This window comes from Zosterops lateralis (genome assembly GCF_965231275.1).
Source record: "Zosterops lateralis genome assembly, chromosome: 5".
Lineage (NCBI taxonomy): Eukaryota > Metazoa > Chordata > Aves > Passeriformes > Zosteropidae > Zosterops > Zosterops lateralis.
Genome location: NC_139766.1, coordinates 71,106,878 through 71,351,318, shown reverse-complemented (window position 1 = coordinate 71,351,318; position 244,441 = coordinate 71,106,878). Strand labels below are relative to the sequence as shown.

Below are 244,441 nucleotides of genomic sequence, written 5' to 3'. Positions count from 1 at the left end.
GCGCTCCGTGTCCGCCAGAGGGCGCCCTGCGGGGTTCCGGGCGCACACGGGGACTCCGCCTTTACACCGGGAACCACCGTGATCCCGGGCCCGGTACTGCTTCGATCCTCCCGACAGAGGAGAGGTAGCACCAGCCGGGACCCCCCGGCGGACCTCGGCAAGACCCGAACCCCCATCCCAGCTCCGGTTTTTGGCTCCATTACCCGGTTTCGGCCAACCTCGTCCCGGCGTCGTAGCAGGAGGGGGCATCGAGTCCAGGCTAGGGTTTGCCCAGTTCTCACCCCTGTCTCAACCCAAATCCGGCCATGGGCCACCATCCCCGGGACCCGCAACCCGCCCGCCGGAGGAGAGGCAGAACAGCTCCGCGAGTGGAGAACAGCTCCGCGAGTGGACACCGGCAGAACTCGGTCCCGCACACCCGTCCCCAGTCGCGGCCCCGCCTGAGCGCCCCGGGCTCCGGGCTGGGACAGTGGCACCGGGGCGGGGGGGGGGGGGGGGGAGGCAGGGCTGGCAAGGTGTGAGGGGCGGGGCGGGGCGCGTGCCCGGGGCGCTGCGAAGGGTCCGTGACTGGGCCGGGGGTGTGGGGCCCGAGCGCTGCTGGGCTCTGCCGGGGGCTCCCGGGCGGGGCCGCCTCTCCCCCGTCGGGAGGCTCGAAGCCTCATCGGGACTGCGATTGGTATCGGGACTGAGACTGGAATATGGAGCGGGATCGCGGCGGTTTCCCGGTGTAAACGCGGCGCCCCCTCGTGGCCCTGGGGTGGTACCGTGGGACAGCGGTACGGGGGGTGGGGCCCAGGTGGGGCGGGACCGACATAGGTGCGAGGGGCGGGGCCGGCACAGGTGCGCGGGGCTCCAGAGCGGCTGCGCAGGGCGGGACCGAGGGCATTTAAATCCCGGAAGACGCCGCAGACGCCATTTTCTCCCCGGCACCGGGAGGTCCAGGTGGGGCCCAGGTGAGGCGCTTCTCTCTCCTCTCCGCTCCTGCTTTTCTCCACTTCTTCCCTTCCCCCTCTACCGCCCTACCCCGTCTCCCCCGCCAAACCGCCCATCCCCTCTCTTGCTTCACCTCCCCGCCTCCCCTCCCTGCCCTGCTACGCACCCCGACCACCCTCTGCCCTTCCTCCTTGTTTCCTCCTCCAACCTGATCCCCGCCTCTGTTGCTCCTCTATCCCTTCTTCCTGCTCCCTCTTCACCTCACTACCCAGCCTGGCTCTTTCACTTTGTTCCTCTTCTATCCCCCCTACCTTCCCCTACTCTTCCTTTCTCCCCCTCTACGGTCCCTGCCCTGCCTGACCCGGCCTCCCTCTATCTCCCCTACGCAGCTCCTCATCGCCCCTCTGTCTCCCCTCTCCCCTCTTTGTCCCCTTTATTTTCCCTCTGTTTCTCTTACGCTCCTTCTCTGTCCCTTATCCCTTTCTCTCTTCCCCCGCAGCCGCGGGGTTCGGGGCGCCGAATAATAAAGCCCAGGGAACCGGAGCCCGGCGCCCCTCGCGGGAGTCCCCACACGGGGCCGGAGCCGCTCTGCGGGTCCCCCCACGGACAGCACCGCCTGCACTGCCGGGTGTCCGGCTCTCCCCACAGCACACTGCGGGCTCCCCGGGGGGGTCAGGAGGGGGTCATAGAGTGGGTGGAGGGGATCGGATGGGCCCGCTTTTTAGGAAGGGGTCCTGGGGGATGGGGGGGTTAGGGAGGGCCTCCTCCGGAGTGGGGAGTCCGGGGTGGGAGGGGTTGGGAGTCCCTTAGCCTCTCCCCCCTCGGACTCTCTCTTCTGGACGGGGCCCTGCCTGGCCCCTCCCCAGGACCCCTCCTCCGCTGGGGTCAGGAAGCGGGAAGACTGCCGTCGTCTGAAACAAATACGTATTTACAGTTCAAGAGTCACGTGACCCCCTCTGTCTCCCCGGACCCCTGTCCGGCAAACGCTGGCCCGCGGAGATCCCGGGCCCGACACCAACTCAACCCTCCCGACGGGGAAAGGCGGCCCCGCCCGGGACCCGCCGCCGCGCCCCAGCAGCGCTCGGCCCCGCCCCTCCTTTGGACATGCCTGTCCTGGCCCCGCCGTCCCGGCCCCGCGCTCGGCGCTGTCCGAGCCCCGGCCCGGGCGCTGCTCCCGGCGGGGACCGCTCGGAGCCCGGGGCGCTGCGGCGGGGGCGCGACTGTGGTGGGGGAGCGGGGGAGGAGCCCTTCTGGGGCCTGCCGTTGCCCGGGAGAACAGCGGCAGCGGTGTTTTCTAAATTACACCAGGTTTTCAGTCAAAAGTGTCACCTCTGCCCCCTCTAAGTTATGCCAGGTTTTCCCAGGTTGGAGCTGCAAGGAATTCAGGCAGGTGAAACGACATCAGGAAACACCTGTAAATGGAAATTTTCCCTATGGCTTAACCTCCAAAGTATTCATTCCTTGTACCTTACTTGAGAGCAAACCCAAAAACTCCCCTACCTGGACACTAGTGATTACCTGAGCTGACCCCAGAATGTTCATTCTCTCTCCTAGACGTTACCTCAGATTTTACTGACAGATCATTTTTCTCAAAAACGGCATCTTGCTCTCTACCTGGAGATCTCCTCTAGTTCCCCACCACAAACATTCCCTACCTTTTGATTACTGACTCCCTCAATTTACCTCTTAATGTACATTTGCTCTGCTACAAATTACCCCAGATTCTAAATCTAAATTTCTATCAGCTTTTGTTAGAAAGATACTTGACAGTAAGTCATACAGCAGAATTAGAAGATGATACAAGGAACAAGAAGGTCTTTCATGAGTAAGAGAAGTTCCTTTTTTTCCCTCATCTTCCTGGGACTGTAGGACTGAATCTTTGCAACCAAGAGGTAACAGAGTTGTTGTTAATACTTAAACCTCTCAAATATTGCAGTTTCTCAGATAACTCTGCCAGCTCTGAGCTACTTCCATGTGCCTGGAGTGGTTTGAGGAGTGGCAAGACAACATCCCACTTAGATTTGGAAAAATATAAGATAATAAAACGTAATTTCACTTCATTCTCTGACCCAAAAGCAAATCATGTAGAACAACACAGACAATTCATGGAAGGGCTGATTCAGTAGGGGGGAAAAATAAAAAACCTAAACAAATAAAACCACCCCACATTTCAAGGTAAAGACATGTTTCCTCAACAGGAGCACACAAAACTAATTTAAACCAGAAAGGAAACTACAAACCAGAAAAAGAGCCAACAAAAGAAATGCCCTCCTCCATTGATACACTCTCTGCTTGATAATCCCAAAGAAAATTCCCCATGGATCAAAACTAATTGCTAATAATTTTTCCTCTGTAAAAATTACTGGTGTGGGTTTGTCAGAGACTCTGTCCTCAGAGGGAAACACAGCCTGATGTGACACAGCTCTGGCACCACACGTGCTCCTGTTTCTGGTGTCCTTGGAATCCACATGTCAATACCACCCCTTGGACAAGTCAGTACCACTCCCTGAACACAAGGATAAATGGAGTTTTACCCAACTTCCAGTAAACAGCAGAGCTGTGCTTACATTTCCTAGTGAGTAAATCCCAACAGAGAGGAAAAGGGAAATGTGTCCCTCTGACTTACCCCACAGCATGGGCAGGACCAGGTGTCCTCCAGGGCAGGCCATCAGGGCTGGAGGCTCTTGGCTTTGGCTGCTCAAACCCAACCAAAACCAAAGGTTTTGCCACAGCTGGGTAGAATTAAATTATTTTTCCTGTCCTGAAAGAGTGAAGGAAAGGAAAATTAGCTCCACTGTGCAAGTCAAAAGCTCCTGGCTTTCTCATATGTGCTCTCACTCCTTTTCATTTTAAAAAGTAAAGGTGACAGCCATATTAAATGCAGGAATTCCTTACCATTTCTGCTCACAGGTATTTTCATTGTGCTTTGCCTCATGGGGCTTTTCTGCCAAGTTCATTTCAATCTTATCTTGAAAAATAATTTTGAAAGTTGAGTTTGTTGAGAACTGGTTCTTTTTTAGATTATTCCTAATTTGGAGTTCTTAGTGCTACACTTGCCATGATTCTTAGGGCTCAAGGAACTTTCCAGACTGGCCCAAACCTTCACATCCAACTTCCTCTGTTCAGGGCACGTGGTACCAGCTCACTGCAGAAAGGCTCCTTTAAGGAACACCACAAGCCATCTGTGAGGTACCACTTGAATTCCATCTACTGTACAAGCTGTGACAAGCAGGGAATCAAGCCATGTCCTTACAGGTGAATTAGGGGCACCTGTTCAGCCAACAGCAGCTCCAATAACAGCACTGAATCAAAACCTCACCAAAAATTTAAGAAAATGTCAATTTACAAGCACTTCAGTTTTCAATTTATAAAGTAAAGCCAAAACAGTTTTTCAGACACTTGAGGAAGAAGTCCATCCCATTTTTTTTCAACTAATTTCTGGGAGTGTTTTCCGGCCTTCTGATGTTCTTTTCTCAGCTCACAAGCAGCTGCCAGCATTACAGCTGGTTCTACACACAGAGGCTGCTGCAACCTGTCATTTCAGCAGCTCCTTGAACTCGACCCATAAAGACTGTGGGCATGTTCAAGTTCCAGTTTCATGCCTAGAGATAAGACATCAAATGTAGCAATGCCAAAAATCAAATTCCAGTTCCCTTGTTCTTGTTCAAACTCCACCATCTGTTTTGTCCAGTCCTCCATTGTTCATTTCTTGGCTCATTTGACCTGTTAATGGCCTCAGGGTTCCTTGTGCTCTCACCAGCCCTGAGTCCATCCAACTGCTGGGAGCTGAAATTCTCCCTGATACCTCTCATTTCCAGCCTGGAAAACAGCTCCTCTACATCTTACCTCCTTGAAAACAAGAGCTGCATCCTCCTGGGTCCCTCAGCTGGATGCTCCTGGCTCTGGGCAGTCATGGTGACTGTGCCCAGGGCAGGTGACACCAGCAGTGGTGTCACACAAACGCTGAGGTTTGGGCCTTGTGCTTGCCCTGTGGGTGGGAAGAGCTTCTCCCCAAATGAAACCTGAATTTTCCCAGGGTTGTGGAATCAGTTTTGTGCACCTCTTCCTCAGGGTAAGGTATAAAATTCCTGACTGGGGTAATAGGCTGAGAAGGTAGGCACAGTTTGAGTTACATCACACCTGTGAGGAGACCAGACTATTTTATAGTACGTGTGTATTCTGGGGGTATTTTGTAGAATTGCCTGGTACTTGATATGTTGAGCCAGGGCTGTGTGAAATGCTGAACCTCACTGAAGGAGAACATATGGATGGAAGTGAAGGGAGTCACTGACCCACCTGTTGATGGGTCAACAGATCTCCTCCAATCACTGCAACTGAAAAATTAACTCCAAGAAGTTTCCTTTGATCCTGGATTTGCATCTCGTCTCTCCTATGACTTTGGGAATCAAGGAGTGGGGAACATCCTGATCTACACAGACTGGTAACAATGTTGCCATAAGGCCTCCGTTAGCAGTAGTTAGGCTAAGGAGTTGGTTCCTGTGCAGGCCCATGGGAACCAAACCTGAGAAATGAGGCCTGAGAATCTGCAGATACAAGGAACAATGTTTAAAGGACTTAGTAGAGCATGTAGTACATGTAGGTATACAAATTACTTGTGAAATATGATTACATGGTTACCAATAAAATGTTTTCTATGGTGGGAGTTGAGCTTAGAAAATTAACCTTTATTTTAGCTAAAGCAAGCGTGCAAAATTTATAGCCGTTAGAAAGGTTATCTAGAAGATGAATGTGAATGTTTGAAGTGAAGTATGTAGGAAACTGCACGTAGGCTGATGAAGTAAGACTTGTAACAAAGGTGTAAAAGATGAGCATCTTTTGTAACCAACTCGGGACGCTGACTTTGAGACACTAGTCCTCAGGTCCCCAGGGCCCTTAAATAAAGCACCGCATAAACTGACACTCTGTTGGTTTGTGTTTTCTCTCGGGAACGGGCAGCAACAACACAAGTAAAATGGCTCGTTTGGACTATCCCCAGTGACTGTGAACACTCTGGATTTAACTTTATATCTTGCCATTACAATTTTTTATTTGCCTGTTACCGCCTGTCTGCTTAATAAATAATTCATTTTGTGAATTTTGTCTCACTCTATTATTGTAAAACACTGCAGACCCTGTGCTCCAGGGATTTAAAAGCTCCCTGTGTGTCAGCAAAAAGTGAGGGAGCGCAGAGAGCAGGAAAAATACACAACTACACCATTTGTCCTCCTGCAGGGGTCACGATCTCTAATTTCAGACTGATCTTGGGAGTTTCGAAGAGAATAACTCTCCAGGTGGCACTGAATACACCAAATTTCTGGCACTCCTGCCCCAGAACCACAACCCAGCAGGTTTCTGTGGGAACCTGAAATATCTGTGTGGCTTACAAGCTGCACACCCCTAAAGCTTTCCCTTGGGAACACAAAGCCACACGTGTCCTATACTCCAATTTGTACTTCCAGCACTTTTTGAGAGAGTTACGTCATTTTAGGCTGTTTTCTGAGAGATTTCTGTTTTCCTGGTGTTGTTTCAACACACTTGAAGGCAGGTTCTGCTCCCTGTGGTGCTCTCAGTCTTAAAGAACAGCTTGTACATCACATCAGTGATGCAACTCTATTCATTAAGTTACTGCTGCAGACAGACAGAAATCAATGGTTGTGGAGGACTTAAGGCAGAAAAAAACCTGTGCACTTCCCAGTGCCTGCCCAACACACCCCAGTTCTCTATTGGGAGCCTAAGTCCTGTACTTATCATAGAAACTCAATGATTTCAGGTAGTTGTGTTTTATAGAAAAGCTTTGCAAGGCAATTGCCTCTCCCAGCATCATCATCAGCACTCCACCAGCCCCAAGGGAAATGCCACCTAAGGCTTAAAAGACACGAAATTAGCAAAATGCATTAATCCGACTCTAAAAAGATCAGTAAATCACCGATTTAGAAAATACTCCCCTCATAATCTGCATGGGGAGAGGCTCTGGGATGCCAAGGCGAACTCGGAGATCAACAGATTTTCACCCTTGCCATGGCTTTACCTGGGGCCACTGAATACCTGGCCCCCAGCACATCACACACTGAAACATCACTACAATTTCCATATATCGTAAATAGATACATTAAACTGTACGAAGCAGGAAGGAGCAGCCCCAAACTAGGAAAATCAGAACTCGCCCCTCGGGTACCGGCTATTATATACCCTCAGCCGGCTCGGGATTGGCTGGGGCCGTGAGGCGATCTCCGCGCTGATTGGGCAGCGGGAGGCGAGCCTCGCTCCCGCCCCGCTCCCCACACGGGGATCGTGTGGGGCGGGAGGGAAACGCTGCGTCCCAAATCCCAGGAAAACGCCTTTTACCTCAGAGCCAAGCACCAACTCGGCGTTTCCTGAATTGAGTATGGACTCGGAAAAAGTGTATGTGCCTGGGGGAGAAGTGTTCCTTCCTTCTGGGCGTAAAATCTGAATTGTTCTCTAGGTCAGATGGACATTTTTGAGATAAAAATGAGTTAACGAGTAGCGGACAGACAGGGAAAATTTTTGGAGCGAATTTGAGGTAGTTTATAGTGCGGAAAATGAACGTTTTGAGGTAAAATGAGGTAATCAGTAGCCCGCATGTTGGTAAAGCTTTGAGGATAAAATGTAGGTAATCTGTAGAGAGGAAGAGAATGATAATTTTGTGATCATTGTGAAGGGAATGTCACAGTGTGGAAGTCACTCCCTTTTACTTGGAGGAGGAGGACTGCCCTAGGGAATGACCGTAGCAGGGATTTGGCTCCTGTAGGGCCTTACAGAATAAGCCCTAGTGCTCTGTGATCCAGTCCTGGTCCTTGCACAGATCTCATTCCTCACCACCTCCAGGAGCTTCCAACGTCACCCTTGTACCTGCTAAGGTTTGTCCGATCCAGTGGGCTCTCAAGTGTTTTCTCTCCTGCTCCTATGGAAATTTCAGTCTTTCTGGGCGACTCATATCCCCCACAACATCAAATTGAGTTCCCCAAAAAACATACCACAAACCTCATTTCTTATCCTTTATTTCCCAAATTTTCACTTCTGTTTGCTTCTCTAGCTGCAATAATAGTGGATATGACAGAAATAACAACAACAAAGGGGAATGTGATGGAAAATGTTGAATTTTGTCATTTGAGCAGGACCCAGCTGGCATTCACAATGTCTGGGAAGGAAGGAGCACAACCACAAGGAAATCCAGGGACTGGTGGGTTCTGGACTGTGTCTGCAACACTTCAGTCCATGAGAGTTATGGGATAAGGGATTACTCACATGCTGAAATGTGACCACAGATATGGTTCAAGCAGCCCTGTTTCAGCTGCTCTGAGGGATTCACTTGACCCCGTTGTCGCAGGGCTCTTTGAGATCCTCCATGATCAAATGCTGCTGGCTACTCACTCCGTTTCCTTTCTTATCTGGCTGCCTCTCCTCCGCAGCTGTCTGAGGAGCTCGATCCTTCCTGGCAGTGGATGCTGGCAGGATGGCATTGCCTGGGCCAGCCTGGGAACAGGCTGCCCTGGAGCAGAGCTGGAGCCTGAGGACGGCCTGGAAGCCCCGGCGGAAGTTTTTGTTGCAGAAGCCGTAGATGATGGGGTTGATGCTGCTGTTGAAGAAGGCCAGCCAGTGGGCGAAGGGGTAAATGTAGATGTTGATGAGCTGTAGCTGGAGGTCAGAAAGGCTGGCGTAGTCCGAGAGCAGCATCAGGGTCCACAGGGGCAGCCAGGACAGGGCGAAAAGCAAGGTCACCAAAACGAGCATTTTGATGACTTTTTGTTTCCACTTCCAGGCGCTGTGTCGCTGCTCCTGGCTGCGTTTCCCTGCCCCTGGCACGGCCGCGTGGGAGAGGGAAATGCCAATCCTGGCGTACATGACCACGATGAGCGACAGGGGAGCCAGGTAGATGTTGGCAAAGAGAACCGTGGTGTAGATCCTCCTCATTGCCGGGTCGGGCCACTCCTCCCGGCACCAGAACACCGGGCGGGTGGCGTTGCCGGAGCCCAGGAGCACCCGGAAATGCTTCTCCTCCCGCACCTGGAGCAGGACTGCCGAGGGACACATGATGGCCACGGCCAGGATCCAGATGACCGCGATGATGGCCACGGCAGTGGGGATGGTCAGCTTCTGCTTGAACGGGTGCACAATGCTCCGGAACCTGTGGCAAAGGCACCGGAGAAGCTGTGTAAGGAATGCCTCCTTACCTAGGCAAGGATGCACACACATTTTAAATGGCCTATTTTTCAAAGAGCAGAGAGGGAATCATCTCTTCCTCCTCCCTATCAGCTGCTGCCTGTGCTGCTCCAGTTAACCACGGCAGGTATTAACACCTCTGCTTTCCAGCTTCATGGCTGAAGAACAAACCAATTCCAGGCAGGCTAGGATAGCCCAGTCCCACCGTGTTTAAGAGACACCAGTGGAGGAGCAAATTACTTTTTAGACCTGGCCACATTTTATTTTGCTTAACAGCCTTTGGACCAAAATGCATCTGATTTATTGTGGTGTGTTGGGAGGGTTAGTGAATGGGCTCAGTGTGGTCAGGGGCCCAGGGGAGATGAGGGTGATGGTTACAGACACCACAGCATCTTACCTGTCCACAGCAATGGCAACCAGAGTGAAGACAGAGGCAGAAACAGAGATTCCTTGGACCATCCCACTCATCTTGCACACCAGGCTCCCAAAGGGCCATCCTGAAAGGAAACAGGCAGTCAGAATTGCTGCCATCCCACTGCAAAACTCTGCTTAAAACCATTTGCTCTCATCTTCTGTTTCCTGAGTAGAATCATAGACTCATGGAGTGGTTTGGATTGGAAGGGAACTCCTAAAGATCCTGGAGTTCCAACCATGGCCAGGAATGCCATGCCATGGGCAGGGACACTTTCCGCTTGACCTCACCTCTGATGGTGATGTCTTGAGAAGGCTGACCTGAAACAGAGACTAGACAGAGCTATAAAATAAAGTAGATATTTATTGTAAGGCCTCCAGAATCCATCTTGGGCAGGACAGGAGCCTGACCAGGGCTACACCCAAGGTGGACCCAAAATGGTCACAAAATGGCTGACCAGTCAGGAGGTCTTACATTTTTATGTTTTGGTCCATTTCCATATTGGGGTTTAATTGTCCAATTACAACTTCAGGTTGTGAGGTCTCATCCTTCTTGTTTTCCCTCTTCAGTCCCCCATTGTTTATGGTGTTGGACTGAAAATTGTTCTTGGTCCTCAACAGGAAAAAGGATTTGTCCTGTCTACCTACTCTGTGAAGAGAGCTCACTAGCACTTAATGCAAGGCTCAGAGCTACACCTAAGCAGCACAGACTCTGAAAATATGAAAGCTAAAGCTTAAGGAATCAATGGCAGGGACTCAGAGTGCCCACAGAGCCCCTGTGACCTGTGCCCCTGGCTCTCCCAGCCCACCTGCAATGATGTTGTCCAGGAGGGTGGTGGGCATGCAGAAGACCCCCACCAGCAGGTCGCTGAGGGCCAGGTTCAAGATGAACAGGTTGGTGACGGTGCGCATGTGCTTGCTCCACAGGATGATGAAGCAGAGCCCCCCGTTGCCCACCATGCAGAGGAGGAAGATGAGGAGGTAGGAAGAGATGAAGACAGCAGCCACCGAAGGCTGGTGGAGGTAGAAGTCCACATAGGAGACGTTTCCTTCCAAGTAAAGGTACTTGGATGTCCCCTCGTAATTGAGCACCTGAGGCCAATCCAACGAAGAGTTCGAGTCCATTTTCTCCCTTCTGTTCTAATGTGCCCTAAAGGAGATTTGTAAAGAGGTCATTTTAGTCTGCTTGCAATTGATCTGAAGGAATGTGATACTATTATTATTGTTATTATTATATTAGCATTGTTATCTGCTTTGAGTACACTGCGTGCTGAAGTAAGTGTGAAGCTCACGTGCACTCCGGCAGCAGTGAGGTGGCTGAGCAACAATCACAAAAAAGCCACAAATTCCATCACTGAAAAACAGGGATTAAAGCTTTCTGAGGCTGCACAAACCTTCTGCCTGCATGTATCCAAATCCAGCCCCATTTCATGGACATGAGATGGTTTTGTGTACAGTTGGTTGATTTAATTCCCTGTTCACAAGCCACATAACTCCAAGTCTGCAGTCAAGAAGGATCACACCATGTTTGAAACAGGCTGAGCTACAAGAGATCTGCCTTCATTTCCAAGAAGGTAGCTTGACTTGGAGGCAACATTCCAAACTTTTTTTCCCACATCTACTTTGTCTCCCAGATGAGGTTGCCTTAAAGAAGCAGGGGGTACAATGTTCCTAATGAAAGAGCAGCAAAATTGATTGGTGGCAGCAGGCATGAAATTAAAGTACGAGTGCAGGTGCTTTTAAGATGCTTCAAATTCCTTAATAGAAATGGAATTTAAATTCAGGCACGAGTATCCAAATCCTGATGAGCTTATATGAACAGCAAAGCCTCTGCAAGTGCTTTACTTTCAGGAAACAAGTGCAGGGAAAAAAAAAAAAAAAAAAAAAAAAAAAAAAAAAAAAAAAAAAAAAAAAAAAAAAAAGTATTTATTCTGCTGTGCCTCAGGTTTGGAACAAGGGGAGCAGTGAAAACCCATCATGTTCTGGTCTCTCGTGCCTGTTTAGCAGCAGTGCAGTGTTTTAATGAGTCTCTATTTTACATATTTATTAAATGCCTGCACAGTCAGGTAGGGAGACAAAAATCTGGAATCTGTCACGAAAAACTGGCTGCTTGTAGGTTTGAACAAGTGTAGGAATAGCTGTGCATTCTGTGGAGCTGTCCCTGTGGAGAAAGGCTTGTTTACCTTTATTAGTTTTGATTCAACATGCTTTTGGAAGTATTGGAAGTACTCTTGTTGAAATGTCTGATGTGCCAAATGCTTTCCCCAGACAGAGCTCAGAGTCAGCCTTGTGAGAAGTGCTTTAATGCCAATTTTCCTGACCCCTCAAGGAAGCAGCACTTGCACCCAAACCTGGGCTCAGGATGGGGAACACTGGCAGAATGCAAATACAGATATTTGACAGTACAAGTTCACACTGTTCCTTTAATCCCAGACCTGAAGTTGTGTTTTATAAATCCCAGGAGCAGCTGTGTCACCCCATTTAAAAGCCAGCATTCCTCCTGCTCCCTTAGACTTCCTGTGGCTCCCTTTGCTGCTCTTCCCCACATTATTATTATTATTACCCAGTAATTTTCTTCTGTAATCTTTTGCTTCCCAGAGGAGTTGCTTTAGATAGACGCTGTGGCTGGGGGAGGGTGGCTTTTGGCTCCCACCACATTCCCAGTCCCCATCCCCAGCTGTCCCTGTGCTGTCCCCAGCAGGTCAGGCAGAGGTGCCTTTCCTCCCTTACCTGCTGGAGTTTCGCTTTTCAAGGGGTCTCTGATGACCTGAGGCAGAAGTTCTTGGTCATTCCGTGACAGGATTGTCCCTTACCACGCTGAAAGCAGGAGGAATAATCATTATTTTGGATACATATTTTATGTTTTCTCTCTTGTTCTGACACCATGCCGTGAAGCAGCAGCTTCTAATCTCCTCAGTAATGATCTCTGGAATAGTTTTGGTTCATAACTGGTAAACAAGAAGTTGTAAACAGCCTTGAGGCAAAACTGGAGCTGAGTCTTATCCCAGTTGCACTAATGAAATTTTGGCTGTGGCAGGCAAAGGGAAGTGGCTGTACAAACACTGCAGATCACAGGAAATGGAAAAGCTCCATGGATTTTTATTATCCTGAAACTGAGGGGGAGGAGGATTGTCTGGAAGGAAAAATTAAGCTGGTGCCTTGTGTTTTCACAGCGTCCTTGCTGACTAAAACAAGCAGTGATAAATAATTGACAGAGGCACATAGGACAGAAACATAAATCATCTAAGAGAAGGAAAAAAATAATGCAATACCTAATTGTTATAAGATGACAAATAGCAGTAATTCACTTCCACGTGGTAATTTGATAAGAGCAAGGCCTCCCTTCTTCATTTAATATACCAGAGAAAATCTGCAAAGGAATAAAGTGGGAGGCTCCCTGAGTGAAAACCTGCCCTGACACACACACTGGGTTTCCAAACACGAGGCTCATTCCCTGCTGAAATCCCAGTCACAGCCTCCATAGACAAACACACACTGTAACATCTCATAGTCTGACCAGGACAATCTTGTACCTCTGGGTACAGAAAGTCAGTTCCCAGTTGTTAAAGTAGTAGTTCAAAATCATTATGGAGTGATGCAATTATTTTTGTTGGGCATATGGAAGAAATCCCAGGGAACAGCCACCACTGCTTCACCCCTGTGCACAACCTGCTGGGTTTGTCAGCCTGATGTCTTGATTTTTATGTGTGAAATACCCTCACAGAATCCCTCTGAGGCTGAAACAAAAATAAGGAAACTTTAGAGAGTGGAAGACCAGTAGGAGCATGTTGTTGTACATAAAGAACATTTAATGCGGTATGTGATAAAAAAAACCTTGTTCTTCCCTTGTCCTGAGCTCAGCAATGACACAACAACACAGATTTCCCAGGGACCTTGGAAAACAATCCCTGGTCTGTTGAAAAGTGAGAAAGTCCCAGGGGCAAAATACAGCCCCTGAAGGATGGCAAAAAGACCAGGACATCGGTCTGTGAGTGTCTGAGGAATAAGAGAGAGAGAAATCTATGGATCATCCTCTGCCTCAGGGAACCAGGAAAGGCCACTGACTAGAACACTAAAATGCTGTTCCACAGGACCCCCATGCACAGACCGTGGCAATGTGGGCTCATCTTTGCTTCTCCTTCAGAGCCAAGGGGAGCTGCAGCCACACCAAAACCCCATTTCCTGGGGCTCAGGCACGGAACAGGCACTGGGGCAGGAGGTGTTTGGTCTGGGTCATGCAGGGCTTGAGCTTGAGCTGCCACCTACAGACTCTGGGGAGATTTGTGAATTAAGATAATAGAATTTACTCTTCAAGTGTTTAGCTATTTCATCCATCAGTATATCCATGATATTTTATATGACTACTTCAGAGTAGTTTATCTCCAAATAAGCCCGAATATCCCAGTATATTTTCAGCTGGGAGAAAGGAGCTGTGGAAGAAAACACACCCTAAAAATAGCCAGTTGCAATCAAATAATTTTTTCTTACTGACATATACTTTCATAAAGAAAAACAAGTGCACCTTGAGAAGCAAATTTCTCCATTTGAAGTGGGCAGTCCCAGGGAGATGTGCCAATCTAGGAACTGCACACAGATCTCCTCTCAATGGGCTTAAACTGCTTATCCTCCCCTCAGAGCCATTTATCTGCATAGTCTGAGCTGGGGCCAAAGAACATAGTTTGTCAAGGTATTTCTTTTTAAAAGATCCCAAACTTCAAATGATAAAGAACATGGCTATCAGCAGGATGACTGTAATAAACACAAGACTTAGTTGCAGATTACTCATCCACTTGAGCTGGGAATAGAAAACATTTCACTCCAAAGCCAAATCACAAATGTAAATCTGGAGATGAAAATGGCAGGTGAGGTATTCACAAGTTTGTTATGGCTCCGTATATATATATATATATGTGTGTGTGTGTTTGTGTGTATATATAATTTCCACCCTGCCTCATTAGAGCTGAGGCTGCTTACCTATTCCTTGTCATTATAACCTTTTTTTTTTTTTTTCACTTCATGCTCAGTCAACCTTTAAGCTTCTGAATATATATATACATTTTCAATTTGATGTGTCACAGGCTGTTTTAAATTTTAACTAAAATCTCAGCCAACTGTTCCCTGAAACCAGGTTAAAAAAAGATTTCCACACCCAGGCACACTTATGCCATCACTTTATTGAGAAGCCTGGCAAGCAATAAGATTTTAGCTGCCTTACCTTGGAAGCAAGTCCCTGTTTTAAAAGCTTTCAGGAGGAAATTACTGAAGTTCTCCCGGGATCCAGTCTCCAAGTAGCATTTTCCCATCCATCATTGGAAACTGGGCAGGGACCCCACAAAATATCTGGACTGGTCCCAGCTTTTTCCCTGGAGAGATGCTCCAGCAGCGTTTAGCAGTGAGTGCTGGGCTTTAGTCTGTAGGAACTGCTAAATCAATGATCCCTGCCGGGCTCTTGGCAGCACTAAATTCCCTACTAATGAGAGATGAGCCGCCTAAATTGCACCTTTCCACTCAGCCTCTGCTCATGAGTCACTCTCTGACAGCCCTGTCATTTGGGGCACTGAAACTGAGGAGAGTAATTGGGGGACAGGTAGAAAGAGGTAAAAAAACCCTGAAAAGTGAGGCAATTATGAGATAGTCCAGTGGAGGATAGAATTGGCAAACAAAAGAAGTGTTTTGGAGCCCATCAGCCAGCGAGGGCTAATTCACCAGGTACGGGAGATAGCGCTGTCAGCAGGTGGTTTGTGTCTCCCCCTAAAATGAGGGGCACAGAGGATCCTGTAATCACTGCAAAGTAAATGACCAGAAGAAAACCAAACCGATTCCAAAGCACAGAGCACATCACAAGGCTTCTTTGCACCAGGTGATGTTTCTGCTTGGAGAGAAAAATGAGCGAAAAATGAGCAAGAGCCATGGAATTGTTTGGTTTCCATCTCTTTTACCATGGAAGTGTCATTGCCCTCTACCGCACGGGCAAGAGAGCAAATAGCCCATGACCTGCTCACACGGGGCATCTTTAATTAGAGCTCGTTACAATAAACAGCATCTCACCCCAATTCCCGGGCTGCAGAATACTCGATTATGCCCCACTAGAAATTGGGCAGAGCAGCCTGCCTGGCCCGAGGGTAGAACAGGTGAGCTCCCTGTCCAGCACGATGGGGTTGGATCCTTAACAATTCCCCACAGCCTAATGCTGGATTTGCCCGGAGGCGACACCTTCAGCCTTAGGTAACTGTGCAGGCTGCACAGGAGAAGAACTGTCTGCAAAGGTGACAGCAGAGGTTTAAATACAGTGTCACCTCTCCAGGAAGATAATGGTTGTGGAAGGGCTGGACTCTCCCTGTACCTTCCTACCCTCTGACTGTTCCCTTTTACATTGCCATCCACACCCACGCAGGGACTTCAAGTACTCATTGATTTATTTTTTTTTTCCTGAAACCCACTCTAGAGGATTTGAACCCTTTTGGTGCTCTTGAATTTCCATTTACTGCTGCCTCAGTGACTTGATTTTAATCAACACCAAATTCTAAGCCCTACCTGGATAACATGGGTAGGTGCCTCTGATTGATGTCAGGAATTTGACATGCTGGGAGGTTACCTCGGAAACCCCTTGGTTTGACTCCAGTTGAAGCCAATTTTGTTCAGTAAATGACAGCAGGAACCCACAGCTCTCCAAACAGCAAGGACTGGAAGTAAGTTTCCCTTGCTAGGATTTTCATTGGAAAAAACCAGCAGCACAGGTCCATTCTTTTGGGATGAGGTGCCATCTTACAGGTACTTACCTGCCAGCCTCAGAAAATACTCCTCCTTTGCTCAGAGTTACACTCAATCTCTATTTTCCCAGCAAAACACTCCAAACTGATCTCACTGCATTTTATACTTTGCAGCCGCTGAAGTGGTTCAGATTTAAAGGCTAACATGAGGTACTCCAAGCTCCAGATACTTTTCTCCTACTGGAGGTACCTGCTACTGATAGAAGAGTAAAGTGAAATTATGTCTTAGTCACTGGGGGGAAAATGAACAGCCCCAGGTTCATCTTTTCCCCATCCTTGAGCTCTGGTCCAGCTCCCAAGCCCAGGTGGATTGGGTCCCCCAGGAGCAGCTGCAACAACAGGCGCTGGTGCAGGCTGTGAGTGTCCTTCACCTCTGGAACCCCAAAACCAGAGGGTCAGGGGCACCTGCTGCCGCCCCTGTCCCCCTCCAGTGCATGAACTGCTCCGTATTCCAGCCTGGCCCACCCCGGTACCAACTCCAGCAGCACAGGAAGGGTTGTTCCCAGCAGGCAGGTCCCTGGCACCACCAGGATCCCCGTGCAGGCAGCGTCGTGCCCCTACCCCCAGTAAATCTGGGCGCCTCTGGGCAGTGAAAACAGCATTCCAGTTCACACACACACGCACACAGACAGACCTGTTGCTGGCAAAGCTCCTGCAGTTTTCCCTCAGCTCCCGGCTCCGGCAGGGAGGCAGGAACAGCCCAGGCACAGGCACAGGCAGTCCCCAGCCCGGTCCCCCAGGGTACCCCGCTTACAGGCGCCGGAGCTCCGCCGCAGCCGCTGGTTCCGCGCAGGCAGCAACGAGGCTGCAGCCCCCGGCGCTCCTGGAGCCCCCGCAGCTCCTGCCTCAGGCAGGGAGGAGGGACGGGAGGAAGGAGGGAGCGGAGAGCCCAGCCCAAAGCCGGGCGCCAAGCTTGGGGGCTGTCACCTGCAGCCGCCGCTGGCCTGGGGGAATGCCTGGTTGGAAGAGTTTCTCGGGTACGTTCCATTGCGGAGCCTCCCTGCTCTGCTGTGTTTGAGGCATCCCTTTGCCTCGGGAAGCTCGTTCCCAAGGTCAGGGACTCACGGTTACCTCTGCAACTGCCACTCCCGACACCCCCCGTCCATTACAGTCCGGATTCCCCCCGGGGCTCTGAGTGCTCCCAGGGCATCTCTGCTCCTACCTGCTGAGCTCCAGCATTTAGAGCCAGGCTCTCAGGAAATTCCAGCTTTTACATCAGGAACTTGGGGAAAAAAACAGTCTGTGTGGCCCAGGTGAAACCAGGTGGCTCTTATAGCTGAAATGGCAGGTTTTGCCTTACCTGCCTCTGCATAAGATTTTTCTGGAACGGAAAACAGCATCCCAAAGACAGGTTATAGGAGAACAGGCTTCCAATTAATGATTTGATGGGTGTAGGAATTATTCTTTAATAATAATAAATTCCTATTTTTTTACACTCTCCTTTTTATTCTACTCCCCTTTTTATTCCTGGGATAGTTTAAAATTAATCCTTTGACAAATAATTTAAATTTGAGAGAACAAACAATTATCCCAATATGAATTTAACCAACAAATCGTTTTCCAGCATAACTCAGTGTGGAATTGCAACTCTGTATGTAATCATCGTGTGCTGTAAATGGAGGCTGAGAAGCTCCGGCCATGCACAAACATTGTAGTAAGGGCAGTTTAGCCACATGTGATGCAGCAGATGGAATCCCAAAATCCCAGGATGATGGGGGGCCTGGAGCTGGATGCACTAAAAAGCCACAGATAGAGAAACCTCTGACCAAGAGAGGATCCTGAAGGCCCTGCAAACAGGTAAGGGGATTTTGTCTAAAATTCCTACTCCAGCTCTCCCTGCACACACACACACACACACACACACACACACACACACACACACACACACACTGCTGCAGTTCTCTATTTCTCTATTTCCTCATCACGTTCTCATATTCACATTCCCTCTGCCTGGAAGCCCAAAACGTGGCCAGTTCACTTTGGAATCCAAAGAGTTTCAGATGGAGAGGTGTTATTCATGTAAGCGGCAAAACATGCCAGGAATTGAAATTTGCAGGGAATCGCTTTCTGTTTCCCCCCCGTAGCCCGTGGAACACCCCGACATTGAGTCTTCATCACAGATCATTGCAGAATATATGTCTTTTTAGTTTTAAAAACAACCTAGCGATAGGCAGGGCTGACCGCGTCCCAGGACGCTTCCAACTCTTTTGAAGGCCGGCGGCGCCATCTGCTGCGAGCAGAAAGGAGGACACGATGCAAAATAAAAGCAAGGAGAGCTCACAGAACCATCGTGGAACACCAGAACGGTTTGGGTTGGGAGGGACCTCAAGGGTCATCCACCCTCGGAGCCTGCTCAGGGCAGGCTGCTGTCCATCGGCCCCTGGTTGCGGATGGGTACGAAATGATGGAGGTGTTCAGGGAATGCTGGTTGGTTTTCCCTATTTTGTGTAATCTGGTAATTAAAAAGACTAATTGACCTCTTCCAACAGGGGAGCGTACAAGCAAGAGGTGTCAAAAAAAATTTGAGTTTCTGGGAAATGAAATCTGCAAGTAGCCGACTTAAAATCCCCCTGGATGGTTACCGGTTTGACTTCCATGGACTGGCCACATTGTCCAGATGTGTCCAGTTCTGCTGTAAATGCATTTCTCCGTGGCATAATTCCTATTTTTTTCCTTGCAAAGAGCATCTGGGTGACAGAGAGGCATGGGGGGTAGAGGACAGGAGGCCGAAGTCCCTGCACCTCCTCCCGCCGCCTGAAGGAGCGACCCCCGGGGCGCAAATGCCCTCGGACACCTGAACTGCCCCGCAGCCCGGGGCTGCCTCGCTCCGCCCTCCGGGTCCCGCCGTCTCCCATGGGTCTGGGGCTGCTCTGAGCCCCTAAATGCGGGTTTTTGGCTCTCTGATCAAAGCCTTAAACTGCCGGGGTGAGCCTCCCTTCGCACTCCCAAGACAGGACTGGAGTCTGTTTCACAGCCCTAAAACTGCCCGGGTGGGGCTGGTTCCAAGTGCCAGCAACGGAGGACTTGGCCTCCATTTCTGAGCCAAGGAAAAAGCCTGATTTATTTATTACAGTACCCTAAAACAAGCCAAATGAGCCTGGTGCCCCCCAAACACAAACCTCAGTCTCTGTTTCCAGGACATGAAGGTGCCTGGCCCAGGCTCAACATGGAGTGCCCTGTTTTGATCCCCAAAACCCCACACAACTCAGGCCTCCTCTTTCTCAGCCAGCTCTGAAGCTTCCAGCTGCTGGAAATGGGCTGGAAACAGGGAATTTGGTCCCTGAAACCCCAGCCTGGACTCCCCCTTGGAGTCCCAAGCGTGATGTCAGGACAGGCTGGAGAGCCAGTGGTGTTGAGACATGAGATAAGGAGGGGGACAGAGCCCATCCAGGATACCCCAGCACCCCATGAACACTCCAAGGACCCCACTGTCGTGCCCCTCTCTCTGCTGCTTCCTGCCCAGCCCCGGGGGCTGCAGAGGAGGAGCCTGGACACTGCTTCTTCTCCCAAACCACATCCATGGATGTTGCCAGCACTGTCCGCAGCTGAGCATGGCGGGAGAGAGGCGCCAGAGAGCAAAAGGCAAAGACTCGCCAGCAACAGTGCGTTTACTTCCACTCCAGGGCAAGCCAGACCAACGTTACAGGCACACCCTCCATGCATCCACCCAGCAGTAAGGCACTTTTGACAACGTATATAACATTTTTCCCAGCTGCAGCTGCCATCCCCGGGGTGTCCGTGCCTGCAGCCTCAGCGCAGTGTCACCAGCTCCTCGGCAGACGTGGGGTGAATGGCAACGGTGTTGTCCAGGTCGGCCTTGGTGGCCCCCATTTTGATGGCCACAGCAAAGCCCTGCAGCATCTCGTCACAGCCCAGCCCCTGCATGTGCAATCCCACCACCTTTGGAGAAGAAGTGAGAGGCCAGGTGGAACCGAGAATCCAGGGTGAACTCTAGGGCTCGGTGCTGGGGGAGCTGGAACCCAGCCCGAGAGCTGACCACACGGGGACAAGAGGTCAGCCAGCCGTGGTCCCCAGGGAACCTCCACTGACCTTCTCCTCCTTGCCAGCACACACCAGCTTCATGACACACTTCACCTTCCTCTGGGTGACAGCATGGTACAGGGGAGTGAAGGATGTGTTGTAGATCTTTATGTTGTCCTTCCCATGTATGGCCACGGCCTCCTCTGTAGCAGAAGCCATGGCACAGGGATCAGAGGGAGGCACATGGGGCATTTAGAGGAGCCAAAGCCTCCTCTCCTTTAGTCAAGGCTCACTTGCTGGAGATCATAACATCTTGAGCATCAAAGCAGCAAGCTCTGAGCCAGTGCCCACAGCCCCTTCACCCCCTCAGGCGCCGTCTGTGCCCACCTTCAGTGAGCCCCACGGTGCCAATGGGCGGGTGGCTGAAAACCACCGTGGGGATATTCTCGTAGTCCAGCCGGGAGTCCTGCTTGCCCTCGAAGAGCCTGTGGGCCAGTCTCCTGCCGGCTGCAATGGCCACTGCGGGGAGGGACAGGAGCCTGAGCCACGGCAGGGTGTGGCACCGAGGGGCTGTGCAGGGAAGGGGACACGGCTGCAGTACCTGGGGTGAGGAGGGCTTTCCCACAGATATCCCCAATGGCATAGATCCCTTTCCTGGTGGTGTTCTGGTACTCATCCACAACTACATGGCCCATGGGGTCCACCTGCACGCCCTGCCATGGGAAACAGCAGCCACGTAAGCTCCAGGAGGGATGGGACAGCCCATGGGGCACCACTGCTGGTGGCCACGGCATTCCCAGGAGGGGGGCAAGTTGTGGGAACACCATCCTGTGACAGGCTCTGGAGACCCAAGGGAACCCCAAATCCCCGTGGGACAGCCAGAGACCCGTGGGCATCCCCCCCCAGCACGGAAGGGACACGCTGCCATCTCACCACTTGGTCCAGGCACAGCCCGTCGGAGTTGGGCTGGCGCCCCACAGCCCACAGCAGGCAGTCCACGTCCCGGATCACCCCCTCCGTCGGCTTGTGGCCGGGTACCGCTGAGCTCACTGTCACATCCAGCAGCCCACCGGGTGACTTAGTGACCCCCTTGACCTGAGGGGAACAATAGCAGCAAGGGAAGGGGCAGGTGGCTTTTGTCTTGTAACAAGTGACGGCAGCCCTGCTGCAGAAGCAGGGATGTGGCCAAAACCATTGCTCAGCAAGCAGCACCCAAAATGGCAGCTTTCCCCCAGCCCTGCCTTTGCAGGAGGGATGGGACAAGCTGCAGGGCTGCTCTGTGCTTTCCCACCTGTGTGTGCTTCCAGACATCCACCCCGGTGTTCTCCAGCTCCTGGGTGCAGTTTGAGCTGATCAGGGAGTCAAAGGTTCGCAGGACCTAGGCAATGATGCCCCCAACCCTGTCAGATAAGGGTCTGCAGGCAAAGGCACCACCTGGAACCCTGTCCAGCAGCATTTCCCTGCTCCCAGAACCCAAGAGGTTTGGGCTGCTTCCGGTTAAGAAACTTCTCTGTTTGTTTCTTCGCTATTTTCTTTTCTTTTCTTCCTCTTTTCAAGTCGTGACTTGAAATAAAGCTCAAGGGAATGGACTGGTGACACATGTGGCTGCAGGAACTCTGGGCACGTGGGTGGGGACTGCGTTTTAGCAGGAGCTGACAACCAGCAAGGCCTGTTGGGCTGGGCTGTGACAGCGGGGGACAGGTGGTGGCAGTACCTTGTCGTGGCGGATGAGCAGGGACGACTTGGAGCCCAGCGTGGAGAGGATCCCCGCGATCTCCACCGCGATGTATCCGGCCCCGACGATGACGCTGCGCCTGCGGGGAAGCGACGGTGCCGTGGGCAGGCGCCCGGAGCTGGCGCCGGTGGCTGCGGGGGACGAACCCCACCGTACCTGGGCAGCTCCTCCAGCTCAAAGAAGCCGTCACTGGTCATCCCCAGACTGGCACCTGCAAAGCAGAGACCCTTTTGCACCCTGTCCCCCTTCCCCTTCCAAAGCCTGCTTTGCTTTGGCAGACCTCTCCGTAGCCTGGGGGATTTCATCGGGCTCACCAGGAATTTCACTGTCGGGAGGGACGACGGGACGCCCCCCCGTGGCAATGAGGATGTGAGGAGCCGTGTACTTCTTCCCATCCACCTCGATGGTTGGCTCGGGATCAGCGGTGAACTTCCCATAGCCGCGGATTATGTCAATGTGAGCCTTAGGGATACAGTTATGGGGTTAACAGCGGGATGAGGCATGAGAGACAGCTAATGGAGCCAGGGCTTCCACAGCTGGAGGACGGCCATTAAGGCTGGAAAAGGGGCTAAAAATCCGCCACTTTTGCCACTCGGATTGCAGGATAAACACATCCCATGCTCACCTTCCTAACATTGTTCTCATAGATGTCATTGAGGCGCCGCACGTACGCGTCACGCTTCTCCTTGATGGTCCTGGAACAGAGCAGGGAATGCCATCACTGCCAGCAGAGGAACCTCACAGAGTTTGGGAAGAACCTGGCACTCAGTGTCATGGTCCAGTTGACCGGGTGGTGGTCGGTCAAAGGTTAGACTCCATGATCTCAGAGGTCTTTTCCAACTTTAATGATTCTGTGAACTCCACCCTTCTGGCACGTGGCAGCCATGCCACAGAATAAACAGCTCCCTGTGACCCTTTCCCCACCAAAGCAAGATTTCTGTGCCTGCCTTCCCTGCATTTGACTTTTCCAGAGTCTCTTCCCACAGCCAGCTTGGCACCCTGTTCTCCAAAATGCAGCAGCAAAGCTGGCCCTGTAACCAGCTCTGCACAACCCATGGGAGCCTGGAAATGGGCAGGGACCCTCTGAAGTGGACAGTGGGCTGCTCCCCATGGGACATTCACTGGGAGATGCTGGTTTCCAACTGGCCCTTTCCATTCTTACCTCCAGTTGAACTTGACACCTGGTGTTTCAAAGCCATAGTCAGCATGATCGTGGATAAACTCTGCGTGCACCGCCGTGTTCCACATCACCTGCCCACACACAAACTTTGGGTTGGCTCAGGAAGACTACTTTGATTCTGGGAAAACACCTGCCAGGCTTCCTGATTCCTGCCCTTTGCCTGGAGCACCCATGGGCCACAGGAGTGCCCACGGCATCCCAATGGCTCAACACGCTCCGAGGCTCTGGTTCCTCCCCACACCCTTTGCCAGCACCTCCCTGGGATTTGGCAGGCACCACTCCAGACACAACCCGTGCTGCCGGAGCCCGTGGCAGAACAGCCTTACCTTCTTTGGCACGCACCCAACATTGACCTGGGGGGAATAAGAGCAAGTCTCAGTGTCAAGGCCCAGTTTTCCAAAGGCAATGCTCCAAAGAGCATCCCACATCAGGCTGGCGCCGCATCTCAGCTCTCTGCTCAGGAAAACAAAGGCAGGATTACGGGTTCCTGGTAAAAGAGGGGTGTAACCGCCTCGGGAGATTAAAGGTCTTGCGGTTTGCCCGTTTTCCTTCACTTCCTTGAAAGAGAATAGGGAAGGTGAAGCCTTCAAACACAGGTTTTTTTCCATTGATACTCTAAAAATTATTTACTAGAGAAAGGTGTTTCCCATCCCTTGCCTGTACTTGTGGGAATATGGTATTTTTTCTAGCAGAATGCACTTAGGGCATAAAACTAGAGCCTGTCCCTGGCTTATCTGAGGAATCAGTTTGTTTTTTGGCTTTTTACCAGCTCACCGTGCTCTTGAATTCTGCTTTACCGCCTTGAAGTTGTGCTACACAGATCCAGGATCCATCGGCATCCTGTCACTTCCCTGAAAACCGCTTAGAAACGGCCAGGAAGGAGCTAGAGGATATGGGGGATTGGGATCCGTCCTGCTTCAGCCTGACAAGGCACAACGCCCGGATCCCGGGAAGGCGATTGTATCTCTCCGACTTACCGCAATGCGACCCTCCCCGGGGGCTCCGCCACCATCCCGGGGTGGTGGGGGACAGCTCGGGGACACCGGCCCCGCGCCGCTCGTCCCCCGCCCGCTCCCTCCCCGCCCTGGGTGCGGGTCCAGCCGCAAGTGACTCACGCAGGTGCCGCCGAGGCGCAGCGGCTCCACCAGCGCGACCCGGGCGCCGAGCTCGGCCGCCCGCCGGGCCCCTGCCAGGCCCCCGGAGCCGCCGCCCAGCACCAGCAGCTCGTACGCGGCCGCCGCCATCGCTGCAGGCTCGGTCTGGCCCCGCCGCCTCGTCCCGGGACTGCCCCTGGAACCGCCCCTGGAACCGCCCCCGGAACCGCCCCCGGAACCGCCCCCGGCCCTGCACGACACGACGAGTTGGGGCTGACAACAGCGAGTTTATTGGTTCAGGTACAGCGAGGAGGATTGCAAGCACTTCCAGGACAAATATACAGAGGGAAAGGGGAGGGGGGGAATAACAAAAGAGGAAAAAAATTAAACAAAATACCCCAAAACAACAACAACAAAACAAAAAAAACCAAAACAAAACAAAACAAAAAAAAGGGGCAGGATCAGCACAGAATGGGAATATGGGAATAGAGCTAAAAAGGGAACGCTTGAACGCTTTCATCTGGGTTATGACAACATACTCCCAAGCAGGAATCACTTCCTTTCTCCAGTTAAGTTGAGCGGTCTTTCCAATAAAATAAAAAGTGGTGGGGGATGAAGTTAGTGTGCACTTCCCTGGAAAACAAACTCTAATTCATGCCAGTTAAACACTAGAACTAAAAATGTACGAAGAAGCCTCAGAGGAGATGAAGTGTTGTTAAAGAGTTACCTTTTCCTCTCTGAACAGTCCAGAAGGAAAACAATGACTACAAATACAGCAGGCAAACTGACTTTCGGGCTGATGGGCTTGGGAGAGAGAGAGAGAGAGTGTCGTAAGGAATTCAGTCTCAAGTTGTGCTAAATGCTCTTCGTCCTCTGTATGGCACATTTTGGTCCATGATGGGGATTTGAGTTGAGACGAACCCTGATTTCTTACAGAAACGTGTAAATATTGTTGCTTTTTTAAAATGCCAGGTGTACTTCCTTCTACAAAGGTTGGGAGAGGTTTATAGGAAGTAGTCTGGGGTACGACGAGTAACATGAGGCTCTCCACGACGAGGTGCTGGGTCAAACTGGAGGCTGCAGGAAAGAAAAAGGGATCACTTACCCTCCTCCACAAGTCATTTTCCAGTGCCACCATAAATAGCAGGCTTGTTCTCCTGCTGCTAGCGCTCTACTCACCCCAGCTGCTTCCACATAAAACATCCCAAGCCCCAAAACAAGAATTCATGGGAGTTAAAACTCATCAGAGTGACCCAGCAGCCTGTCACTGCTTTCTCATGGAAGCAGCTGAAAGCACAGTTCAGTCCCTCTCCCCCATCTTACAAAGCTCAGTGCTACCAAGATGAAAACAAATACACAAATCCATGTGTTTTCACTCTCTCCATCAAGCTCAGGCAGTAAAGAAATTGAAGTGCAAAAGCTCCAACCCTCCAGACAGCCAGGAAGAGGAGCTTTTAGGAGCTTAATTCAATCACTTCTTTTAAGGCAGAGCACACATTAATTCCAGAATGGTCTGAGCTGGCTTTTCGTGGAAGAACCCCTTTGGGAATGATCAGCCACTCTTCACAGAGCCCAGGCGAGCCAGGATACTCACAAGGAATATTTTAAAGTGTCATCTAGTTCCATGATAGCAGCCTGGTTCCCACAGCGGTAGCAGTAATTGGGGGCACTGAAGATGGTCACCACATTCCGGTCGTGGCACCAGTTATAACCCTGCCAGGCAGAGAGAGAAAAAAGAAAGGTCTCTGTTAAACCTCAGCCCAACCAAAGTTCCTCTTCAGGCCTGAAACTCTCTGAGGCACTTTTGAAACTGGAGATTTCCGGAAGTATTTCCAACTGACTTAGTTTCATTTCAAAACACGTGCTTTACCACAAGAAGCAGCAGCAGGTACCTGGCAAAACCAGCACCAAGCAGCCTACAGGAGATCATCCACTCTGCACTTGTAAATTATGGATCGTACTACTAAAAAGCCTTGGGAGTTTTAGGGATGCCTTCGGCTTTCATCCACCACAAGTGACAATTTGCCTGCTGGATGCCACTGACTTCTGACACACAGCTCTGCTGAAGGGATCTACCTGCACTAGATTTTAAAAATGCATCTGCTCCATTGACCCACCTGGCGTTTTTCCAGCAAGACATCCAAGAATAGCCTGTCGACAGCTAGAAATGGCATAATCCCTGTCACACTTGACTGCTGAGCACTGTGGGACAGGCTGTCGGATGTAGCAGCAGTCAAAGCAAGAGCAAGCCAGCACCTAAGAAGATTATTCCTGCTACAAACAGGGTGTGGCACGGCCCCTTTGGCAATTTACTGGGAGGGGGATATTTGCTTGGAAAGGGCAGAACATCCCCTTATTTAGGCTGCAGGTCAAAGCATGTAATTTTATGTTGTTGTTTTCACGTGACTAAAGCCTCTCTTTGGTGCTGCCCTGCCTCAGATTCAGGTGTCAACAAACCCTTGAGTGGAAGGTGTCCCAGAGGAGACCCCTGTGCTGTTGTGTCCCTGGCTAGCAGAGTGCCTGCCCTACCTCCATGACCAGCTGGTGAGCACGGGAGACCAGCGTGAGCCCGTTGGCATGGTTGAAGGTTTCGGAAATGTCCTGCCCAAAGGTGTATCCAGCACCACGTGGAGAAATGCCCCAGCCGCCACGGTCATCTGGGTCCGACCACAGCAGGTCACACATCGGACCCTGGGAAAACGTTCAAAGTTCTTTGTTACATCACTGCCAAGATGCCTCAACACGTTTTATTTACAGTAGCGAGACTGCCAGCACACCAAGGCACGAGAGGAGTTTACTGAACACACATCTGCGAGCCCCAGCCACTCCCAACACCACTTCCAGCTGCCCCCGGAGCTCCAAGTGTGGTTTTTCAGTCCAGATTGCAGGCCCCAGGAAGCTCTAACAAGGTGAAACACCATAGGAGGCTGGGCTGGCTGGGCAGGAAGGATGGTGACACAGTGTGGCTTCACATGGTGGTTGTCAGCTCACAACCACATAAGTGATGAGGCTGAAGATAGTAAACACTCTCCCCTGCCAAATCCTGCTCTCTGAGTCAAACTGAAAGGCCAAAAATCCCACAATTCTGGGGAAAACAACTGTGAAACCCCCACAGCTCTCCTTACGTAGGCTGCTGTAATCAAAGCACACTGACTTATGTGTGTTTTGGCCAAATGTTCATCTGCTCTAGCCCCTGGAAACGCCATAATCCACATGTGTTCAAATGGACTGCAGTGTGAGAAAACATTTGCATCTTCCACCAGCAGACATGTAAGTTTTTGAAGCATTTCCTTTCCTATTACCTCGTGTGGAACTTCCTGCAGGCGGTCCAGAGCCCTGATATGATCCAGTGTATCTATGGATGGAGAGAGGCCACCATGGAGGCAGAATATCTGTCCAAGAAAAAAAAGAGCAATGCATTAAGAGCATGGTGTTAAGGGAAGAATTATCTCCAAACCAGCTAAGTTTAATGCTGATAACACTCATCACAACTCCAGTCACCTCGCTTTGGATCATAAGTTAAAGGAGCTTGTCTGGGACTGTTCCTGTAGATGTCAGGCAACACAGCCTGCAGAAATCTATGGAAGGGAGGGTTTTCCTCATGGCAGACTCACCTGGCCGTCTACTAGGGCTGTGAGTGGAAGGTAATCAAACAGGTCTGTGAAGTACTTCCAGACGTTGGCGTTGCCGTACTTGCGCAGGCACTCGTCGTAGAAGCCGTACACCTGTGTGATCTGCCGGCTCTCGTGGTTGCCCCTCAGGATGGTGATGCGCTCCGGGTACCGCACCTGGGGGAGAGAACGCTCCCTCAGCACGGGCACGGAAACAAACAGCCATGGAATACCACAGGCAGCAGCCAGGCGCTCTGCTCCCAGCACATGCCCACTGACACGGATCCATTTACACCCTTGGCTCCAGCCAACGGCGGCGTCACCGGGAGGAGAAAACTGTTCCAGAGAAAACTGTTCTCAGCTCCCAGGTTTTGCCCCCAATCTCCCAAGCCGTACCTTCAACGCCACCAGGAGAGTCACCGTCTCCACCGAGTAATAGCCTCTGTCCACATAGTCTCCCATGAACAGGTAGTTTGTGTCTGGAGACTTCCCACCAATCCTGAAGAGCTCCATAAGGTCGTGGAACTGCCCGTGGACATCCCCGCAGACGGTGACGGGGCAGCGTACCTCCTGCACATTTGATTCTTTTGTCAGGATTTCCTTAGCCTGAGGAGGAAAGCACATTTAGGACAAAAAGGTCAGAAGCTTCTCCAGAAGCAGGTGATGTTATTCTGTTGCATTCCCCACTGGAAACCCCAGTTTCATCCTCACTGCTCAAGCTGACCACTGGAAAAACAGTTTGGTGGTCAGCACGGACAAGGGGTGTTTCCCAAATTCCAGCACATGGATTTACAGGCTTACTACAGTGAGGCCAGATTCCCTTGCCCAGGGCACATTTCGCCTGCTCGAATTCCAATCCTCTTCCAAGCACAATAGTTTAGCAGCTTCCACAGGCAAGTCCCATACAACTGGAAAGCAAAGACAGAGGCAATGGGAACATACGGAGGCACAACCAGCTTCCCTGGCTGTACCCAGCTGGCAACAAAACGACCACAGATGGAGGGAAGGCATCCCTGGATTTAGTCATCTCTTCTTCCACACCCAGCAGTTCCTCTGCTAATTACAACTGTGCAATGCAGCCTATCTGCACCACCTTACTATCCTTATCAAACACCGGGTTTGTTGTGCTACCTCCAGCTCACTGACTGATGCTGATCAGTGCTCCAGGCACATCTGAGGCACAGGGAACACCCACAGGAGGCTCCATCTGATCGGAACAAAAGGGCTGGAAGATCACCAACACTGAGCAGTCACCACCAGGTGATGATCTGGGTATTTCCTGCCATATCCCTTAGCTCAGGATGAGCTAAGGCTCATCCTGTGCTGCCAGAAGGGCTTCCCAAGGATACCCTCTGTGGCCTTCCTGAGGATGCCTGCCTTCCCATTCCAATGTTTGCTGCCTTGCCTCCTTTAGGAAAGACATGTATTTGGAAGGAGCAGCTAAACCCCAAGCAGTTTGGGCAGTCTGGACTGCATCCAGCATGGTCTCTGCACGTAACCTAACCTGAGGGATCCCTGAAGTCACATCCTGTCCATGGACCTGATGACATGGGCTCTGCCTTGCACTCCTAGCATGGCTGGGAACTGCTGAACGTGTTGTATTTGAGTGCAGTAGTAGCACTAAAATTCTGCTCACACATCTTTAAAAGCATTTATAGCACCTTCTGAGAGCTTCCACCCTCTGGGAGAGACAAATATAAACCCACAAAACAGCTGCTCTGTATGTTCTGACTGTTGCACAAAGCAACAGGCAGGGGTTTGTTCCAAGCTGGAGCTCAGCAGGGCTCCTTTGCCACAGCAACAGGGCAAATAGGCTCCCTTTAAATCTACCCTAGAAGGGGGGCCAGCCCACGAACTGAAATGGTGGTGCCAGGAGAATCCAGAAGTTTCCCCTGATGAGGAAGAAGGAGCTGGCAGGTGACGAGGAGCAGCTCCTTGTGCTGCCAACCAGCTGTTCCCCTGCAGTCCATTTTAGCTCACCCTGTGGACACTCATCTGTGCACGTGGACAGATCCAGTCTGTCATTTTAACTCTGCAGAGCTGGTTGAGATCAGGCTCAGGAGTCCCTGTCTGCCCTCACATGATGATTTTCTAATGCAGAATGAGACTTCCAAATCCTTCACCATCAATAAGAACACCCCAGAAAAGCAGTGACTAACCAGTGCATCTGCCTGCAGTGTGAACACTGAAATCAAATGACTTAAAATAAAAAGCACTATTACAAAGCAAAAATAAAAACCTCTGATGCAAGCAGCCTGCCTGGCATCATCAGCACTTACTTAATCCAGGAGACTAATAAATAACTATGACTTAAAAGTCAAAATTTAGCTACCTTTGTTGCTGAAAACGGTGACTAATGGAATCAGCTTCCTGTGCATTTGTCCCACTTGTGCTGGATGAAAACCATATCCAGGTCAGGATAAAAAGCAGCAGCTTTTAGGTGTTTTTATTAAATAAACCTCCCTTGTATCAAACAAACCAAACCAACGGTGGCCACGTCTGTGCTCCAAGAGCCTTTGAAGAGCAGCAGCCTGTCTGCTGGCTGTGAGCTTGTCCATCACCCCAGCTCCTTGCGTGCTCCTGAAGAGCTTTGGAGAAACTCCACTCCTTCTGGAAGATTCATTCCCTCTCCTCGGTCTGACCCAGAGAGGCTCGTTCCCTGGGGATCTGAAGCCAGGCACGGAGTTTGGGATCAAAAGTCACCTGAACCTTCGTCCCACCAATCCCCACAGACCAAATACCAACAGGTGGGCTGAGGATATTAAACGTCAGGGAGCCAGGCTGGAACGAGAACCAGCCCAGTGAGATGGAGGCCAGAGTGATGGCAGGGATGGAGCTGTCTCACCCTTCAGGAATAAAGCAGCAGCCTCTACTGAGGGGCCCAGGAGTTCCAGAGATACCTGAACCAGCCCCCCCCCCCCTTCCCCCAGATGAGCATCACCAACAGAGAAATAAAACGTTCCCCGCCACAACACAACACTGGGAATGTCATGCAATGGGACTGTGTCCCCTCTTACACCTCCAGAGAACAGGGAGAGGAAGGAGAAGCTACAAGGAGATGGTGATGCTTGTTTAATTTAGGAGACAGCCTCTTCCTTTGCCTTCTATGGCCCATCTCATCACCTTTGTGAAAAACCCTTTTGCCTGGATTGGGCAGGACAGCTCTCAGCCCCCTCTCCTGTACCCCAAACATGCAGTGATCAGAATTAATCCTCCTATCAGCCTCTGAATTTCTTCAGGATTTGAGCTAATTTTTATTTTACACACCAACACAATGGGAACAACGTTACCACGTTGAGAAGCAGCATCTCCAGCACCTGCAAGAGCCACACGGGGCTGAGCAGCTGCCTGAGGATGGTGTCACTGGGCAGGTGAGGACAGAATGGCACTTCCACAACTTTTAATAGTGCAGAATCACAAGGCAGCTCTCACTGTGTCAAATCCCTCCCTCATCACTGTCCACTGTGCCAGTACTTAAAACCAACAATGACCCACACAGGTGACTCTGGGAATTTGCTGGGTTTTTTTTTTTTTTTTTTTGTTTGTTTTTTTTTTTTCCCCACTTCATTTTGATTTTTTGTTTTAGTACTGAGTTCCTCCACAAACTGAAACCTGAGGCAAAAGGTACTACTGTGCTGGCCCTCTTTGCAATCAGCCCCAAAACCAGGAGTGCTGAGAAGTTTTCAGAATCTCCTTTTGTGGAGAAAAGGATTTCTACAAGTACAATTTCAAGGAAACCAACTAAACCAGCTTTGTGGCAGGGCTGTACACCCAGAGATTTTTTGTAAGCTCCTCTCCAGGGTGACAGAACCACTCCCCAAAACTTAAACAAGCCAAGTCAGTGCAGGACACAGTGTTTCCTTCATGCCTCAGTTGTCCCCATCAGTTTCCAGCAGCCTGGAAGAAGGAGGTGCTGTGACAGATGACACACCCACCTGTCACCTGCCTCCTGAAGGACAAACACCATCCCCACCTCCAGCTGAGCTTTCCTATCCAGCTTCTCCCTGTTCCCTGTGTGTTCAGCCACAATCTGCTGGCATCATCCAGCTCCCCAAAACACAGCAGCCACAACCCCAGCTTCCCAAACAAAACTGATGGAGCTCCGGAGAAAGAGTCACAAAACAAAGGGACAGCCCCAGCACAGGATTAAAAAATGAAAAGGGAGAAGACTACAGAAGCTGTGTGGGGGTTAGGGAGACACCAGGATCACTGCCGGAACAATATGCCAAGGGAAATCCTCCCTTGGTCAGGGACTGCAGTGTGGAGGGAATGTCCACCACAAAGAGCTATTGGACCCAGCACAACCCTAAGGACCTTCCTCCTGATGGGAAAAAAAGGCTCTTGCCAGACTCTGCTAAACAAATCCCACCAGGCATTTGCCAAGGCCTGCCCAAACCACGGTCCGAAATAGCCGACAGTGTCCTTTATCCGACCATTTCTCGTTCTATTTCGGTCCCCCCATCGGCCTGTGAGCCCGTCTGGGTCTCACCTCTGCCCCCTCTGCTTCCCGCGATCCCCCCTCGGGAGGCGGAGGGTTTCCCCGCTAACCTGGGGTGGATTTTCCAGCACGTTGTGCAGGACACCAGGACGCCGGACACCCCCCAGACACCGCCCCGGCCTCCCAGGGCTGGACACTCCGATAGCGGCAACCTGGTCACCCCATGTCCAATCCCACAGAAACCGCGCCAGTCATCCAACGCCGGATATCCCACAGGCACCATCCTGCTCTCCCAAAGCCCACAGGCACCGGCCGCTCTCCCAGTGCCGAATATCGCACAGGAACCACCCGCTCTTCCATTGCCCGATTTCCCACCAGGCGCATCCCTGCCTCCCAAAGCCCGATATCCCACAGGCACCACGCCCGGGATTCCAGAGGCACCACCCCGCCGCCCAATGCCCGACATCCCCCCGGCCACATCCCAGTCTCCCGACGCCGGATGTGCCACAGGCACCATCCCGCCCTCCCAACGTCCGGGCCCCGCACTCACCTTCTCGCAGAGGCTGCGGACCTGGCTCTCGCTCAGCTGCCGACACTCGTTCAGCTGCTCGATCCACTGGTCCAGCTCCTTGGCGAAGCCCTTCTCCTCCATGGCGGGGGGGGCCGGGCGGGCCCCCCGAGGCCCGGGCCCGCCTGTGGGTGCCGGCGGCGGCGGCCGGGGACGCGCGGCCCGCTCGGGTCTGTTCCGCTCCGCGTAATGGCGGCGCCCCCCACCTGCCGCGGCTGCTGCGCACTTCCGGCCACGCCCACAAACGCGAGCGGCGCGCGCCGACGCTTCCGGCGCGCCGAGGGCGCCTCACAGCCACGCCCCCTCCCTCAGGCCACGCCCCGGAGGCCCCCGCCCCTTTCCCCAGGCCCCCGCCCCCTTACCTAAAGACCACGCCCCCTCGCGGTCCGTGAGGCGATGGCGGCTGAGCCCGGCTGTGTCAGCCCCGGGTCGGAGCGCCCGGCACAACCTGCGCTCTTCTCTCCCGGGGAAAATGGACCAAATGCTCCCTTCCCTCTAAGGAAAAAGGATAAATTCACAAGGTTTTGCACCCGCTGTGGGTGTCGAGTCGCACGATTTGACAGCAGGGCCCGGGAATGTGACAATCCCTGTCTGCCTTTCAGTAAATGCGCGTTATTAATTCGTTTCATCATACTCCCGTGAAATACTGTGGAGCAATATCAAAGCTGGGGCACGTGTACGGTGATGTACCAAATATGACACATGATTAGTGAATATAAGCAGTAAAAATTAATACATTTGCTTACAATCTGGCACTCTATTCGTCTTTCCCTCAGCATTAAACTGTGGTGGACCTGCACAAATTTCTACCCACTGCTCCTTATTTATCTCCTTCAGACTTGTTCTACCGTCTCCTCTATACCCAAATGGAGCAGAAATATAATGATACTGATGTGATAACTGAGGCTATGACACTGCCCAGCCCAGGCAGTAAGGACTGGGATTTTAGGAGAGCCTTGACAGGAAACTTTCCTGGGATTTTCAGCAGGATAAGATAGATCAAGTCCGTGTGGGGTGTTCTTTCATGTCAGATGGGAAGGCTGAGGTTTGCTGAGGTGCTGCTCAGGGTGTCCTGCCAGGAACACTGATACTGGGCACAGTTCTCTTAATCTCCTCTGGGTAAAACACACGGATTTGTGGACTTCACCCTGAGGCGAGGGGAAAAAAATAAAGGATTCAAAACATCCCATCCCTGAAGTGAATTTTCTAACTAAAAATACAGCTAGCAAAGTAAAAGAGAGCAATTCATATAAAATACAACTTTGTAGCTGCTGTTCTAGATGACAATCACTCACCATTCCACTTCCCAGGAAAGAGAGCTGCCAGGAGCTGTTCACACTCCTCTGGATGTTTTATTTGCTGATTTGTTTGCCAGATGATAATTTTTAACCATATTGCCCATGTTTGTGACACAGCAGCAGAGAACAGCTGTGGGGTAAGGCAAACCCTTCCTCGTGGCAGTGGACAATAAATCTTCCCACCTCGGAGCTTCCCAAGGACAGCAGGCACCCCGTGCCTTCAGGAGCACACGGGAGAGCAGCACATCCCATAAAAATCATCCCTGGCTTGTCCAAAACGACCCAAAAAAAGCAGCCGGAGCCAGGAGCATCCTCAGAGAAACAGGACATGATTTATTGGAAAGAGGGAGCTCTTGGGATGAGTCGTGGATTTTCCTGCAGAGGAGTGGCAGGCACAGAGCCTGCGGAATCTCCCGGCAGCAGTGGGGGACATTCATCAGGCTCCCTGGCAGGGAAAACTGACAAGCCTCACTGAGAGGGAATTAATGAAGGCAGGATTTTCCACCACTTTCTCTAAAATCTCATCATTTCTGTGCTAGAGCCTTCTAAAAAGGCAATGCTGGCGAAGGGGCATAAAAGGCTACTGTATTAAAAAATACATTAGTGTTGTCTGTGTAACATTAAAACCCCCCCATGTGGTACCTTGCTTTCTTATTTTGTGATTTTTCCACAGAAACTTGGCTTTTTTGGGGTGTGACACAAAACACAGGACAAACAGAGGCAGAAAAAATTATCTGTGGCCACCACTGCCTATGGAATGTTATCCACTGCTTCCCAAAGAGTACTGGATTCCTGTGTTTTAGAGAGGGGAAAAAAACAACCCCACAGTGAATAAATAAAATAAATCAGTAAATTCTTCCTTCTGCCAGCAGCTGAGGGTGCACAAGCCCAGCAGGAGCTGCTCCAAGGACACCTGATCCCCCTGTGAGGGTGCAGGGGAGCACCGGACTGCCCCAGGGCATGAGGATAGGGATCCCCAAAACACATTTTGGGGTGCAGACACGGCATTTTTGCAGGGGATGGGAGGCAGGTGTACCTGCCAGCACCCTCCATGAAGCCTGGATTCTTTCTCCCAGCATTTCCCCACAGGATTCATCGCCCTCGTTCCCATGCTGGCTTCTATTGCCATGGGCAGCACTGTGAGGAGCAGCAGGAAACATTGCAAAACCCTGATAAACTGAGCAAAAAAGGTCAGAGGGGAGGAAAGAGGCAAAGAGAGGGGGAATGCTGCCAGGAAAAGGGGGATGAATCTCTGAAAATGAACTCTGTTGCTGTAACATACGCACAGGGATGGATTCTGAAAGAGAGTGACCAAACCCTCACAAGGATCCTCCTGAAATGCTCCCCTCAGATACAGCTGCATCTTTTAGGGAATAAAAAATGTCCTGCAGCAGCAGCCTGGAATAAATTTAATCCCCAAACAGCTTTTTTTGGGGAGGGGGAGGAACCTCAAAACCTGCAAGCCTTGCAACAGGTTTTGTTTGCAAACGCAGGCGAATGTGGGGTATTTGCTTATTCCTTTTATTGAACCTGCTGGCTGATTTGATTACTGCCCTGGAAACGCATGTGCAAATCGGTTTCCCGGCCCTGTGAGGGCACTGCCTTCCGCCGCGCCGTCTCCGCTGACGGATGCCAACGTCTGGCTAATGCAATGTGCAGGAAGAACCGGCGTTGGATGCCGACGCTGCTGCCCGGAGCTCCCGGCCGTAAATCCCTCCTTGCCCAAATGCAAAACGCGGCCGTCGGAAATGCCTCACCCCGAAAAAATGTGTCAGAGACAATTGGATCTCTCAAATCAAGCGGGCTGAGGCACAGCCGTTCATTCCTCTGCCAGAAGGTTCCGATGATGGAAGGCTGGGGGGGAAAAAGGGCATCGAATTGAAAAGCCCTGGGGAGATGAATGGGAGATAAAGGAGGGAAAAACATTTACAGCCTGAAATGATTTCCCCTCCCAGAAAAATTTCCTTCTCGCCTCCCTGGGAAGCGCTCAAAGGAGAGCTGTGGTGCAGGCACCTTGGAGCAGGGATTAATCTGATGGTAAGAATCAGAGCAGACAGTTAAGACTACACAAGTAAGCAAATTTATTTGAAGACAGAACAAATATCGTGGCAAACAACAATATGCAAATTCAGTTGAGAACAGGGGTAAATATCAGACTTTGTTTTCAAATCGATATAAAATATAGTCAGATTTCGTTTTGTCCAAAAAGCAGCTCGCATCAGGGTGGGGGGTTGGAGGGAATGGCCCTGTTCACCATCCGAGGTGGGTGTCACCTGGAAAACCTCAGGCTCAGGAGGTGGCTCAGAGCCAGCGGAGATGAGTGATGCTGGGAGGAGATGAGTGATGCTGGGAGGAGATGGAGGCACCTTTGGGACCCTAAATTTCTACCTCCATTCTCCTTAAAAGCCAATTTTTGCCACAAAGCAAGGGGCGGGTTCGTCCCCTCCAAGACCCTCAGTGCCCACCCACCTGTGTTTGGATTGTGCAGTCACGAGGATCCCAGCTGCTTTTTAGGTTTGGGCATCTCTGAAGGTACTTGCACCTCTTCTTCCTCACTGGCTGCTGATGAATCAATCTCCAGTGGCTGAGCCTGAAAAGCCAGCCAGGGAGCAGCTCACCTCGGATGCCAGAGGAGTGAACAGGGCGAAATCCCCTGCCAGGGCCAAGGCGCTGGCGGGCTGCTTTCTAGAAAAAACATCTCAAAATAAAAGCAGACATAGAAAACATTAGATTGTCAATGAGGCTTTGAAACAAATTCAAGTTTATCCTTAATTTTTCTCATATATATGTGTGTGTGTGAGAGAGAGAGACGTCATACAAAGAGACAAGAAAGACGCGGTGAACGTCAAGCCGGGGGCGGGCATGTGGTCAGTTAGTGTCCGCAGAAGCACCATCGGATACGGAGGAGTTAGCACCAGAGAGTTGGGAGGACCTAACTGAGCACATGCCTCCTTTGGGAAACGCGGGAACGGGCACCGGGGAGACATGGAACAGTTCATTAGAAACAATACAAGGCAATTCATGAGTTTTCATACAGTACAATACAGTCACTGATCAATTAACCCTTTCAGTACAGTACATGACAAGTAACACTTTGCACCCTGTTAGCACTAGGAGAGGAGGGTTTGGGCTGCAGAGGGGCGGCTGGCGGGCTGTCCCTCCTGCCCTCGGATTTCAGGGACTGCGGGTCGCTTCGGCTGCTCTCCCGCCCCAGCTCGGACAGCCCCACCCCAGCCTGGCTCCCGGGGGGATGCCCTGGTGGAGCTCAATGCCACCAGCCCATCCACCCGCAGCCAGGGCTGCACCCAAATCACAGAATCCCAGAATGGAAGGGACCTCAGAGATCATCTAATTCCACCCTCCCTGCCACGGGCATGGGCAGGGACACCTTTCACCAGACCAAGTTGCAAAATCGTCCTGGTTTGGCCACGGGGATGGAAGAGCCGCCCCACTGTGCCCCGTGCCAGCCACCGAACCGATGGGAAAAGCTCCAATTTAAGTTTCCCCCGGCCAGTTCTGGTGCCAAAACATGCAGAAAAGGGTTCAGTCAGCCTCGAGCCAAACCTGCTTCTTCCCTCAGTGTAGTGAGAACAGGGTCCGTTGGAAAAGTGCTAAATTACAGTACATTGGCATTTCCATATGTCAACTATTGAACAGCAAAACAGATTGTTTGAAAACAGAATCAGTATCGTACAGTAAGTTCACACTTAATTCTTCACCGTTTCTACACTTGTAACACATGCATTTTATTTCCATTAGTTTAATGCCAGTAGGACCAACATCCTCCAGAACAATGATCTAACATGAAACAAAACTTCCTAAGGAAAATATTAAGCATCACATAAAGTTTCAGGAAAAAAACTGTTAATTAGCATCACAAGGTACTCAGATTTACATTTAGGAGTTTTCATGCCATGACTTTAAAACACCTTTTGGTTAATATCCTTGGGGATGGGGGAAAACAAACCCAAAAAAACCCCCCAAAAAAACCAAACCAAAACCAACCCAAAAAAGAAAAAAAAAAAAGAAAAAAAGAAAAAAAGAAAAGAGGAATGTTTTAGGAAATAATAGATTTCTCTTACACACCCAGGGAGACAAGCACGAACACATGGGCTGGTGCGTGGGTGTGTGCACAATTTTGTTTTGATAAACTTGACTCATTTCAAGGGCATTTTCATGGGTCCAAAAAGACTTTCAAGGAAACGAACCCTAAACTACTGAAGCAAATTAAAAGGTCTCTCTTGGAGGAACAGGAAAGGTTGGAAAACATTGCCTGTGTGCTGTTACAATGCGCTTCCCACGAGCTATCTGAAAACCCGAGCAACTAAAAATCCTTTTTTTCCACCTAAAAGGCCTTTCCAGAGCAGAGGGTGCTGTGCTAGGATTTGCATTCAGGCCTCAAGTGTGACGGGCAGAAGAAAACACCTCATTCTACCTTCCCAAAGGATGAGATGCCATCTCCAAGGGACAAAAAACTACATCTGAGGGGGAAAATAAGACAAAAATACCTGTTCCACATCGCCCTTTCTCCCAAGCTTATTTCCAAGGACTCAATGAGACTGGTGGGCTTGCTGGGGGTGCGGGGGGTGAATTTTCCAAATGGTTTGCCTTATCCTGGTGACAGTGAGCAGGATGTGGGCTCTGAGTCACCGAGGTACTTTCTGAAGAGGCTGTTCCCTCAGCCACTATAATTCTGGGGGCTCAGACAGAGCAGCAGCATTGCCTGGTGCTATTTCTTTAAAGCTAAATTTGCGGGAATAATTTGGTGGGGGGAGACGGGGGGAAAGAAAATAAACCAGCCCAGCCCAAAATGTGGATTCTGATTCTGTTTTTACATCCAGTGATAGAGGATGTAAGAGCATAATACTTGGGGTTGCTCAAGATTTGGGGGTTTTAACCATCTTGGGTTCCCACTGAATATCCAAGCCCCTGAAGGTCTACTGAAGAAGGAAGCCAAGAAAACCAGTCACTAAAACTGGAGATGTTTAGGAAAACTCCTCCATCTGCTGCAACAGGGAAACCCAACACACCCATTTCCTTTTGTTGCTGAAGGTTATTTCCATGATGGCCCCTTGCTAATAGCAGTGAAGGAGAAGACCTAATTCCCTTCTCTGCATTCACACTGATCATGCTGTACTGGCAGGGTTTATCCATCAAGTGTCCCCAGGGAGAAACTCCCATCACAGAGGATTGCCAGAGAAGGATTTGGATTGACTGTGGGCTTGTCAAGGATGATGAGCAGCAGCCCTAAGTGCAGATACCCCATTGTGAAGGGAACATGGGGCTCCCGCACCCACCATGATTTATTTGCTGCTGTGGAAAACCCACAGGGGCTTTTAAAGAAGTAAAACCCCACCAGTTGGTTGGGAGTGGCTGGTTTGGGATATCAAAACCCAGATTATTCAGCATTCCAGGGATCACCATCCCATTTCAAAACCTAGAGGTTTCTAACTATGTTTCCTACTAACTTTACCCTGCTGCTTTCTTGCTGGCAAGGGAGCTCTGATCCCTAGCCTTCCATACAGAAATACCACAGGAATTTAACAGGAATAGCACATCTGAACTGTCTCTGAACATGAGAGCTGATCAACTCCTAACAATGCTTTCCAAATTCAACAGCACACCCGGGGTTATTATGCTCCATCTTCTAAATCACCTGTAAATCTTTTTTACTTAAAAATACCTTTTGCAGTTGGAGCCCACGACCAATCCCAAGAGCACTTCCCGTGCAGGCACAAGGATGGCTTTTATTGCAATGGCTTGAGCACAGCCTCTGTTGGTACCAGGATCTCAGACTGGTTTGATGTGGACTCACCGGGGTCTCACACCAGACACAAGAGCATCTGCCCTGTGACTCCTGCTCCGCTCAGTTCCAGGTGTCCAGGAGGTGATCTTGCACCATCCCAATCCCTTTTGGGACTTCTCCTGTATCTTTGGTGTTTTTAAAAGCCACGCTCTCGGGTCTCTGGGTGACCTTGGAGTTTACAACAGCCACGCCTGCCTGGATGTCAGCGATTCAGGTGTTGGTCCTGTCGTGTAAAATAAGCTTGGGTGGGAAAATTCCCTACTATCAAGTGGCTAATGGATATGTAATGGAAATCAGGCACCAGACAGTGGTCCAACATGCCTCAGAATTTTCTTCTGATGGCCCCTACGTAATTAACACTGCGCCTAGGAGGGGAAATAGATGGGGAAGAGAGTTCAAAACTCAGTGCTAACAGTACATACAAAAGTGCAGTGCTCAGTTAATTCCGAAGCAAAGTGACTACTAGTACTTAAAGTGCTAGTCCCAACGTCGGTTTGGTTCAGTGTCCGAAACACAGGGGAACGTGGGGAGGGTGTCCCAGGGGGAAATTAAAAACAGACAGCACTGCAACTGCACATGCCACACCAAAAGTGCTTCAAATCACGCCACGGCTCAGCTTGTGAACACATACGAGCAAACGACTGACACCTTTTAGGTTACTATAAAGAACAGCTCCATTAACTCCATCACTACGAACCCATTTGGGAAGCAAGTGCTCACAGCGCACAGAAAACAAAAGACGACCCCACTCCAAAACCAAGAGCCTTTAGGAACACTGACAAGCCTTTGCAACTAGGATACTCAAAGTCTAGCGAAAGCAGCCTTGCCCAGTGTCTGCAACAAGCTTGGCCGATGCTTATCATGCACGTTACAGAGGCAGGCTGCCTCCTCTTACACGCTATCTTACAGCTTAGCCTATGTACCTACTTATTTGTGGTCTGCTTTGTTAATTGTAGCTCTCTGACCATGCATTAAGCTGGCTTGTTTCTCTTAACCACCCTACCAATCAAAGGACAATGAATGCAAGGACGAGACGACGAAGGCGGTCTGGTAAACACTGATGTTACCCACGGCCCAGCTTCATTTTCGTGAAGGAAAAAGCTCCAGAGAAGGACTTTGGATCAGCACACTCCTGGAAGAAGGCTGGGGAAGGAGGATTCATCCCAACAGATGACAGGCATAGCCTTTTCTCTCAGTAAACACACACTTCCCACCAACTGCCCCATCAGCCAGCCCTACCTTTAGACTTGTGCTAGAAAAGCAACTGGCTCCGCTTGCTGGGAACAAGGTGCAGGAAATCTCACTGGAAAGGGAGTGCAGGAGATCTCCCTGCTAAGGACTGTGCTGGTCCCAGTCCTCACCCCAGCCTGGAAGTGTCTCCTTGTAAGCAAAGACATGTTCCATCAGTGTCCTCCTGCCCCCTTACCTTGGGAGCTCAGCACTTGCAAAAATAGGGTGTTTTCTACCAAAACAAAAGTGCCAAATGGGAAAGGGGGAAAGCAGAACCTTCACTTCTCACTATGTTTCAGCAGGTGTCAAAAAAAGGTCACAGGAGAGCAAAGTGGCTCCCCAGACCCTGCATGCATTGCCACCAACTCTCCCAAGTGTTGTACAAGGCAACATCTGGCTGTGCAACAAATGGTGTGTCCAAGGTGGGTGTGGATCTTTTTTATGCAGAAAGTTCTTTTTAAGTCAAAAGTATTGACTTGCTGGAGCAGGCAGGCTATGTTGGGGATGCTGCAGGTACAGCTGCAGACATGCTTCTCATCAGAGACCAAGCACTAGGGAGATGGTTTTCCAGCAGGAAACACTAATATCCCAGGAGTAAAAACAGAGCTACAAACTCAGATCACTTATTTCCATTACTGCCAGAAAGAGCTGGATTTAACACGCAAACAGCAAGGTGGTGCATACAGGGGATATGGATGTAGATCCACCTTTGCAGGTGTACAACTGGAAATAAAGGAGCCTGGAAAAGATGTGGGAGCTGGAGAAGTGCAGTGTGATGTGGGCAGTGCCCCGCACTGAGGAGGGCAACGAGGTGCACGGTGGGGAAACACGACCATCTCCAATCATCCAGACAAGAAACTTCTGGAATGATATAGGCCTAGGGAATGTACACAAGCACGTGGATGTGGCCATGACCCTCCACCCAGCAAGGAACAAGTCCATCATTGGGGGAAAAGCATGCCAGCTTGCACACCATGGCTTTCCCTAAGTGATGCTGGAGTCTTGTGGGATTCAAAGCAATCGTTGAGCAATAGACTGGGCAAAGAAGCATCTTCCAAGACTGTATCCAAGCCTGGTCCTGCAAGACTGGCACATTTCACCATGTGCCACGTGTAGGCATTGGGATCACATTTGGTTTAAGTGTTGTTGACCTCAGTGTTGAGACCAAACCCAAACACTGCAGGCATGGACAATTACCAGCCTGAAAACTCCCGTGCCAAAGTGACTCCTTTTCCAGGTCTTTTTATAACATGTTCTTTCCTGTCTTCCGACTGAAAGGATTTTTGGCAGATGATTTGGAAGTGGATAATAAATCTAATGCTAGGACACCGCGTCCAATTGCACAGTAATTTCCTGCACGGCTCTCACAAGGAAGTTTATGCCTTGTGCTGCATTTCTGCCGCTTCAGTTTCTCCTGCGGATACACTGTTGTCCATGTGTGACCCTCCTTACAACTCTGTCTCCACCTGCACTGGTAACCCTGTTAAATTTTTAAAAAGAAAAGCTATTACAGGTTTTTTTGGAGAAAAAGCTGCCTGCTTGCCCGTGACCTCACCTTTAACCCGAGCTCTGGAATTAAAAGGTGTTTATAAAATCCTGGCCTGACCGCTGCGCTAGATTTTCACCTAAATATCCTCAGCAACTTTTCCAGTCTCCCAAAAAAACAACTGATTTGAAAGTTTATTAAGAGCAATAATTTATTTTTGTAGGCGGAGGCTTTTGCTGCATTGAAGCCTGCAGATATCTGTGCACTGGTTTTCAGTGGCGAATCAAGTGATTCCCAGACACAGCCTATTTCCAAGGAAAACACCATCCCAGACTGCTCGGTACCAGAGGCACTACAGTGCAAATTGAAGATGCGGGGCCATTTTTAATTCTATGCTAATTATCGCAATAAAAACCAGATCCTGCAGCGGAAGACCCATTTTGGGAAGAAATAATCATCCATCTTTCCTGGCTGTAGCCATGCTGCTGGAGAAGAAGCTTATTTACAAAATGGCAATCTCTGGAAAAAAAGCTGTTATCGTTGCCTGACAAAGCCATATATTCTGATACCTTCTGGGGGACTCTGTCTGGGAAATTCCTCTTTGAAACCAAACGTTATAAACCTCAAATATGGAAAAAAGCCCATCCCGTTCAACAAAAAAACAGCTGTAGGGCTAATGCTACCCACCGTGACACAAAAATGATGCTTGGAGATCCCTGCTTTGAAATCCCTGCTTTTGGTTTAGAGCAGGAAAATCATATGACCTCTAAATTATTTATGTGTGAAAATATGCTTTTAATAAAAGCATCAATGGCGTGTAAATGAAAATGAAATTCCTAAAGCAGACTTTCCACATTTTGTATGGTTACCTAAACGTGGATGAGAAACATTCCATTTTCCCCCCAGGACAGAACCATCATCCATCGTGCAGGATGGCATGAAAATCCCTTTTTTAGTATGCAGGAAACACAAGAAGCCAAATAGAGCCATGAACCTGCAGAGTGGTTGTGAAAGGGATGAAGAAAACCCAATGGAGCAGCAGGACTGCAATCTGTTCCCGCTGCCCCCACGTGGCGCCGCGGTCCCCAAAGAGACTCTCACTCCAGATTGCACTGCCAGACAATCTTATGGAAATGGGAACCTGCACTTGGGTCTCGGCCAAGCCAGACCCCCAGCGCCTCTTTCCTGGACTGCCAAGACACAACCTTCCTCTGAGAGCCGCTTGCAGCCAGGGATGCCACCACCCATGGAAAAGGCTCTGCTCCACCTCCTCCATCTCTCTTCGCTGGATATCCGTGAGGCCTACATCCAGTATTCCCAGGCATGTTCCTGGGGAGCAGCAGAACAGCTCCGACACATTGCCCCGCCGTACTGATGAAGCCTGAAGACGGGAACATTGGACCACAGGGACAGCATGTTGAAAGCAAAACATTCTATTACCATCGGTTAAGCTTCATAATGCACGTTTATGACTAAGAGAGAGGTTATATGGAGATCACTTTGCTCCCTACCAACTGCAGCTTCTGGGATTAAATGCAGCAGCTGTTGAGCGGAGCGGAACGGGACCGGTGCAAAGAGAAGGAGAATAAAATACATTTGGAATGGTGAGCGGTAACTTGGCAGAAAACAGGCCCCTGACTTGAAATTCAAAGAGCAAGGTTGGGGTTTTTTTACTGCTGTACCAAAAGCCACGGTGTTCTGGACAACAGCTGGTGACCAAGCCCTGCTCTGGAAACGCACCCTCTAACTCAATATCCACTTCAGCACCTGGAAGAGACGCTGCGGCTCCGACACAACGCGGGAATGTTGGAGTGGAACGCTTTTCCTTGGGGCCACCTCTACAGCCCAGGATGCTGCAAAACCAGGAGCTCCTGACTAATCACACTACCGCAGGTGTCCAGGAAAATTTTGGTGGCCATGGCACACCAGAAGGGAGGACGACAACGGGAATCTATCTGGAATTCTGGATGGTTGGCTAGCTCAGTGACAGTGGCCTGCAAGACTTGCCTGGAGTTGGCTCAGACCTATGATTTTCCCCTCGTTTTCTGTCTGCTTCCATGAAATGTTTTTGTCAGTAAATGCCAGCCTGAGACAGTTTCTAAAGAACACAAGATTCTTCCAGCAGAAATTGCCCCTTCAATCTAAGATCAAAAATCCAGTTAGCTTTCCTAGAGGTCAGAGACCATAAAAAAGCTATTTTGGACCACCTGCTGAAGAGTCTCTAACACACTTTACCAGCACCAGCTTTTTTAGCCCAAATCAGTTTACCTTCCAGCCAATCTTCCACAAGCAGCTTCAAATTGTATCAAATCCTATCTAGAGGAACCCTTGGCTTTCCCCTTTCCCGATATTACTGCTCTCATTTCACAATGGTTTCTGCATTCAAACAGAATTCAAAGGAGAGAATGCCTGCGCTAGTAAAAGAGGACTCCCGTTATTGCTAGCACAAAGCTACCAATTTTTCTTCCAGCAAACAAACCGCTTGGCTAGAAAGCTGGGAAGCTCTTGGAAGACTGAGAGCCTGGAGGAGGCTGGTTTTTAGGCTGAGGCAAGTGAAACATCCCCATGTTGTGGCCTCTTGCTTGTTTTGTTTTGCACACCATCTTCGGCCTTGCTGGGATGAAGAGGCTGGTGTGGGTTTTGAACAAAGGGAGAGAGCACCTCAAGGACTATTGCAACAGCTCAAGGGCTGCAATGGGGAGGAGGAGGGTGAACTTCCCTCTGTGAAGAGCCAGAGAAGGGAGGTTTAGGGAGGTTATCCCAGCTTTAGAAGGTGCCTCCTAAGAGCAGGAAAGAGGTGTGAAAAGCAACAGGTTAAACTGCAGCTTGATGCTGCAGGCAGGGCACCACTCCTGCCTCTTGCTCTGGACTGGGGGTTTTCTTGGGGTTTCACATATACCAGAACAACACACTGCCAAACAGACAGTTTTAAGCTCTTTTTTTAAAAGAAAACTCTCTGTAATATGCCTTCACCAAGGTAACCCACAGTAAAAAGCTGGCAGCATCCATGAAAATGTTCATCAGGCAACTACAATACCTCCCTCCTTTTTTTTACTACTTTTTTTTTTTTTTTAATAAGACAGCTAGAAGGAACTTATCAGTGGTTAGCTCAAAGGGTTACCCCTGGCAGTGCTGAGGGATGACTGTGCTGACATCAGCAATAAGTGCTGCTATGGAGAGAGGGCCGGGATGCAGCAGGATTATGTGCACACTGCATGCTGGCACACGCTGATCCCAGGGCAGACATGCCTGTAGGCTCACCAGAGCGGATGCGCCAGGCAAGAGGTGAAAGCCTCAGAGGCAGAAAAGGAAGGATGAGAGAGTTGGGCTCCTGTGGGAGCCAGGATAAAGCTTGACACCTTCCCTCTGAGTTATAATGGGATACACAATACCTGTGGGTGGCGGTCCCTTGCCTAGCTCAGGTATTTGCTAACACTTTGACCCAGGTCCCATGGGCAGGCTCTGGTGGTCTCTGGTCCTGGTGACTCCCACTGCAGCAACTGGAGTCAGTACAGGACTGTAAGAGAGTAGACAGGAGCTTGGCAGAGGCACAGCTCTTATCTCCACATCTTCATGCCAGCTTTGCTGTGGGCACGCTCATCCCACGTGCCTGAATTTACTAACCCACATCAAACCCCTGGGTCGATTCCTAAACTGATTTGGAAGCATTTGCTGTTACACATGCAGAGAAAAGTGACTCTAATTACTCTGCACCCCATTTAAATGTCCCGGGAAGAATGAAATCCTGGCACTGCTCAATGAAACCAAATTGAGGTTACACATAACAAAGGATCCAGGCATGCCACTGAGCTGGAAAGGAAGAGCCTGAGCTCAGAGCAGCACTTGCAGCAGATGCAGGAGAGCTCATCCCTGGGGAAGCTGTCAGACATTGCCTACAAGCGAGATGGTGCATGCTGGCTGCTCGCAGGAAGCAGCGAGTCTGCCACCAGCACAGGATCAAATCTGCCCCGGGTAACTGGTTCGTGCAGCCCTGCTCCACGTGGGAGCCATCCCTGAGGGAATGGCTGACTGCAGGGTTAAATGACTCCCACTTTGCTGCAGCTTCACCCCAAGGATCTGCCCCAGCCTAGAGGTGACATCTGCCAGAGCCCCACCACCCATGCGACAGCTACAGAGGCACACGGGAACTGCAGAACAGGATCCCTGGGATGGTTAGGGCCAAAACACACCAAAAATAGACACGGAGCAAAACTGCTCTCTGGGAAAAATATAACGAGCTCCACCACATCTTTTTGTCCTACGTTGGCAGCAGCAGTTAGCAAATGCATGGTGAGGGAGGGAACCAAGGCACATTGAGGCTTTGCACAACATTCCCAGAGAGATCCATAATGAAAGCTTAAGAAAAAGATGCTGAACTTCTAAGAAGAAAAGAGGTTTAGGGCCCTCAAGCCAGGTCATGCACAAGACATGAACTTGGTGATCCAACAGGGAAAAGGAACAACACAAGCAGGATCTAGCCCTGCTGGCAAAGTGAGAGGAGAGTGTCCCTATGCACTCAGCCATATAAACACCTACAGGAGTTTCTGCCTGAGCTGCGTTAGTGACCTTGATGTTCTGCAGCCAGATGGAGGAAGAAATAAAATGCCAGCTTAAAGGATATGCTCTGAGGTAAGAGGCACAGAAGTTTGGTTCACCTTGTGAAACACAGTGCCTACTCTCAGTTTACAGGTAAACATTTCAGCCAAAAAGCTCTTTCCCTAATTTTACCAGGATAGGGGAGATGATTAAAAATGCTTAAATTAAAAAACTTCATTACTTCCTACAGAGATGTGCACATTAACTGAGTTGTTGAATCTAGGATAAATCCTACTCCCAAGAACTAGATCAAACCCTTGCCCTCTGTTTTTGGCTGTCAGTAGCCTCTGCTCACCCCTGCTGTGACATCTACCTGGGAAAAACTCTAAGAAGTGCCACCAGCACAATGCTTCATTTTCAAACACTTTGCCATGTTTACTGGAGTCTCGGGAGAGAGGCCGTCCTTGGGGGCAGCTCAGTTCCCTCATCAATTCCTGTTCTAGGCAGCCTGATAGAGATCTCAGGACTGTTCAAACATCTAGAAGGAAAGAACAAGCAGCTGTTGTGAAGACAAGCCGAACAGAAAACACATCTGTGTTGACTGCACACTGAGCTGCATTTACACCAGAGCGCTGCTCCGTCACCTCTCTCCCAAAGCCTGAGGTCTCTGGCCCTAGATTCCCCCTGCCAGCTGTCTCTCCTGCGGGGAGAGACAGAGAGAGACTCTCTTTTTACAACAGGTACTTCCCCACCAGGCAGCAGCACAGCAACCTCCTCCATGCCCAAAGCAAACACAACAATTTGCAAAGCAGCAACAGGTCCGGGGGGAGCTTCCAGAGACAAAGCAGCTCCTGCTCAGCACCAGTTGCCAAAGGAAGTGGTGGGAGCGATGCCAGCCCCGGGCTCGGCTCCCTGTGAGCTCTGAGTTTGCTCTCGTGCTGCAGAGCCCCCGGGGTCCTCTGCTGCCAGCACACGACGTGCTCCAGCTCACCCTTTAGCATGGAACAGCAGGGATAATTAATTTATGTTAAAAATACCAGGGCTGCATTGGCACAGCCAGCCTTTTCCCTAGGAAGAGGAGGGAATAAATAGCTGGCTGACACATGTTGGTCGTAGGCCTAAATGCCCTCCTGGAAGGTGCTGGGATGAATATACGTGTTGGGTGGTGACACTGTGGGACAGGGGAGCTCCTCTCTGGTCAGACCTACACAAAACTCTCAGATCTCCCCACACTAAAAATGTTACTGAGGGCAAGCTCATGCCAGTTTTCCTGTGACTCTTCATATGATGACAACACAAAATCCTGGGAGATTTAGGAACATAAGGGAACACCTGTATTTCCAAACATGCTGACACAGGGAGGTTATATTGTCACTTAGTGCTTTCCTTACATTTGTGTTTGAACAGACTCATCAGAAAGCAACAAGAACATGACCAGGGCTAAAAATTACCCTTGGTGGAAGGTTTTGTATTTCCTTTGCAAAGGATGCAGAAGAGACCTGACAACAACCTTTAATTATGTGTAGGAACTGCAGCAGAGAAGAAACCAAACTGTTTTTGTAACTCCTCTAGAGACCACGGCCTGTAAGGCAAAAAGCAATAGAATTAGATGGAAGAAAGGGACACATGGACTGGACAGCAGGAAATGTATCTGAGAGGAAATAGGGTGGAAGCTGGGAATATCCAGCATGGGAGATTTGAAAGAGCAGATTTTTTCCACATTGTTCAACTTGGGAAAAATATAGATGCTTTTTTTGCTCTTTACCCAGCCCTGAAATGCACAATTAGAGGCAGCCTCCCACTTGCAAATTCAAGTTTAGAGTCAGGTAGGTTCCACTCCAAACCTTCCAAACACTACATTTCATCCCAAATTTCTCCCTGTCTTACTTTCGGATATCATCAGTATTGATCAGCCTCAGATCATCACAAGAACTCTTGCACACCTTTGAGGTAGGGAGGTATCATCCAGCCTCTTTTAGTGGTGGAGAATACAGGCACAGGCAGGATAAAGCCGAACTGATCCTATCTCCATTATCAGGAGGCCCAGCTCCACACACTGACAGCTTTCCCAGAGTCCAGGCAATTACTCCAGCACTTCACTGGTTCAAAGCACAGCTTTCAACAGCTGTTGACACCAAGCCCTGCTGCACCTCAGAGCTCCGAGTGGCAGGCCCAGGAAAGCAAAGGCGCTACAAGTGGTGACCATCTGCAGAGCCTTGTTAGAAGTGACACCAACCCCTTTGCAAAGGTAGGCACAAAATTGCTTCTTGAAAGCCACTTTCTTTTCCCTCTGATCCCTTCCAGCCTTCACCAACCCTTTTCCTGTACAATGGAAAGAGCAGCTGCCCCATAGATGCACACAACACTCCATCACTCACTCCTGGAGCAGGAGACAACCAGTGTAGCATGCGGAGCGAGGCTCCTGTGAAAAGCACACGCAAGCATCCCTAAATTGGGATGGCATCAGCAAACTTTACAGGCCACCAACACTTGTGTGCTCCCCTAAGCTTCTGCAGGTATCCCTGGGCAAGCCTCCCAGCTCAGCAAGAGCCAAGCCACGTGAGCCTCAAAGAGTGAGCTGTAAAAGCAGTAACTCCACCCACTGGGCATGCTTGGTCCCCGTGGGTTTGTTGGCAAGATTAGCCACTTGCAGAGTGTTACTGATCCCAAAGAGGAAGGAGAACCAGCCCAAGAAAACTGCCCTGGTCCCCGAGTAGAGCATTAGGATCCAGGCTCTGTGTCTCCTTCCCCAGCTCCGTGGGACTCCAATGCTGAAGGTGCCTCCTATTCCTCCTACTACGGATAAAACCATCATCATGCACTATGATTCCCTGGAGCACGCATCTTGTCCTCGCTTCCCTCCACCCCCTCCTGCCTTTTCGTTCCTCTGCCTCGGTGGGAAGCACTTCTCTCTGCTCTTACTCCCCCTCTCCCTCTGCATTGTGCCAACAACATGTGCTCCCAACAAGGACCAGATGGGAATACTTGTAAGAGCCTGGGGTTAACCCGTGTCTTTTATCCCACATACTCTCTGCTGTTTTGAAATGCAGATTCTATTGCACACGCTTTGCAGTGTAAAGATTTAAGGTTAGTAGTAGAGTATGTTGATATTGCTTGTGGAACCCATCTTGCTCCTATTGCACACTGAATGTCTCCTATAGGGGAAACAGAACAGACGACAGATAGTGTCTTAATATCTCCAAGGGAAGGACCTATTGGAAATGGGAGGGAAATGAGTCTTTGTAGTATGTCCATGCATAAACATCTCTAATATTCCCGTTTCCCTTGCCTCTGCCTTCATTTGTGCCCACACATGAACCCACAGATGTTGTGCCAGCGGGGCTGGGCACGCAGCCTCAGCTTTCTCTGGCTGCCAGCAGCCGCCACCGAGGGCCATCTCTGCCTCAAATTAATCTCTGCGTGCCAAATGATCACGACCAAGAGCAGATGCAAACTCCCGCCTGCAGGATGGATTTCCCCCACTGCGGTCAAGAAATCCGTCCGGCTGTCTGCGTGTCCAACCAATGCCTCCAAGGCAGGAGCCACTGTCCTTCCCTGTTTAATACTGGTGTCTTGGATGGGTCTAAAACCCCTAAAAGACGGAATATGCCTTTTTAAGTTTCGACCCTGCGCAGAGCTAGCAATTTCCATGTGCCACTCCGAGCGTTTCTGCGCAGCCTAGCAATTAAGAAGATGAATTAGCAAGTCGTTAATGACGGTTTTATTGGGGGGGCGGCCAGGCCCCTCGAGGCTAGGCCAGTAGGAACACAACCACACTCACCACATATGAGAAGGCAGCAGCACCTGCACCTTTCCAGAAGCTGGTGAGAGCCCCGAGGGCTGCAGGTTGGGGCTCCATGTGATGCCTCCCTGTGCACGGGGAAGGAGCAATCTAATTACATCCGTCACAGAAATGCCAAAACGACATCTGGCTTATAAAACCTCAATTTATGCTTTGACATTTCTGGAAAACCAATTTTTAATCCATGTCATCTATCAGGAGTTCTTGATATTTTACTTCACCTCGGTGCTTTAGAATACTGTTGCCTTTATTGAGGTGCAGGTGGGGAACTGAACACAGGCTGACAAAATATTAGGAAGAAAAATTGATGTCAGCCCAGGAAAGCTTCTGCAGGTTTTGGAGAACCAGAACAGCAAAAGATCTAGCTTTAGCTTTTTCCAAATGCCCCCAATCCAGAAGCACCTTGTGCCCTAGCTGGGGCTTTTTTCCTGTAGCCATGACAGGATTCAGCAATTTTTAGGCAAGACCAGATCACCCCAAAACAATACATTTTTGAAGAGGTTGTGATGTGACAGCCTCTCTTGGGTATAGCTTATGGTGTAGCCTTTAATTCCACTCCTTCTTGAATAAACTCTTAATTTCAAACACAATCTTTACTTGAAAGGAATGGAGGGGCAGGAGGGGAAAGGTGAATTTTAGACATCACAACATGTTAAGTCATTAAAAATAAAGAGCAACTTCATTTTGGAGTGAGCAGCATAGAAAATTAAACAGGAAGTCTAATTTTCTTCAGGAATTCTTTCATAAATCATATATATCTAGTGTATGTACAGCAAAAGTGGGAATGCCATGGAACTGAAAATGCTTATTATGTAATTTGTGACCTGGTGCAAAATCTGCCCAATAAAAATACACAATAATAAACTCCTGTCTACTATAAAAATTACTAGAATTGAAAAACTGGACTGCAAGTCACGAGAGCAGAAGGCTTCCTAACCACCACCAGCTCCCTTCCCTGGGAGTTTAGGTCACTTCAATAGGACATAGGGGAAACAAATGATGCAATTATCAGACTAGGACATCTGTAGATGAAAAAAAAAGTGCTGACATTGATTTTGGTAATTGCTTGGGGGTTCCTTTTTGTATAAAGGACAGGATTTTAATACTTCTGCTTGGGATTTTATAAACTTGGCAGTACAGATTTGCAGAGCCAGGGGTTGTAAAATGGCATGGAGACATGACATGGCCAGCAGCTGCCTCTTTACAGCTCTCACCTCACCTCAAGGATGCCTCCAAGGAAGAGCTTGGCCTTCTTTAACTACGCTTTCCCTTGCAGCCTTCCCGAAAACCTATGGAATTCTTACCAGGGCTGCAGCCAAGGGCTGGCACCCAGCTCTGGGCAGAATGACGTGTTTATCCAGACCAGTGGTGGGAGCAGATGTCCCCTCCTCAGACTGCCCTTCAGATAAATAAGATTATTTTGCTACGAGCTATTACAGGCTACAGTATACTCACATAAATATATTAATGCGTATACGCGGATATGAACTGGTATATATCGGATACAGATAAGAAACACTTACGACGACGAGTAGATACCAATAACCACTGCAGCTTCTTGTTGGGTAAAGTCCATCGTCCATCCGGGCTGCACGCAGGGAGCCCGCCAGGGAGGGTTTTGCCCTCTCCTCACCAGTGCAAAACACTTCCCAACCCTTCCATAGCTCTGTACTTTACCAGGAAAGCCAGCTCCAGGGGCCGGAACAAAGACAACATCCCCCCAGCTGCAAGGCAGGGGAAGCCCCCGCACCCCTTCCATCCAGGATAAGCTGGACCACCCTACCTTTTGCACCAGCAGCAGGGAGAGCCAGGTACAAGGCAGCTGCTGGACTGGGCTTTGCCAAGGCTACAAGCGCAAAGCTCGGCTTTAAGCCTCGACAGCAACACGGGGGACCCAGTTCAGAAGGGGCGAGGAGCCGCTGCGATGGCGGAGCTGAGGATGCCCAGCAACTCTGCACATTGCAATTTAAAGAACCAAATCATTATCCCACTCTTGGTGGTTTGAGAGGATCCTCAACACTGCGCCTGTCCTCCTCTAACGTACGAGCGGAGCTGGACCAAGCAAGATCAACAGGTCTCTAACAGACACGTGCATGCAGGAGACGGCTTCTCTCAGCATTAGACTACGTTACCAAAGCATCCCCTTACCGGAGCAGGAGCAGAAATGTGCTCCTAGCATTATTTACACAATATAAAGTGCATCAGGATTTAATAATTCAACTGACAGACTTTCTGCCGGGACCATACAATTTCGAAACAGAGGTGAGGGCTTGAATAGGAAATTCTCTCATGAGAAAAAGAGGTTCAGACCGGTGCTCTTCACCCTGTCCTCCTAAAGGATTGTTTTTGGCCTTTCTTTCTAGTGCAAATAAGCTTGTGTTTTCTCAAGTTTAAGGGATATGGCAGTTTTGGGGCGTCAGGAACAAACATTTAAAACACATCAGGGATTCAGTGTTCCCGAGCATCTCGCTGGGCCCTTCTGGGCACCAGCATCCCGTGTGGTCACTGCTCTGGGAAGCTGAAGATGCACTGCCAAAAATACAAAGGAACCCGTTTCCGAATCTCACCGTTCAAGTCTTGCATTGCTACACTCCGAGTGCATCCCTACTACCCCCCAACACAACATCCGCTTCCCATGGTGCGGAAAGCTTTATCCTCCAACCCAACACCTGCCAACACTGGTGTTCCCATTCTGATGGAAACCCACAGCCACTGGCTTACCCATGAGTGATGGGCAACAAACGTGAAGATCCCGATCCAGGTTTGGATACTAAGGTGCATCCCGTGCCAGGGGAGTAAATGCATTAGCGGATCCTACAGGATACCTGCCAGCCCGGTAGCCAGCAGTCGTTGGATTCCTGGGTGATATTTACAGAAAACTAACGGCATTGGAAGGCCAATCCATTAACAAAAGATAAAGGGTTTTTTTTAAGAAATGGGCAGCAATAAGAAAAGCCATTTTGCATCCTTTTTTCCTTTTAAAACAGTGAAGAAAACATCCCTTTCCAATGACGAGTAATTTCCTCACCAACGCTACAGGAACACAGGGGGAAGGCATGAGCACTTACAACACACGTGGCCACTCGGGCTAATTCCAACCCAGGAGCTTTTACGATCCCTTGAGGCAAAGGCGGGCAGGGATGGGAGACGCCTGGGGAGCTCAAAGGGGAGGAACGCCACACAGAAACGGGAAGGAGAGAGTAAAAAGTTCGTACATTCATAGCTCCGGCTTGTTGGACTACAAGTGAATTTTTTACCTCAGGCACTGTGACGGGCAGCAGCAGTCAGCAACACGCTAACGTGCGCATCGAGGACTCATTCACTAAATTCTGGTTTCACACCACAACAGGAAGTGGAGTTCTTTTAACGTGGGGGTTTGTGGGGTTTTTTATTTGACCTGTTAAAACCATTGGGACCAAAGCCGTAAGAGCAGCGATGAACCAGTGCCCCGCACAACTCCCGCTGGCTCATTGCGGTCCACGAGCTCTTCGAGTGATGGAGAGAAAACACCTCTTCCAGGTCTGAAAAGGGACCTGAAAGAGCAACCTATGGAGAAAGGGATGGGAGTTTTTGACACTAAGCCAAAGGCTTGGTTGCTGTAACTGCTATATGTGGTTTTAAAGGGGGAATCACCTAAAACAGTGAAATTTAACTTTCTTACTTCTTGTCACAACTGTAACATTTTCCTAAAGGTTCTTTGGTGACTTTGGTGCAAGCTGTTGGTTTTTTTCTTTTTTTTTTCTTTTTTTTTCTTTTTTTTTTTTTCTTTTTTTAAAGTTAAAACAGATTGACTAGTTTTAGTACCCAAACTAAAATCCAGATTATCCTCTTGGTTCCCAATCCTGTCTCCCCAACCTTTCTCACTTTAACAGGCAACAGCATTCAGATTGAGCGTGGCCATGCAGTGTGCAGGTGGCTCCAGACTCAGAGTGGTGAACATTCTGGTTGGAGAAAAAGATGTCTCTTAAAAGGTTAAAAAATAAAACGGGTCATGGTTGCATGGAAAAATAGCTGGTCCACATGCACACTAGGCCACTCTGTAATGAAACAATTTGAGTGATTACAAATATCTGATCAGACACAGTAATGCCTGCTTAAAACAATCTTAAAGGTGAGCAACATGCTACTGGAACTACCTGGAGCTCAATCAAACTCCTGCTGGTTCAGGGGGAAGGAGCTGGTCGCCCAAAGGCTGGACAAACCCCTTATGATATAAATATTCATGCTTTAAGAAACACAGAATCTTTCATCAACATCCCAACCAGGTAATTGCACACATTCTCCCCCCAGGCAGAGAGTTAATATCATGAGATTTCAAATTTACATCACAAAGACTCCAGGATGACACCAAAACCTTGGGACTGGAGCCGCTCAAGGACAGCTCAAGCTCGGAGCTGGGGGGAAGGGGGTGATGGCAGGACATGGATGTTGTCTCCCCAACACCACCCACAACCAACACAACAGAAAACCCAACGGGGCATCCACCACAGCTCCCGAAACACGCCACAGGTGAGCAGGGAGAAGGTGCCCTTCTACATGAATCCAGCAGTGCACCCAACAGCCCAAAGGTCTTCCTCGTGGCAGGAGGAAGAAAACACCCAAATGCTTTCCTGGCACAGGGAACATCCCGTACCTCATTAATCTGGGAGAGAAGCCAGGAGCCTCAGTTGTGGCGTTCTTTCTACCACCCAACACCCGCCCCACAGTCGCCTGCTGGAATGCCTAATACAAAAATACCTTCTGAACTTCAGGACAAAATGCATTAAAAATAAAAAAACCCATCACCAGCCTCTAACAGGCAGAACACGGAGATGAGGAGTGGGCTATTATTCACTGCCATTAATTCAGAAGGCTGAGCACTCCACTGTCCTGGGATACTCAGGTTACCTGGTCAGCACAAAACTTCAGAATGAATGACAGATCTTCCGCCCTTCACTGGCACGTGACTGAGGTCTGAATGGTTATCAAGATTTTACCCATAAACAACCATTGTTTCCAACTCAACAACCAGGAGATGCCAACTTTAAAACTTCTCTCCCTCCTCACACACAGACCAGAGATTCACGTGGAGCTGATTTTTGCCATAAATCCTCTACAGCGACGCTGCTCGGCCTTTGGACCGAGCGCAGGCAGAAGCAAGTCCTGAAAAACTCGAGATAAGCAGAAACTGATACATTTCGTGGTAAGGTTCAGGGTGGGGATACTTTAGTATCGTGTTTAAGTGCAACACAAGCCTTTTCTAGACTATTTAAAGGTCAGGGTGGCGGATTTTGTTTGTGCTGATACTCCTACTTCCACGGTCTCCAACACTCGAAGCAGCTGACTCATATGGACTCGGAAGGTTGGTCCTTTCCTAAGACATAGATGTTTCGGGCATAGTTTAACGTGATAACCAGACTCCTATAACATTATGTACTGGAGTTAGCAAGAACTACCGGAAAAGGACTTAAAAAAAACTGGGGCAACTTGGAATTACTATAGGTCAGTCCCTCTCACCAATTTCTGCTTGCTTTGTTTGGTTAATTGTCCAATGCACTCTATTCCAGACCCTCTTGCTCTTCACCACTGTCCCCTCTGGCATCCATTCTTTTCTCTTTATGGCTGTTGTAAATCCTCCTCATCTCTTCTTCGTACTTGATAAAATTTTCCCCGAACCGTGTCCATGCTTTGTAGGGAACTGTGATGGTGTTACGGTAGGGCGGCCTCACCTCACTTACCTTCAGGAAGATGCCGTACCTGTTGGATCCCACGTCGAAGTAGAAGCGCTTGTTGTCCACTCGGAAGGAGGTGCCCTCGGGGAGCTCCGGGGGCTCGTCACCTCCCCCCTGGCGGTCCTCAATGTCCCCCTCGCCGTATTCTTCGATCAGCTGCACCAAAGCATCCCTGAACTCGATCATCCCTTGAGCCGGGAGGACGATCGTCTGCTCCTGCCCCAGGCTGTGGCCAAAGTAGCCCATCATACCGGGTCCCCTGCTCATGGTCTGCCTGATCCGCAAGAAGCGCCCGCGCTGGTTCTCCTTCAGGTCCAGGTAGTACTTCCTGTTGTCCCTCTCGATGTACTCCGTCTTGAGGACGCTGTGAGGGGGCTCTTCGGAGCCCACGGAGGCGGGGGGCGAAGGCGGCGGGTGCTGCGGCCGCCTGCGGGAATGCTGCTCCTTGTCGTTGCTGTGCTCGTGCCGATGGCCATGGCTGCCCTTCAGGCCCAGGTGCGCGTAATGCTCGATGAAGTCCCCCAGGCAGTCCTTCAGCTCAGCGGCCACGGACAAGGAGAGGGTCAGCTTGCTCTTCCTGATGTTGTCCTGCCTGCCCCTTCCGATCCAGACCTCGGCGATCTTCAGGAAGCGGCCGCGGGAGCTCTGTTTCACATCCAGATAAAACCGCTTCTTCTGGATGTCCACCCTCTTGGAGGCCAGCTCCTGGATCTCCATGCAGCTCCCCTGGGAGGAGGCCGGGTAGTGGTACTGCTGTTGGGACTGGGAATAAATGCTCCTGTGCAGGCCAGAGCCTCCCAGGTTCCTTCCTCCTCCTCCTCCTCTCCCTCTTTCCATCTTTACCAATCAGCTGGAAATAATACACAACAGAGACACAGATGACAACATCAGGGGCCTGCTCAGCTCCTCGCCAGCGGCTCCACTCGGCGCCGCTCTCCCTACAAAGGCTCCTGCATCCCTCTCCCACTGGCACGCAGCATCGCAGCCCGATGGATCCCGGGCGCTCTTCGTGCTCCGGCTCCCGGAGACGGGAGCCCTGATTGCAGCGGCACTGCCCGGCAACACTCCCTGCCCTGGAGCCCCCCTGTCCTGCCGCTGTGGTACTACAGACCCTCCAGCTGCCCCACGGGGCTGGGTTACGGTGCCCTGTTTCGGGGGACACTCACCCTTCTCCCAGGGCTGCAGTTCGCCTCTGCAGGGTCTGTCCCCGTGCGGCGGCTCCTTCCTCCTCCATCACCCCCTCAGCTCTTCCTCCCAGGGCACGAGGGGCACCGGGGGTTCCCCCCCAGCACTGCCCTCCTGCCCCCCGGGACCCACGGAGCCCCTTCCACCGCTGCATCTCCTGCCCCAGGGCCCCCAGGGCTCCAGTTCCATCCCCCCCAGTACTGCCCTACTGCCTCCCTGGCCCCTCACTGCCACAGCGCTGCCTGCTGCTACCCTCCCTGCCCTCCAGTGCCCCCAGCACTGCCCTCCCCACGGCCCTAGTCCTGCCTCCATGGCCCCCAAGTGCCCCGGTGTTGCCCCCTCAGTGCTCCCCATGGCTACACCTCCTGCCCCAGAGCTCCCACAACTTCACCCTTCGCCCCCCAGTGCCCCAAAACCGCCCCCCAGCGCTCCCAGTACTGCCCCCCAGAGCCCCCCGTGCTGCAGTATCCCTCCCCCGTGTTCCCAGAACTGTACCCCGGTGCTCTTAGTACTGCCCCCCGTGCCCCGAAAGTGCCCCCCAGTGCCCCAGTGTGCCCCCCCAGCGCCCCCCAGCTCAGCATCTCCCGCCCCATCACTGCCCCCCCTATCCCCGGGGCCCCTCCGCGCCCCCCGGCGCAGCGCTCCCCACGCCCGGTCACTCACCCCGCAGCGCCCATCGCCGCCGCTGCCCTTCAGCCGCCGCCGCCACCGCCCGCAGCCGGCGGCCCCGCCGCCCCCCCCCCCCCCCAACGCCGCGCAGAGCCACGGGCTGGCGCTCCCCCGCCGCCCGCTCCGCCCCGCCCCGGCCCTCCCCGGCCCGCCCCGGCCCCGCCCGGCCGAGATCGGCGGCGGCGGCAGCGCGGGGGGCGCCGGGGGGTGCGCGGCCCTCACGGCCGCGGGACTACAAAACCCACGGTGCCCCGCGGCCGCCGCGGCACTGCGCGTGCGCGTCACCTCGGGTAACCTGAGCGGGGACGATGGGGTGAGGGGCGCCATCGGTGACGTGACTACGGCGCGACGCGGCGCGACGCGCAATGTAGGCGCGGCGCGGGTTCCGTTAGGGAGGCCAGGCGCTCCCAGGTACCGGGTACCGGGCGGCCGCGGCGGCGGAACGGGCCCGCTCAGCGGCTCCGGGCAGCGCTCGGGACTGCTGCTGGCCCGCTGTCGGCACCGCGGGACCGCGGGCCTGTGGGCTGCGGCGGGAGCGCCCCGCGGCCTGCTGTGCTGGGGGCACCGGGGCGCGACAGGGGCAGCGGTGAGGGCACCGGCGGTGGGTTCTCAGCACTGGGACAGGAGGGGAGTGCTGGGGACGGCGGGGAAGGCAGGAGGGACGGGGAGGTAGCCGCTCCCAGGGGTCCCGGCAGCCTGCCCAGCGCTGAGGCTGCTCTTTCCTGCGGCAAAGAAGGCGCGTTACCCACGGTGTGAGGATTGTCGGCGGCTCCCCGTCCCCTGCCGGTTATCCCGGGGACTCCCGAGCTGGATGGCCGCTCACTGCTGGATGCTGAGCGATCCCGAGGTGCGGATGTTGGCTTAGCTCCGGGCCAGGTGGGTGATGCCGTGATGGGAGATGGTGTGTAGGTACCAGAGGTGCTCTGGAGCTTCCAGCTGGTTTTGGGGGCTGTGGATGCTGCAGCTGTGGATGCTGCAGCTGCTGTTTCCTTTATTTCCATCTTCTCTACTGCTCTCATCTGTTCCTGGCAGTCCCAGTGCAAAGAATGGAGAGGCTGTAGAGGAGAGCTATTGCCACGTCTCTGTTTTAGTGTTAAAATCCTTTTTGGAGTTGAAATGGAGGGAGCAGTTGGTTGAGCTGATGCACACCAAGGGAAAACGTCTGCTTAGCCTTGAAAATCAATTTTAAAAGCTTTCAGTAACATTGTTCAAGCTGATGATAGTGACAGCTCCTCTCCAAATGAGCTGCTGACTGTTCTAATTTCTCATTCTTCTTTTTTATTAATGCAGAAGTAACAGAAACGTGTCAAAAATGGATGTGGTGACTGCTGGCCTGTGGGATAAGTATCCTCAGTGGATGCTGACAGAGAGCCAGGAGGAGGCTTCTTTGGGGCATAAAAAGGTAGGTCATGGCTGGGGGATGCTTTGCAGGCTGCATAATAATAATAAAAATAATTCTCCAGCTCTTGGAGAATGTTCTTTTAGTTACGCCTGTGCCTCTAAGGGAATTTTGGTGTTCCTGCTGCTCACCCAGGAATGTGGGTGCAACATCAGTGAGGATGGGGGATTTCCCATCCATTTAATTCCAGATCTTCCTGGCAGGGAAGTTGCCTCTGGGAAGAAGGCCTTTCTGGTGCCCTTCACATGTTAAATATTCCAGGATGTTTTGAAGCTCAAGTGTGTCAGCTGAATTAATTGCTCATCAGTTTTTCGTGTCCCGTAAATGTTACTGTGTCCTTGGGGGGGGGGGGGGGGTTGTTTTGTTGTTTTGGTTTTTTTTACTGTGTTTTTATGAGCAGGTCAGTATAAAAGTACCCACAAGAAGGGACCATCTCTGTAAATCTGTAAAAGCTAAAAAAAAAAAAGCTAAAACAGCTTCAACAGTTAGAAAGTTAGTTAATGAGGGGAAAAAGCAAAGGATTCAGTTCAGCAGCTTTTATTCCCCAAAGTGGGAGTAAATGATTAGTTGACTAGTAAGCTTGGATATTAAAAATTAACAGGTGGAACAACAGTCAACTTTACTTTTTGTTCACTGGGTGCTCAGAGTTCAGCAGAGAAGTTGGGGCAGAACCCAAATGTTTTGATGCTGGGATTGTGTGAGCCTGGCTGGGATGGATGTACCTGGAGAGTAAAGGTATGGCAGGTAACCAGACCTCTCCCAGATTCTGTTTGCCAGAAGCCTGGTGCCCAGAGGAGTGTCCTGGAGGATGGGCTGCCATTCCTGGAGTTCTGTGGCTCTGTTGTTTATAGCTATGAGGCCAGTGACTGTTCTCTCCTCTCAGAAGATATCAGGTAGCAGCTCATACTCAGTTTTTTTCTTCTTTCCCTTGAGTGCTCCTTTCTTTTTGGAAGGGACTGGGCTCTTGGGAATGGTTCCCTATTTGGCCTTGCTGGTGGGAGATGCCACTGCTGAACCTTCCAGTCCCTCAAGGCACAAGTTTTGAAGGCTCCAATGCAGGCTGATTCCCTTTCACAGTGTGGATAATCCCAGGAGAAGTGTTAATTCTCAACTTGGGACTGCATGTTTAAAGAGCAGACTGTAAATTCGTGGTGCAAATACATTATTATTGTTCCCTTTTTTGTGCAGCAGAGCTCATGTTGCTGGGGGAAAATATTCCATACAAAACTTCCAGGACTATCTTTCAAGGGATCATGGGGTGAATCAAGAAGAACCTTTCGAAGCAATGAAAACTATTCCATCATCTTTTCCCTCTGGCTGTCCTTGAGACCAAGTTTTAGTACTGAGGAGCTAAAGGCCCTGTTGTGGTGCTGAGGGGGAAGAGGTGGGAATTTTGGGAGTCCAGTTGAGCCAGGAAAGAAGGGAGTGGTGTGGGAAAAGTGTTTTATTTCCCATTATCCTACTCTGGTTTGGTGGGCAGAAAATCAGTTCCTTTTGATGTGTTTGCTTTGCCCGTGCCTGTAATTGCTGAGCATCCTCTCCCTGTCCTTCTCTGCAGCCACAACCTGCAGGTATTTATAAACAATCTGCTGCTATTTACAAGCAGATCTGCAGAGTTCTGAAGCACTTCAGGTGGCTGTGTGGATCAGCACAGAGTGGTCTGTGTTGTGGAATGGTTCCTGTGCCTTGCAGGGGTGCAGTGGAGAGAACCACAGCCAGTTCAAGGTGACTTAAGGTTGATGTTTTACGCACTGATAGAACAGCAGATAAACCTGAGGGGTGTCTGTTCCTTTCCAGGCAGAGTTTGTCAGATGGGGCTGCTGTTGGATTTGACATTGAATGGCCACCTTCATACATGAAAGGGAAGGTGGCCAAAACAGCTGTAATACAGATGTGTGTCACTGAGGACAAGTGTTACTTGTTTCACGTCTCCTACATGGCAGGTACTGTACTTCCTCTCTTATTTAGGGCATGAACTGCTCCTTATTTCTTATGGACTTAAGCCTTGAGCAATGGCTGATATATCCTACTAGGGGGGACAGTAAAAATCCATCCTTTTCCTCCCCTTTCCCACCTATAAAGGGATTTATTCTTTAAGTGGCGTCTGTATATGAAGACAATCTTGGCTTGCCACGTGTGCTTGAAAACAGGGTGTGGCTTCTGAGCAGGGAAGAAGAGTCTTGGGGATTATTTTTCTGTCTGGGAGAGAATATTTTATTTCAGTTTTAAAAATTCAATTCCCCTGCTCCTGTAGTGAGTTTTCTGTTTAGTGCCAAAATAAACAATGAACCTAAATAGAGCAGGCTGTGGGGGTTTTTTTTTTTGGTGTTTTGGTTTGTTGTTTTGTTTTTGGTGGTTTTTTTCTTTTTATTTGGCTTCAACAAAAATCCTCAAAAATGATGGCTCTTGTGCTCTTTATTCCCAATACCTGCATTATATGACATCAGCTTTGGGAGAGAGTCCTGGGTACCTGGTGTGATGCAGCTGTGGGGAGAGAAGGGGGTGTGCTTAGCAGAGGCTGAATTCATTATGGATGTGAATAAAAGCTTCCAAACAGGGAAAATAAGGATGAGAGGAGATGGCAATTTTATGACCTTTGGTTTAAAATGTTCAGTTGAAACTATGCCTGTGAGAGGTTTCTGATTTCCCTGGGGGACTCATGCTGAGGTATAATAGCGATAATTTTAATGTTGGTGTTCAATCCTTTGTCATTTAGAGCAAATGGGGTGGAAAATTTAATTGCTGGAGGCTATTCCATCAGGGAGGCTCGACAGCACAAAGGAAAATGATGTGAGGAGAGGAAGCTGAGGGAAGAAGGGCCATAAAGAGCTGGAATGCTTTTGATTCTGGCAGAGGAGATGTTAGTGTGCCAGTGCTGAGCGTGGCTGCACGTGGCTGCTGTGTTACAGCAAAAGGTGCTGTTTCCTTCTGGGTGCTTCTCCAAAATGCCTCTTCTGGCCCATGGAAGATGCACTTTGGGCTGAGTGACTTGTGCAAGAACCAGAGCCAATTTCTGCTTGTTGTGGCAATATATATGATCTGCAGAAATCACAATAAAAAGCAGTAAGTCCTGGCAAAAAAAAACTTTCTCCTGCAGGAGGAATTGAGCGTTCTTGGGCTGTGTATAAATGACAAAACCACATTTCTATATTTATTGGGAAGATTGTTTATAATTTTCCATATTTTTAGGATTTTTTTTTTTTCCTCACAGATTTTTCAAAATGTTTCTCAGGTTGTAGCTTTTGCACAGTCTTCAGCTTAGGCTTTTTGGTTTTTGTTAGTCACTTTTCTAGGAATGAGGTGGTGGAAATAGGGCGCAAGTCCCCCACTGGGGAGTGCCCATCCTTGGAGGTTTTAGCGATGATTCCCTTAGGTGAATATCCCCTGTACAGCAAGCCAGCTGTGTATTTTGCAGGCTTTTTATTTGACTAAATTCTCTCTCCTTTGTGGAGGATTTTCCATATTTTCCTATGGCTCACATGCTTTGGAAATGCTGTACTTTGTCTGCATCTCACAGCACCAGGCTGCTACTCTTTTTGGGGGGGCTTTTGCCAGTTATTTTTTAATGCTTTGGGGTGGATCTGCAATTTCCCAGTCCACAACACAGCTGACTGTGGCTACAGATGTACCTGTACAGTGGAGGCCATCAAAGGGCAGAGATAATTGTGCAAAAATAAAACCAGTGATGCCAATTGTTTGTTGAAGCACATAAATACATATTGCAGGGCTGAGAAAAGATGATGTTTGAAATTAAACTCAAGGCAGATGAGCACTGTGTGCCTGTGCACTTCTGTGTGTTTGCAGGTACTAGATTTGCACTTGAGACTTAATTCAGGATATCCAGCTGTGGGGTCCTGAAGGTATGGATTTAAATAAGATGCTCTGAATTTTAAATGGGAGCAAACGCACAGGGGAGGGAAAGGCTGTTATTGTTCAAGGATGAAGTGTCTGTGGCTGTTCTTCTGGTAGAAAATGAGATGAGAAAAGCTGCCTGCTTTAATTCAGTCCTGTAAGCTCGAAAATACCCTTTGATCCAGGATTGCTGTGCCATCAGTTTGGGGGAGAAATCAAAATACAATACTCAGTATCTGTGTGCATCTTTGAACATGTTGGGGTTTTGCTTGCTGACAAGACTGACATGTTTGGGCTTGGCACAGCATCTGGTTGGTGAATTCTGTTTTCCAAATGCTGTTGTTGGAGCAGCCCAGCCTTAGCTCTGAGTGTGTCTCCAGAGAATCTGTGCTTCTGATGATTTCCCATGGCTTAAACTGTTGCCCAGAAATGTGAAATAGCAAAAACTGTGAAGAAATTATGTGGAAAACAGTAATATAATATTTGATTTCATTTAATGAACACTGAATTTTGAGAATTAAAGTGTCTTCCAGCAAGGGGTTGCTTTTTTGTTGTTGTTGTTGTGTAATTTAACAAATCAGAAGGACAAATAAGGTTTTGGGGTTTTTTTACTTGGTTTGTTTCCAGGTGCAGGATGATTTTTGTATTTCAGGTATTTCCTTCTTGCCTGTCTGCAGATGATCCATCACAACCAGTTGGAGTTTTCAGTTATTCCGGAGAGAAATCAAATAAACAGAGGAACTTTGGTGGCTTTCCCTTTAAAAGCTCAGGGTTTTGCAGATGGCTTTTGTGCTTGGATTTTGTCATTTCCATTAGACTTTCTGGCATCTTCCAGTATTTAGTTTCTCATGTTTGGGCTTAATCTATTTTAGGTTTTCCCAAGGGACTCAAAAGGCTGCTCGAAGATGAAACAATTAAAAAGGTTGGCGTAGGAATTGAGGGAGATCAATGGAAGCTGATGAGTGACTTTGAAATCAAGCTGAAGAGCTTTGTGGAGCTGACTGACGTTGCTAATGAGAAAGTAACACTTAAAACCTTTTTGTTGTGGGAGGGAATCTTGTTATGGTGCTGTGCAAAAGGAGGCTTCCTTGTTTTGGTTGGAGTTCCATTCCAATAGCAAATGTGCTCTGTGGAATGAAGCAGAGATCTATTGTAACTTATTTAGAAACCATTTTAAAACACCCCTCAAAGCCTGCAGAACTAGGGACTGTCTATCTGTGTGCCAGTCTTTGATCAACATTTGTCCCCTCTCAGGTCTGCTCACTCTTAGTATTTACAAGATGTACCTAAAGTGCTTTTCCTTTAATTATTAGTGATGGAAATGGCCGGATTGTTCTACTGGCAGTGGTGTCATTGTCCCAGCAGTCCCCAAACCTTATAAACAGGGTACAAAGAAGGCAGCTCTGCAGCTGTGGCTCGCTGGGTGCTAGAGGGAGGCATCAAGGTCTTCCTTGAAGTCCTCCCTGCAGAGGTGTTTCTGCCACACAGTCTGGAGTTGTGGAAATCTGTGGATTCCTGTGATTCTCAGGCTGGTGTCACCTCAGCTCTGGTGTGGGTGCTGTTTCCTGGTGAGCTGTTTACAAGCTCTGCTGCATTTGGCACACCCTGAATTTCAGTTCTGTTTCAGAGATTGTTTGATGCAGGGACACCTGTGCTGTCTTTTTAGGGAAGGGAGCCAAAGGTTCATTGATTCCCAAATCATTCTTATTTCTAGCATGTCCCTTAAAGCTTTTCTTTCTGTGTGCACCAGGGATTTCCTTACCTGCCCTTGGTCTCTCCACGTATTTCTCATTCCTTCTGTGATGCAGCACTAACATTTGTAGCATTGTGCTTTTCATATCAGCCACTTCAGAGTTTGGCTTCCTAGTGGATTGGAAATTATACAGATTAACTGTTTTGCTCAAGCAATAAGAGGAGCTGTTACTTCTCAAACTTGGAGTTTCCTCAGTCACCCCCCCTTTTAATTTCTTTATCACGTCATTCGACTGGGGATAATTTGTACATGAAGATGAGCAATGTGATCTCTGATAGCTTAAAAGTCTTCTGCTGAAGAGAAAACAAACCAAAAATAAACTTGAAAGAGAGCAAAAGAACAGGGTTATGTATAATGGTGCAATGGGAGGGGAAGGGCTGGGGGAGCCTAAAGAGAGCAGTTGGGAGGGTTTTCTTTTATACCAGACTCAAGGCAGTGAGCTGCTGCTAGTGCTTCACTGCTGCTGTTCAGCTCCATGGTGGGGCACATTTTCCAGCCTGGAATAGCCTGGATCCTTGGGCTCTGAGGCAAAGTGTCCCAGACTGGCTCTGGAGACAACAGCGTGCAGCCACTGTGGGTGACAAGGGATTGCATAGGTAATTGGAGGCAGCAGCCTGGTTGAGGTGGATTTTGTAGGCTTGGGATGAGCTGCTTCCCAGCCTGGGCTGGAGCTGTGCTCTTCTGCTTTGTGCTTGACTTCAGCCTGACAAAAGATGCCCAACACCCACAGGCAGGCTTTAATATTCCTGTGTTTTTATTAGATTATTCCCTGGTGCTTGATACTGAGGTTTTCTAATTAGAAAGGCAAATAGCAGGAAAATCCTGGAGGAGAGAGGGGGTGCTGTTCAAGTCTAGGGCTTTTATTTTATCAACCTAGAGGTTGTTTTGTACAGATACCTCATGTTTTTGGTAGTGTGAGAGCACTGAGAGGAATTACTGCTTTGGAAAAACTAAGTATGCTTTGACTAACCCAGAGCTCTTCGCTTCTAATGGGGGACTGAGTACACTTTGCTCTTTTTGGGGAGGTGCAGGTGCTTTCCTTTTTAAACAAATCCTCTGCTTTTGGTGTTTTTGTTTGGATTTCTTTCCCCAGCTGAAGTGCAAGGAGACGTGGAGTCTCAATGGGTTGGTGAAGCACCTTTTTGGCAGGCAGCTGTTGAAGGATCAGTCCATTCGCTGCAGCAACTGGGAAAAGTTTCCACTCAACGAGGAGCAGAAGCTCTATGCAGCCACAGATGCCTATGTATGTACCACAGGGGATCACCATTCCAGCCTCTGGGAGTAAATCCCTTCTCCAGTGTGCTCTTAGCTGCTGGTTATTTCTTTATCCCTTGTCTCCAGGTATTCACTGGAGCTTGTGACCACTTTTGGATGCGTTTCCTTCTGGTTTAGTAATCTTTCTTGGCTGCTAATGAACACAAGTCTCTTTAAATTTAGTATGTGAGGTGAAATTCAAAAGGAGCTTGAAAGAAACACTGGTGGCTAATACAGAAGAACCACAATACGGATTGTCAGGAAGAGTTTAGTTGTATATGAGTTTTGTGGTTCTCCAGAAGCCCCTGGGTTTTTTTCAGTATTTTGGGTGAATTTTCATTTATCTGCAGTTCTGTGAAGGGTTTTACCAGGTGCCACCTGCTTCCTGGGAGAAAATCTTGCCTTATGGCACGAAAAAAAGATCCCTTCACTCTCTTATTTCTAGGCTTAAAGAAAGGGGAGTGGGTCAATGGTTTCTTTTCTGACTTTCAGTTTAGTTAAAAGTTCAGCTGTGGAGGATTTAGCACCTGTGAAGACCCAAGACAGCAAGGAAAATTTTTTTTTTTTTTCCCTTGTTCAGCTTTTGTAGCCTTTTTTTTTTTCCCCAGGCAGTGAATCTTTCCCACTATGCTCTGTTCACCTGGCCTGCCTTTTGGAGCCTGCCAGGAAAACATGAGGGAGTAACTTGTTTCTTTTTCAGCACGTGTAGCCTAATTAGCACATTGCTGGCTTTAGGCTGTATTTTTCTGTTAGAACTCATTATTCATACCAAGGGAAATACTAAACACACCAAATCCATCTTGGTAGGTTTGTAGCTGTTCTACTGGAGCAGGGCATGAAATGTGAATGAGATGAGCAGATGGTGGGACTGGGAGTTGAGTACTGGGAGGGTTTTTGTGCAGCCAGCTTGCTGAGATGGCCCACTCTGGGATCTGTGTAAGAGTATCCATTCCAGAGGGAGCCCCAAGTCAGCATTTGGCCCTTAGTGCAGCCTTCTGTAACATGTAACCTGGTCCTGATAGACAGTGCAGTCAGAGTAGTAATTAGTATGATGTGAGCTGTATTCCAGTTTGGAATTCTGCTGGTCACACTGTATTGGTGCCACGTTTTGCCTGATTAACTCCTGATTAATTTTTTTTTGTTGTTTTTTCTCTCTGTGGAGTACTGAGTACTAATTATTTCTTTTCTCTCCTAGGCTGGCTACATTGTTTATGAAAAACTGAAAAATATGAGTAAGAGTGACCAGAAATTATTGAGCGTGGGGAAAGGTGAGTTGCCCATCCAGGCATAAGGAATTTATTCCGTGTACAATTGCACATTCTGTTTCCCAGCAGGCATTTTAACAGCATCAGGTTTGTTTGGCCTCTTGGTGATTACAGATGACTTGCAGAGGGAGCAGGTAGTAAAAGGTCTTGGATGCCCAGGGTGACCATACTCTGTGACTATTTTCTGTAGGATGTAGGAAGGTGCTCTCTGGATGTTTGTTTGTGTTTGTCTCTGGGGAAGAATTCCTGCTGTCATTCCGGTTTGTTTATGGAAGCACTTCAGTGTGTTAATTTCAGTGCTGCTGGTGCAGGGACAAATACCTAATTTAAGACTAAATAGGGCCACAAAACAAGCCATGTTAGGAAGTAATGTTTTTATTGAGGCATATCAATAGGACTCAAATGTTTTAGAGCAGCTCAGCATTATTTACATCAGAGAAAATTTTAAAATTTTAGGTTTTGTTCTGTTCTGTGTTTCATAAAGAAGAGGCTTAAGACTGAAAAAGAGGTGGTGAGGGGTTTGTTACCTTTTTGTTTTGGCTGAACCTTGCATTTCTATCCAAGGCAGAATTGGCAGTGCTGTCTCTTGATACGAAGTGCAGGATTTGGCCTTGTTTTAGTCAGCATGTGTGTGTTAGAGTTCTTTACCAGGAGCTGGAGGGAAGCTGGGAGGGATCACTTTGTAGCAGTCCCATTGTGTAGCTGTTTTCCCTGAGCTTGTGTAATGGAAGAGATGCAGTGCTGAAATACTTGGAAGCTTGGCCTGATTTCTCTGTGCTTGATTTTTAAGCCCTGGAAAATGCAGTCTTGTCAGCTGTAGATCTTACAGGAGTGCAGTCACAGGAATGTAAGTTCTTTACATGGACATGTCAGGCCCCAATTATTACAAAATAACCAATTGTTCCACTCGTTACAGATGCCACCTCTGAGGGTGTGAAGGAGCGCTTGGCTTCGCTGGCTGAAGAGATGAGAGACCTGGCTTCTCACATCCCCCACTCTTCCGGACAACTGGAAAACTGCCAGAGGTCAGTTTTTTGCTGACTGGTCTCTACCTCCACAGTCAGTGTTTTGCTTTTGATCTCTGAGGTCCTCCACAACAAAGTACATGTGTTTGAACAGACATCTGTTACCTGTTTATTGTTTTCCAAGAAAATGTATTTTTTTAATATGTAGGAATATGTGTTTGCACTGGTCTAATTGCAACAGATTTGATACTGAACTTGGCTGATTTTGTCCTGAAGTGTAGTAACTGCGTCTGTAATTCTATTTTATGTTCCTTGATTTTATCTCCTAGGGCTGCAGAAATACTAGCTGAGATATCAGAGAACATCAATGCCTTAAAAACCACCCTGTTGGGCTCAGGTTCCCCTTCTGGACTGGAGAGGAGCTGTGGTGCAAGTACAACACAATTTGAAGCCAAGTCAGCAAATGCCAAAGCACAAAAAGCAGAATGTGCTGAGCAACCTGAAGGTGACCTCAACATCTGCTCTGATGCTACGCTGGCTGTCCTCTGGGAGGAAGAAATGACTGGAGAGGAGAAACAGAGGGGTAACACTGCTCTGGAAAATGGGGCTCCAGCAGCCAGATTTACAGACAAAGAGGACAGAGATGACTTCATGTCCCTGGACATTACTGAGCAAGAGCTTCAGGTCTTGGAACGTCAGGCTGCGAAGGAATTGGTCAATGAAATTGCACCTGAGGTAAGGAGAACTTGTTAAGGTCTAATATTTCTTTCATGTATTTTGTTTTTAATGGACAGGCCTCAGAGCTGAATGTTGAGCTTAATTATCTTTGGTAAGAAGTTAAAGAATAGGGAGAAGTGGCTTATGGGAGGTACAAAAGGTTGGAAGGTTGTGGGTAAAATAGAAATTACTTTGCTTCTAAGAGAATTGTGTTGATTTTGTAGGAGGCCTGTTCCACAGACAATGAGCAAAATGTGTCCTGTGTCATTGAGAGTGATGAAGAGCTGGAAATGGAGATGCTGAAAGTGAGTGCCTCACGGTTTATTTTTCAATTTTTTTTCTAATGATGCTGCTCTGGGATCACAGTGGAGTGGAGCACAGTTAAAGGGAGGGAATATGAAGCAAAACAGTGCTGCTTACAGAAGATGGACAGAATAAACACATGGATACCTAAAGAATTCAATATGCTGGTGTTAGACTGAAGTATCCTTGATCCACCCACTAGATTTAAGTTGTTATAACTAATTAAAACTTGGTTCCCATATCATATTACCTTGGATAGGCATTTTATTTTATCTACTCTTCTGTGCTCCAAAATAACTTTTTTCTTCTTAATTTCTCAGTCTCTAAAGGATGTAGATGGTTGTGAAGGAGCTTTACCTGAAGGAGAGTCCAGTAAAGCCCGGAAAACTCCCAACACAGAAGTGGATGTGGCACCAGATGGTGATGAAGATGAAGGCATTGAGGAAGAGGAGGAGGAATATTTTGGTATGTTGGTTTTGTTTATTTTTAAATCTCAGTGCATGATGAAATTTTTCCTGTCTCCCCTGTCTGCCTGTGGGCTTCTCCTGTTGCTGCTGCATGGCAGAATCCTGAAGAAATTCTGCCTTGAGGATGACTTCGACTTGCTTTGGGGTTGTCCCTTTGGAGAGGAATCAAATGGGAAAAAGCAGCTGAAGTGCAAGAGAAACACACTTTGACTTGTTTGGATGAACCTGTGCCAGATTATGCAGTTATGCATTACAGTCCTATTGCTTTATCTCATTAATCAAGCCATATGTTCTCCTCCTCATGCAGGGTCTCTGAGGAGCCTCTTTGCTTTTTTAATCCTTTGCTGTAGCCTGAAGATACCTAGAGTTTGATATCTCTCTTTTCACTGGAATTGCCCAAATTCCACCCCCTGGGCATCACAAACCATGAGCAGACTGTCGTTTGTGGAGACACAACTTTATCTTTTTAAAATTTAATCCCAAATGAGTGTTTTCTCCTCTCTCCCACTAAAGATCCACTGCTGCCAGAACCTGGAGAAAGCCACATCACGTGTCTGAAGACCTATTTTGGGCATTCTTCATTTAAACCGTGAGTATTTCTATTGACATGGACACTCTGGGGTATGTGTTCCTGCCCTTCCTTCAACCTGGGTGATGTTTTTATTGCCGCTTGCTTGAAAGAATGGCAACAACCAAATCCAGGTCTTGTTCGCACTGTCTTGTGTTGGAGACAACTGATCCACAAATTCTGTGAAAATTGCAGGTATTATTTGTGATCTCCTGTGAGTGTCTGCATCAAGTGCTGCTTGCAGAGATCCCCACTCTGGCCCTGCCTGCAGTACTTGGAGTGTCTGAGTGGCTGCAGCATGCAAAGACAACACTCTGAGGCAGCCTCAGGGGTCCCTTTAACCTACAATTCAACAGAATATGCAGTTTCATACCATTTACTTGTTCTCTGTGGTGGCAAAATTCAAGTATTCCCCTTTGTTTAATTTAAAGGGTCCAGTGGAAAGTGATCAATTCTCTTTTGGAAGACAGAAGAGATAATCTTGTTGTCATGGCAACTGGTGAGTTACCATTGCATCCTACGAAACAATAAGAAGTCGTTCCCTTTCCGGCGGGGAGTAATAAAACAAACATGGCTTGGGTTTTTTGGGCTCACCAAGGTGTCAGAACTGTCTGTTGTAGCTGCATAGAAAACATGATGTTTCACTTCTGTTTTTATTTTTTCCCCCTCTCAGGCTATGGAAAGAGCTTGTGCTACCAGTTTCCTCCTGTTTACACTGGGCACACAGGAGTTGTCATCTGCCCTCTCATTTCCCTGATGGAGGATCAGGTGCTGCAGCTGACGTGAGTAACGTGGCAGCAGTGACAGGCTGCTGCATTCCCCATGGGCTCACATGGATTCTGCCTCTGGCATTCCCCATTTGTGTGTACAGCAGGCTGCTTGTGTGTCAGCTGCAGAGCATGTGTTTCTCAAGGAACACACACAGCCTGTGTCAGCAGTCTCACATCCCTGGATTTGCCACGTAGGTGAGCCAGAGGCTGAGGCTGCAAAGGATGGATGCTGGTGAGAGGTTTCTGAAGGCGTTTATTTCTGGGTTCTGGAGGCCTTTTGTGTCCAGGCTGAAGTGATGGGGGAGCTGTTTGAGGCTGTCAGACTCATGTCAGAGTTTGGTGGGGCTTCCTTTGGGTCTGAGGAGTGACATCTGAACCGGGTATAGCTGGAAGCTGTAGGCAATCCCAGATCAAAGCTTTCTAGAGGGACGGTGTAATAGGTCTCCTAACACCTGCCCTCCTCACTTCTGAAGAGATCTGAGGGGAGGACCTTGCGGGTGACACCAAATCACTCTGACATAAGTGGGTTTAGGTGTTGTCAAGATAAATCTCTTTGATTTTTAATACCTGATAATGGTTTCTCCACATGTATTCACTTCCTATTGTAAGAGCTATTCACTTCTGACACCTTTTCACTGAAGCTGTGGGACTCATGCTGAGTTGTCTAGTTCATTCCTGCCTTGTCCAGCTTAGCAAGAACGAGTCTTTTGTGAAAGAGGGAATATGAAGATGTTTTGAAGTGAAGAACATTAATCATGTGTGGCATTTTCGTGGCTGTGTGCAGATGAATGGCTGGACAGCCTAAGCTCCTTGATTGTTACTCAGCAGGGTGTCTGTGTGTTCAGCTGCTCCTTTGGCTTTTCCACTGTTTTCCTCAGTGGAAGGGGTTTATTCACTACCTTCCCAGTGGGTCATTCATTTTTAAGGCCGAGGGGACTGAATTTCTACGAACTGCAGCAGTTTGTCTGTCAGTCTGGCTGCAGTTTGGACTGAGCAGCTGTGGAAACCAAGGGCTCTGAGACAGTGCTCCAAATCACCAAGTTAAGAGCTAAAATATGAATCAATTGAGCTGGAAATTGTTTTGTCATTAAAAAACAGCCACCTGATTTAAAATTAGCAGATGCAGCATCAGTAGCTCACAAAAGATTGAATGAGGTAAAAAACTATGGGCTATCAAGGCTCACATCCAAATGTGAGGAGCTTCAGCAGGGAATAGCTAAAGAAAATACATTTAGTATATTGTTTCGGGTGTTTTATTTGTGAACTTGTGCAAGGAAAATGGTCTTCCTTTCTCTGATTCCTGCTAATCCAGTGTGTGTCTTGTGGAGACAGCTGGAGGGGTAGTGGAAGAGCATTTGGGTGGCAGGAAGAGCCATGCACCACTCTTACTTTTTCAAAAAGTGTTTCATACAAAGATCCTTGAAGAAAGTAGTCTCTGACCTCACAGCTTGAAGTTCCTTTAGAAGTGCTGGCACAGGCTGAAAGCTAAAGCTTGGAGGGTGAGTCTGTTCATGACTGCTTTTTTATTTCTGCAGAATGACAGGGATTCCAGCTTGTTACCTTGGTTCAGCTCAGTCAAAACAGGTCAAGGATTCCATCAGAGGGTGAGTTTTTGCCAAGCTTTCTGGTACTCTGAGCTGTGACATAGGAGTGCTGGAGGGACAGGATGTCTCTCTGCTCCATCATCACTGAAACTCCTGGTTCTGGTCCAGCCCTGGGACCTGGCACTCAGGATATTGTTTGCATTCACCCAGGCTGAGTGTGTGGAGGGCTACAGCCATCCTCCTGTGCCTTTTGGCTGGAGAGATGGAGCTTATTGACTCAGCTGTGTTCTGATCTATACCTGATTTTAGTGAGGTTTTAGACCTATATCACCAACGCAACAGTCCCTTCTTATTTTAAAGGCTGGCAAATCTAGTTTTCCTTTTCCTGTAGTGCCTTGCTTTCCTGTGGTTCTGGAATATTTTCTATGGTCTTCACTTAACTCCTCTTGTTTCCCATCAGAAACCTGTTGTCCTCATATTGTTTTTCAATGCAATCATGATTTTATTGAATTTAATTGCCTGAGGTCTTCTGTGTCAGTGTATTTTTTTTCTGGTCTTTCAGGGGTGAATATAGAGTCATATACATGACTCCAGAGTTTTGTTCAGGGAACTTAAATTTACTTCAGGACCTTGACAGAACTGTTGGTAAGTTGGAGATAAGACTGTGGGTGAGTTGCCAGGCAGCTTAAATTGATAATTATATTTAAGCCTTTTTGATAATTGAAGATTTTTCACCCATTGGTGAGAGTAGTGACATCATTTATTCCCACTCATCACACAGAGCTTGGATTGTGGTGAGGGGGAGACTCTAAAAGCTCTTGGGCATTTTTTTATGAAAGAGGACTTAGAGTTGGTGCAGCAGAAAGCATTCCAGGAACAAAAACTAAAGCACTGCTGGTGACTTCTCAGGAAAGCTGCAGCTTGCTGTGCTGAGGTTCTGTGTCCCCCAGGTATCACCCTCATCGCTGTGGATGAAGCTCACTGCATCTCCGAGTGGGGCCACGACTTCAGGAACTCCTTCAGAAGTTTAGGCTTGTTAAAGGAGGCTCTGCCATTGGTGAGGTTTGGCTTTATTTGGTTTCTAATACAAGAGAAGGGTTTGGTGTGGTAGTTTGGAAATATCAGCATTTTAATGTCATGCTCTGGATGTACCGACCATGGTGGTTTGGAGTTGGAGCATCCCTGTCAGTGATTGGGCTTTGTAGGTTTTTCCCGATGTTTAAATGAAGGACATTCTGAACTCAGACTACCAGAAACTTAGGAAATTTGAACTGCTCGGGATCCCTATGCTGAGGAAGATGATGTCCTTAAGCTTCTGGTTTAATACTGGAGGATTTTGTTTTACCTGACTGAGTGGCTTGTGGGAGCATGCCACTGTTCCCTAGACACTCCTCAAGCACTTATTACAAAAGGTCAAAAATTTGAATCTGAACTTAGCATGCTTTTATTGGAAGTGTCATCCTATATTCCCTAAATTTAGCTAATCTCATCAGTGAGTTACTGTGGACTCGTGGAACATGCATTCAGAATAAAATTTTGTGTTTCAAGTGTTCTGTTCCTGTCTGCTCTCTCAAGAGCTTTCGTCTAAAATGTTCAAGAAGCTCCATGTTAACTATATTTTTCAAATAACTGAACTTATCCCATGATAAATACATTAAAGTGCCTGTTGAGGTTCTGTATCAGTAGACTCTTGAGATTTTTGGTGTAAAAAATTATCAATGAGAGGTCATGAATGTTGTTTTTCATCTCTTTACAGGTCCCCATTATTGCTTTAACTGCAACTGCGAGTCCCTCGATTAGAGAGGACATAGTGAAATGCCTGAACCTGAGGAATCCCCAGGTCACCTGTACCAGTTTTGACAGACCTAACCTGTACCTGGAAGTTGGACAGCAAAGTGGAGACATCTGTAGGGATTTGAAGCAGTTCCTAACTAGGAAAGGAAGGTAAGGATTTAAGCCTGGTTTTGATCCCTCAGATGTATTTTTTTACAGGCAGCTGGCTTTTTTTTTTTTTTTTTTTGTTCTGCATCTTTACATGTTGTTGTTGTTATTTTTAGCAGTTCTGTGTATGAGTTTGAAGGCCCCACTATCATCTACTGCCCTACAAGAAAGGCCACTGAGCAGGTGGTGTGTGTACTGAATAAACTCAACGTGGCCTGTAGTACCTACCATGCTGGGATGGGGATCAAGCAGAGGAGAGACACTCACCACCGGTTCATGAGGGATGAAATTCAGGTATGTAGGAAACAAAATTCTCTTGATCTTATTTAGAATTGCAGAGTTTTTGGTAGAAGAAAGTTTTGGAATATCAACCTGTGTTAGCCATGTCCTCTGTCTGCAATTCTGGGTGAAGAAATTGCTGGTCTGTGCTGACAGGAATAAGATTCCTGGCTTGTCTTTTGAATTTCTGTAGTAATTCCCTTAAAAATGGTATCCAAGGAAAGTGGTGGTAGCTGGAACAAGATCACAATTTCTGTGAGCTGCTTCTTTCCTGGGCAGCAGAGATACCCTGGGACTTCTCGTGTTCCTTTTCACAATCTGTTTCATGCCTGTAGAGAACAGCTACTTGAAGACACTCCTGCATTTCCCACAGCCCATCATCCCTGTCACAGTTATAATCCTATGGCTGTGCTCTGGCCAAGCTCAGCACTGTAGGCCTGAAGCTGTTGTGATTCAGGCTGAGTTTTGTGTCTGTGGCAGCAGATTCCCACCAAGTGTCCTTTGGGCTGACCTGGAGGCCCGTGGCTCCTGTTTTGCAGTGCGTGGTGGCCACGGTGGCCTTTGGGATGGGCATCAACAAGGCAGATATCCGGCTGGTCATCCACTACGGGGCTCCCAAGGAGATGGAATCCTACTACCAGGAGATGGGGAGAGCGGGGCGAGACGGGCTGCCCGCTGCCTGCCACGTCCTCTGGGCTGCCACAGACCTGGCCTGCAACAGGTAAAGCTCTGCAGACAGCCCTCCTCGGGGCCTTTTGCCAGGGGTCTCTGCAGCTCAGCAGCCTGTGGGCTTGGAAGAAGCTGTCTGTGTCTCTGTCTCTCTCCTGTTGTAGCCTCTTTGGGATAATGCATAAGAATATGAATAAAGTGTTCTCCTGTGTGTGCCCCATGCTCTGAGGATCAAGGTGGTGGAGAAGCAGGCAGGCAGCTTAGGTCTGGTTTTAGTAGGATATTTTTTCTAGCTCTTCCTGGTGAATTAGCAAGCTTTGTCTGACTTATTTCATTTTTGGGGCAGGGGAATAGTGGTCAGCCTTTAAGGCTCTGGATTTTTTGCCTCTGTCTCAGACGCCTCCTGAACGAGATCCACAATGAAAAGTTCCGGCTGTACAAGCTGAAGATGTTGGCAAAGATGGAGAAGTACCTGGTGTCCAATAGCTGCAGGAGGAAGTGAGTGCTGGAACCTATTTAGTGCCCTGTCACTGCAGGCAGCTTTGGTAAGAGCTGCTGGGACTCAGGTACAGCTGGGGGTTGTAACTAGAAGGCATTTCAGGCTCACAATGTGTTCTACAAGCACAGAACATTCTATTCTAGATTAATAAGCACTATCAAAAGTACAACCTTCAGCACATTCATACATTTCCTTATTTGCTTTTTTTTAAAAAAGACTTTTTCTTTAGAGGAAGCAAGGCTAAATAATTGGTTCCCCAGTGAATTAATTAATGATGCTGATTTCAACTCCATTTTCGGCAATGAATTTCATGTGTAAATTCTTGGTCTTTTATTGAATTCTTTTTGTTCCCTTGGGTAGAATCATCCTGTCTCATTTTGAAGACAGACAACTCCGAAAGGTTTCCTCTGGCATCATGGGCACAGAAGAATGCTGTGATAATTGCAGGTCCAGGTAAGCTTTCTTCCCTGAAGGCTGATCCTAGAGGTTATGTTCTCTCAGACTGACTTACAAGGCAAATTATCTAAAAGAATTGACTTTCATGCATCTGATCTTGCAGCTGTTCAGCTTGAGGTTTATTTTTGGACATCTCTCTAACCTTTTTCTAGTGAGTCGAGCAAACCATGATAAGCTCTAAGTCAGGCTGTGGGAAAGCCTGGAAGCAGAGCAGGATCACAGTTCCTAAGAGGGGTTTAGAGCAACACTCAGTGAAAAAAAGCTTCTATTCATCAGTTTAAGCCCTGTTAGGTAATTAATCCCAAAAGACAAGGCTTGCAAATGGTGTGTGGTACCAGGTGTCTAAGGCTAAATTGCCTCAGTGTCCAGGGAGCTGTTCTCCTGTGCTGACATGTGCTCTTTTAACCTTGCTAATAATCTCATGGATGTGCTGAGGGGGGCTCAGGAGGCTGATAGTCACAGAGGTATGAGCAGAAACTCCTTTGTCACTTCCTTCTGTAGTTACAATTAGGCTTTCCCTGAAGTTACAGTAAAGCATTCCTTGCTCTTGCTGTTAGCCTGATGCTTTCTGATCCCAGGCAAGATGTTAGGCTGTGTTGCTTTCTGGAGAAGTGTTACCAATTTAGCTACTGAATTTCTGTATATCAAGGATTAGGACAGCTTTGCCTGGCCTCTACTACAACTAAGTAAAAAAAGAATTTAAGAAATCATAATTTCCCTTTTGGCAGCCAACTTGCTGTGCTAATAAAGAGCCAGGTAGTGAATTTGTATTGCAGAACTGAAGTCACTTGAAATAGATAATTTTCATTTTTCTCCTTAAAAGTGGTTTGTGCCAGTGCCAAAATCTTTTAGTGGGTTCTTTCAGTCAGTAAGAAATACTTTTAACAAACCTTACATAGCCTTTAATGGAGTTGCTCTTTACTTCTGGTTTTTGTTTTTCCTTTATGTTCTTAAAGAAACAGAAAAAAAGCTTTTAAGTGCAGTTAAAGAAATGTTGTGCATGCCCAAATCAATGCAAACATTTAAGTACTGAATTCAAAAGATCACTGAGACAATGTTCCTAACAACAGCTGTCATGGAGAACTTACTGTTGGGCTGGGCAGTTGTCCGAGGAGTTACAATGATAGAAACATAAATGTGCCTTGAAGTTACATTGATACAAAATTTAAACGTGTTTAAATGTACAGAACTAGGGCTGACATTAGGGACTAAGTACAAGTCAATCACTTGTGGTTATTTCATTTAATTTTTTTGTTAATCACTGGGTTGACAACATTTGGAGCAAGGGAGAGGGAACTTGATTTGTTTGCGTTAAGCTTGGCTTCCCCTCTGTCTTTCAGTGGCTCCTGCCTTGCAGCCTCCAGTGACTTTGGTGGATTACAGGATTTTGGGAAGCAAGCACATCAGCTCCTGTCTGCAGTGAGTGCCCTGGATGAGAAGTTTGGGACCAGAATGCCAATTCTGCTTCTCCGAGGGTCTGTAAGTGATGGTGCAGCTCCTTGTATGTGTTCTGAGGGGAGGGGCTGTGGCTGTGTCCCTCTCCACTGATCTGTCACTCCACACATGGATATACATTCCTGTCAGTGTGTGTATACCATTTTTCTTGGAGAGATGGATGTTTGTGTAGAGAGGTGGTTTGGACTTTGGGAGGCTGCTCAGCTCCACTCCCTGTGCAACAAGCAAGATGATTGTACTCTAACTTTTTATGAAAATGCATCATTTTGATTATCTTGAAAAGAACAGTCTTTTCAGAATGAAGGATAAACATCTTGGCTCAATTAGCTGGCTTAGGTTTGAATAAAGCACAGGATAGTTTGCACTGTAGGTTTGTGTGGCTGTCTGGCTTGAAATACTGAAGTAGGAAGTAGGGTATCAGAATGAATATAAATTAATTTCTAATCACATTTAATTTTAATTGTTTCAAAATACTAAGCAAGAAACTCACTGGGAATAAATTAGAATAAGAACAAAATACTTTTCATGTTTACAAACTGAGGAGAAAAGGAGTGACCTGTAGTACTTGATAAAACTGGGTGAATTATGTTCCTTGTCTAACCTTTTAGTGAAGTTAAGCTGCTGATTGTCACACAAGTGTACCTAGGGAAAAAGGAACTTGCCATGGCCTTGGCAGAAAGTAGATTAGGAGTGGGATAGGTTAGAGGAGGCTCCTCACATTTTGGTTTACTGATTGCACTTGAAGCTTCCCTGTGCAAGGAGTGGACAAATCTGACAGATTCTTTCAAAACTTCCAGTGCTCTCAACGTTTGCCAGAGCGGTACCAGAGGCACCCTCTCTTTGGCTGTGGAAAAGAGTGGCCAGAGAACTGGTGGAAACTGCTCTGCCAGCAGCTGATCATGGAAGGGTTCCTCAAAGAAGTCCCATCCCGGAACTGCAAGTTTGCAACCATTTGTGTGCTCACCCAGAAGGTATTTCTGGTAGTGCAATGACCCACTGAGAGCTCCTCCTGAGTAATCCACAGCTAAGCCATGGGGTTTATTTCTTTCAGGGTAGAAACTGGCTGTCAGAAGCTGGATCTGCCTCAAATCCAAGTCTTCTATTACAGTCCAGTGAAGACCTTAATCTGCAGAGAGCTTCTAGCAGGTAGTTGTAGCTCATGGGTTCTCTGGAGCACTTCTTTGCCAACCTCAGGTGTGTCTCTGAAATCTGCATTTGGAGAAGGCGGGGTTGAACAGGAGGAGGCTTTGAGATCCTCAGTGCTCTGTTTTTTTTCATGAACAATGACGATTCTAATAACTAACCAATAACTTGATTTGCCAAATACATCTCTGTACCAACTTTAAATCAGTTTATTTAGCAAAATGTTATTTTTTGAAGGGCAGCGTCACCGTACAATGGAATTAAGATATAATTAATTTCATTACAGCAGTAAGTGTTCGCCTGTGCCCTCCAGGAAGCGCTCCCCAGGCACAAAAGGAGCAACACAGTCACCAGGCAAGCAGGTCTGTACCAGTACAACCCTCCTGCAGTGCGAGCCGTCTTTGCTCAGGTTAAAAAAAAAACAACCCAACTTGGACCCATACCACAAATTATTGTTTTATCTACAACAAACTCAGTGAAAAGATGGTAAAATTAGCATTTGTCTTGTTCTTCTGGTTTTTTTTATAGATGTCTCTGTATGAGATGTTCAATTACAGAAATGGTAAAACTCCTCCAAGAAGCACTAACATGCTTAACAGGTACAGTATTTGAAATTAAAACAGATTTACCTAATTCTGACTGTGTTAATGGGGATACTGCTTGGCAGGGGACTGTTAAAATGAAAGTTTATCTTGTGAAATGGGTGTTGAAATGTTTAATACATTAAAAAAGGACTAGTGCCTAAAACTTGCTGTACACTGCATTATATTTCAAAATATATTGTATTTGCAAGATTCCACACTTAACATCAGGGTGCATGGAGGGCTCTGCCTTTTCCACACTAGTCTGGAGAAGACTGCGACCAACTCAAGGCTCCCTCAGGTCAAATAACCTTTTGCAAAAAGCAGACCAAGTAATTTGTTTTCCTGGCTCATGTGCTGCCTCAGATTAAATGCCCCCTGTATTTCTGAGGAGTGGATTCCTCCTTCAGGACACCATTCTGGTGCTGGCAGATGGCAGGAAGAGAGGCCCTATCACTTAGGTGAATAGTTACCACTGCAGCCCTGTGAAGACACATTATTTTAGGGAGAGTTAAATCCAAATTAAGTTACTTTGCACTGTGCTTAGGGAAGGAAGCTCTTATTCTGACTTGTGTGCTAACAGATACTGCAGTGTAATCATGGTAGTCCAGTCAAGGGTAAATGTCCCTGAGCCCATGGACAGGGATCTGTGCTAATTCCACTCAGAGCACAGCAGCTGTGTCCCTGTCACTGATGGTTTTAAGGTGATCAGTGCTGTTTGCCAGGATTAATGTTCTCTGCCATGGGCGAAAAATGAAAGGTGAGATGTCTTAGGGAATGAGTGACTGTTAAGAGTTTGTTTTTGTTCAAGATATGGGAATCCAGCACTGAGAGATCTTGCTGAGTTGAGTCAGGCCTTTTTCCACCCAGACTCCCACAGATTTATTTCATCTGCTTGAGCTTTGTACAATAATAGACCGTTTTTAGGTTCCAGTACCAGATCAGAGGAATTGTGACATTAAGGATACTGTTGGTTGTATCCCAACCAGCTCCAGTCCTGCCTGGGGGCAGAGCTGGCATGAGGTGCTGTTGGAGCTGGCAAAACAAGTTGGGCTGCTGCTCTCCCACAGCCTTGAACCAAGTCCCTGAATAAACTGATCTAAAGCAAGACTTGATGTTTTGTTAGTGTTTCAGGGCGCTCACCACTGAAATCTCCTTTGAAGCCCCAAGCACCAGGTGTTTCATCCCAAGACAAAGAACTAGAGGTAAGCTTTTCTGGGATAGGAAGGATATCTCTGAATTGCAGTCTACCTGCACACCACAGATATTCTGTGTTTGGCTGTGTTTGATGGTTGGCTTGGACAGCTCTTCAAACTACTGAGTTGTTTTGAATACAGGTCCCAGAATAGGACTGAAATACACAAGGAGGGATTAATGGATTGCAGGGGTTTTGTGTATTATTGGAAAGATCGGGGAGGTGATAACTTTTGCTCTTGTAACAATTATACCTATGAGTGATGTAGAGCTGAGGATTTGGCTCCTTCTTTCCCAGACTGCTCTGTATGGCAAGCTGCTGACTGCTAGACAGAAGGTAGCTAATGAGAAGGAAATTCCTCCAGCTGTCTTGGCAACCAATAAGATCCTGGTGGAGATGGCCCGGATAAGGTAAAGCCAGCATGCAGATGTGTTGTACAAACTGGGGAGCTTGCAAGCCAAGTCACAAATCCCTTTCCTGCTTCTGTTGGGAGAGTGGAGGCATCTGAAGTGCCTCTCCCAGCTACTAAAAGGCAATAGGCAGCAATATTTCGGGAATGTCTAATGCTGTTGCATTTTTCATGCTAAACCAGGCCTACAAGCATTGAGAACCTGAAGAAAATTGATGGCGTTTCTGAAGCCAAGTCCACCATGCTGATGCCTCTCCTGGCTGAAATTAAGGACTTCTGCCAAGTAAATGGTTTGCAGGTACGATGAACTCAAGTGTCTTCTCCTTGGCAGGGGCCTTAAGCATGGGATTTGTTCTGCAGCTATTGGATTCCATGGAGTTGTCTTTCTGTTTCACAAGAAAATACTTTGATCTAGCAGTGGGAACCAAAAGCATGCCTAGTTTTTTACTTGTTTTCAGAGAGTCTGAGAAAGTTTAGCTCAAATTGAGAAGTTTTCCATGCAGACTGAATACCATAGTTTGTTCTGATGGAATAGTCTCACATGGATGAGGATTACCTAAGACCATGTGTTGGCCTGGGCACTTTGTTCTGGCTGGTTTTCTTTTCCAAGTTCCTTGGACCATGCTGGTTTTAGTAAGATGGAAACGTGTGGGTGTCCATCTGGATTCTTTCCTTGCTTTAGCTTTCCCTCCCTTCTTTACTTTTTTTTTTTAAGAACATGGAGTTGGGGTCAAAACCAACCTCCAGAGAGATGTTAGTGTTACTTTGTCAGATAACTTCAGATAATGGGAGGGTGATCCATTGTTTGTCCCTGGGATAAAATTAATTTAATTCTGCTTTATCTCACTTAGACCAACACATTCTCCACATCTGAATCTAAGGTTCAGAAAGAAGCATCTCCCTGGAAGTGTGCTAGAGCCCTTTCTCCCTCAGAGGAGGTCACATACATCCTGTTCCAAGAGAAAAACTACTCTCTGGTAAGCTCTTGGCTGTGGAGGATTTTGCTTTGCTGAAAACTTACAGCAGGAATGCTTTGTCTAGAGGAGGGAGATGTGCAAGTTCTCTTAAATCTTCTCCACAGTGCTGGATAGGTTGCTTTAAAACCCTGAGGTAGTACCTTTCCCGGGAAATGGCAGATCCTCTTACTTACCTCTGAAGTAGTGGTATGGAAAACTGAGGTGGGATGCAGCGAGTTTTTAATTCCACAGTAAGCAACTCAAGTTGCTTTGGCTTTTGCTTTGCTGCTCCCAAGAGTATGGGTCAGGTGGTCCCCAAGTTAAAAGTGTAGCTAAGGATGAATTAACAAGAAATAGTTTACAGTTATTAATGGGCAACTTGATGTTCTGTATCCACTAATCCTGATGATATATGCACAGTGTGTGTATTCCTTGTGGACAAATGAGTAGAAACTTGAAATGGGCTTTTTTGAAGAGTACAAGATTCTTTCTAGTTGGAAATCTGTCCTTGAGAAAAACAAGTTTGGATCAATCAAGTCTGAGATGCTTTCCTTCAAAGCAAACGTTTTAAGAGGAGAATTCATCCAACATGTGAAAATGAGGGGGAATTTGCTTTGGTGCTGTTATCTGTGTTCTGTGTGGATGTTCTGTATTATGTTGGCCCCTGAGAGGTCAGGTGCACCACAGCTCCTTCATCTCAGCTAAGTTCAGGGTGAGGTGTTGCACTCAAGCCATGAAGTTTTGAGAGAGAAACACCCTTGACAAGCTGGAAAAGAAACGAGGCAGCTACTAAAAATAATGCAGTGTTTTGGAGAGCTTTGTTGTGCTGCTGTGTGCCGGTGTCTCTGGACTGTATTTTGGGAATGACACTTGTGCCATGCAAAGTGCCTTTGTTTCCCCAGGGGGCCATAAGTGAGTGCAGATCCCTGCCCCTGGCTGTGGTGGGGGCTCACCTGTGCCAGGCCCTGAGGGCTGGGCGCGCCGTGAGCCTGGAGCGGGCGGGTTTGACTCCTGCAGTCCAGCAGGTCCTCAGGGATGTTATTCGTAACCCTCCTGTCAACTCCGGTAAGCACCACCCCCCCTTACCTGAGCCTCCTCATTCCTGATACAGCTCCACCAGTCCTGCAAGGCTGGGGCACTGCCAGGGGCACTGCTTTCCTCCCAAATGTCAGTGGTAAAACAGCTCTATCATGAGCCGTAACAATGGGGCAAGACCTTTACAAATCCTTTGACTCGATTGTATGGAAATGATTGAGACGTCCTTCTTAAATCTGTATTTAAATAAATCTTAAATGTTTTTGGGAAAAAAACATCAGCCAGACAAAATATTCCTGTAATGTATAAGTAATATACAATAATAAGTCTTGGCATCCTCAGAAAACACACTGAGAATTAATTGCATGATCTTATCATACATATTTATCTTCTTACCTTTTCTATGTCTTAATCCATCCCATGCTTTAATGAGGCACAACGAATGTATTTTATAATATTAATATTATAATATTAAGAAAACTGCATAAGGGGCCAGAAGCTTATACAATTAATGTTGTATTTATGTTTTTTCCAAGACACAACCAAAATTCAAGAAATTAGAAAACTTACTCCTGCAAATATTGAGCTGTATCTGATCAAGATGATGATTGCACTATTGGAGAAAGGGGATAGAAATAAATCTCAGGATGGCATAGGTATCAAAAGAAGGTTAGTGTGGCCTGAAGGGCAGCAGGAAAAAAGAGGAGCAGATCAAGCAAGCAGGGAAGGTGCCTTGTGGAATAAAACACAGGTTAGTAAAAGAAAGTTATGAAACTGTTCTTCTGTAAAATGATCTTTTCTTTGTAGGAACAGACTAACAGAATGTTGTTGGTGCTTCCAGCAGTGTTTAGTGTTTCATCTTCCCAATCCATCTCTCCCTCAGCTTTGAGTAGAACTGCTTCCTCCTCAGAGGAATGCTCAGAGCAGAAATAGAGTTCTTTTGGGATAAGTATTGACCTAGTAAGAGGTCAGACCTGTGCAGCTTAGCTGTGATTTGTTACACACATTACAAGTTCATACTGGAGTATGAAAATGTGGATACTTGTTCCTTCATAGCAACCAAATCTGGGTTGTGCCCTTGCTTCGTTTCTGTGCATTGGTACCTAACAACCATCCTGATGTGGGAAAAGAGATTGTCCCACTATGCAGGAAGGTTAAGAGGGTGAATAACCCAGAGGCAATTGCAGCCAGGAAAGTCTCAGTCTTTGTCTACCTTTATTGCTTGAAACTGCTGGGCATGGCCTGATAACAAGTGTCTCCTGGAGGACAAATCTTGGGAAATAAGAAGCTCTTTGTTGCTGTTTGAGAAGATCCAGGGTAGTCTGAGCCCTCTGCTGGCCTCTGTAACCCCAGGTCCCAGTTCAGCACCTTGTGCAAAGGACACCCTGCACTGAGTGGCACCTGCTGGGAATGGTAAAAAGAAATGCCATATTCAAAGTCCTGCTGCCTGTGCTGGGATTTCATATCTGTTCCTTACAGAGCTTTGGGCTGATTTCTTAAACACTGTCTCAAACAATTTTTCAAGCATTGCCATTTTGCCAAATTGATTTTCTTGCTTCCCTAAGTGCAATATCTGTGTCAGAGGCTTGTTTTTGCTGCAGCTGACCTCCTGACAGCCCAATTGCCTGAGCTCTGATCACACTTTTCCCTGCTATTGTTAGCTCCTGGAGCTAATAGTGGGAATGTCATGCTATTAGTAATCAAATTAATATAATCCAAAGGAACAGATGCAAATCCAAAAGCTAATCCAAACAGTCTTTATTTACTTCTCCTTCAGAAGACATCCTGGTTCTAATAATTCTCTGTAGCAAGCAATTTTAAATCTCATAATGGATGTTCTTGGAGTTGAATGGCCTGACATTGCTGCTGCTTTTACAGGGTAATGGGATCAATCCAGCATCCAAGGAAGGAGCAGAGAAAAGCCATCTGCATGTGGCGCCTTCGGCTTTGGTAATCAGATGTTCTTACTCTAATAAAGCACGTGGTAAACTTGCCATTAGGGAGGATTTTGGTAACACAGGGATGTGTGGCTGATGCAAAAATGTCAGCATGAGTGCTGCAACCTGTGACCAGTGGGATGATATAAAAAACACAAGTTAATATCTCTGTGCTGTTTTTAACTGACATTTTACCTGTAAAAACACATTTGAGAATATAACACTTGTGAGTCAGAAGTAAATATTTCAAGTTTTCAGAGCCATAGCAATGGAGGAAGTGTTTTTTTCCACTTTGAAAAAAAAAACAAAAAAAAGGCCCAAGTAGAATTTCCAGTTGCTGTGTGTTTGAAATGCACGAATTTCACTCGCACAACTTTTATTGTGGTGGAATGAATAAGAAATCGGCAGTGCCCTCATTCAGCAGAGGTGTTGGAACTTCGTTGATGAGGGACTGTGACCCTGGTAACACTGTGCTTCCTTTCTGTCCCTTGGGAAGGCTGCAGGGAGCGGGGATGGCAGCCAGGCAGGGAGCACGGGGGCAGCAGGCCCCTCAAACGCCATCCCTCCAGCCTCTACCAACCATCCCGCCCTCCATCCCGAGGAGGAGGAGCTCTTTGACTCTCCGCCAAAGGTGAGACTGCAGAGCACAGCCCGGACCTAGTGACTGGGGTGGGGATCTTCAACCAGCAAATTCTCAGCTTTTCTCTGGGCTCCAGACGGTGTCTAAAACTTTGGCCTGAACTCGCACTACCAGAAACTTGGGAAATTTAAATTGCTTTTGGATTTGCTGAGGAAGATGATGTCCCTAAGCTTCTGGTTTAATACTGGAGGATTTTGTTTTACCTGACTGAGTGGCTTGTGGGAGCATGCCACTGTTCCCTAGACACTCCTCAAGCATGTATTACAAAAGGTCAAAAATTTGGACCTGAACTTAACATGCTTTTATTGGAAGTGTCATCCTATATTCCCTAAATTTAGCTAATCCCATCAGTGAATTACTGTGGACTTGTGGAACATGCATTCAGAACAAACTTTGTGTTTCAAGTGTTCTGTTCCTGTCTGCTCTCTCAAGAGCTTTGGTCTAAAGTGTTCAGGAAGCTCAATGTTAACTGTATTTTTCAAATGAGTGAATTTATCCAATGATAAACACATTAAAGTGCCTGTTGAGGTTCTCTATAAGTAGACTCTTGAGGTTTTTGGTGTAAAAAATTATCAATGAGAGGTCATGAATGTTGTTCTGCATCTCTTTGTAGGTCCCATTATTGCTTTAACTGCAATTGCAAGTCCCTCGATTAGAGAGGACACAGTGAAATGCCTGAACCTTTTGTCTCAGCGACATCCCTGAGGCAGTGATGCTTTTATTGTCCTTGCTCTGTCCAAATATCCCACTTGGACAGCAGCAGACTGCCACAGGAAACTTGTCCCCCAGTACATTTTTTCAGCTATCTCGTGGCAGATGCTTCCAACATTTTAAGAGGACATTTGGTTCTTTTTTTTCCCTTTAAGTACAGGGTTCTGTGAGACTGTGCTGGTCACATTAAGGATTTTTGCACTGGTGTCTATAGGAGCACGAGCTGTATGAGCAGACATTAAGAGTTTTTATTTAAAAACTCTTATTTTATTCATGTCTCTCTGACCAGCACCACTTGTTGAACCCCTTGCTTCAGTCTGAATCTGGATATTGCTGTGAGTGCAAATCTTCTCAGAGTTTAATTCTCAGTCTCTTAGGTACTTGGATAAGGTGTTGGATTTCAGTGAGGCATAAGCCTTCTATGAACAAACTGGACAGTTCACGGCTCCAGCTGAGCCTGAATTTGAGGAGTAGAGCTGTGCAAATGATCCAGGCTGTCGATGTGCATTTCCTTCCACGTTTGTGCTTTTGTTTCCTTCCAGAACCCACATCCCCCTGCTAAGAGGAGGGTCCCAGAATGGTTTGGAACCTCGGCAGCACAAGCTGGACCTGTCACCCAGACCAAGAAGTGCAAAACAGAAACCAGAAAAGGGATTTTCAGTTGAATACGGAAATCAAAATTATTTTTTATCTTCTTCCCCACCACCACGAGCATTATCTGCACAGATTGTTGCTTCGCGGGGGCTTTAATTGCCCCTGCTCTACTCCGCATTATCCCTGCTGCTGCCTCTTCTCTTCCTCAAGCAGCACGTTTAGGACTTTTTCACTGTGTGAAACGGGATCTTAATAAAAGGAATTAAAAAATAACGGCGCTGTGTGTATATGTATGTGTGTCGGGGGCTGGGGCCGGGCCGGGCCGCGTTGCCATGGCGACGGGCGGCCCGTTTCCGGGGCGGGGCGTGGCGCGGGGGCTGCCGGGAACGGCATGGCTCGCTAGGCGGCGGCGGTGGCGGCGGTGCGCGGGTGAGCGGGCGCGCGTGGGGCCGCTCTGAGGGGACCGGGACAGGGACAGGGACGTGGGAGAGGCTCTCCCGCTCTCTGCGCGGCTCTAGAGGCGGCGAGGGCACCGGCATCCTCTGGCCGGTGGTTTCCGGTTCCCCGCCCGCCGCGCTGCCACTTTGTTCCGTCCTGCCGGTGGCCGTGAGGGTCCCTCGTTAAGCTGGTACCCGGGTTTCCTACCCTGCTGTGACCGGGAGGGCGGGCTCGGCATTCCCATTCACACTCCTTACGGTGCCGGTAGTGCACTGACACCTTCACTCTGTTACTTATTCGGGAAAAGGAGGAGCAAGCAAGGAATAAATTGCTCCCCAGGGATGTGGTCACGGCCCCAATCCTGACACAGGTCACGGAGATTTTGGACAACACTCCCAGGCCCGGAGTGGGATCCTTGGCATGTCCTGTGTAGGGAGCTAAGAGTTGGACCCTGTGTGTCCCATCGAACTCAGCATATTCCGTGATAAACAGATATTTCTGCTCCCAAATAATTCAGTGGCGCCGACACCTTTCTGTCGCCTTTCCCCGTGTCAGAACCATGGACCCCAGCTTGCTGCGGGAGCGGGAGCTGTTCAAGAAGCGAGCCCTCTCCACGCCGGCCGTCGAGAAACGCCCCACGCTCTCCTCCGACTCCTCTGCTGCCAAGAAGAAGAAGGCCAAGGTAGAGCAAGGGGGCTCCTCCAGCTCCAAACAAAACACAGGTGGGTGGAGGTCTCCTGCCCAGCAGCTGCTTGGTGTTTCCTACTGTTTGTCTTCAAGCTATGGTTTGTTGTGAATAACACTATATCTGTGAGTTTTGCTGGTGGCTGTTGCCGTTCTTTCTCTTAAATTACCAGTTTTGTTAAGAAAGTCACAGTGTGAAGAACCCATTCCCTGCTGTGCATATGTGTCAAACCTCATCCCATGGTTTGTTTGCTGTTGCTGTGTTGGAAGAATCGCTATTGCCAAAATGATTCCTGTGAAGCTGTGCTTTGGTTTGTGGATTTTGGTGCTTGCTGGGCAGGCAGTAGCAGTGGTGTCACTCATTTTCCCTGTGTTTGGCATGTTGGATAGGGCCTGGAGCAATCTGGCCTCATGGGAGGTGTCCCCATGGCAGGAGTTGGAACTGGATGATCGCTATGTTCCCATTCCATGATTCTGTCATTATTTCTGGCAAGAGAGCACCTAAAACAATTAGGTAACTGTGAGTGGAAGGGTATTCATACATGAGAGGGATTTTGCACCTTGTCTGGCTTGCACGTTGTAATTGTCCTTGTTTTACCTGGAAGCTAAGCTTTGCTCATGAGCACCAGGCATTCCAGAGGTTTCTGCCTGTTGTACTGAGGAGTTGTGGCATTTCCCTGGGATGATAGTGCAACTCTCAGTATCAAATATACAGTAAATAAAGCAGCACCAGGAACAGTGGGAGTGTGTGGAAAGTGGAGCACCGGGGAGAGGATTTGCTCCAAAAGCAGTGGCAGTTCTCAAGTGCACTTTAAAGGTCAGATCAAATGCCATGAGTTACCAAAGCACAGAATACCCTGTTGTGCAAACTCAGCCCATGCTCATATTTTGAATAATACCACCTGTGGCTCTCTCCTAAACTCCGAAAGAAACAATAGGGCTAAAAACAACAGAGGAAAACGTCAGGGAGTTTGGGAGGAGTGAAGTGTCTTCTGTCCCAGGGGAGGAGCTGGGAATTTGGGTATGTGCCTGCTGCTCTTCAGGCACCAAATAAAGCATCAGCCAGGCAATCTAAAATAAATCAAGGGAGGCCAGGTTTCCATCCATCCCTTTTTCACACTCTCCAAATAAAACAAAATTCTGCATGGAATACCCTAAGCTGCGTCACTGGGGTGAGCAGGGTTTGCTGGGAGGAAGGGATGGGAGTCAGGAAGAGGGCAGAGGGTACAGATATGGGTCTGATCTGGAGGATTTGAGCAGATAAATAAGGTTTCGCTTTGTTTTTGTGGTTTTGGTGGGCTGAGGGTTTCTTTGAGTGCTTTTGTGACTGTCAGACAATTTGCTTACACAAACAGGGACCCAGCCTGGCTCTGAGGAAATAAACTTGATCTTTTATGTTGCTGGCTGTGTTCCAGGCAGTACTAGAAAGGTTCCGGGGTTTCTCCAACACTTTTATGCTGCAGAGTCAAAATCCAGTGCCTCAAAACCCACTTTTTATTTCACTTGCCAGATTGGCAGGTGCCTGTCAGGGTGTGTGGGTGTCTGAAATGGGTCTGGGGAGCTGGAGTAAAAACCTGATGTTGAGGAATCCCTGTCCCACCCCCCCCAAAGAAACAAAAACTGTGGTGGTCAGTCCCAGTTTTGTGGTGCAGTGGCCGCAGAGCTGATAAATGGAGTCACAGTGTTTGTGTGTTGGCTTTAGTAGTCCCTGGGTGTGTAGTGCCCACAAGTCCCCCCTCACTCTGTGGCTCTGTGATTCTGTGACTCAGAGAACCTGCCCTTGTCACTTTTTGGGGGAGGAGAGGTATGGAGACCATGCTAATCTTCAAATGACTGCACAGCTAAATCCAGCCTGTCTGTGAGGTCTGGCTCTAAGTTTCCCACTGCTCCTACAGCAACTGCTATACAGACATCACCATCATGATTTCAAATCATTATTTCAACAAGTTACTTGAAAAAATTCAAAACTAGTTTACTCAGTTCAGAATAGGAACTGGACAATAAATGAAATGGATCCAGTCTGTTTGTTTCATTTTATTAATCAGTAGTAAATTGTGGCTGTGGTCTTAGTCTTTGTCTTAAGACCTTTGTCTCAGTGATCTCCACCAACAGTAGTCAAGAGCCGAAATCTTCAGGGGCTGTTTAGTGGGAAAGAATCATCCTGAGTCTTCTCTGGTAGTGTGCAAGGGGGGCACCTTTGCCTTCTGTTCCTTGTGCCCACACCCATTCCCTTTGTAGACCTGTGAAATGAAAAGCTGGGATGAGTCCCAAGATTTGTCATTCTCTGTGCTTCTCGGGAAGGCGTTCCAAAGCAGCAGGGGCTGGCATGTTGCACACGCTGCCCTCTTGTGTGCAGCCACGATGGGCATTTTGTGGGATTGCTGCAAGCGTCCAGAGCATTTGCTTTAGGAAAGAGACATTAATTAATTCAGTGCATCCTGACGGCTGCTCTGGCCTCTTGAGCAGGACTTTGCAGTCTGTAATGTGCCATCCTTATCACCACTGACATTCATCGTATGTCTTGTATGAATTGTGGATTATCTTGTACTTGGGGCTTCCATCAGCTGTGCTTTTGATTTGGAGCTTGAAGCATTCTCTGCATGGGGACTGGTCCAAATTCACTGTAAGAAGTGTGTCTGAGATGAATGGTTGTGAGGATTTGTGACTGCAGGAGGGAGTTTGCTTCTCCAGGTAAATCACTGGACTAGCTGTGCTAGTTCATAGTGCCCTGGGTGTCTTGTGACTCCATCTCACCAACCAGGAGCAGCACATGTCAATTAGCAAGTCTTCCACTGTGTCCAGATCTTCTGGAGCTTAGTCATGCTCAACCTGAGAGAGGGATTTGGTACATACATAAAAAAAGACATCCTTATAGGTACTGGCCATAGCACAAAGGTTTTTTGGATATGGATGGACTGTGACATCACTTATGTCTGTGGCCATTTAGGTGAGTTTTGTTTCCTTCATGACAGGAATGTTTTCTGGGGTTAATACAGTTAAATAACTAGTCCCATTTGTAGCTTTGCTCTGGGACATTTCTGTGTGGGGTTCAGGAGTGTGAAGGGCTTGCCAGGAGTTACTGATGGCCACGCTGTTGGACACTGTTATTACAGTTGTCATTTCTAACTGCAAAACTTGAATGGTTTTAAAAATCACAGACACAACACAAACTACAGAGGACTGGTGAGCCAGAGGTGTGAGAGTTCTGTGGTCAGGAGGTGAGGAAGGGGTGAGTGTGAACTCTGGGATGTGTCAGCAGGCAGATGGAGTCAAGTGAGATAAATGAAGTGAGATTCTCTTGTGCCAAGTGAAGCTGCCCTCTCTAGCACAGGGCTGATCCTGGTGTGGCCTCATGTTGGCACCTGGAAGCTGCACATGGGCTGGGTGACATTCCCCTCTTCGGTGTGGGAAGTCCGTGGCACAACTCTCCGTGCTCTTGGCAAGAACTCCATCAGTTCCAGTTTGGCTTGGAAAGTTTTGGATAGTTTGGGATGATAGATCCAGCATGTCCAACTCCCTGTAGTATTGTGGTTGCCTCTGAAGCAACAGGAGCCTTGGGGCAGAGAATTATCCCAGCTGATTTTCCAGCAGGATTTTTGGAAAGGGTCAGATATTCTGAAGGTAATGGGTTACACAGGTCTCAACACCCAGAAATTGTTGGCCAGTAAGGAGAGAACAGTTCCTGGAACTGGAGAGATGGGAGAAGAAAGGATCAAACCACCCTCAGGAGGACTAGAAAAGACCATTGTAGGGACCCATTTCCTGTTGGCTTAGTTTTCCTCCCACCACCCTCTCTTCTAAAAGCAAGAAACCCATAATAAAAAGTGCTGCCAAAGGCTAGAATTCACCCAGTCCTCTCCTGCCTGTAGGGTCTCTTGCTTCCAACCCTTCTCTCCCAACTTTCTTCTTACCCTTTATCTGTCTGTGCTGTCCCCGTGTGGTTGACTCGGTGGGACAAGGCTGCTGTCTTTGCACTGAATGTGATCAGACTGTTGAACATTTTATAAGTGTTTTCTTCAGTTAAGCGACACAGTTTTATGCACCTTAGGCAACATTTGTTTGGTCAGGTAGACAGAATTCTATGCTAATCACTCAATATAAACAGCAAAAGTTAATCTAAAAACAAAAATCTTTTTCCCTCCCATAACACTGCAATGGATTGTCATTCTGCTAAGCACATGGAAAGCCTTTGCCAATTATCCCAGCTCACATCCAGAGATAAAAATGCAACCATGGATATTTAAGTCCAAAAGAAAAAAGCACGTGACTTGCTCATTTGTAAGGTACAAGTGGCTTCATTCGAGGTGTCAGACCAAGTTCTCCAAGTGCAGGTGCTCCGTGCTTCCTACACCACCTCTGTTTCCCGCTTCCTGAAGCTGTTCATCATGGCTCTGATGGGGTTGGGCTCGTTCTCCAAGTCCTTCACAGTTTTGTTTTTCACGCAGCAGCAGCAGTCCAGCAGTTCGTACAGGAAAGCCAACACCACCAGAGAAACTACAGTGAAGATGAATATGATCAGGATAACAAAGCAGGCAGTGTTCCAGTTGTCATGGAAAGGGTAAATCTTTTGCACTTGGAAGCCCAGATACTGGGAAATGGATGTGGTAGTCTCGTTCCAGTGAGTGCCGTTGAGGGTTGCCATTCTTGACGAGCTGTCTGAGTGTGCTCACTGGCACAGATTTGGGAGCTGAAACACAAAAACAAAGCTGTTGAGGACCTTGTCAATTAAGGACATACTGTGATATGTATCACAAATTTGAACTACTTAAACTCAGACTAAGTGCTTGAAGTTTCTACAAACATGGATTGTTGCATACTCATTTGCTCATCAAAATATCAAACTCCAGATCTATAAGTTTGTGATAGGACCAGAATATTTATTTTGGCAGTGTCTGGTTCATGCAGGCATCATGTGGTGTAAGTTATGCAGGAATGAGAGAGCTTTGCTTCTTTATTTCAATTTTATGCACAAACAAAGCTTACAAACTAGATTTTCAAGGTGTACAGTGGTTTCAACCACCTGTTCATCATCAGTCTTGAGGCTGCCACTTGCATGGTGTGAAAGGCCTTATTATTTTGGAATTGCCTGTTAGCAGAGACTTGTTCACCTGCAAAACTCTCTTGACTTCAGGAGGGCAGATTTCCTGACCTGATCATCCCCCTGCCCTTCTGCTGCTGAGGACTTTGTCCTGGAGAGACTTGGCTGCCCAGAAGGCACTGAGAGTGTTTAAAATCTCGTTTGTGGTGCCTTACCCACTGAGGTGGATAACAAGGAAAGCCCAACCCTTTCTGAGGAGTTTTTATTTCTTATTTTCAACTCTGCTTTACCCTGGCTCCAGCACTCTATGTTGGCACCCAGCAGAGGAAGAGGCTGCTCTGTGCTGTGGGGGGAGATAAGCGAGAAGTTTGCTTCAGCAAATCTGCCTTTGCTCCGTAGCCTAATGTAATAAAAGTTGTCCAGGGAGCTACAGTAACTGCTGGTTGTCTGCTGTGGCTGTAGAACGTCATAATGACCTTTGAATCTCTCAGGGAATTTAAAACTGGGTGTGGGAGGAGGAGGTCAAGTCAGATCTCCATATTTCCTTGAGGAAAGAGCAAGGAGTTTTTAGGTGGAACATGGTGGTGATGGTGTGTACTAAAGCAGTCTGAGCACCTGTCCTTATTTCTGTGAAACTGCTAAAGAAAATGATATCGTGAAAACCAGGATCATGCTGCCAAACCAGCTTGTGACCTATGTCTTATTTTTATTGTTCAAATATTATACATTTTGTTCTTTATCCTTCTGTCTTCAATGGATTTAAATTGAAAAGAAAGAGCTTTTTTGTTGAGAAGGTCCCTGGCATTAGTGTTCCATACAGACATTACTGGAGCAGTTGCAGTAACTTACTGTTTCCTCTGTTAAATCTGTAACTCAGTACACAAATTAGTAATTGAATATACAAAGTATGACTGAGATAGATGGGATTAATTAAATTGTTAGTGGGTTTTTTTCTTTAAACAAAAGTTTAGAGAGCAAATCCAAGCTAAAAATACTCCTGGCTTAAGTCAAGTCCTGGCTTCAAGAGAATGGCTTGATTTGGTTACAGTCTGGGAAAGAAACTCAGCCAACCTGTTATAGGGCTAAAAGTCATGAGGGATTTTGAAGGGTTGGCTTGAAGGCTTATTTTAAAATAATCCATGAGAGAAAGAGAGAGGGGAGAGCTGAATTAAAAGGATTTGGAGTCCCCTTTGAGGAGTAATTAAAATAAGCATTATTTAATTGTGTATTTTAAATGGCAAGAGGATACCTTTGGGAAAGAAAGGAGTTCTGTTTTGAACTTTGGAAACGGATTTCTAAGAGATTGAGGGTTTGTTGGAATCTGTTATGTGTAACTTTGCTCGCTCACTAAACACCAGGCACAAAACAAGACTGTTTCTGTGATGCAAAATTTAGTAATTTTAGGGGTCTTTTTTCATTTATATTTCTCAAAGTGATCAATATCTGAGGCCACTTGAGGAGCCTGTCCTGTCTACGTTGCGTAGCCAGCACCCTTTGCCAGCACAGCTCTCTGCCAAGGCAGGAGCTCTGTTCCGAAGGGGAGAGGAGCACTGGGCATGGCATGGCCAGGCAGGAGCCGTGCTGGCAGCAGCCATTCCTTCCCACTCCACAGCCAGCCCCTTAACATTCCACAGCCTCCATCAGGGCAGCCATTCCCTTCCCACTCCTGAGCCTCCATCAGGGCAGCCATTCCCTTCCCACTCCACAGCCAGCCCCTTCCCACTCCACACCCACCAATAGGGCAGCAGTTTGCACAGTGGAGAGATGTTTGTCTTTATGCCAGGAGATGGAATTTAATGCTCCTTGAGGAGGAGGAAGATGATGAACTCCTTAGATTTGAGTGAGGTGAGGCAGATAAAGATCAGCTACTCTTTGCTGTAATTATTAAAATACAAGGCTGAAGTAGCTGTTGCCAACTGTTCAGAATTAAAACAGCACTAATGAGGTTAGTGTCCTTGAAAGCTGTCAAAAATGGGCTGGTTTCCTGCAGTTTTACTTATTTTGTAACAGCAGAGTTCAGATTCATATCATCAGCCAGTCTGATTTGCAATCAAGTCAGCAATTGTACATATCCAAAATGCAGTGTGTTAAATATTTCATGAACTGGTTCCTCTAATATCTGCATGAGGTTTTAATTTAAAAGCATTAGCATCTTTGGGCACTGCAGAGGAGCAGCTTTATTTGAAATCATATTCATGGAGTAGAGGGAAATGACTGGCAGAAAATCCTTTTAATGCAGCACTGAGGAAGTCCCGTTTAAGAAAGCACTGAGCAGACGTCTCGGGGTAAAAGCATTTACAAATCTCAGGTGCATTCTAACCCAGCTGTTTGCCTTGTATCGATGGCTGCTACACTATTTCCAAAGATAACAGCAGGCAGAGGGATTTTCTCCCTGCCTGGTGTATACCATATTTATAGAACAGGTTTCTCTTACACACACACGGATCTCTTTTAAGCAGCCTAATTTACAGAATGCCCCCTGGGAGGTAACATATCTCACATTTTGGCTGGAGCTGTCTTTGTTTTAAGGAAAACCCTTTCGCTGTCATTTCTGTGAAAACACATAGAGATCAATCACAAGGAATGTGAGGCTGCAGGAAACCAGTCACCTCCCCTGTAAGGATGAAATCCATTTTGTTTACTGAATCTTGGCTTGTTGTGTTAGCTTTGCTGTAAGATGGAGTGGTCATCAATTTTCTGTTAGTGCACAGATGGTGAAAGTGCCTGTCTGATTGTGCAAGACAAGCTCCTCCGCCTTCAGCGGGGTAAACCCAGCTCAGCCTAGAGAAAAATCATCCTGATTCCAAGAAGCTTTTACAGGTTCTCAGCTTACAGGCATATTTTTTTTCAGTAATCAAGATAAACCTCAGAGAATGTTATAAAATGATACACACCTACCTCTTGTGTGAAAGGATGCTGAGAGAGCGCCGTTCTGGTCCCTTTTTTTAGTGCAGCCTATGGCACAGCTAAGATGGAGCTTTCCTTCCATTGGCCAGAGCACGATGCTGCTGACAACTTCCTTTGTGCTCATTTGCATCGAGCCCTCAACCCCAGGAGTAAATCATTCATAAATATGACTCTTACTGTCTGGAATAAGAAGCAAACCCCTCCCTTTCTCGTTTTTTTGGGATGGGATGTGCTCGTTAGGAGAGGAGCGCGCTGGGAGCGCGCATTGGCCACGACCCCGCTCTGCTTTGTGCTGGGATCAGCCATCAGACCATGACGTTTGAAGTGTTAATATCTGCATATTTCCAGCTTCACCGTGTGATTAGATTCTCTTGTCATGAACTGTAGCAGGCTGCACCCAGGCAGATTAAACAAGATAATCTTCTTGATTCAATTGACAGAAAGAAAACATGATAAGTCGTCTTTAACTGTTTGTTGTAGCTCTGAATTTATTTTGGTCACTTCAGACTTATCATTACTTCTGTGATTTTTCTGTTTATTTATAAATATATCATAAGACATTAAAAGTAATCTTAAAAGGGAACCCTGTAGGGGAAAATCCCTATGGGCCACATCTTTAGGGGAGCTGGCTTTTGATTTTCCTCCTCTCACCATCCTAATTTAGTATCGAGAATAAAATATTCTTCTGTAGCTGGAGTTACACTGATTCTTCTGTGTTAATTTTAGAATTGTTGTGCTGTGTAAAGCCTCTAAGACAGTGTCATGGATTCTTTTCTCTCGCTTCACTGATTTTTCCACAGAAATAAAAGGAGCTCCGTATCTCTGAGGTAGCTGTTGTTCTGTCAGATGTGCTCAAAAAATCACCAGAGGATTAAACAATCCCCACGGTGACAAAGAGATTCTTTTTCTTGAGTAGCTGAAATTCCAAAAAACTGTTGCTATTAGGTTTGAGCAATGTTGTGCTGGTAATGAGCCTGTGGCTTGTGTTAGTGGTTTGTGGATATTTGTGTTTAATGTGCAGTGCTAAGTGCTGACGTTAATGAAATGGTCATTAGCAGCCTTGCAAGAATTTTTGAAACAAAATGATAGCAAACCTCATGATAAAGACAAACCAGAGCTGATAACAGAGGGAGTTCTGAGATGTTGTTCCAATTGTGCAACACACCAGGTTTAATTGGTTTGCATTTGTATGGGTCTGTTTAATAAATTCTCCACTAGAGCTACTTCAAACAATAATTAAAGAAAGAAAATCACAGCCTTGCTTCACCTGCTGTTTAACCATTGAGTGCCTTTTGGGAAGAAGGGAAGCTTTCTGCCCCCATCTCAGGAGCAGGAAGGTATTGGTGGAGCAAATGCAGTGCATTATTTCAGCGTGAATTGATGTAGTGTAAATGATTATGGGATGTTAAGCCACCAAATTAAACGTGTTCTCTTGGGGCAGTATCTCTGCAGTCACTTGCTGCTTTCTTAACTTTTTATTTGTGGTGTTCTGCTGAGAAATGTTCCAGAGCTGTGTCCTCTGAGTCTCTGGGTCTAGATCAAGGTATGTGCAGGGACTCACCTGAGGGTGGCTGCTTCTGCCACTCCTGTTTCTGTCCATAGCTGTTGTTTCAAAAGCTGCTGGAAGTAGAGAGAGAATGTGATGGAGCTCCAAGCCAACAGGAAGGTATGAAAGCATCCTTTAATTGCTTGTTTTCTTTCCTTGTAGATCACAGCAATGGATCATTTAACTTGAAAGCCCTTTCAGGAGGCTCTGGCTACAAGTTTGGAGTCCTTGCTAAAATAGTGAATTATATGAAGGTATGGTGTTTTGGCGTAAAATAATACTGTTTTTAAATACTTTAATTATTTCTTGTCCTGTGTCAAACCGGAAAATGCTGAATGTTTCAACCTCTGAAATTCTTCTACTGCAAGAGTGAGAATTTTAAGAAACTGCTTGTTAAATTCAAAGTGCTGTTAGTAAATGAAACTGTCAGCTTACTGTTCCATAACTCTAATTATCCCAGGTCACTTTACAACCAAGATAATGGGGTTATTTGCAGGAATTTCAAGATGCTGTCAGGTTTTGGGATTCATGGGCTATTGATCAAAATGAAGTGCAATTTGGTGCCCATCATAGTTACTTTTTGGTGATTGAGTTGCTGAATAAAGTGACTACAGAACTGTAATAGATCCTGTTTGCTTTTCCAGACCCGGCACCAGCGTGGGGATACACATCCATTAACCCTGGAAGAGATCCTGGATGAAACACAGCATTTAGATATTGGACTCAAACAGAAACAATGGTTAATGAGCGAGGTAAAGAACACACATGCTCAGATTTTCATTAAACAGTTCTAATAAACCTGAATTATGCACATTCATTAAATTATTGAATATGTAATCCCTCCCTCAAGAAACTACTAAGTCAGACTGTAACATTCCTTGCTGCCAACACCAGTATTCTGGGGAACTGAGATTTCTGCTCTGGCAGTGTTGGTTGTGAGGGAAGCTTGACTTTGCTGAAGCCTTTCAAAAGGTTTCTTCCATAATGAACCAGAATATCCAAATGGAATGGAAGAGCTCCTCCCAAGAAGCACATATAAAATTATTGCTGAGCTTTTGCCAGATGAGAAAAGGTAAATACCCTGCAGCACCAAAATTGGGTCCCTTCTCTCTTAGAGGTGCTCTGTGTTGTGGTGAATTATGCCTAGGCAGGTGGATCTAGAATCCAAGTATTTAAAATCCATTTAAACTCCAACCTGCAGCCTGGCAGCTGTAATATGTGGCTCGTGTGCTCAAAAGCACACCAGAAAAGAAGTAGTAAGTGTCTGCACTGTTTCAAGGTTTGAAATTTCTGTCCCCGTTACAGGCTCTAGTCAACAATCCGAAAATAGAAGTTGTGGATGGGAAGTATGCTTTCAAACCCAAGTACAACTTGAAAGACAAAAAGGCTCTGCTGAGGCTCTTGGACAAACATGACCAGCGAGGGCTGGGAGGAATCCTTCTGGAGGACATCGAGGAAGGGCTGCCCAATGCACAGAAAGCCATAAAGGTGAGGAACACGTGTCAGCAGTTCAGCTGGTTTGCTTCTCAGAGGGAAGAGAGACACTAAGGCAGAGTTTTCTCATGAGTTGTTTCTGTCCTTTTGATAACTCAAAAGCTATTTCAGCAGATCTAATATTGTGGCCTTTTCTGTGTTTTATCCTTTATGTTCTGATTTGCCCTGATGTCTCAGCTCAGCTCTCAGAGCTCTTTCTCACAAACGGCTCGTGATCTCCCACATTCCAATTGTAGCATTCAGTTCTGCTTTCACACTTTGACCTCAGTCCTCTGAATCTCATTTTTGATTTATTAATGTACTCATGTGTTTCATGGCCAGCTGCTTTGCAGCTTCTCCAGTTTGTTGTTGCTTTTTGTAGCACAAGGTCTGTCTCTGTTGGAGGTAGAGACCTTCAGTTTAGAAACAAAGTGATTTTGAGTTGTTCTTTTGCATTTGTTTTTGAGGCTTTAGGGGACCAGATCATCTTTGTTAATCGCCCTGATAAGAAGAAAATTCTTTTCTACAATGACAAGAGCTGTCACTTTGCTGTGGATGAAGGTAGGTGTTGTTTCTCATAGATTTCCATTACAGTTGATCTGAATTCATCTTAAGCACCTCTGTGTATAAGCAGTCTTCAGGTAGAACACTCTTTTAAGGTGATAATGAAAGATTAGGTGTGTCCAGATGTGAGGGGAATGTTTATATTAACATGAGGCTAGTGAGACCAGTGAGTGAGTGCAGTGGTAATAACCTCTGCCTTATGATGGGTACACTGGAACATGGCACCAGGAATCCAAGAGATGTCTTCAAGAGCAGCAGTACAGAAGAGACTAAAAACCATCTCACTGTGAATTAAAATGGCATCTAACATTTTGCTGCTTAAGAGGAAGCCAAAAGAATCCCAAAGGAATGATTTGTGAGTGCAAGATTTTTGTTGGGTTTTTTTTCCAGTTTGTTAACTGCATGACTGCAGCATGAAGCCATAGATGGAACAGAAGGAGGAAACACAGAGGGATAAGATGTGAGCAAAATTCTTGAGAAGGGGTGGTTACAGCTGGGAGGAGAGCACAGATCTGGGGCAGTGCTGCTGCCCAGGGCTGGGGTGGATGTGGGGCTTCATGAGTTCAGCGTGTTTGCTGTGTCACAAATAGTGCTGAAATCCTCTGGTGCCATTTTATGCACAGAAATTAATTACAGAAATCGGGGTGTTTTCCAGTAATTACAATAATGCCAACATCAGGTGTCTGTAAATGCAGAAAGGGGAAGGCAGTCTGTGTCAGAAGATCTTACTTAGAATGACTCAGTGACACCGAACACTTCCTTTTGTTAATGTATTGTTCTTGTAACATGACGCATAAAGCCATTGCATCACACAGCATCACATTATGTATGGTTAAAAAAAAAAAAAAAAAGTTTTTAGACAAATTTGAACTGCTCTATTTACAGGACCACAGGAGGATGCATAAAGATCTATCTTTCTTTGCCTACCTCCAAGGGAATCTTTCTTTCAGACAGAATTTAGCAATTGAAGATATGTGTCATTAACTATTTGTTATATACTGAGAGTATATACTTGTAATCTCAGTAATAATAGCTTTGTTTCACAAAGGTTATTAAGGTGTCATCTACAGCATATAAAAATATGAAAAATATTTCAAAAGGTTGAAGTGAATTTCTTTTTAGGCAATAATTTCTGTCATTTCTTGATAGCAGCAGTGAATCAATATGTAAAATGCAGAATGGATTCACCGGGGAATTTCTGATTTCCAAATGTTTAGGAGTTCACCATGAACCCTGTATTCTGTTGAGGTAGTGCCTCTTTAGTCCATCAGCCCACAGTTTTTGGGGGTCTGAACATGGCCAAAACATTTAGAAATCGGTGCTCTTGCAGTAACTTTTGAGACAGAGCTTTTAAGTTTTAGCCACTGGTTGTATTGCTAAATTAATGTTTGTTCTTGTGCAATTTTTTTCCAGATAGCAGGAACCCAACCATACTAAAAGAGTTATCAGAGGGCAGTCTCTACGCTGTTGCTATTAGCTTATAATAACTCCAGGATTAACTGTGAAATTTCGTGACAGAGCCCATTTTGTTAAGATGTAGACAGAGGCAACAGGCAGCCAGGACAAATCCTGGGCTCTTCTTACACAAGACATGTTGTAGCACACCTGTGATTGCTTAGGAGCAAGCAGTGCAAGAGGGAGGAAGAGGTTAAAAAAACCCTTTAAAACGCCCGGCCTCCTGCTGAAGGAAGGCATTTGAGCCTGCAGTGTGTGTCCTGAAGGGATCCAGCGTGCAGCGTTTGTAGTTAAAGGTGGCTCTGCTTCCTTTTATCCGCAGGTGGCAGCAGCTTCCCATCAGAGCCAGAAGTGATGTTTTGTTGTTGCTCTGTTCCTGCTGGTTTTGGTTTTCCTTTTGATGCTTTGTTCTCAGAGGGGGCAAGAATATTTTCTCTTTTGTGGCTATTGTGATCCACCTGAGTATTGCCATGGTGCTGGAAACATCCCTGAGTAGGTTCACTCACCTACTGCAGCTGGAGCAGGTCCTTTTTCCAGCCATGTTATCCTGTGACGAAGGAAACCTGTCCTTCCCGAGCAGCTTTGCTTTAGGATTCTTTCCAGAGCAGCAGAAGGGTGTCTCTTAGGGAGTCACTGGCAGAATTGTCTGTGCACAGGATGAGTTATGACACGTCTCTTCCTCAGCAATGCTGCTGCAGCTCATTATCTCCGGCAACGTTAAAATGAAGTTTTTAAAAGACTGCAAAATAAGCCTTGAAGTGTTGGCAGACTCTTTGATCTAGCAGCCAATGACAGTTCAAAATATGTTTCTAGTTTAATGTTTATCCTCAGAAATAAGGTCTCTGTGCTCCTCAGTGCACAGTGCTGCCGTATGACATCCCAGTTCAGAACGTGTTGGTGGAGGTTGATAGCCTTGAAACGTCGAGTGTCCTCTCCCACTGCTGCCTGGGCTCCATCAGCAGAGAAAGAGGAGCTGCCAGGGCAACTTGGAGCTCGCTGCCTGGAGTAGTGGGAGGACCTGCTTTCTGGCAGTGCCTGCCTCTGCCCTTGAGGGCTGAACAAGCTTTTTTTTCCTCCCTCTGTGAAAATAAATCCCAGTGTATCGCAGCAACGGAGCGGTGCCTATAAATCGTGATCTCAAGGGTACTGGAGAAGGTTTCAGCAGTAAGGAGTGGCTTTTGTTCTTCCTTTTATGTGATTAGCCGAGGAAGGTTCAGATTGCATGTGTTCCTTCTGGACTTCCGGGCTAATTAATCTACTGTCAGTTCGTGGAGCTGAAAGTGTTTATAAAATCAGGGCCAGATTTCAGGTGCTTCAGCCAAGTCAAACGCTGCCTTTTTGTGCTGGGGTGAAGCACTTTGCATGTGAACAAGGCTTTCACCCCTGTTCTGAATGCTGAAAGGCCAGTTTGATTGCCTGACTGCTAGAGATGGTATCTTTCCCAGCTGAATGCACTATAGGAAGTATTTTCTTGCTAAAAAATTCGCATACTTAATTATCTTCCTAAGCCTTTGAAGGGCTTTAGAGACTGGTCAAAGCTTCTTAAATTTAACACTGTAAAAACTGCTCGGAATCAGTGCTGATTTACGGCTGTGGTGGTCTGGGGACAGCACAGATTGAGCACCAAGCACCTTTTCCTTCTGGTATTAATCCAGTGCTGTGTTCCCGTGTGACTGTTAGGACTGTTGTTTCTTCCCTTCTACACTGTTATTGTCTGTTTTTGTCCTTTGCTCAGCTTTTGGCTTGGCTCACTGAAGATTTTTAAGCTGTTTTTAATCTCTGGCAGATTTTATTACCTGTGTGATGTATCAGTTTATCTCCACAACCATCTCAACCTTTCTGCAAGAGCAGCTGAGGCAGTCAGAAGTGCTGGATAAGCCTCTCCAAAGTCACCAGGCAGTCATTTACCCATGACTTCATTCCCCAAATGTAAGCATTTATAGAAAGGAAGTATGTTAGAGTATAATCAGGGTATGTCAGTGCAAATTGTTTTCATCTATGAGGTACCTCCTGATGCTGTAAAATCAAGGAACTGTGCATCCTTACCCCTTGGGTATTTCAGAGAGAGAAGGTGTCTGCAAAATCTTAGTTAAGCTGCCCTCTGCTTAGCTCTATGTTGGTTCCTGCTGGTCATAGTCTGTGCATGCAGACTTCATGTTGCTGGAGATGTCAGCAAACATCCAAAATGGCTTTTCATCCATCTCCTGGTCTCATTTTCTCCTCTCAGTATTCAAAAGACCAGAATTTAGCTCTCTGGAGGAGGAAGAAAGCAGCCTGTGAGTAGTGTTGTTTCTGTCCAGTTTCTGAGTTAAAATGTTTTAGTGATCAGTTTGCAAGATACTGTGTATAGGATTTGTTCATGACACTTGCCTCAGTACTGGGATCACAGCTTTCTGCCTCTTCTCAGGAAGATGTGCATTGGAATCAGGACTTGAAAGCTCTGTGGAAAATGCAAATCTCTGTGAGGGTTCAAAGCACCTGCATGGCTTTGACCAGAAGCTCTTGGGGAATTTCTCCCCTGGGGATTTTTTCTGGGCTCTGTCTTGTCAAAGCAGCCTAAGCCGTGCAGAGATTGTCAGCTTGCCTGAGCGCAGCCTGCCGCGGTCAGGTGAAACCTTGCTGTCCTTTTATCCTCCTGTAGCCGTTCTACTTTTATTCTGGCTGATGTATGAAATAATTTAGTGGCTCTGAGAGAAGAGTCTCACCTTTTCTCTGCTGTGATGGTGTCAAGATCACCAGCAGTGAACAGGACTGGGAGGAGGGAAGTCGAATGTGCTCTGTAATCATAATGGCCACAGGCACCGCAGGAATGCGTACATCCCAACCTGTTCTCCATGGCTGGCTGGAGCAGGCCAGCATGGAGCTTCCTGCTCCAAACATCCCCTTCCACTCCTCACAGCAGCACTGAGCTCCCTGTCCACAGAGGAAAGAAAGACCTTGTGAAATATGGATCTGGGGTATTGAAGCCTTCCCTAGGAGCTGCCTTCTGCCACTGTTGTCTGCTCTTCAGACATGCAGCACAGAGGTCAGGGTGACACCATTTCTAATTCTTCTCAAGGAAACTGGGAAAAATCTTTCCCTGTGTCAGGTCAAGGGTGTATTTTCTGAGGTGCAGAAGTACCACAGCTACAAATGCAGAGGGTTGTTTCTTGAGAGCTATAGTTATTGCCAGCTTTTCCCACAGGTTCTCATATTTCAGAGACTATGTCACAATAATTCAGAGGGTGTATTCCCAAGGTCTAATCTTTCCCTGGCTGATAGGGGCATAGTCCTTGGAGACTTAAAAACCTGACAGGTAATGTGTAAATGGTTCAGTGCCAGCCATCCAGCTGCTCTCTTTCTTCAGACCTTGCATTTAGCCCAGTATCTGGTGTTAGACCAAGTCAGCTTTGTGACAATTTGATGGATGGGTCTCCCTTTCCTTTCAGATGACAAACTAAGTGCAGACAGCTCGTATGCACTGAAGGGTGGCAGCTCCCTGTGCTTCTCCACCTTTATCCTGTACTTTTAGTTCCAACCCAGTCCTTCAATATAGAGTGTTTCCATGTTGTTGTGACTACCTCTTTCCTGGGTAGTGAAGTATTTTAAAGCCCTACATGGAGCTCCAGCATGGGAAGAAGATTCTTTTGCAATTACTGCAGTCAAAGCAGTAGTGCTGAAAGCAGCCTGATTTATGGAGTTTTAAATGGAGTTGCAGAATATGATACAGCAACTCTGGTGGGGCCAATTAGTGGATTAAATTATCTGTATGTAAAGTCCATTTTAGCTCTGCAGTTTTGGATCTTGGTGCCTGTTCCATTTGTATTTCTTGGCCAAGTTTAAATGGTGGATGTGAAGCTGGAGTGATGTTATAACCATGGCACTACAAGAAATGCAGAGCACTGTAGTTAGATATTAACTGTGATATGCACTTCTGTGCATGCTGATCCCTGAAGAGCTGACCATTTATTTTCTAGTGTTTAATTTTTCACTTCTGTTCCCCAGAAGAATGTAGACCGGTTTAACCTTAAGCACCTATCCTCAGCTTTTGGTTTTTTTGCATCAGGGCGTATTTGTCTATATATCCTGAACTCTGATGAGGAGATACATTTGTTTGCAGCAGGATATTATAAATAAGAGGACAAACCTCCACTTGCTGCAGTGGGATGAGGTGAGGGATGATCTGTCATGCAGGCACCACCAGCTATGCTGAAAGCCTGGAATCCCCCTCAAAGTAGATGAGCAGATAGAGAATGTCTTGGCTACAGTGTCAGTCCTTGTGTTGAGGGATGTGCACACTGATCCCAGGGTGCTGCATAGGCCTCTGTGAGAAACAGGCCGTGAGCTATCTCCCTGTAACCAAAAGTAGTGTTTTGGCAGGTTTTGATTCTCTTCAAAACCACTGCATTACCAAAAATGAGCACTGTCATTCTTCACTGGGGAAATTCCTTTCTTTTGTTTCCTGGAAAGCTGGGACAGTCTCTTACTTTGGGCAACAGGAAGAAGAGAAACACCTGAGACTCGAGGCATGTATTTGCATAGAAAAACAAGGTGCCTTAGGTAGGGAATTGTTGCAAGAGCAGGAACTGGGTTGCTTTTGTACACTTTCATTGGCTGCAGTTTGCCCAGAGCTGGGGTATCTGTGGTGAATGGGCACTAGAGCGTCTCATCCCCTGCTGCAACAGGACAGATCTTTAAGCATGCAGAGGTTGTGGTTGTTTTGACAACTGTATACTAAATTTATCTGGAAATAAAGGGAAAATTTTAGTCTTGCCTTGCTATGTGTGCCTCGTGTTTTATTTATAGTTTGTTAGCCAGACCTGCTGACAGGATGTATCTTAACTCCCTGCCTGGGGAATGAAGGGAGGTAGGATCGTACCAGCCGCTGCCTGGAGAAGGCATTCCAGAGGCTCTATGAAACTTTACGTGAGGCAGAAAGTGTGCAGGCAGATGGCAGCTGCTCTAATTAAGACTTACTGTCTCTGTCTGTTTTCCTGCTGCTGTGGTTTTTAAGGTGTCTCTCTTCTTTTTAACACCGGAGGAATTTTAGTACTTTGTTATCGGTAGAGCACGGTGTGGATCGTATTGCAGCGATAAATGAGCTCAGAGCCACTGAAGTAAATGTCTCGAACCTTCAGTAAATTAGACAACGGGATGACAAGTCTCCCAAGTCAGTGGCAGCTGAAGATATGTAAATTAAGTTGCCATTTATGGTTAGTGATTGCCCCTCATCAGGATCTATGAAACTCATTCACAGCCTACACAGCTCCAGAGATTCCCGGGGAAAAAGAGACTCCCGTAGCAAATAAACATGAAAATCAGAGGTTGCCTCCGGGTACTCCTGATGCTCGAGTGCAATTTAGCTTGAGGGTGTTTTGTTGTTGTTTTGTTGGTTGGAATTTCATCTTCTCGGGTTTTGGGTGTTTTTGGCAGTGCCTCAGCATTTGGAGTGGCTGTGCTGAGTGAGCGCCTGCTGGCAGTGACAGACTGATGTGCCAGAATGTTTCAGTGTTTGGAATCAAGTCTCTCTCCTTCCCTTCCTGTGGGGTCTTTGCCCAGGGTTTGCTGACTGGGATATATAAAACCGAGTTTGTAATTTCAGAATTCCAGAAGCTGTGGAGGAGCATTCCCGTGGATTCTATGGATGAGGAGAAGATAGAAGAGTATCTGAAACGACAGGGTATTTCTTCCATGCAAGAAACTGGACCAAAGAAAATAGTAAGAGATACAAATTACAGATCTTCCTAGGAAATTCCTCCTTCCTAATCTGCAGTGTTAGTTCCAAAACGTGTTTGTGAGCCTGTGCACGGCTCTGTGGAGCTTGGGGAAGTGTGACCAGTGTTAAAAGCTGGAAAAGCCAAGTGCTGCAGCCAGCAGTCAGAGATTTTTATGACTCGTTAGAGCCAATTAATCCAAGCAGCATTAAAAGAGGACAAACACCAGCAATCCCCATGAGCTCCACAGTGGAAGATTCTGCTTGAAGATGTACAATACATCAAGAATAGTAGTGTTTTGGGAAGAAGGTGGAGGAGGGGGACTGTTGGGTGTTTTAACTTTTTTGCTAAGCAGCTTTGAAATCCTGATGGGATTGTGGATAGAACTATGGGGGTGTGTACCTGCTCCTGTAGCTGCATGGGATGGTTTGGAACCTGCACTTAAAAATGTCAGCTTTACTGCTGTGCCTGGGATACCGTGGTTCTGCTCTGTCCCCGGGGTCATCTCCCTGCCTGGATTGGAACTGGATGCTGTTGCTTCTCCAGGAGCCAGCCCTTCCCTGGTTCCCTGCCCACCCCTGGTTCTGGCAGAGCTCGTGTTTCACAGCAGTGCTGACCAGCCCGGTGTCACAGTCAGGTCAGATGTCACAGATCTTTTGACTCCCGTTTGTTTCTTCTTGCAGGCTCCCATTCAGAGGAGGAAGAAACCTGCTTCTCAGAAGAAACGCCGGTTTAAGACTCACAATGACCACTTGGTTGGAGTATTAAAAGATTACTCTGATGTGGTTCCCGGCAAGCAGTGAGCGGTTGAGTTCTGGAGCAAACGCGCGTTTCTAGACGGGCTCTCTGCTGCTGGGGCTCGGTGTCTGCTCACGGGAGGACTGACTGTATATAATAATGTGACGTGTTTCTCCCACCCCAGCAACTGCCGAGGTGAAACAGGTCAGTTTAAGAGCAAGTATGAGCTACTAAATTTAGAGGTTAAATTAATTAGCTAATGGGAAACTTGTCTTTGAGTAAGAGGTTCTCACTAGTTGCCTGTTGGCATAGGGTGATAAATGGTGCTCAGCATATAATGCAGGAATTCCTGCTCAGTGCTTAACTCTGCTTTTACATTGCTTAATGGGTATTTACCTGGAATTACTTACAAGGGGCTTTCTAGTGGGATTGAATACAACATTTGTTTTACCTATTTCAGGAAAACTTTTTCCTAAAATCACTGCAGGCAAAGTTTCTTTCACAGTCAAATACACCCACGGTTTGTATGCTTCTTCCTTGCCAAGGGACTGAGCTTTACTGAAAGTTGGTGATATCTGAGACTCAAACTCAGAAAACCCCCTCTCCTGAAATCCCCGCAGGCTGTGGGATGGGATGCAGCCAGAGCTTCCTAATGTTAATTAGGAGTTGCACTTGGCCATGTCTCCTCGCTGTTGTGGCTACAAGGGTGTTGCACCTTCTGCTCTGTGCACAGGAGGGAAATAAAACAACGGTGTAATACTGGTTTTTTTTTTTCTTTTAAGTAATAAATTTACAATGCAGGTTTCCAGTGTTGCTTCCTTAAAGAATGAGAGAATGGACAACTTTTGTGCTTGTTGCAATTTCCTTTTCATGGAGGTGAAGGAATTTTTGCTATGTTTTTATCCTCTCAGTGACTTACTGTTCTAGGTTAATGCTGTTGTCTTTTTAATGATGGCTGGGGAGAGGGGAGGAACCACCTTAAATGCAAGCTCCCTGTTAGATGCCTGATGTTCTGTGCAGCACAGCCTTACATGGAACATGGCCAAATCGTGTCCTCTCGATAACTTATTTTGATGTTCCGAACCAGAGTCGGTCAATGCTGATCTTGTTTTCACGGCGCTGCAGGAGAGGAGCTGTTTCTCCGCTCTTCCAGGGTTAGGATCAAAGATAAAAGAGGTGCCTGCAGCTCCCCACCGATGGCAGATTGCTGCTGCCTGAGCACAGGCTGCTGTCTTGCCTGATGCAGCCGGGGTCGAGGCGGAGGCCCTCGGATGTGGGCACGTGAGCAGATGAAGAATGAGGCTTTGTTGCTGTCGAGCTGAACAAGTTCTGTCAGCTTGGGGAAATGTGCTTCTGTAAGTGCAGCATTTATCCTCCTGGTTTTAAAGGCTGCTCTTTTGAGAAGCAGACAGTGCTTCCAGCGTTGCACATGTCAGCCCCGTTTAAGGAGCTGCCAAATGCCATTAGGAGCTTTCCTCTATTATTTTATATATATATATTTCATGCTTTTAAATATATATATATATATTAAAAAGCATGCTGCTACAGATGGTTTTGAAACTCCTTTTCTTTCCTGTGTCTTCCAGGTCAGCACAAACAATTCCTCTTGACACTTTTTAGTTTTCCATTACAGTTCTGCTTTAAGTACCTACAGCACACTTGCAAAACTGTTCACCTTTCTTCTGTCATCTTCACTCAGAGAAAAAAGGGTTCTCTTCCATCTGCTGTATTTTTGAGCACTGATTTTTCTTGGTGGTGATGCTTGGACAACAGCAGAGCTCTGAGTTGCCTTTCCTGCCTTTAGGGAGTCTCACAGAGTAACGTCCCAGTTATCTTACATCACACTGCCCCTTCTCTGTGAACCAAAGCTGGCTGTAAGGGAGGCTACCTGCTTTGTTTCTCTGCTCAAGTGATCAGGATAATAGAGTCTGAGCCTAAAGAAAATGCCTCCAGCTACTGTGAAAGACTAAAAATATGTTAGGTCAAAAGACAGGAGAGCAGGAAAGGGAAAGTGGCTGTGAGCTCTGTGTGTTGCACTGGCGTTGTCAGGCTCCAATGTTCAAAGGAGCAAAAGGCTCCAAGTGGTGTCCGGTTGGAAAGACTGAATTAGATGCTTTGCCTCACTGGTGGATGTCTTCTCCTCTGCAATAGTAGCAGAAAGGGCGTAAATAAATTTTGCATCTTGTTAGGGTAAAATCTAAAAAACGACTGAAGGGGAGCACACATTGGCCTGTTGGTGTCATGGACTATAGACAAGCAGTGGTGAAGAAAACAAGTTCAGACAGTAAGCACAGAATCCTAGAATCCCAAACTGGTTTGGGTTGGAAGGGACCTTAAAGCCCATGCCATTCCAACCCCCTGCCATGGGCAGGGACACCTTCCACTAGACCAGGTTGCTCCAAACCCACTTCAGCCCAGCCTTGGACACTTCCAGGAATGGGGCAATCACAGCTGTGGGTCATCTGTGCCAGGGCCACAGCACCCTCACAGGAAAGTCTTGCTTCCATATATCTAAGCTAAATTTCCCCTTTTTCAGTTTGTACCCATTCCCCCTTGTCCTGTCACAACAGTTTCTGATGAAGAGTCCCTCTCTGGCTTCCTTGTAGGCCCCTCCAAATACTGGAAGAGGTCTCCATACAACCTTCTCCAGGGTTAAGAGACCCAATTTTCTAAGCCTGTCAAAAAGAAGAGAAGCATGAGCTCCTCTCTTTTATGTAGACTTCAGGAGTTGGATTTTGTTTCCTAAAGATGCTCCCAGTGCTCCTTTTTTTCCCCAGACCTGTCAAAAATCAAATGGTGGATCTAGAAGACATCTCAGACTATAAGAGCATCAGTCTGTTGGCTGAAATCATTTTAGTACCATTCCAGTCCACTTCAGTCTCTTCACAGCATTATATCCTAGTCAGGCTTTATGCTGAAGTTCTGCTGTTAAAAATGTAAACCTCCTTCATATTCCTCCAGGATGTTCTCTTGTGTTCTTTGTCTAACAGAAACCACCATGCCGTCAGCTTGCCTACTTTGGCAAAACCCTTCTTCCTTTAGACTGGCATTGCAAAGGGCTGCTGAGAGGCATCATATTCTATCCTGGCAGCCCTAGGCCATTATCCCATTTTTCTTCTCCTTCTCTAGAAGCATCTGCTGCAAACCAGGAAGATGAGGGCACTTGGGCTGAGAACATAGAATATTTCAAATGGAAGTGGTCTGTGGCAGGCACCTTGTTCTCATGCATTTCAGGAAGGTTTTTGGCAAACCCATCTCAGTGCCCTGTGTCTTCCACTCTCCCCAGGCTCCTGTCCGGGAAGGACATTGTTCCCTCAGCTTTTGGTGGGCTCATCTTGACGAGGTTTTTCTTTTTTTAAGGGACAAGTGGAGTAGCCCAGGAGTATCACACATCTAAACATGGATCTCTACTAACTAACTTCTCTCCTAAAAGTTGCTCTAACTGAAGAGCTATTCCACCTCCTCCATTACGACGATCATTCTGGAAGGGGATGGAAAACAGCAGGATTGCGTATGGTTGAATGAGAAAACTGACATGAGGCGATGTGTACGGGAGCTAATCTATAATTCATCGTGACCATTCCAGGCTTTTAGGAAGCGGGGGAGAGCGAGGCGAGGGAGCCCTGGGAAAGGCTGTGGAGGCCCTGCACGTGGCTGCAGCCAGGGAAGGCTGTCACTTCCGATGAGCACGGGCGGGCGGTGCCGGGCCACCAGGGAGAGCCGCGCTCCCGCTACCTGCTGACGGGGAGGGGCCGCCTCGGCAGACGACTAGAAGCAACCGCGGTGCTGACATGTCATTATTTCCAGCTTTGTTGCTCACTTTCCGGTCGTTGCTAACGTACCAGGCCCAAATTCTTTTGTGTGTTACCGCCTCGGGGGCCTCTGGCGGCTCCTGCTTCTGGGAGAAGGAGTCCAGTAGAGCCAGTGCTTAGTGTTGGCTGGTTTAGGCTGGCAAGGCTAACCACTGGCAGCCGTCAGGGAGAGGAGTGCTTGGATCTCAGCCTGCCCGGTGCTGGCTTTCTTCTGCTGGCAGAGTCAGGGATATGGAAACGAGGTGCTCTGGGATTTGATCTCCTCCAGGGAGAGAGCAGGTCTGCTCTGGCGCTGTTCCTCAGATCCATCCTTTGGCTCTGTGGGTGTGTTCTGACCGTGGCGGTATTGTCAACCTTGCACAGGCTCTCTGGACACATCCCTGCAAAGGAGATAAGGAAGATTGGCATCTTCCCAGAAGAGAGGGCTTGCCTGGACACAGCAGGGCTCCCTGGTATTGCATAGCTGTAGCTGTTCTCTTCCCAAGTGAGGTGACCGCAGCCTGCGCCACGCCAGCAAGGGCCAGCAGAGCAAGGGAAGCATTTTGCTCTCTGCTCAGCACTAGGGAGCTCACACCTGGACATTGTGTTCAGCTTAGGCCTCCCCCTCTATTCAGTCACCCCTCCATCCCCATGGATGCTGGTTGGAGCTCCCAGGCTGGTCAGGGCTGGGGCCAGAGGGCCCGGGAGGAGTCAGTATGTTGAGCAGGTGGCTGGGAGTGTATCTAATCACAAGGTACAGCAGTGTGAAGGGCAGTAAGGAGGATTATGTGGTCAAATGCTTTTGGCAGCTATGGCAGATGACATAATAGGGGAATGTGAGAAGTTTGGCTTGGATATTAGGAAGAAAACAGCTTGTGGGGGGGAGATGTATCCATCCATGGAGGGTTCAAGTATTGCCCAGACAAGACCAGGGTGCCCAGGTCTGTTGGTGGCAACAGTCCTGTTATGAGAGGGAGATCAGTGACCTGCACCCTCTTCTATCCACACACACCTGTGGGTCCAAGCCCTGGTCCCTTCTGTGCCTCCTGGCCTGCTGTAAAAGCAGTTTTTGTTTCCTCCAGCTTGCTTTCTGCTGCCTTGGCTTGCAGTGGCCTCTGTGTTACTCAACAGCTCAGGAAAAAGTCATGACTCTGAAAACCCATCAGTGCTTCTGTGGCTGGGATTCACGTGTCGAACTGCACCGGCCTCGTGGGTTGGACATTGTGCAGAGTACAAACACAGCAGGGGAAAAGGATGGTTAAGGCAGGAGGTTGTCCTGCCATTAAGTTAATTTTTTGACTATATACCTGCACTTCTGGGCTTGCATCCAAGGCCTGAAGTACTTGTGCGGTTTCTTCCTGCATCCATCAGTTTGGTTGTGTTCTCTATTCTGTCCTGAGCTGGTTATTAATTATGGAGACTGCAGAGATGAAGTCCAGACTCTGCTAATGGTTGACTTCCCAGAGTTTTAAAGGCAGCATTTCAGGGATCTGCTAATGGTATTTCTCAGCTTTGCTTCTTGAAGCCCCACTGTCATCTTGGTTTGTACCCTGAGTGAGGCAGGTAGCAGTGTTCAGGTGTTGGCTGGGGCCTGGCTCTCATGTGTGCAGCACCCAGCTCATCCCCCTGGATTGGAATGTCCTCCTTTTTGTGCTGACAGGGAGAAGAGAACAGCCTTGCCTGGCAGCTCTCAGGCAGTGCAGTGACCCTTGCAGGGTGACACCTCTCAATTTCCCCTTCAGGAATCAGGGAACACATCCATGCTGAGTGCTGTGCCAGGCCCCAGTTATCCTCACAAAGCCACCCATCTCTCTGCTCTTAGCCACAGCTTCCCTCACAGCCTGTGTCTCAGCCTTCAAAGCTGCCTGGCCAAGCCCTGGTGCTCTCACATCTCTCCTCTCCCAGCCTTGTTATTCCCTCTTCCCGTCCCAGAAGCAGCGCTGGGCTTGCTCCTCCCCTCTGCCCCATCCGGGCTGCGGGTGCTGCCGGCCTCGGCGCCGGCCCTGTCTGCCCTTTGCTCTCCCTGGCCCGACTGCTGCATCTCCATTCCTGCAGCAGGATGCCCTGTCCCTTCTGCTGCTGCACTCCAAATCCCCTCAGAGAGATACGGCTCTCCTTCTCCCACCTTGTTCCCATTGCTCTGCCGTTCGCTGATGTGGGGAATCGGTGCCGTATTTTTTCTCGTAGACTGTGCCAGGCTGTTCCCTGCCTTTGCAGCTGCTTCCAGCCTGCTGCTGGTCAGCCAGCCTCTGTGCAGGGATGCACAGGAATGAGCTGCCTGCATTCCTCCCTCCCTGAGCTTGGTCTTATGCTAGGGGGATGGGAAAAAAAAGACTTGAGAAAACGGAAACAATGAGAGTGCAAAATCTCACTTTGGTTTTTCCAGCTCTGCCTGTTCGTATCCCCCAGGACTTACCCCTTGTATCGGATGGCAGCACTGGCCTGGGAGTCCCTGATCCTGTTTTGCAATTCTCCAGTGTCAACCAGCAGCTTGGGCCTTCCTGTAAGTGCCCCAGTGGTCACAGGGAAGGAATGTTCCCCCGGCCGCAGGGGGAAAGGTCACCACGGGCAAAGGGGACGCCAGGCAAGCGGCGTGCTGCTCCCGCCCCTTGCTGATGAGGGCAATGCTCATCAGCACAGAGACAAAAACAGGCTGGCTTATGGGGGAAATTGAAAAAAAAAAAAAAAAAAAAAAAAACAAAAAACCAAAAAAACCCCCACACTATTCTGGAGGTTAAATATTTTGGGCAAGGCCCTACTTCCTTTTGCAGGGCAGATCTGGAAGCAGATGCAATGCCCAGGCAAAGTCCAGGATGTGTGCACGTTTCATGGCTCTCTTAGCTGGAGGATGTTTGCTGCTGAATCCACTCCCAGAAACATCTGTGTGTCCCTTAAAGTGGTGCCTGGGACAGAGGTTTTGGCCAGTTGCTGCTGCTCAGAGCAGCTCCCGGGCTGAGCAGCTGAGCAGTGTTGTGGCTCTCTTCCCTTCCTCCCCCGTGCCTGCCAACAAACCTCTCCGCTGGATGCAACGGAAGGAAAGCTGTGAAAGCTGTGACTCGCGGTGGCCGCAGTGGGATTAACATCCAGCATTAAGGGCTTAACTCATCCCTGCCAGCCAGGCTTTCAAATAACTGCCATGCCTCTTCCTTCCACCCTGGAGCTTGTAGCTTTTTCAATCCTGTTCTTTACACCCTGTTTTCCAGGCTGCCTTTGCTAAGCTGGAGCTTGCTCCTGGCACTTTGTTTTTGAAGCCTGGCCTCTTTGCTGAAGCTCCTGGGGGGGCTGGTCACAGGGTGGGAGCAGAGCAAAGAAAGGAGGAGGAATTTCTAGGTTGGGCTTACAAACCTGAGTTTTTCAAAATTCCCAGCGTGTTAAAAAAAATACAGAGCTAATCTGGCCTTTCGTCTCTAGGTTACGTTTGCCTCAGCCGAGGCTGAGCTCATGGAAAATTGCATCCTAGCTCCCGTGCTCCCTGCCAAGATTAGTAGGTTTAAAAACTAACCGATAACATCTTTGTAAACTTGGAGTCATTTTTTTAAAGCCTGCTGATCCTTCCAGCCTGGATTTTGGAGCTTTCCTAGAGATCCAAGAGAGCCAAACAGGACGATGGCATCTGCCCTGAAAAATCAACCAGGAGCCTCACAGTGCTTTCAGTTATTCCCGAGGGAGGAAGGAGGCTGTTGTTGGCCAGGGCCCTGAGGGGTGTGTTGGGAGCCAGACACACAGCACACAGTGACGCTCTGCGCGTAACTTATAATAATCACCGGTTTTATTTTTAAAAAATTACAATAGAAAAGTACCTTTAAACATATTTCCAAAAGCAGAGTAGACAATGTGGAAGCTTCTCTCCTCTCCACGAGACAAAGTACAGGAAATGGTTTGCTAAAAGAGTTAGTCCATTGCTTGGGAACGCTGGTATCGTTCCTCTAGAGCCGGTCTGAGGTTTGTCTTGGATTTGATCTCTTCTCACATCACTTTTATCAAGCCCATTTTTTAACAGAAGCACCCAACGAGACAGTTTCTAATAATGAAAAAACCCATTTTTTCATCCCCCTGTCCCACCCCCATGGCCAGAATCTCAGCCATCTTATTTTGGCCCACCCACAGGACAAGAGGAAGGAGAAAGGAAAAGGTGATGATGTTTAATGAGGCCATGAACCGCTGGGAAAAACCGGCTATGGTGAGGCCTGGGCAGCAGCTGAGCTCAGTGTTCCCTGCAGCTGGAGTGGAGATGGGGGAACGGCAATGGAAGGGGAAGTTCTGCACCTTCCTTTGCAAGAAACTGAAACCTGATAAGAGGGTTTGGGTCAGTTTGCTCTCTTCTTTTTCCAAATTCCGCCTGGAGCAAGGAGAAGGAGAATAGTATGTCAAGCAGTCTCTCTGCTGGTACTCTATCTCTGTAAAGGATGTTGGCAGCCTCCCTTCTCGTCTTTGCACATGGAAACATGGGAATGCCACGCAGGGAGCAGCTGGACCAGCGTAACATTGGCACTAAAACCACAGGCCAGGCCAGCACTTCAGCATAATGGGAAGCCCCTCAGGACTCATGTCCAACCTCGAGGAAGCTGACAAACCAAGGATTTGTTGGTATGTTTTTTCATACAGCAGTTTACGTTGCCCGTAACAGCTTGGAGCAGTCATGGCAGGAGGAGGAGGAGGAGGAGGAGGAGGAGGAGGAGGAGGAGGAGGAGGAGGAGGAGGAGGAGGAGGAGGAGGAGGCAAATTGTCACCTTGCTACATGTGTGGGCTGTCTGCCCATCCCTGATCCGAGCTGTTGTACCCCACGGAAGCGTTTGCACAGCAGCTATGAGCACAGCCCCTAGGTAAATAAAAAACATGGGAAAATAGTTCCTGATTGTCCTGCCTGCTCCTCATTTGGTGCAACTGGGAAGAAAACAGTAATACTGTAGTGTCTGCAGATGCCAACACGGCCAGAGCACAATTCCTGTGCCAGAGGGAGCACAATTCCTACAAACCCGCATTGTGTGTGTCGACATCCTCACACTGTGAACATCATGCCTTCGACATGCAGCTGACGGGGCCGGGGGATAATAAGACTCTTCTTTACACACCTTGAAAGTCAAGCACAAAAACCTGTGGTGTCTGACCAGGTGAAAGATTGTCCTCTTGAGGAGCTTTGGTACAAAAATACTTGCTCTTTTGGGTTTTTTTTCTTTGTTTTTCCTTTTTTTTTTTTTTTTTTGTAGTCTGCTTTCCTATGGTTCCATTTGAAAAGCCTTTTCGAACACTACAACAATGCCTGTCAAACCATGCTTTCGGGGGTAACACACTCTTCCTTACAAATATACAGTGTAAAAGAGGAAAATATTATTACTAGGTATGTTTTTTTCTTCTAGGAGAGCAGATGTGTGATAGAGGCTGTGGGAAAGTCTTGGAGGAATCCAAACTTGTGTGAGGTTTTTTTTCAAGCCTGAAACAACAAACAGAGGTGTTAAAAAAAAGAGCAGCTGTGATGGAGGAAAAAGGGCTGTGGATAATCTGTCTTCCTTCATGGAAGGAAGGAAGCAAGGTAGGGGAGAGGGAGGCTTGTTTTGGAAATTTGTGTCAGGACCATGCTCTAAGGACAGTTGTTTAGCAGGGAAAGGCAAGGTGGGAAATGCCTGCAGGGAGAGACCGTAGCATCCCAGGCATAAGGAACCTCACTGATCCCACTTTGTTTCTCCCACTGGCTGTTGTCCTCTGGATTTGAACTGGGAAGCTGGGAGTTAAGTTTGAGTTGCATTTTGCACTTAAGAGGAATTTGGTCTCTGTTGATCCAAGGCAGGAAGCAAGGACGGAGATGAGATTAGCGGGGGTAATTCAAAGCCGAGAGGCATTCCTTGGCTGTGGAAACTCTCACCCCAGATAACAGTGATAAAGGTGGGAATGGCAGAGCCATGGTTCTGCAGGGCAGTAGCTAGAGCAGCCCCAGGGTCGTCCCAACCTCAGGGCCTATTCCCTCAGGAACATTGTGTTGGCTCCCGCTCACCAAAGCAGCCAAGCCCACAGGGTTGCATCTTTACCAGCACACTGAGGTCCTGTGGAGAGCACATCAACCCAGTAGCCACCTTGGAAGACTCCATTAATACCCACAAGACTGACTGTAGGCCACCATCACACACCTGAGACCTGTGGGAGGGCAGAGCACAGAGTGAGGGACGCTGGTCCTGGGGCCTGAGATCAGTTTGCCATGGGGAGAGGTGATTTCACAGTGACTGGAGCCGGCACTTCCTGAGGGGACAGCTCACAGCTTAGTGTGGCCAAAGGTGGGGCTTGGTGATCTCAGACGTCTTTTCCAACCTAACTGATTCCTGAATTAGCCCTGCCGTGATGGGCTCCAGGCAGCAAATACAGACAGATACAGGCAGGACAGCCAGGCCCTCAGCCAAGCCCTCAGTGGGCTGTGCCCTTCCCAGCTGGAGAAGCCTGGAAGGAGGAGGTCCCTGACCCTCCATCCTCACCACCCACTGTGGCTCTTGGGCTGGTGCTTCAAGGGATTCACTCATCTCTCCTTCCCAAATATGTCCCTGCTTACATTTTATCTGGGAACATTGGCATGCTGCATATTTTGAAAGAACCATTGGTTCCCAAAACCTCGCTACTCCCTATTTTTATCTGCTGGGCCTAAAATAGCCAGTAAATTCTTTATGGATCCAAGTCTGGGGCTGGCTGCAGCCAGGGCTGGGCCTCCTGCCCTCCCAGCTGAGTGACCTCGTGGCCGGAGCACAGGGCTGCAGATGCCAGGCAGATGGGCAGAGTAGTCACATGGGCAGCTGATGCCAGAGCTTTGGATCCACTGGCATTTCTCCACAGGTGGGTGTGGAAGCAGGAGGCTTCCCAGCAGGGATAGTTCCCAGCTAGGATGGTCCAGGCAGGCTGGGATTGCAAGGTAGGCACTGCTCAGTGTCCACCAAGGCTCTTTTCCCTCTCCCACTTGAGTCCCCTTTATTTATTTATTCACAAAGGCCAAAGTTATTTGCAGAGCATATCTTGCAAGGCTTTTTCCATCCTAAGAGGTCCCAGATGGAATGGGATCCATCCCTCCCTCTTGCTGGGCAGCTTGGCAATGCTGTGCTTCTTGTTTTGGCAGCCCCACCACCCCAGGCTGCCTGGACAGTTTTCCTTAAGGTTTTATGAGGTGATTGTGTCAGGGCTGCCTTTTCCATCACAACACCTCCCTCTGGCTTGGTGCCTTTCCATCCTGCCCCAGGGCACGTGGGAAAGTGTTGAGGTGAATTGTGGCACGGACATCCCCTTCTGGGGACAAGAGGGCAACTGGACTTTGGGTGTGTGCTGAAGAGTGGCCACTCACCCTGAGCTGCTGGAGACCCCGGGAGTGGCAGTGGGGGAAGCTCAGGGTGAAGGTTGAAGTGGTCCCCAGCCAGCACAGAAGGATGGGAGCACTCACCCGGCATTCAGCAGAACTGACGGGACTTCCAGCCCTGAGAACCAGCCTCGGAGGGAGGGAGCCAGCGCATCTGCAAAGACAGGAGGGACACAAGGTGAGAGGGGGGTGGCTGCCCATCCTGGCAAGATCAGGCTGCATCCAGGCTCCCTTTTCCTGGCTTTTCCCAGGTGCAGGGCAGAGGGAGGTTGGAACACCAGCAGTACAGCCATCCCAGCTCCAATCCCAACAGTAACACTGAGGCTGAGCACAACCCCTGGCATCGCTGCTTCCAGCAGGATGGATCTGGGACAGCAGCACCATGGTCCCACTGAGCAGGAGTGAGCTCATCCTTCTTTGCTTCTGCAAAGCCCAACTGAAACAGGGCAGAAAACAGATGCCAAAATTTGGCGTGCAGTCACTCAGTGCTCTGCCAGATAACTCCAAGCCAGCCCCGCCATCCATCCTGCAGTCCCTGGTCCTGCTGCTGTCTGCAGGATCCAGCAAAGCAGCTCCAGTTTGAACAGTGGCACCAGTCTCCAACACCCGCCCCACCAAACCCACAACACTGGCAGCTGCACAGGAGGATGGGAAGGTGTCACCAGCACCCTCCCCACCAAGCTGATATTTCACATCAGATAATATTGCTTCTGTGTAACATCAGGTCTCGGCCTGGGTTTTCCCAAGGGACCCTCAGAGCTTCCGTACGCCTCTGTTTCCTTGGCTGTGCGCTTCCCTGAGCAGGGCAGGTGCTGCCTGTTAGCAGTTATTTGACAAGGCAAGTACGTAGCTGCAATAATATTTACCAACGCTCTTCCTATGAACAGCAGAGCCCAAAAAGCTGGAGTTTCATCCAAAGGCTGCACATGGTTTACACACAGCACTTTTCCTCAGCCTCCTGCTCAAAAACCAGCTTCTGGCTGCTCCAGCTCCCAGTGATGGTGGCTCTGGATAACCTGGCTCAATCCTGGCAGGCCAAGGCCAAAAGCCTTTCAGATGCAGTTTATCTGGCAAATCTATCTCCATGTGCTTGTTACCTCCTGTTCATCACTGAGCAGGAGCCGGCAGGAAGGAGCAAAAGCCAGGATGATGTCCAGCATGGATGATGAGGAGCATCCCTCTTTTTCCCCTTGAGGCAGGGATCCTTTTCCAGCATCCCCATGATGCTGCAAGGCTGGCACTGTAAAGAAATTCTCTTCCTCTCCCATTTCCACTTCTTCTCCTCTTTCCCCCGCTCCTCTCCCAGGCGGATGGTTAATTTTTAACAACCACATGCTGCCATCGGGGGCCACCAGCAGTGGCAACCGGCAGAAAGCACTTGTGACGAGGCAGCACCTCGTCAATAAAAGATGGATCCTCCATTTGCGCTTCATTTCCCTCTCCCCCCCGTGTGCAGGCTGCTTGGCTTGATACCCCATGAACAGCAAGTCACATCCCATCGATGCTCCAGGAGCAGCCAGGGGTTCTGCAGCCCTTATCCCACACTGGTAGCTGGATGGGTGGTGCGGTACCAGGAGCCATGGGGATGGTCCAGACCCTGAGAGCATCCCCAGTCCTCCCTCCTCCCTCCCCACCTGCCCCAGGTACCAGTGAAAGTAGGAAGGCAGAGAGAAGTGTGTGGGGAAAGACAGGACCCCTGCCAGCATTCAGCTCCGTTTGGGAGCCTTCCCTAAATCTCAAGGAGCGGGGAGTGAGTGCCTGTCAGCCGGGCAGAGTTAGTGGTGCGGCAAGCACCGAAGGGAAGGGGCTCTGGGGTGGGCGGGGTGAGCAGTGGAGGCGGATGGGTCGGAATTACCTGGGCGTGTAGCGAAGCGGGATAGGTGAAAGCAGGAGGAGGTAGAGCAGGTGCTAATTCCGCTGGGTACAGAGGGTACGGCCCCCACACTTCAGGGCTACTGGGGTAAAGTGCAGGCACTGTGAGCTCATCTGCAAGAGAAGAAGAGGCAGAGTTAATGGTGACCACAGGGCTGCGACCCTCGCTGCATCCTTCCTTCTTCCCTTGAGTCAGGAGCAGAGCTGGCCCCAGAAAAGTGGAGGTGCTGAGAGCCGACTGGCAAAGCCAACACAGAATTCACCCACTGGGATAACACGGGGTGAGCAATGCTACGGGGCTGGGGGCATCACTCAAGGAGCCAGGGCTGAGCTCATTGTCTCCAAGAGGTTTAATAATCCCAGGGATTCAGCAGAGGAGAGTGTGCAGCTCATGCCTGTGTGCAACAGCAAGGTGAGGAGCCGGCATTTGCATGAGAACAGACACAGAATCAGAAACAGGCACAGAGAATTCATGGCAGGACGCTGACCAGGTCTCTCTGAAACCTCATCCTGCTCCCAGGCACCATGGCAGGCTGGCTGTCACCTGTCCCAGGTCCTCTCCAGCACGAGCAGCTGCCTTTGGGAACCCCCAGCACATGCCAGCACGCAGCAAGCAGGTACCAGCGCTTCCAATCAGACCTGGTATTCCCCTTCACCACCCACTCATGGTATCCCCGCTGCTTCCAGCCCCTGGCGCCTGCCAACCCAAGCCCTGCTGGCAGTGCAGGAGGTACTCACAGGGCTCCCGGGCGATGAACTGAGGTACGGCGGTGGGGAGAGGGGTGCTGGGATTTGGGGTGCCCACCAGCTTGTTCTTGGCCATCTTGGTGTTGGCCTTGGCGAACTCCAGCCGCAGCGTCTGGGGGATCTCGGGGTCGAAGCGGATGCCCTGCAGGAGGGAAGGAGGCGCGGCGGGTGGGTGAGCGCCGCCGCGTGCCGGCCCCGCAGCAAAAATAACTCCCCATTATTTATGGGTTTTTTTCGACTTCCAGCCCTGAAATGAGCTAATTTGCCGGGCCCCGAGGCAGCTCACATTCCTCCAGCATCTTTAGCATCGGCACCATATTTGGCAGTCGGCATCCCGCAAGGCCGAGCTCTTATCCAGAGGGATTAGTGGAGCCAAAAAAAAAAAAGTTTTGTGTTGAAAATTAAGACAAGGAAAAAAACAACCCTAAACCAAAATGCAGGGAGAGCTAGGGAGGAATTGGAGAACCAGCTCCACACAGTTCTGCCTGTGACTATTTTCAGGTAACTTCACAAGCTGGTAAAAGAAAGTGAAATTTGCATTTTTTTCTTTTGCAGACTTAGTTGAGATTTTTCCTGCTGAACAAACAGGAGAGGCTGGGAATGCTGTTTCTCACTTGTATCTAAAGCTCGAGTCCTGAGGGTTCAAGCCCTCCTGGATGGCCCTGAGAAAGGTGAGAGGGATGCACATCCCCAGGAGGGAGGATGAATCTGAGAAACAGTGACGGGATTGCCTGGAGGGCTGAGGATGCCATGGAGCTGGCTGGCATGGGAGGTGCACATCCTTGGGCTAGTGGAATTCAGAGAGTATCTAGGGACAGGGGAGAATGGAGAAATGGAGTGGCTGGGCCAGACACACTCACGTTCAGTGCATTCTTCGCTGCCTCCGCCTCGGAGCGGCTGTCGAAGCTGACAAAGCCCACGGGCTGTGGAGGAAGGACAGGAGTCATCAGTCAGGGGAGCAGAGAGGGGAGCCCCTCACCCCAGGGAATGGTGAGATGGTTGCATGCTGTATGGAGCAGCTCCTACCTGCTTGGAGGTGAGTTTGATGAGAGACCCTTCGTACCCCTGCAAGGAAAGGATTAAAAAGGGTGTTTGGTGGAGATCCCCACGATTAAATAATAATAACTGAATAAACTGTCTGAATTAGACTTCAGTGAGTTCCTAGATCCCAGGAAGTGGTTTGGGGCCATGGCACTGGGGCAGAGGCCAGCCCCATGCTTTCAGCCTCCCTTTCCCTCCCTAGTTTGGTACCTTAAAGGGTCTGAAGAGCAGGTAAAGTTCCCGGGGCTTGATGTCCAGAGGCAACCCACTGACAAAGAGTGTTCTCACCTGGAAAAGAAGAAAGGGAGTTCCTGGGGACCCTCTCTCATCCCTAACTTGGGGATACACCACACTTCCCACAGCCAGAGGGACAATGCCAGCCTGAGGGGAACCTCCTGGGCAGACAAAAGCCTTCAGCCATGCTTGAGTGATGCTGAATTTTTGGACGGGGTGTCCCCATCCTTCACGCCACAGAGGAAGCCGCTAAGGCACCATGGAAAGGCAACAGAGACCTGTCTTCACTCCACCAGCTCTGTCCAGGATAAAAAGCTCACAGAATCCCAGCACCTTCCTACCCCGGTCTGGCAAACAGGATTTCTCTGTCATCCCCAGGGGATCCCGGCCTCCACAGACAATGCCTATTGTCTCAGTTTAATTGTAACAGCTCATTAAGGGCTGGGAGAAGCAAACACCAACTCTTCCTCCTGGAGGAAAGGCCTTGGTTTAGAGGGGGCTGGATTTAAGCAGCTTGTCCCTGGTTTGTAAAAGTCATCTTTTAAGGGGTTTTAACCCTTTTTGAGTGGATCTAATTTTTTTCATGGTACAGCATCCTCAAAGCTGTGATGTTTGGCAGAAATCCTGCTCCCACCACGCTGAGGGGGGATGTGGAGCTCCTCAGGGATGGGCAAAGCCATGCTGGGATGGTTTTGCTTTACAATCAGCTTGTAACCGGGAGAGCAGTGTGGCGAACTGAACCTGCTGTTTCTCTTCTCATCCCCAAAATCTCATCCTAATAGTCTGTGCTGGAGAAGGGGGAAACCTCGATGTATTTTATTTAGTTTCTTTGGACAGGCACCCTGCCTGCCCCATTCCCTGGGAAAGAAACATGGGAAACAGCCAGAAACAGCCAGTCCAGGCCTATTCTTTTGCTGACATTTCTTATTTCTCTTGCAGATAAGCTATCTCCCCCATCTCCCAGCCTGGAGCAGCAAACATTCCTGCTTTGTGGAACAGAACCTCTGGCTGACCTATATCTATTAAATAACAAAAGGTACTCAGCTGTTTGCACACAGCCCTTGTGTCAACAGCCCTGGTGATACCCATCCTGGCATTATCCCTGCGGGTACCAGCATCCAGGCTGGATGAAATCAGCAGAGAAGGGATGACCTCACCCCTTCCTGAGCCAGGGCTGCAGGCAGGCACAGCCTGGTAGCCTGTCCTCTCTACTGGGACCGTCCTCCAGAGTGCCTTAGGGGACCCTTGCCAGCTTTCTGGCTGTCCCCTGAGACCCGGGAGTGATGGAGCATCCCACAGTGTTGAGTGGAGACACTGCCCAAATTTCTCCTGGCAGGGGCTAGGGAGGGATTCGCCTGGAGGATCTCCCCTTGTGTCCATGAAATTCAACATAAAGAAAGCACACTTTTCCTTTCCTCAGGTTAAAAAAAAAAAAAAAAATCCCTTTCAGAGCACAGCTGCTGTCCAGGGAATCGGTTCTCCAGACTCATCCTCACACCAAACTTACTAAACCCACCAGGTGGGTTTACATCCCGAGCAGGCCGAGCATCCCTGCACGGTGTCCCCTGACTCCTTCATCCCTTGGACCCATCCCTGGCTTCCTGCCTCTCCTCTCCCTGGGGAGCTTCAGGAAAAACTGGGGATATTGGCCGCAGCTCCGGTGGGAGGGACTGGGGGCAGAGGGGGAACCCGCTGCCAGTTTGCCACACCCCTGAAATCCAATCTGTACGTGCCCAAGCCTGCCAGACCATTTATCCCCAACGCCGCACGGGAGAGAGACGGAGATGAAAGATCTCAAGGAACCCTCCGAAATTCAGCCCCACAGAGGAAGGGCTTCTCTTCTCTAATGACTTTGTTTTCTTTGCAAGTTCAAACGCGGGTCGGCCAAGTTTGAATCTGTAAAATTATACAGCGGCAAGAGGGAGAAGGGCTCCAAAGGATCCCCCAGCTGGATTCCAGTCCCAAAAGGGGTTTTGGCGCCCAGGGCAGGGGATGGATATGAGTTCTTGGGTGCTCCCTATCTGCAAATATACCCAGCCCCAGGGATGTTTGAGTAGGTCCTACATAAACAGCATCCTTTCACTGGGTAATGAGCAGGTGGGACTGCCAGAGCAAGGGAACCTCCTTGAGGATAATCCCAGCAGGCTGGACAGATATCCTTTTGCCAAGGGAAAGACTCTAGACAGAAATATTACTCCTGCCCTTAAATGGAAGGGGAGCTTTGGCCCACAGGGAGCTGCTCCAGGTTTTTCTGTGCTGAGAGATCCCAGGGATTCAGTCCTCATCCTCTACCAGAAACACTCCCAGGTCAAAATCCTTCCCTGAAGCAGGAAAAAAAAAGCACCTTATCAGAGAAATTGCCAGGCAGCAAGCACATGTATGTTCTTCCATAGGGAAGAATTACTCCTTCCACAGGGAAGAATTACTCCTGGGAGGTGGATCAGGCATGGCTCTCAAAGATGTCACGGGATAGGGCCAGGCTGACAGCTCTCAGCAAGGATTAAAGGGCGCTGGAGCATGGGATTCCCCCAGCCTAAACCCCACGGTTTTTTTGGACAGCCTGAGCTGTTTCATTTCAGTTCTGCTGTATGAACATCTTTCAGTTTCTTTTTGTGGAGCATTTCCCCGTCTCTCCTTCTTCCTAAAATTTGGGGTGAAACTAAAGATTTTTTTAAAGTCAGCGCCGATGTTTGCTCCAAGAGGAGCTCAAAGGTGACCACCTTGACTTCCTTCCAAGGGGATGGCAGCCATGGGACTGCTCCAAGTCCCTTTCCACAGTCCTCCTGTGCTCCTGCTGCTGCACCCCACAGCTCCCAGATTTGCCAGGGCTGCTGGATCCTACCTGTGTTACCTCACTCCTAGTATGTCCCCTCCTGGGTTTTGTTCTCCTTGCAGGAAGTCTGCTCTTCATCTCTTCTACTCTGCTCTTCCTTGGAAATCATTTCCATCCCACTTCTGGCCTGTCCCTCTCATCTTTGCATCCCACCATCCCATTCTGTTGTCCCTGAAATCCTGTGTCTCATCTTGGGCCAGTTTAAGGGATGCTGGAAGGGTCTGTGGATATTTGCTGGGATGGTCAGGGCTGAGGACATGCAAGGAGAGGCAAAGGTCTGGGCCAGGAGGTGACTGGGTTCTGCAGAGCATGGATCAAGGATGACACCAGCATGGAGAGCTCTGTAATGGAGCATCAGCAGCCCTCCTCCTCCTCTTTCTCAGATGAAGCCACAAGCCAAGTTTTTCTCCTGAGGGTAAGGAGGCACCAGGGAGGCATTTCCTTGGCTTGGACCCCCATCAGATGGCAGTGCCCTGCCGGCACGGTCCCAGTCCCTTGCCCTGCCCTGCCCTGCCCAAACCACCCCCGTAAACGTTAACAAGCCGTGGGGAGGCGGAGAGGCGTCCGGGTGATTCATCCACGAGGCATTTAATCGCCTCCTTCAGCCCAGCTCCCGTCCCTCGTCCGTCCGTGCGCCCCTTCCATTGGGCCTCGTTTTAATTCTCCACCAGCCGATTATCCGCTCGACTGCCCGCCGCCGGGGAGGCACCGGATCCCGGCGGGAGCGGGAGGGCGATGGCACGGGGCTGCCATTGAGCCGTGGAGCAGAACAGGGCGAGCAGGGCTTCCCCTCCCTCCCCTTCCCGGCAAAGCGGGGTGCATTCCCGCCCCGCCGGGATTAGTCCTGGCATAAATAGTGTCTTGGCTAATGGAGCATCTTCCTCGGCTGGGTTTAGATTCCAGGCTGTGTGTACGCATGCCTTCAGCCCGCAAAACTCCCCGACATAAACAAGGCTGAGGCCGGGGGATGCCGGCTCCTCCGCCCGGGGGATGCGGGAGGACCGGGATAAATCTCTATCCTCGCCACCCGTGGCCGCTTCTCTGGAAAATCACGGTTCTTACGTCCGGTGAAGGACGGGAGGAGAGGAACAGCCCTTGGGGAAAAGCGAGTCCGGAGCTGCCGGGGCTGGAACGAGGAAGCGGCAGAGGAAAAGGCAGTGAGCAGCCAAGGGAGCAGATGGGGGATTGCAACAGAGCGGAGGAGCGGCGGGATCAGGCGGGGGTCACACACGTCCCTGTCCCGCCCGGAGCTCGCTCCCAAGCCCTCCGGACCCCACGCTTCGAGGAGGAAAGGAAGCAGGAGCGCGGGGGGATGCAACACAGAGGCCACGGGTGCGAATTTTATCCACGCGCTGGGCACATTTCCACTAGAAACCATCCCTAGGGTCCCCTCCCCATGGCACGGTTCCCTCGGGAGGAGAGATCTGGCATGGGATGGGGACGAGGGCCACGAGCCGGGCTCTCCGCAGCCACTCCGCTACCAAATAAGGCCTCCGCCGAGCCTTTTACATGCCGTTCTCGCCCGGCCGAAGTGACGTGACCGCCTTCCCAAATTGTTCTGGCTCCTCCGTGGGGAAGCCCCTGGCCCACAGCTCCCCTGCACGGGGGGTCCTTCCCGGGGGATCAGACGAGAGGGACGGGGAGGCCACCCGGGCTGCCAGGAGCAGGCAGGGGAAACGGGGATGAAGTGGGGGCTTTTCCCACCTGGCAGCACCCTGGCTGACCTCCCCGGGGTGGGGGCTACTTCTCCCTCTTTTCTAAGGGAAAAGGAGGCTAGAAGGCAAGCCCTGGGAGGAGGGAGGCGAGGCACAGTAGCTGGGCAACCCCCTTTTCCTGCGCTTGTGCAAATAGACAGCACCGGCTCCTCCAGCCTGGGCTGGAAACAGTCCTGCAGGGAAAATACCTGCCTGGCACCGGAGGAGCACGGCTTGCTTGCAGGCGTGAGTGGGCATCACCCTCCTCATGTGTCCGCGGCTCTGTGCGTGTCCCTGGCACCTCCCAGCCGTCCTCTCCGGGTGTTCCCCATTCCCGGCACCACCGGGTCAGGGGCTCCCCAGGGATCAGCAGTGCAACAGCCAGCCCCAGGCCCTCCGGATCCTACCGGGAGCAGAGCGAGGGCTGTCCTGTGCCAGCACAGTACAGGCCCTGCTTTTGGAAAAGGCAACAGGCCTCTCCATGGATGTCACACACTGCCGTGCCCAACAGGGGCACAGCCGCCGCATCATCTCCCACACACCCCGCAAGGCCACCAGTGGGAAAAACTCCCCCTTATTTAGGAAACTTCAGGAAGTTTGAAGCCACAACCACCCCTGGAATAAGCAAATGAAGGCAGGCGACATCGAGCAATGGAGCTGCGGTGATTGATCCCAGCGCTGGCCACCAACCAGGGAGCCCAGCAGGGACCTGCTGGAGCAGCCCAGCCGGGTGGAGGGTGAGGAGGAAGAGGAGTTCTCAGGAATCTTCCCGCTCTCACCCTCACAAAGTCCAAATTCCCATCTCAAGGTCACGGGCAAAACCAGGAACTTTCCGGCTGGAATGAAGAAAACCAGCTCTCCCCGTGGCGGGGTGTGGGGTTGGTCTCCCGTGGGAATTGGGAGCGTTTCGGACATTTTTGGGGTGAGATCCATGGGAAGGAGATGCGCGGCCGCTGGATGCACGGTACCTACGGGCACCGGCAGCACCGGGCACCGGCAGCGGGACCAGGGGGAGCCTGGTTTATCCCCCACGCACCCCGGGACATCCGCGTCTCGAGTGGGGCTCCCCGCACCCGCAGCTTCCCTCGGGCGAGGCGGAGGGGCGTTCGCGGGGAGCCCCGGGGAGATGCGGGCGGGGAATGGGAGCGTCCCGGGGAGCGGGGATGCGCTCCCGCCGCTCCTCCCTGTCCCCCCCGCAGCAGCCCCGGGTACCGGGAGCCGTGGAAGCCGACGGGACCCCCCGACGCGGACCCCTCATCCCGCCTGGGTGCGTGGGCGCCCGCGGAGCTCAGCTCCCGGGGAGCGCGGGTGCGGACGGGGAAGCCGGACCCCCTCCGCCCCAAATCCCCCGTGTGTGTTCCCCCCGGTACCTCCTCCTCGGGCAGGCTGGTGTCGGCGGGGCCGCCCTCCCTGTCGGCGGGGACGGTGCTCATGGTGCGACCGGCCAGGCTCCTCGTCCCGCCGGCGGCAGCCGCGTCCGGGCGGGCGGCGCTGGGGGCTGGTCCCGGCGGCGGCGGGGGGGCCGGGGCGGGGCGGCGCGGCCGGGGAGGGACGGGGCGGGGGCGCGGCCGAGCGGCGGGGACGGACCGGGGCGCGGGGGGATGGAGGAGCGCGGGGTCGGGGGTGCGGGAGGTGGGAGATGGGACGAGTGATGCGGGGCTGGGAACGCGGGATGCAGGGCTAGGGACATGGGACACGGTGACGGCAACGTAAGGCACGAGGCTGAGGCCACAGGACACAGAGTTGGGAATATAGGACAATACTGGAGACATGGAATACAGTGTAGGACACGGGGTTGGGGATACCGGATACAAGGCTGGGGACACAGGGCACAACAATGGGTAGATGGACACAGTCTCAGGGATATAGGACACAGGCTGGGGGGATTGGACAGGGCTGGGGAGAGGGGACAAAGTCCTTGGGACACGGGACATAGGCTGGGGACACAGGACACAAGGTTAAGGATACAGGGCACCAGGCTGGGGATATGGGGCACAGTCCCACGGACATGAATACATCAGGGCTGTGGGGCAGAGGAGAGGACAGTGCTGGTTACACCCGATACAGGTCTGGGGGCAGTGGAAGGACCAGAGGGGGTTCATCACCCCAACCAGCCCCACCCGGGGCTCAACCCCTCCCTTCCTGGCCCAGCGACTGCATTTAGGCTTCATGCTTAGGCTGGGCTTTTGCTGAGCCGGCGCTGGGCCTGGCATCGTGCTCGCTTCATTCTAGAGCTCGGTGTTGGGTCGTTTCAGCCCTGCAGAGCCCCGCGGAGGAGGCTGTGGACCCGCAGGACTGCCCTCGACTCCGGAGCAGCGTGACGGAGACCCTCGGGGCGGCGAGCAGCAGCTCTGTGTGTGTGTGTTTGTGTGTGTAGAGACCAGGTGCTGCCTGTACACAATGCTCGGGGCGGAGGTGACGCCGAGGACATCCTGCCCGTGCCACTGGGATCGTTCCCAGCGGACGCTTAAGGTCACCGCTCGCCTTTCTGCGCCTCGCCGACCGAAACAGACCTGGGGGCAGCCGCCCGCCTGTCCTGCCGGCTGCCCAGGGGACACAGCCTGGCCACCCACAGGTTTGCAGCCTCCCCGCAGCAGCGATTTACAGGGCAGAACCTCTCCAGCCGGGAGGGAGGTGGAAATGAGCTGCGCCAGCTGGATTTGGGGGAGCGGGAAGTGTCTTGCTACAGAGGCAGCTGGCCCCCAGAGGGAATCTAGAGCACAGAGACTGATCTAGACACCCAAATCTGCTGGAGCCTCTGGCTTTTGGGGTAGATTTTCAGCAAGGGGAGAATTTAGAGCTGCGTTTGATCTCCCGCTGTTTCCCCCCTCCAGAGGCATCTCCACAAAACGCTCTGGCTGGACAGCAGGCGGGACAATATTCACAACCCTTATTTGGACTCAGCTTTGGGGAAGAGCTGCAGTTCCCCGGCAGCGCTGGAACCCAGGTTGGACTCACAAGCCAGAGAAAGGGGAGATTTGGATTTTTTTTAGCCGTGAAACTGGACTTGGGGAGAAAATCTACTTTCCTCCAGCAGATATCGCACTGCTTCCTTGCCTTGAAACCCCTGGTCCCAACCCAAAGCCCCATGTCCCACAAAAATATGGGCTCATCTGTGGTAGCTGCTGATCCTCTCCCCTCTCGCCCTCTTTCCTACAGGAATTTCTGCTGCGTCGACGTCCATCTGTGCTGGGACACAACATCCACAACGTCCATCTGTGCTGGACTGTGTCATACAGGGATAGAAGGGGAAGTCGTGAACAACTGGGGACTCTGTGGGAACGGCTGGGAAGTGCGGTGACTCCCGAGGCTCCAGTGGCACGAGTGGACAAGGTTCAGCTCCGCTCTGGGTCCTCTGGGAGGAAATCCGAGCAGGAGCAGCCTTCGTGGGCAGGGACAGAGGGGGCACCGGGTCGGTGGAGCCTTTCCCACCGCGGGCCCCACGTGGATCTGGGATGCGGGGCCGGGACCCCAGGGAGCGCGGGCTCACAGCGCCCCCTGCCGGCGCCACGCCGGAGGCGCGGGGAGGCGGCACCGGGGCTGTCCCCGGGGGGACGCGGTGACACCGCCTCGACAGCGCCCGTGGGACCCAGGCGCCGCACCCCGCACAGTCAAAGGACAGTAGAACAGGGGTACTTTATTCCCAAAAACAAAGCACGAACAATAAAGTTAATGCGTAAGACACAAGAGACTCAAAGCAGGTCAGACATTCCTGGTGGAAGATAAATAAATCACACAAACAAGCAAAAAAAAAAATCGTTCGATGGAATGAGGGATGTGGAGACCAGAGTGTGCAGTGCTTCCCAGGACCAAACACCCGGCCACGCACTGGAAGCATGGGGTGAGTGCTCAGCTCTTGACCGGGGTGGACGACGGCTTCATGGTCTTCTTCAGGTGGTGGTAGTTGGGCAGGATCTTCATCAGGAAATCCAGCTGCAGCGTCTGGGGCTGGAGAGGGAGGCAGGGGAGGTGAGGGACCGGCCCGGGGGCAGCAGCTGTCCCCTGTCACACACACACACACACACACACACACACAGACACACCTGGGGCCGCTCGGTCTGCACGCGCCGCAGGCAGTCGGCGCCGTAGATGACGGTGTTCTCCGGGATCACCTCGTACGTGTTCACGTTGCAGCACGCCCCGATGATGCAGCCACTGGTCAGGATCACGTTCCTGCCAACGAACGCTGCCAGGGAGAGGGGGGAGAGAGAGGAATCCCTGTGAGCCTGGCCCTCACAGCATTTACAGCAGTGAAATCTCGGCAGGGCCAAAGGCACCGAGCTGAGAGTTACCTTTGGATTCAATGACGTTGTTGTCTCCCACCTTCATCGCTTGGGAATCTACAGGTCTGTGTTAAGTAAAGCTGTAAAATACCTTGCCCTTTTTTCAACAGGGGAAAACCCTGATGCCATTTTCAAACCACCACCCAGCCCTGGGCTATCTGACCCCCGACAGAGCCCACAGGTGATTCCCCCTGCAGGGATCAAGCACAATGTGCTGGATGGCTAGTCACTGCACAGCAAGGATACAGCACCCGACCTCAAAAACATTGTTGGTGCCGATGACCATGGGCTTGGGCTCCACATCCTCGCTCTCTGGGGTTATATTTTCTGGATACCTGCAAGAGGGAAGAACAGATTTCCATGTCTGAGATGACGATGGCAGCGTTCTGTGTGGCAGCTCAACTTTGTGACAGACTGAAGCCACAGGTATCCCACTCAACTGAGCTGGACTGTCAGAATTTTGTGACTGCTTAGGATCAGGATTTTTCTAGTCTGTTGGCTTGAGAGGGATTCAGAAGGGGGACTTGGGGGCCTACAAGGAAGCCAGAGAGGGACTCTTTGTCAGGAACTGGAGTCACAAAACAAGGAGTAATGGGCACAGACTTAAAGAGGGGGGAAATAGGTTAGATATATTTAAGAAAAGTATTACTGTGATGGGGGTGAGATACTGGAATAGGCTGCCCAGGGCAATACTGGCTGCCCCAACCCTGGAAGTGTTCAAGGCCAGGTTGGACAGGGTTTGGAGCAACATGGGATAGCAGAAGATGTCCTTGCCTATATCTTTAAGGTCCCTTCAAACAATTAACATTTCGTGATTCTGTGGCTTCTCCCCAAGCCACAGCGCCACACGTGTACACAGAAGCACTAAGTTTGGCTTTTTTTTTTTTTTTTTTTTTTTTTTTTTTTTTTTAAATAAACTCTGCCTTCCCAGGGTTTTTACCCGCCCCCCCCCCCCCCCATCCCCGGCGGGTGTCGCACGGACCCGTTGATGATGAGAGCCTGCTCCTCGATCAGGTTCCCCTCCCCGATGACGATGGGCCCCGCCTCGGCGATGATGCGGGCCTTGGGGTGGATGACGGTCCTGGGCCCTGCGGGGACAGCGCGGCGTCAGCCCCGGCCCGGCCCCGGCCCCGGCCCGGCGAGGGGAGCGGGGCGGGCAGGGCCCTTACCGATGGTCACGTCCCCGCGGATCTCGCTCTCCACGCACACCACAGCGCCCGGCGCGATCTTCACACTGCGGAGACACGGGGCGGTCACGGCGGGGAGGGGAGGCCGCGGCCCGGGCTGGCCGCGGGAGGAGGGAGCGGGGGGAGCGGGACTCACTCACCTCTTCTGGCCCTTCTCCGCCATGGCCGCGGCCGCGGCGCCTGCGCGGGGCGGGGCTCCGGGGGTGAGGGGGCGGGCCCGGCCCCATCGCCCCGCCCGGGACACCGGGAGGTTCCCGCTCGGGAAAGGGGCTGGGCCAGCCGGGAGCCTGGAAAGGGAGACAGTCCCGCGTTTGGGGCGGGTCGGAGAGGGTCCTGCATGTTCGTGCTTGAGAACAGACACCAGGTCCCGCGTGTGGGGGCACCGGGCTCATTTGGCCCGGTTTAGGGTTCTGAATAAAACAAATCAGGCTTTTTTTTTTTTTTTTTTTTTTTTTTTTTCTTTCTCAGAAATGGAGACAAAGTTCTGTGTGTTTGGTGGGGGGCTCCAAGTCCTCCGTTGCTGGCACTTGGAACCAGCCCCACCCGGGCAGTTTTAGAGCTATGAAACAGACTCGAGTCCTGTCTGTGAGTGGGCGAAGGGAGGCTCACCCAGGCGGGTTAAGGCTTTGATCAGAGAGCCAAAAACCCGCATTTAGGGGCTCAGAGCAGCCCCAGACCGGTAGGGGGCGCTGGCCCCGGGGGCGGAGCGAGGCAGCCGCGGGGCGGGGCCACGGAGCGCGGGGCGGGGCCGAGGGCATTTGAACCCCGGAAGGGGCAGCAAAAGGCATTTGCGCCCCAAGGACATGGGGGGGTCGGCAGTAGCCGATCCGGGTTCCTTCGGTGGGGCCCGAGTGAGGTTCTCTCTATCCCTCTTTTCTCTCCCTCTTACCGCTTACCTCTCTCCTCCCTAGTTCCCCATTCCTTCCTCTCCCTGCCCCTCTGTGCATCTCGACCCCCCACTCCTTCCTTTTTCCTTTCTCCTCTCCGTTATCCAACCCGAGCTCCCCCTCTATTCCTCCTCTACCTCTCCTACCTACACCTCCTTCCTCAGCACCCAGCCTCCCCCTACACCCCTCTGGTACCCTACAAACCCCGACTCCCTCGCTCTATTCTTCCTTCTCGTTCTCCCTCTATCCTACCTACCCATCCCGATCCTGCCTACCCTTGCCTTCCCCTCCTGCTCCCTTAAAACCCTTCTTACCCCCTATCCCTCCCTTATACCCCTAACTCTCCCGTATCTTCTCTCTCTCTTCTCCCCCCGCAGCCGCGGGGTTCAGGGCGCCGAATAATAAAGCCCAAGGACCGGAGCCCGGCGCCCCTCGCCGGGAATCCCCACACGTGAATCCCAACCCCTCCACCCGCCCCATGAGCCCCTCCTGAGAAGGGAGCCCCCCCTGACCCCCCCGGGGAGCCCGCAGTGTGCTGTGGGGAGAGCGGGACACCCGGCAGTGCAGGCGGTGCTGTCCGTGGGGGGACCCGCAGAGCGGCTCCGGCCCCGTGTGGGGACTCCCGCGAGGGGCGCCGGGCTCCGGTTCCCTGGGCTTCATTATTCGGCGCCCCGAACCCCGCGGCTGCGGGGGAAGAGAGAAAGGGATAAGGGACAGAGAGAGAGGATAAGAGAGAGGCAAGATAAGGGAGAGACACGGAGGATCGAGGGGGCTTAGGGGAGCTGGAGGGAAGGATACGGGGAGGTAGGGTCGGCATGGGCAGGGAGGGTGGAAGGACGAAAGTGAGAAAGGGGAGGCTGGACGGGTAACACAAGGGGGTGTCGGGTTGGGTAGTGGGGAAAAACGGGGCAGGAAGGAGGCGAGGGGGTGGCTGGGGTGCGTAACAGGGCAAGGACGGGGCGTAGGGGGAGGCCAGCTGGGGGAGGAAGAAAGGGACGTAGAGAGAAAGGAGCTAAAGAGGAGGGAAAGAAAGAACGGGTAGAGAGAAGAACAGGTGGAAGGCCGAGACCTCCGCGCCTCGCCCGGACCCCACAGCGGGAGCCCGAACCGACTACCGCCGACCCCAGCCCCGCCGCCTCCTGACGGCGTACATGGCGCCCGCGGCGTCTTCCGGGGTTTAAATGCCCTCGGCCCCGCCCCGCGCAGCCGCACTGGCGCCCCGCCCACCTGCGCCAGCCCCGCCCCTCGCACCTGTGCCGGCCCCGCCCCCCCGTACCGCTGTCCCGGGGCCACGCGGGGGCGCCGCGCTCGCACCGCGCTCCGTGTCCGCCAGAGGGCGCCCTGCGGGGTTCCGAGCCCACACGGGGACTCCGCACCCGCACCGGGAACCGCCGCGATCCCGGGCCCGACCCCGCCCCTCCTTTGGACATGCCTGTCCTGGCCCCGCCGTCCCAGCCCCGCGCTCGGCGCTGTCCGAGCCCCGGCCCGGGCGCTGCTCCCGGCGGGGACCGCTCGGAGCCCGGGGCGCTGCGGCGGGGTCGCGACTGTGGTGGGGGAGCGGGGGCCGAGCGCTGCTGAGGCCTGTCGGGGGGTCCGGGGCGGGGCCGCCTTTCCCCGTCGGGAGGATCGAGGCGGGGTCGGGCCCGGGATCCGTGTCAGGCCCGGGATCGCCGCGGGGCTGGGCGAGGTGCCTCTCCGGGACGGGGCTGGGGCCGAGCCCGGCGCTGCCGCTCCTGCCCCGGCCGCGGGGAGCGCTGCGGGCTCTCAGGGGCAGACGCGGAGGCTCCGACCGGCACCGTGTGCTGGGGGCGGCCCCGGGGGCGGCTGTGGGCGCTGCCAGGAAGAGTTCCACCAGGAGAAGAGCCCATTCCATGAGTTCCTAATTATTTATTTTCACTTTTCACACTTAAACCATCAGGAACAGGGCATTGTTATCTCCTGCGGCGGCGGGATTTGGTCCCAAGCTGCAGCTCACCGTCAGTGCAGACCACGGGGAGGAAAAACTGGCTTCTTCCCTAAACACCAGCTCTGTCTGCATCCCAGGGGATGTGGGCTGAGAAGGAATATCTGCTCTCAAGGGGAGTGCGGGGTGCATGGGGAGGCTGGACAGGTTTGGAGGCCAGGGGTCTCACTGTAGCAGTTGGATCTCTGTCTATCCCCGTTTGCTTCCCCCTCATCAATTCCTCAGGCAGGACCAGCGAAGGGCACTTTAGCTGCCTCTTCTCCTCTTCCTAGGCTGGTCTTAGGACCTTAGAAGATGCTAGCATGTTGAATTTTCATTTTACCAGGGACAAAGGGAAAGCTGCACTGTAGGGAGACCCCACAGAGCTCTACAGCGCTCCCAGCAGAAATCTGGGATAGAGTTGCAAAGCCAGAGATCCCAAGGATAACAGCCGGCATTTCCCAGCAGCACCAGCACATTTGGTGTGCCGACATCCAAAAAAAGGTATGTCTCCTTCCTCAGGATCAGATACTGTCTCAAGTACACAGAGCGTTCCACTCACGGGGTGCACGGAATTCTTTTTCTCCTTTTGTCATTCGTGGTGCTCCCGGCATCCCTCTCAGATCCCGAGGCTTCACGGCCACCCATCCCTATTTTCCCGAGTTAATGATTGAAACCGGTTGGATTTCTGAGGCGCTGGCGCCCAGGCCCCCCGGCGGCAGGCCAAGGATGCTTTGCCCTCTGGGATTAATCATTGTCCCTGCCTCCATAAAAACGCCGGGATGAGACTCCCTGTGCCGCTTCCCGGCAGGAGGAGGGGAGGCAGCTCCAACATGAGGGCAGCTCTGGCCCTGCTGCTGTTCTTGGCTGCTGCAGAGGCGATACACCGAGGTAAGGGCGTGATCCTGGGGCTTTGCTGGCCCCCGCTGTGAGGGGCAGGGGGCTGGGGCCTCAGTCCCAGTGATTTTCGGTGGCCCCCCCTCTCCAGCCTGCAGCCAAACTGCTGGGCAGGACCAGAGAGGAAAGGGGAGGGGTGGGATGATGGTTTGGTATCCAGGAGGCCACTTTGGGGTGATGCTGGAGGAGGCGGGAGGGGGAGATGACAGAGCTGCAGGGATCGGCTCCTTCTCTTTCTAAAGGGAAATAGGATTTCCTTACCCCCCTGACAAGCACCACTCCTCTGTAAACCTTGCCCCTTGATGGAAACGATGCTCTGCCGCCCTTTGCTGCCTTCTCAGCTCCACAGGGAATCACCCACCTGCCAAAGAGCACCTAAAACTCGCCTCTCCCACACGGCTTTATACAAGTGAACAGAAATGCCACAAGTTGGGACCGATAGCCAACACTCCTGCCATAAAAGGGACCTGCCTTTTCCTTGGCTTCCCCTTTTTTGGCAACCCCCTGCTTTCACCCTACCCTTCCATTCCCAAAGGAGTGATATGACCCAAACCCCTGGATTTTGTGGAGGTGACCCTGCCCCACACTGTAATCCCAGGAAACACCAATATCAGTGTTTACCCTGCTGGTGCCAAAGTCTGACCCCACAGAGTCTGGTAACACAAATCGATCCCATTTTTTCCAGGGATGACAGCATTGCTGGGAATGTTTTCACTGCTGGCTGCTCTGTGGACCTGGCCCCAGAGCTCCCAGCCCTTCCAGAAAAACCAACCCCACATATTCCATACTCAATGCAGTGGAAAAAAAAAAAAAAAAAAAAAAAAAAAAAACCAACCTCAAGTGGATAAAGCGGCGTGTGGTATGGTTGGCAGAGCTTTTCTTGTTCCCTACTCACAATTCCTCCTTCTCCTGCACTTTCAGGGAAGGCTTATGTCCGGGAGAAAGTCTGCCAGGAGTACAGGATGCTGGGAAAGGAGAACTTCCGAACCCTGTACGTACCTTCTGCTGCTGGTGCCCTCCCAGCACGCTTGACACCTGAGCCAAGAACGGGAAACAGTAAATAGAAATCTTGGAAAAGGGAAAATGGATTGAACTCATCAAAAAGGGGAGATGCAATTCAACCCCTGGACTCTGCTTTCAGCAGAAGGAAAGTTTGATTCGTTGCTGAATTCCTCAAAACCAATTAAGTACCTAAATAATTAAGAATTCTCTCATAGCTGACATATAGTCCCCTTTAAGTGGCAGCCCCCAGACTGGAAGCTGTTCCAATTCTTTCCTGGCTGTTTTCCAAGGAATATGATGTTATTTCTCGCAGCACCACAGCCAACACCGTTAAACCCATTTGGGCAGAACGTGCTGTAACGTGATTTCTGACTGAAGAGAAAGGCTCACCTGGCTCTCCCTGTCCTTGCCCCCTGCCCCCAGGACCATCATTGCCAACAGCCGGAAATATTCCAATGGCACCTTCGAGGAGATCGGCCACCTCGTCCGGGAAATGGTCTCCCTGGCCGAGACGTGCTGCGCCGACGGGGCTGACCCCTCCTGCTACGAAGCCGGGGTGAGACTGACGAAAACCAGGTAACGGGCCCCAAACCGGGGCTGGGCTGGGCGGGGCGGGGGCGGCCGTAACCTCCTTTCCCTCTCGCAGTCCACGGCGCTGTCGGTCAAATCCTGCAGCGCGGACTCGCCATTCCCGGCGCATCCCGGCACGGCTGAGTGCTGCTCCCACCAGGGGCTGGAGAGGAAGCTGTGCCTGGCCGCCCTGCGGCACCCGCCCCAGCCGCTGCCCCGGTACCTCCAGCCCTCCGACAGGGAGCTCTGCCAGGCCTTCCGGCAGGATCCCAGGGAATTCGCCGATAGGTGAGCCGGGGTGGGGGGGATAGCATCCCGCTGAGCCCGGGTGGGTGATGGCATCGGCCGGTGCTGTGAGCTGACACCTTGAGGTGATACCTGGAGAGGGCTCCCATCCCTGGACAGCCTTAACGCCTCCAAACCCCACCTATGGTCCCTTGATCCCAAGGCACTGGGTCTCCTTATCCCATCTCTGCCGCAGGTTTCTTTATGAGTACTCCAGCAGCTACAGCCAGGCTCCCCTGCCTGTGCTCCTGGGCTCCACCAGGACCTTCCTCTCCATGGTCTCCACCTGCTGCATCTCCTCTGCACCCACTGCCTGCTTCCTGAAGGAGGTGAGACCCTTTGGAGCACTGGGCTCACCCCCATCCTCACTCCCCAGGGAGACGGGCATGCACCGTGCTAATGGCCTTGGGAAGAGGAGGACATTTCCATTCTCTTTTTGTGGCAGAAACTGGAGAGGAAAACCCTCTCCCTGCTCACCCTGACGTCAAACCAGATTTGCTCCCGCTTCTCAGCATACGGGAAGGACAAAGTCAGCTTCAGGTACAGAAGGAAATGGCCTCTCCATCCCAGGGCTGGGAGAGGGTTCCTCTCTGCTGCTGTGGGCCGGCAGCATTCAGAAACACAAGTTTTAATTCTGGTGTAAATCCCTGGAGGTGCTCCATGCACAGCCCTGGTGCAGAGCAGGCCCTGCACTCCCCATTCCCTCCCTCCCACACCCCTGCTCGGAGCTGTTCCCTGGGAAGGGGGATCCAAGCCCCCTAAGCCCCATACACCCTGTGCTCCCCAGCTACCTGGCCTCTCTGGCTCAGAAGGTTCCCACTGCTCCCTTCGAGGACCTTCTCCCCCTGGCCGAGGACGCTGCTGAGCTGTCTGCCCAGTGCTGTGACTCAGTGGCTGAGGACTGCATGCAGAAGAAGGTAGGGGAGGCTGGAGCCCATCCCAGACCAGCCCCTGAGTCCCAGCAGGAGCTCAGGGAGCCGAGGGGACCTGCACATCCCCCATTCCCTCTCTGCAGCTGTTGGAGCACACAGGCAAAGTCTGCACCGTGCTGTCGGCCCGGGATGGGCGCTTTGCCGACTGCTGCACGGGGAAAAACCCCATGGAAAACCATTTCTGCATCCTGGCCATGCCCCCAGCAGCAGCTCCCAAGCTGCCAGAGGCGTCAGAGCCCACCAGCAAGGAGCTGTGTGCCAAGGACGGGGCTCTCCATGCCACCAGGTGAGTGGCACCCACGGCAGCCAGGGTGCAGTCATGGAATAAAACCATTTAAGTTGGACAAGACCCCAAATATCATTGAGCCCAACCAGTTCCTGAGCCTGTTACATGCTTAGATTATTATAGGGATAACCAGGGGATCATCCCCAATTCCCTCAGGGGGATTTGTGCCACCAGGCAGCCCAAGGGGCTGCACAAAGATGCCAAAGCCGGGCCCCATCCCATTCTGAGCAGCATCCCTGATGAAAACTGGTGTGACCACTCGTTTCCCACTTCAGGTTCCTGTTTGAGCTGGCACGGAGGCAGCCCAGCCTCCCTGACGCCGTCCTCACCAAGCTCTATGACTTGTCTGGGAAACTTCGGGGGGAATGCTGCTCCACCAAGGACCCCTCCACCTGCTTGGACAGCAGGGTGAGTGGCGTGAGGGCTCTGGGGGTTCATCCCATTCCCCCTGATCCCAGTGCCACCCAAATCCCCGCAGAGGTTTTTCCTAGCTTGGTAACTCCCACCCTGTGTCCCCAGCGCAAGCGGATGGTAGCAGAGCTACTCCCCTTCCTGGAAAAGGCCAGCCGGCTCTGCGGGCAGTACAACGAGCTGCCTTTCCTTGAGTTCAAGAAGAGGTAAGCCTTTGCCTTCCTTCCACAAAAAAAAAAAAAAAAAACCAAAAAAAAAAAAAAAAAAACAAAAAAAAACAAAAAAAAACAAACAACCACCCACCTAGATCACTGGATGCAATCAGAATTCATCCACAATGTCGAGGACGCGTAACGGAGCCATCCACCGTGCATTCCCCACCCCCCACCCCAAAAACCGTGTGGGTCCGGAATTCCACGGATCCCGTTGTAACCTCGCTCCTCACTCCTCAGGCTGCGGGAGAGCCTGGCGCAGGCGGAGCCCGAGGCCAGCCCGGCGCGGCTGGAGCAGCTCCTGGAGCAGCGAGTGTCCTTCGCCTCCACCTGCTGCCTCCCGGGCGCTCCCCCGCTCCTCTGCGCTGCCAAGGTACGGCCGCGGCCCCTCCTGCCGCCCCCTGTGCCGCCCAGGGGCCGGACCCCGCACCGGGGCTGCCCCTCGGCTCTTCCCTCCTTCCCCAGGTGAGCTCGGAGCTGGCGGAGGTGTGCAAGAAAGAGTCCTGCCTGCTGGGATAGCGGCCCGGCGCCGGCAGCAGGGATGGCTGCTCCAGGCGTGCCGGGATGAAGGGGGAGCGAGGCTGAGCCTGTGGACACGCAGGAATGCGGGACATGGGAAAGGAGCGTCAGGGAGCTGGGCTGGAGGTCGTCCGGCAGATAGAACGTGTCACCGCAGCTCCCCGCCACCCTTGTATTGCTGCAGCCAAAATAAAGACGAGAAAAGTGCCCTCACTGCTGCTGGAAAGACGGTGGGGAGGGTGGGAAGGGGGCGCAGCTAAGCCTCCATGGGCAGGAAGAGGTCCCAGCCCTGATCCTGGGAGTTAAAGCTCTAAAAAATAAGCAAAACCGGGGAAAACACTCATGAAATGCCCCCAAAGTCAGCAGTCTGTGGGTATTGGGGTATTCAGCTACCTGGAAGCAGCAGCTCATCACCTGAGAGGGGGACCCTGGGCACCCCCACCTGCCCAGTTGAGCCCTCCCCAGCACGGGTGGGGTTTTGTGGGTGCTGCAGGTGTAGATGCCCCGGGTTGGGATGTAGGACGATGGCAAACTCAGCCCAGAACACGACAGGAGAATTCCTCTGAGCCCAAATGTGGCAGCTTTGTGTACAATGAGTACAGCAAGGGAAGAAGATAAGGACACCTGGGTGTGCAGAGATGAACCAAAGTGATAAAACAGAGCCAAAACCAAGAAGAACTCCCTGTTCAAGCTGGGTTGTCGCTTTTCTGGGGAACATTGGCAGCCCATGGATCACTGCTGAGTTTCCCTGTAGCGTGAAAAACACCATGGATTTGGCTGGCATGGTCCCTGTCCATTTCCTGCCACAGCCCCTCTTATTTTGGGGTACAGAACTAGACAGAAAGGACAACTTGGTTTTAGTTTGGTTTTTGTTGTACTATTCTCCAAGGATCCCACTGACCTGGGACTGGACCTGCTGCACTGGAGCAGCAAAACCACTGCTGCCAAGGCACTGGATGCACCCACCACCCTCATGTTACAGCCTGCCTTTGGCATTAATTTCCCAAAATATTAATTTCCCATTTTTCTAATTATTTCTAATTCTGTCCAATTAATAAGCTGGGTTTCACCTTGTTCTGTTGGAGTGAGTGAGCCACACCTCATTCCTGTAGTCAGGTTCTCATCCTTCACACTGCAGATGAGCAGGGTAAGGGCTAATAATTACAGTGACCTTCTGGGATTCCAAGGAAAACTGATGGAGAAATGCCATTAAGCAGCCAAGGACATCTCTGCCAGATGACATCATTGCTGCTATGGGGGGAAAAGCCACCCAAAAATACTCAACTGCTGTTCAAAACAACACAAATCTTCATCATCCTCTTACTAAAACCACCAGATTCCTTGGAAAGTTCGGGCTGCTCCTGCCTGATGCCAACCAGCATCACCTCCCCAGGGCTTCCATCCCGTCCTTGCCAGCCTGGGCATAAACCAGTTGGCTTTTCCACTCTCTGTTGTACCAGGGATTTTTTTTTTTTAATTTTTTAAAAATAATCTTATTTTCCAACTCTCTTTCCTCCTGCCCTCAGCACCGTGACACACACAAGGTTGATTCACCTCCTGCCTTTTCATCCCACAACCTCTGTAATCCATTCCCAAAGATGTAAAGGAAGAAGCAATGTTCCTGGCTTAGTTGTGTGAGGTTTTTTAAACCCCCAGCCTTGTTGTTCAGCACATCTGCTCCCCAGGGACTCATCAGGTTAAAGCAGGAATTCAGTGGCAATGCAGGAATTCCAGGGGGGGCATCACTTCATTACAATCAGGGAATGTAGGACTGCCATGGGAAAAGCCCAGTGAGAATTACTCAAGGCACTGAAAACCCAGCACTGAATAAACCAGTTCCAGCATTTACCTGGCCAGTGCTCCATGAAGCATTATAAAAAGAATGAAATTGTTAGTTGTATCCACCTCTGAGACTTGCAGGGCTGCTGATTTCCCAGTGCCTGCTTTCCCCAGTCCTTTTGGGGCAGCAGCATCCCAGCCATCAACTTCAACCACCCCTAAAACAGACAAACAAACAAACAAACAAACAAACAAACAAACAAAAAACAGCCAGAAGGGCTCATACCTCCTTTTCATTTTATTTGTCTCCCAGATTAGATACAGCACATTCCCAAAAGGAACAGCAAGGATTTTTCTCTTGGCTTCAGTCCCCACAGGCAGGCCCTGGGCATAAACAGCCATTTATGTGGGGGGGATCAGCTCACAGGTGCTGCTGGTGCCACTCAGCTCACACCAGGGCTCCCAGCAGCTGCGTGGAATCTAGAATCCATCTCCCCATCCCGGACCCTGGTGAAGCAGGTGCCAAAAAAAATGTCCCTTGGGATCTCAAGACCTTGTTCCTTGCCTGGGCACTGGGATGAGGCTTCCACAGCCACATGGCATTGCTCGGGCACCAGCACTTCCCGAGGGACTGGCACCACCGGGGTGGCCATCAGCCATGGAATCCAGCAGGAATCACTGTCTCACCGGCGGGGCTGCAGGAACTGATGCAGATCCCCGGGGTGACCTCTGCTCTCACCGTGGCACGGTTTGAGCTGAAAAAGGTGTTTGGTCACAGCAGAGCTTCACACAGCTCCAGAGCCACCCCCAAATCCCGCTGCCAGCTCCAGCTCCCAGGCACCCACCTGGGCAGGAACAGAGGGCTGGACATCAGTGCAAACCAGTTTCCCCAGGAGCTGTTCCCGCACTCGCCAGTTCGAGGGCATTCTCTCTCTAGCAAAGCCGGTGCCAGGCTGGAGGGGTCTGTCCTGCTCCTGCAGAGAGCTGGGCAGAGGAGCCCAGCCCGTGTCCGTGCCGGGAGAACGGAGCCGGGGGCAGGAGGGGTCACTCGCTCCCCCGGGAGGCTCCAGCCCCACCTGCTCCCAGTCTCCCCAGTACGGGCTGGCAAACGGGGCCGCAGAGCCCCCAGGGCTGGTCGCCGGCCACGCTTCCAGCGGGAGCCGGTCCCGTGGTGGGAATTGGGAGCTGCCGGGGCTCCACCGCGCCCCATGTCCCGCGGTACAGCGTGGGGACACCAGGGACATCCAGCCCCATCCTGGGATGCTGCTGCTGCTGTCCTCCCGGAGAGTCCGTGCCTAAACCCGCTGTCAGAGCCACGGGCATCCCGGCGGGCCCGCACCGAGGGGAGGGAAACAAACCATCACCCGCGGCTGCCCGGGCAGGGTCCGGACCGCAGCTCCGGGCAGCGCCTGCCGGGCACCGGAGCCAGCAGCAAGGGGAGACGGGAGCCCACGGCCCCGGTACGGCCAGTTCTGCCCCTGTTCACACCTGTTTTCTACCCCTTTTGCCCGGTTTCCCTCACCCCGGGACACCGAGACTCCCTCGGCTCTCTCCCGCCGGCCGCCGGGAGCCCGGAGGGCGCTCAGGGACGCTGAGCTCGGCTCGGTCCCTACGGAGAGGCGCCGCGGCGGCAACGGGAGCAGCTCCAGCACATCCTTCATGCCGCCCGGAACGGCACCCCGAGCCCGGCAGAGCCCCTTGGAGCCGGGACCGGGAATGGGACCGGGATGGAGGTGGCAGCTTTGTGGCGCCCTCGCGTGGCCAGCGCGGGTATGGCCCTGCCCCCAGCTCAGTGTCGCCGTCTGGCGGCCGCGGCGCGGCAGCGCAGCCCCTGCCCCAAGGACATCGGCGACACGGGGACACCTTTCCGTCACCCCTTTATTCAAGCCGCTGCACGTTCTAGCCCTCGCCCGTGGAGCCAGCCGCTGCTGCCGTCCGGGACCCGCCCGCAGGTACCGGGAGCTCCTGCGGAGAGAGCGGAGCCCGTCGGCCTCGGCACCCACCCCAATGCGGGGCTCCGGTCACACCGGCTCGGTCGCCCCCCCCGCTCCCCTGCACCTTCACGCGATGCCCGTTTCCCGCACATCTTCGCTTCTGGAAGGTGAATCCTTGTTTAACGTTTCCATCTCTTCTGCCTTTCTCTTCCTTCGCTGCTTCCGACAGTGGCTTGACAGGGAGGAAAAATCGTAAAAAGCCAAACAAAAATAAAAGAGGCAGAAGGGGACATGGCAGTGATGCTCCTCCCTCTCCCTCGGCTTTTACGCTGCAGAAGATCCATATGGGAAAACAACTGGTTCCCAGCCCCAAAGGAATGTCCCAGGCACCTCCCAACAGCTGCAGGACCATGTTCCACCAGCCTGGGACACCCCAATTCAACCTGCCTGGAGCCAGGGGAGCTGGGCAGGATTCGCTCCCTCTTTCTTTCCTCTTCCCTTCCCGCCCCGTTCCCCCACGTACTGACTGCAGAGGCAGATGCCGACGACGAGGATGATGAGGGTGACGATGGCGGCGATCAGGGAGATGATGACGATCTGGCCCTGGTCCCCTCGCAGGTAGAACAGATCCACCCTCTCGCAGCGAGCCCCGGTGTAGCCTCGCTCGCACCTGGGAGGCACAGGGGAGGCACAGGGCGGTCCCAAAAGCTGCCCGTGCCCCCCTCACGCTGCTCTCCCGGGGAGGACGAGCACAGCATCCCACCCCACCCCGTGCCGCCGTGTCCCCACCGGGGGTGACTTACACACAAGCCGGTGCCTGCTCGGCCACCAGGAAGCGGCACCTCCCTTTGACACAGTAGTGCTGGAACTCCTCCGGGCACCGGGAGAAGTGGCTCTGCCGCCGCAGCTGCGTCCCGTTCCCTGGGGGTGACAAAGGACAAAGAATTTCCCCAAGGGGGTGACAGTTTTGCCCCGAGGCAGCTGCACCCCTGAGCTCCAGCCAGCCCGGGTGTCCTTGGCTGCGCAGCCCAGGGATGCCCCAGGGAGGAAACACCTGCTCATTCACCATCCCGGCCCGCTCTCCCGCTCCCTTCCGAGGGCTCCGGCTCCTCCGAGCGCTCTCACAGCACCTCCTCACCTGTGCATCCCCTGGCCGTGCCGCAGCTCAGCCCCTCCGTGCCGTGCCCGGCCGTGACATTGGTGTCGGCGCCCACGCAGCTGAAGAGCGCCAGGCCTGGAAAGGAGCGGGGGCAGCTCAGAGGGGGAGCCCCGGGCACCCCGCCACGGGCACAGGGAGGGCGCTGGCAGCGGGTTCTGCAGCTGCGCCCGCCGCCCCCCTGCGCCGGCAGCATCAGCTTTTCCCCAGGCCGGGAGAAGGGGAAGCCGGTCCCCGCCCGCTGCCTCCACCCACCAACGCCCCGGCAAGGGGGGCTGGGAGCCGGCCCGGTGGGGTTTGGACCACACAGGCCGGCCAGCTGCTCCTCTGCCCAGGGAGGGCGCAGGGAGGGATCCCCGGGGAGAGCCAGAATCATGGAATCGCTGATTGGTTTGGGCTGGAAGGGACTGTAAAGTCCATCTTGTTCCAACCCTGCTGCCGTGGACAGGGACGCCTTCCACTATCCCACGTTGCTCCGAGCCATGTCCAACTCGGCCTTGGACACTTCCAGGGATGGGGCAGCCACAGCTTCACCGGGTAATCTGTGCCAGGGCCTCCCCGCCCTCACAGGGAAGAATTCCTTCCCAATATCTAATCTAAACGTGCCCTTTGTCAGTGCGAAGCCGTTCGTTCCCCTTTGTCCTGTCACTCCACACGTGCCCTTGGGACAAGTCCCAGTGCAGCTCTCCTGGAGCCCCTTCAGGCACGGCGGGGGTCTCCGAGGTCTCCCTGGAGCCCCGCACAGCCTGGGCCGGGAAAGGGACCGGGCACTGCGCTCTCCGCGGGGTGGAACCGGGAGGCGGCGGCGGCCGGCCCGGCGGAGCGGCGGTAACCGGATCGCTGGCATACCACACCACACCACACTGACTCAGCACGGCCCCGCTCCCCGCCCGGCCCTCCCCGGGGATTCACCCGCCGTGGTGGCACCCAGGGAGCGGGGACAGGTCCTGCCTGAAGGGGCAGGGCGCTGGTGGCTCCCCGGAGGTGGCTGGCCGAGGCGGGGCTGCCGCCATCCCCAGTGGGTGCACTTTGAAGCTTCCCGGGGAGCGGAGAGTTTGCGCGGCCAGATCCTGGAGGCCTCGTCTCCTGCTACCTGTTTCCTCATCCGGCCCTTGGGAACAGCGGTGGGAGCTGCCCGGCCCAGCCTCCGGAGTGCCCCCGTCCCACGGCGGGGACATTCCCGGCACACACGTCCCTCCTGGCTATATATAGCCCCCCCCGCGCTAGTGACGCGCTTTGGGTGACAGAGCTCCGAGAGGCCAGCGGGGAGGAAAGGGAGCCCATCGCCCCCCCGGGCCGGCAGCAGGGCGGGAGCGGCCTGGCGGGAGCCAGGGATGAGCCATGGGGCGGCTGCCCCCCCGGGATCCAGCTGTGGGCGGCGTGGGACGGCGGCGGGACAGGGAGGGAGCCTGACTTCACTCCCGGTGACCGAGTTCACAGCTCGGCATGGAAAGATCCCCACCAAGCTGAGCTCCCCGCCCTTATTGCAACCAGATGCGGAGTTCTGGCACCGTCCGGGCTGGCAGCCCCTCGGCAGGGCCGCCCAGCTCCGGAGGGAGGGGGGCTGTGCCCACCCGCGGCCGGATCGCGGCACCCGGAGGCTGCAGGTGCAAACAACCTCGTCCCTCTGATGCACGGCCAGGCTGGCTCCACTATCTCGGGCTGCACCCTTTCCTGAGCAGCCAGAGATAACCCAGGGAAATATCCCAAACACTGGATTGTTTTGCTGTTAACACCACCCCCCCCGCTCTCTCAGGAAAGACCCAGCTACAGGAGAGCAACCACCCAGGACGTTGCCGTGGGTCTGAGGGGACACATCAGCCCTAAAATAGGTCGGCTACCCTTGGTTTCCTCCTGCCTGCACAGGTTTGGCAGGTTTTGCCAATGTGCTGTCACCAGCCCTGCCAAAGGGCCAAACCCTAGCTGCTCCCTGCGGAGAGAAAAGCTCCCCTGAAATCCCAGCGCAGGCACTCTCTGCCAGGGAGGGTGTCAGCTGTCCAGCCTATCTGTGGTTATTTCCTGGCAGCCATGAGCAGACACCTGTCTGCAGCTTCCTGTTTCCCAAAAACTTAGGAACTAACACAGGAATGCTCAAGCACTCCTGAATAGGTACTGCCTCCCCCGCCCCCGGCATCCCACATTTCCAGCGCTGCCAAGGATGGCTGTGGGTACTCAGGCACGCATGAGCATCAACAGGTGGTAAAAGCATCCCGGTTGTGCTCCAGGATGCAGCCAGGACATCCTGGCCCCAATGCCGGCCCCAAGCGTGTCAGGGATTCAGAAGCGGGGGCAGCACAGGACTGGAATTGTGGGGGGAATTCCAGGATGGGACCTGGGGGCACGGGGGGAGCCCAGGTACAGGACTGGGTAAGCACCAGGCTGGGCACAGAGGAAGGGCTGGGATGGGATTGTCCTGGGGGCACAAGGAGTCGCTGGGATGGGACTGGAGAAACACCGAGATGAACACTGGGATGGGACAGGGCCAGCATCAGGATGGGGTGTAAGAGGAGGGAATACAAGGGTTCAGCAGGATGGGGCCAAGCGAGCAGCAGGATGGGATGAGGGAGCACCGGGACAGGCAGCGGGGAGCGCCGGGATGGGGCCGGGAGGCAGGTGCGGGATCATCAGTCTGGGACCGGGAAGCAGCGGGACCAGAGAGAGGACGATGCCGGGACAGGGGGTGACACCAGGCTGGAGCAGTGGAGGTGACACCGCGCGGGGACGCGGAGCACCGCGCAGGGGCGGGAAGCACCGGGCCGGGACAGGGAGGAACACCCTGCCAGCCTCTGGGTATCCCGGGACCGGGCAGGTGGTGGGGCAGGGGGACGGCCGTGCTTACCAGAGGCGAGGGCCAGGCAGAGCAGCAGGGTACCGGGGCCGCCGCCCGGGGCCGGGGCCGCCGCCGCCTCCATGCGCGCCGCCGCCGCCTGCCCGGTGCCCGGTGCCCGGCAGCTGCCGCGGGGCGGGACGGGGGCGGCCGCTCTGGCACCGCCGCCCTCCTCCTCCTCCTCCTCCTCCCGCTGCGCCTCCTCCTCCTCCAGCTGCGCGGCTCCCACCCCGCCGGAGCCATCCCTGGACGGGCTGGCCGTGCCCCCGCGCCGTGTCCCCTCCCGAGGGTCCCACCCACGCGTGTCCCACCTCGCACCAGCCACGCCTGGCCTCGTCCTGTCAGTCCCCAGGATCCCGGGGGATTTGGGCAGCGGGAGGGATCTCCCGTCCCGCCATCAAGGGTTCCAAGCAGGGCTCCGGGGATCCCCTCTGCAGAGGGACAGAGGGCGAGCGACCAAACCCAGCCTCGCCTCCCCAGAGCATTTATCCTTGGCCAGCTCGTTGTGAAAAGGTAGATTTATTCACAGCGAGCGGCTGTAAAACCCTCCCAAGGGCCCTGGCAGGGAATGACGGCAGCTCCAAATCATTCCGCAGGGGGCTGTGCTTTCTCACAAGCCCTCGGCCCGCCGGCCTTGGGCTGGGCTTTTTGTCTCCAGGATGTTCTGGTCCCCCGGGTGACATCTCGAGGAACAGAAGAGACCCACAGAGGGGTGAAGGTGTCCCCTCAGGGGGTGGCGTGTCCCCTGCTGCAATCAGGGCTTGCTCGGCAGGGATGCTCTGCCCCGGGCACGGCAGGAGAGGCTCTCCCGGCGAAGAGGGGCCGGGCAGGGAGGGGCGGTGGGGCCGGGCAGCCCCGCGCCGCTACGGGCGCGAATTGAGGTGGAAATGAAAGACTGGAAAGAGCGGGTGACCTCAAACCGCAAGTTGGCAGATATTAATGCGAGCGCTGGCAGCCGCCCAGCCATGCCATTTGGCCGCTGGCCAGGGGGTGAGCAAGCTCCCTCAGCCCTGGCCAGCCAAAAATTCCTGCTGCAAGCTCCGGCACACCGGTACAGCCCCCCCCCCAGCTCACGGCCAGCAGCCCCCCCCTCCAAGGCAGGCCAAGTGTGAAAAACCACTGGGATGGTGTAAAACCTCTGCTGGGGGCTTGGACGAGACCAGCAAAACCGGCAGCTGGGAGCTGGATGTGGCACAGGGCCACCAAAGAGGAGCTGGCGGGGTGGGCGAAGGCAAAAAAAAAAATCCTCGTGCCCACCGAAAGAAAAGTTTCCCTCCAGCATCCTTCATATCTGGACAAAACTGGTGGGGAAAAGCATTTAAAAGAGATTTTAAAAGAGCTGGAGCCTCGGGGTAGATGTCACCAGAGGCAACGGTTCCCCATCTCCAGGAGCGAATGTGAAAGTGCTGGCAGAAGTTATCCCCAAAAAAGGAACTCTCCCTGGCGGTGTCCCCTGCTCTGCCGGGAGGACCAGGCGGAGGTGACCAGCAGGTGGCAGCTGGAGCCCGAGGCTGGTGGCCCTCAGGGGTGTCCGGGGCTCCCCAGGGCCAGCCCCGACACGCGGCGTTGACACCCGAGGCCACGGCGGGGGACAGCCCCGACCCTCCCCTCCCAAAACTCCGGCCCGCAGAGGCGCGCAGCACCATCCACAGCAATAACAACAACAAGAAGGGAGGGAGGTTATCACGCTGTTCCCACGGCACCCAGCTCCCTCAGCAACAACAGCCTTGTTTTCCCTCCTCCCAGGCAGAGGGAAGGTTTCAAGGTGCTGATATCGCCCGGCACCGTCTGCCTCGGGAATGCCGCCTGACTTGGATTTTGTGTCCTGCTGTTTCAGGCCCGGAGCCAGGATCCATCCTGAGAAAACGCCACACAATAGAACAGAATAGAGGGCTGAGTAACCCCAGTTAAAGATAGCTCGGCCACAGCCTGGGCTCTGTAAATCCTCTTCCATAGCGAGCGTGCAAAAGCCTGGAGAGGATGAGTTCAGCCTGAAAATATTTCGCCCACAGCACAGCTCTTTCCAGAAGGAAAGAGGTAAGAAATTGGTCCTTGTACCTCCTGCTGTGCCACAGGTGTCTCCTGGCTGAGTCCTTTGGGTACTGGGAGCTGCATTTTGGGAGCTGTTTGTGCTGTGGAAAGGCAGGGCTCTGACTGCCCTTGATTCACGTGCCTGGGTTGTTCCCCACCACAGGCACACATCCCCTCTGTGCAAGGGGATCCTCAGGGAGGTCCAGAATAATGGAATCACAGAATAGTTTTTATTGGAAGGGATCTTCCGAAAGCTCTTCTGGTTCCAACTCTGCTGCCATGTGCAGGGACGCCTCCCACTATCCCAGGTTGCTCCAAGCCTTGTCCAACCTGTCCTTGGACACTTCTGGGGATGGGGCAGCCACAGCTTCTCTGGGCAGCCTGTGCCAGGACATCACCATTACATTCAGGCAGGAGCTGGCATGGCCCTGAGGATGAAGGGGGGCGAGTGGCAGTGACACAGAGCACCCCAAGTGGGTGTCACCGGCTGGTACAGGAGCACCCCATGCCTAGTCCTCAGTGTGTGACGCCTACGGGCAGCGTGTGGCACTCCGCATCCAGTCCCAGTGCCCGCACCCAGCATGGTATGCCTGGTGCCCTGCGGGCAGTCCCTGGCATCCAGTGCCCGTGCCCGCATTCCCGGCGGTGCCGGTCCCTCACTCCCGGCGGTGCCGGGGCCGGCAGGTGCCGCTGTGGGCCGGGCACGGGCGGGGGGCGGTGGCGGAGGCCGGGCTGTCCGTCCCTCCCGCCGCGGCTGCCAGCGCCGCCGGCACCATGGGCTGCTGCTGCCGCCTCCTCTTCCTCGCCCTCCTCCTCCTCCCGGCAGGTAAGCTCCCGCCGCCGCACCGGGACGGGCGGGCGGGGGACACCCCGGGGACCCCGCGGTGTCGGGCTGGGAGCGATGGAGAAAGAGGTAACCCCGCGTTCCCCGGGGACAGCCCGGCTCCCTCCCGAAGGGCTCCGCAGAGCAAACCCTCGCCGCGGGTGCCGCTCACACTCCCCCGTGAGGGGGTCACCGTCAATGACACCGGTGGGGTCGGGCAAGAGGTGTTTCACCCTTCTTTTCCTCCCCCCTTGGCCCTCAGAGGAGTCCCCAGCAGAGTCCCCGACTGCCTCGAAGGAGGACAACTCAGTGGGACCACTAGAGTCTCCTCCCGGCCACCCCTTGCCCGGGCTGGACTCGCCCCCAGCCCGGCATCCCCCTTCCCTCCGCGGGCGCTGCTTCCAAGGAGCTTTTATGGCTCTCCCTGGCCTTGAGCGAAGGCTCCTAAGCCCCCAGCCCCTGGAGCTTCCTCCCCCCTTCCCTTGCTCCAAGGATCTCCCCCCGGCGGCACCGGCCTCCCCATCCCACAGAAACACCCGGGATGTGCCATCATCTCCCCGCACGGAGACGGGCAGGGGACACGCTTCTGTCCGCGGCTGATGCGACAGCGAGCGCGGGTCACCCCTGCGCCCGCCGGGGCTGGGCTTTGCATAAGCACCAGGAGCCGCTCGCTCGGAAATGTGGAAAACACACTTGCATAACCGGGGACGCGCGCGGGGAGAAATCCATCGGCTGAGCTGTCATTGTCACATCGCTGCCGGAACAGCAGCGCCGGGGGACGAGCCCGGGCCGGGGCTGAGCTTCCCCTGCACGGGGCAGGCGGGGCTGCGGGACCCCCAGCCACCCCCCTGGATAAGTGACCCCAGCGGTGCCAGGGGAGGGAGAGCCGGATGGATAATTCTCCCTGTAAAGGGGGGATTTGCCAGCGAGCTCCTGGTCTGTGCTTCCCGAGCAAATGCGGTTTTGGGAGGGATGGGGATGAGCATTTTGCTCCACGGGGACGCTGAGGATGCTCTTTCTTCTCCTTCACGGGCTCCTGCCTGGCCCAAATTTGCCCCTAAAGCAGCCAGTCTCTGCTGGGAGTCAACCTTTGGGGTTGGGAGGCGGGTTTTTCCCAGCGCCCGGGCCAAACCCGAAGCTGTTCCCACGACCATCCCTCTCTAAAGCACCAACGCCAGCCAGGCTTGGCAGAGGAAACAGAAAAGATTTCCCTGGACTGTGGTCCCATGGCTCAAAAAAAAAAAGTGTGTGTGTGTGTATATATCTATATCTATATCTATACCTATATCTATATCACTTGGGAGAAAACACAAAGCACAATTTAAATATGCTTCAAGCTCATTCTTCTGGACTAAATGACAGAGAGGACGTCACTGGCCAGGAGTAAAATAAGTCTGGGCTTTGCCTGGCCACGTAATGAAACAACAGCGTCTCGCACAAGGAAGTTTTTATCCTGTTATTACTCCTTACTCTGGATGTAAATTGAAACCTGCTTTGCTTTCCTGACGTGGTGGCCAGCCCCGAGCCCACTCTCCCCTTCAGCAATTCCCTCTGTGGCCCAGCTGAGACATTTTTAAGTACCTTTTAGAAGCAGCTCTTAGCTTTTAAAGTTCTGAGTGCTTCCTCCTGGAGACTCTGGGGTGGAAGAGCTGCTTTTTGGGCTCTCAGAGGCTGTTTTGAGCTGCCACTGAGGAGGCAAATCTTTGGGCACTCTGCTCCGCCCTGTGAGCTGAAGGACAGGGGAGTTGGGTAATTACCCCCTCTCCCTGCCCAAATGAGCAATCAGCCTCTAACACCAAAGGATGCTCTAAAATTCCTCTTCCGGCTGCTTCTCCCCCTGGGAGGGGCTGGAATGGGGCTGATGTGTGTTGGAAGCTGCACCTAGAAGCACTAATTAACAGCCAGCCAGGGAAATTACGGAACTGGGGAGTTGCCTATCTGGGCAGAGTTGCTTCTTGCAAAACTCCTGGCTGGCTCCAGAGCCATGTCCAAGATATGGGCCTGGGAAAAACTCTCATGACGTGTCCCAAGCAGGTAGGTCCATCTGCCAGCTCCTGGCCCAAGGAGACAACAAAGAGCATCCCCTCCCATGGGATCCCTAATTCCCCTTCTCACAGCATAACACCTGTTTGCATGTTTCAAGAATATAACTTGAAATACTTCGTATTTTTTTATTTAAACAGGGAAAACATCATTTTAGAAAGAGCTGGTGCTGACAGCTACTGCTTTCCACCCTAGGTCCTCATCAGATACAGGCTGACCACTAGCCAGAGGGTTTTGTCACTCTCAGGAGGAAAAAAAACCCTAAAAATTCCTCTTCACCTTCTCTTCTGCTATAATTTCATTGCAGCATCAGGATCAAGGGCTTCGTGAGCTGAATAATTAAGCATCATTCAGCTTTGGGGGGGAAACACTTTTCTTTGCGTGGAGTGTGGGTTTGTTGTGCCACCAGAAATCCCCAGTTCTGGGTTTGGATCATGGGGCCTGGGAAGAACTTGGACACCCACCTCAGGCAAGGAAGGAGGGGAAATATGTTATCCCATATTTCTTAGGGATAACAAGGCAAGAGTCCTCTATTTTCAGCTGGGAAGAGTGGGGACTGCAGGGTGGTGGAGCTTTCCTCCTGCTTCCTCAAGGGGAGTCTGCCTCCAAAGGCATTCCTCAGGGTCTGGAGTGAGCCAGGCCTCCACATTAGCTCCTTCCTCCCACAAAACAGCCTGCAGAAGAGCAGCTGCTGCTCCTCAGCCAGGGAGGACCTTGCTTCCAATCTCTCTTTGCCAGATTCCCAAAGCTCCCCCTGCTTTTATTTCTCCACACGGATTTTGCTCTTCCCTTTTGTGAGGGGCAGGCTGTGCAGCTCTGAGAGGAGCTGGTGGACTCCCATGGGCTGGCTCAGCAGCAGCCCCTTCCTCAGGGAGGGACACTCCTGGGGTGTCCTGGCCAGCTGCAGGGTTGGGACAGAGGCTGGGGGTGCTGAGGGCACAGCACACGGATTTCTATTGGTGCAGCTGCTTCTCTGAGCTGCAGAAAAAGCTTCAGAGCAATTAGACCCAAACCACTTAACGACCCTGCAGCAGAATAAAACGAATCATGCAGGAAGCCAGCTCGGCTTGCCAGTAAATCAGAGCAACTGCAGATTTATTGGATCTGATGGCCTTGGCTCCTTTGCACGGGCAGGGAATAGCTTTGCCTTTTACCTGTTGGTGTTTTCTGGCCTCTGGTTTTGTCCCTTGGTTTCTTCCTTCCCTTAGAACAGGTTTCACACCATCGCCAGCAGCCCCTGGTACTGAAAACAGAGGAGATAGAGCAGGAAAGAACAGAGCGGCACATCAGCCAGGGGTGCTGCTGCCAGCATTGGGGGTCACCAGAATTCACATGCAGTTCTGGAGCTTTGCTGCACATCCCAAGCTAGAGATACCCTCAGGAGTCACCATTTCCCATCACTAATCCAGCTGGGTGTTCCCTCTGTGATGGCATGAAAAACTTGGTGAGTGTGAGACACAGCTTAGAGCCTGCAGAACTGCTCCCAGACCTCCTCATCATCCGTATTTCTTAGGGATAACAAGGCAAGAGTTCCCAGCAGTGCCCCAGAAAAAGAAAGACGCAAGTTAAAGGCCCAAACCAACCACCACATCCTCTGTGTTTCTTCCCCCACATCAGCACAGGGCTCAACCACAACCCTGTGCACTGCAGATGGGGCCTCCAGGGCCAGGGAGAAGTGAACATCCCCAAAGCCCAAACTGCATGGTGACAGGGGAGGTGACGGAGTGCAGAGCTGAACAGCTGGAAAAACTCGTTGAACCCAAAGCAAAAACCAGTTTGGCTTAGTCCTATCTACTTTAAAGGAGAGCTTTTGCCATCCACAGCCAGATGCTGCTGGTTTTATAGCAAAGAAATAAAATGAAAATTATACCTGAGCATTAATGAGGGGGAGGGGAGCTACCAAAACCCAGCACAGGTTATGGGAATCCCCAGCCACAGAAACCAAAGCTGAGCCAACAAGGTCATGAGCAGGAAATCCTTACTTATATTTAAATATAGATTGTTTTATTGCTCTGCATCACTTAACCTGGTTAATAAACCAAGGCACACTCAGGGGAGTCAGGGCTGTTCTGTCATTACTATTTGGTGAGGAGCAGCTAATACAGGCTTGGCAACAGGTCTCTTTTTGGTCACTGTTGTGATTAAAGACTGAGGTGCCTACGGAGTTTCGCTTTGAAGAGTAGTGATGCTTATGTATGGTCTTGGTTACTTGTGGTTTTTGGGTGTTTGCCTCCAAACCAGCTGGTAAAGTGGCAGAGAAAGTGGCACCCAAGCTGTGCTGAGTGCATCCAGCAGCTCTCCTTGTTTTCCTCCTGTCCTTGTGTTTCTTGTTCAGTGCAGGTGGCGAGATTCCTTGTGTACAGTCAGGGCCTGCTGCCAGCAGGCAGAACAAATAACATCCCTGTTAGGGAAACTTCCATTACCCCTTTGGCCTTGGCTGCTGGAGGAGCATCCCTGGCTGCAGCTGGGGCTTGGATGCTTTAGTTATTTCGGGCTGAGGTCATGCAGCTCTCCTGTGGCTGTGGCAGAGGCGATGAGCTCCCAAGTGAAGCTTGTTCAAAGCTCCATCTCTGCCTTATCAGCGGCTGTTTGTTTGCTGCTCTCATCTGATGTCATTCACTTGGGCTCGGAGATGTTCTCTGGTGGCTTTTATGCTGCCTTTCAGCTGGCAGAGCAATTTAGGATTTGCTGCAATGGTTTTTTTTTGGAGTGCCTGGGAAGTGTGTCCTGGAGAGGCTCCCAGCCCAGGTCAAGCAGCTCTTCCCCAAGTGGAGCATGAGCACTGCTCAGCTCCTGTAGGGCAAGACCTGCCCCCTGTTGTGGCTTGCAAGAGCCAGGAGAGCAGCATGGCAGTAGGAGACAGAGAGAATTCATCAGGCTCATTCCTCAGGGTGGCATGTGGTTAGGGTTGATATTCCCCAAGAGCAGGATATTTGAATGACATGGCTTTGGCTTCTTCTTTCCTTGGCTATTTTCTGTATTCCTGGTGACAAAAAAATCTAGGAAAAGGACTTTCCAAAGCTCCTGTGGGGCTCTGGAGTGTGACACTACTGCTTTCCTAGGTAGTTACCTCATGCTGGCAGTTCCCTGCCTCGATCTGTGCTAAATTCCAGCAGGGTGGTCAACTGCCTTAAGGGAATTAGATGAGCAATTCCTCAGGGCTGAGCTATGCTCGGCATCCTCTGGGAGCTCACATCCCTGAGCCCCTCTGACAGCCTGTGACGGAGGTGTTTTTAGCCTTTCAAGTCATGTGGCCCTGGGTGAAGTGTTGTAGCTTCATCCCCTGTTTTGTCCCTCGTTCCAGGGCGCTGCTCTGCTCCCCGCTCTCAGCAGCAGCTCCTGCAGACCAGGTCTTGAGGAAACAAAGAAAAGCTCTGCCTTGCCTTTTGTTTTTCTTTGGATTTTCCCTTTCAGATGCATTGGTAAGAGGACTCCCCCTCTGTGGGATAGGTTGCCCATGGGCTGGGTGCAGTGATGTGGATGGGGACACGTGGGGCACCAGCCAAGGGGGCCTTCAGCCCGCTCCTTTCTGTCCCTTAATCCTAACTCCATTCAGAAGCAGCCTGCATTGCCTCTAGGATGGTGGCTGGGGTTTTCTGGGGTTATCTCCTCTGGGTGAGAGCCCAAGGGCAGTGGCTGGGTCCCCAATCCCCTCTGGAGCTGATGGTTTGGAGGAGGAAGGGGGAAGCACTGGCACAGGCAGAGGCAGGGAAGACCAGGGCTGAGCTGAGCAGTGCCTTTGGTCATGCTCACTCTCCTGGGAAGAGTCCCTGTGGCCTGTGACCTCCTTGGCCGGGAGAGCTCAGCCAGCAGCCAAAAATTGTTCCTGCCTCCAGTTCTGGCTCAGCCTCTGAATTTATACCCCTTAGATATTATCGGAAAGTTCCTGACTCATCCAGGCCAGCAGCACTGCCAGCTTCCCCGGCTCCCGACTGATTTTCCTCCAAAGTTCAGGCAGATCTTGGGAGCTCTGCTGACTCCAAGCACTTTGGGATGTCAGGGTCGCTTTGCAGGGAGATGGAAAACTGCCTGAGAGACTGGGAGCATCTGCATTTTCAGAGGTGACAAAATTCCGAGGTGCTCCCGGCCTTGCTGGAAGGATCCTACTGTGCTTGATTGGCTTGTTGGGCTGCAGATGCTGCCTGGTACCTGCTGGAGAAATCTGAAAGGTCCAGGTGTGTTGTGGCGAGGGTTAGTGAAACAGGGATGGATTCTGAACCTTGGTGTGAAGGATGCTTGGTTCCCCCTGCTGCTGTGGTGGCCAGATGGTTTATCCAGCAAACAGATTCCAGCTTGTCATTCCTCTCCTCCTCCCTGTCTTATGGTTTGTGTCCTCAGCCTGAATAGGATGAAAGCTCAGAGGCATCTCCAGGTGCTTGTCCTCAGGAGAGAGGAGCAGCCATGGCCTCAGTCCCACCTCCGAGACCCCTTTGCTTGGGAAATGGGGTCCTTCACTGGGTATCCACAGAACCAAAAAAATACATTTTGGCTGGATTAATGAGTCCCTGCTCACCAGTACCAGATCCCATTGTTTCTACACACAGGCACTGAATGTTTCTGTCCTCCCCACTCAGGATTAGTTCATTGCAGCTGGAGTGAGTTCCTGCTCTTCACAGTGCTGGGCTCGGGATTCTCTGGAGGGGTAAATAAGTGAATAGATGGAATAAAAATGCCTCCCGATGTCACGCAGTGTTGACATGCTCTTCCCTCATCCCCACCACACTGAGTGCTGGACCAGTGCTGAGTTCAGCCCTAGAAAGGGGGGGGGAAAGCCCCAGAAGTCAGCTGGTGGGGACAGAGGGAGAAATTACTCATCTTCACGCTAAGAAATGGAGACAAATGAATGAATGCACAAGGAAATGGGGGGAGAGGAGAAAGAAGAGTCTTGTGTTATCATTCCCAGCTGCACAGTGGCTGCTGTGAGGAGGAGCTTCTTCCCCTGCTGCTGGGAGGAGACGCTGGGAAGATGGAGGGGGTGACTGGGGACGGGAGTATTGCAAACTGGGGGGGCAAATGGGGCTGATTGTTTATTTATTTATTATTATTTATGGGGCCAGGACCACTGGTCTGGTTTAAACCTCACCTCTAAGTCCACAGCTGTATTTCCCCTCTCTTTATTTCAGAGGGCTCTCACGATTTTAAACCCCAAACTTCTTTCCAGCTTAATTCCCAAGCCCTTTAGTGCTCTCCCGAACACCATCTGGCCCCCAAGGATTGCCCTGTCATTAACATTTCTTTGTCTTACCCCTAGGACTGGGCGATGACTCCCCAGAATCACATCTCATCCCCATCCGCCCCCCGTTCCTCTGGGGGGGTGTCCCGGTGAAACCGGACTCCAGGGATGCCGATGTCCCCACGCCAGCCCCGGGCCAGCCCTCGCCGTCCTCGTCCACGGGACCTTCCGGAGATGAGACGTCCTCCAGGCCCCCGGAGGGGGATGGCCACAATGCCACCGCCGCTGTGGCAGCGCTGTCCCCTGCTCCTGTCTCTGTCACCGTGAGCTCCACGGCCACAACTGAGGGTCCCTCCAGCCCCAGCTCGGTCCCCTCCGGCTCGGAGGCAGCCCCGGCTCTCCGGACAGCAGACCCTGCCAGCCTGGCGAGGAGCACAGTGGATTTGGGGGCGGCTCCCAGCCCCACGGACACAGCTGCACCTTCACCTCCCTCTTCCCCTCCCACCAGCGTCCCCCCATCACCTCCCGGGGTGGCCTTGTCCCCCACACCCGTCCTCGTGAGCCCTGGCCCCACCCAGCCACCGCTGCCGCCCAAGGATGTCCCTTCCCTGCCGACACTGGCCGTGGCATCGAGCCTGGCCATGGAGCCGACATCCCCCCCAGTGACTGTGACGAGCCCCACGGAAGGCGAGGCCGCGGCGTCCGAGAAAACCACGGGAGTGACCATGGAGGAGGTGCCGCGGGCGCTGAGCGCAGGTGAGCCCCGCTGCTCCCCGCGGGCACACAGGGATACAGCAGGGTCAGCCTCAGACAGGAGGGGCAGACCCCCAGGTTGGAAGGGAAGAGGTGGTCAGCTTCCTGAGAGCGTCATTCTGCAGAATTCCTGGAGGAGCCCGTGTCATCTGATCTGCTAGCAGAGACCAGGACTGGTAGATAACAAATCCCGGTTGCCTGGAGATGTGACTAAAATCCTCAGTTCTAAATTTGACTCAAAACACTTAAGGATGAGAGGAAACAAATGGTTGGATGGTGGGTGCAGCCTGAGTTAGGATGAAATAGGTTATAATTTTCCCTCCTGGAGACCTCAGGAAGCTGACACGAGCTTCTCCCTGACCCCTTGTGCAAACACAGGTAGCTTAAAAATGTTCCATACAGCTGGAAAAGGGGAGATCTGGAGCATTTTCTAGCCTTGCCTCAGCACTAAAGGCTGCCTAGTGCTGGGAGGAGCATCAGAGAGTGAGTCCAGGGTGCCCAAGCAAGGCCCAGCAGCGTTTCATCCTACACATACCTGCTCTGCATTTATGGGAAGGGGATCATTGCAGAAATAGAGGGGAGCCCAGCATCCTCTTTGGGAAGTGGTGAGGGACTATTCCCCTGATCAGAGATGGCTGGTGAACTGGGTGAACTGGGAGCAGCTGGGGTGTGGGATGTGTGTCATGGAGCCGGGCTGAGCCCTGCCCTTTCTGATGTTGCATCCACAGGGAGCATTGTGGCCATAACCGTGACGGTCATCGTGGTGGTGGTGCTGGTGTTCGGGACAGCCGCGTACCTCAAGATCAGGTGAGGCTGGTTTTGGGGCACTTGTCTCACCCCTAGGACTGGCCCCCCTCCCTGAGGCACCCTGCAGACCCCTCTCATCATCACAAGGATGATGCAAAGTCCCAGGAGGACGCTGTCCCCAAGCATGGCAGGGCAATGTGCAGCCTCTGGTGCCCTGTTTCTTACCACTCCTGTACTGGAAAGCAAAGCTTCCATCCCTCCTTTTACAATAGCCTTGCCCAAATGCCAGAGATGCTGCTCAGCATAGTCATAACCAGTAATTATCCCTTGGGAAATCTGCTGCTGTGGGTCTCGCTGTCACTGGGACAATAAACAGCAGCAGAGCCCAGTGCTGAGCATCCCTAATGAGGCTTTGCTGACAGCCGAGATGAGCAAAGGTCTTGTTTTAATTCCCTGCCCTGTGCAGGCTCATTCATCGGGGGCAAAATTCAGCCTGGGCTCTTCCTCACTTCTCCTGGTCCTTCCTTTTAAAATATGCCAAAGCTTGACCTAGGGAGCCCTTGCATTAATATTTCTTCATCCCATGGCAAAATAACTGATAAATCCTCCAAGTAATCCTCCAATCCTTCCCCTGGCAGGCACTCCTCCTATGGAAGGCTTTTGGACGACCATGACTACGGCTCCTGGGGCAACTACAACAACCCTCTCTATGATGATTCCTAGCAGGGATGAAGAAAAAAACCCAAAACCCCTTAATTTATAAGCGCTTCTGCAGCAGAGCATCCGCTGTCGAGGAGATGCCGGGCACGGAGCCCCTGCCTCAGGCAGGATCACCACGGGTCTGGTGGATGGCAGGAACTGGAGGGTGGGTGTGCAGTGCTGACAATAAACCTGAATTTTGGCTTTTGAGTGGAAAACCAGGTCCTGGGGCAGGTCAGCCACTCGTTGTAGACAAGGGAACCCAAATTCTCCAGGAGGAAGGGCTGGGGATGTCAAAGGAGAGGATGGAGGTACAGCCAGTGCTGTGGCATCCTTTGAAATGCTGCTGCTCTGATTTGGGGGGGGGAGTGGGGGGGCTGCTGAGCCAGAGCCAGCAGTGTGCCAGGGTCTCCTGTGCTTTCACACGTCCCTTTCCTTAAAATCACTTCCCTGCATTGCCCTGCTGTGAAATCCTTTGCCTCGTCTCACCAGGAACCACGAACAGTTGCGGAGCTGCTCAGTCACTGCTCCCTTTCTTTTCCTGCAGGTGCTTCCATGCAGAGGTTCCTGATTAAATTTTTTTCCATTTAATTGTGGGGGGTTTGGTCCCAAAAGCAGCCCAGAAACCCACAGAAAGATGCACTGACCATCCATTTTACACACGTGGCTGCTTGCTCCACAGCTTTGTTTCCATTCCTCAAAAAACTTGGCTGCTAAAATACAGCGGAGTGTTCTTTTAATCCCCAATTTGTGTCCACCTTTCAGTGTGGGAAGGCTGGGGGTGGCTGATGGCAGAGCTGGTTTGGGAAGGGGATGCTCAGCCGCTTCTCCCTCTGCCTAAATTCCAGAAATTTGGTGGGAAAGCAAAGCCCACAGTCTGCGTAACCTTAATAAACAAACCAGCGCTAAATAATGCTGCAAACTCATGGCACTGGTGGTGCAGGCTTGGGAACAGGCTCTGCTGTTCACCCTCCCTCCTCAGTGGAGCATCCCTGGAAACATCAAAGCTTGGGGCATTTCCATGATTGCTTCCTGCGAGAGATGCATCATCTTTGGATTTCCATGGAGGGAGTGTAAGGAATGCGGCCAGCGCCACAACAGGCACCTTGAAAGGTCGGGAGAGATGAGGGCAGCTCCTCTTCCCAAAAGGAAGTGCAATCACTGTGCATTTTCCTTTTCCTCCTGAGCCTTTCTCAGCCTGTTCAGGGGTCTGTCCTTTCAGCTCTGCTGTATGTTCCTCAACCTCTTTTTAGTTCAAATTTGGTGAAAACAAGAAAATAAACCTGTGAATGGTTGTTGCACCTCCCAACCACAGCCAGCCTGGAAAACTGTTGGGACTGGAAGCATACACAAGGCAGCACAGGCTCTGAAGGTGCTTAGGATGAGCAAAATTCCTGTTCACCTTTTTGGCACCCAAGAAGCAACAAATTAGGCTACCTTGGCTAAGAAACCACAAACTGAGATTAAAAACCACCACCCTTCTTCTCTGGAAATAAATTGGGTGTTGTGCTGCTGCTAAACTAATAAATGGAGAGGAAAAGCCATAATTTTCACTTGAAAGTATATAACCCCAAGGGAATAAATTCCTTTTTCATGCAGGAGGACAGGAATGGGGCATCAGTTTCCCTGCTCAGCCCTGTGCCTGGATCCTCAAAATGAACTGCTCTCTCTTGCCTACAATGGAAGGAAGAAGCTGTACATATTTTTGGGTATATCCCAGGGTAAAAACAGTTTCCTTGCTTCTTTGGGATCAGACACCATCCTCAGGGCCTTTATTTCCAATGCAGCTGTCCTAGGACATGGATGATATGGATGTGGATGATGTGTTTCCAGCTGCAGGACTGTTTGCCAGCACGAGCCAAGACACAGGGCAGCCTAGAGAATAACAGATGGTTTAGGCAAGAGGAAAAAGCACTTTAGTTTGGGGGGTAATGCCCTCAGAGGGTGGATGCCTGCGCTCTAGGCAATGGCTTCAAACACCCCTCTCACATTCCCATCTCAGACCCTCTGGATCATGGAGGGGTTTCTGTCCCACACAAGTATAGCAGGGGAAAAAGCAACCAGGACACACCGTAAAAAAGGCCTTTTCCCTTCTCTTTTTAAATGGGGTTAACCCTGCTATCAGCTTGTTTCATTTGCAAAACCAGCAAACCCCCATTTTTCCCAAAGGCTCCCCCTATTTTGGCTCAATTCCACCTTCCCCCAACTTCCTCATCTCCTCTCCCCCCCTTTCTCTGCGTTTCATCTCAGAGATATTTGATTTCTATAGGAATGAAGCAGTTGGGGCAGCTCCGTACGGAGCATCCCATTCCCCATTCCCCAACCCCGCGGGCAACGGCGCCGGGAATGACGCAATCCCGCCCCGGGTCTCCCGCCTTGCCCTCGCCGCAGAGCCGCCGGCTGCTTTATCACCGCTCCCAGACTCCCTCTGGCCTCCCTAATTATGCTCCTGTTTGGCTCGTTTGTGAATATTCCCATATATCATCCCTGTTTCCAAGCGTCGTCTCCTCAGAGTCCCGGTGAAATTACCGGGGTAGAGCAGCAATGAGCAGCTCCTGATTGCAGCCTCCCGGCTGCTTCTTGGGCACAGGAATGCACTCGGGTGTTAGAACCCAGCTCCAGCTGGGACTCTGAAAGAGCAAATCCAAGGAAACCGCCCCGTTCCCGGCGCGGAGGTCCCGGCACAGCCCTGGGCTGAGTTTGGCTCTGCAGAGACGGATGCTCGGCTGCCCCTCTGAGGTATAAATAGCACCACACCAGAAGCCTCTCCCTCACTGCGTTCCTTCCAGCTGGAAATTTAAAAACAGATGGTTTCTCTGCAGTTGGGAAGGGGTGATACATCAGCCCCAGCCCCGGGAAAGCCACAGGAGGGGCTGGGATCAGGCTCAGCACTGAACATCCCCCACTTCCATCCCAAATGACGTTACTGGAGCAAGGCAAAACCACACCGGAGGCATCAAACCAGCCCGAAACTGGGGATCCCTGCTCCTCACAGCTCCTGAGCCACCATCATGCAGCTTCCCATGGGATGGAGGGCTCAGCTGAGCCCCCCAGTCCTGCATTGCTCCACTTGCTGCCTTCCCGAGCTCCACATTCTGAGGCAGGCCCTGGCTCTATTAATAGCTCCGTGACCTTGTGTGTGGCTGCAGTCCCTGCGCCTGCTGGAACTACACATTCTTCCCATAAAGCAGCAAAAAAACCCATCTGCTCCTGATCCTGGCCTAGATGGATGAGCAAGGCAGGATTCCAGGTGCCAGGGAGTGCAGGAGCTTCCCAACAGCTCCGGTGGCCAAATGGGTGAGCTCTGGCTGGGGCAGCTGCTGCTTCCATCCCAGCTGATTCATCCCAGGATCACCTCAGCTCCCTGATACCAGCATCCTTCCTGCTCCCATCAGCTGCATCTCCATGGACAGGGCAGCAAAGCTCCATACAGCACCTCCCATCCCATAGAGCAGCTCCTTGCCCGTCTTTATCCCCCTCCATTGTCCTTTATCCCCTGAAAATGCCATTCCTTTTCCTGGTGGGCAATTTATTCCCTGGCAAAGGGAGTTCAGGGCTCGGTGCCAAGATAAACACACCAAATAGTGGCTCAGCATTCCCTCATCATTCACATCCCCTCGTGCACCTTCCAGAGGCAAACACCAAAAACGGGAGAGCAAAAGGTCAAAATCAATTGGATCCTACACCATGAATCATCTCCTTTTCCAATGCCAAAGTTTAGCAGGAACTGCTCTTCCAAAGCTCAGGTCAGCTAAGGGTTTTCTTTCAGCCTCCTCTTGTGGCTGGAACCCAAACAAGAGTATTTCCAACTAATAACTGGAATAAAATTAGCTTCCCACTTTATAGTGAACCTGCTTGGCTGTGGACTTGACCAGCACGGTTTTGCCATTAGCAACACACTCCCAAGGCTACTTGGCTGGAGTTTTCTGGGATGACAACTCCTGCAGGCTGATGGGACTGGCACTTCCAGGCTTACCTGGGAGCAGATCTCCATCCAGGGAAGGAGGTGGAGTCACCAGGTGCCAAGCAAAGCAGCAGGGAGTCTTGCTTGTACCCAAAGCAAAAATATGAAAACACAGGAGCTTGTGAAAAATAAAGCACTTATTTCCTTAACAGTGTCTCTGGCCTCACACCTTCCCACATCCAACAATTTTTCAGCACTGAATCATGGTTTAAACTCAGCTGGGAATTTCCAGGGAGTACGTGTGTGAAAGTGAACACATCACGCACAGTGTCATTTGTTTATTTTAATAGAGACCTTATTTTACATTTATTTATAGCAGTGAGAAAAGTGCTCCAGAAAAAGATACCCCAGTCAAGGCAAGTTACAATAGCTATCATCCAAATCCTAAATATTCCATACAGAGAGGGGCACTGTTGGATTAAGAAAAGCTCATTTTACAACAGAACAAGTTCAAAATGAGTAGTTGTAATCTGAAGAGTAACTGACTCTTTTTATATCTAATTACTGTAAAGTACCTGCACCTGAAATTCACAGAAATCAAGAACTTTCTGCAATTTTTAAGACTGCAAAAGACCTCAGGCAGGATGTTAAAGGAAGAAGGGTGGGGATTTTTATTTCTTTTAAAAGACAGTCGTTCTCCCCCCCATTCTCTCTCTCCCCCAGCAAAGTTCTACCATTAACAAATGCCCAAAACACAGAAAATTGGTCCCTGCACCACTGGACTGCTGCTAGTTCAGTGAACATCTCAGGCTCAGCCTGACATGAAGTATGTGCCTTACTTTAGGTACTCAACCAGCAAAACCCAGCTATGGACTTGTCTAAAACCCCACAACACCTCGGCCTTTGCCAGTGAACAACACAAAATGAGGAAAAAATGGGGAAAAAAGCGACTGTGGATGGCAAAGGAATGTGAATGAAGGGACAGCAGCAAGTCAGGATGGATGTCCAGGGGAAAAAGGGGGGCTTTGCACCTGGATTTTCTGGCTGTTCACCCCAGCAGGCAGGGCAATTCCCCTGTTTCCAGGAAATCCTGTACACAGGTGACGGTGCATGAAGGAAACCAAGGATGCCACTCCTGCCTGCTGTGCCTGTGCAGCGCTGGCTCCGGGGCCCTGGCACACACCTCATTCCCAGGGAACACCACGTCCTTGCACACAACCCCATGGATGTCAGTGCCAGCAGAAAAGGCCTCTCAAAGCGACCCATTTCTCCCGAGAGCTGCACCTCCACCTCCCTTCCCCTTCAGCTGCCCCCGAACTCCTCCTACTGCTGCATCAGCTGCTAATCACATCTCCTTGTGCTGCTCTCCCAATCTGCCTCCTCCCTGATGCAGTAAAGGACTCCTTGAGCTTGGAAAAACCGGGATTTTTACTGACTGGAGCCGCTCAGTTTGTGAAGCAGTCCCCGGGGCGGCGCGGCGCTCCCCGTCTGGCCCCACGCCACGCGCGGATCCCGGTGGTCACTGCTCCTCCAAGGACAGCCGGCACCGCCCGTCCTGAGCCGTGTTGTAGGACGCACAGCTCTGGCACTTCATGCCCAGGAGGTGGAACTGCACTGTGGAGCGGGCGCTGCAGTCGTTGCAAAGGATCTGCAGGGACACAAGGGAGGGAGGGAGGGAGGGAGAGGCTGCAGCACCAGCGGTGTGTGTGTATATAAACAGGAACGATGAGCACCCGAAGCCTACACGTGACTTTTCCCTCATCGTTCCCCACCCCGTGGTCTGGCTTCTGATCCAGCACGCGTCCCTAGTGCCCTCTGCTGCCAGGAACTCCGAGGCACAGCTCCACGGAAACCAGGCAAGGCTGCAAGGCCGACCTCTTACCTCCACCATCATGTTCTGGTACTCGGTGGGCATGGGAGTCTGTGCCACTTCTGCGTCCAGCTGGCGCCAGTACCTGGTCATGTCCAACGCCGAGTGCATGCACAAAGGACACCTGTAGCCTCTGGCAGAAAGAGGGGGAAACACCTAAATCAGAGGATGAAGTGAAGAGGCCATGAAACAAGTCCATTCGTAGGGACAAGTTCCATATTGTACCAGGCAAACAAACACCACGAAACAGCAAGTTCTTGCAAACAGAATTGGAAATTAAATACCCTTTATCCCTTTAAAGTCACCCCTTCAGTTAGTTACCACCTCAAGTTAGTTGGTACAGAATTAGCATCATGATTTCTACCTCTTGAAGCAGTGTGTTTGTACTAGGATAATATCGAGAGGAAAGAAGTTCGGAAATACTTACTCCTTCAGCATTTCGTCGTAACATGTTCTGAAAAGGAAACACAGGTCAGTAAGAAGAATGGAATTACTGACAGGTAACACACCTGGACTGCACAAAGGTATCCCCAAGGCAGAAATTAAAAACACCCCTAGGCCAAGTGACAGGAGAACTTCACACTATCACAACTGACTGAGAAGGAAGACAATCCCCATAAAGAAAATATTTCCTGGTGAAACACTGCACCCACAATGCTGGTCCCTCAGCAACCAACTGATACAGACTGAATGCTGCTGAACAAACACCCAACACAATGCAGCAGGTATTTCCCTTTCTCAGGTGCCTGCTTTACCTGTGAAGAAGGTGACCACACGGCAGAACATGGGCTCCAACACGAGATGTGTGAATATCCTGTTTGGAGGCAAATGTAAGACAAAAGACAAGAAAATTAAGTCAGACACAGTCAAAAATAGGGCCACACAGTTATCCATGAGATGAAAAGAAGCTGCTCACCTCCAAACATATTGGACAGTCCTGCCTGGAGACGTTTTCAATACACTTTGCAAATGGAAAAGGAGAAGAAAAAGTTACTCTGCTGCATAGTTTTCTGTGTTTTTCTATATCGTAAAGTTCCACTATATAAAATTTCCTATGTCTTCAGTTAGTGGCATCTGTGTTACCGTCAGGTGAATTTAGAGAAGAACCCCCTGCTCTCCCTGTTCCTGTGGCCTCAGATGAGGCCAAGGCACATCCAGCTTCACGTTCGAGCTGTTGCTGTCTAAGATATGGAGTCAAGTGGTGCATCCTCACCTTGTGCTTTCCCTGGAGACTGAGGCTCAGGCACAGATTACACTTGGAGCAGTGGAAGAAATCCTCCTTGGGGCCAATCCTGCAGAGAGAGGGGTCAGGGCAGGGCAGGGCAGGGCTGGGCAGGGCAGGAGCCGCCCCCGCCGCCCGCACGCACCTGCAGATGCCACACTCCTGGCAGTGGTACTGCTTCTTGTCACGGTCAAACAGGTGGCAGATGTCACAGTAGTACTCCCCAAAGAGGCTGTCACAGCCCTCACAGCGCTGCTGGGCCTGAGGGGACAGGAGCATCCTGAGTGCTGCACCCAGTGCCAGGCTCCAGGAAGGGCGTGGAGCTCCTGGAGCAAGGCCTGAGAGCTGGGAAGTTATCAACAGACTGGAGCATCCCTCTTATGAGAGCAGGCTGAGGGAGCTGGGCCTGGTCAGCCTAGATAAGGGATGGCTGAGGGGATCTAATTGATGTCTGGAGGGATGAGGAAGGTGCCAAGAGGATGGAATCAGCCTCTGCTCTGTGGTGCCCAGAAACAGACCAAAAGGCACCGGGCAGAAGCTGATACATAGGCTGTGCCATCTGAACAGGAGGCAAAACTTCCTTCCTGTGTGCTGGAACAGGCTGCCCAGAGAGGCTGTGGAGTCCCCCTCACTGGAGATATTCCAGAACACCTGGACACAGCCCTGTGCCGTCTGCTCTGTGATCACAGAATATCCTGAGCTGGAAAGGGACCCACAGGGCTCCTCATGCCCAACGCTTGGCCCCGCACAGGGCAGCTCCAAGCATCGCACCCGGTGCCTGGGAGCACTGTTCAAATGCCTCTTGCCCTCTGCCAGGATTGAGGGCCGTGACCACTGTCCCAGTGCCTCGTCACCCTCCAGGTGAAGAACCTTTTCCTACTACTCAACCCCAACCTCCCTGACACACCACCGGGCCATAACCCCGCTAATCCGGCTGGAGCAGGGGACGGGTGTTCCGGATGCCCCAGCGCGGTCCCTCCTGCCCGGCCCCACCTTCTGCAGGAGGCGGCAGCGGGTGCACTGCACCTCGGACACCCGGAACCGGTCCAGCTGGTGCTCCTCGGCGCCGTCGTGGCACAGCCGGCACGGGTACAGCTTCCCGCAGCACGGCGCCTGGGGAGGCAAGGACACGGCATGGACCGGGGCACGGATCGGGGCACCGCCCCCGCCACGGCACGGCCCCGCTCACCCACCCGCAGCCGGCAGCCCCGCCGGTAGTGCTCGCATCCCTGCTCGCATCCCGGCTCGCATCCCGGCTCCCGTCCCTCCGGTCCCCCCGCCGTGGCCATGGCCGCCGCCGCCTGGCCCCGCTCCCGGGTTTCCGCTTCCTCACAGCCGGTTCCGGAGGATTGGGAGTTTCGCAGCAACTTCCGCCCCCTCCCGCCTTGGGGCTTCGTGTTGTCCCTCTGGCTGGAGCCGCGTTCCAGTCGGAGGGGAGCTCTGGAGATCGCCCAGTCCGAGCTCCCTGCCGAGGCAGGGTCACCCCGAGCAGGTGACGCAGGAGCGTGTCCAAGTGTGCTGGGAATGTCTCCAGAAAGGAACATTCCACGACAAATCACAGAATCACAGAATGTACCGAGTTGGAAGGGACCCATAAAAGATCATCCGGTCCAACTCCTGGCCCTGCACAGGACACCCCACGGATCCCACCAGGTGCCCGAGAGCCTTGTCCAAATGTCTCTTGGGCTCTGTCAGGCTTGGCTGTGACCACTGCCCAGGGGAGCTTGTGCCAGTGCTCTGCCATCTCTATGGAAAGAAGTCCTGGAGGAAACACAGGGGAGAGCTCAGCACTGTACACACTTTCCTCTCGAGGGGAAGTGGAGGGGCAGCACCGATCTCAGCTGTCTGGGGACAGTGACAGGACCCGAGGGAATGGCTGGAGCTGTGCCAGGGAGGGTTAGGTCGGATATGAGGAAAAGGCCTTCACCCAGATGGTGATCAGGCACTGAACAGGCTCCCCAGGTCACAGCACTGATCTTGACAGAGCTCAAGGAGTGCTTGGACAAAGCTCTCAGGCACCTGGTGCGATCCTCTTGACACCCACTGTGGAGATACTTGCACGGATTGATGAGATTCCTGCTGCCTTCTCTCCTCTAGACTGAGCAGGGCCAGCTCCCACAGCCTCCCCTCCTGAGGGAGATGATGCAGACCCCTCATCATCTTTGGCCTCTGCTGGACCCTCTCCAGTAGCTCTCTTTCTTGACCTGTGGAACCCACACTCCAGGTGTGGCCTCACTAGGGCCAAATAGAGGATCACCTCCCTGGACCTCCTGGCCATGCTCTTCCCCATGAAAAACCTTCCCCTTAAGCCTCTCTTTCTCTTCCCCACACACCCAACTTTCCCCCAAAACCTCCACTCATCCCTCCCCAAACCTTCTTTTCCCCCCTGCATTTGCCCATGGCTACCTGACTGACTGCAGTGACCAACTGGAGCATCCGCTCTGGGGACAGTCAAGCCTGGAACTGGACAATCTTTTTATTTACAAATGAAATGTACATGTCAAGACACAACACAGAGACAAATCCCTAAATACAATGAGTTCAGACCATATTCTGTCATGATCCATCGATGGGAAAGGCTGTATTTTGTGGAAAGTTCCAAAGTTAATGACACCATGTGAGTTGTGACAGATGATGGAAAACAGCTGTGAGAAACACAGGGACAGCCCAAAACTGAACACAGACAAACTAAAGGCAAATAAGCAAAAAATTGTTTCTGAACAGTTGAGTTTTACTGTCCCATACTCCCAGGGACCTACAGGAATGATGACTTGAGTTACTGATACATTCCATGTGTCACCTACATCACAGCTCAGTAGTCCACAGGGGTATTGCTTCTTTCACCATCAACAATAGCCAGACAACATTCCCAGGTAAACACCCCAATGAAAACTTCCCAAACATGGGGGCAAAAATGTGAAGGGAAAAGGAACCTAAAACAAAGTGACAAGTGCATTAGCAAGAGTTTCAGAAGAACAGCTGCATATTTGCACATTTAAATATTGTATTTCTTGCACAAATGTTTTCTTCACTCTCAAGGCAAAGGTGCTTTTTAATCCAGATCAGGCAGCCCACCAAAATATGAGAATTTTGGCAGCTGCTTTCGTCACTACTCGTTGAAAAAGAAACCCCTCATGCGGGCAGCAGCTGGAAAAAAGAAAGCCCAACTTCCTTCCAAGTCCTCCAAAGCAGCTCCTGCCCTTGTCACACACCAATGACCAGTACTCTTCTCAGACAAGACCTGGCTCTAAGCCAGAAAGTCCACATTCCAGGGGCTTTTTGCATGCAAGAAATCCAGCAGCAAAGGCAGTGCAAGCTCAGTCCTCAGCCTGGACCCGAGCCATTTCCGTGGCAGCCTGCTGCACCAACAGGAGTAAGGGATCCTCCTCTCCCCTGCAGAGACCTGGCAGCTTTAGCCCTTGGAAACTCAGATGGATTGTTCCCACTGTTCAGCCACCTGCATCAAGAGGAGAAAAGGAGAATGACTCTGGACAGACTAACAAAACACAAGAGGTGCTCCCTGGTGAAAGGCGTCCTTTATTTTGATTTGTTACACATCCTTACCTTGCTGAAGCTGTGCGCTTACACCCCTGTGCTTCACAGATCAGAAAACTTGAGTTGTTTCTTCCCCTCCTCACATGCAGGCAGCCAGCTTCCCCTTTTTCTGTTGTTCTACCAGCTTGTTCAACCCCCCCAAGTTCATGAGCTGCTTCATTTCCAACCCCAGTGCCCCCTTAGCTCAGGACAATGATTTACTGGGCACAGCAAGCTGTGTACTGCCCTCAGTAAGAACTCTGTCAAAGCTGCATGTCCTCACCGAGAATGTGAAGTATAAAAGAATTTTCCTATTGCACTTCCCATCCCTAGGTTCACGAAACCATCCATTTGGAAGCCACCAGAAGGCTACAAATCAAAAAAACTGAAGCCCCCAGCAGGCTACAGAGCAAAAATGAAAGCCCACCTCTTACTGGCAGATGTGACCATCTCCCCAGGGCTAGTGCTCGACCCTGGGGAAGTTGGCTTCTGATGCATCCGGCATCAAGGTCCCTGACAGCTGTAAATTGGGAAAGAAAGAGACAGGATCAATTTCCAAGCGTAGCATAAATAGAGAAGACAAGCCAAAGCAGCCTTCTAAAGACATATGCAATGCCAACACCTAACTTAAAACAGATCTGTTCTTTGGTCAAATCAGGCTTCCAAAATGCTCCCCCAGTTGTAAGAGTTATAATCCCAAGGCAAGTTCTGCTCCTTTAGGAGTCAAACTGGAATTCTGTGGGCCATGCTGTTGAGAAAGCCACAAACCAAACAAATACAGAGCAGCACAAATTACTTTATTTCCTTGATACCTGCCGTGAAGCCAGACTTGGGTTATGAAGGTCGATAGCAGCAAGGGAGGGGACTCGGGACTCTGTAAACATTCTGGTTTCCTTTTTCAGGAATCTGGGATGCCAAGCTGCAAAACACAACCAAGGAATGCCATGTGAAAGGAGTGAGAGCTGACACACTGCTCTCCTGACACTTGTTTGCTGACCCAGGTTTTATTTAGAGGACCTCAAAGTTCCTACCTTCCACTCCTCTCAGCTCGGGGAGATGACGTAGTTCTGGAAAACACAGATCTGCCTTGGACAATTCCCATTTTTTCTTATTTGCCTGAAGGATGGATTTTTCATTAGCAACCTGTAATCAAGGGCATAAGGAACAGCTCATGAAAAAATAAAAACACCCCCTCTCCCCTTATTTTCAAGCTTAGAACAGCAGTAACACAGCAATGTTCAGATGTAGCTGGAATTTGTAGCAAGAGTGAGACAAAAGATTCTGATGTGTGTGAAGGAATTCAACCTGTTCAAGTGCCATTTATACATAAGCAAAGGAAAAGCAACATGAAAATAAAAACAATCATCTAAGTGAGGCTGCTTTCGAAGAGGTAAAATACAGCACTTGGAGAATGGCTGGGATTACTTATCTGGAAAAAGGCAAATGCTTCTGGCTGGCACAGTAATAATCATGCCTAGGTAGTGAGAGCAGAGGAAAACTTTCCATTTCCCTTGTTTTCCTTATCAATTTTTAATGCATTTATGACATGACTAAGTCAGGCCCTGGCTGCATTAAATCCACACCCTCAGTTCTGCTTCAGCAGCACAGCACACATGGTCTATCTTTCCTGGCCAGGCAGGAGACCATGGATACATTCCAAATCTCACAGATATCCTGTGCTGGACTACTCCCCTCATTTAAATTTGTTTTCTGACATAAAATGTATTTTATGTAAGAACTATTAGCAAGGGATAACAAATGAAAAATCTGCAGGAAAGAAGGGGTAACAAAACCAGTATTTCTAGTGGGGAGTTAGGGTGAAAGATGGAACAGATGGAGTTCTTGAGAATACAACACACAATTGAATTTATTTTGGCTTGGCCAAGGGGGATGGACAGACAGACAGACAGACAGACGACTCACCGGTGTCAAGCTGACACTGCAACGGCCCACTGGAGAAGGCTTCCGTGCCTTTAGCAAGTGGTTCAAGTATTTTTCACTCTTTTCATCAAGTCTGAAACCAAAAATGCCCCAAAGTTGGTATTATCTGAGGTAACACAGTGAATGTAAAGCAACAAATGCAAGGTATCCCAAACCCCACCTCTCTCATTCCCACATGGTCACCCTGCATCTCCCAGGACATCACAGGAATGATGGATATAAGCTTTCCTAGCTCTGCCCCCATACCTGTAATTAAGGTTCCCAGGCCCAGAACCCATCCCAAATCTAGGAGAGAAGTTCTGGCTGATGGGAGGGATAAATGTGCCCAGGGTCTTGGTATAGTCCAAGCTGCTGCTGGAATCTTTCAGGTTGGTCTGAGGGCTGAATTTAAATGGGTTGATTGTGCTGTCGTAGAGGAAGCCCTGCTTGGAGGATTGATCAGCTTTCTCTGCATCAGCTTTACAGGGCTTGGTCTTTATCAGCTTTCCATCTTTGCCCTTTGGGCCCATGCTGAAATCCTGTTTAGGAAGATAAACATCATCTTTCCTTACAGTTGTGTTAAAAAAAGCAGTTTAGAGCAGTGCAAGCAGGAAAAAAAAAAACATGTCAGAAGCCTACATGTGCATGATTCTGAGAGAATCTAATGGAGATGGAATAGGTTTTGTTAGAAAATCTCTGCTTTCCATCAAACAGGAAAAAACTTGTCAGGGTTCCAGCACTCTCTGTAAATAAGTCACTTGAGACTGGAATCAGAAGTGATGGAGGAAACACAGCTGTATCCTGTGTCTCTTCCAAAGAAATTAAATAAAAACTCATCTCAGTGTCACCTCAAAGTCACTCTGAACCTTCCTTGGTATCCAGTTGAAAGGAATTTTTTTAATTTTGGAGACAGGGCTTTAAAACAGGTTAACAGCAGCATAAAGCATGACTTATGCTTCCCAAGTGATTCCCCCTCCAGCTCTGCATTGCCAGGAACTGTGTGGCTCACCTGCAAGGGACTGGCCAAAGAGCCACCTGCACATGCCTGAGCTATTTCCTAGGAATTCAAACTGCTGCACCTATGTTACAAAAAATGATTTTAAAACATGAGGAAAAAAAATACAGGTTTGGAAAATACAGATGGACCAACCTGGACGCTGATCGTTTTTCTTTCTTCTAAAAGATCGTCTTTGTCCCTTTTACAGATTTTAGGGTTTTTTTGGAACAGATGGTCTCTGGCATCTTTCTGGATCTTTTGTTTAAGCTCCTTAGTAAATCTACATTCCATATAAGGGGAAAGGAAAAAAATTAATAAAAAGGCTTTTGTTTATCTTAATATCATCATCAGTTGTTAAATCCAGGCTCCGACAGCCTTTTAAGTAGTCAAACAAACTGTGCCTTTTAACTAATCAGAGGCCAAATGTAATGTATACATTAAACTAAATAAGATCTTCAGCACACATTTTTCACAATACAGCAATAAAGGTGGTTGCATCCCAGTTTGGTGCAGATGCAGACAGCGAATACAGTGTAAGACTGTACTACCCAATATGGTGTGCCACTGACGAACTAATGTCACAGCAAGGTAAACGTGCCACTGCAATGTGTTCCCTTCCAGCTGTTCTCCTGCTTCCAAAAAGGTCAAGCCAGAACAAACTGAGACATTCAGCAGCTGTCAGCTCTGCAAGCCCACTGTGCAGTCTTCAAGCACAACTGCCTCACTTCTTTCTACCCTGAGCCTGCAGCAAGCAGGAAAGGAGCTTTTACCTTTCAGCAAAGCCATCCTTGTTGAAGAAATCACCCTGCAGGAGTTTGGTGCAGGACGGTCTCTTGTCTGGGTCAATCTGCAAGCACTCCTGTCAAACCAATGTGAAAGGGAGGAGGTAAACACACCAGGAATTAAACAAAGGCTTTGGCATGTCTGAGTGAAAGAGCCCTGCAGGATATGCAGTGAGCCCTCTGGCCCTGCAGGGCTGAGTGCCCCCATGGCCCTGGACTGGAGCTCTGGTATCCTGTAGCCCTCAGCAGGCTGCCAACCCAAGAAGCTGCTCCCTGCATGGGGGGCTGAGAGAAAAAGGCACTTTAGCAGCCCTGTACTCAGCTGCAGGAGGTGAAGGACAGGGAAACAGAGAAACATTCACAGAAAACAATCAGATAATCACCTTGGCTAAGTCCAGGGCGGCAGGAGGGAGCTTGGGATAGCGTTTCTCCAGGGACTCAAGCTCCTTCACCTCAGGCAACTTCATCCCAGCAAAGAGGGGTTTTTTACAGAATAACTCCTGTTGTCTTGGAATTAAGCTACCTGGAATCACGCATACAAAGCAACCACATGTGAAAATACAGGACAGAGAGGCTGAAATGTTTGGTCAGCACTGCAGTAAGGGCTACAGTCTGGGTTGTTATCTTTCCACCCATCAGAACAAATCTGAGCCCTTCATTCCTGAGCTAGCAGGGGGAGCCCGAGGGTTCTTCTTACCCAGGCACTTGGTGATATGGAAGAGCTGGTCAATGTCTGAGTCTCCAGGGAAAAGAGGCTCTCCTGTAAGCATTTCTGTTATCAGGGAGCCAATAGCCCACACGTCCACGGGCCTGGGGGAGAAAAACCACCACCAGCCCAGCTCAGCACAGCTTCATTGCTCCCAAGGCTGAGCCAGGAGGTGGAGCACCCCCTCCATGGTGCCCTTCCCAGGCTGGAAAGCCAGACCCACCTGCCATATTTGCTGTCCCCCACCAGCAGCTCTGGGGCTCGGTACCAGCGCGTGGCCACGTACTCTGTGTAAACCTCCCCGGAGCCCGCCAAGGGCCGTGCAAACCCGAAGTCGCAGAGTTTCACAATCCCTGACTGGGAAACCAGGATGTTTTCTGGCTTAATATCCCGGTGGATTATCTGCATAGAGAGAAGCGAGTCAGGGCAAACTCCCTGTTTGTACACAGCAAACTGACTGGCTCAGCAAAAAAGTGTGGCTTTCTCATATTCAAGTAGAAAATTACAGGCAAACACAGAACCTCTAAATTCAGACATATTTATTTCATGGATCTCTATTCCTTTTCAGACAAAGCTCTATTTTTCTAAGTTAAAATATATATAAACACAAAAATATATTCTTCTATTCTAATATGTATCTATTGATTTTTATCTGCAGAGCTGATTCCTTGCACATACTTACATTATGGCTGTGACAAAAGGCAACTGCTCTCATAATCTGAAACAAGTATTTCCGAACCCTGTTGTAGTCCAGTCCACCTGGAGAGGCCTCGAGGTCATTGAGTACCGTGTGATCCACAAACTCAAACACCAGATACCACCTCTTCTTCCTCTTACACACATCCAGCAGGTTCACCAGGTTCTCATGCCTGAGTTGCTGTCACAAAACAGGGAATGTTTAGTGAGGGCAAACTACAAAGGGAAATTTTTTTGAAAAAAATCTTTGCAGGTAATTTTTTTAACTGCAGGCCAGCTGGGACAGTACCTGGACTCATACAAAAAATACAACTTGAATAAAAAGAGGAAGAAAAAGCAGCTGTGTTTTCCAGTTATTTTGTCATTGCGTTCCCAGCAGACCAAGAATCCACCTCCAGTTTGTTACACATTTATCACACACCAGCAGAAAAGGTCATGCTACAGAGCATAGTTATTTATTAGCTGCAGCCTGGCAGGGAAACATCACCCGAGGCTGCCTGGAGGCAGCACCAGAACCCAGGGGTGTGACCCAGGAAGATGCAGAAGGACTGCAGAGCACAGGGAATTGTAGGGGAAACTCTGCCAGATGCCAACCTGCATCTGTGTCTGCTCAGATTTCTTAGAAGGTCCGACAAGAGAAGAATTTTTAAAGGATAATCAATATGAGAAAAAGCTCTTTTTCCAAGAATGATTTATTCCCCACATAGGAGACCGGAAGAGGCTTTGCTGTTTTCAGACACAATTAAATTTCTGCCCAAACTTGAGAGGGAAAAAAAAATTAAAACCAAAGATTCAGAGGGAACAAGGGAAGCAACTACAGAGAGACTAAACCTCCAAGTATTTATTTCCCCTGTGAGAGGCCACCCTCCCTGAGCTGTATATGTGAACCTTCCCCTCGCTGAGATTCCATTCAGCCAGGAAAACCAGTTAATTCCCAACACACCTGGTGGTGCTCAGTAATTCAATAACTCGGTGAGCCTGGTCCATGGAGTAGGTACAATCCAGGCTCATGCAGATCTACTTCAAAAGGGTTTGAAGGGATAATGCTTGGAGCTGCTGGCTGTGGCTCAAGCTCCAGCAAACACATTTCTATTAACTCTAATCCTGTAGCTCTTGCAGTAATGGCAAATATCACTTTTTTTTTCCTCCTTCAGTGCACAGGAACTGCAAGCTGGCAGATTTGGGAAGAGACGCTTGTGGCAGACAAGAGGACAGGACACAGTATTCCCACCTCTGGAACACCCCACATCACAGGAGTAGCCTGGATGCACCCTGAGTGTAATTAGATTTTCTTTCTTACTTTCACCAAACACATCCTCTGTGTCCCAATGTTTAAAACTCTCACATGTGCCCATGCACAGGGACAAACCATTCCTGTGGGACAAGGGAAGCTTCTCTGGACAACCCCTGCCAGTGCCTCACAACACTCACAGGGAATCATTTTTTCCTAATATCCCATCAAGTCCTACTCTCTTTCAGTTTGAATCCATTCCCCCTTTCACCACAATACTGACACCAGGCAAATCCCACACTCCAAAAGCAAAGGACACAGTGCCAGCCAGCTCCCAACCTGGGGGACACGTGGAATCTCATAGGAGTCCTCCTCCAGCCTCCTGCCTGCCAGAGAGGTGCCAGGAATAGAAGAAAATAAAGGAAAACTTCCCTAGAGGCACTTTCCCGTCTCAGGCGACACCGGCAGCCCCCAGTCTGTGTAATGTCACACAGCCAGGTTGACTTTAAAGTCAGGCAGGCTTTAAAAGGTCCTAATTTTTTATCCTATTTTCAGCAAATTCACGGCAGCAAAGGACAGACATTTGGGACAGGGGGACAGCTGCCACCAGGAGGCAACACAGACCGGGTGCCATTCCCTGCGGAACGCCAGGACATCGCCAGGCTCTTCCAATCCAGGATCCACCAGGTGAATCCAGCACAGCACGCAGGAAAAGGGAGAAGCAGCCCTTCAAGGCCACAGCACAGAAGGTTTAATTAATCTGGCGGGGCCCCGGCGAGTCTCTGGTGGCCTGGATTTTGTGGGCGACACTCTGTAAAGGCCGACCGGGGGCTGACGACACAACCTGAAGGAAGAGCCGCGACTTTAAACACAAAAACCTTCACACTTCAAGCTGTGAAAATGCTGAAAAGGACGGGGCGGGGGGGGGGGGGGGGGGGGGAGTGGGGGGTGGTCCCGCGAGCCTCTCACCTTGAGCAGCTTGATTTCCCTCAGCGCGATTTTCCTCACGGCCGTGTCGTCTTCGCTCTCCAGGAACTTCTTGACGGCGACGATCCGCCCGCTCTCCTTGTGCCGGCACTTGGTCACCACCCCATAGCTGCCCTCGCCCACCAGCCCCAGCACCTGGTACTTGTCCATGCCGGCGGCGGCGGGGCCCGGACCCCGAGGCAGGGGCCGGGCCGGGATTTAGGAGCCGGGCCGGGATAAACTGACAGCAGCGGGACGGAGGCACCGCGCACGGCGGCAGTTCCCGACCCAACACGTCGTTACCGCGGCAACGGCCCGCCGTAAAGCGCGGTCGCCCCCCACCTGTCGCGAAAGGCTCATGGAGAGTAACAAGGCCTCATAAAATGGTTTAAGGATAAAATGTTATGGAGGCTGCTTTCTTAAAGCCGCTAGGGCGCGTAAAGCGTGCTAAGCAGCCTTGTGTCCTGTGCGGCATGTTAAAAACCCAGCCTGAGATTGTTCCGTGTGAGGTGGGGAGGCGGCGGGTGTTGCCCAGGATAAGCCGTGAAAAAGGCCGAATAATTAGGTTTTAGATGCCTGTGCCAGCGGCCTTACTGTGCAGTTCATCTTACAGTCTTGGCAGTGTATGCGCGTGTTATTTGCGACTTAACAGCACGCGTGAACCTGCTCCCTTTCAGAGGAAGGAGAGCTGAAGCGTCCCTGTGGGTTTACTCCTGGAGACTCCGGCCAATATATCCTTGATCCAGAATCCCCTTGTTCTTCCCATCCAGTGGTGGATGCAGCAACCCCTGATGGTCTTCACTGACATCTCACGTTCTGGGCAGGAGTGGCACGGCAGGCCAGGAGGAACAAACTGCAGAAACAAAGGCGTTCCCCGTGGATATTCCCGATATTCCCGCCTCAGTTTGGTGGCCTCTGCTTCACAGTTGAGGGTCCTGTGGAGAAAAAAAAGAAAAAAAAAAAAAAAAGAAAAAAAAAAAAGTTCAATTTCTCTGAAGAAATTTATGAACACCTGTCAGGCTGGAATATTCAACATTCCTCTTTGGGAAGGGAGCAGTATATGCCTTGCCAAAATGTCGATTTCCTGGAATACAGTGTAATGAGGAATCATACATCCCAATAATATTTTCTGGAACCTTCACTGTAATCCTCCTGAGTCACATCGATATACATCACCTGCTGTAATTAACTGCTGGTTGCTTTCATGTCTCCCTCACCCTCATTCTCTCTCCCTACATGCAATCACAGTAATGCACTTTTCCAGGCTGACCTCACATTTCCAGGGAAAAAAAAAAACATCGGAGTGTGGTTGGCAGTAATGTATTATATCCCTCCTACTGCTCATCACTGTTGTAGCAAGTAGCTCCTCTGGGTCCTGGCATCTGTCCTGTGCTGCTAATAGAGAGCTGACTTGGAATCCCATTAACTCTTCCACTGCTGAGATACTTTTGGATCTGTTAAAAGAAAGGAGCAAAGCACATATCTGTAATGACACCACTGAGAAGGGGGAAAACTAAGAGAGTAGATTGCATATTCGATTGGAGATTAGGAAAAACAATCCTCCCTGTAAGGGTGGAGAACCCCTGGCAGAGGTTCCCCAGAGAGGCTGTGGCTGCCCCATCCCTGGAAGTGTCCAAGACCAGGTTGGACGGGGCTTGGAGCGCCCTGGGATAGTGGAAGGTGTCCCTGCCCGTGACAGGGGGTGGAATGAGATGGGCTTTGAGGTCCTTTCCAACCCAAACCATTCTGTGATTCTACGTGTCAGTGTGGAGCTGTGATAGAAGAAGCCTGAGAGACCAAAAGCTGCACTAAACCACACGGTGCCTGTGCTCCAGGTTTTTCCAGCACTGTTACTACCTCCGTGGGACTGACCCAGTCCGGGCTTGATAGGTGCGGAGACACCCCTTTCCCCGCTCATAATAACAGGGACCTTGAACGCACTTCCTCTCCTTCACAACGCGATTACCGGCGATGCTTTTTCACCCTGCCCTGGCATTTCCCCTCCTTTCAAACGCGGGCTGCCGTGGGCTGATCCCCCTCCCCCGGCCCGGGGGAAGCCGGTTTTGGGGCGGGATCTGCCGGGCTGGGACGGTCGCGGCGAGGGGCGGGCTGATGTGGCCGCTGATGATGCCGGTGCCGGGGGCGGTGCCGGCGCCGGTTCGGGGCGAGCGCCGCCCGCCCCTGCGCAACCACGAGGCTCTGCCGGCCCTTTGTTCCCGGGGGTCCGCGGCCGCCCCTCCCCGCGGCCCGGGCGGCCTGAGCCCGCCGGGAAGGCAGCAGGAGCCGTTCCCACCAGCAGGATGCCATGGGGAACTGCTGGGCGCAGTGGTGCTGCGGGCTGCTCTTCCGGAGGGAGCCCGGCCGGATCCAGCGCGGCGGAGGGTGAGCGGGAGATGCTCCTTTCCCCTCCCCGGGGCGGGGAGGTGCCGGGGCCGCCGGCTCCGCCTTCCCCGTGGGGCAGGAGAGGGTGGCGGGGTGGGCAGGGATGCGGAGTCCGGGAGCGCTCGGTGGCCCTTGGGGAGCCCCGGTATCCCGGGCGGGCGGAGGCGCCGGGAGCCCCCGGGCTCCGTGCGGTCCGGGCTAATGCGCTTCCAGGGTCGCCGGCCCCTCGCCCCGGTGTTTTTCCGGCAGGAGATGCTCGGAGAAGATTGGGTTTTTTTTAGGTCAGTTGCCAAAACCCGTGCGGGCGGCCGTGCTTTGTGCAAAAGACGGAAAAACACCCGGGTTTCTGCAATGTGATCTAGTCTTCTCTGTGAGTCAGAGGCTGAGACGCTGTTGGGATAAATCAGGAGCAGAATGGTTTCAGACGAATTCTTATCTCTTGGAAACGTATGACAACCTGTTTCATTCTGCCACAACCAGTTCATGGAAAAGCACTGTGCAAACAGGAAATGCTTGGGATTTTTCCATGTACTGACCAGTACTGGATACCTACATATCTCTTATTTTCGTTGCATTAGGATAGAAATCGTTCTCAGCAGATAAGCTGAGTGTTTTACGTGATGCAAGCTCGTGGCCTCTTACTTCACATCAGCTCTGGCAGGCGAGTCTCACCCTCTGAAAGGCCTTCCAGACAAGCTGCTTCCCGGAGACATGGGTGAAAAACCAGGGCAGTGCATGTCGAGGATAGCTGCTTGTAATTTTAGTGCTCCACTGGAGGGGATGAGAACACCTCCGATGCCTTGACAGCTGCCGCTGAAGTATCAGTTTGTTGTGCTTGGAGAACACCGGGCAGTACTTGGAAGGTTCTTCCTGCACACGTGTGTTTTGCTGAGTCTCCTTCCACAGGCCAATACTCCTTTTTTAGCAGGCAGGGTAGTGACAATCTCTGCATGTGTTAGTCCAGTATCAGGCTGTCCTTAGCAGTGAAACCAATCTTACTGCCTGCTGTTGTATTGTCTAATTTATTGTTCTAGGTGTTGCACAACCTGCAGTGAAAGTCTTGGGCATATAGAATGGACAGAGAACTGCTGGCCTGTGTTTCAGATCAGATTTGTTTTCCGGGTGTGGTGGTGGTGGTAGTTTACAGTGTGTTGAGGTTATTCTCCTTCCACTGAGCAGGGAATTGTATTAAAACCAAAACTGTAAAATGTGTCTTATTATAAAGTCTGCAAGTCAGATTGATACCACATTGTCCACATTTGGCTATTTCTGAAACACCATAATGTAAAAAAAATGTAGCTTATCAACTTTGTGATCATTTTAATCACTCAGATCCTCCCCCCCCCCCAGATTCATTATTTTTAGATGCTCCAAGATTTGCTTGTGAGACATAAACTCCTAATTAAACAACTAAGTATAGAGTTTTTATTAAGTGTTTTAATATCCTGCAAGATTATAAGTTGCCTTTGCTTGGAATTGTGCTTAATATATATGTACATATGAAGTATGTATATATATATGTATGAAAAGTTGGTCTCCTTAATAGCTTCAGATCTTGGAAGATTAATCTGACTGTCTCTGTAGGTCCTGTGACCTGTCAGCTGAATGGTTTTCTCCAGGAGCTATCCAACCAAAAGGATTCCCAAGTCTTAGAAAATAAGAGAAAAGTAGAGCTTAAAGGAGAATTATAAAAGGTGTAAACATTTTTATAGCTTGCTGGTACTTCACTTGAGGTTTTTTGTAGGGATGAAGCTGATGGGTCTCCTGTTTGTGTCCATAATGACCTCAAACCACTACTCAAAAGTAGTTCTGGGATTTATGGGCTCAAACTCCTACACAGAATTAGGTTTCCTGGGGCTGAGTCTCTGTTCAGAGTAGCTCTTCCTAGAGCTGGCATTGCTGTTGGGCTGTTTGTGATGACACTTAGGGAGCTTGCACTGCATTCAGTGCACTTTTCAGTTCTTGCAGCTAAGCTGACTGCAGCTCAAGTGTCTGGGAAGTCGGAAGTCATTTACCTCAAGCCCAGCACTGCAAACTGGAATTACATGTTCGTTAACAGTATAGATAGCCCTGGAACAATTTCCTGTTACAGTGTTATGAAATGGGATTCTTAATGGTATTGGCTCCTACACACCAAATTGCAGAGAAGGGTAGCAGTGAAATTGCTCCAAGTGTTCATGCCACGTGTCCCAGTTATCCTTGTCACGTAGTGCATGATTTCAGGTGGCCTTTCCTCTCTAGTTTCACAACAGTGAATTCTCTGGAAAAGGTTCTTTAGTAGCAGGAGAGGTTGTGCAACGAGGAACCAGTGGGTAGTGCAACAAGTTGCCAGGGGAGACGTTCCTTAAACTGCCTTCCAACGAAAAATGAGATGGAGGTGAAATATGATACGGTTAAAATAATTCAGGCTTCGGCTGGTGTGTTGCTTTTATTATTGTCAAAGTAGGTGTCGGTTGCAAGTGCTGAACGATCTTTCTTGCAAGTGTAGAAATCCCTGGGGCCCTGGGTTTATGCCTTGTACCCATCAGCACTTGCAACTGGAAACCCTGATTTTTGAAACAGTTCGATGAAGTGGATGTTGTACCGAGGAGTGTTTATGTTAGAATGCTCTTCTGGACGCTGGCCAAACCTCCTTGGCTAGGTAAAAATGTATCCACGGAACTTAATACTCTCCTGGGTTTTGTAGAGGACTAACTGTCCTCTGTAAAAGAACTAAAATAAAATAGGAAGAATTCTGAATTAAAAAATTAATCACAGGGAAACCAATTCCCTGTGTAAATTTGGAGCATGATTTTTTTTTTTTTTGCTTGTTTGATTTTTTTTTTTTTTCTTGTTTGGGTTTTTTTGTTTTGTTTTGTTTTGTTTTGTTTAAAAGTATTGCCTTGACCTCTTGTTGGATGTTTTTCTCTGAGGCTCAGCCTTCTGGATGTGACAAGCTGTTAAAATAAAATGTATTGTTTAGCACTGATGAGGTACAAGATGCCAGGAAAGAGTTAAGTGCCATGGTGAGCATCAGCATTTTCAGAAATTGCCTGGAACAATGGGGTTTTTTTCCAGGAAAAGTGTATTAAAGGGATTGCAGAACATGCTAATTGTGTGTAAATGTCGAGTCCAGCATCCTGACAAATGTTTTCATCTCACAAGGGTTTTAGTTTTTTTCCCAGTTCTACAGGAGGTGTTTCCATGCTCTTGCCTCTCTCTGCTCTGGTTACTGATACAGAGCTCCACTGAATAAGTCAATGCGTTAAATACATTAAGATTTTGTTGTTATTTTATATTTAACAAGTTTTAAAATCTATTTTAAATTCTCGGGCTCATTTACCTTCTGCTGTGTATTGAAGAGTCTTCTCTGTAGTATAACTGTAAACTTACTTTTCCAGATCCAAGTATTTTAGAACATGTTCAACAGGAGAACACTTCACTATAGAGGTGAGTACTTACATTTTTAGCCACTTAAGAAAAAGTAGGAAAAGCTGAATCCTAGCAATGCCTTTAACACTTTTTGCAGTTTATGGACACTGAAACATTCTGGGATATTCCAGCCTAAAGTGATGCTGCACTGGGTGGAGAGCTGGGTTCTTACTGCACCTCAGAATATTAAGGTGTCCTTTGGGAGGAAGAGAAGTATCTGTTATGGTCTGCTGTTCATCGCCACAGCATTCCACACAGAGCTGCTTGTTGCATCTCCTCTCTGCTGTGTTGGGATTCTGCTGCTTGTACAAGTGCAGAGTATTTAGCTCTCGATTGCAGGATCAGGAATCAGATTGTACAAAAAGAACCTGATGGGGTTACCTGATAGTTGTTGCATCTGTAATCTAGTTTGTTCCCTACAGGGATCCTTTCCCAGCCTCCAGACATAACTCCTTGTGGCCAAGGGTAGTGTAAGGTTAGCCAGGAATAACCTGGTTTACTTTGCCTGAGTGTTCCTGTGCTCTGGAAGTCCCAGATCGCCCCCATTAGTGAGGATAACGTTAATTATTGTCCTTAATGCTTTGGCTGTTGAGAAAGGGGTCAGATGTGTACAGCGGGGGAAATGTGTTTTGGTGCAGGACTTCCTGTTGTGAGAGAGTTTTTCTGGCTCAGAAATGTGACAGGGAAAAGGAGGTATTGGTCTCCTCCCAAATTTTAGGTCAGTAAGGAGTCTTTCTGTAGGTACTAACCTCTGTGTCTCTGTTTGATGCACTGAATAGATTTAAGATTCCTGTACTGAAAACGCTACAGAGGATTTCTATTTGCCTTTTCTTTGTTAATGTGACAATTGAACTTCTGCTGCATGAGTTTGTGCAGCTGAGAATGTTGTGGGTTTTTTTTTTTTTTTCATTTGGACTCTTCTTTTAGGAGAATGTAATGTTTGAGACAAGAAACATTGGTGAGAAGATAGGTCTGACTCTACAAATAAAATTCCTCTGAAAGCAGAGTTACAGTCCCACGGTTAGAATTGAAGAAGTGCTTTTACAAGACACATAAAATATCCACTCATACTTGCTGTATGTCTTTAGTGACTCATTATATTGAATTGTAAAAATTATTTATTTCTTTTTCTCTGCAGTTTGAGAACCTGGTGGAAAGTGATGAGGTGAGTACCAGTGAAAACTGCTTGTACAATCCTTAAAAATGGTTCCAACATCCAGATCTTCCTCTTACTTTAAGCTGAGTTGTCAACTTAAATCACAGGGGTTTTTTTACTTTCAGTTTTCCTTGCACTAAGGATATGGATTTAAGACAGGATAAAGATCTAAGAGATTGGTTTTGGGGAGTATTGGGAAATAACCCATTAAGGAATGGGGAACTATGGACTTTGGGAAGAAAGAAAAGAAGAGGTGTGGGGAAGAAGTGTGTTTGGGAAGACTTAAAGGAGAATTTACTCCCAGTATAACTCTTGCATAAGACTCAACAAGTGCCCTCAGTCTGAGAACAGAAATGGACCTGTTGGGTTGCTTTGCTAAGGGGAGTTTTGGAAGTGCTCTGTCTTTACAAAAATCAAACTTTTCTATTTATTTTAACAGGGGGAAAGCCCAGGAAGCAGTCACAGGTAAGACTTTGAGACAGGACCTCTCCTTCCCTCTGCTGTCCCACTGTGAATATTAAACAGAATGAGGTAAGGGAAAAACAAAGGGAAAAACAACTAAGGGAAAAAAAGTGATTTTGGACTGCAATGACGGTAATGGTTCTATTCCAGTAGTTCTGTCAGCAGAGATGGTTTTGAAAATATGCTTTCTGTAAAGATATAAATAACACATATTGTGAGAGTGAGGAGAGGCAGCTTATTGTCCTGAATAAACTGGAACTTTCAGGAGGAACAGGCCACAAGCACAGCCTGTTGGATCTGCATTAAAGGACAGGTCAGGAAAGACCACACAGCTATGTTAGAATGCAAATGAGGGTTGTCATGCATGAATAATAGATGGAGCTTTTTTGTGTTTCTCCCCTGCTCCCAGGCCTCTGACTGAGGAGGAAATTGCAGACCTGAAGGACAGACACTACGACTCCATTGCTGAAAAGCAGAGGGTTGTTGATCTGAAGCTTCAGTCAGAGGTAAGTGGTTACAGTGACATTATAAATGGTTTTTCTTCCAAAAATGTTATGATCAGCCATGGACACCAAGAGATTCCACTCACATGGAGCAGTTGAGTTTTGTTCATCAGTTAGTATTTTTCAGTCTGCAAGATGCACAAATTCCTTCTTTTTAATAGCCTCTTAACTGGAAAATGGAATGAATAGGCTGGGTCTCTGACCATGATCTCTTAAATTTGACCCTTTTTTTAATGCAAGACCAAATGGGAAATATTTCTTGATTCAACTTTTCTTGTGCTGAATTTTCTCCACAACTTTCTTAAGGAAAGAGACACATAATTTGTTATTCTGTTTTAGTGTTGCAGCAGTTAATGGAATATGACCTGGAATAAAATATAGAGCTCGAATGAACTTTAATCTAAAGTGCCAACAAACTGAAAATCTTTAAATCTTTCACCATGCAGTTCATAATAAAATAGAAAAAGCATTACAGCAATTCACTAATAATAAATGTTTATCCAATAGTTACCTGAATTTCTCGGGCTGTTTGGTTGTGGGGAGGGAAGCTGTTAAATTCAGTTAATGCTTTAGCTGTAGTCTGTTTTGTTTTATTTTGATTTTCTAGCTGCTTTTCTTTTGTTTCCTTGCACTTCGGGTTTATTAGTAGGAAGATAGATAGGTTCTGCTTTTGTTAACCATTATTGTTTTGTTCATATACAGTTAGCCTTACAAGAGGAGAAGTTAAGACTAGAAGAGGAGGCTTTATATGCTGCACAACGTGAAGCAGCCAGGGCAGCAAAGCAGAAAAAGCTCTTGGAGGTGAGGGGAAAAAGACCCCAATACATATGAGAGCCTCTGTCCTGTTCCCATGTGTGCAGACTTCCCTGATATCCTTTCCATCTCAGGAGACTTTGATGAGGAGATGGCTTTGGCTTGTAAAGTAGAGGAAGAAGTACAAGATTTGAAAGTGCAGCTGGTTGGAACAGCTGAAAATCACCATAATTGTTTGAAACAGCTTCTGTCGCCGAGTATAGATTTTGAATGAGTTATAATTTTAATCCATAATTAGCTTAACACTCTTCTTATATAATATGTAGAAGTTACTGATCTGAAATGTCAAATAATCTGTGATGGGTTTTTGGGTAAAAAAAACCTCCTGAAATCAGGCACACGTTGTGACATCATGTAGAATTGTAAAGTGCACTTCATGTTATTTATGCACTGTATTGTTCCTTATCTTTGTGTTTTGTATTGACCTTGCTTAAGAGTTTTCATCTAATTTTTATGTCACTCAGTATAGCTCTCATTTCTCATTTCTTTCTTTCCCCTTGCCATTTGGGGTGGGAGGGTTAATTCTTTCTGACCTTTTTGCCTGCTTTTTTTTTCTTACCACTTTTGATCTATAGAAAGCCAGCAAAAGTAGAATTTTTTTTTCTTTAAATGGCGTTAACTGGTTTTTGTAGAAGTTCTGTGCAAGAAATGCTGCATTTCTTGTCTTTCAGTATTTTTAATGTGCACTTTTAGTCAGGACCTAAGATAGAATGGGTTATAGAGATTTTAATTTCCTCTTCGTGTAAAATTAGTACCACTTATCTCCTGCTCAAATGCCCTCCTCAAAACCCATCAGGATTATAAGGATTTTAAGGAAGCATTTTTGTCCAGATATGCATCAAACACTTAGCCCTTCTAGAGAAACTGGAAGCTATTTCTGAATGCATCACTCATCTCTCTGCTGTTTATGGGCACAAATGGGGAAATGGCTTTTTCCTTGGAAGTATGGCCTCCTTTAAAGCTCATTTGGCTTTCTGATGTTGCCCTACTAAATGTCAGGATCCATAACAGCAGGGAATTTTAATATGTGTGCTTCTTGGAACTGGCAGTGCTGGATATTGGGATGTGACCTGGCAAAATGGGGAGATAATCTAATTTGGGTATTATGTGGGTATAGGAATCCTAAAAGAAAATCGTTGCATGTGTCAGTAGTTGATTTTGACAGATTTGTTGACTGTGTTGTGCCAAATTTCTGTCTGTTCCTCTCTGTGTTCTTAAGTTTTTTTACCTCTACCAACCTCACACCACAGTGTGGTATTTCTACTTCTACTTTTTTTTTTTTTTTTCTACACTCCCCGTTTACTCCTTTCAACCTGCAACTATTATTACTTAAATATCCAAGATGCAAAGTGTGCCAGAAAACAACCCCCCCCATCATCTTGGGATTGAAAAACACTAGATCCAGTGCAGTTACCTCCCCACACCCAAAGCAAAGAGCAATTCTCAGATGAAGTTGACCTTAGCAGAGTTATTAATACTTTTGGCCCTGCAAGGCAGCAAAGTTGTTATTAATATAGATGAAGCACTTAGTGCTGATGGAGACAGCCAGAGGAGATGGCAGCACTGCTTTGCACAGGGATAAAAGGATTTGTAGGAAATATTTATCTTTTAAATGGCAGAGTGGCTGTTCCTGGGCACAGAGCAAAAGAAATCAAACATCACCCAGGCATTAGTTGTGCACTGAAAATACTTTAAGAAGACAGGAGACAAGACAGGTGCAGTTGTGACTGAGGTGGTGTCCAATGTTTCTAAAAACTGATGGGGTTTTTTTGGGGGGGTGCATAAAATAGGATTAAGTGTTGAGAGCTCATTTTTGAGTGTTCAGCCTTTTCAACAATTCGCTTTTCTTGATAGCAACGTAGGCAGCACAGGATAACGCAGAGAGCACATGCTGTTAATAATGGAGAGTTCCAGAGGTAAGAAAACAAATTTTATTCATGATAACTGAGAGTCTTGACTGTTTCTACTCCTGTTCCTCATCTGGAAAGTTAGGGGGGGTGTTTTGGATTCATTCTGGTTATCACTGGAGTTATTAGACTGCTGCATACAGTGATGCTCCCAGCTATTTATTTACACACACTCAAAATCCAGAGGTTCATTTTTAAAAGGTGTTTATATGTAAAATTTCAGCTAACATAAAAATATATTAATTATTCAGGACTCTGGTTTAAAAACCCAACAGAAATGTGCTATTTAAATGGTTTATAGAGTCTGCCTGTTTCTTCATTAATATCCTTAATTATATTTATAGATTTATGGGTTTAAGTCTCTTTATTCCCACCTTCTGTGTTCAGTGGTGGTGGTGGGAAAAACAAGCTAAAAAAAAAAAAAAGTGGAGAATATTACAGTGGAATGGTGTTTGAATTTAGAAAAAACTCATGCATGGAAGACAAGGGGGACAGGAGGCATTTTGCTATGGAAGCACAGTTAGAATAGGAGCTGTGAAAACTGTGTAGCAACTGGCCAGGTTTTAAAAACAAAGGACTGCAGGAACAGGGTTTGAATTCATTACTTAAAAAAATTAATTCAAAATTAAAGGAGATTTTGTCTGAAGTGATGAAGAGAGGGGAAGAGGTTTTTTTTTAGTTAATTAATTAATTTTTGACTGAAAATACTAATAAAAATTGAGCAGAAGCACAGCCTGGGAGAGGATGTGATCAATAGGAATAGAAAAGCATTTTGCAGATAGTTTTATAATGAATTTAGTTCAGGGTGTATGAGCTTTGTAGCACAGAGCTGGGGGCATGTGGATTTAAGGTATTTTTGATACCCTTGGAGGTTTCTAAAGCTAAAAAATTGCACATTGTTCTTGCAGCTCTGTGGCAGCGGAAGATCTTGATCCTTTCCTAAGGAATACAAAATTCCAGTATGAAGCTTTCCGAAGTAGTAGTAAGTCTGCCTTTCCTTAAGAGCATCTTTAAATGTTAAGGGACTCTGAGGGGCACAAAGTGCAGCTTCCTTTTCTAGATAAACACAGATTATTTATAGTTTTATGTTTGCACAGACAAATTTTAAAATGTGTATGCTTATATCTGTAATTTAAAAATCTGGTGATTTTTTTTAATCTGATAGATAAAAGGTAGTGGTGAACATTTCTTGCAAAACCAGACCCCTGTACTGAAGATGCAGATGTGTGTTTATAGCTTTCTTTAATCATTCCTTGGCAAAGTAATTAGAATCATATTAATGCTTAATTTTTTTCATAATGAAGTGCAAGAGGGAATTTGGCTGCCTGTACTTAAAAAATCCACTAACAGTTTAGAGGAAAACAATTTAATAAGCTTTTATCTCTAAGTTCTGGTGACAGTACATGATAACCACTAAGGTGGAGGATGGATGGTTGTGTTTCAGGAAATACTGAGTAGTTTAGTTTTTTGGGGAGGAGAGGGTTGATTTGTTTGGGTTTTTTTGCAAGTCTTCATCAAGCTCTGTTCACAGCTTATTAAAATCCCTTTTAGTTCTAATTAGGCAATATCTCAGTGATATTGACTATTAATAAGTTCCTGATTATTCTTTGAACTGACAAAGTGCCTTTTCCATCATTCCTAAGGTTTAAAGGGCCACAAAGCACCATGAAAGCTTAATTTAAAATTTTACTTTTACACCTTGAACCTGAAATTCAAGTACATTTATGAACTAAAAATACATTATGGGGTTTTTTTTTAACAGGACTTTCATCTGATGCCACAGTGCTGACGCCCAACACGGAGAGCAGTTGTGACTTGATGACCAAAACCAAATCAGTGAGTGGGAATGATGACAGCACCTCCTTGGATTTAGAGTGGGAAGATGAAGAAGGTATTTATCCTGCATTTCAGCTTCATCCTGAACTCAAAAGTTAGAGATGTTGACAGTTTAAGCTATGGTCATTGGAAATCTGTCGTTTTCAAAAGGGAAGGTGATTTAGAACTTATTTCTGACAAGTTTGTAATAGTTAAGCTGTAAATTATTTTTACCAAGAAAACTCCTTATTTTGCTAAATGTGGAGATAGCCCTACAGAATGAATTCATTTATTTGGATACTCCAGTATCCAAAATACCCCTGTATTTTGTGCAACTAACTTGTAAAGTCTTGACAAAAGTAATAGTAAAGAAATGCTGCCCTCTCGTGAGCCAGGAGCAGAAGGAAAGGAAGAATTCTTCCTTTTAAAATGTGGGAGTTGGTCAAGATTTAAATAATTTGGGAAAAAACCCTTACAACTTGCACTGTAACATTCACTGGGAGCTTTGATCTTCATTCCAAGGAGTATTCCCAGCTATCCTCATTGCTGCTGTTACAGGTATTTCCTGTATTTCCTCATCCTTACCAATACTTTCCCTTTTATTTACTAAACCTGCAAGAGCTCTTAGTTGAAAGTTTATCCAAAACTGTTGAAACCTTGACTATTGAAAGGCTTACCAAAATCCAGCAAGGGTTTGTTTCTTCTTGCCAATCTGCAGGTGATTTTTTTGCCACAAGTATTACTGACGAGATCAGTAAAATCTTAGATGTCTTTGGGCAGTTTCCAGAACCATATTTTGCCTTATTTTGTATGGAATTAAATATCCATTTCCAGACAGACTGAAGACCTTTCCTAGACCACTGAACCCCATAACTGTCCAAATTTTACTTTTTCTTCTAGCAGAAGCATAAAAGTTAGATGAAAATTCACGGGGATGTGTCGTTTCTCACACTTGTGCGTTAAATCCCAGGCATGAACAGGATGATTCCCGTAAGGGAACGCTCCAAGACGGAGGAGGACATCCTGAAGGCAGCGCTGAGATTCAACAGCAGGAGGACAGGAAGCCATCCAGCCTCGGCCTCCGACGATTCCAACGGGCTGGAGTGGGAGAATGACTTTGTCAGCGCCGAGATGGATGACAACGGCAACTCTGAGTACGCCGGCTTCGTCAACCCCGTGCTGGAGCTGTCGGCCTCTGACCTCAGGCTGTCGGATTCCGAGCGCCAGGACAGATAGTGACCACACCTGCCCATGACCAAATGCTGGGAAAGGGGAATGGAATGTGGAAAAGCCAATCTGCTCCTTCTCGTAACCCGCTTCCCCCTTTTTCTTATGGCGAGGAACGGGACTGACCTGCTGTCTGAATGAATTCAGAACTAAGTGCAATTTTATCATCTACCTTCTCCACTTTTGTGATGACTGGGATGATTCTGTTGTGGATATTTCTGGATATCTGGATTTAATATAAAATTATCTGCACTAATTGAAGCTTCGTAGCTTCACTTATCTGTATTTAAACTTGCCTTTTTTTTTCTGGATGATGTTTCTATTGATTTTGTTTTAAAATTCATCATTGGCGCCTAATATTTATCTCAGAAGCAGTCTTCTATAATTTATTTAATACTTGAAGATAGAGAAATAATTTTAAAATATTTTCATTTCTGGTCTGTGCTTTTTGACTTGCTCTTCAGCTGTTTAGAGGTCGCAAAAGCAAGAGCTGCAAAACAAATTCGGCATATGGTGAATTGCAGATTTTCCACTGTCTAGCTTAGAGTCTTCCTAGTTTTGTGTTGTCCTTTTTCCATTTACTTTGTGTTCTAAATTACTTTATGCTAAGCACGGTTAACCTCAATGAACATAGTAAAACTCATCAGGTTAGGGAAGATATTGTCTTGTATAATACACCAGACTTAGTAAGTGTGTGCTAGATAGAAAAACGAAAATAAATTAGAATATAAATTCTCTATGTGTCAATAAAATGGGAATTTTAACCAGTGGAGAACTGGGAGGACCAAAGTCTTGTTTTCCCAGCCCCCCAGGCCAACATCTGTTGCTACATGGTCCTTAAAATTCTTCAGTTGTGGAAAATTTGTAATTTCGCCGGATCAGAACAATTACAGAAAAGCAACATTCAGTGAGCAAACTGGGGGAGGGATGATGGCTCTGCTGCTGGGGTGGGAAGAACAAGAACCTAAAGACTGAATTTCTATATCAGCATTTTGAAAAGAAGGAAGAAAACTTCATGTTTTAACAGTGTGTTAAAGTGCTCTGCCTTTCCTGTGCCTCTGGAGTGGAAGGTTAATCCTGCTAATATGGGCTGAAATCCAAGGAGATTTTCAGTGACTGCACCACTAGTGGTGTCCTGTGCTGTGTGGTCTCCCCTGGTATTCCATGTAAATCTTACTTTTTAACAGAAGAGAAGCTGCAAAATACTTGCAGATCTCAAGCTTTCCCCAAAGTCTCAAAGTAAAGCCATTCTACTCTGCCGTTTTTTTTGTGTAGCTGTCTCATTTTGCCATGGAAAAAGGGTGACAGGGTTTAACTTTGTTTTGGAGTAAAAGGAACACGTTGTGATAAGTAACAAACCTCTGCTGTCGTCATCATAACTGAATTTGTTGGTGAAAGTTGTGTCGTTGGTTTAGATGATCTGAAACTATTTGGAATATTTTAGTCATTACAGTGTGGATAAGGAACAAAACCACTGCACACTGGGATTAAATATGCACAAATAACCTGAGAGAACAGATAAATCCTGTTGGTAACATTCCATCTCTTCATTTCAGTTGTAGCTATGTCACTGAAAATATTTTAATGCCATTATTTATATTTGCAATACTTGTAATGAGCTTTAAAGACCTGTACACATCAAATGTATATTTTGGGTTTGGCCTAAGCTACTGCTGTGTGACTTCTCCTGGATATTTCTTTGTACAATATATTCCTATGGGAAGGAAGGCAACTTCCTCAACATGTAAATAACATGTTTTTTACCTGCTGAAACTGTCACCTCCCCTGCACTGGTCACTGCTTTTCCTGGCCAGTGCACAGGAGGTGACCTTGTCCTGACCATGCCTTGAGGAAGTCAATTAGCTGACAGTCCTGCCCTTAGGATGAACAAGCACTTAGGAAAAAGGAGGCTGACTCCAGCTGTTTCTGTGATGGGCATGTTCTGTAGCCATGGTTAATGATAACACTTACAGTGCTCAGTGCACCATGCTGAGCGACTTTGAAGTGATGTTCCATATTTGTGGATGTGTGAGAAACTTGAGAGATTCTATAAACAGCTCATGTGAAACAGTTCAAGGGTACTGTAAAATGGAAATCTGTACAAATTTAAAAGTCATTAAAATTTTCAGCAAGTCTTATATTTGGCAGTGTTGTGTCTGTTGCTGGGTTTGTGGCAGAGCCCTGCTGAATCCCACAGTCCTTTTGGGGACCTGCTGCTTTGGGAGGGAAGCTCCAAACAAGCTGCACTAACACAAGACCTGAGGAATTTGGGTCATGGAGCCCTTCTCCTGTTGGAAATGAGCAGCTGTACCCTCCCACTTTGAAGGTAAAATAACCTTCCTTGTGTTAATTAACTTCTGCTGGTCGGATCCATGGAGCGATAGGAAACAATTCATTTTTTAATGGGTACTATACATGCTTGATTCTTACCTCAGGTAAATATCAGCTGTGTGAGTGATTGTTGTTTGGAAACCACAGCCTGGTTCCAAGGGTACAAAACATGGCAACAAAGTACTTTTGTCAAAGATGAGATGAATAGACAAATCCTGTCACACATTAAGACACACTTAAACCTGTGTGTGAGTTTCACTGCCTCTCCCATGGCTTTCTCTGGCTTGTGGTTGGTTGCCTGAATCTCAGCTGTTCCTCCCCTCAGTTATAATTATGGTTTTCTTGGAATGATTAATGCTGAAATGCACCCTAATATTTAGGGGTGATAAAATGGGTAACTCCTATTTTTCCCAGTGTGTCTTTCAAGCAAATTAAAATACTTGACAAAATAAAAAAGCCAAATGCCAATGAAAAGCTGAGCCCCTGACAAAGAAAAACTTGACTGAAACAACCTGAGAAATACTTAAAAGACAAGAAAATTATTAGAGAGACTTGGGTAGAGGAGTAGAGGTAGAAAACTTTCTGAAAGTATTTATGTAAATTCTTACCATGGAGCAATGGCACTTTTGGAAAGCCTGGAATACTGCCAGTGATAGTCTCTTATCTGGATGTCCTGAAAATAATTTTATTCCCCAAAAATTCTTTTAGATTGCAGCTGTACAATAGAGCAAATCCTTACTAGGGAACAAAATGCTTTTATTACAAAATTAATGTGGATTTTTATAGACCATGATCATTGATGATACATTTGTCTACATCACAAGCAAAAGTAGTTAACTTGCAAAAAATATATATGTTAATTGAATAAGTAAAAATAATAATAAAAAAAACTTGCTTTGAAGCTTATAAAAAGATAAAAGACAAAGTGTTTCAGAGTTGCAAAATCTGTGAAGTTACAACCCAAGCTTCCAAATACTGTTTGGAATTTGGTGTCCAAAGCAAAACACGAAGTATAATATGCAACCAGCCATTTTGTCACTCCTTGTTTGGGACCACAACCCTGCTGTGCATGCTCTGTATTAATGCCTGTTAAATACCCCTTCAAGGCACGTGGCCACAGTTCTGGGATTGAACCTGCTGCCATGGATTTGAGTGACCTCCTGTCTCCCACACCTTTCTGGGCATCAGAGAGCCCTTAGGCCTCAGTGAAGGCAGTGGCAGGAGGAATCCATTTTTCTGTGGAACAGTGTTCTGCAATGCCTGTGCTGAAAACACCAAGTGAATGATGTGCAGCAGCCAGTGGGCACCACCAAGAACGCTGGACTGAGGTGAGAGCAGCCACAAAGCCTGACCCCCTCTAGCACAGGTCATTTTCATCCATCTCTGTGGGGCTTTCGCCTTGGGAAAGAAAAAAGGAAGGAGAAATTTCCTTCTCAGGTACAGGCTGCAGGGATGGCAGGCACTTTTCCTGTAAGATTGGTGCTTCAGCCAGGTGTAAGTGAGTCTCAAAATAATCCATGGCCTCCCCTTCTTGGATCTCTGCTAGGACCTGGTAGTCCCCAAAACAGATGACGGACCTCCAGGGCAGGTCGATCTTGTTTAAGTAACCCAGTTCAGTTTGGTTGACAGTCAGTCTTGTTCTCTTGCTCAAGTTCTTTATCTCAAAGCCGTATTCTGAGGTGTGGAGCTTCCTGTAGAACTGCAGGGAGAACTGGACCCGGGAGACGCGGGTGTCCACCAGGCTATAGCGGCAGGTGCCAGAATCGCGGCCAAACGTGGCCGTGTCCTCCGCCCGGACCTGCTCGCGCTTGCCGAAATTCAGGCAGCGGAACATCAACTTCTCCTGCTGCCCAGGGTGGTAGAAGGTCAAGTGGAGGCATGTCACCGTTTCTTCTGTTTCGGCCTCCTCGAAAGAGGACATGGTGGAAGGAGCCCCCAGGACAAGGGAAGGGTGAAATCAGGGCATGGGATCGCTGCGGAACCAAACAAACTGGTTTCAGTGTGGCGATAAAACACTTCTCGTGTTGCTCTAGGCTGACTGTACACAACTTCCAGATAACTGATAGCTGACAATAAATATGATGAAAGCACAGGGGTGGGAGCTCAGAAGCCACGACTGACCGTGGTTGCCAACGAGCTCCTCATGAGGATCTCAGAGGCAGATTTATCTCTGCAAGAAACATGTAACTTAGCAGTGAGGGTTACTTGGTAGACTTAAAATGGAGTTAAACAGTTGTGGCTGGGCCTGTGGGCTCTGCTCTTGGTGTGTCCTGTGAGCAGAAGGCATCAAATGACTTGTACCAACAGTCTGTCTGTAGGCAGTGGCAATTCAAGTAGGTATAAAACACTCCTTTGGCTCGTGTGTCTGAACTAACCTCTCACATAGAAAAAGTATTTAGAAGTGACTGCTGTGACAGCATAAAAACTGAATGCAAAATCTGGAGTTTCCACAAGATCTAGAAGAGGAATTGTCACCACCTCTATAGCTATTTCCCCATTATCTGTTGGAAAATCCTGGCTCTCTGCTGCTGCAGAAGTGCTAAAAAATGACTTTTCTTGGGTTTGGTATTTTAAAGTTCTTCACATGCAGCACAGAGACCACATACTTATGAAATAAATTGTGTTCCAAAGCCTGAGCGACTGCAGTGCATCCTAATAAAACCTGAGACAGCTTAGGAATGGCTGTCATCTGATTCTCTAAATGCAAGGCACTAAAGCTGAGTCTTGGGGAAAAAAAGTCTTGCTGTTTGAAAGTAGAAACCAGCAAACGAGTTCCCAGTTACTCACCAGAGAAACATGTGAGCAGCCATTTAACTGGTATCACACAGAGCAGATGTTTCTACATCCAGACTGCAGTAAGTTCCCAACGTGTCTCTCACACAGATCTGGAGCTCACCAGCTCCATTGAGAGCTTTATGAGTAGGTGAATCATCACTGAAATTAAGTAATGATTGTGTTTTGTGATGATGGAGTTGACGTGTATTTTTGACACACTGTATACAAACACCAAGCACGGTGAATGATGGTGTATCAGTGCATCGTTTTCTGAGTGAAACCTCAAACCTGCTTCCTTTGCACCTGTAACACAAAAACCAGCCACAGTTCTGACACAGCAGCTCAGCAACTTCAGCCTGGTTACTGAGGTGGGCTGCAACAGCACAGATGATGAGTGAAACACGAAATTTCCTGCAGAGCTCACTTTAAAACAAGCTAGGAAATATCATCTGTGCTTTTGGCAGGAATACAGACAGACACCCTGATAATAGCAGGTTATTCCTTTGCCATCTGTGAGACGAGCTGTTGGTGGCACCATTATCAATCTTTCCTCCTTGCAGATTCCCAGCTCTGGGGGGCTGGAAGCAGCTCTGTATAAGCCAGGAGGGACTGTCCCCGTGTCCAGTTCTGTCCTTCCTTGTGTTGCACCAGTTAAGGGGATATTACATGAGGTCAACTTTGGAGAGGGGGAAAACCCCTGAGCACTTTCACTTTGTTTGCAGTTCAGCCCAGAGAGACACTTCTATGCCTCCCGATTTTAGTTCCCGTGATCCAGTTTTACAAATTAATTAAGAAAGAACAGCCACCCCTTGCTTCGGCAGCACCCAGCGATGCTCCTGGACCTCGGCAGCTTCCACAAATCCATGATCCCCTCAGGCATCCCCCGCACAGCTGCCCAGTCCTGAACACACTGAATATTCCTTCACGTAAATGCTAAAGGAGTTCCTATTCACTAGAGAAATAAACTCTCTGTAGGTTATTCCCGCAGCTCTAAGGCGGCCACTGCCCTACTGTTGTTGTCCGTCCCTTCACTGGAGTCGAACCCACCGGGATCTCACCTCATCCTCTCCTACGGGAAGGCCAGTGTCATTATCCTCACTCCCAGAGGCAGGAGAACAACGCGGAGCCCCGAGGATAAGGGCTCGGGTCCCGGCTCCCGGAGCAGGCTCGGTGCCGCCTCCCCACCCCACAGCAGAGCCAGCCCGGGATCTCCGGAGCGAACCCGCCGCCTCCGCGGGAACTGCCCGGCGACATCCTGCTGTTCCCGCCGACCTCTCCCGCCCCCTTCCTTCTCCTCACATCGGCCCGGCCCGGCCTCCTCCTCACCTGCCGGGAGCGGGGCTCCGGCGCCTGCCGAGGGCTCTGGCGGCTCCTCTCTCCCAGTAATTCCTCCGGGAGGGGGCGGGAAGCGCTGAGGCGGGAGGCGGCGGGCGGAGCTGAGGCGGGAGGCGCTGAGGCGGGAGGCGGCGGGAAGCGCTGAGGCGGCGGGAAGCGCTGAGGCGGGAAGCGCTGAGGCGGGAGGCGGCGGGAGGCGCTGAGGCGGGAGGCGCTGAGGCGGGAGGCGGCGGGAGGCGCTGAGGCGGGAGGCGCTGAGGCGAGAGGCGCTGAGGCGGGAGGCGGCGGGCGGAGCTGAGGCGGGAGGCGCTGAGGCGGGAGGCGGGCGGTGCTGGGCCGGGGGACGCTGAGGGCGCCGCGGGGCCGGAAGTAGAACTTCTTAAAATAAATAATAATAATAATAATAAAAATATATATATAGTTAAATAATTTATTACATAGACTTACATGAATAACTCTAAAGGAGTAGCCGCAGGTCTGTCTCCAGGTTTACGAGGCCATCCGAACCTGTGCTCAGAGCCGTGTCAGGGCTCGGCTTTCAGAATAATTTCGGGTTTTACCCCCAAATTAACGCATTGAGGGGTAAAAACGCTTTGGTAGGCGGCGCATTATGAGCACAGTAGTTGAGCTGATGATGCCCTGAAATGGTTTATTTTAAAATATTTGGTTGTTTGCTTTAAGCGGCCGCAGTTCAGGTTCGTTGCACCGCGTTTGGGAAATAACCTGATCCTTCCGTGGCCGATGGTCTGAACTGAGCTGAAAACTTTTCCTTTTTCTTACTTCTGCCTTTTTCTCCCTTTACAAATCCTGGGACAGCCCCGGATTCTCCTTTATCCAGCGGCTTGGTTTTTTCATATTCTCCTGTATTCCTCCCCAGCGTAGAACAAGTGGCAAAGCAAAGCTGTTCCTTCTCAGTCCGGATCCCAGATGTTCCCTGTCCTCCCTTCCCTGTGCCCGGACAGCGTTATAAATACTGCCGAATAAATACTGAGGGCTTGATTGCTTTGGCACGGGCGGTGAAATGCTGTGTTGGCTCACAGAAATTATTTTTCACTTATGGGTTCTTTTTGTATCTACAACAAACAAGTTAAATGACTTGTGGGTTGATAAGTCCCTTTGGAGTTCTTGTGGAATAACTTTTAAAGACGCGTCGTCTAAAACGGCTCTTCCATGGGCTCTTCTCCCTGACATCAGAAAACAAAACAAAAACAAAAACAAAAAAAAAGGAAGATAAAGCTTAAACTATGTTTTGCAAGAAGTTGTGTTGAAAAGCACAGAAGGAAAACAAATTATTCCAACTTTCTGCCACAAATGAAGGCCTTTTTTTACGGCAGGCAGGGCGGGGCCTATGTGCTCACACACAAGAAAAATGAAGTACTTTATTGCCTTCTGGAAGAGCCAGAATTGCACAACCCTGTTATTTATTGCATCTGTCGATGGTTATAATTCCTGTCAGCCCTTTGTTTCCGGAAACAGCCGAGTCCAGGTCATGAGACAACTTTTCTGATAGGATTATTTTGATACTTGTATCTATTGAGGTATGTAAGGACCTTTCTTTTTTTTCCCAAGGATTGTGTAATGTCAATTTAGCTGCATATTCGTTTATTGTTTTAGGATTTAAGTATAGCTTTGTGATTTTTGTACAGGGGAGGGCAGGAGCTGGATTTACTACTCTCTGGATTGCTACTCTCTGCAATAAGTTTCTAGTCAGCTGAAATGCTGCCAGCTTCAGGAAAACAACTCCAGGTTTGCCCTTTATGAGAAAAAAAATGCAGGCACTCTGTGTCTATGGGGGTTTTGGGTGATCATCCTGCTAAAATTGCTCCTTGCTGTAGTGGAGGTCATTCCAGCGTTACAGTAACTTATTTCAAGTTGAAATTTCTTCGGTTGAAAGCGAAACCGCAAATAAATGTGGCGTTTGGGCTAATTTAGTGTTTTTCAGGCTGGAATATGGAGGTGGTTTTGATGTGGCTGTGATGGCACGTTTTTCTGACAGCTGATTGCTGTAACTCCAGAGCCTGCCCAGGCAAATCTGGGAAATGGAAACATAGAAGGGACTTTTATGTTGCTCAGTCATCATTGGCTTGGGAAACAGGAGTTGGTGAGGGGAAATGTGTTTCTTTCACTTTCTGGGATGTTCATGGTAGGTCAGAAGACTTAGAGGAAGCAGAGTCTCTTAATCATCTGTGTGACTGGGAATGCTGTGATGACATTTCTTGGACACTTGGGGAAAACGTCCTTTATAGTTCTGTCTCTGTTATGGCATAAAAGCCTTTCTGTGGACATTTGAGACCAGCAGCAGTCCAGACCAGTGTGAAACTTTCTCTTTGTCTCTGCTGTTTAAATTTACATGATGAAAGCATCCTCACCCTGCTGAATCAACAGGCCTGGCCTGATTTCTGCTGTGCTGAGATTTCCACAGTTCTGTCCTTCCCTCCTAAGGTAAGTTTTTACTCCTGGTTATCAAAACTGTCGATGTGCTGCTCAGATTTTGGTTCATGTGCAAAGGGTGTCAACACCTGTAAATGTTGTGTTGTGCGTGAGTGAAATTCCCATGGTTTTTTGGTCACCAGCGTTCCCACCCACTGGCACAGCTCATCCATAGTGTCACCAGGTGAACATTAAGGCAGAGGCTGTGGCCTGGTGACACCCTTTGTGCCAAACACGGCAGTTTGAGTGCGCTGAGGGTTGTTTTTGAGGCAGAACTCTGCAGGGGTGGTGCTTTTAGCAGGGCAGGCTCTGGGCACGGGAAGACACGAGCCGTGCGTTTCCGTGTCACCATTTCCATGTCACGGCTGTGACCTCAGAAAGCCCCAGAAGGGTGCAGTAGGTGGGGAGTTGTTCCCCCCAGCCCTCTCCACATCCCAGGTGTGTCTGTCGAGGCACATGAGCCCTGTTTGCTGGCTTTCCTTGGCCTTAAATGCCTCACTCGTGAATTATCACCTGTCACACTGGCCTGGGCACGGTGCTGCTGTCCCCGCGCTGTCCCAGGGCTTGCCCTCCCGGGATGGCACAGAGGTGACCCGGAGCCCTCCTTCAGGGACCTGCCGAGTCACTGGGGAGGAGGTGAGTGACAGCTGACTGATTTAGAGCCGTAAACCCCAGCCTGCTCCCGGCCCTTTTCTCATTCCAAACCGCCCAAGCGCTCGGAGCGCAGGAACGGGAGCCAGTAGGTGGCAATGTGTGACCGTGCACGGGGAGACGGCGTTTGTTTTGGGGAATCTTTATGGTTGTTTTGTGGTTATTAGTTGTTGTCGTTGGGGAGGGGAGGGGGGGTCTTTCTTTTTTCTTCATTTTTCGTTTTAAGTCGTACATTTCATTTTTTGGTAGTGCAAAAGTTGTTGAGGTACTTGTTAATGGAGATAATGGCACTGGTAACTTCCAAGAGCTGGGAAATGCCTGATGGAGTATGCAACAACCCATAGTGAGGTTCTGCAGTGAGTTGTTACTGTACAACAACCGGGTGCCTCATGTTCAAACAAAAAAGAAATGGGCCCTTCCCAAAGTGTCCAGAGATATCCCATGGTATTCCACTGGATGTCAGTGTGAGAGGGAGGAGAGATGCATAGGGAGGACGGGTGACCACTGAAGGTTTAGCTCCCAGTGCCAAGAACAGCTCCACGCCATGAGCAGAGAGGAGATATTCCAAAGGAGGAAGAGAGAGCACTGTTCCCTCTGTTTATTTCCTTCTTTGCTTCTTGTTTACTCAGGAAAAAGAACTCTTCTACTTCTCTTGTCTTCTCATCTGACCTGAATAAACTGTTGAGGAAACTCACCTTGACTGCTGAGGAGATGTATTCCTTGCAAGATGGACTTTAAGTCACTTTCCAAGTTCTCATTTTCATTCTACATCATGACCTGCCCTTGGTCCTCATTTAGAGCCTCTCCGGCTTCACCCTTTCTCTTTCCTCTCAGTTTCTCTTCCATCTTCCTGCTGTTTGTTCTGTTCTTTCCTCTCACCATCCTCATGATTATTTTTCCTACTCCCTCTGCCACTCCCTCCACCTTTTGTTTTTTCTCTGGACCCTTTCTCCCTTTGCTACAAAGGAAAAAATAATTTGTGTGGCTATTTTGATAGTGAGGAGGTTGAACATTGCCTTCACAGGCCCCACATTTTACTGTGGAGGCTGAATCCACTCTCCTTGTCTGCCGTGACACCATCCAGACAGAGAAAACTTCATGTGCCCAGTGCAGGCTGAGCAGAGCCAACCTTTCCAGTTCCCTTCATTGAACAAAGAAAGTAATTTTGAACAACTGAAAGTAATATAAACCATATTTTGCTGATATTTAGCAGGATTGGAGAGTATAGAGATTTTTCTGTTATTTTGTGATTTTTTTTCCCCTTTAAATATATAGATTTAAAGGGGAAAATAGATGTGAAGGTGTTGAGGATCCCACATTGCATGGCAATAAAAACACAGTTCCATTATCTCAGTTAGTGGCATTCAAGGGCACCCAGCTGTGAACAGTGCAGCGTTACAGGTACATACATGACCATTTCTCTCTTTTTCCTTCAAAAATAGATGTGTCTGTGTCCCAAACTACTCAAACAGCTTCCTTCCTCCTCAGGGAAGTGGGTGTCTGGTTCACCTTCACCTTTGATTGCTCTGGAAGCCCTCCCTCGGGGCAGTTGCTGTTGAGATTTAGGGGGAAAAAAAGGGATTTTTATTACTTGTAGGCACATAAATTGCCACCAAGGGGTGACGAAGGCAGCTGGATGTCTCTCCCTTGTTTGCAGTCCCTTGCCTGGGACTCATGACAGAAACTCCTGGTGGTGGAAACAGCAGGGTCTCACAGCACAGGGAGCACTGGTTTATGGCTCTGTGTATGGTCGCACAAGGGAACACTGTTCAATAGGCTTCAAAGTAATTCAGCCCTGGCACAACCGTGGCTGTGGCCACATGTAATATAGCCTGTAGCTCTTTAAAGAGGATTAGCCTTAGATCAGGGACAGCATTCAATGCTGGATTTAATGTAAAGTAGAATATGCTAATGAAATGGAAATGTCTACAGCAAACATTGCATAATATTGGGGACCTCAAAACTGGGCATTGTGTCTTGATATCTCTGCTGGGAGCCAAACTTTCATATTCTGGCTGTTATTTCAAGAAAAACTGAAGTTTATAATATCACCACGAGCTCTCTGTAATAAAGCAAGATCTAGTTTGCAGTTGTAAAGGCAAAGTTAAAAAGACAGCAACAAGCACTAGAAGGAAACTTTTCAGACATTGTTGTGCTTTAATGATATCATAGTTCTCCAACAGACACAAAACCCACCACAGCTTAAAATATCTTCATTTGGGTTTTCTGCAGCAGGCATAGGCTTTGTTTGAGCCCAGGTTCTTTTCTCATCAGCCCACCCATTGCTTTAAACACTGTTTTTGAGTTTACAGGAGTTTCACTCCTGCAGAGACTCAGTGTTTCTGACGTGCTTTTCTGAGCCATTTCACCTTTTAAGGCACTTTCTGCCTGTACCTCCACCAGCAGCCCAGCACACCTCGTTTGGCTCTCCTGGTTCACTTTTATGCCAGTCTTTAGAATGCTGGAGATTTAATATTGTACAGATGTAAAAAAAAATCTCCCAAACTTCAAGGTGACCCACAATTCCTGAGTCAAAGTGTTGTGAAGGGTTTTACTCACAGATGTCGTGGACACCTCTCAGAAATTCATTTCAGTGGGAGCTCTGGGGAGCCACCACCCACTTTTCAGCCTCTCAGTTGCATTGTTGCCTGTCAAGGAACCCCTTCTCCCTGGGTTTTTAGGCTTCACAGGAAATTCCTGCCCCTGATCCAAAGCTGCCTCTGTGCCTACTCTTGGAAGTGTTGAGAGCTGTTCTGGGTGATTCCCTCCTGGCACCAGGAATTCCTGTGAGTTCCCTCTCACAAGCCCGGCCATGTGTGTGTCTCTGAGGTTTGGTGCCACCAACACCAAATATAAAACACAGTGATGGACATTAAATACCCCGATGGGCCCTTCTGCCTTTGGGCACTTGAAGTGCCTCATCCCAGTCTGCTGGGGCATAAAAGTGCGCAGAAAGCCTTTGGGAAGAGGGTCCTTCTGGCTGCACTTCCAAAACGTGATTAGTAATTTTTTTTTCTTTTCCTGTGGCTCCATATCTCAGGATTTTGTTGTTCTGGGATTTATTTTCTATGTTTTGGATTTTTTGTTTGTTTGGTGGTGAGTTTATTTTCTGGTTTTGGTTTTGGTTTTTTGCTGTTTGGAAGGTTTGGGTTTTTTTTTTTGCTGTAGACGTGGAGGGTGGTGATACATATTCATGAAAGAGAAGTCTTTCCAGCCCCTGCCTGCTCTGACAAAGACTTAGCTGTTTCACACAGCAAGCTGACTGGAATTGTGTGGGGCCTGCCTCACCAGATTAGAGCAAACAGCCAGCTTATTCCTCCAGTCGTCAGGCCTCCCCTTCCTAACAATTTCCCCAATTGTCATTTTGACAAGGCTGTCATTAGGTGATGGCTTCTTTTGGCCATTTTCAGATAAAGATAATTTCCTTAACTTCCATTTTATTTGACAACAAGTAGTTTGGGAGAGAAAGGAAGTGCTTCAGTAGTTTATGGATTAAGGGTTTGTCACTTCAAAGGCATCTTTGATCTAAAAATATGTGCTGTACCAAATTCATTATGCCTTTTTTTCTTTTTCTTTTTTTTTTTTTTTAAGAACTTTTAAATTTATTGATCTGCCCCTCAATTATTCCTTTTTTTTTTTTTTTTTTTTTTTTTTTTTTTTTTTTTTTTTTTTTTAACATCCCCTAGTACTTGGGGTAGCAATGGTGAGGGAAAAACACCCAAGTGGCCTCTGAAAAGTCATGACCAGGGAGAAACAACAGGTGCTTTTGTTCCATACTCTGCTTTTAGCCAGAGGTCCTGCCTGCTCCTGCCTTGGCAGCTCCATTAAAAACTGGGAGACAGAGAATAAGCTTCACATTTCGTCTGGGTCACTCCTCTGGTACAACTGGCCTAAAACCGTGGCTCTGCTGTAGGTTGGAGATGGGTTTTGACTCCCTAATGGGGCTCAAACCTCATTCTGACAAACAAAACTAGAAACAACCCCAACCCCCCCCCCACCCAAGATGTTTGCAGCTGAAATGCTCTTCCACAAAGCACTGAGCTTTGGAGCAGGCAGGTGCAGTGGCCACGGCATTTGCTGCTCCCCAGGCCCCATCCACCTGAGGAGGGGATGCTTGGGGAGGATTTGGGAATCCTTGTGGGTCCTTTCCAACTCTGGCTACTTCTGCAGGGAGAGGGGCCCGTGGTGGGGGTTTGAATATGAATCAAGAGTGGGGCTTTTCCTGCCTTAGCTGTGTCAGGCACTGGGCTTCACTTTCACCCCTCCTCTGCTTTTTAGGATGCATAAACCTCCATCCTTGGCTGCAGCAGTGTCAATCTGTGGTGGTAGCCCATTATCCCAGCCCCACACAGGCTTAGGTGGGGCTGGGATTTGTCCTGTATTAATATTAATGTCTGCTCTACCTAATTACTTCAGCTTTCCCTGTAGTGTTACCTCTGCATTATAGCAGCCACCAAAGCACCTCCTTGCTGCTGGAGGCTGTTTTTGATCCCATTTCCAAACAGAAGCACTTCTGCTTCAGCTCAGGCTGGGGAAGCTGTGCAGGGGCAGGCTTTTTTTTTTTTTTTTCTTCCCCTCTCCTTTTGCCTGCTAATTGGCTGAGACCACCAGAATTTGGAGGACACAGATGTCACTGATAGTTTGCCTAGGGAGCACATTCATGCCCATCTGTTGCAGTCTAGAAGGCTGTTCATATATCCACAAGGCCTTCATTTAATTCTTGTCAGAAAGTAATGTAAATCCAGTTTACCTCAGAGGTCACAGCCAAGATTTATGCCAATGAGCCCCCTGCAATTTACACACACTGTAGTTGTATAGGATGAAAAGAAACCCTTTCATGTTGGTGCATATTAACAAGAAAGCTTGCCTTAGGAGAGGCTTTTTGATTGAGATTCTTCCTTATTTTAATACAGCCAGTTGGGATAGCCAGCTTTACCAAAAGAAAACATCTAATCTTTAAGCCAGAGAACTAAACTAGCTAACTAACTGAATAAAGCCCCTAGCAAATCTATTTATTTTTTTAAAACCACCTTTTCAACAAAGAAAGGTAAATGCCCTAGGAAAACACAAGCATGTGTGTACTGAAATATTCAGGGACCCTGAATTTGCCTTCTGTGGAAGATGATATTAACTCAATTATTGAAACCTTTGCTAAGTTATCAAGAGCATGGTTTTTTGTGGGTTGGTTTGGTTTGGTTTGGTTTGGGTTTTTTTCTGTTTTAGTTTTTAATCCCCCAAGCTGCCAAATCCAAAAAATAAAGCTGAGCCTGTTATTTTTGACAGGAGGAGTGGGAAGGGCTCCAGAAGGCTCGTGCACAAATCCACAGGAGGGAGAGCAGCCAAGGGTGCTGTGTGATGTTTTTACCTGCTGCAGCAGCCCCAATGTTCCATTGCTCTTCCAAGGGACATCTGCAGGGTTTTTTTCAGTCTCCCTACAGAAAGCAAAGGGAGATGAAGTGCCACGATATAGGGTGAAGGTGAGACTGTAATTCCAACAGCTACAACAGACCTGGCACCGCCTCTGTGCCATGATTTCACCCCTTGTCTTTGAACAAGAGACTCTGACAGCCTAAAGAGCTTCCCCAAAAATGAGTGTGGCTTCATTAAGCTCAGGGAAGGTGTGAGTGGAAGGGCCACAGCACAGCAAAATGGGCTGGAGGGAAAAGCTGGCAGTGCAAGTGGTGCAGGTACCTGCATTGAAAAGGAGCTGTTAGAAAAGAAAGAAACACTCCCAAGTTACTTTGGTTATTAAAGTTGCTTGTAGGAGCGGGCAGAGAAGAGCAGGATACGAGGATGGATCAGGATGTGCTAACTTGATTACAAAAGGGTTTCAGAGTTGGGCACCTCATTTTCCTCAGGCTCAGTGGAGTTTGAGAGTGTTCCTTTCATTCATGCTGGCCCTGCTCAGAGGGATCCTCCTCCCTTTTCCTCCTTCCCCTTCTCTAGTTTGCCTGGTTTGTGGATTTTCCCTTTCAAATGTTTCAGGCATGAAAATCAATATCATTTGCACGGTGTCATAATGACCGGAGTGGTTTGAGATTAGGAGACAGGAGAGTGAGGCAGTGCCCGGAAAACAGGGCTCACACTCTAAGTTCCAGTGTAACACTTAAAATAATTAAAATGTTTATTTGAAAGTCAAAGCAGCCTCGGTCATAAATAACTATCCATTCCTCGATTGATTGTGTCAAGTCCCAACCGAGAGCTCTGGGAATAAGGTTTATTTGCTCTCTGTTGGGATTAATCCATAAATGTAGTCTCCACATGGAACTCATCAGGTCTTTGCCTCCTCTTTGTTAGTCTCCCTGGAACTGGAGGATAACCCTGAATAAGATGAAAATTAGGATAATATATTTTCAGAGAGAAAAGGTCTGGCCATCTCTAATTTGTATTTCAGCACCATAATGCTGTGGAAAATTTCCCAAATGATGTTGTCTGAGAAACCAGCGCTTGTTATCCTTTGCTGCATTTGAAGTTTGAATGCAGCAATTACATCTTCTGTTTCTTAAAGCCTCCAGAGCTAATTGCAGTCTTAAACCAGCTAGATTGACTCCCGGGCTTCCTTCCATCCGTGGCAGAACTTAAAATTCCTTTCTCTTGACAGATCTTTTGGTCTTCTAGCCCAAGGGCTCTGAAATGTCACAGTATGGCCCATTTCTTATTAAAGAGATCGTTTCTCTGTATCCCCCCCCAGTTCTTCCCCCCATCCCTCTTATTCTGAACCCCAACTCCAATTAGAGGCCGACCACAGAAATGTATTTACTCACCCCCTGAGACCTTTGTCTTTTTTTTTTTTTTTCATCATATTTGATGCAAGGAGATATTTTAATCCAGGCTTCAATCAGAAATGGTGCAGATTTTTTTTTCCCCTCATCATTTCTGTTTTAAAGTGTCTTAACAGTTACATCAAGCATTTAAAAGCTGGTTTTGCCCAAAACAGGAGTGAGGCAGCTTTCCTGTCACCAAGGAGTGCTTAAATCCTCAATCTGATGCAGAATCGTTTTTATTATGTGTTTTCAAAGAGCATTTTTAAGTGCACGCTTAGAAAACATTTTTGCCCAGGCAGTTTTGCAGCATGTCAAGCTGCAATTTTTACCACTTCAAAACCATCTCCTTAAAGTGCCACTTGTTAGGATTTAAGGGAACTTTGAGAAAGCTGATTAGTAACCATTGAGAGGGCTCTAAAGGCCTCCAGAAGTTTTTGGCTGTTCTGCTCTTGGGCTTTAGGCTCAGGTCCTGTGTTTCCCCAGGAAAACTGCGTGCCTGGTTATTTCCCCCTCCCAGCTGTCACTCAATCCCACAGCTGTCACAAGAACACAACTTACAAAATGGCATCTGTGTAAAGGATGCTGATGTGGTTTAAAGCTCCCTGGTGCATTTTAAGCTGATTTTGTGATGCAAGCCGTTGTCCCCAGTGATGGGTCTCAAAAGACTCTCTACCTCCTGAGTACTAATGTACAGTTTATTGCACTTTCCTCTATGGTTCCAGCACTTTGGTAAATCGTTGTTTTATTACTCCGTGTCCTTGCTGTTTATTCAGTTCTTTGGAAAAATGTACTTGAAGAAAAATCCCTGGCTTGCTGACATCCATAGATCACTGTTAGGGACCTGGCAGTTTCCCGGTGAGTTAAATCCTCCCAATCCAAGGAAGCCAAGTGCTGCACTCTGCACTTCCACACTAATTTGAGCTTCCCTGCTAAGCCCCAGCAGCTCTTTGTGAGAGTGGCAGCTTGTGTGGCTCACAAAGCCACGGGGCCCTCCTGCCTGCACTGAAGACCCAATGAGAGCTGGGCTTAAGAGTCTGATTTGGGGGCTCTGGGCTGTAACACAGAGAAGTGGAGCACGTCCATGAGCTCCCTTGGATGCTCCTGGTGCTGTGTTATTTTTTGTAAAGGGAAATATCCTGGTGTTTGCTTGCTTTAGTGCATCTTCACAGCAAATTGTGCTTATGAGCATCTATTTACAGGCTGTGAGGTGGCAGCTCCAGGGTGCTTCTGCACACTCCTGAAGCAGTTTCCAGGCCCCAGTCCTAGGACTACTATCCACAGCAGATCCAAGGCAGGTGTGTATGTGCTTGGTACAGTCACTGGAGTGGGGTCCCTGGAAAATGAGATTTTTGAGAAATCAATTACACAAAGGCATGGAGGCCAAGCCAGATGGCAGGGATGCTTCATCCCAACCTGGGAGGTACTTCTGGGGTGGCTGCACGCTCCTTCCCACAGGCCTGGCTAATCAGATAAATCAATTAGCAGATGTCAGTGCAGTTACCAGAGCAAGCCACGCTGGCATAGGTGTGTGAGTGTGACTACACTTTTCTTTCCCCTGATGGATACCCAGCAAGTGGATCATCTTGTCTAGACCTGGCAGGGTGGAGCAGAGGACTCTGCTTTCTGGTTGTTGTTCCTGGGTTCAGAGATCTGTCCCTGACAGATGCTTAGGGAGAGAGGACCTTCGTGAACTAGGATGTGGACTTAGACCCTGCACCATGAGCAAATCCCATTGTTGTGTCCTTTTTTAGACTCATCTCAGTCAGTGACAGGCAATTCAGCCCCATCTCCTGGAGGGACTTTGCAGCATGCTGCAGGTTTGTCCCCAGCCCTGTCTCTGGCCCCATCTCCTTTTGCTCCTGATGGGAGCCCCACAATGGATCCCTGTCCTGAGATCACATCACAGGGATGCGATCCCAGCACCCAGCTATCCTCAGCTGCCTCAAACCCTGCAGAGAGTGGCCCTAGTGGCTAACTTGGGGCTAAAAAGATGGGCAACACTTTCTAGGTTTTCCTTCTGCTTTTATCCATGGCTCTGCCTCTGGCTGATCTTTTACTTGCTCCCCAGCTTCTCTTCTCCTTCCCTTGGTCTCCCTTTTACAGCTACTTTTAAAATTTCTTCTTTCTATGACATTTGCCTGCAGAGTCAGTCAGAGCCCCACTGAGCAGCTCCTGCCTCCAGGCTCTTTGCTGCTGAATCCCATCTTTTCCCTGCTCCACCTGCCCTTCCACGGGAGGCTCTCTGATCCTCTCTGCTTTCGCATGAGTGCATCTCTTTTGCCCTCTGCTTTTCAGTCTGGCAGCTTGCTCCTGCTCAGTGTCGTTGGGAGCACAGCCTATCTGCCACCAGCTCCAGGATCCAGCCATCCCAGAGCCACAGCAGGAAGGGAAAAAACTGCCTGGAAACGTGGCTGAGTGGTTTCCAGTTAGCAGAGCAAACTGTGCCTGTGTGTGGGTTGTCCTTTGCCCTCTTCTTCCTCCTTTGCTACCATAGTGTTTCCCAAATTTTAGATATGTTTTTATTAGAGCTGTTCCTGACTGTATTGCTTCAAGCTGCAGGAACAGTTTTCTAGGGTGAAACCATCATCAAATTGGTAGGGACAAAAACAAAAACAAAAACAAAACAAAACAACAACAACAACAACAACAAAAAAGCCAAAGTATTTATCTTGTTCTTAATTTTTGAATGCTGCCTGAGTGTTCTGGCAGATGTTGAGCCAAATACCTGTCATGGGAAAATGTTGGGAGGTTCCTGCATCACCACTGGCAATGTCCTAAGCACCTGGAGGACTTGCAGTAGGACATAGATGGAGAACATTGACACACGGGGTGGCATCCCGGGGTAAAAGAGAGGGTCTCTGTGCTGTGAGAAATGCACACAGCGTGTTCCCCTCTGCCATTCAGTGCTGGCTTACCCTGTGCTACAGCCCGAGCCTCCCAGGTGCAAAGGGCTCTGGCACAGCCCCGACAGTCACTTCCCTGCTCGGGATGTCACGGCTCCACTGATGAGCCTGTGCTGTCTCCCTGGCACCTCGGGATGTTCCCCTCACACGCTGTCACCAGGACCCTGCCGTGATTTTGCACACTCCTCTAATAAAGTCTTCCGAGGCTGTCACGTATTTTCCATGTCTTTCCCCTATTATTTCTCCTTGCTTGAGCCTTTCAGATAATTGATGATACTTTAGTTAATCATTTTCCCCCTCCTTTGTTCGCCAGGTACCTCAGCCTCGAAGGGAATCCTTTTCATTTGGGCCCCGCGTCTTCTCCTGAGTAATTGATCACCGCGCACCCGGGGACACCCAATTCCCATCCCGGTGGGATCAGCCCTCATGTATAACCAAAGCGCCGTGGCCGTGCTGCTGCAGGAGTGCCAGCGGGCCCTGGACACGCTCCTGGCGGCAAAGGCCGGCACGGGCGAGGGGCAGGAACGGGAATACCGGCGGTGCCAAGGTGAGCTCTCCCCCAGGAGAGGCGGCAAGACTCCGCCGGCGCCCTGCCCTATTTTTCCTCTCCGGGCAGATGAATGTCAAGAGATGCCTGGATTTCGAGGCCGTGAATGGGATGCGGGCTGCGGGCAGGCAAGGGGAAAGAAGTCCACTTTGTTGCAGTGAATTGCTGTCAGTTCTAATTTTAAGCTTCAGTAAACATGAGGCTGTAAGGAACAGTTTAGTTTGGGGAGAACAATGCCCAAAAGTTTGCTGATGCACATAAATTTCAGTTATTAAAAAAAAAAAAAAAAAAGAAAAAAAAGAAAGAAAGAAAAAAGAGAGAGAGAGAAAGGAAAAAAAGGATGCAACTTCTGAATAAGGGCACATATTTCCTCTCCTTTCATAGGAACTGGGGGAGGGCCCTCTCTGTTTGTCAGCTTCTCATATATTAAAGAGCTCATTGCCCGAATCTTTATCTTGTAAAATGTGTGTGACCTCTGTAAGTGGTGTCCAAGGAAAAAAAAAGAAAAGAAAAGAAAAGAAAAAAAAAAAAAACAAAAAAAAAAAAAAAAAAAAAACAAAAAAAACACCCCACCTTTGCAATATCCCTCTTGAAAGGAAAATCCATGCTGGCTAAAGGCCGGAATAAATAACCAGGAAAGGAAGCAGCGTTTAGCGAGAGGTGTAATAAAAGTATCCCTCATTTGTTTTAATGCCGACGTTACCTGCTGGAAACCAGCAGCTATTTCGCTATCGCCGCGGCGCTGTGAAAAGAGCGCCGATTTATTATTTCTTAATTCCAACGAAATTAAGGTTTCCCTTCGCGTGACACATTTGCGGCGCTGCCCGTTTTCCAGCTCGGTGTTAATAATGTTTGGTTTTGCCTTGCTTGAGTGGCTCGGCCGTAACGTTAATGTGATCTTTAAAACCCTTTGTTTGTCCCGGGGCGCGGAGCCGTTGAGAATATGTTTTTCCGACCATCCTTGTTCTTGCTGGGAGGTCAGCTGCCTTTTTTTCTGAAGCACCTAAGTCTGTTTGCGCTGGAGGGTGGCGTGTAGGTTTCTGTTATGGATACTGGAAGATTTTTCTCTCTTCTTCTTTTGTTCCCAACAAAGGGTACTTTGTTTCCTCGTCGCAAATTCTTTTTAAGTTTTATTATGGCTCCGCAGAATAGGCTCTTGAACTCCTAATCAGGTAGCGCTTTTACCCCCCTCATCCTCCTCCCTCCTTTTCTCCTATTAAATACCACAAAGTATGAGAAATAATTAGTTTAGTTCCAGATAAGGTAAATCAGTGCCCTTATAATCACTCGATTGGACACGGTCCTTCAGGTAAACTGCTTCAGGAAATGGGCGATCAGAGCCCCAAGTGCTGCTCGGGCTTTTCCGAGGGCCGTGTTCCCATCAGCTGAAAGAAAAATACCCAGCAGCGGGGTGGTGACAGCGACATTAATAACTGCTGGGGCTCTCTGCCCGGGGAAGGAAGGCAAGGGCCCCGCAGGTCGGCGGCTCTCGGCTTCGGGGAGACTCTCCCAGCGCAGGGCCCGAGGGGCTTTCCTCGCCCCCCTCTCCTCCCGGGGCTGCCTTTGTTCCCCTTCGGCTTTCTCAGACCTGCGGCAAGAAGGACTGGAAGCCAAATCCACAGAAATGGTGGGGAGAGGGGAGAGGAGGAGCACGTCTTTATCTCACTCCAAGAGGCAGAACGGGTGGTGTTGGGTGGGTCTGGATTTCTTCTTTATTTCTTTTTTAGGCTAGAAATACTTCCAGTCCACTTCTGTGCCCATTCAGCCTTCGTTAATTAATGAGTTTATATTGCCAGCGTTGAGAACAGCTCTCAGTTACAAGGGTAAACTCTTGTCCTTGGAACTGGATCTTCCTTAGGAAAAGGCTTAGGAAGTTCAATCGTCCCTATTCTACATAGGAGATAAGTCCTTCTGTCCATAGTTTTACATTCCTTGTGATGAGATGAATATCCCAGTGGATATCTCTGCTCCTGCACTGATTTTCCGGTGACAAGTGTGACGGTGGGAGCAGAGCCTCCTCTCCCTGTCAGCTCTGGCACTTGGCACCTTCAAGCACCACTTCGGAAGGACAAGGAAACTTTAACCCAGGATGAGTAACAGGAAGATTTCCAAACCTCATGTTTCCTTGGGACGGCAACAAGTGAGAAAATGTGGGCTGGAAAATGCGCTAACATTGTAAACTTGACTTTTTGGAGGAGGGCTCTAAATATCCAACCTCCTGTTTCTCCCCCAGGAAAACCATACCTATGAATCATGTAAATATCCTTATGAAGTTCATTTTCCAGAGTCCCTGCATAAAGGATTGATTAAAAAATATGTAGCAATGCATTTGTTGCGTTGCCTCGTTAAAGCGGTGATGGTCTCTGAGCAGGGGTTTTTCAGGGGATTAATGGCCAGAAGGGGCCAGATCTGCAGCTGATGATCACCATTAACCCCATCTGGTCAATAATCTCTGTTAATCCACTTTTATTGGCCAGAGAGGCTGCCCAGCCGAGTGGTTAGCACGGCACAGCATATCCACATACCCCCGTTGCAAGGAAAATGAGATGTGGGCTGTGGCTGAAAGGAAGGGACAGATCCAAGCCCAAATCTCTGGCTGTGTGCTCCTAGCAGTTGCATCCTTAGTTGGATCAGGTTGGAGAGCCAACAGAAGCTGATGGAGTGGCTTAGGACCAGTATGAAGAGGGAGCAAGGAGGGACAAACTCCTCCAGAGCTTGTCCTTAATGTTCATTATAACCCTTTAGATTTCTGTCTGATTGCTATCCATGGTCCAGGTTGATCTCCCAGTTTATAAGTGGCTTTCCAGGATGGCTCTGCCACTGTCACCTCGGCAAGGGGGATAGATCTCCTGTGCCATTGACCCCACTGTCCTCTCCTCACACAGGGGAACAGGTTCCCTCCTGCCTCTATTGGAGCAGCTCTTCACGCCCAGGCAGCCACCAGCCGGCACCGCTTCCTGCTAAAAGCCTTTTTAATGGCTGGAGGCTCCCATTTACCTGGAGGGCAGTGCAGCCGAGGGGAACGGATGGCAGCCCCGCTCCCCTTCCCTCCCCACAAGGCTGGTGACAAGGAGCCCTTGGAAGCGAGTAGGGAGAAGGCTTTTTTTGAGACATTGGTGCTGTGAGTGCTGAACCTGCTGCAATATCCTCACCTGCTCTCTGACCCTTTCAGCTCTGCTTCCTGAGGAGCTGAGGAGCCTCCTGGAGGCGGCCAAGGAAATGAAGTGGCCCTTTGTGCCGGAGAGGTGGCAGTACAAACAAGACCTCGGCCCAGAAGACAAAACAAACCTGCAAGATATGATCAGCGCCAGGCTCCCTGACTTGCTGGTATGAAGTTCGACACTCCCGTGGTGTAAAATGTCCCGCTGGGGTGATCAGGGGTGGGGTTTCACAGGAAAGTTCTGGTTCTGTTCCCACTAAGGTAATGCTTCCCTCTTCCCTGAAGAACTGGCATTATAATAACGTTAAAATGCCAAATGTTCGTGTAATTTTTTTTTAAACCCACGAATTTGACAAGGCTGCTGTGCCTCGTTTAATTCTGCTTTGCAAGCAGGTCGTAAGGATAACTAGTAGGGCTTGCACAATCATCACCTGCTCTGTTTTCAATAAAATTACACTATAGAATCCCTTTAAGGACCAAAGCTGGCCAAAACCTACGCAGGAAAGGCAAGGATTCAATGTGATTTCTCCCGTGAGTAAAGGATGGCTGTGTAAGGAGTGGCAGAATCCCAAAGGTCCTTGGGGATCCCATCCCTTAAGGTGATGAGTTTGAGCTTAAAGATTAGAAAGACATGTGGACTGCTTTTTGCTTTTCTGATTTTCCTAGAGATATGTCAGACACGTGGCAAATAGAGGACACCTTTTTTTCCATGGTAAATGTAATATCTGGGCTAAGGGCTATCCCTTTGCCAGGACAGGGATAAAGATGAGGTTTGTGAATTTTATGATGGGGGATTTGTTCCTGTGGTACATGTCTGAAACCAACACCTTCCCATTCCTGCCTGTTGTCAACTCCTCTGCCCAGGAGACCTCAGAGTCCTGCCTCAGCGAGGCCAGCAGGTTTTCTTTGGGAACGATGTGGATTCCTCTGAGCAGCGTGGAGGAGCAGGGAGAAGTTCAGCAAAGCCAACTGCAGGGCTGGGGAGTGGGAGCCCCAGCGTCCCCACATCGCCGGGCTCCTGAATTTCCCCGGGGAGGGCGGGGAGTGGCTGCTCTCGGGTATTTATTTTCTCTCTCCCTTTGGTGTGTGTGGCCTCGGACAGAAATTTATGGCGGAGGTCGACCTCCTTTACAATTCCAGCGCAGCTCTCTAACTTTGGAGCGTTTTGTGTGCTCCCTCCCGGGATAAACACCTGCAGCAAACTCCCCGCGAGACCTGGCTAGATGGGAGATTAATGCGGCTCTAATAGTGGAGCAGCGTTTGCAGCATTATGCCCTCTCCCCAGGTAGATGGGTCTTTTCTGGGATGATACCAATTATTTATTGCTGAAACATCTGTTGATAACTGCAGCTGCCGTTGTTAAACAAAGCCTATCGTGGGGTCAGGGACTATAGGGACCTCAAATCCTCCTCCGTGCTAGTTTTGGGCTATTCACTCACACCCCCTGAAGTCCATTGGTTGCCGTTGTCTCCAATGTTTCATCCCGCGGTGGAAAATACTTTGTAAACGTTGTGCTGCCTTTCTCCATGTGCTTTGAAGTATTATTTCATCTTCATCGGTAATTTATATTCCAGCGCCATTGTACCATGGGAAAAAGGGAAAACCTTTTTTGTTTTCCATTTAATTGTAGATAGACTGACATTTTGACCTGCATTATTAGTATTAGTCAGGAAAAGGGATTTTTTTTCCCCTTCATCCATTCCTTCTCCCCCCCCTTCTTTTTTATTTTAAATAAAATTTAAAGACAGAGCAAAGGCTGCCTCAGTTCTTTGAATAAAAAGCTGGGGGGGAAATGAAGCTGAAGAGAAGTGATTACAGTATGATGAGGAAAGATAAAAGTGTGAGCAACTTTTTTTTCTTCCCTTTTTTTTTTTTTTTTTTTTTTTTTTTTTTTTGGCATGAGGGACAGAAGGATAATTTAATTCCCTGAAGGACAAAAAAAAAAAAAAAAAAAAAAAAAAAAAAAAAAATAGAAGTCTTTATCGATTTATCGTTCGGAAAAAGAAGAAAAAAAAAAAAACCAAAAAAAAAAAAAAAAACAACCCAAAAAAACAACAACCCTTTTAAATTTTCCCTCTCTGTTTATTTTAATTTGCCACGCTTAGAATAAGCTCATAAACCGTAATTCATTACATTTAAAAAGTGCTTTGAGATCCATGAATGAAAGGCGCTTCATTACCATAACACTCTGGCGGTGGTGAGGGAGGCAGCGCTGGCTACCGGCGCTCTCGGTGAGGATGAGGATGCCTCGCTCCGGGGCGGGGGTGAAAAGCTCCATGAGACCGGCACAGGCAGTAAGCGGATTAGGCTTCAAGGGTTTGCCTCGGTGCTGTCGCACTTTAAAAAAGTTGGATCCGCCTCGCCGGCAGCTCCTTCGGCACACCAGGAAGGCAAATTAAGCTTCTTTAAGTGCTCTCCTTCGTCCTTGCTGGGGGATGCCCCTATGCATCCCGTAAAAAGTGCAGGGTTTGGTTTGAATTTTAGGATTTTTTTTCTTTTTCCGGGATTCACCCCCCAAAGGCGACCAGAGTTCAATAAGCACTGTTTTCCACGTTTTCCTGACAGGTTTCAGGTAGCAAACCAAGCCCTTCCTGCAGCCTCCGCGGTGGGAATCTGCACTAAGGCTCGAAGGGTGATAGCCAACATCTGTATCCAAAGCCAAAACTGGGAAACACTGGGATGATAATTTTTTTATTTTTTATTTTTTTCGGAATTGTCACAGCACCCTTGCTGGCAGGGATATAAAGAAGGAGGGATTATTTTTCCTCTCTAAATACCGCCTGCGCTGTGGGGTTGGGAATGGGCCTAGAGATCCCAAAGGGAGGCTGCCAGGGGTGCCCTCCCTGCAGGTCTTTGCTTTCCCAAGAGATGGAATTGGCCTAATGCTCGGTGAGCAGCCAATAGAGGGCAACATGCCCATGGCCACGGAAGCTTTGATCCCAAAAAACCTGCTGTGGTTTTAGTTGAAGGACAACTCTGTGCACACGCATAGTTCTCTTCTGGGATGATTCATGCTGCGTATTATTTTATTTTATTTTTTTTTCCCGTTTGCAAGCCCATAGTGATGATGTGGGGGTTTCCTTCTTTTTTGTCCTACCTATCAGTAATTCCTGTATTCATTCACGGACCAGGATCTGCTGGGACAATGGGAATATAAAAGGAAAAGCCTTCAAGAGTGGAGCTACTCTGGTCCCTCTGTAGGGAGCTGTGCAGGCTGGCTCCGTGCTCCCTGCTGTGGATGGATCCTGGCCCTGCTAGCACGGCATCTCCTGGGATTTAATGGGAATATTGAAAAGGGTGGAAAATAAGGCCCTGCAGCCCTTGGCTAATTAGGTACTGATAGATTGCCATTAGGGAACCCGTTCCAAGAGACGTGCCCGAGCTGCTGTAGGTGTGTGTGTGGCGCTGAGGAGCTGGGAGCCTTTGAAAAAGAGCTAAAGCCGGGGCCGAGGATTTCGTTTTCTCCTCCTCCTAACTGTGGGTGTGGTAATGGGAGAATTAAAGCCCTGAATCGTAGCCCTGGGATCTCGGTTGTTGAGGCTGACCTTTTGCTACCTGCCTGCTAAGAGCTCTTCTTGGGTGATCCCAGTGAAACGGAGAGTGATGTGAGGGATGAATTCAAACCAGGAGGGAATCGCGGCACCCCAGCCTCCCGGGGCCTTTGTAAGTGAGAAGTGTCAGAGATTAGGTGCAGGCAGAGGAGCCTCAGCCGTCCGAGGTGACTGCCCTGGTGCTGCAGAGCACTCTGCCTTCTGCTGCCTGTGTGAGAAAACCACAGTAGAATTTATGTGGACCATAAAAAAAATAAAATAAAATAAAATAAAAATTTAAAAAGGGGAGCTGGATCCTGGGTGTGTGTTGGGCTGTCACTTCACTTTGTTCATGGGTAGGGCACCTCCCTGGGGTATCTACAACTTCGAATGTTGTATTCCTGAGATTATCTTTTCTCAATTGCATCGATGTTTTGAGGACATGGATTCAGGGAAGAGTCTCTTATATTTTTAGATGTCGATAATGGACTTGCTGTTGCTCTCTCGGGGGGGGGTTCTGTCACCGGTTTTGCCATATTTAGGTATTAAAATATCTCCTTTTAATGTGCCACGATAGTTCATAAGTGGTCCAGAACAAACCAGAGCCACGAAGTGATTGTGGCACCTCTCTGTCTTTGGTACTAATCAAGAGCAGGAACCCTGTATGTGACCATGGTCCCCCAAATCATTGCTCCCCTATTGGACACAAGGCCCCCAGGAACCCCACTTCAAGCAGCTTCCTGGGAACTTTAGGAGTTCTCCTTCTGTCCTCATCACAAAATGCTGCTGTTCTTTTTCCTTGAGGAAATCAGGAGATATTCCCACTCCAGGACCTCCTCAGTTGCCGAAGCAAGATGAGGTTGGTTGCAAAAGCTGCCCCAGTTTGTGGCGTTTTGAACTGCTCCTAACGCACCTAACGCTGCTGCCGCCTTTGAATTCCCAACTCTCCGCTGCCTGCAGGACGAATAACTTGAGATCATTAGCAGCTTCGGGATGAGGGAGAATCCTCATCTGCTCTGAGCCGACAGGGAAGTGTCCGGGAGCTGCAGCGATTCTCCGTGTGACCGTCCCGTGTGTCAGCCTGGACCTCCAGACATGCTTTTTCTCCTGCCCGTCACCGGGAGCCTTAATTCCCTGCTGTTTGCGGTGCGGGCTCTGATTGCCAGCTCAAAGGCAGGGATTGATAGAGAAGTCCCGCTCAGTGACAGCGGCTTTGGTCCCTGGCAAAGACGGGCTTTGCTGGCGGCGCGTGGGGTAACGGGGGGGAAAAGCTGCGGCCCAACCCATCGCCGCTGTGGCCGCGTGTTTAATCTGACAGGGGGAGAGAAAATCGGGCAGTTTGTTAGGGTTCAGTGGAGTGCTAACGAGGAGCAGCTCTTGGGAGAGGGCTAAAGCACCTGGAAGTAGGTGCCTGCCTGAGACGCTCCTACCTTGTGCGTGGAATTTGAAATTCTTTGCTGGCCGCTCTTAGTTTTGTGGCTTTTAAAAGAAGATTTTAAACCTCGGCTGCAGTCTCGAGTGAAACTAGGACTGAACCAGTCTGAGACAAGTGGATATTAGCAAACGCAGAAGTCCTGAGCGTCCACAAAAGTGTGTGTGTGTGGGGGGGACACACTGAAAATTAAATCTTTCTTTCCCCTGCTTTTAATCACGCTGTCTGTAGAGGCGTTTTTCCAAAGGGGATCCTCCTGAGCCTGCAGGCTGTGGAGGAGGGCTTGCCTCTGGGATCTTGGCTTTATAAAGAGGGCCGAGAGAGTGGATTAAATCAATATTTCATTTATTTGGGCTTGTAATTCCTCTTACATCAGCTGCCACATAAAGATTTCCCTCTATTTCCTTCCCCTCCTCCTCATCCTCATTTACTATGCACCAATAATTTCCCTTTGACGCTTTCCTGCCCGTCCTAGTGCCAGATGGCCCCGGTTCTGAGCTTCTCCCGTCTCTTGGGAGCGGCCCCATTGTCAATGCAAAGGAGGCGTCGTGGCTTTGAACCCAAAGCTGGGACCCAAACTTCGGCCCCGGCGTGAGGAGGAGCCGAGCCCGCTAATGCGGGGAGCCATGCGAACCGCACACCCTCCCACTCAGCGACATTAAGGCGAAGCCCCTTCACTAAAGGCTGCTTTGCATTTCCCCCAATGGTCCGTGTATAGAAATCCGGCGCAAATTTAATTCTCCCACCACCTGATTCCACTTCCCAGCCGCGAGGTTCCCTTTTGTGCCCTAAACTCAATTAGGCGGATCCATTTCACGTCGTGGGCACAGATGTGAAAACAAAGTGCGCGCCCACCTCGCTCTTTCTCTCCCCCTCTCCCTCTCTCTCTCTGGATACGCCTAAAACGATAGAGAAAGTGAGTAAATCTGTGTAGGCTGCCAGCTTCTGGTCGTGATGGAGCAGGCTGAGCCATCCTGGGAGCCAGAGGGGTTTTCCCTGGCTCGGGGAGCCGCTGCCCCGGTTCCTGTTGGAGTGGTGTTTCTGGAAGAGTCCCTGAGCACGGCTCGGGTGCGCTCGCTGGAGGTGCTGAGGAATTTTCCAGCCACACGAGTTGGCAGGGAATGAAAGGAGCGGGTGTTCATTTCTCGGTGTCCCGCTCGGAACGGGGTGGGGACGTCGCCACAGAGGGTGACACGGAGCCGCGTCGCTGTGTGCCACACAGCATGCGGCCCTGCCTCCCCCAAAAAAAGAAAGAAAAAAAAAGAGCCCAGTTTCTCCCCCTGGCTTGACTTTTCTACATTTTGTGTCCATTTGGGTTTGGAGAGGGACACAAGAGGTTTCGGCATTGAGCAGGGAGTTAAATTATGCAGCTGCAAGACTGCCAAGCCCTTCAGAATAGGATGCTTCGTTTAGATTTTCCACAATGCTATTGAAGTGCTTATTTTCCTCCTGAAGAGACACAAACAGATGCAAACTTCTGTAAACACTTTAGAAATTAATTCAGTGAGTTTGGCCTCTCAGCAGTGCTCAATAGCTGACAGAAAAATGTCTAATTAGTGCAAGTGGAAATAATAGGGCCACTTGGATTCCTTCCATCCTCCTCCAAGTCTACTTTTCCTAGGAACTCAAAGGCCCTTTTGTTTGGTAGGTCACCCTCTCTCAGGCTTTTGTGCTGCGATCTATTAAAGGAAGAAGGGGAGGGAAAAAAAATAGATTAGGCGATGCTCTGTGCTTAAATATATGGCCTGTTGATGAGCATTTGGAATGGCTGGTTTGCAGTGTCAATTTACAGGTGCTTGGAGAGGGGATTCCTCCATTGTTGGCCAGCACAAGCGGAGCTGTGCCTGCAGGACCTTCAGGAATCCTTTTCAAGTGCCATCCTCTTAGAAAATCCAACTCGGGCTGAGGAAAAAAAAAAAAAAAAAAAAAAAAAAAAAAGGAAATTTGTACAGATCCACCTTGCTGAAGTGCAGACAAGCTGGGAAATGCTTGCCATGGATAGGGGCCATAGACTGACATGGGCTTCTTCCTGCACACCTCTGAGGGTGCTGCTTGATGCTCTGGTGGGGATTTGGACAAAGATTTCTTGGCAATCATCTCTGGAAAAGTAATCTCCTGGGTGTCAGTGTGTGGAGCACCTCCTCACTCCACCGAGAGGAATACCAGGCCCAGCATGGGAAGTGATGGGCTTTTGGTAAACAGTCCCCAGGTCCTCACCTGTATCTGTGATGAGGCTGTGTGTCTCCTCTGGCTGTCCTTGCTGCCCTCCTGTCGCGTTAACAGCAAGGATCTCAGGAATTCTGACAGCTCCCCATGTGGGTGCGATGGTTCATCTGCTGTGGGAGCCCAGGAGAGTTCACAGACACTTAGTTGTCATTAAGGGTGGCCTGCAGGGGGGAAACATTGGATTCCTATCCCGTTTGTGGTGTACGGAGTGGATGGCCTGAGCTCCAAATAGGGCAATGGCTATCCAGCCATATCCAGCCTTCCCAGTCTCACCCCCGCCTTTTCAAGTAATTGCTGAAATGAAAACGGGGTGAGGAACAGAGTTGCTGAAGCAGAACATTTCCCAGCTCTCTGAGCCGCCGGAGGTGAGTTTTCCTGAGGACGCCTGCGTTTTTTTTTTTTTTTTTTTTTTTTTTTTTTTTTTTTTTTTTTTTTCCAGGCTTATCTGAAGGCCTCCATCCTAGCGAGGGATAGCGCCACGGCCACGGCCGTGGTGTTCCTGATTGACCGCTTCCTGTACTGGATCGACGCCTCCAGCCGGCTGCTGCGAATCGCCAAGGGGCTGCACCGCCTGCATCCCGGCGCTCCCATCAGCCCGCAGCTGCTCATCCGCCAGGCTCGCCTGGCCGTCAACGCAGGTACCGCCCTGCCCCGGGTCCTGCCGCAGCCCCACGGGAGGGAGGACACTTGGCTCGTGACAGGGATGCTCGGTCCTTCCCTGGTGCCATCTTCCCAAACACATTTCCCGCTCCCGGCCCCCTGGAGCCCTCCCGGCTCCTCTCGCTAGCACAAAGGGGCCGGTGTAAAGGGTTTCAGAGCCAAGAGCAGGAGAGAAAATTGTGAAAGGGTGTGGAAAATACTAATTGGAGCTTTTGTTCCTTAACAAATCTTCCCTGCTGGTTTCAAACGGGGGTATCTGAATTGCTGTTCTCCTGACCAAGGGCCTTGGAAAAGGAAATTAGAATCCTGGCATTTTCTCGACACTGTCCCACCTGCTTTTCATTTTTTCAGTGAGGCCACTTGGCTATGCAAACAATGCAGATTACAACTCCTCCAGGATAAAAAAAATGAAATTCCATCATTCCTGTAACATTCACAACACCTGAAGGATTTTTAACACATCTTCCTGTGGCTGTGCTTTACATGGTGGGATGTCAAGCCGCTCCCCAGTCACACCTAAAGAGGTTTCCAAAGCCCACGTTTCCTTGGGACAGAACCTAGAAGCATTGCTGCTGAAGGAAGCAGTCTAGATTACTTTCTTCTGGGAGGGAAATAAGAGCTGGGAATCCCAACAATCTTCCAGGAACGTGTCATATGTACAGTAAAAAAGATACATTCACAATTTCACGTTGCAGAAGGTGGGGCACATGCATTTCTGGCTGTGAACAGCAGCAGTTCTCTGTGCAGGTGATGCCTGATTAATATTTTTATTCATGTCATGCCACAATACATTTTTATGTTCATTTTCTATCCATTTTTTGCTTTAATTTTCACTCAGGTAAACTTTTAAAAGCTGAATATATCCTAAGCAGCCTGATTAATGACAACGGAGCAACAGGTGTGTATAAATTCCTTTTCCCACTTCATACTTGCTACTTTGGTCCAATTTTTGATCCCGATTTTAACAGTTACACCAGCCTCAAAAAGCCAAACCAACCTCAGTAATGACTCCTCACATCATACTTGTTTTTCCTTCACCATTCTCTCCAAAGATGTGGAAACATCACTTTATTTTTGAAATTTCCATCTTTCATCCTTGTATACCTTAACTTGGGTGGGAAAATATTCTGAATGGAGAAGGTTAACCTGTGGAGCAATGTCAAGCAACTGAGTGATGTAGAAAACTAAGACAACTCTGTCCCCTCAAAAATCCAGACTGTTGGAGTGATGTTCATCCTCCACATTCTTATTAATCTTACAGACTAAATAGATACTTTATTCTATAGGATTTATTTTCCTTTCTTCAGGGTTTCTTTAGTGGGTGTATTCAGGTTGCTATACGACTGAAAATTGAGGCAGTTCAGGGTTCTGTTGGTTTCTTTTCCATGGGAAGCTGAGATTGTCATATGGAAAGGGCCTCCATGCAAGGGAGAGAATCCTGGCAGTTTGCTGTGATGCAGGTGACCCTTGGAAGCTTAGAATGACAGGAATATTTTTCTATTTTTCTATAAAACTATGCCGAGTTTTCCTACTCTTCCTGCAGGAACCTGGCGATACGCTGTGGAGAGCGATCGGATTCTTGTCCAGGCGGTCTGCTTGCAAATCAGGGGACAGATTCTGCAGAAGCTTGGTACGGCTTTCTTCTAGAAGCTTCCACTCAAGATTTCCCCCTGGGTTTTTTTCCCCTTTAAAATGTCACACTAGGCCTGTGTCAGAATTTTGGCTTGTGGTGAACACCCTATAGCCATAAAACAGGCACAGAGGACGAGTTGCATACCCATCTCTTTGCTGCAAGGGCCTGGAGCCATGTACCAAGTAAATATAGTGCAGAAATTATCATTTTATTACTAATCTCGCCTGAAGCCAAGGAACAATCTGAAATGTTCCCTTTTTCCTATGCCACTCTGTATTTGCTAACAGTTGTCCCAGATTCCCTATTCCCAAAGGCAGGCGGTAGTTTATCACAGGGACATCCCAGCAATATCCTCTCTCGAGACAAGAAAATCCCTCATTTTCAGCAGGAGGGACTTTTGTATTCAGGGCTTGGCACTTTAGGCAGCAGCCTTCATTTTGTGTTTTTGGTTTGAGACACCAAACCTTCCATATGACTGTGGAGCTGAAGTCATTTATGAGGACAAAGTGGGTGCTTATGCACAGCCAAAAACTAAAGGAAACTCATAAATGGTCAGAGTCACTTAAGCAAAACATGCCAGGGTGTGGTTTTATCCTGTCCTGAGGACACAAGGTGTAAAATAAACTATGGAAAGCCATCCTTGGCAGTGACCTGCTCAGTGCCTGTTTGTTTTTTCTGGTTTGTTTCAGGGATGTGGTATGAGGCAGCAGAGTTGATCTGGGCTTCAGTCGTGGGATACTTCAAACTTCCTCAACCAGATAAAAAGGTAGCATTTCCTTTCCACTCTGCATCCCTCTGCCGACCCAGTAATCACTCCAGCTTAGCTTTTGTTTCCTTTAGCAGCAGTGTTTCAATTACACACCTCAGCCAGGGTTAACAGGCAGCACAAAGTCTGTATTCCACGTTGTTTCCGCGTGCATGCATGGCCTCACCCGCGCTCCTTTTTCCCTGCAGGGGGATGAAAGCAATACTTCTCATTAAGCAGAACCATCTGAAGTGACCCATCCCCAAGGATGCCTCTGGTGCCTCCCACAAGGACAGACTAATTCCAGAGTGCAGCCACAGATTTTTAGCAATTTCTTAGGATTAGAACTGATTTTTTTTCCCCCAAGCGCATCTGTTTGCAGGGCTGTGCTGGCTGTAGTGGATGATGGATTCGCATGGCCCTGCAGGACCTGAACACCTCACAAAGCCACCATGCCTGTCCTTAGCACTTTTGTGAGGCTGGGCAGCACTAATCTTGCCACTGGAGGTGAAGCAGCAGTCACACCATGTGTCCATAGCTAAATAGGAATGTGAGCCCAAGCCTGGCAAGTCCTCAGGTGATGCCTGGAGAGGGTTTGTAATTGGACCCCAGCATTAGATATCCCACAAACCCAGACCTTGTCACCTCTTGTCTGCCATGTCTTAAAGCTTGACCTCAAGCTCAGAACATTTCTGTGCTCCATTTCAGCATCAGTAGGGAACTCTGCAGTGAATTTTGTGGAAGCATACCTGGTTTTCTTAATTATTTGGCCAGGCAGGCCCTTAGGTGGCATCAGGTCTTCCAGATTACACTTCCATCAAGTGAAATTAATAAAACTGTACCAAGATAACATCTCTGAATTTCTTAGCCATGCTCCTCTTTGGATCTGGTTTATGTGTTTGTTTTCTTGTTGTTCTGGCACATTCTATGCAGCAGAGCAGTAAAATTCAAAATACAGGGGGAAAAAACCCACCAGGAAAATTTTTCATTTCTCTTTCAGGGAATTGCCACATCCTTGGGCATTATGGCAGACATCTTTTCTTCCATGAATGAGCAGGATTATGCACACTTTAAAACCAATGCTGACATTGACCTGGTGAGACTCGGTTTGGGGTTTGTGTGCGTGGATTCCTCAGGTCGTCTCAAATTCACCACACATTTCCCTCTCCTGTGCTGAGAGGGCTGAAGAAACTTCCATTGTGAAGTTTGGTAGCACCTAGATGGGAGAGTGCTTGGCTTCAGGGAAAAGAATATATTAAGAGTATTTTATAAAATGTATTTTATAGAGTGCATACATTTAGAGTATTTATAGAGTCAAAAGTGACATATCCATGGTAAACCTTAGCAAAAAGGGTCCTGCAGAAACAGACCAGGCTGCTGTTTAAGACCTGGTTGTCCCTGCCTACCAGGCCCTATACATTTGTAAATCAAGCCCTTGAGTTGAGGTTTTTCCTCATGTTTGGTTTTTCTTTTTTTTTTTTTTTTTTTTTTTTATTTCCTCAGAGCCTCCTTCAGGAGTTCAGCCACCGCTTGTTATCAGCAGCTGAGGCCTGCAAGCTGGCAGCTGCCTACAGCCAGTACACCCCCCTGTTTGTCCTCACGGCCGTGGTGAGTGCTGCTCCTCCCTCTGGAAGCGGGATCTGTGCAGGGGAAGAGTCCAGGCTGCTAAATTTGGCTCTGACATGGCTTTCAGACAGGGTATCATGTCTGTGTTGAGGGTTTGGTTGGTTATATGGGGTACACGTTGCTCCGAACTGCAGCGGGGAAAGCTATCCACAGAGTGAGGATGGGCTTTGGAGCCCTGGGAGTGCTGCTTCTCCTAGAACTACAGCTGTATTCCAAAGGAGGAAAAAAAAGAGGAAGTTTATTTCCTCCAGGAAATATAGCAGCAGGCAGTTAGAGCCAAGCTTTGCCTCAAATCATTTAAGGGAAAGAAACACGTTTTTAATTCATTCATTCCTCTTTGATCCCCTCCCAGAACATCCGTGGGATGTGCCTGCTGTCCTACAGCCACTCCAAGGACTGTCCCCCAGAAAAGAGAGAGTTCTACTTGTCTGAGGCCAAAGAATCCTTTGAGATCGGGCTCCTGACCAAGGGGGAGCAGAGTGCCATCACCAGCAAGCAGGAGCTGCACAGTTTCATCAAAGCTGCCTTCTGTCTGGCCACCGTGCACCGATGGCTCTATGGAGAGAGCCAGCAGCTCCAGGAGGTCACTCAGCTGTGCAGGGAAGCCCTGGGAAAGCTGTACTCTTACAGCACCTTATATCCAGAGGAGGAGGATAAAGGGACACTTGCCAAAGAGATCATGTCTCTGATCTCATCCGTGAAGAGGCACCTTCGAGTGGGAAGCTTCCAGAATTCCGATGCCAGGTCCTACGTCCCAGACAGTTATAAGGGCTCAGTGCAAAAACCTGTCCTGCAAGGGGAAACCAGCTTTGAGAAAATCCTTGCCAAGCATTCCCAGCATCACCTGTCAGTGTGCCAAGTGTTTGAAAAAACTTGCAGGATTAGTAAAGCCACACTGGGAGAAATCCAGGTGGGAGCTTGTATCACAACCTTAAGAACGGAGACCAAAACCATGGACACTGTGTGTACTGCTGAAGACACAGTTCACCAGAGGAGAGGTGCTGTGAAAATCCTGAGCTCACCAACAGCAGGAAGCCCCTCAGAGGGACTCAGTGGCCAAAGAAATCGAGGCATTGGCTCCGGTGTGATGAAAATTTCATTTGAAGAAGAGATTGAGCCATTAGAAATTAAAATAAACAGCAGAAATTACGTTTTCAGCAGAGGGCTAAACAGGAGTCAAAGCACTACTTCTGAGAACTCCTGGTGCAAGCTGTCTAAATCTGGTTCCTCTTCCAGCTGGGAGGAGCTAGGCTGTAACAGCAGCAGAGAGTCTCTCAGGGACAGGCAGCAAGGGGAGACGGGCGCAGTGGACGAGCAGTGCTGCACCACAGAATCCCTTGGAAATGGTCAAGATGTGCCCTTGTGCTCATTACCTCCCAGAGCCTGGCATCCTGCTCCTCGGGAGCCTCTCCGTGGCTGTGGGGGGTCTCCTCAGCATTCCTTAAAGGGGTGTGCATCACGGAGCGTGGTGGAGGAGGAGTCTCTCTGTGGAGAGGAGCTGCAGGAGGGAGGACACCATGGAAGGAGCTCTTCAGAAAAGAAAGCAAAGGGCTCGAACAATGAGTTTCCTTCCCTCTCCGTCTCTTACTCTGTTCCTCCTACAGGGCAGGAGGAGGAGAAATCCTTTTCCTGTGAGGAGCTGAGCTGCAGGACCAAGGACAGCAGCGGGGAGGGAGGCGTTGGTCACTCGGAGTGGGTCCACTCACCAAGAGAACCTGCAGAAAGCACTGAGGATCCCTCGTTTGAGGCACAGCCCCCCCAAAACAGGGGCACTTCTGTACCATCGACAAACATCAGGCCAAAAACGGGCAGTGACTCCTCTGTGTGTGACTGGGTGAGGAAATCTGCCATGCAGGGGAGCAGATCTCTCCAAGTGCCTCAAGTTGACCCTCAGGCAGAAACACTAGATGACACTGAATTTGAGCTCATCAGTGTGGGAGACTTAGTAAACAATTATCCTACAGCACTGACTCCAAAGCGTGAAGCAACTCCCAGAGTGCCAACAGCTTTGCCCTCCCCGGAAAAGATATCCACAACCAAGCAGTTTGACTGTGCCGCTACAGAAGAGGATGAAGAGAAGTCTCAGGATGTGGTCAGCAGCAAGAGACAATCCAGTTCCTCTCCGAGTTCGTGGATCAGATCAGCACAGATGCCCACGAGCTCCCCTGTAGGTTCAGTCCCAAGGGGAAGTGGTTTTGCCTTCACGCCTGGGAGAGTGATGGAAGAGATCCTGGACGCTCGGTTTCTGAGGGATGATGATTACAAGCAGCTTCTGGCAGGGGTGGAGCACAATTGGCTTGTCCAGAGACTGATGCCTACTGGGATTTTTAGGGCCAAAGAGCTTCACAAAGCGTACTGTGAGTTCCCACACAGCAGCATGTGCCTCCACAGAGAACAAGCTTGACTCAGGCTTTTTAACACAGTATTTTAGTCAGCATTTATTGGGATTTAATTTTTTATTGCTTTCTACCCCATTACTTTAGTTCAGAATCCACATGCCATCCCTGAAAACTGCTTAAGATAATGATCATTAAGTTAATCATAAATAACAGCCAGTCCTCAGCACAGGCTCAAAGCAGTCCTGTGGATTTCTCCCTTTTACCTGTGACATTTTCTTTTTTGTAGCTGCTCTTCTTCTGAAATACTCCAAGAAATCTGGGCTGTGGACAGGCCAGGAGACAGCTGTGTTCATTGGGGACTACCTGAACGTGGCCAAGGAAGGCAAGCAGAGGAGTGCCTTTTGGATACACTTCCTGCACCAAGAAGAAAGCCTGGGAAGGTATGGACCTAGCAGATTTCTGAAACAAAGTGTTCATCAATGCTGCTTCTTTGTAAATATGGATAAAAACTGCCTGGTAAGATTTGCTGTAGCAAGAATATTTTATGTCGTTCCCAAATGTGCTGGACATTTTGGCAATCTTCCCCACCACTCCATGTAACTCTACCTTTTAATTTCTAGGAAGGAAAAGCTGCTTTACTGTCATCTTCTAACACCTAATTGCAGTGTTCAGATCATGACTAGAAGTGGCTTATAAGTTATTATGGATGGAGAACAGTATTTTAATACCTCTGAGTCAGGTCTCTCTTCAGGCTTAAGAGTTGAGTTTAAACATTCCACTGTTATGAACCCCCCATCCCAGGATTTGATGGATAATTTTTCACCTCTGTGAGATATAAAATAAAAGAATTCCACCCAATTATAATCACAGCCATTTTAAATGCATCACCCACAGGTGGATTTGCTTCTGATGAGTTCTGCTTTGCAGTGATGTTTCTGTATCAGAGCATCCAGAAGAAACACCACTCCAGACATTCTCCTTTTGTTTAGGTATGTTGGGAAGGAATATAAAGAGGAAAAAGGACTCCTCCATCATTTCAGTGACGTGGAGCGACAAATGACCGCCCAGTACTACGTGACAGAGTTCAACAAGAGGCTGTATGAGCAGAAGCTCCCCACCCAAATCTTTTACATCCCCTCTGCAGTGCTCCTGGTAAGAAATGTCCTGTAAGCAATTCCAAGGAGGGGTGTCTTGGGTCAATTATAGTAGCAGTAAGGCTGTCTCCTTTCAGATACTGGAGGACAGAACCATCAAAGGGTGTGTGAGTGTGGAGCCCTACATCCTGGGGGAGTTTGTGAAGCTGTCCAACAACACCAAGGTAGTGAAGAACGAGTACAAAGCCACGGAGTACGGGCTGGCTTACGGCCACTTCTCCTACGAGTTCTCCAACGGCACTGATGTCGTTGTCGACCTTCAAGGTGTGTATGACAGTGATGAGCCTTTCACACTCAGCTTCTAACCCACAGGTATCTTTGGAGTATTCATTTAATTAAAATCCATTGTGTGTCTCCTAGGGTTCTGCTTTTGCAGCTGTAGGTGGAAACAAACTGGGAATCACTGAGGTGACATAGACAGAGCGGAGGCCATGCCAGGCAGAGAGTCCTGAGTGTGGTAATACAAAGGCTGTGGTGTTTGATATCAGGATGTGCCACTTCTTCCACAGGCTGGGTGACAGGAAACGGGAAAGGCCTCATCTACCTCACAGACCCCCAGATCCACTCCCTCAATAGCAAAGACGTCTCACGCTCCAACTTCGGGAAGAAGGGAATTTACTACTTCTTTAATGATCAACACGTGGAGTGCAACGAGATCTGCAGCTGCCTGTCTTTGACAAGGCCCTCGGTGGAGCTGCTGGCCTAGACTGGCACAGGTCAGTCCACAGAATAACCCATGGGCTGGATACTGTTTTACCCTACACCTCTTTGGGAGCAGGCTGTCCCAAAAAAAGCTGCTTTTATTTCCCATCCTCCGCTTCCCCTTCCAAAGCCCTGCTGCCCCACAGTGCTGGGCTCATTTCTTTGGGGAGATTTTCTCAATGAGAAAGGAGCACAGTGTCAAAGTTCCACAAAAAGATGGGTCCCCAACAGACTTTGCTTTAACAAAACCATCCCCTTTTGTTTCTGCAGCCAGCAGAGGTTTTTAGGCTTTTGTCCCCGCGTTTTAGCAATGCTATTGTTTTCTAGGTGATGTTTGTGCCGAGTTGTTTGGAAAGATGCCCTATCCCTGGGCCAACTGATTAGAACTAGGTGTAAAGAGGGAGAAGGAAGAGAGAGAGAAAAAAAATTAAATCTCTTTATTATGGTGCATAAACCTTCAGTCTTGGGGAGCTGCGCAGCTGTGCGGGGAGAAAAATGCATTCAAAAATATAATGCCAGTGTGAATAATCCTTTCCCGAGCGCTGCTCGCAGACTGCTCCAGCTTTGTCAGGTGAACTTGAACCAGGCCATCAGATTTGCGGCCGTTCCCATTGCACACTGTCTGTCACCCCAGGGCATTCACCATCTTGCCTGTTGTTAAGAGCCAGCGAACAATCCATCATTGAGCTGGGCAGTCGCCGGCTCACACAACAGTGAAATCGGCATGTGACGGGACACTCGGCCTCAGTGTCTCGCAGATTAAAGTGATACATGGAAACTCACGTGTTACTGGGAAGATTAAGCCCGGTTATCTTATGCAGCCAATAAAGGCCGGCCTTGTCCTCGGCAGTGGGGAAATGCCAGCTTTGACTGAGTGACAAACGCCGCGCTCACATAGCTCCGTGCTCCGGCCGGCGAGCGCCGGGCTCCGGAGGGCGAACAAAGCTAGTTAGCGAGATCCCGGGAATTAATGGGCGGCGGAGATGCCATGTTAAAGCCTCTCTGCAGAAGCTTTCCCTGCTCTATAGAGACAATTAAAACCAAAACAAAACCTCCCGGACAATCTCCGCAGGACAAAGTGTCCCGATGCCCTGCCGGCAGCCGGCCCCGCCGTGTCTGCTCCCACAGCACACGCAGCTTTGGGACCCCTGACCCAATCAGCTCCTTCGTGCTCAAAGAAAGAGAAAGAAAATTTATTTAGACTTGCTTCCGAATAAATCCACCCCTGTGAAATTTTAATATTTTGCTTTTTTCCTAATATCTCCACCTAGTCGCTTGTTTCTTTTGTTGGTTTTAGGAGATATTTTGCCACCTCAGCTAAAGTTACAGCTACTCACAGGTAAAAGTTAGGGTCAAGGATCAGCTTGTCCTGTTCCCTGTTAAAACAGACATAGGATCATATTCTACTGGTCTTACTCTTCACAGGATTGGGCACAATTTCAGATGTTTCAGGCACTCTGTCTTCATCCGGAGCTTGGAAATCATGGATTTACAACTTCATCGCCTGAAGAACTGGGATGCACACGGGTCCAAACACACAGAGTTTGAATTACTGGTTCATGTTTGTGGTATAAATAGGGGATTATTGAGAAAATAAAGAGTTGACTCTGAGGATGGAGAATTTAATATTTTGGCTGTAAATTTCATCTTAGAGATACTGACAAAAAGAATTGCTGTTATTTCCTCTGATTTCAGAATAAAGTAATTTGAACTAACTGAGACATCGGGAATACTTTTTCTTTTTAAATTAGAAATTGGAAGTTTTCATGGGAGATTCAGTGCTTTGTATTGAGTAACTTGCTACCAAGATGCTTTTTTGGGCTCGATTAAATGTAACACTCTCCAAATTTCAACCTGAATACTCGGTATAACCAGTGAGGTCCAGTCTCTGCAAAATGAGTGGAACTGTGTCGTGCTGGGACAGTGAAATATGAACTGTAGGGACATCACGCTTGAGGAAACATTAAACCTTTTTTTCTCTTGCCTAAACTCCAGGACTTGAGTTTACGCTCTGTGCAAGTGCTACTGTAAGTCAGGCACAAACCTGGCCTGCTTGTTATGGTGGTGACACACTTTCCTGTCCTTCAGGGAGGGTATTTGCCTGAAGAGATTTTGCCTCCTTCCCTTTCTGCAGGGATCCAGGTGAAAGGCAGAGAAAGGAGCTGGCTGCGTGTCGTGCTTGTGTATCCGAGTTAGTACATTAGATATCCAGGGAACAGGCTGATGCAACCAAAGCCTGCTAACAGGTAGAATGATTTTCTCCCTCGTTTGCCAATAACTAATGACTCTGTGGAGCACTTCGGGGAATTTTTCATAGAAAAGATGGAGTGGAAAGGGAGCTCCTCAGTTATCCCGACAATACAGGGCCGAGCCAAGCTTGCCTTCCTCCCTCTCCCTCCGAGCCGCAGCATCCCGGGCCGCTCTGGCTGGCAGAGAGCGGGCACGGGGTGACCCCTCCAGCTGTGGGGCAGCCCCTGCACGCAAGGCAGCACGACCCCGCTGCCATAAACCCGGCATCAGCTGCCTCCGGAGCCCAGCTGCTGGATTTAGGCGCAGCTCCTTCACCAGACACAGCTATTCATGGGGAATAAGGGGAAAGCCTCACGTCAGCAAGTGCGGAACCACAGCTCGTGCTGCCCCATCTCTTCTGCTTGGAAGAACACAGCAGCTCCCTCGGCGTCTCCTTCCCACTAACCAGAGCCGGGATGTTTGCAGCAAGGTGTGGGTGCCTGCTGCTGTCACCTGCCGCCTTAGGGAAGCCCCGGCACAAGAGTGCCTCCCCCAGCTCTGTGAGGAAGCTGGCGGCAGCGTGCCGCTCTCACCCCTCTCCCGGGAGCGACACACGCCACCCTCCTTTCTTCCACTCGGATGAAATCATTTCTCCTGTTCCCCGGCTGAGCGGGAGCAGATGGGGCTGTTGGCCTCTGCAGCCTCCCGCTGCCCCAGCTCGTGCGAGCCCGCCGTGCCCCCAGCACCACCCCCCCGCCGGGACAAACACAACTTAATCCCGTTCCCTAATCCCAAACTTCTCTGCCAAGGTGTTCCTGAGGCAGACTGTATCTTCCATGGAAGGACACCGAGTTATTAACGATTTGTTTAACGCAGGACCGGAGCACCGGCAACCCCGAGCTGGATGCTCGGGCCCGTAGAGGGCAGGTCCCGCATCCCGGGGGTTCCCCGGGCGGCACAGGCAGCGCCCAGCGGGGGCAGGATGAGGGCAGGATCCCCCCGGCAGGCAGCAGGTGCCTTTCCTCCCTCGGCAACAGCCCAGCGCAGCCCAAACTGTCGTGCCGGCTACCGGGGCTGCCGTCCCCTCCGAGCAGGACCATCACGTTAATAGAGGTTGATTTGCAAACGGCGTCGCCCCCCCCCCCCCCCCCCCCCCCCCAGTGCCCCCCTTTGCCTGACTCCCGCTTTTCTGCTCAATGGCACAGATGCTGCTTTGTGCTGCCCAGGACCAGGCAGCTATTAGCAGCAAATCCAGCGAGGGAAATTAATGAAGGCGACTACTAATAAAAGACAGCTCAGGACAGCTCGACCAACTTGCTCCGAGCGGTAATTAACTTTTTTTAAAACTCATGAAGGTAAATATGCCATCAGCTTTGGGCCGGTCTCTCTGCTTTTTAATAAAAGGAGGAGGAGGGGAGGCGAGGGAGAGGGGACGGCTGTGTGTCACAGCCGGCCCAGCATCATCCCTGTTCCCTCCTGGCCACTGCAAAGTGACCCTCCAAGGATTTTTTTTCCCTCCAGTTTTTAGAGGCTTGATTTTAAATCTGGCAGGAGATCTGCATCACCTTAATTTGAATTCGGTATGAGAGGTCATGGGGATGAGCAGGCTGCTAGAATTTTGGTGGACCTGCACAGCTGTTACAGAATAACAGGTAGAAGGCAGGATAGCCTTATATCATTTTCTTTACATTGTCAGCTTCGTCAGAGAAAAGGGTCTGTCTTAGACTTTAAAACACGAGGCTTTGCCTTGCAGTAAGACAACAACCTACATCAAGTTACAGAAAAGATCCCGCTGGGATTTCTGCTTATGCCAGGGGATTGACTGTATAATAGATAATTAAGATCCTTTTTTTGCCCATGGGGAACGGGAACTGGGGCTATGTGGGCCAAATCCATACATAATACAGGACCAGGGGGAAGGTCAACCTGAGACACCTGAGTAAGGCTTTAGGAAAACCGGGTTTAAGATGCACCAGCCAGCTGAGAGCCGTGTCGGGAGGGCTCTTTAACGATGGCACGACGTGGACAGATTTATGCCTGCCATGAAAAGCGGCGTGCAGCAGCCCTTGGGGTGCTGGTTTGGCTCCTCGTGGCCATTCTTATGCCAAGGAGGGCTGTAAACCCCCCTGGGGGCCTTCAAGCTGCCCCTCCAGCCCTGCCGGCGCAGAGGAGCTTTTATGCCAAAATACAATACACAGAAGGATCATAAACACATGTTCTGGGGCAAGGGGCTGCCATGGAAACCACCCCCAGGTTCCTTACATCATCCAAGGAGGTGTTTGCCCGTCTTTTGCATCTCCTGGTCCCCTTCCAGGTCGGCTGCAGTTGGCTCTGGGGACTCCCTGTCACCTCCAAAAATCAGTCTTCTGAGAGAAAGGAGAGAAATATATGGAAAAAAAGAAACGAAGGAGAGGAATAAACTCAAGTTAAGGGGCAAGAAAGGGACATAAACAGTTTTGGCCTCACTCAAACGAAAAATCAGGATGAGGGTGACTGGGTTAGGTGACAAATCCAGCCTCTCCAACTCCGTTTTTGCCAGCACAGTCCTGCCGGTCCACAGGCCCCTTTCATCCGGGGGCATCTCCAACCAAGGCCAGCCTCCCCCAGGGAACAGGGAAGGTTTGGCTGGCGTGGCTCCCACCCCAAACCCCTCTCCAACCCCTCCATCATTCTCCGACGCGTCGTGTGCCTTTTCCCACGGTGGTTCCCGTTGCCACGGCCCAAGCAGGACGATAAGGCTCCTGCCAGCGGGGTCTGTACCTGGGATGGAGGGAAATCCCTCCGGGATGACGCACCTGGGCAAGGAGCAGCTGCGGGAACGTCCCGGTGCTGAGCCACCCGGGATGTCCCTCCTGTTTCCGAGAGGGAATTGCATCCCATCCGTCCCGGCCTTTTGAAAAGCCGAAGGCACCTACTCCAGTGACTCTTAAAAGAGGGAGAGAAACCAGGAACGACAATGAGGCCCGACCAGAAAAGACGGAGAGAGCGCTCGGCTTCTTTTTTTGGCATTCCTGGAGTGTAGTCATTAAAGGGGGTCGTTAAAAGCGAGTGAGAGTGAAAAACCCGCTCCCCATGGGCTGCCCCACACACCGCCAGCGCCGTGAAAGGCTCCCTCTTGTTTTGTTCCTCCTGGCCCGTGGCAGATTTGGGGGAACACAGCTTCATCTTGCTGGCCACATCAAAGCAGTGATTATGCAAATGCTCCCTTTTTTTTTTTTTTTTTTTTTTTTTTTTTTTTTTTTTTTTTTTTTTTTTTTTTTAATTTTTTTTTGGGAATTATTTATCACACAATAACCCCCCTGCCAGGGGGGGAAACAATAGATCAGGCTAGATAGCACTGCTCGCCCGAGGCTGCGGGGCTGGGGGGGCCCCCGCGCGGTTTATTGGCCTAACCTAATTTCACTAATTCTCTTTTCACACATTTTGGGCTTCTATTTTTTTTCCCCCTCTCTTTTTCACTCCCTTCCTTTGGCGCACGTCGCTCCGAGGGCCGGGTTTCACGCTCCCAGGGTCCGGAGGGCATCGGGCGGGATTCGCGTGCTGAGCATTTTATTTAATTAATACACTCAGGCGCCTCTGCTGGTTTTTAATGATTTCCAAGTGTTTGTACCCAGAAGTCACAAAGTGCTCTCGGGAGCACGGGGACGATGATTGAAGGGCCTGGGCGGCCTCCAGCATCCCCCTCCAGAGTGACATCCCCGGCTGTGTGCTGTGCATGCTGAACCGAACCCCCTGGAATTGCCTGAGACCTAGAATTCATCCGACCCTCACAGGGAGGAAATTCTTCCTCTTCTAACCCGTGCATTTGTTTCCCTCGATAACATTCATTTCCTACTGCCTTCTTGGTGAAATCCATCGGCCTGAAGTGTGACAACTCTTTATCCATCCATCCTGCATTTGCTATCAGCATCTTCTCTACTGAGAGCCAAAGGTAAACGACCAGTAAACTTCCACTGAACTTCCCTCTCCCTTTCCCTCTATCTCTCTCTCTAGTGCTGTTTCCCAAAGAAAGAGTTGCCCATGGACCCAGGGCCATCAGGCCCCGCTGGACCTTGGTTTCACCAGAGACAAGGAAAGGCCCAATCTCGTAATTCCCAGTTGCTGGCACGTAAAGTAGAAAAAGCAGCAAACCCAAAGTTACGAAAATTAGAGCTTTTTATTTATATTTTATCACAAGGACAACCCCTTTGCTCTTCAGCTGTAAATACATACTAGAATAAACTCTGTAAATTATACAAAAAATACATATTTTCCATGAAATCTGTCTTTATAATAAATAAACGTGAACACGTGTGTGGCTGATCGCTGTAATGTTCCGTGTCTGTTGAGGTTTTCAGTCTGTTGATTTATTTTTAATCTCCTGAAAGAAGGGGGGAGTTCCTTGTCCCCTAAAGGTCGAAATAAATAATGTATGAGGAGATCCTTCCCCATTCCCCCCCCCCCCCCGATTTTTTTTCCCTTTTGATAGAGAGTTCAGCCTAAATTTCCACGCTTGCATTCAGCCCTCACAAAGCCTACAAATTATACAATGACTTCTAACCTGGACCCCTAACAAAACAATTTACTTTTTTTTTTTTTTTTTTTTTTTTTTCCCCCTCGCTTTGCACCCCCCTCCCGCCTATAAATCATAAGGGACAGATGGCAAAGAGGGGAGCGGGGAAAGGGGGGGACACACACACAAAAGCCCCGCGGTGACAGATCTGGGAAAACTGGACAAAGTGCACATCGGCGAGAGAGAGACGGAAAGTTTGGTTTGGCAGGTGCCGTTCCCACAGCCCGCCCTGCCCTGGGAAGCGGGCAGATGCCGCCGCCGCCACCGCGGGGGGAGCCCCGGGAGCGCCGGGCCGGACTAGAGGCAGCGGCGGGGCAGCGGCGGCGGCGGCCCCGGGGCGAAGCGGCCCGGCCAGTGCTCGGGGTCCGAGGCGGAGCCCGCGGGGCTGGCGGGCGATAAAGTGCAGGCGTACGGGGAGGCGGAGGGCGCGGGACTGGCGGCGTCGCCGCTCCAGGAGGAGGCGGGCGAGGGGCTGCCCTCGGCGGGGACCGCCGCCGCCGCCGCCCCGTCGGGACCGAGCCGCGCCGCCCCGGCCAGCCGCAGGGTCTCGGTGAGCGCCCAGATGTAGTTGTGGGCGAAACGGAGCGTCTCGATCTTGGTGAGCTTGGCGTCCTCGGGGAAGGTGGGCAGCACGTCGCGGAGGGCGTCCAGCGCCGCGTTCAGGTTGTGCATCCGGTTGCGCTCGCGGTTGTTGGCCTTGAGCCGCCGGCTCCGCTTGATGCGCTGCGCCGTCTCCGCCGTGCGCGCCGCCCGCGGGGCGCCGCGGGACCGCCCCGGCCGCCGCTTCCCCTCCGCCCGCCGCAGCCCGCGGCCGCCCGGAGCCTCGACGGGGCGAGCCGGCGGGGCGGCGCGCAGCTCCTCCTCCTCCTCCTCCTCTTCCTCCTCCTCCTCGGCGCTGGACGGCAGCGAGGGCGAGGGGGCGGGCGAGCCCAGCCCGAGCAGCAGCAGCTCGTCCTCGGCGGGCGGCGCCAGGACCTCCGCCTTCACCAGCATCCTTGCGCGGCGGCGGGACGGGGCCGCACCGGGCAGCACCGGGAAGCGGCGGGCCGGCTCTCCTCGCCTCTCGGGCGCTGTGACGGTTCGCCGGTTTGACGGAGCGGGGCGGGGGTCCCGAGGGGGGCGGGGGGGCGAAGGGCCGGGGGACGGGGGGGCGGCGGGGGCGCGGCGCTGGCACGCGCCCTGGGGGCGGCGGGCGGGCGGCGGCGGCGGCGGGAGCGGCGCCCGGGGCCCGTCGGGCTGCGTGTCTGGCACACGACCCTCCTTAACACCCCTTATATACCCCGCGGGGAACAATCAAACCTACCCCCGGGGTCCCCCTGGCCCTGCCCGCCCCGCCCGCGACTCTTGTCGGGGGCGCCGCCGCCCCCCCCCGGCGGGGCCCCATTGGCGCCTCGCGCTCGGCTGGAGCGTGCCGCTAATTTATTAATGAATGGGGGCGGGGGGGGCGCCGGGCGCGGGCGGCCAATCCCCGCGCCCCGCGCGCCACGCGCGCGCCCGGGGCCGGCTCCTTTTCAGCCGCTCCGGGTATGGGCCCCGCACGGAGAGGCAGGGAGGGAGGCAGGGATAGGGGGGCTCCCCTCCGGCCCCTCTCGTTCCCGGGAGGGCTTCGCCTTCTGGGGACACTTGGCACTGCCGTAAAGGTGCGTGGTTCCATAGGCGGCTCGCTGGGGAGATGCTCCAGGGGTACGGCTGCTCCGTTTGCATCGGGCCAAAGTCGAAGTGGGGGAAAGCCCTGTGCTCCGGGCAGCTCAGTGCTGTCAAATACAGTTCACAGGCTGGAAGAGACTTTATAAAAAGACCCCAAACACCAGCTTGTCAGTGCACCAGGAAAACCTTCACTCCTTTCACCCCTCTTCCCTTCCAGCCCTCCCCCGATGGCAGAGCTTGCTGACATGCCCGGGAAGTCGGCAGGCTGGCTTTGCTCCACAGACCCCTTGGGGACACCTTCCACTATCTCAGGTTGCTTCAAGCCCTGTCCAGCCTGGCCTTGGAAACTTCCAGGGATGGGGATTCACAGCTTCTCTGGGGACCTGTGCCGGCGCCTTCCCACCCTTACAAAGAATTTCTTCCAATATCCCATCTAACCCTGCCCTCTGTCAGTGTGAAGCTGTCCCCTTTTGCCTGTCGCTTCAAGCCCTTGTCAAAGAAATGACACTGAGAACATACAAAGCTGACACCCCAGTACACTCTCCCCTCCATACGGAAACACCATCAGCAAGGCACTTTGGGTGATTTGGGCTTTGAAACAGAATTTTATTTGCAACTTCTAGAAAAGCCCAAAATAGATGAAAGAGCTGAAACCTCTGCAGAAGTCGTGCTGAGCACACCACAAACTCACACCCTAATCAGTCCCTCTGGGTTTATGGCCTTTGGGAGCCACTGGTGCCTCAATGGGTATCTCTGTGAAACATGGTAACACACTCGCCTTGCCTCCTTGCGAAAAACGAGAGGCTCGCAGGTCCCCTTTGCATCCCAGGAGAGTGATGCAAAAGGACCTTATTTCTTTCTCAGTGTCTTAAGGGGCAAAGCAGGGTACACTTGTGACAGGGCCAGCCCATCATCCCTCTTTCACCACCGTGCTTGTCAAGATTTCTGCGCTTCCATTGCTGATGCAAAGCTACAGAGATGTGAGGCAGAGGTAGCACTATGGGTGCATAACCCATTGTGATACCTTTCTGGGGCTCAGTCCAGAAAGGACTTTTTTTTCCAGAGGGTTGAGCACAAGGTGACTAAGGACAGGTCAGCTACCAAACCCTCACAGCTCTTGACAGGCGCTTGTGTGGTCTGTGGGCAGAGCAAGGGCCGAGCTGCTCGGCCAAGAGTGGTGGGGAGAGGAGGTGGCGGGGGAAGAGGGAGCGGGATCAGGAGCAGGAATGCTGCTGCCACTGTCCACCGCCTGAACTGTCCTCCAAGGGTCAAACTGTTCAACTTCAGCCCCTTTGCCAGACTCAATCCTACTTTAGGGGAACAAAAGCCCAAAGTAGGCAACGATCAAGAAATGGGAGCACAATGATTTAAGCTTACCACACAGTCCAGAAATAAAGGACACTGAGCTCGTGTGGGGGAGAGGGGGAGACCTTCAGAAAGGCTTTGTTTGCTGTAAGAAGATTGAACTCTGAGGCGACCCAATAGCCCTAAAAGTTTAGGGTCTGTGTTGCTGAGAGACCTTTGGGCACAGCCCATCCACACGTCGACCTCACAAGTTGAGAACTGGCGTTAATGGCCAGCCTGCCTCAGGTGAATGGGGGCACGACATCCCAGGAAATGTGGGGACAAAGCTGTGGGGACAGGGTGGCCTGACCCCTCCCAGCTCTGCCTCCCTCACACCCTGCAGCCTGCAGTGTCCTAAGGGTTCGGAGTCCCAGGGTGCCCTGAATCCTGTGGTGCCCAGCCCTGGGCAGCACCTACAAACCCCGAGAGTGGAGTGGTTCTGCTCATAAATGTGGTGTGAGAACATGTCCCCACACAGCCGAGAACTGGGGTGCTCTGCAGAGGGAAGAAATCAAAAGTGCTGGGGTGTGTTCCTCCACGTCCTGATCCAGGTTCCCCAACACCCCGTGCACACTGCAGCAAGAAGTGCCACAGGCAGGGACGAGATGAAGATGGGTCCCCCACCTCCCAACCTGTATGAGCACATTTGGGGTTTGTTCTGGGATCAAGGCGAGGAGGGGCGCCCCCATAAGCGCTGTCCCGGCATCCTTCCCTGGCTCCCCCAGCCCGGCCCTCATCGGGGGCCGATTGTTCCCGGCAGATTTGCATGGCAGGTGCAGGCCTGCGGAGCGATTTCGCAGTCCGGGCCCCCCCTCCCCCGCCAAGAGGGTTTTCCTCCCCCCCCTTGTGAAAAAAGGCTGCCGGTGCCTTCCTTTCCCATGAAGAAGAGAAGAAGCTTGAGGATCGCGTGAACACGCTTCAGTTTTCTTATTCTTTTCTATAAATGTGGGGAAAAGAACAGCCGATTGTGTGAAAAACCCAGTGCCTGCAAAAAGGGACATTGGCCATCCAGGCGAAGGTGCGCGAGGGAGAGCACTAATCGCTGAACCAGGAGACAAATACGATTACCAGCTCCGAGCCTTGAGTCAGAAAGTCTCATAGACTTTAAGATGTTAATCCCCAACATAATCCTTCCTTTGGCGTGTAGGAATAGCGCAGCCACAAGAGTTGTTTTGTTATTTATATTGGCGTTTAATAAAACTCAGCCAGTGGTGAATGGGCTGCCCACTCTCCAATGGTAATTAATTCCCTATTTCAGTGACCCAATTGTGCCGGGATAGAGCAGTGGGACAGTCCCACTGCCCCAACCCGCCTTTGTGCAGCTACACGGCTCTCGTGCTTCAACAGCTATGGAAACTCATTCTTTTGATGTCATTCAATGAGTTTTCCTTGGGCATCTTCTAAACTTCAAGGACCCTTTTCTTTCTCGAACGCCTGAAAAGCAGGACTAGCTTGACCACCTCTGTAGAATTTAATGGTTTGGTGAAAGGGCCTTTTGGGGGGGTTTGTGTAAGGAAAGAGAGAAAGAAAATTTGGCAGGCTGGCTATCAAACAGGGGGATATCGAAACTCGGGTGTGTCCAGCTCACTTGGCTCCTAATTTACACAGGTCTAAAAAGCCACTTTTCCTTACTCAAAATACTCAGGGGCTTTTCTTAGTCAAGGCGTTTCTAGAAGGGATTTGCCAGTGACCGATAACTCTGTTTCACTGAACTGAGTAAAGATGCAAATGGTGTTTCAAGAAGGAGTTTCCATCCAGAAAAGGGAAAAACACCTGGATATCTTTGCCCAGGAGGGGAAGAATACCAGATACCTGGAATAGGTTATCGGTATAAAGTGTGTCTGCAGGTTTATACTTTTTGATTGTGCAGTGAGGCGGGTGTAAGCGAACATGTGAAGAACATGGAGTTATCCCGCAGAGCCGCCCTGGTCCAGGCAGCCTCTTCTATGTCTTTATACACATTTCCAAAAAAAACCAAAAAAAAAACCACCCAAAAAAAGAAACCCCTTCGCAAGTCACAAACAATTCAGGATTCAACTAAGAAAACACAGAGTGAACCATATGGCCGGGGTGGCTCGAGTTGGCTGCATTTTCCCTCAGACAAAGAAGGGATTGAGAGTTGAAGGAAAGGAGAAAAAAACCCAACTTTCCGGCTGATGAAGCTGTTGTCTGGAGGCAATGATCCCAAATCTCAAGGCTTTATTCCAGGCTCCGACTGAGACGTGATATGTCATATGATTAGCATCTTTCATATTTACAAGAGTACTGCGGGCTGCCAGTCTTTAGAGAAAGGCGAGAGAAAGAAGGGGCATATGCTGAAATGGATTTAGCATTTGAAAGAGAGAAAAGAGAGCGGATAAATACACTTAAACGAGGATTTAGTTTTACTCCCGTCGAGTTCTAATGGCTTGTTGATTGAGATTTTAGGGAGCCGGGACAGAGGTGTCAGCAGTAATTTAAAGGCGCTATTCAGCCCTACCTCGGCGGAAGGAGCCGGCGCTGCCCCTCAGGGCGGAGCGGTGCCGCGGCAGGCTGGCGGGAGGGGCGCGTCACCGCCGAGGCGGCTCCCTCCGCCGTGCGCGCGGCGCCATCTGGCGGCGGCGGGAGCCGTGGGGGGCTGAGGCCGCCGGGACCGGGAAAATCGGGAAGGGGGGGGGGATATAATTCCCGGTGTGTCGGGCGCCTGTCAGAAGGGGTGACACCACTGCAGCACTGCTCACAAGCACCGTCCAGCCTAGTCTTGAACACTTACAGGCATGGGGCTCCTCCGGGCAACCTGTGCCAGTGCCT

General features: G+C 49.8%; 18 protein-coding genes and 2 long non-coding RNA genes across 49 annotated transcripts; 8 read left to right on the top strand and 12 right to left on the bottom strand.

Moving 5' to 3' along the window:
- Positions 1–8,003: 8,003 nt before the first annotated feature.
- NPFFR2 (neuropeptide FF receptor 2) lies at positions 8,004–12,527 on the bottom strand. Of its 2 annotated transcripts, none has more exons than XM_083861609.1 (4): positions 12,256–12,527; positions 10,335–10,675; positions 9,512–9,611; positions 8,004–9,079 (listed from the first exon to the last, which is right to left on the bottom strand). In XM_083861609.1, the coding sequence occupies exons 2-4, from the start codon at positions 10,648–10,650 to the stop codon at positions 8,260–8,262; spliced, it is 1,236 nt and encodes a 411-aa protein (XP_083717735.1). In that variant the 5' UTR covers positions 10,651–10,675; positions 12,256–12,527; the 3' UTR covers positions 8,004–8,259. The 2 variants fall into 2 exon arrangements, with proteins under 2 accessions (XP_083717735.1, XP_083717736.1); XM_083861610.1 differs by lacking the exon at positions 12,256–12,527 and adding an exon at positions 10,920–11,032.
- A 7,358-nt stretch (positions 12,528–19,885) lies between these two features.
- On the bottom strand, positions 19,886–24,450 carry GSR (glutathione-disulfide reductase). Of its 2 annotated transcripts, XM_083861577.1 has the most exons (13): positions 24,307–24,450; positions 23,518–23,544; positions 23,174–23,262; positions 22,637–22,706; positions 22,326–22,473; positions 22,168–22,222; positions 21,991–22,090; positions 21,568–21,654; positions 21,210–21,371; positions 20,878–20,989; positions 20,664–20,795; positions 20,346–20,479; positions 19,886–20,195 (listed from the first exon to the last, which is right to left on the bottom strand). In XM_083861577.1, exons 1-13 carry the CDS (start codon positions 24,433–24,435, stop codon positions 20,046–20,048), a joined length of 1,395 nt encoding a protein of 464 aa, XP_083717703.1. In that variant the 5' UTR covers positions 24,436–24,450; the 3' UTR covers positions 19,886–20,045. The 2 variants fall into 2 exon arrangements, with proteins under 2 accessions (XP_083717703.1, XP_083717702.1); XM_083861576.1 differs by lacking the exon at positions 24,307–24,450 and having other exon boundaries at positions 23,518–24,199.
- A 102-nt stretch (positions 24,451–24,552) lies between these two features.
- PPP2CB (protein phosphatase 2 catalytic subunit beta) lies at positions 24,553–33,055 on the bottom strand. Its single transcript, XM_083861578.1, has 7 exons — positions 32,885–33,055; positions 28,293–28,502; positions 27,900–28,073; positions 27,588–27,677; positions 26,815–26,976; positions 25,880–25,998; positions 24,553–25,362 (listed from the first exon to the last, which is right to left on the bottom strand). The coding sequence occupies exons 1-7, from the start codon at positions 32,984–32,986 to the stop codon at positions 25,290–25,292; spliced, it is 930 nt and encodes a 309-aa protein (XP_083717704.1). The 5' UTR covers positions 32,987–33,055; the 3' UTR covers positions 24,553–25,289.
- A 3,248-nt stretch (positions 33,056–36,303) lies between these two features.
- Positions 36,304–58,658, bottom strand: PURG (purine rich element binding protein G). 3 transcript variants are annotated; one of them, XM_083862483.1, is made up of 3 exons: positions 58,620–58,658; positions 56,778–57,621; positions 36,304–36,885 (listed from the first exon to the last, which is right to left on the bottom strand). In XM_083862483.1, the coding sequence occupies exons 2-3, from the start codon at positions 57,606–57,608 to the stop codon at positions 36,655–36,657; spliced, it is 1,062 nt and encodes a 353-aa protein (XP_083718609.1). In that variant the 5' UTR covers positions 57,609–57,621; positions 58,620–58,658; the 3' UTR covers positions 36,304–36,654. The 3 variants fall into 3 exon arrangements, with proteins under 3 accessions (XP_083718609.1, XP_083718611.1, XP_083718610.1); XM_083862485.1 differs by having other exon boundaries at positions 36,660–36,885; positions 56,797–57,621; XM_083862484.1 differs by lacking the exon at positions 36,304–36,885 and having other exon boundaries at positions 54,488–57,621.
- Positions 58,659–58,940: 282 nt separating this feature from the next.
- WRN (WRN RecQ like helicase) lies at positions 58,941–88,237 on the top strand. 14 transcript variants are annotated; one of them, XM_083862475.1, is made up of 37 exons: positions 58,999–59,036; positions 59,362–59,472; positions 59,916–60,027; positions 60,802–60,917; positions 61,822–61,967; positions 64,749–64,897; positions 66,723–66,872; positions 68,079–68,151; positions 69,065–69,173; positions 69,443–69,848; positions 70,055–70,135; positions 70,454–70,598; positions 71,114–71,189; positions 71,600–71,667; positions 71,842–71,950; positions 73,474–73,542; positions 74,045–74,127; positions 74,433–74,539; positions 75,239–75,426; positions 75,540–75,717; positions 76,242–76,423; positions 76,768–76,869; positions 77,231–77,323; positions 78,667–78,805; positions 79,579–79,752; positions 79,833–79,930; positions 80,211–80,286; positions 80,453–80,523; positions 81,632–81,710; positions 81,998–82,110; positions 82,293–82,407; positions 82,961–83,086; positions 83,968–84,130; positions 84,637–84,851; positions 85,979–86,050; positions 86,534–86,668; positions 87,931–88,237. In XM_083862475.1, exons 3-37 carry the CDS (start codon positions 59,938–59,940, stop codon positions 88,051–88,053), a joined length of 4,419 nt encoding a protein of 1,472 aa, XP_083718601.1. In that variant the 5' UTR covers positions 58,999–59,036; positions 59,362–59,472; positions 59,916–59,937; the 3' UTR covers positions 88,054–88,237. The 14 variants fall into 14 exon arrangements, with proteins under 14 accessions (XP_083718604.1, XP_083718605.1, XP_083718606.1 ...); XM_083862474.1 differs by having other exon boundaries at positions 59,362–59,501; XM_083862478.1 differs by lacking the exon at positions 59,362–59,472 and having other exon boundaries at positions 58,941–59,036; positions 60,805–60,917.
- Positions 88,238–88,357: 120 nt separating this feature from the next.
- Positions 88,358–124,539, top strand: GTF2E2 (general transcription factor IIE subunit 2). 2 transcript variants are annotated; one of them, XR_014590235.1, is made up of 10 exons: positions 88,358–88,411; positions 88,976–89,142; positions 98,758–98,849; positions 99,240–99,347; positions 99,901–100,083; positions 100,536–100,629; positions 107,669–107,784; positions 108,464–108,722; positions 122,808–122,923; positions 124,467–124,539. XR_014590235.1 is itself a non-coding variant. In XM_083862486.1 (8 exons), exons 2-8 carry the CDS (start codon positions 88,980–88,982, stop codon positions 108,581–108,583), a joined length of 876 nt encoding a protein of 291 aa, XP_083718612.1. In that variant the 5' UTR covers positions 88,358–88,411; positions 88,976–88,979; the 3' UTR covers positions 108,584–109,336. The 2 variants fall into 2 exon arrangements, 1 of the variants encoding a protein (XP_083718612.1); XM_083862486.1 differs by lacking the exons at positions 122,808–122,923; positions 124,467–124,539 and having other exon boundaries at positions 108,464–109,336.
- On the bottom strand, positions 92,467–97,151 carry SMIM18 (small integral membrane protein 18). 3 transcript variants are annotated; one of them, XR_014590237.1, is made up of 3 exons: positions 97,041–97,151; positions 93,016–93,791; positions 92,467–92,792 (listed from the first exon to the last, which is right to left on the bottom strand). XR_014590237.1 is itself a non-coding variant. In XM_083862489.1 (2 exons), the coding sequence occupies exon 2, from the start codon at positions 93,744–93,746 to the stop codon at positions 93,450–93,452; it is 297 nt and encodes a 98-aa protein (XP_083718615.1). In that variant the 5' UTR covers positions 93,747–93,791; positions 97,041–97,151; the 3' UTR covers positions 92,467–93,449. The 3 variants fall into 3 exon arrangements, 2 of the variants coding, with proteins under 2 accessions (XP_083718615.1, XP_083718616.1); XM_083862489.1 differs by having other exon boundaries at positions 92,467–93,791; XM_083862490.1 differs by having other exon boundaries at positions 92,467–93,791; positions 97,037–97,127.
- On the bottom strand, positions 117,629–129,530 carry RBPMS (RNA binding protein, mRNA processing factor). 2 transcript variants are annotated; one of them, XR_014590236.1, is made up of 9 exons: positions 129,425–129,530; positions 123,504–123,581; positions 123,279–123,317; positions 123,113–123,175; positions 122,244–122,394; positions 121,489–121,619; positions 119,718–119,787; positions 118,333–118,438; positions 117,629–117,740 (listed from the first exon to the last, which is right to left on the bottom strand). XR_014590236.1 is itself a non-coding variant. In XM_083862487.1 (8 exons), exons 1-7 carry the CDS (start codon positions 129,485–129,487, stop codon positions 119,725–119,727), a joined length of 588 nt encoding a protein of 195 aa, XP_083718613.1. In that variant the 5' UTR covers positions 129,488–129,530; the 3' UTR covers positions 117,747–118,438; positions 119,718–119,724. The 2 variants fall into 2 exon arrangements, 1 of the variants encoding a protein (XP_083718613.1); XM_083862487.1 differs by lacking the exon at positions 117,629–117,740 and having other exon boundaries at positions 117,747–118,438.
- On the top strand, positions 128,270–131,587 carry LOC310910045. Of its 2 annotated transcripts, none has more exons than XR_014590238.1 (4): positions 128,270–128,976; positions 130,310–130,629; positions 130,891–131,001; positions 131,214–131,587. It is a non-coding gene; the product is annotated as an uncharacterized lncRNA (long non-coding RNA). The 2 variants fall into 2 exon arrangements; XR_014590239.1 differs by lacking the exon at positions 128,270–128,976 and adding an exon at positions 129,669–129,763.
- An 84-nt stretch (positions 131,588–131,671) lies between these two features.
- DCTN6 (dynactin subunit 6) lies at positions 131,672–134,097 on the bottom strand. Its single transcript, XM_083862488.1, has 7 exons — positions 133,665–134,097; positions 133,507–133,571; positions 133,320–133,425; positions 132,584–132,672; positions 132,347–132,394; positions 132,098–132,240; positions 131,672–132,002 (listed from the first exon to the last, which is right to left on the bottom strand). Exons 1-7 carry the CDS (start codon positions 133,685–133,687, stop codon positions 131,904–131,906), a joined length of 573 nt encoding a protein of 190 aa, XP_083718614.1. The 5' UTR covers positions 133,688–134,097; the 3' UTR covers positions 131,672–131,903.
- Positions 134,098–137,024: 2,927 nt separating this feature from the next.
- On the top strand, positions 137,025–141,682 carry GC (GC vitamin D binding protein). The gene is made up of 12 exons (XM_083862482.1): positions 137,025–137,244; positions 138,172–138,241; positions 138,676–138,808; positions 138,899–139,110; positions 139,304–139,436; positions 139,553–139,647; positions 139,895–140,024; positions 140,123–140,325; positions 140,601–140,733; positions 140,845–140,942; positions 141,189–141,321; positions 141,414–141,682. Exons 1-12 carry the CDS (start codon positions 137,136–137,138, stop codon positions 141,465–141,467), a joined length of 1,503 nt encoding a protein of 500 aa, XP_083718608.1. The 5' UTR covers positions 137,025–137,135; the 3' UTR covers positions 141,468–141,682.
- A 3,426-nt stretch (positions 141,683–145,108) lies between these two features.
- Positions 145,109–147,514, bottom strand: BTC (betacellulin; the record flags this gene model as incomplete). The annotated part of the gene is made up of 6 exons (XM_083861097.1): positions 145,109–145,211; positions 145,305–145,412; positions 145,704–145,850; positions 145,984–146,101; positions 146,319–146,414; positions 147,430–147,514. 5 exons carry the CDS (start codon positions 147,512–147,514, stop codon positions 145,307–145,309), a joined length of 552 nt encoding a protein of 183 aa, XP_083717223.1. The 3' UTR covers positions 145,109–145,211; positions 145,305–145,306.
- Positions 147,515–151,804: 4,290 nt separating this feature from the next.
- Positions 151,805–161,642, top strand: PARM1 (prostate androgen-regulated mucin-like protein 1). The gene is made up of 4 exons (XM_083862210.1): positions 151,805–152,020; positions 159,312–159,989; positions 160,715–160,793; positions 161,372–161,642. The coding sequence occupies exons 1-4, from the start codon at positions 151,969–151,971 to the stop codon at positions 161,454–161,456; spliced, it is 894 nt and encodes a 297-aa protein (XP_083718336.1). The 5' UTR covers positions 151,805–151,968; the 3' UTR covers positions 161,457–161,642.
- A 4,019-nt stretch (positions 161,643–165,661) lies between these two features.
- RCHY1 (ring finger and CHY zinc finger domain containing 1) lies at positions 165,662–169,717 on the bottom strand (the record flags this gene model as incomplete). The annotated part of the gene is made up of 9 exons (XM_083861096.1): positions 165,662–166,984; positions 167,219–167,339; positions 167,634–167,660; positions 167,962–168,020; positions 168,123–168,167; positions 168,420–168,498; positions 168,574–168,689; positions 169,422–169,541; positions 169,622–169,717. 9 exons carry the CDS (start codon positions 169,715–169,717, stop codon positions 166,856–166,858), a joined length of 792 nt encoding a protein of 263 aa, XP_083717222.1. The 3' UTR covers positions 165,662–166,855.
- A 1,165-nt stretch (positions 169,718–170,882) lies between these two features.
- On the bottom strand, positions 170,883–179,552 carry CDKL2 (cyclin dependent kinase like 2). Of its 2 annotated transcripts, none has more exons than XM_083862120.1 (13): positions 179,264–179,552; positions 177,050–177,244; positions 176,591–176,769; positions 176,359–176,471; positions 176,045–176,184; positions 175,650–175,738; positions 175,033–175,159; positions 174,150–174,421; positions 173,886–173,976; positions 172,994–173,105; positions 172,775–172,881; positions 172,390–172,482; positions 170,883–171,885 (listed from the first exon to the last, which is right to left on the bottom strand). In XM_083862120.1, the coding sequence occupies exons 1-12, from the start codon at positions 179,429–179,431 to the stop codon at positions 172,423–172,425; spliced, it is 1,653 nt and encodes a 550-aa protein (XP_083718246.1). In that variant the 5' UTR covers positions 179,432–179,552; the 3' UTR covers positions 170,883–171,885; positions 172,390–172,422. The 2 variants fall into 2 exon arrangements, with proteins under 2 accessions (XP_083718246.1, XP_083718247.1); XM_083862121.1 differs by lacking the exon at positions 179,264–179,552 and adding an exon at positions 177,353–177,458.
- A 1,911-nt stretch (positions 179,553–181,463) lies between these two features.
- On the top strand, positions 181,464–195,074 carry AP1AR (adaptor related protein complex 1 associated regulatory protein). Of its 2 annotated transcripts, XM_083861836.1 has the most exons (10): positions 181,468–181,642; positions 185,023–185,071; positions 186,192–186,218; positions 186,649–186,674; positions 187,081–187,177; positions 187,877–187,975; positions 189,842–189,903; positions 190,803–190,876; positions 191,657–191,785; positions 192,680–195,074. In XM_083861836.1, exons 1-10 carry the CDS (start codon positions 181,566–181,568, stop codon positions 192,943–192,945), a joined length of 906 nt encoding a protein of 301 aa, XP_083717962.1. In that variant the 5' UTR covers positions 181,468–181,565; the 3' UTR covers positions 192,946–195,074. The 2 variants fall into 2 exon arrangements, with proteins under 2 accessions (XP_083717963.1, XP_083717962.1); XM_083861837.1 differs by lacking the exon at positions 187,877–187,975 and having other exon boundaries at positions 181,464–181,642.
- Positions 195,075–195,922: 848 nt separating this feature from the next.
- Positions 195,923–199,471, bottom strand: TIFA (TRAF interacting protein with forkhead associated domain). 6 transcript variants are annotated; one of them, XM_083861383.1, is made up of 2 exons: positions 199,369–199,471; positions 195,923–197,240 (listed from the first exon to the last, which is right to left on the bottom strand). In XM_083861383.1, exon 2 carries the CDS (start codon positions 197,186–197,188, stop codon positions 196,625–196,627), a length of 564 nt encoding a protein of 187 aa, XP_083717509.1. In that variant the 5' UTR covers positions 197,189–197,240; positions 199,369–199,471; the 3' UTR covers positions 195,923–196,624. The 6 variants fall into 6 exon arrangements, with proteins under 6 accessions (XP_083717509.1, XP_083717507.1, XP_083717510.1 ...); XM_083861381.1 differs by having other exon boundaries at positions 195,923–198,345; positions 199,369–199,425; XM_083861384.1 differs by having other exon boundaries at positions 195,923–198,201; positions 199,369–199,425.
- Positions 199,472–200,865: 1,394 nt separating this feature from the next.
- On the top strand, positions 200,866–212,548 carry LOC310909495. The gene is made up of 3 exons (XR_014590084.1): positions 200,866–200,915; positions 210,422–210,517; positions 212,439–212,548. It is a non-coding gene; the product is annotated as an uncharacterized lncRNA (long non-coding RNA).
- A 3-nt stretch (positions 212,549–212,551) lies between these two features.
- On the top strand, positions 212,552–233,568 carry ALPK1 (alpha kinase 1; the record flags this gene model as incomplete). Its single annotated transcript, XM_083861379.1, has 14 exons — positions 212,552–212,672; positions 215,845–215,999; positions 223,460–223,658; positions 224,519–224,578; positions 225,224–225,310; positions 226,003–226,079; positions 227,059–227,154; positions 227,562–227,666; positions 228,037–230,041; positions 230,310–230,463; positions 231,013–231,175; positions 231,255–231,441; positions 231,687–231,893; positions 233,305–233,568. The coding sequence occupies 13 exons, from the start codon at positions 212,552–212,554 to the stop codon at positions 231,881–231,883; spliced, it is 3,606 nt and encodes a 1,201-aa protein (XP_083717505.1). The 3' UTR covers positions 231,884–231,893; positions 233,305–233,568.
- Positions 233,569–238,652: 5,084 nt separating this feature from the next.
- NEUROG2 (neurogenin 2) lies at positions 238,653–239,653 on the bottom strand (the record flags this gene model as incomplete). The annotated part of the gene is made up of 1 exon (XM_083861105.1): positions 238,653–239,653. One exon carries the CDS (start codon positions 239,651–239,653, stop codon positions 238,958–238,960), a length of 696 nt encoding a protein of 231 aa, XP_083717231.1. The 3' UTR covers positions 238,653–238,957.
- Positions 239,654–244,441: the final 4,788 nt, after the last annotated feature.

Bases quoted from the DNA above. Each gene is read 5' to 3' on its own strand.
- NPFFR2 (XM_083861609.1), bottom strand. From the start codon at position 10,650: ATGGACTCGAACTCTTCGTTGGATTGGCCTCAGGTGCTCAATTACGAG. The intron at 9,612-10,334 runs GTGGGCTGGGAG...GTTTCCTTTCAG, and splicing joins CCTGGACAACATCATTGCAG to GATGGCCCTTTGGGAGCCTG. The intron at 9,080-9,511 runs GTAAGATGCTGT...CCTTTGCCACAG, and splicing joins GTTGCCATTGCTGTGGACAG to GTTCCGGAGCATTGTGCACC.
- GSR (XM_083861576.1), bottom strand. From the start codon at position 23,799: ATGGAAAAAAACCTGTGTTTGAAGGCTTCACCTTCCCTATTCTCTTTC. The intron at 22,091-22,167 runs GTACGGTGGGGT...GCTTCCCCGCAG, and splicing joins GAGCTGGAGGAGCTGCCCAG to GCGCAGCGTCATCGTCGGGG. The intron at 20,196-20,345 runs GTCAGTGGAGGT...TCTTCTCCAAAG, and splicing joins GTGCTGGCAAGGAGGAGAAG to GTGGTGGGATTGCACATGCA.
- PPP2CB (XM_083861578.1), bottom strand. From the start codon at position 32,986: ATGGAGGAGAAGGGCTTCGCCAAGGAGCTGGACCAGTGGATCGAGCAG. The intron at 27,678-27,899 runs GTGAGTCTGCCA...TTTCTTGGACAG, and splicing joins CAGCCCTAGTAGACGGCCAG to ATATTCTGCCTCCATGGTGG. The intron at 25,999-26,814 runs GTAGGGCAGGCA...TCTGCCTGGCAG, and splicing joins CTCACCAGCTGGTCATGGAG to GGTTATAACTGGTGCCACGA.
- PURG (XM_083862483.1), bottom strand. From the start codon at position 57,608: ATGGAAAGAGGGAGAGGAGGAGGAGGAGGAAGGAACCTGGGAGGCTCT. The intron at 36,886-56,777 runs GTAAGTGAGGTG...TGTTTTTTCTAG, and splicing joins GGTACGGCATCTTCCTGAAG to AAAGCAGCCCGCCAGCGCCT.
- WRN (XM_083862468.1), top strand. From the start codon at position 59,938: ATGGATGTGGTGACTGCTGGCCTGTGGGATAAGTATCCTCAGTGGATG. The intron at 69,849-70,054 runs GTAAGGAGAACT...TTGATTTTGTAG, and splicing joins TCAATGAAATTGCACCTGAG to GAGGCCTGTTCCACAGACAA. The intron at 75,718-76,241 runs GTATGTAGGAAA...CCTGTTTTGCAG, and splicing joins TCATGAGGGATGAAATTCAG to TGCGTGGTGGCCACGGTGGC.
- GTF2E2 (XM_083862486.1), top strand. From the start codon at position 88,980: ATGGACCCCAGCTTGCTGCGGGAGCGGGAGCTGTTCAAGAAGCGAGCC. The intron at 89,143-98,757 runs GTGGGTGGAGGT...CTTTCCTTGTAG, and splicing joins CAGCTCCAAACAAAACACAG to ATCACAGCAATGGATCATTT. The intron at 100,084-100,535 runs GTGAGGAACACG...TTTGTTTTTGAG, and splicing joins ATGCACAGAAAGCCATAAAG to GCTTTAGGGGACCAGATCAT.
- SMIM18 (XM_083862489.1), bottom strand. From the start codon at position 93,746: ATGGCAACCCTCAACGGCACTCACTGGAACGAGACTACCACATCCATT.
- RBPMS (XM_083862487.1), bottom strand. From the start codon at position 129,487: ATGAGCACCGTCCCCGCCGACAGGGAGGGCGGCCCCGCCGACACCAGC. The intron at 122,395-123,112 runs GTGAGTGTGTCT...TCCCTCCTGCAG, and splicing joins CAGCGAAGAATGCACTGAAC to GGCATCCGCTTCGACCCCGA. The intron at 121,620-122,243 runs GTGAGTACCTCC...CTTCTCTTGCAG, and splicing joins GTTCATCGCCCGGGAGCCCT to ATGAGCTCACAGTGCCTGCA.
- DCTN6 (XM_083862488.1), bottom strand. From the start codon at position 133,687: ATGGCGGAGAAGGGCCAGAAGAG. The intron at 133,572-133,664 runs GTGAGTGAGTCC...GTGTCTCCGCAG, and splicing joins GCGGAGAAGGGCCAGAAGAG to TGTGAAGATCGCGCCGGGCG. The intron at 132,395-132,583 runs GTATCCTTGCTG...ACAGACCTGTAG, and splicing joins TGTTTTTGAGGTCGGGTGCT to ATTCCCAAGCGATGAAGGTG.
- GC (XM_083862482.1), top strand. From the start codon at position 137,136: ATGAGACTCCCTGTGCCGCTTCCCGGCAGGAGGAGGGGAGGCAGCTCC. The intron at 140,025-140,122 runs GTAGGGGAGGCT...CCCTCTCTGCAG, and splicing joins AGGACTGCATGCAGAAGAAG to CTGTTGGAGCACACAGGCAA. The intron at 140,734-140,844 runs GTGAGTGGCGTG...CTGTGTCCCCAG, and splicing joins CCACCTGCTTGGACAGCAGG to CGCAAGCGGATGGTAGCAGA.
- PARM1 (XM_083862210.1), top strand. From the start codon at position 151,969: ATGGGCTGCTGCTGCCGCCTCCTCTTCCTCGCCCTCCTCCTCCTCCCG. The intron at 159,990-160,714 runs GTGAGCCCCGCT...TTGCATCCACAG, and splicing joins GCCGCGGGCGCTGAGCGCAG to GGAGCATTGTGGCCATAACC. The intron at 160,794-161,371 runs GTGAGGCTGGTT...TTCCCCTGGCAG, and splicing joins GCCGCGTACCTCAAGATCAG to GCACTCCTCCTATGGAAGGC.
- CDKL2 (XM_083862120.1), bottom strand. From the start codon at position 179,431: ATGGACAAGTACCAGGTGCTGGGGCTGGTGGGCGAGGGCAGCTATGGG. The intron at 175,160-175,649 runs GTAAAAGCTCCT...TATGGAATGTAG, and splicing joins AAGGATGGCTTTGCTGAAAG to ATTTACTAAGGAGCTTAAAC. The intron at 173,106-173,885 runs GTGAGTCGTCTG...CCTTGATTACAG, and splicing joins GCAGTGTCAGCTTGACACCG to GTTGCTAATGAAAAATCCAT.
- AP1AR (XM_083861836.1), top strand. From the start codon at position 181,566: ATGGGGAACTGCTGGGCGCAGTGGTGCTGCGGGCTGCTCTTCCGGAGG. The intron at 186,675-187,080 runs GTAAGACTTTGA...CCCTGCTCCCAG, and splicing joins AGCCCAGGAAGCAGTCACAG to GCCTCTGACTGAGGAGGAAA. The intron at 190,877-191,656 runs GTAAGTCTGCCT...TTTTTTTAACAG, and splicing joins TGAAGCTTTCCGAAGTAGTA to GACTTTCATCTGATGCCACA.
- TIFA (XM_083861383.1), bottom strand. From the start codon at position 197,188: ATGTCCTCTTTCGAGGAGGCCGAAACAGAAGAAACGGTGACATGCCTC.